The 277,005-nt window shown below is 37.4% G+C and overlaps 2 protein-coding genes across 2 annotated transcripts; one reads left to right on the top strand and one right to left on the bottom strand.

Annotated features, from left to right (window-relative positions):
* Nucleotides 1–8,612: 8,612 nt before the first annotated feature.
* On the bottom strand, nt 8,613–209,035 carry LOC149784490 (uncharacterized). The gene is made up of 13 exons (XM_089932578.1): nt 208,011–209,035; nt 152,797–152,959; nt 108,450–109,220; nt 103,931–104,191; nt 87,622–88,212; nt 86,976–87,124; nt 72,170–72,421; nt 66,487–66,608; nt 58,319–58,530; nt 34,687–34,805; nt 29,789–30,253; nt 24,743–25,351; nt 8,613–20,613 (listed from the first exon to the last, which is right to left on the bottom strand). Exons 2-12 carry the CDS (start codon nt 152,867–152,869, stop codon nt 24,776–24,778), a joined length of 3,591 nt encoding a protein of 1,196 aa, XP_089788704.1. The 5' UTR covers nt 152,870–152,959; nt 208,011–209,035; the 3' UTR covers nt 8,613–20,613; nt 24,743–24,775.
* A 20,584-nt stretch (nt 209,036–229,619) lies between these two features.
* LOC149784491 (alpha-(1,3)-fucosyltransferase fut-5-like) lies at nt 229,620–231,053 on the top strand. The gene has a single exon (XM_089933278.1). The coding sequence runs from the start codon at nt 229,662–229,664 to the stop codon at nt 230,874–230,876; it is 1,215 nt and encodes a 404-aa protein (XP_089789404.1). The 5' UTR covers nt 229,620–229,661; the 3' UTR covers nt 230,877–231,053.
* The last annotated feature ends 45,952 nt before the right edge of the window (nt 231,054–277,005 follow it).

Consider the following 277,005-nt stretch of genomic DNA (forward strand, 5'->3'; position numbering starts at 1 on the left):
ACCAGTTAATCATACAATTAAATTAGGTGAAACTATCACAAGCAGTGAGGATGTAAACGATGGAATCAAATCTGACAGTATTGACTCTGGTTTAATCGGATGTATTAAACAATCTGGACCAGGTCCTTTTGCATATACAAACAGAAGAAAAGAGTGAACTAAAACAGCTATTATGAGAATATGAGCACTTGTTTCCTACTGTTCCAACAAGAACAAATAAAATCTATCATGAGGTTGAGAGTGTAGATACTACAGCTGTAAAACGGCGGCATTACCGGATGAACATCTGGTGTAGATAATTGTGATGTCTTCATAGATAACGTCTTCGTCGACAACATACCTGGACAAATCACTTGGAAAAAATTCAGAAATTCCTTGCTTGATTCAGTGATACAATCTGAAAATTAGTGTAGGTAAAAGCGACTTTTGCCGTGTTTGTGTCACGTTCTTAGGACATAATGTTGGATAAGGTCAAGTTACACCGAAAAAAGTTAAGGTCCAGGTTATCTCTGTATTCCTAGTGCCTATCAACTAAAATCAACTAATGTCATGTTTGTGTATATCTGGATATTATCGGAACTTTTACTCAGCCTTAACCATAATTGCCAAATCTGTGACAACTTTTTTGGGTAAGGAATCCAAGTTTTGTTGCCTGATAAGTGTCAGGAATCTTTCGAAAAATTACAGGTCATACTTTAAAGTACACGTTTTTTTCAGCTCCAAATTGTCGTCAATTATTTAAAATGCCTGTTGATGCAAATGATGTTTGGGTTGATGGAGTATTTATTTAAGAAGATAAAAATAGCGTATATCATCCAAAGTGTTATTTTTCTAAAAACATAAACCAACACCAAAAACGAACTATTCCACAACAGAAAATGGATCTTTGACTTTAATACTGGTTTGCAACATTTTGAAATGCAGATTAGTTCAGATCCTCCTTGTTGCATTTAGTGATCAAAACCCATTTACTTTTATTAATAAAATGAAATAAATTAGAAATTGTTGAGATGGAGTTTGATGTTCTCGGAATACAACATTGACATTAGGCACACCAGAGGAAAGGATGATGTAACTGCAGATGGAAACTCATATTCATGGAATGACTGTATTACTTAATTATGTGTAAATTTTGTGTCAATCACGATACATCTTCCTATGCAAGTCCAATTATTATTATATGAGTATTTGACTAACATGTAAAGAAAGGCCTTAATTTATAAATAGTACTTTTTTTCTTGGAGGGAGGTGTATATCTATTGTGTGAGCTTAATTGTATTCTTTACTGAAGGTTATATATGAAGTTTTGCTAACTCTTACTTTTGTCATGGTGGTAGGTAGCAAACAAGATGCTACTAAAATTTCAGGTCAAGGCCTATCCTTGTTTACAAGTTAGTTGAATTTTCCCTTAGAATTACGGAACATTCTATTAAGTGGATGGTCAAGTGAAATATGTATAAATAATATGTTTGATAATCAAATTATTCATTCGTGTTTACAAGTTCAGCCTGTTGAATCATTTACAAATGTGTTCAAATATAATTTGAGGCATTAAATCATTCATTGGAATTACCAAATGCTCATTGCGTTTGGACTCTTACACTACTTGGGTTTATTGAGACCTCATTCAAAGACATTTTTGAATTGTATCATTGCGGTACATCAATGCATTCACGATTATTGGAACTTTAAGACGTTAAAGACTATCGGTACATCAGGACATTCGAGATTAATGGAATTCATTCGGAACATTCTATACTTTTGGACTTGTAATATGACAATTAAGATTATTTGGGATTTAATTCCCATTACTGTCTCTTTAAAAATTTCACTTGGAAGCTTACATAAATAAATTATTTCTTATTTTTGCTAAATATTTTTATTTCATTTTCTTTCTGTCACATAATATAAAACCTAGAGTTGTAACAAATCTCTTAAACTACGATCGAACTCTTCTGATACACGGTTGCTTAATCCATGGCTTATATATGAAATACACTCTCGTACTCTTCGGTTTGTCTCCGATACACATTCTCTTAATCTTCGGACTATCTCTTACACGTATTATCTTAATCCACGACCAGTCTCTGACTCGCATTCTCTTAATCTAAGATCTTTCTCTGATAATTAATTTTCTTAATCCACGGAATATCCCCGACACGCGTTATTATAATATATGGTCTGTCTCTGACAGGCATTATTATAATATATGATCTATCTCTGTCACGCATTATTATAATCTATGGTCTATCTCTGACACGCACTATTATAATCTATGGCCTATCTCTGACATGCATGATTATAATCTATGGTCTATCTCTGACACGCATTATTATAATCTATGGTCTATCTCTGACACGCATTATTATAGCATTATTATAATATATGGTCTATCTCTGACACGCACTATTATAATCTATGGCCTATCTCTGACATGCATTATTATAATCTATGGTCTATCTCTGACACGCATTATTATAATCTATGGTCTATCTCTGACACGCATTATTATAATCTATGGTCTATCTCTGACACGCACTTTTATAATCTATGGCCTATCTCTGGCATGCATTATTATAATCTATGGTCTATCTCTGACATGCATTATTATAATCTATGGTCTATCTCTGACACGCATTATTATAATATATGGTCTATCTCTGACACGCATTATTATAATCTATGGTCTATCTCTGACACGCATTATTATAATATATGGTCTATCTCTGACACGCATTTTATTAATCTACAGCATATCTCTGATAATGCAAAATAATATTCTGAATCCCAAAAGCATTTTAGAAAGATTAGCCTTGATAAAAAATAGGCACTCGAGATGTTTACTCGGATGGCATATATATGAGTGGTACTGGTAGTATTAACAATTAATATTAGTAGTAGTTGGTTTTTGCTGTTGAGAAGATTATGACAAGGACGACGATGATGATAATTATGATGATGATGATGAAACATTAGCGACGTCGATGATGATGAAGAAAATATTGTAATGACGACAATTTTTAAAGACCCACTTATGCTGCTTCCATGACTGTATCGTTGGTCGAGACTCTACCATAATTGTTGAGGTTGACAGCAATAGCCACTGTCGACTATCAAACCAGTTACTTATTCATAGTATCCAGTCACACATACAACGACTCTAAAAGACTGTGACAATCTAGATAGGTTAATAAGTACATGGAGCGGTATTCTTCTCCTTTACATAACTTGAAGTCCTTAAACTCATCCCATGCAAAGCGTTTAACCTGGTGCTATCTAATGCGTAGTCAGATCTTCCACTTAATTCAACATCCGTACCAATATGGTTAGTTGAAATAAGTAGCTTCGTATACCTTGACTGCTAAATTAAAAATCAGATAATGATCATCTTGAATCTACTATGTCTCTCCAGATCATCAGTAAGCCTTCATCTTATAAAGATCTTTAACCTTAGCTGTACAGTTTATATTCTTTGTGTTTAGGTGGCCGAAATATCGCCATAGTCCTTAATGTGCGTGCGCAATAAAGAAATGATGTCATACTAGTTTCGCTATGAATTCCTCGTTCAGATTTCGTAAATATGTCATAATCTATCAACAGTTCAAATTCTACACGCGATATCTTTAATCTCGTATCATGAGCTTGTCCTGGTAAAACATATATATTGCCGAACTCAAAGCTAGTTTTAAAAACCTTCGTTATTTAAGACCTGTAAAATATATATATATATATATATATATATATATATATATATATATATATATATATATATATATATATAATAACATGGCTTTTAAAGTGTTGGTATAAAGCAAATTGATATACCAATATTTTTGGTATATCAAATTGTGATCGCCCATGGTGCAATAATACAAATATATAAACATTCATTCCTATAGATCAATGATGAATTTCCACTCGTTAATCACATATGACGTATGAAAATAATGATGAAAAGTATTAATAGTCACCGTTTTCGAAATGAATTTAATATGGTACACAATTTCATCGCAATCCATTCTTTTTTCCGTTCCCGTCTCCTCTATCATGCTAAAGAGGCAACATAAGCAGAAATATAGAGTAAGAGAGAAAAACAATTTGGGCTATATGAAAACCTTAAAACTAAACTTGCAGCAAGTATCGTACTATAATATGGTTCGTCGTAACAGTATGTTCACACTTTCCTTGGGATCTATCAATAGTATTTATAATATCAATGATACATAGTTGCAATATCCTGTCGACACTATAAGTTAAATTTGTCGGTTACGAGGCAAGCATAATCTAACGTATTTAATGCTACGTTGTTGTTGTCTCATAAACCTATCATAATGTTCTAAAAATCGAGTATTATTAATTAAATATGAAAAAGACCAAAAGTCGCACGCCCTCCCCCCCCCCTCTCTCTCTCTGGACCACTGTGGCAAGATACGAGCGAAAATCAATGAATATACTAGCGTTGGGAATTTTTGCTTGTGTTTTACGACGATGTATCTGGACCTATGAATGATTGTAAAGTTAAGTCAAACCATTGAAAGGAGAGAGAGAGAGACAGAGAGAGAGAGAGAGAATTTTATGGTTAGTAGTAATGTTAATTAAAGCAGAATAATGACTAAGATCAACTGTAAAAATATTAAAATATTTTAATTACCTGTTGTTGGTTCGTCATTTTGCTTAACTTCTATTCCATGCTAATTTCCGTACGCCAGTACGTGAATGCTGAATGTTCAATGTGTACAATAAGCTAACGTGTTTGTAGAGCTCTACTTTCTTCATAAGAACAATCTTTTATGTTTAAATCGTACGTTTGTCTTATATTGATTTCAACAATGTGCTTAAAAGTAGAAATGTAAAAAGAAAACAATCAATATATCAATTTGCAAATGTGATTGCGAACAACAAGAAACAGCATATAACTACATTTTGTAGCGGATACACTCGCAGGAATGTGAGGAGTTCATTCACTTGGTGAATAAACAGTTTGGCACAGAGCATTCTGGATAATAAGGGCAACAATGTACCAAAAGAATTGCCGATCCGCCGACAAACATGTCTGAGCACTCTTAAAATTTTCCCTTTCACCCGACTATCTTTAGATAGGTGTGAATATGTGATTTCTGTGAATCGTACACCCCATGTGGCAGTTTATAAATACTGTTGTATGTTTGTGTGAAAGTGTAAACATTGTACATGTTTGTTTTCTTACATCACTCTATCGCACGTATGTTTGTGTAACCATGTGTGAACATTTCCTTTGCCCCATAACTCCATCTTGGGATAGATACAAATGAGTGATGGTAAGTTTGTGTGTGAATGCTTTTAACCTCTTCCCCATCACTCCATATTTGGACAGGTACAACTGAGTGATGGTCTCTTTGTGTGTAAACATTTCGACACTTTGCTTTCTTTACACCTAATTTCAGTTCTGTATGGTTATATGGGTTATAGAGAGAGTAAGGAATGGTTTAGTTTTGTTTATAAAGGATTTTATGGGAGTCATAGGGTTATGAACATGGCAGGACATTGATTTTGCTTATAGCACGGGATTTCTATTTCAGCACTGACCCATAAACACATTCTGACTTAGTCTGACGCTGGTCTGCAGACATGTGCTTGTTAGTAGATATTAGCAAAGGCCAATAAGCGTGATTGCTGGTTAGTCTGCACTGTTTATGTTCAACCTGTATTTTTTAAAATGAACACTCCCCTGTGGCACTTATGTACCTCTTTAAAAATGAAAGAAAGAAAGAACAAAAATATGACCACTAACTGGAAATCTCATGGTAATTTCATGTTCAATTAATTTTGGACCTTAACTAAAATGTCAGCAGTCGTATTAAATTCCTACTAGTGCCCATAGTGTTTTCCTTACGTATAGGTGGACACATTACCCACTGTACTATAGTCGTTGATCCAATCGAAAAATCTTTTCAGCCAATGCAAGATATGTTCCTTATAAAAATTAATGCAATAACAAACTGTCAGAATATCGCATTTTAAAGACTTCTTTAATTTTATCATATATGTTAATCAATTAATCAGCAATTGAACAAGCCTGACATATTAATAATAATAATAATAATAATAATAATCCCATATTATCTCATATAACAACCGAGTGGAGGAGGATGTCTAAACATAATTTGCAGTCATTTTTTTAAATTCTAAGATATAATTCCATATTCTGCTATAATATACAAGGGATCAATCATTAACTACAGCATGAACCACAATGACTTTAATACAAATGATGATGATGATGACAGTGAATTAGAAACATCATGATGTTTGACTTTGTTACTCCAAAATGGACATGCTTCCTCCTTACTCCAACTGAAAGACATCCACATAGTTTGGTAACAATATGTGATGCAGAACTGATATTATTAAGTACAAATCATATTTGTTCACACAGTCACATTAAGTCTCAGGTCTCTTGAGTCCAAAATAATAAACAAGGTTCTTCCACACACAAGTGCAAACCATCCACAGAAAACCAAGGATCGTGGAAAACTCATTTTATTGTGTATAAACAACTTTTCATAATTTAGTTATAGTCGCCTTGTTATTTTATTTCTGGATGTCTAAACTGATAGGTTTCTTGTATATTTCATATGTAAACTGTTCACATCCCACAAACGCTGGTTACTACAGATCTTGGAAAATTAAAGTTATGGAGCAGAAAACTTAACTCCCCATTTAGTGACCTTGACATTGGAGTTTCTGAGCCTGTAAATGAAACATGTTTTCATTACATAAGTGCAAGTCATCCACAAGGTTTAGAATCTGTTGATGGTACACAACTCAAACTATTATGTGGAAACTGACTGGTAATATTCTGGTATAATATACTAGGGACCAATCATTAACTACAGCAGGAACCACAATGACTTAAATATAAATGATGATGATGATGATGAGAGTGAATTGGAATCAGCATTTTGTTTGCATATTTTACTTTAAAATTGATAACCTTTCTCCTTATCTCAGACTGCTCTGGTGGCCTAAGTGGTTAGTTAATCTGCATTGGATGCAGGAGGTCGCATGTTCGAACCCCGGCCAAGTCATACCGAAGACTTGTACATAAAAAAAATGGTACTAGCAGCTGCCTCTATTGGCGCTCAGCATTAAGAGGTCAGTGTTAGGACTGGTCAGCCTGGTGTCGGGATAATGTGAATGGGTCGGACATGATGCCACATGCCTGTGGCATGATACCCCAGTACTAGACATAACACACGCTCCTTATATCAACGTGAAAGCCATCCATAGTCACAGTTTGGTGAAGATATGTAATGTGGAACTGAAACTTTGTGTAAAAATCATATTTCATTCTTCGGTCACATCGACCTCAACCTTTCTTCCACATCCCAAGCGTAAGCTACAAAAAGATCATCATAGATCATGTAAAACTCATTTCATTCTGCAGAAACTACTTTTCATAATTTAGCCACAGCGATCCTGTTCTTCTACCTTTGGACACTTAAATTGACATGGGTCATGTATATCTCACATGTACACTATAGATCTTGGAAAATATATGGTGCAAAGCATTTTTTCTCAATACAGTCAGTGACCTCAACCTTGGAGTTTCTGGGACTGTAATAGATAAAGATTTTCCATATCTTAAGTAACTATTGGTGGTACATAACTCAGACTATTGTGGGTAAGCCAATAGGTAACAGACAGACAGTCGGCTAGCGTGTGGATACGTGGTAAAGCCTGCCAGTAGCTTCCCTGGGTTTTCCAGAGTTCTTCCTCCACCAGTTATACTGGCCGCCATGTATAGCCTATCTTGTGCTAAAAATGGCGTTAAACCCAAAAACAGCAACAACAACAACAGAAAGACAGATGCAAATCATAACAATGCTCCCCAATATGGTTGGTGTATAAACATGAATAAAACTACAACTCACAATTAGACAAATGCAAAGAAAAATATATGCTAAAAGTGGTAATGTCCTCAAGTTAAACCATCATGTCATGTAGCTACAATACAAATCACAATTACATAAAATGACCAGACATTTAGCAACAATAAACATATATAATGTTACCATATGATGTAGCAGTATTGATAAGTCTCATATATATATATATATATATATATATATATATATATATATATATATATATATATATATATATATATATAATACGTTGTATCCACTTGCTTACCAAAGAATTTTAAATATTTTATCTCCAATTTGAATCATTCTAAAGGAATTATCGTATCTTGTAACAAGATGACCAAGTAGGCTTGATATCACTCACCTAGGTAACTAACAAATACAAATTTATGAAAGCAAATTCATGAAAAATATTTGAAAAACTTAGCTGCCACTTTATTCATTATACCAAATATGATTTTAAATCTCATTTATATCACTGCGTTTACCAAATGTGAGCTATGGCTAAAAGAATGTAACTCAATTATTTTGAGGAAAAAATTCAGTATTACCGAACAACACAATGTTTGACAAATATGTTCGTATACATGTACACTCTTCATATAATTCCTTCAATAATTTGTGTTTGATATAACTTGCACTGACCAATATTAGCAATATTCAAGAGACTATGGTATAAATACCAAATATAAATCCAAGCTAATGTGTGATTAATACTGTTTAATAAATAAAATGCCATACAATAATGAATATACGCGTGATAAGATAAAAACTACAGGCATTTCAATACAGCAATACAATTTTAAAGTGTCAGTGAGTTCTAAGTTTTTTTACACAATGTGTTTAATGATATGCATCAGAAATGCACTGACAATACTTACCTGGATTTTATGCAGCAAAACTCATCCCAACATTACATATAAAAGATAGGTATTGGTGTTTATCACAGATGCACACACAACACCTGGACACTTGGACAAAGCCTCATTCAAGTTCCACGATCACTTCTTTTGAAGCCTTAACGACATAAGCACATATTGCAAATATGATCAAAGCTGAATCAGAAAATTGGCTTTCAGAGATGCAGCAAGGTTAACAATTAGATGCATTACCACCTCATTAATATGCATGAACCTTGTCCAGTATCTTGCTCATTAAAGATTTTGAAGACATAATCCCATATTCCATGCTTGATTGAAACGGGATCAGAAATATGAATGCCAGAATGGTAAAAGTAATTGCTGGCAGGCAGACACATGACAGATACTGGGCCATACCATACACTCACTTGGTTCTGTGGTATAAATATACCTAAAGTCTGTTATACAAATATGCCTGTCGTGTATTATATAAATATATCATACAAATATAGCTATAGTCTATTATACAAATATATACATGTTCCACTAAACAAATATAAATAGGATTTATTATACAAATATACCTATATTCTACTATACTTTATATACCTAAACTCTATTATGCAAATATAACATTATTCTATTATACAAATATCCCTAAAGTCTTTTATGCAAATATATATTCTAACATAAATCTAGCTATAGTCTATAATATAAATGGCTAAGGGAGACAACCCTCACAAGCTGAAAAGACTAAGCGTTGACATTGCAACCTTCCAGGAAACACCTCTTATCGAATGGATTGCTTAGAGATAAAAGACTACACCTTCTTCTGGCAAGAAAAGGGCCAGAAGAGACAAATGGTTATGGGGTATGTTTCACAGAGAAAAACACATTCATGGCGATGATCGACTCTCACAGAGGTAATTCAAACAGAACCTTGGTATTATCCCTATTAACTTTTCAAGGACCCATAAATATTGTAAGCATATATGCTCCAACATTCCACTCAACCTTTGAAAAGAAAGGACCAGTTCTATAAAGAAGGTGATTCCACTATCAATGGAATCCCAAAACGTGAACACTTAAAAATGTACATTCACACTTTACATAGAAATCTCCACTCCAACAGTCCTGGCAAGAGTGCCCAGCAGAAATGGGATTTAATGAAGAATATTATCTACAGTAAAGCCCAGTCAGTTTGTGGCCAAAAACTGAACAAGGCCAATGACTGGTTGAAAGGAAACTCTAGTGAAATGATCTGTCATTTTGGTCAAGAGTATTGTCATTGCCAGCTACAAGACTTCCATAAACAAGAAAACAGGCAATAACAGCTGCTAGAAACAATGCTTAACAGATTGCAAGATGCTGTGTTAACAACTACTGGCTGCAGCTATATCCAAACAGAAGATACAGGCAACATCAGAGGCATGTATATGTCATATTTAAAACAGACAGCCTCTCTAAAATCACTTACTGGAGTGAACATTAATGATCATGAAAAGCAATGAAGCGTTGGGTAAAATCCTGGGAAAACATTGATGATATAGCCCTCAATGCCATTTAGAACTTCTGTACCTTGGCCGAACTCAAAAGACCCCCCCCCCCAAAAAAAAAAAAAAGATGGCACACCATCAAAAGCCGTCAAGTGTACAAAATCTATCCAACTCAAAATTCTAACATCACCATTAGATTCTTTGCTATAAACGATGTTCAAAGGACATCCAGATGCTGTGCCAAGAACTATCTGCTGCAGTTATGTTTAAACATCCAAACATCAGCAGATATAGGCAACATCAGAGACATGTACAATGGGATCAAGGAGACAGTAAGTCCTAACCATTTACAGGGGTGAACACAAATGATTGCAACAAGAAATGGAGCATTGGTTGAAACACTAGTCTGAATTGTACTCGTGGGAAAGCACTGTCAATAATATAGCCGTCAATGGCATCGAGAGCTTACCTAGGTTGGCCGAACATAATAATGAACTAACCATTAATAAACACAGCAGGGCAACAAAAAGCTTAGGAAAAGGAAAGTCTTCTGGAAAAGATTACATACCACCCAAAGTCATCAACGGTGCAAAATCTATCATACTCAGACACCTCCACAAGATTCTTTGTCTATCCTGGAAAGAGGACGAACTACCAGAAGATACGAGAGACTCTGACATCATCATTCTCTGCTAAAACAAAGATGACAGGAGCAACTGAACAACTATTAGAGCATCTCCCTGCTGAGCAACAAAAGAAAGGTGTTTGCTTGAATTGTCCTGAACAGACTCTAGAAACTTGCAATCAATACTACCCTGAGCCACAGTGTGGCTTCGAAGCAGAAGAGTCAATCATTGACATGATTTTCACAGAAAACTAGAAGAGAAGTGCAAGGAATAGAGAAGGTCATTCTGGTTGGTCAAGCTACTATAAAAGATCAGATGTCCCACAAAGCTCTTCAGCAAGGTCCAGTCAATCCATGAAAACATGCATGATATTCAGTTTCATGGCTCCTCAGAGCTTGCGTGGAGTCAACCAGGGATATGTTCTTGCGCCTACCCTCTTTGGAATAGTCTTCTCTCTCATGCTAAAGCAACCAAGGGAATCTATCTTCACACAAGGTCAGATGAAACACCCTACCATCTCAGAGCCAAAACCAAGATATCAAGATATGCTAAGATCTCATCCGTTGTACTCTTTGCTACACAGCTGCTAATCTCCAAAACATCACTGACCTATTTTAAGAGCTTGTCAAGATTTTGGACATACCATCAGCCTAAAATATATGGTAATAATGGGCCAATCTGTATAAGAACCAGCCTCCATTAACATGAACAACTATAAGATCGAGGTTGTCAGCAAGTTAAATTACCATGGGTCTACCATCACTGACATCCTCTCTTGACACAGAGCTCAACTCCTACATTCGAAAGGACGCTTCAACAACGTCAAGTCTGAACAAGATCACTGACCACATGCACCAGGCCTGTATGATGAGCATACTCCTCTACGGTAGCAAGTCATGGTGACTATACTCGCACCAAGAAAAGAGGCAAAACAGATACACTGCCACCGACACATCCTTATCATTTCCTGGAATATCAAACACAGAGGTTCTAGAACATGAACACATCACAGAATCATCACACCGCTAAGACAGCATTGCCTATGATGGCTTGGACATGTACACCAAATGGAAAAATGGGTGTATACCAATGATACGTCATCTACAGTGAACTGGCTTCTGGCAAAAAGCAGCCAGGTTGCCCAGACCTGTGGATGATAGATGTGTGCAAAATGAACCTCAGTGCTTTGAACATTGATGTGAACAGTTGGAAAGCACTAGCGAGGACCTAAGTAGCTGGAGGCATGATCTCAATCGAAGACTTAAGAGAAGTGAGAGGCAATAGTTGCAATCAGCAGAGCTGAAAAAAGCCCAAAGCTAGAATGAGATGAAACAAGACATGGAAACCCAAGACACCAGCTTCAAGTGTGACAGATACAACTGAGATCGTCACTCCAAAGTGGGACTCTTCAGCCACAACTCATGATGTACATCAACTGACTTTTCAGAGCACAACTCCATAGTCTTTGAAGACCGAAGGATACGGTTTTGATTATACAAATATACCTGAAGTCTATTATATAAATTTGACAACACAAATACCACTTATCAATGGTTATTTTCATGTTGATATATATGAAATTGTATATAATAATGTCTCTGAAAAAGCTTACCCAATCACAGTAACATTAGGGAACTATTTCTGCTACCTACAGAGTCCATCCCTCACTTAGACTTGAAAAATCTGTCTATGCTTTGTATAGACAAAGGCAACTAACTCTTATAGATTACCTCCCATTACCCCATTATCTGGCTTTTCATTCGCCAGATATTGGTTTAACTTAAGCACTATCTGAGATAGTATGCTCACACTGCAGTGACAGTTGGGAGGGATTTATCATAATGTGATAGGTTAAGTATTTTCGGAGAAACATAACGTACTATAACTTTCATTTCACTATCAAATACAGTACTTATAGGTTACTGCATTTGTATGGGAAAATATGAACGAGTTTTTTTGGATGGAATACTGCACAACCTTGGGAGTGCAGTATATCCATCCAACAAAATGAGTTCATATTTTCCCATACAAATGCAGTAACCTTTTTATTATATGCTCATTTTTTTATTCTACCTAAGGCTTAATAATATAAACAAAATACACTATAAGAAACAACGTAAATTAATGTATGCCGTATTCCAAACTAAGTACACGAGCGCATATTCATCATTACGCAACAACATTATTACTGTGCACATAACTCTGCCCAGATAAATTTGAACTTAGTCGCGCGCCCGACAAAACTTTCGAAAGAAAATGGCGTGTCTGGTTAAAATTGAAATTTGGAGTCATACTGTGAATGAATGTGCATTGCAACGACTTTTCCATTTGATCTGGAATGAATAGATTTTGGTATTTTTTCGATTCTACGAAAGCTCGTGATTATGGACTGGATTTGTATGGGACAATTCCACATGAAATACATGGGACTGAAGAAGCTAGAGAGAAGCGTGCTGACATCTGCAAATGTGTTTCTGTTTCTGTCATTGAATGTTTGAAATCATAATGTGGGAAAAATATGAAGTCTTTCAATTGCAATTATCAAAAAGACGCTATGGAATTTAATGCTTATTTCATTTTGAGTGAAGTAAGGAGGATGTAATTGCACTTATCAAAATTAGTAGTACAATTTCGAAATGTGTAATCCAGATTGAGAACCTACGACATGGCTCATGTAATTCGGATTTGCAGAACTAAGTACATTTTGAGGAAATTCAGAATGTAAAACTGTAAGTATATTTTTTTTGGCCAATCTTATTACCAGCTAAATAAGACAGTATATGACTTGTCACTTGTACGTTATTTGTAAGGAATTTTTGTTTGCGTTTGTTGTATACTGTAACAAGCCTAAATCTGAAACATTGTATCAACGCGGAATGTGCCAAAGCAGCTGGTATGTGGCTGTCCATGAAGTGCTGGCATCTGCGTAAATTGTTTGTTTATAGTATAAAGTAGTTCCTTTATGCACATGAACGCAATATGTGTATTGGCGCGCGGGTTCAATATCGGATAATACTGCACGATTCTGACAATGTAAAGTTAACGGGGAAATTAATGAGCATATAATAATCATTTATATTAAGTTTAGGACAATAGTTAGAAGGAGGAGGATATGTTGAGCATCCAGCCTCTACCTAGATAACTCTGTATAGTAAAATATTATTCTATTTTTAAGGGCAAAATTCTCCAATAGCCAATACAACTGAATGTAAGTGTATATACATGTGTAACAAACTTCCCTGCAATAAATAATTCTCAAAAAAAGTTTTTCTTGGGCAAATACAGCAAAAGTTGAGAGGTCCTACCCAAGGGTGCAGGTGTGTCAATAGTGGTGTGGTCTGGTGACTGTTTGGGCAGCAACCACGAGACCGACTAGATTCAAATTCGATTTGTGTGAGTCTCTGTCAATGATGCTTAAGGGGTCATTTCCTGTTCTCTAGTTTTATTGACAAGAAAAGCCTCTGGCATCTAAGCTGGATGGACTTCATGTGTGTCAGCCTCTCTCAAAGGATCAATTTATAAGAGGGGCTTAAAAATTACTTCCTTGATGCCAGTAGAGAAAAGCCTATTCTTAGCGATGAAAACTGATAGTGTCATTAAAACTAATGAATTGTCAGAATGAAGCGGAAGGTAGTTTTTTGGATCCACAGACAGACCATGAAGCTCTCTTACTCTTGAAGCTGAAGCCAAGGCTATCAGAAAGTGGATCTTGTATGATAGTTGCTTCAGTGCAACAGTGGACAAAGACTTCAACTTAAGCTGAACCGTACTAAGACCTACAAAATAGATTCCGCTTCAGGAACAGGGTTTCTGAGTGAAGTCCGGTTAGATTAAAGGTGTTAAGCGAAGTCTGATAGATCTTTGTGGTCACTAATGTCAAAATGTCCATGGTGTCTAACTGTGTCACAAATCATGCAATGAGATTAATTGTTATATGTGCTAGTTTTTTACTTTCAAAGAGAAGATTTTTGTTGTTGTGGGGTTTAACGCCATTTTTCAGCACGCGATAGGCTATACATGGCGGCCAGTATTAATGGTGGAGGAAGAACCCGGGAAAACGCCGGAAAGAACCACCGACCCACGAGAAGCTACTGGCAAGCTTTCTCACATACCCACATTGGCTGAATCCTAGACTCGAACCGCCGCAGACATCAAAGAGAAGAAGAAAAATGTTAACCAGCTGAGGAATGGATGTCAACAGTGGTGTGACATCATTTGCATGACACCAGTCAAAAAGCATGCCATTTCGCCTCATATGCGTAAAAGGTGGAAGGCAATTGAGACTAGATGACGAGATCCTCTCCACAGCTGAAGATTGTTAGTTTTTGTCTGCACATGGCCACAAAAGACATGTGTGAAATAGAAGTTATCCAGACATGGCTAAAAACAATAGTTACTGCAGCTGTTTGAGAAACTATGGGGCAATCAGAATTATGTTCCAATCTGTGTCACTCATTTTCTGGATTAATTTCAGAATCAGAACTGCTGGGGTGAAGGCATGGATCCAGATTCCCTCCCGGTTGACTAAAAAGATGTTGAAAGCCCATGTATTCCGATACAAAAGTAGGGAGACAAAAGAATGTCAGCTCATTGTCCCACCTTGTAACATACAGGTCTACCACTGGTCAATCCCACAGGCTGCACACTTGATGGAAGATGGATGGAGGAGCCATAATGCTTGGAGTATCTGTACCCTGCTCTATAGAGAATTATCCAGAACAGTGAGCCTGCCCAAAATGTGTCATACCTGAATGCTTATTTAATGTTGGGAACACCAACGAAAGTAGTCCCATATCAGCAGTCATAGTTATAGCGACTTCGCTCCACCTTGATTCTGAAGGTAACTGAACACCAATGCATTTTCTGACATTTGGGCTAGGTTTTCTTATTTTAATGAAGACGATCCTGCCAATCATGGGAAGTTTTCAGGATTGCCTTTATTTCTGAAAGTTTGATATTAAGAGTTTTTTCTTGTCGTTTCCACTTGCAACTGACCATTTGTAAGTGCCACATCCTCCAATTACCAAGCTTGTGTCTGAGAAGATTGTGACATGCAGTTTCTGGGCTTCCAATGTAATTCCCAATCCTTATTCTGCCACTGAATGAGGAAGTGACTGATTTCCATTTAGATCTTTACCTGCTAATCTACTGGACAGGAAATTGTATGCCACTAAGAGGAGGGACATTTGCAAACGACACATGTAGAGGCAGCCAATATTCATGAGATCCTCTGACACAATGAAATGAACAGGGTGTTGAAGGAATACTCTCCGGGAAAAAGATTTTGGATGAAACTCTATCTAATGTTAGGGCAATGCATCTGATGCACTTGGAAGAAAGATGGAATAGGTTCATATGGGTGAATAACCCCATATACAAATAAATGAAATGTTGGGAAATAACAAGACCTGACTTGTTTATATTTACTATCTAACTGAAATTTTGAATGAGACAGAGAAAGGTTGTGGATATCATGAATCAAAGCCAAACAAGTTTTGTGTAAGATGTCATCTAGGTACACTGTCTTGCGGAAAAGGGTGATGATGGAGACCAATGTGTGGATAAAAGTCAATGGGATGAAGATGACGATGAAAGATAGGGCACACAACTGAAACACTGCTACCTGGTATGCTAAATGCAGGTATTTATCTCCTTCTGCAATATATCAGTTGTCAGTTTCCATGATGAAGGGGAATGATGAGAGGGCAAGGGGCTGATTGAATGAGATGTTGGCTGAATACCATTTTTCAGCATACGATACATGGTGGATAGTATAACTGGGTGAGGTAAAACTGGGAAAACACTAGGGAGAACCACAGATAAGTGAGAAGTTACTTGAAAGCTTTCTCACATGCCTACGTAAGCTCAGTTTAAGACTCGAACTGATATGGCCAAAGGTGAGATGGCAGTGAACGGTAAAGGCAAGCAATTTAGATTACTCAGTCATATGGGTCCCCCACTGAATGTGGAGCACTTCCAAACCAATTATATCAACTACTCATCATGAATGAATAAATTGGTCGATGAGCTGTGGAACATAAGGATCCTGGCACCACATGAAGGTTGTCAGGGGCAGTAGAGCAGATAAGTTATTGTTTGGAGCTGTGAGGAGTACAAGAGGAGAAAACATGTTATCATATCTCTGATGCTTGTCATCCCATCTCTGGGACTGGTTGTGATGAGGACAAGCTGAGAATGGATCTTGTACTTGCATCTGTGCATTACCGACTTTGCGTGGTGACCCAAATGGAAGTAGGCATTAGCCATAGCATGATGAACCACTCCATTAATGACTTTGGAGAAGCATCTGACCATATCGGCACTGTGTTCATTCTTGGCCTTCTCTGCCAAATGGTACACCATGAGAGGCTAAATCCGATAGGGATAAAATAGAAACTACATTCAATATTAGTTTTGAAGTGTTGTGGGAAGCCTTGTCTGTCCACCTTGTAAAACTGAGGGGACAACAACTTATGGCAGTGAAATCTTTGTTAAGGATAGGCACATCCATATGTCACTGTCTGTCATGTACCAATATGGAAAGAGATGTCTGGAAGTCAACTTACCAAAAGAGCAAGGCCTTGTTATTACTAGGACAGCTGATTTTTTTTCTCCGAGAAGTGACCAGATATTTATGCAATCTTCAAGGACTGTGGTAAAATTCTGAAGAATAGATGTGCATCATCTCTGACCTTATCAAATGAAGCCTTGACCTTGAATGATATAATTTGTAACTGTTAGTGGGGGACATTTCGTAGAGGGTAGGATATGAAAAATTAATTATATGGCAGCTTTGAAACTGTGTTCAGTTCTTTCTATGGGATGATCAGAATTTCTGAATCAGTTGTCAACTTGAGGGTCCTCTTTCTTCAGTAGGTATGTTCTCGGCAAGGAAATACATTATGGCAAAGATGATCCACTCATTAACATACATTGCAGAATATCCTCCGCACTGGGAGGCATTGAAGGTGGGCTTGGGACATTCCGGACGGCTTGTATACTAATAGGACGTTAAGCTGGCTGGGATGCAACGGACGGCTGAGTAGGTATCTGCGGTTGATTTGGCTGGTCTGACTGTTGTGCCCTAAGCTAGCATTATAGGTGCAATGAGGTTGGTTGTATTGGAAGTTTGGTTGGATTACTGTCTGACTTGGCCAGTCCAGACAGCAAAGTCAGCACAAGACATCCTTGTTGACAGTAGAGATGAACACATTTGAAAACTGAACTAGTATAGAGAGAGAGACTCTTCAAGTCTAAGTCAAGGGTGGATTCTGGAGGTAGCAGAAGTACTTGATGGAGAAATTAGCAAATCTGATCCAAAATGTTAACTTAGGCATATTGGAAACAAAACAATGCAAACTTTACATAGGGGCATTCCTTTTGACTTTATTTTGACTACTAGGCTTTTTCTTCTTCATTTTCTAATTTAAAACAGTAAAAATTAAAATCAAAGCTAGAAATGTTGAATATATGTATAATTGTAGTAATACAATATAAAGTAAAACTACAATCACAAGACTAAGTAAATATACCATTGTAGTGATACAATGTACAGTGTAACTGCAATTCCAAGTCTACACATGTATCATTGTAGAGATACAATATACAGCATCACTACAATCACAAGTCTAAATATATAAGATTGTAGTGATACAAATTAGACAATTATTAATTAACCAAAATTTAATCAGATATCACATATCATGAAATAAAAGTGCCTCGAAGGAACTGATGCTCTATTGTCTGAAAAGAATTCAGAATAATCCAAGATAGGTACATCTCTTTTTAATCAGTAAATATTAAAAACATTACTTCTTATATCGGAGTTAAGATCTTCAAACTGATACCAATATGATTGGCACTACTGTCATATAGGACCAGCTATAGTCTGACTCTACATCCCGTTTGTTCGTACACCCCTAATGATTTCAAAAACGAAAACATTTAATGTGATAAAAAGTGCACAGAACTAAGTCAATTGAATCATTGATTTATAATTTCTAACCTGACTGTGACCATAGTGGCACTAATGCTGGGTTCCCTTGCACCCTTTCATGCTTAACAGACTTTCTGTACTAACAAGGCACCATACTGCGTACATTATAGGCAAGTTTATTTCCATCATATAACATAATGACGCAGTTCATCCTGTTCGGAAACCATTACGTTGAGAGTTTGAAATTATATCCCTTTGCACACATGAAGATATAAATTAAACCACTTGTTAAATCTACGTGAAAAGCAAATTTGTTGTTATCATTATTTTCCTTTGCTTGATTTGACATTTTAAATATCGGAAGCAGACGACTTATATATGTACATCTGTAGTCGTGATAAACCCCTTTGCTGAAAATTGACTTGTCCAGAAACTGGAAATGGATCCGAGCATGTATGTCTATTACACTGAAAACTTCCGTTAAGCATGAAACGCGCATAATATGACGGTGTTAGGGCCACTCTATCCTCAGTCAGGTTAGAAACTATAAGTCAATGAATGAATTGACTAAGTTCCTTGCGCTTTTTATCACATTAAAGGTTTCCATTATTTAAATCGATAGGGGGGTACAAACAAACGGGTTTGTATTGTAGGACTATAGATATTATACGCATTGTAGTTTAAAACCCACGGAGTCATCCATTTAGAACAAATCAAACATAATATGAAGACTATGAGTGAAAACCCCATGTTGGTATTTCCGTCATTTAGAAGAAATAAAAAAATACAAAAAAGCATTTGATGGCCATGTTGCAGGTCACATCAGCATCATTTTGAATTTTGCAGCAAGACATCATAAGAAGTTTAGGACAAGTAGCAACAACAATCTTGAGCTCCAACAGCAGACAATGATGCCCTGTTGAAGTTCAGGATAGCATCATACCCTGTTGAAGTTCAGGATTGGCATACATTTCCACCGTTTGGTACAAGTTTCACTAGAGGCCTCTTTGTAATTTTTTCTTGCTACATAGCTTTCTAAAAACAATCAATGTGTGATCGGTCACGTGAACATCATACGTGTCTGTGTATCATGTACAACTAAAGGTGATTGCTGTATGAGTAATGGTGTTTGCAAACAAGTGACAATTTGCAGAATATATGTGCCACAATAGAGGTTGGCACAAACATTTTTAGGACTTTCGAACATCAGTAATAACAATGCGCACACATTTGACAACTGGTGAGATTGTTCAAATCTAAATTACTTAATATTATTCACTAATTCAAATAAATAACAGGAACAATCTCAGACAACTCTATAAATGTTTTGTCTCTCTGCTCACCACTTATACATTGAAATGATTAGTCACATGACGATGCAATATATTGCTCAATTGTTCCTATAGAACTCACACAATTCTAGTTCCTAACTATGGCCACTTACAGGTGAGATTCTTGGTTTGGGATTGTGCACAATGCTGAGTCCAAACTCTGGCCACATAAAGTAGTGTCTTTTGACATGGGATTCTGCATGAAGCTGAGTAATAAATATGGTCACACACAGTAGTGTCCCTTGAAATGGCATTATGCATGATGTTGGTTCCATATTTTGGCTACATACAGTAGTGTCTTTTAATATGGGATTAAGCTTGATTCCTGGTCCTAATTATGGCCACATAATGTTGTAACTCTTGGCATGGGACCAAATATTTTAGTACATTTTTGCTGGTGTCTCAGATCCAGTCATGCATTCCTCATCCTAAGGGTGGTAGCTCTGATGGAATAAACCTGAAAATAAACATACATTTATTGCTATAGTTTCCACTTTCAATAATCCTATGGATTACTATAATTAGATGGGGAAAAAGCAGGATGCATGTTCCTTATCATTTAAGCACTAGAATCTAACTATAGTACAACTTATACATTGGTAATTAACACAAAATCCATAATTTTAAATAATGTGTGGAATGAGTTTTCTGTTTAGATTTCCATGCCAAAAATAAATTAAAAGTGTAATGAGTAAATGTCAACAATAATAGAAACTGTCACTAATTTAGTCTCTCAAAAATAAAAAGGGTCATCATATTAACTTTCAATTCATGTAAAACGTCCATTTGTATAAAACGACTACTTTCACAGACATAAAAAGTAATGTACATAATAAAAATATACATCACTGGAAAATACTCTATGGCCAAGAATGTGACTTTGCTAAAGGTACAAAGAAGAGAAGGTGATGTCCCCATAAAAATAACAAACCTTATAGCAGTTACTGTATGAACATGGGGCACTTTAAATGATATTGTTACCATAAGAATAATATCACCTTTCATTCCGGAAAAATTGTAATTTTAATATTAGAAAGTCTTTCTCTAACGATAAATGATGAACACTTTTATCCGGCAGTATAATAAATTAGGAAACTAACAGTTTATTATCACTGTATAAAACTGTGATGCACTTTTATCTGCATATATGACACTGTATTAAACTATGATGTAAAATGATATGCATATAATATGACACTGTCTAAAGTGTAATGTAATATTAGGTGCATATAACATGATGACACTGTCTAAAAGTGTAATGTAATATTAGGTGCATATAACATAATGACACACTGTATAAAAGTATAATGTAATATCAGGTGCATATAACATGATGCCACACTGTATAAAAGTGTAATGTAATATTAGGTGCATATAACATAATGACACACTGTATAAAAGTGTAATGTAATATTAGGTGCATATAACATGATGACACTGTCTAAAAGTGTAATGTAATATTAGGTGCATATAACATAATGACACACTGTCTAAAAGTGTAATGTAATATTAGGTGCATATAACATGATGACACTGTCTAAAAGTGTAATGTAATATTAGGTGCATATAACATGATGACACTGTCTAAAAGTGTAATGCAATATTAGGTGCATATAACATGATGACACTGTCTAAAAGTGTAATGTAATATTAGGTGCATATAACATGATGACACTGTCTAAACGTGTAATGTAATATTAGGTGCATATAACATGATGACACTGTCTAAACATGTAATGTAATATTAGGTGCATATAACATGATGACACTGTCTAAACGTGTAATGTAATATTAGGTGCATATAACATGATGACACTGTCTAAACGTGTAATGTAATATTAGGTGCATATAACACGATGACACTGTATAAAAGTGTAATGTAATATTAGGTGCATATAACATGATGACACTATATAAAATTGTAATGTAATATTAGGTGCATATAACATAATGACACACTGTCTAAAAGTGTAATGTAATATTAGGTGCATATAACATGATGACACTATATAAAATTGTAATGTAATATTAGGTGCATATAACATAATGACACACTGTCTAAAAGTGTAATGTAATATTAGGTGCATATAACATGATGACACTGTCTAAAAGTGTAATGTAATATTAGGTGCATATAACATGATGACACTGTCTAAACGTGTAATGTAATATTAGGTGCATATAACATGATGACACTGTCTAAACGTGTAATGTAATATTAGGTGCATATAACATGATGACACTGTCTAAACGTGTAATGTAATATTAGGTGCATATAACATGATGACACTGTCTAAAAGTATAATGTAATATTAGGTTCATATAACATGATGACACTATATAAAATTGTAATGTAATATTAGGTGCATATAACATGATGACACACTGTGTTGAACTGTAGTCTAATATTATGTACACATGATATGATTACATAATATTTATATTTTGATAAAAAATGGGATGATCTCCTATTTAACAAATACTACCATGATCGTTACACTTTATATTGATGTTTCATTTCTAAATTTGCCATGAAGTATCCAGAAAGTTCTCAAATTTAAAATTACAATAAAAGGATGGATGAGCTGAAATCAGCGTTTCAACAGCATTGTTCATGACAAGTTGTATTCATACTCTGCCATCATACCATGCACACTGTACTTACACTTTGCACCTGTTGCTGCCATCACACACACACACAGACATGTACACTTTGCTTATACTTTGTACCTATTGTTGCCATCACATCACACACACACACTGTATGTATACTTTGTGCCTGGTGCTGCAATCATATCACACACTGTACTTATACTTTGTACCTAATGCTGCCAACATATCACACAGTGCACTTATACTTTTTACGTAATGCTGCCATCATCACACACTGTACTTATACTTTGTACCTAATGCTGCCATCATATCACACACTGCACTGATACTTTTTACGTAATGCTGCCATCATCACACACCGTACTTATACTTTATACCTAATGCTGCCATTATATCACACACTGTACTTACACTTTTTACCTAATGCTGCCATCATATCACACACTGTACTTACACTTTTTACCTAATGTTGCCATCATATCACACACTGCACTTATACTTTATACATGTTGCTGCCATCACATCACACACACACACACACACTGTACTTAAACTCTGTCTCTGCCATCATATCATTCACACTGTACTTATCAGACATGATTTTGGTGTTCATAAAAATACTGAAAAAAATAGAAATGGGGCTTTGGGGGTCCTCTCCCAATGGGGTCTTGAAGGGGCAGCACCCCTGATCCAGGGGTCCAGGGAGCCGAATTACAATCATAAAAAAACTGCTCCCGGTGGACCTTCTTATCATAATAGATAACAAAATAATCATTTGAAAAATTAACAAATTTACTTGAAGATTTTCTCAATATTCATTGTTAAATCAAATTGTTCTCTGATAATATTAGTGCTCAAGTTATTTCATGTGAATGTTAGTTTTTACACAGTAATTCAGACACAATAATGTTTCAATTTTTTCAGCAAATATAATATTACACTTTTCCTCAATTCATAAAAACACCAAACTACTCAACTATATACAAGTAAGCACAAAAATTCACCTATTCACTTGACTCTTCCCCCCACTGGACACAAGATAATGATATGCCAGTATTGCTCTTTGTGCAGCCTTGACGAATATTTCCTTTTTATCATAACTGATGTTTTTGGCTCAGTGTTCAATATTTTCTTTTTTTTCTCAATAAGGCCATTTCCCCTTTTAAACACCTCCTTGTGTTGGCTGTACTTTGTGCTTCTGATATTCATTTTCTCGGTATGCAGCTTCTTTTGGAAGTGCTGGCTGCTCTAGTACTAATTTTATTACACCCCACTACTACCAAGTTGAGGCTACGGCATCATAACTAGCTGCTGCTTCAACTATATCAACCTCAATTTAACATAATTCAAATCTTTCTTGCCAAGAAGACAAAATGCCAGTCATCTGGCATTCAGTTTTCTTATAGGCTGACTAACAACATTTCCGTTGAATATCTGCTTGAGCCATTCCCATTTCCACAAATCTTTCAAACCTTTATCCAAACTTTTGACATCCTGTTCTATCTCAGAACTCGAGAGGCAATGTTTTGCAAGCATGCTTCTTTCTTTCCATTACCATCAGTTTGTTAACATTGCACTAAGATTCATTCAATGAGTAAAAACTTTCAACCAGTCAGAATACTCTTTACAATGATCATACATTAAATCATAAATGGAACGGATACTTTAAAAGGGATCTTGCAGAATGGGACCAGACGGTTAATTTTTTTAAACTGGATCAGAGATGATATATACAATGGACAACACTGAGAATGCGATTTTGAACTGAACTTGTACCCTGTAGCTGTTGCTGCTATCATATCACACACATTGTACTTGTACTTTGTACCTGTTTCTGCCACCATACATCACAAACGCTGTACTTGTACTTTGTGCCTGTGTCTGCCATCATATATAACACACACTGTGCTTGTACCTGTTGCTGCCATCATACCACACAAAGACACACACACACATGATACTGTAATTTGTACCTGTTACTCATGATCCATGGTTTTCATTTGTAGCTAACAGGCTTCATAGATGGAGATCAACTGTCGCCTTTGCTTCTCCAAGTCTTGGGTGTATAACCGCCCACCAAGTATAGTTTCAATATCATGAAGCACAGCATCAAATTTGCTCCAGTAATCCTCTAAACCTTGTTGGCTAATCTTTCCATCCATGGAATGGCCAATAATATGGTTCCTATATGAACGAATTCGCTCCACACTAGCTCCTAGAGATCTGTCCCTCAGTGGTTGATCTTGTGGATCATTTCCCCAGCCTGTTCTTGGAACAGGAACTGTGCTGACATTTCTGATCAGTGTATACAGCAAGGAAATATCGAACTGGTCCACAGTTCCAGTTTTCTGAGGACCTGGGAAAACTAGCTGACATTGATGAGGGTTAAGAAGGGGTCTTCCATGTTTGCTTGTCAGCTTGCTTTTATTTGCTAGGATTGCTTGGTAGATATCTGTACATGTCCCAGGAAAGTTGGTAAGGAGAATTTCTCTCAGAGCATTTCCACAAACAGTTACAAGAGCAACACAGAGACGAGCATGGTTCATGTGCTCAGGTGCTATGGGTGCATCAGGATCATGGCCCTCAAGAAAAACGAAGGTCAATATTATTACAACATACATGTCATCAACAGCTAAATATACAATAAATGACAATCCTGATAACCATGACACCATTGTACTAAGTAGAGGACGAGACTGTTTTTAAATTTTATCAAGATAGAAAAAAAGAATGAAATTTCCCCTTGACTATATATAGAGAATTCCTGACTCTAAAAAGTGTGTGCAAAGCAGATAAGGACTGCCGATTTCCAACAGCACTATATAAGTAGCATCAGGATGGAGTTTTTATTAGACTTTCTGTAGTATGTTCCAAGGAAAGAAATTCATATTACGTTGAAAGAACAGAATACAAACTACTTTAAATTTCCTTCTTATAGGAATGTTTTTTTCTCCAAAAGACAAACAACTCAAAACCTTTACTTTTATAAATAGATTCTAACTAGTGGTACTGTAATATTTAATTTTCCAAGATGTTTTCTCTCCTTTCTTTGCAAGATTTACACAAAAACTAACTTTAACCTTATTCACCTATCTTTTACTATAAGGATAATCAGTTTTAGTAGTTAAGATAAAGACCACAGAGTACATTTCTGATTACAAATTTTTCAAAATTGTAAATTCAAACTTTTCACAGTTTGACTACCAACATTTCACAAACTAAATAAAAAATAAGAAAGGTAGTCTGGTACTCTCATCATAAAATTTAGTCACTCATAATGTACACCACCATAAAGAAGACGTCATTTCATACATTTCACACATGTAATATTTAAGTACCTTATTTATTTTGAGTGGCAAATATTATGCAAAGTTTGTATATTGCTTTGTGCCTGGTACACTTTAACAAAATATCAACTTCAACAGGTCTGGTCTATTTCAGAGTGAATGCGATTTGATTGTGATTGCTTCACTGATTGGTTATTTCATTGACAGTGCCTTTTCAAACATCAGTGTCAATCAATATAACCTGGCAGATATGCATATCAGAACAATGTAAGTCTTTTTTTCTAGCTACTGAATTCATTTTGGTGTATGCACTCTTGTTCAACTTGTGTCATGATCATTAATGTATCATTAATTTATTAATGTATATATTTCTCTCTTTCTCTCTCTCTCTTACCATTTTGCCTAAATCATAATGTTTACATATATAGATATTATTATGAAACGATGTTAATTTACTGCTGCTATATACGTACATTTCATATTGATAGCAGGAGAGGGGCGTATTCTAAGTTGTGAAAACTTGTAGCCTAACTCCATTTGTTAACATTTATTGCATTAAAATAAGTTGAAATTATAAACATAATAGATCCAATTAGTCACAAAAAATTACATTTAAAATGAGGTGGAAGCAGCATTTCCATAAAATGCCAGCAAACTGCAACATATATAATGCTAAATTCCAAATAACCCTTTAATATTCACTATGTTCATCTGTAGGAGCTATTATTTACCAATTTATTCAATAAAGTTCTATAAAATCTGATGGTAAACCAATAAAAAGTAAACCTGTACACTCAAAGCTAAAAGAAATTCCAGTTTAATTTTAAACAAAAAGGTTTCAAATACTCCATTGTAAAAAAAAACATGAACAATTGTATTCATCTGTGTTTTTATGGAACATCCCTCCAACTGCCCATTTGTAATAAAAAAATAAAAGTTTAACAGAACCCAGTAAGTAGCATTTATCATTTCTTAACTTAAATTATTCTAAATAGTCATTACCTAATGGTTTTATTCTTTCAGTGTTGTAACTTAGCAAATTAATAGTTAATAGTCACATAAAATATAATCTTCGAAGTAAAAATAATCATAATATGCATTGCTGCTGGAGCAGAACTGAAATGCCATTAAATTGAGACAATGCAGTGAACGTCTTTCCATGCACAAAGTCTGTCTTGATCTTAACATTAAATGAGTTTTATTCTAATGTTCATGTTAATGATTCCATTCCATATAGTTGTACTTACAGGCAAAAGCAATTGTGGCTATTGGCTAAAATATAATTTCTATATGACCAACTGCAATTTCCGTTTTTAGATAAATATTGTCCAAAATTGTCAGTTACAGTACATGCTATAATTTGATTTATCGTGCTCAGTTATGAACAAGAAAGTCTACAGTCAGCTACAACATCAAATATGGATCCCATAGTGCAAGTGATGATGTGAAAACCTTTAAATTGGTTAGACTGATTATTAATTGATTTCCAATGCTTCAAAAGTGGAAAAGTTTAACAATTAACCAGTCTCAAACATGGCACGAGCCTACTGGGACCTTGTTGTTATTAAATGAAACAGTATAATCAATGTTTGTTCATTTAATTTAAAAATATCTCAATACAATCAACCTGTCTTAAGCAGCCACCCTTAGGGAAAAGACCAAACTGGCCTCTTATTACAGGATAACACTGAATGGAGGTTTGACTATAAAACTTGGTTTCTAAACAAATAATGATCAATTATAATTTTTGTTGTTGTTGTTGTTGCTTTTTATTTATATTTCTAGAGTTTCTGGACCCTCTGCAAATTTATATTTTGGACAATTGGCATGATTTCCGATTCCTATGTAATTTCCTATTAAGAAATTTTAATTGTGAAGGACAAGGTTTTATTAAAAGACTTATTTAAACATTCCCTTTCAATGTTTTTCATTTAGTGCATATTTACCTTTATATATATATATATATATATATATATATATATATATATATATATATATATATATAAATATATATATATATATATATATATATATATATATATATATATATATATATATATATATATATATATATATATATATATATATATATATATATATATATTAGGATTAAATAATCATAGCTTTGTATTTATTGATGTGTTAATTTTACCTAACCCCTCAAAAAGTAAATAAAGTTCGAATAACCAAAATATTACCTCAAGGCAAGCAACTCTTTTTGGATGGAAAGACAACTGATGCTGGGCCATATAATAAGCTCACTTTTAACAAAATGAGTAATACTACTGTGAATATTTGTCTGACCTTTTTAGAATCATAACAAGTCAAAAATACACCATTTACAGAAAAGTATTTTTCAACAGCTGCCATTTTGAGTTCGATTTTGAAGTACCATTTTTGGAGAACAAAAAACTACATTAAAACTACAGGAAGTGAGGCAAATTACCATAATGTCTCTAGCTGCTATTTACGATGTAGCTGTATTCTTCTCTATCACCACTGTTTAAGTATGGATGATCAGAATTATGACTATGAAGGCTTCAGTAAGTCATACACAGGCTACAATATCAAGTTAGACAATACTAATTTTGGATGATGTATCAAATTTGGATGATATAGTAAGACAGATGTAGGTAACCAGTATAGTAGAGATCAAGAAAGGTCAGCTATGGTTGGTTACACAGCCTCAATGACTTGATGGTGAATGGGTGCTTGCACGATTTTCAAGTATATATACAAATTCTGTGAAAAATAAGTATAGTACAGCAAGATCAGCCTTTACTCTTAAACCTATCCATACAAATGTACAAAAAGGCAAAATGGTCCAAATGCATTCTGAACTAAAATAAACTACACTGTTCGAAATTGTACTGGAAGGCCTGTTTGTACAGAATCATTTAGGTAGCAGGCGTTCAATTTGCAGCACACTGGACTCAGTGGTTTTGGCACATGTATATTCAAAGTCAACACAGTAACAGATCCTACGAGGTAACAGGTCAAAGAAAATCATGCCTACAGAAAATATCCCTTTGAAAGGCTACAATGTAATAAATGCTATGAGGTAAATGGTCAAGGAAAATCATGCCCACAGTGTTCATTAAAGAAAATCACTCCTAAAGCTACAGCATACCTTCAGGGAAATCATTCCTACATCAAAAGTGTACCTTAAAGAAAATCACTTTAACGTAGCTTTAACAATGTTTCAGTCATATTGCTATGATGTCTGCAATGTGGCAGTTTATAGTGATGTTTAGCATTAGGCCATTAGGCCGCAGACATGTAGCATGATGTCCCACCCAGTCACATTATCCTGACAACAGGCCGACCAGTCCTACCAGTAAGCTCTTAATGCTGAACACCAAGCAAGGCATCTGTTAGTACCACTTTTGTAAGTCTCTGGTATGACTCGGCTGGGGACCGAACCCACGACCTCACGCAGAGTCGGATTCTCTAACCACTAGGCCGCCGGAGCGGTCAGCTGTGCTGTACTCTGTGTATTGCCACATATCAACATCATATGTCCCAGCACAACATCATGTAATGTAGTAAATATATCATTGCCATATTACCTGGAAACCGTTCTCCTACAGGGTAAACTGTTGGGGCACAATGACCTCATTTATGGCCCATGCACTTCTAAACTAGACAAAATTACAAGAGAACAAAACCTTACGAGATGGCAATAGAACAATATTATTTCCCCTCTATTAAGAAATGCAGAAAATAACTCACTTCATCTGCAAGCCACATATGAAATGGCGGGCACACACGCAACTCATACTGTAAGTTCTGGCCCAAGTAAGAGGTAATCTTGGAGAGATTCAGTGTAATGAACCGTCTAACTCTGCTGCACAGCTTTGCATCAGGCGTTGTGACTTCACCAACCACCATCCTTGTTATTCTTGCAAACACAACATGGTTCTTGAAGTACAAGGTCAATCTATGCAACAGGTCAATGTTGAAAACACAACAGCCACAGAAGATGAGATTTTCTGATGTGTCCTTCTTTTTGGCAACTGGCCAGTGCGCAACACAAGCAGCAAGAAGCCTATGGAAGATGGGAGGTGGCAAATACTTTCCTGTAAATGCACACTGCAGAAGTGGTGTGCTCACCATCTGGGGATCTTGTTCAGGGGAGATAACTTCTCTCGGAGATTCCTGACGAAGCATGCAAGGAGTAAGGAAGTAGTTCTCCTCCTGAAAGTATTAAAATATTATATATATGTATCTGTATATATGTATACACAGACAGAAAAAAGACATTTCCTGTCAGAATGCTTAGCATCAAGTTAAAAAATTCTATTTAGCAGAGAAACCATGAAAAACTGTGTCATGGCAGACATATCTGATAATGAATCAGCATCATTTGTACATCTGCACATAGCTCTTTATGCAAGGATGTTTCCTGTCAAGTGTTGTCAAATGCTGTTGTTTATGAGAAAAAATCACTGAAGATTTGTATCTTATTAGAAACACTGTCATATTTGATTTAGCATCATTTGTATGTTGATTATATATTTTTTGGACAATAGTAATTCATTTCAAATGAGTTTATTCACCACATGAGTATTTAGAAAAGGTTCATTGGCTTCTATGGAACGTTTCTATTTTTAGTTATTGCAGATCTAAAATATTTTTTGTGCATTCTCAATGTACTTTAAACAATGTAGCCCTAGACATCTACATCATGACCCATGGAAAGAAGGTCAGAGACACTTCTATGAATTTTATGATTTAACTTTATTCAAAGAAATTGTACAAAAGTATGCACGAACTTGACGAGGTGTTATTTTGGGTTCTCTTGGACAGGAAAAATGTATCATATTGTTAGAAAGGGAGAGAAATCCTCTAAGATACATACAGATAGATTCCAAATTGGCTATTTAAAATAAAAAAGAATAGAAATTTGGACTGTGACTTACATACATAGTCCTTAAGCAGTAATGATGGCACACACTGTTACAACAGCATGTTTCTGAGGTTAAATAAACACCACTTTGAGCCAGCTAGATTCTGACATAATAGGGTCTACGGAACATACGTCTTGAGATACCAAACATTTATGTGGGGTAGGAGTGTGGCTATTGAAATTTTCTTTTCGACTGGGTTAGTTTTTCTTCATACCTAGATAACAATTTGCATGCTTTCCAAAAAGAATCCTAATCTCTTTTCTAAAATACAATGTCCTGTCAATAAGAGAGAATTGATTTTAGTGGCTTTTCTACAGAAACCAGAGTAGTACCATTGTCAACATTACTGTAAAATATCGATAAGAATTAGCATTAATATGTAAATTTCAGGTTGGGAATGTGTCGTTTTATTGCATTGAGAAACCTGAAATAGAGTGTCATTTTAACAGCCCCAATTATGACCCAGCAATTAACAGCTGTAAAATTTTATGTAACCAATACTAATCCCTCTGTACCATTCAGTGAAAGTTAATTTGTAATCCAATTGTTTCAAATTTATTTTCCAACTAATGAGAAATACCTCATACCATCAAGTATAGATTGCTTGTTTGAATGTGTTCATTTTGTAATCACCCCCTATCTCTTTAGTGTTAAATATCTGGTTTATTTTATTTATGTATTTACAGGAAAGACTTGTATATAAATAATCTCCTGTACAATGAATCAATGTTGCCATTAAAATATGGATTTGCTAATTTTTCTTACTGAAATAAATATGTGAAGCGCCTTGTGCAGGGATACACCATAGTAGGTGAACCCTCTCCAGTTGCAATTTCTAACTGTTGGGGAAGGAGGTGGGGGCTAGACCACCAATCCGACTCTGCTTTGAAAACAAAAATTAAATGAGAAAGAATGTGTGAACGTTTTCTATGCTATTAAAAGAGAATTGTGAATTATATTTTTAACAGTTCACTAAAAATCTCTTCAGCAGGTTCTGTTTACGGAGATTGGACTAGTGTTGAAATAAGAACAATAATTTATATCATTTAAAAATAACAAAAACATTTTCTTAGGTTTTAATCTGCATGTTAAAACCGTGACCAAAATTCAGATTTAAGAGACTTGTTTAGTTTTTACTTGGGTAAAATGTACATTTAGAATGCATTTTAAGTAAGAACAAAACAAAAATAATTGAAATAAATTATTTTCATATATTTGGATTTTATGTGTTTTCTATGGCACAGCATCACAAAAGAGGTTATGTAACATAAAGGCAACTTGAGCAAAATGCATTGCCTAAGGGCACACCATGGTAGTAGAGTCTAGCTAATCTAACGGCAGGATTCGATCCTGCAAGTTGGTTGCAAGTTCTGAATATTAACCACTGCACCGTGGCAGGTGGCGTATTTTTGTCATCTCTGAAGACATGCTATTATGGAAGATTTTGTCTAGTGTGGGTTTTGGACAACTTGCCCCTCCCCCCCAACCGGCCTCGCATTGAAATGAACCTTTAATATTTTTATGAATAGTAAATTGTTAAATAAACGTCGGGTTATAAGCAAGAAGTTGACAATCTTTTGTACTAAAATCAGTAACACTAATATGCAATTTAGTCAAACACAATCAATTGCATGCATGCACCAGACCTTTAACATGTTTAGTATAACTTTCATTATGCCCCCAGATCGTATACTGTCAAATAAATACAGGTCACTTTTCCTACACGAAACATCCACACATTATAGCTGACGTTCCAGTGGTAGACAAATTATGTGTATAGTTTTCCTGTAACAAAGAAAGAAGACAGAATTATCTTAGCGTGTTTGGCATTGTGTGGAATAGTTTTGTAGATAATATATAACATGACCATACCAAGGAAGGATGACAGTTATCTTAGCATGTTTGATACTGTGTGGAACAGGTTGTAGATAACATAAAATATGGCTACACCAAGGAAGGATGGCAGAGTTATCGTGTTTGGCATTGTGTGGAATAGGTTGTAGACGTTCACATGAGATGTGATCAGACCAGTGTCGACAAAAAACCAGGTACATCTTAACACAATACTGATGCAAGCAAGTAGGAATATTTTAAACTGATAATACAAGTGCTTGAAGGCTTGGGAAAACATATTTAGGCAAGGAAAATCACAGTTCATCTTAAAAGCATAGTTATCATGATCGATTTAAGCATGCTGAAGAAGGACTAGAATGATACATTAATCTCATATTCTTCTGTCTCCTGAATGCCCTCTGTTGACAAGTATCAAATCAAAAGGTGTGTCATGTGATCCATTTGGTGTAAACAATGCAGGAAATATTTAAATTGCACAATGATAATGGTTTAGTAGCACTATAATGCTGTTTGAATTAGCACTGATAATTTACTTTGATAATCAAAGAAGGGATGCTGCAATAATATAAGTTCTTCTGAAATTCACTTTCACCAGTTTGACCACTCTATGCTGAACGTGTAAAGTTTTGACACTACTGTCTAAATGCACTTTGCAAGAGGTAACTGTTCATGTGTTTGGTTCACGTGTAGAATGATAAGATTATCCAAACCAATCTGAATCTAATCAAAATATATCCACTCTTAAGACATTAACCCCTAGCGACGACTTAACGGGGCAGGAGGTAGAAGTCTACTTCCGAGCTCTGTAGCGTCATGGTCATGCATGATACACTAAAGTGGGTGGTATTATAGAAAGGTAGACAGCTGTAGCTCTACAAAGATACCAAATAATCTGGAATATCTAGTTGCACTACAAAATACAGATAAAAAAATCTCATTTTTTGGACCCGACTTTTTTTAACCCAAAATTTGCCCGTGGTCGGAACCCGATTTTTTGTTTGGATTTTAGACTTTTTGGTCTCAGAGCTAAGGCAAACCAGTATGAACTGCAAACAGACAGATGAGCCTTTGCAAAAAGTAGGATAAGATGGGCATTTGGAATAAAGAGTAGTCTCCATACAAAAATAATGGCTCCGTTTAGCAAAAAAAAGAAGAAAAGAAAACAAAAGAGAAAAGAACTCCAACTTTTACCCTTCTGCTCATGCGTGAGTCAAATAGCCAAAGAAAAACGATGTTTCTAACACAACTAGGCAGTATGTTATTGTAAGATGACCGGGGATTTTGTGTTTTCGAGTCTATTCAGAAATAGCTTTCAAAATGTGTTTCCTACTCGATTTTTAGGCGAAAATGTCAAACGGCTCCAGGGGTTAATGTGTTAAGCCAAAGTGTTAATGTCATGGTCTTAAGAAAGTATGGATTACAGAGAGTATTTTAAGTTGGAGATTATACACATGTGCCAACTGGTTTAGTAATGTCAGAGGCATCGGCACCCCTTTGGTGTTGGGCACTCAGACGAAAACTTTGTGTTAGTTATTGACCTTAATAGGTATTTCGTTTTGACTCCAACAGCTGGTTGCATTGGCCATGAATGTAAGTACACATATCTATTATGTCTTTTTCTCAAGACCAACACATTTTTGACTCATGAAAGCAAAGGCAATTATAAAAATATATCTTAATAAATTTGTTTCCATGCTAAGAAGTTTAATTTTATAAACAAATTGTTCAAGCCATTTCTTCACATAACTGCAGTTGTCTTAATTAAATGTGTCTTTTAATATTTAACGATTAAGTCTTTCACAATGGGTAAGATCTGCACACAAAAAACAAAATGAGAACAAAACTGTAACATTCATATCAACTGACCTTCTCGTCAATCTCACTGAATACCCTTGGCTTGGCAATGATGTTTAATTGTTGCATTAAGAGCAACATGTGATCTCTGTAGGCATGTAGTGCTGGATACTTCTTTGTCCAGACAGCATCTGCAAACAAAAATCTGATTTTTGGATCCATTCTAGTAGTTCAAAAAAACAGACATATTAGGGCATACTTTTGAAAACATATTCATTTGGAAGTATCAATGACAGATTTGTTCTCATGGATTTGGAATTGGAAATGTTGCATTTAATTTCATTGGTGATATAATTTATGTTGAACAACCTTTAAAAAACTGACACAACCAAAACAAAAATGAAATTAAAGTCATGTATGTTCATATAAACAATATAATCACCTTTCCATCACTGAGTTATATAAGCAGTTCCAAATATCTTTAAACATCTTGACTTTCCACTAATGGTAACCTATAAATTTTATGTAGTTCCAGCCTGAGACTGGGGATATTTTATGTCAGACTATAGCACAATGAACAAATTCATGTAAGTGTGTCAAAGCATGCAAGCAGAATGGAGGTTCCCACATGGCATTGTGATCTAAGGCAAATGCCTTTTCACCTCAATCAATGTGTGCGAGAAGGCAGGAGGCCTGAATGAAGGAGGAAGTCCAATCTCAGTTTGTTCTGTGTCAAACCCATTCAAGTCCACTAAAAATGACTATCTCCATCATGCTCTCACTCCTGAGAGGTAAGTCTTTGATACTACTTGTCTCCCTGCTGTGGTGGAGACCTTGGGATAGGGAAAGCCTCATCCCATAACTCTTTGCATAAAGGGAAAAGACTGTCCCTAGTGTCAGTGTCAGGTTATAAGTACGGAACAATAGCCAGAGTGCAACATGTATATGACAGACCCTGAGGCTAATTATTCGCTTCATATATATTGCGAGTGTGCGCCGACATCAAAAAGATGGGAGGAAGCCAGTTGTATATAACATGGCCATATATGAACTTTTTACTGGCGCCTTATTTGGTGGCAGGCAATTCACAGGTAAGTGGCATATATTACCAGTGTTGGCTCAAAGGAAATCAAGTGGGGGTCGTAAATCCACCCTTGACAGACTGCCGGGGATGGGGCAATGTCTGCTAATTATGTAGACTACGGGTGAATCGACATCCACTCGGAACTGAGCAAGGCATGGCCACCAATGGAATCGCAAGTTAAATCTAGTGTCTTGAAACTAAACGTCAGTAGTCGCTAAACCATCTTGCGGGAATTACACAAGGAAGTTCTAAGCTACTCCGACGTCATTCGAAATTGGCGGGAAACATTGTTATTCTGGGAATTACAAAGGAGCTTCGGAAAAGACAGTGACTTATTTGCTCGATTGTCGCAATCTATTACGGCAAGAAAGCTTTTAGAGACCAGATGAACTGTAGGAGACATAGAAGGGAAATACCCTTGTACAGTTGGTCCCGAGTCTCTGGGGGACAAGAAAAGGAGAGAACAAAAGTAGAGGAAGTGAAGGGTGAAGGACGTGGTTGTTGGACTGAAGGTGTACTGGATACCAGTCAAGAAACACTACAGATCAAGAGATGAGTAGAAACACAGGACAGGATGAAAATCTATCACACTAAGTCAGATGATGAAATAGGCCGTCACTTGGTCGAGTGAAAGACGAGTGATATGGTTTTGAATATTGAATTTCATTTGAGGAAGGATTATCCGTAATTGAATGGCCTTAAAATTGTTGTTTATTTGAAATTTCATCTTTTGTGTATTCAGTAATTTAACTGTCGGCATCGCTGACTGGGGGCTCGGAGCTTTGCATCTCTATCACTACTTCAATTTCTAAAAATAAATGAGCCAGGGTTGGTCTTCTGTAATAATTAAAGATAATACTGGGAGCAACCCAACCCAACCTAAGGTAGTCAACAACGAGGCCCCCTTTACAGTCAAACTCGGCAGAAGGACAAAAATGCTTCCAGACTTGGGGAAAGAAGACTGGATTAAATTATTCCAATTTGTGTCCACCATATCAGCAGATGATGTTGGGCCATGACCAGCAACATCAACCTTTTTGCCAAGGCCCTGATGTTCATGGTGACATAAATGGCAAGGAAAATTCACCTTCATGAAATGGCTGCACACATGTTATGTTGGGATCAAGAGGACTATAGGAAAAAGGGAGGTGACTCTCAGATACCCTTAGTTAGTCTGGCATGTATATGCCAGCTCTCAATACCCAACAGGGTCCATCGGTACCTTCATAAGAATGTCTCAACCCGAACCCTGTCTCCATATCTAACGAGATATCATGAGCAGTGACTAGTACTTGTATACCGGTAACCTGCGCTTGATGAGCTCGTCAGGTGACTGATCTGCAGGAGCATCCATTCTCAGATCTTATACAGCTAGATCATCATAGCTCTCCCTTCCCAGGGTAAATCAGTCCACATGTTGCCATCACTGGACTATAAGCTCCAAGAGGTGGTTCTCATTATAGGAAAGGGAGGGAGTCTGCAACTTGATTTTTGTCCTCATATCTCCCCTCTTGGGAGGGATCCTGAACCTGACATTAACAATCATTGACTGGGTACGAACCAGGGTCTATGTATATCCAATGCGACTGATCCCATATGTTCCTGGAATTGAGGACCCAATCTTCATCCAAGAGGAGGAAGAAGAAGTCTATTTTCTCCTCTCGTTATAAGTGTCTGATCTTGTCAAGGTCCCAGACCTCATCCAATCATAAGCAGAAAACAGAGGGGAATCATATCACATGAAATTTGTTTATACCCACATTTAAGCACACATATCACTCCAAAATAAAGCTCTGCAAACAAGGAACAATATTATTAATGCTAATTAAACTATTTATGAAAAGCATGAGACCTGATGACAAACACAATGCAACAGCAGCAGTACCTTACATGCCTCATTTGTTATTCATAACAGTGATGAATGGTGTGAAATCTGTTGTTAAATACCATCAAATATCATCAATACTTAACCAGAGTATTGATGACAATAAATGTAATGAAACCAGCAACACACAAAATATTTTAATGAATAAAACATGGAGATATTCGTAGGAATATAAAGGTGCAGATGGTTTGGGATGCCCTAAGTATTATCAAAGAAACAAATTTAAAGTTGGCTTCTTCTTAAATACATTCCCTGATAAGTTAGAATGATAGAGAAGAGTTAGAGGGATTTAGTTAGAGGGATTTATATCCTATATGCCATAGCTGACCATACTTCTAACCTCCTAAGCAGTGTAAAGAAGTCTTAAGTCTCAAGTGAGACATGGGCTAGGCTTAGCATAGGATAATGGAGAAAATTAAACTGCTAAAGTTCAGTAACCCATATCATTACAGCGCTGATGAGTGACATGGGAAGGTGGTCTGTTGTGTACATGTATCAATATGTATCATACTAGACTGCATTGACTTTCTTTCCATCTCTTAACCAGTGTCAGTGCTGGGGAATTTGTGATTTAATAATGTGCTTCTGTTGACTAACCAAGCATCACATTGCCATGCGTATAAGAAAATTCATCTGGTTGAGAGTTGATTCCTTGTAGACTGAGCATACAAACCAATCAATCCTGGGGAAGGGTCCAAAAGAGGACAGTGGTTTAAAGTCAACGGTCTTATTTCAAGAAAAGGGCCTATTTCCCATGGGCTAGAACCTGCTCTTAGTAAGGAATGAAGGGGCCATCATAACAGATACTAGACATCACTGTCATATGGTGGAACCATAGATAACAATCTGAGATTGACCAATAAGTCATGAATTTCACTAACATAGCCTGCTGTAGCTACATGAGCCTGAAAATACAGTATGACTTTCATGAAAAGTGAATCAGTTGGGTGCTTTGTTCAACCATATAAAAACTAATGGAAGGTATATTCTGGAATAAAGGCCTTCGATCATAACACATTAAAACTGACTAGAAGGTTCAAGGTATTCTTCTGGCATATATCTTCCTTTCCATGAAGGAGATTGGTATCTGAAATCACAAACAATGGCCCTTTATTGTGATAAGGGCCAATGTCTCATAAAGTCATACTTTACCTTCAAGGTTATCAAGGGAGAGTAGATGTGATTTTGTTCTCACTAATGGAAGAAAATTCCATTTTCCATTCTTGGACGTTTGAAGTTGTGAACCTTCCTGGCCAAGCAATCATGTTCAACACTTCCCTTAGGAAAGTATTTGCTATGAGATGGCTTGATTGATTGGATCTGGTCATGTAGGCTTTTCATTAATATTGAGAATGCTAAATTTCACTGGAGTCTCTTTGCCCCGATTTAGGGAATCGATGATCCATAACATTTGCACTTAAGGAAAGCAATCAGACTCAGAAAGCCTTCATGCAAGATGAAAGGGGTGGGGAAAGGTGTATTCCTTTAGAACATCCCATATAAGTGAAATGGCTTTTAATTTTTGGCCATTTGTATGCGAGACTGGTGATATTAGACTTGTGAGATTGCCATTCTATCTTATTGCAAACAGTTCCATGAAAGGTCAACCACATATTTTATTGAACACCAAAGGGGTAAATGGAGCATTCCGTGGCAATTGGTTGATATGGTCTGGACAGTGGGATGTAGGACATAGCTGACTTCAATGTGGATGTTTTGGTGAGGGTAACATTTGAGAATATTCCAAAGAAGGATGTAGAAACTTTTGGGTACTTGTTTTCTGATATAACTAACAAGAGACAAGTTGTTGAAAAGAATCAAAATATCCTTTCCATATTTTATCTCACTCCATCATATATGGCTTTTATCTTGAATAGGGTGATGTGTATGAAACAATATTTAATAGAAAAAAATCATGTTCACTTCTGAAATGATAGCAGGAGAAGGGCACCCGAATCCAAATCATTATGGCACTGTTACTTAATGTGCTTTCATGTGGTTGATCCTGCAGAGGGATGCTGACAATAATCTAAATAAAGTTATCTATATTTGCTGAGACTGGTCCAGATGTAGTTCAGAAACTTTACTCATTTAGTCTATACTGCAGAGTGTTCAAAGCTAAAGAAATACAAACATCGTCTTCAGTCACTTCACAATGTTTACTTTACTGGTCATGGATAGTTCCATGATTTGAGCCAAATAACAGATGCAGATAACTACAGAATTACAACCCATGCTGATGGACTGAACTGTTCAATTAATAGGATTAGGCGACATGTTTCTTGGAAATAAGATGATTGGACTCTGAAAGAGGAGTGGAATATTGTCTAAAAAATGTTCATGAACCCAAGTTATATATATATATATGACTATATACAAGGATGATCCTAGGACATGCTGGTATATCACAGGAGTTACAAGGACATCCAAGTATTTACCAAAGCATCACAAAAATGACCAAGTCTAGTCTTGGTTTGTCAGGGCTGTCAAATTTCAGTACTATCTAGGTTTGTCTTGCTGTTGGAGATTGAGATATTGAATGGAAAACTCCCATAATAAAATTGGATACAAATTTCAGGATGTCATTGCAAGGTCATGTGTTATCCTGCTTTATAATGCAAGGGAACATCGATACCTCAGCACCCAATAACACCCAGTGCTTATATCTGACACGAGGACCAGGAGCAAGTGCCAGGTAAGTTTGATCATTAAAGCAGGTGACCCAAGGAAATGTGACATAATACTGACCTAACATGAAATGATTCTCAGATTTTTTTTCAGAACTAAAGGATTCCAAACAGGATATTTTAAATGAAAGCTGCTACTAACAGTTATGTTATATGTGTACTATTTGTTTTATTACTTCATCACATTTTATATTTTCAACAAACAATTTCTTTTTTACAGAACTGATAGAAAAGAAATGGCAGAATATCAAAGAGGAGATGATAAACAAGAAAATCAGTTAAGTGCTAAAACCATGAAGAAACCAGGATATGAATGGATGGATTTTCAAAATTAAATGGACAATTTGGTACTAAAGGAACCTTATAGGCATTCTTGATCTTTGGACCTTTTAAAAATTTTATTTGTACGTGTTGAACAAATTAAAAATAAAATGTATTCTTATATTCTGTAATATTTGCTTTATTATTGTTGTCTGATGTTTTATGCAAGGGAGGTGTCCGAGGACACATTGGATGATATGTCCGAGGACACCGAGGATGATGTCCAAGGACATCTTGAACGATGATGACCGAGGACACCTCAGATGATATTATGTCTGAGGACATGGAGGATGGTATGTCCAAGGAATCCTCGTACAATATGTCCGAATAATTCTCAGAATGTTTGAAAAACATGGACATGTCTGAGGATTCCTAGGAAACCTTGGAGTATTGGTTACAAAAAACCTTGGAAGTCCAAGATCAACCTTGGACATATGACAATAAAAACCTTGGACATTGGTTTAAAACATTTTTGTCCTCGGACGATTGGAAAATCAGCTACCAATACTCCGAGGTTTTTCCTAGGAACATTTGTCCGAGGTCTCCTAGGAAACCTTGGAATATGTACAGCCGGGCTATCCCTAGGGCACTGCCATGAAATGATTCTCAGGAATACCTAATATCCCTCCAATCATCAATCATTTCAATCTGGTTTCTATCTCTTTGCTGACTTTAATAACAAGTTAAGTATACATGCTAGGGCCTTAATCATGTTCACTGCTAATAATGGGCACCCTGTATATAGATCTGGCCCTGCGATGTGAAAAGGTTGACTCTATTTACATTTCTCAGTGGATGGTTTAGCAAAGCTATCATAATGTATCAACCTTTCATTTTAGATGACAACTGTCCTTTGAATAACATGAAATGGCACTGGAGAACTGATATCCCTCCTATCAAAAACATTTTACTTTGTCTAAAAGTCCTGCTTACAGTACTAAAATGGAAAATCAAATGTAATCAGGCATGCCTCAACAATGGGTGTACAACTCTCTGCAAGGAAAATCATTTCTAAAAAACATCTTTTCTACCACAATTAAAGCACTAAAGTGGCCCATGCAGCAAAGCATTTATATTTCTCAGCGGACATTTATCAAGTTACCAGAAAATGTTCTGAGTCCATTTGCCATTATATCTTTACATTTGCTTCTGGAAATATTTGATCTCAAGTTTACATCAATGAAAGGCTTGAATCTAGCAATTTGGAAATTAGGATATTGTAGTATGTTTGAGAACCCCAAAATCAAAAAGACCTGGCAATAATCACCCCCTCTACTTCCACCCGTAGTGACTTTTACCAACATAAAACAAAACTGATATTGCACAAAAGTGAACAAGGTAATTACACATCAGATGTATCCACACAGCTTACTGTCTTACAGGAGTGATTTATGAGCCCAACAGAGAGGATCATCTAATTCTTTACTGAAATTAACCTCCCTGAAAGCTGTAAATGATTATGTGCAACTAATGACATAAAGAAAGATTTCATTCCATTGATGATGCTGTCAGATATGACCCAGGGCTGTTATTGCCAAAAGTGGATTTAAAATCAGTATACAAGTCAGTTTGAATCAGTGATCTTAGTCAAATTAGGTTCAAACAGAATTTTCTGAGCAAAACCTGTCTTAGAGATTGCAAGATTTGCTTTGGGTCAAAATTAACAAATCAGATGTAATCTTTCAGATTGTCAAATGCATATCGGCTAAGAAAGGATTAAAGACTTATGTCTCTATCGATGACATTAAAAAATAAAAGATAAAACTGAAAATGTATTATAGCAATTAACACTATATAGCAACCTCTGAGGTTTCTCAGTATCCTAATCATCTAGGGAACAGTGTCAGATCCAACTTCAATTATAACGTTCTTTACACTGCACATTGTAAAAGTGCAACACAAGCAATATCTGCATTCTTTGGCTGGTAGACCTTAAATAGCCAGACAAGTTGTGGTTTATGGTGAATATTTCTCATCTGAATCTTTTCTGTCACAGCAGTAACAATAAAGTTATGGTTTAAATAAAACCTTTATAAATCAATAAAAATATAAATTGTTTCCTGAATAGTTTGTCAATCTTTAATGGTAAGTCTTTATTACTTCTTCATGCCCTAATTCCATGGGTATATAAAGAGGGTACTGGTGGTCACAGGGATAACAGTTCTCTCTAACATGTAATTATATAAACGAGAAATTTAAGGGATAGTGTAAACAGTCCAGAAATGGAGAGATTAATAAAGAAATCATTGCATTTATTGATTTCAGATAATACCTCTACTGTACAGTTCAGTAATGAAAGTGACTCTCAAAATATAACTATAACACAATGCTTAAAGAATTCTGGCTTTGGAAGTTGTTGTTGGTGTTGTTGTTGTTGTGGAGAATAATGCCATTTTTCAGTACATGTAATAATATACATGGCAGCCAGTATAACTGGTAGAGGAAGAACCTAGGAAAAACCCAGAAAGAACCACCAACCCATGAGAAACTAGTGGCAAGCTTTCTCACATATCCACATTGGCTGAACTCGACATTCTAACACATGCACATATCCACATTGGCTGAGCTCAAGATTCTAATGCATGCACATGTCCAGATTGGCTGAGATCGAGATTTTAACGCATGCACATATCCACATTGGCTGAGTTCTAGATTTTAACGCATGCACATATCCACATTGGCTGAGCTCAAGATTCTAACGTATGCACATATCCACATTGGCTGAACTCGAGATTCTAACACATGCACATATCCACATTGGCTGAGCTCAAAATTCTAATGCATGCACATATCCAGATTGGCTGAGATCGAGATTCTAACGCATGCACATATCCACAGATGTGAGGCTGCAATTATTCATAATGTTGAACATTTTAGACCACTCCGTTTTAGACCTTAATTTAATCCAGTAAGTAGTGATATTAATATTGCACAAATGTCGAAGATGTTAAAATGTCTTAACACATTCACTGGTATGTAATATAAGTGCTGGTAAAGCAGAATAGTATTTACTATTGTTTGAATTAGATCTCACCCATGATGAAACTATTAAATGCGATCTAGCCTCGTGAACTTGATATATATTTAGCTTTATCAATAATATGTGCATGATTATATATGCCTCAAAGCTTATTGCCCAAGCTAATATTTCATTCTTTCACTTACTATACATGGTGGTCAGGGCAATTTTGCGATCTTTACATCTGAGCCTTGTTTAACTGCAGCCTTGACTTTAGATGTTTAATGTTTTCCAATTTGATCTTCAAAAATCACAATCTATCCCAGCTCGACGTTAGCAACAACTTGAATGCTAACTCTGTAAAATATGTTTTGGTGGCAAAAGTGCTTAGATCTCCATGATTAAGCTGTCCCACACAGGGATATTTCCAGCTAACTTCATTGTGAAAGCCTTAATGTGACTCAGCAGTTGTTTGATATCACACTTTTGATTTTTGCAGTCTGCTTTGGGTCAAGATCAGTGTTAACTTCAGTAATGAACATTATTATTTCACGCAATTGGTTCAATTCCCAACTGGAAATATTCTATGAATTTTCCACAGGTATATCAATATCATTTAACAACTTGCACCCTTCAACAATAAAAACCTATCTGAAAAGATTACAACAAAATATCTGGACCCATCTATGATGGGGTGAGCAGTGCTGGTATTCGGTGAGAATCAGCCCAGCTACACGTGCATGAAAGTGCATGTCTACCATACACTGCTTAAAAATTCCAACAGAGAGTATAGAGGGCAGCTAGGGTGAGCCATTGATGAATGTTTCCCTTTATTCACATGCATTCAAATCACCAGTTAAGTGAAAGAAAGCAGAACACAGCAGAGTAACCGTTGATCATACCTTTAATGAAAAATGGAGAAAAAGCACATCCATCAGGATTATCCATGTGATTTACATTCACATGATAGCGAAGACTGCAAAAGTCAATAATCCTTCATGACAGGGTCTAAGAATTGTCAAAAGCTTCCCTTGTTCACCACAAATTATTTGGATATTACATTATCACCCAAGACATTCTTCCACATCAAAGAAATCAGTAAGCTTGCAGTGAAAAATGCATTATTTGGATTACAGGAGGAGTGGGGATGTCGTTGTTTTTATTAGTTTTTTAACTATTGCAGCCATAAGAAAGACTTAAACATTTAAGTACGTCTTATTGAAAAGAAGATGAACCATTAGCCTCTATGTTTTTGGATAAATGTGTTCTTGGAAGAAGTCAAATAATTTTGATTAAAGCACACATTTTATAACATATACAGTAAACGTGTTGATTAATATTTGTTCATTTGGTAATTTTTAGATTGAGAAAGTATATAAAGCAAGTAGTGATATCCTATCTCAAGCTGAAGAAGTCATGGGTCAGATGGAAATTTGGCAGTACATTCTTGACCACAACATTTTTCACTTGACCCCCGTTTTGGCAATCAGGTTATTTTTACACTCGGGTTTACACCCGTAGGGGATACATTGACTGATATCCCATGGGCCTCTTTCTTGTATTGATTCTTTTAAAAAGATTTTAGTAGTATGGATGACAGTCAAGCAATGGTGCATTTATGTATAAAAAAATACAATGCAACTCCTTTCAGATAAATTTTACATTAACTGTCCATCAATGAAATATCAATGTTTCTCAGAATAAAGCTATAATCTAATGTTTAAGGCACAGTCAGACTTTCAGTTGGATATATTTTTATTGTATACTTAAGTGTGAATATAAAACATTATTGGCAAATCAATTCATATTTGTTCAATCATGTACATTCATATATGAAAAATGTCCTTGTTTTTTTCACAAGGAAAGATTTTTGAAAGATATGCCATTTAAGTGGTCATCTATTGCAAAATGATACTTGCAACAGCAAATGATCTGCAACAAAAAATGGTCACTTATTAAGCTGGAACAAATAAACTTAATCAGATTTCAAAAAGATGAAATTCAGCTTTACTGAAGAAATCTTACTTGACAATGTTCACAACTCAGTAAAGGTATAACATACAAATTCCTTAACAGTTATGACAATCCTAGTTTGATGCATTGCTGAATCAGACTTGCATTATGGCCAGATAGGGTCGAACAGTTTACATAATGTCAAAACAATTATAATTATTAAGATGGTTATATGATCCCAATCCCATTGCTCTCTTAAGACACCGATATTTATGTGAGCAGTCTATGAATACAAGATAAATAGACAAATATGGTAGGGAGGAGTGCTTCTTATAAGCTTTGATTTTGGAGCAAGTAACAAATATAGAATTTACTTTTTTCTGTGTAAATACCAGAGATATTTCATCTACTTGTACTACAACATATATATTTTAATTTTTGGCACCACCATTCCTTAAACTATCACTGTTTATGTATTATTATTATTATACCAAAGTGATCTTTATTTCTAGATCACGTCCAGTGGTCCCTTATTTTTCTTGTGATAAGGCACATTAAACTGCACTTCCAGGGCTATATCATGAAGGAAATCGTTTACACTGCCAACTAACTTTTTACAAATTTGTTGGCAGACTTGGTGAACTCTAGTAATTGTTTCATCACTAAACAGCAGTGACATAAAACCTGACAAGCTCTTTACCCTATTCATCTGTTGAAAATTATCTATTTGTGATGTGGTCTTTAAATCTATTTTTTTTTTAAAGAATTCTGAAATGGGGCCAGACAGACATTAAGTGATACTGCTAGAAGCAAACTACCAATCACACCATTTATTCTGTACATCTTTTAGTATTGCTGATCTGCACATACTAAGTTAAATGAATCAATGTGAAATATAATCTGCAACATTGAGGATGAACAAATAAATGAAAATAATGCTATATCCCTCTCACACATTCTGAATGTGACGATTTCTTGTCCTGAAGAAGACCTATAATATTTGGTAGAAATCTTTGTTATTGTGTCAGTTTTTAATCATATACAAGTATATTTAAATCATTGAATATTATGTATTTAGTGTACATGTTATGATTAGCATGTCTCACTTGTTGTTCTGAAATGACAGCAGCAGAACTGAGGATAGATAACGGAGTTCAAAGTCATTACTATTTATTATGCTGACTTGTGCACTCTGTTAATTCCCTGTGTTTATATTTGCCTCATTTTATAGACTATAATTTTATTACAGAACTCCACTACCTCACAAACCCATTCATACTAAGTTAGAAGGACCCTTCACCACATCTCTGAGCTTATTTGGTATAAAAATACTAAAATGTGTTGCAACATTCCTGAGATGGAAGTCAAACAAGAGTGGTCTTTCATTGGATACATCCTCTGGTGCCACTGCCGAATGTTGAAATATGTGCTTGTCATGGATGCATTGGTGTCCTGCAGATACTCACGGAAGAATGGTTCACAGAAGACAAAGATTTCAAGGCAAATATCTTTTCCATGAAAACCATGATTTGAATAATATTTACCTGATCATAATACCTTATGAGAGCACCTGCTACCTCATAAATGCAGCCCTCCCAGGCTAAAACTTTATAGCTAAAATGCTAAACGTCTTCTGCCCACTTAGGTGGCAGATAATGTGACCACCCCTTGATACTGAGATTGGCACTAAATTTCTGTGAATTACTCAGTACAAATGGAGCAGAAGGCATTTCTCTACATGGATGTATCTGCAGTGAGTTTGGAGGGGTATATCTGTATTATGATCATGTAAGCATTATCAAGAAAACATACTATTAGAATTTTTTTCTTCTTCTTCAAATATGTTTTTTTGATCATACCACCTTTTTTAGAGAATGGGTAACAGGTAGAGGGAGGTGCATCTCCATTCGCTAGTCTCTTAGGTATGTCAGACAGCTTCAAGATAACCAGACTGGAAAATATAATCTATCTGTCAGGGAGTGGCTTAAAAAGTTTCCCCTCTTGCACATCCAGCAGCAGCCATGATGCCACATTCATATGCAGCTGTGGAATAACCTGGGAAGGTAACTTTTTGTACCACGGTTATAGGTCCCACCAGATCGAGTTGAGCCTTGCAGGAAGAAAGATCTCTGAGATAAAAAGTAGAGAAGTGTTCTTGGATCTCCATACCACAGTATGGATAATAACAGTGATCAGTTTTACTCATATGCAGTGTACTTTGGTGACTGTCCCAATTTGGTAAGCTGAGATACAAAGCAAATCCAAATGGTATGGATTATGTTCCGATATACAGAACGAATGACATATTTTATCCTAGATGAAAGTGTCTGTGCTGATATGTCATCCTTTTCTCTCTTTGATGGGAAGAAGAGATGTAATCTCCCTCATCAAAAAGGCTCAGTCTTTTTTAAATACCACTTCAGATACCTTCACTGGGTCCTGTAGATGACCTTGAGTTGAAGTGTCCAGAGCTGACAGAAATTTCATTATGAAAGTCTGATTGCTTATAAATGGGAACTTGCATTTGGCAATGAAAGCAGGGGTCATAATGATTGATACTGACCATTCTTTTTGGAAATGCATGAGTAATGGTCCACTGATAGAGCATGTATTTTGCTGATTCTGCCTGCTATTTGCTAATGAAGTGAGGATGCATGTCTTATACTAAAGGTGAACCAATGATGCTCTAAAGAGTGGTTATAATGGAGTCTTGTTCTGCCATGTAAGTACCCATGAAAGATTCCACGTTGGGCAAAGAGACAATGCTGTTGATGTGTGCAATCAAAATAGGACATAAGTTTGGATAGGTCTTTGTTTCATCCAATATCAATCTTCCATGATGATGCAGAGTGCAAGTGATTGTGGAACGATAGGCTTTATCTGTGATTTGATTTCAGTAGTGGTTACATAATATAATAATGTGTTCTTGTGTTCATGGCTTTGTGAAGATTTTCCATTTGCCTTTGTATGATTTTAAAGTGAAGTGTCATCTCGCTATTAATTGTCCACCATTGTTGGTGACAATAATTGGTTCCTGAGAGCCTCTTGATATGATTCAGACATTCAGGGGCTGCAACACTGGGTTGTTATGAAACACCTGCCATCATGGTTATTTGGGATGAGCAACAAAATCATTTGTAACTCGTGAATACAATGGCAACATATGACTAAAATGTCCACATTATGTAACCCAAGCAGGTGAAGGAATTGTCGGGTGGGTGGATTGTCCAATATAAGCAAGAGAACCAACACTACTGGTTTCAATTCCTAAGGTTTTCAATACTTGCTCCAGTGTGTTAAAGTGTTGAACTCTGTAGCTATATGTCAAAAATATTAAAATGGTGAAAGGATGAGTATATCCTTGTTAACAAGTAAACTGAGGTTGAGAAGGAGACTAACAAGTGATATCATGTCTTTCTCCAAGATATAGCTCATTTGTTGTTTTCGTAGAATGTAGATTTGTAGGCAAATCACAGGAACATCCTGTAAGCTGGTCTTGAAGCTACTTATCTTGCAAGTCAACACTGATTACGTAGTCCAGATGGAACTTAGAACCTGTAGAGGAAGACTGAATGAAGAGTGTTGTATTTGCAAGTGAGGAAACCCTATATAAAATAGGAAGTGCTTTAAAAGTGATACTACTTCTCTGATAGTCAATCAAAAACCATTTCTTGGGTCCATATGTTGTCAAGAAAAATCTTTTCCCATTCGGCAGCAAACAATGTGAGCCTTCCCCCAACCGGGATTTGTGACAAAGGCAGCATGAAGATGTCATTTGTCTGGAAAGGGAGGCTATCATTGGGAGAAATGCTGCTGAAAAAGATCCTCTTTGACTCTTGTCCACTTTTATAAGGGAGTATTGTGGCTTTTACCTTTGAAAATTCAGCAGGGCTGCCTCCCCATGGTCTGTGTTCTAAGGATATCCCAATGATATTTTTTATGACTGCCTTGCAAATCTCTCCACTGTAGCAGAGACTGTGAGGAAATTGGTGTCTTTGGCAGCTTGTTTGCAGATAAAGTGGAGTGATCGTTAAAGAGGAGATTCAATAACCTGACCTTGTGGTGGTCTTTAAGGAAGGTGTCAGTAGTGAGCACTGCATCAAGTTATACCAGTCGCAAGCTCGTAACTGCTGTTATGGCATAGGCTAGAGTATGTTGGGCAGCTCTGCTTAAGATGTGGGTCATTCTTGAAACAAACTCCCATGTTTGTCCTGTGGGACTCTGGGTGGTGAAGATAAGATCTATTCCACCTGTTGAAAATCCACCATAGATACTAGATCCAAGATAAAGTCTATGGCCACAACATTGCACTCCTGGAATTGCTTTGTGCAATAAAAGACTTTCATCACATGCATACAGTAAATAGCTTTGTCATCCCCAAAACTGCAACATCTTGGTGGACTGCTGGGTATACAAATTCAAAACTGGTCTATGGGACTCACATAACAGCAGACTAAAGTTTGAGGGAACGCATTTGCAGATAAAAGAGCTGATTAAGACTTAGGACTTATAACTAGCAATGTAAGCAGCCCAGAAAGTTAGTAACTCTGCCAGGCAGTGAAAGTGATTAAAAGTAGATTCTTTCTTTAGTGAAGAATCAGATGAAGCTGGAAATTGGTGTAGAGACAGGAGGTGAATAGAAATATAATTGCCTTAACTGGAGAACTTCTTCAATCTATGCAAATAAGGCTGAGTCTTCAAGCATCTTAGTACGATCTAATAAGGGTGAGGGGACTTGAGAGCGAGTTTCATCATTTTGGATAAGGAGATGAAGCTGACATGTCTTGTGTTACCTGCACAGTAGCTGGAGAAGACTGTTGATAATGGTGGCTCACTATGCTTGCTGTATGTCCTGAATTACATATGTGACTTAAGATGTCGCTATAGGTACCCAAGTGCAAGCACCAAGCTGGGCGATGTATCAAGCAAGTGCCTGGTGGGACTATGCAAGATAGACTGACCATGAGAGTGCCAGTGTAAACTTCGCTCGTGAAACTGGGTTCTTGAATACTGATGCAACAAGCTGTGCAATGAACGCTGGAAGTGCCTAGCAGCACTATGTAAGACTGATCCATTAGAGTGCCTGCTAAAACTGGAGTCATGTAACTGGACAAAGCTCATTCTTCTGGTGGCTGATACTGGATGATCCATTTTGGTTGTGGCCCATTGCAATCACATGAATATAGTAGATCCAAGTCATGATAGAACAGTGCCATCTTGGCTGGCATAACATTGTCCATTTCTTGAGGTTGGGATTGGATACAGAATATTGATCCACATAGCTGGGTTGTAAAACTGACATGCAAGATGGTAACTGAGACTGTTGCTTGCTTTCTGTCTTGCCCCACCCCCAGCAAACAACATGGTCTCGAACTCTTGCATGCAAACTAATGACATTCTTGTTCCTTTTGGGTCCTTGCCTCTAGTACCCCCAATAATCCCCTTGATTGACTTTTGTACATAATATGCAAGTCTGACATATAATTTAGATTGATAACTGGAGAAAGCTACACATGTACAGTGGTTGCCAGTCTGGTCTTGCCCATGGTCAAAATCTACAAGACAAAATAGAGCTTTATGAGCTTCAGTGTGTACATGCAGAGCTACACACTATGACAACTACCTGTGAAAAAGTGGTCTGTACAGGTAGAGTAATGGCACACTGCTGTTAATACCTATATTTTGAATGATGAAATATCGATCCTAATAAAAGTTTCCATTTGACTACCTATACAAGAAAAATCACTGACACATGGCTTATAACTATAAAGTTGATTCCATGACTAAACAACATATATAAAATTTACCTGTATGTATCCATGGTGATATGACTGTATATAATTCAAACTGAAGTGAGGTACGGCTGTATGAAATTCAAGTTGGAGATATGACTCTGTATACAACTGAAGTTGAAATGAGATAAGACTATGTATACATTTCAAGTTGGAGTGGGATACAAGTCTGTATGCAATTCAAGTTGGAGTGAGATATGACAATACATTTCAATTTGATGTGAGATATGATCACAAACAATTCAATCTAGAGATATGACTCTATATACAACTCAAGCTGAAATGAGCTAAGACTATTCAATTTGATGTGAAATATAACTGTATACAATTCAAACTGAAGTGAGATATGACAATACAATGCAATATGTTAGATAAGACTAAACAATTCAAGCTGAAGTGAGAAACAAATCTATACAATTCATGATGAAATGAGATATGACAGTATTTTATTCAAGCTGGGGGTGGTGATATTCAGGAATGTGATACGGAGGTTCTCTAAGACAATTTTTATGACCCATGGGTGTCATGGTGGAGCTGCTCCTTCCACTGGATGTTATAATAATACAGCGTGAGCATGGTGCGATTATCTGCAGAAAGGCTGACATTGAGAGAAATGGGACCAAATACCCTTCTCTTGTATCTTGTCATCACCTAGTTCTGAGAACTGGGCACTCACTGAAGAGTAATGTTTGGAGGACGATTTGACCATCCAAGACACCTTAGTGAGAAGCTTTCCAATTCTCTCATCCATCTTGGGAGTCAAGTGTGGATCGTTTAGCCTGTGCATAGTTCGGAGTTAGAAGGTGCCATCGGAAGATGACCCTTTGGTGGTCTTTTGACATTGATTAGTGAACGCTCCTTAGTATGTCTGTCAAGCTGTTTTAACACTAGAGTTTCACCTACAATAAGATGGCTAAAACATGGTAATTAAGACCAGGCTCAGCAGGGAGCCAATGCCTATGTTAGTATTATATGTCAAAGAAGCGGTTCCAGCCTACCACTACAGAACAATGTTTTGTACAAAGGTTAGATTAGTTACATCACATATAGTTCACCGTCAATTGTGTTCTCTGTTGTTGTTTTGAATAATTTATATATTTTTATTTGAATTATTTGATTCCAGAATATGAAGCATATCATTTCAAATTGCCGTACATTTATGTGACTAAAACCTTTGGTTTGAACTGGTACATTTGTTTGGAGAAAATGTTTACAATCTCAAGAATGCCATGTGAGATCATCATCATCATCATCATCTTTATTTCCTTCCATGGAAGATTACATGATATAAGAATAAATCATCTGAATACAATCAATAAATATAAAAAAAAAAAAAAAAAAAAAAAAAAAATATTCTATATTGGAATACAAATTCTTACACAATATCAATCAACAAAGTGTTCGTCAACTCATAAGTTGCAAGTTTCAGTACCTTATTTACAGAAGATAGCTGCACACTGCATGACAAAGTATGCTGCATACAGGACGAATAGCTTGGAGTTTTCTTTGTCGATTACTCCTGATGGTAACCTTTTACCTAAAAGATATTGTAGTTGCAGCTCATCTTCTGCATTAAATAACGTAATGTGCAGGCTCAGGGGAAATTTATCAGTAAGGAAATCCCAGAAAGAATTTCGAAAGTTCGACATATAAGGACAACTAACACAACAATGAAGTATCAAGTCTGTATAAACATTCCCACATCTAATACACATATCAAGCTGTGTTTGTGGAACAGCAGCCCATAGTTTAGCTACATATGTAAATACCTTAGTGTGTTGTCTAGTTTTAGCCCACTGCCACACTGAGGCAGGTCGTAAGTATTCGTGTATCGAAGAGAATCTATCAAAATCTGCTTGATTAGACATACGAACTCTCCAGAGGCTATTTTCAAGACCAACAATTTTTGACCTTACAATTTCTTTCCAATTATGTTTATCTGGAATTTCAGAATAATGTAAATAATCAGTTAGATACCCGAGCAAGTCAAACTTCTTTGAGGTATAATATAAATTTGAAATTAACCCGCAGCTTGACATGCATCCGCTCAGAATGAAGTGAAATAACGCAACGTTAAACACACGTTTTGTATGTACATTGTTAGGCATCAAACACAATCTGTGTAAAAACATCAATTTTCTTCTATCAATTTCGGACTGCGCTGATGTCCATCCTAGCATTCCCAGGGCAATGTCTGATCTTGTATGTATTGGAAAACCTTGTAAATGTTTGGCAAAATACCTCAGAGTTTTATCCAATAAAGCGAGGTCACTTTTTGAAATGTTACACCATAATTCACTTCCATAAAACATTGAAGGGAAAATTACCTTTTTAATTACATTTGCAGCAACCAAAGGATTTAAACCATTCGGTTTAATGCCAATACCAAACAGACCGTGAAAAGATTTTTTCCCTTTCTTGCATGCATCAATTGCCGTACATTTATGTGACTAAAACCTTTGGTTTGAACTGGTACATTTGTTTGGAGAAAATGTTTACAATCTCAAGAATGCCATGTGAGATGAATGTCAGATCATAAATTAACAGATGTTGAAATACGACAAATTTGAGCAGATTCTCAATTACTGTTTCATGAAGGATTCTATAAAATCTTGGACTGTCATACATATTGTGACAGTATGTTTTCACTTTGTCGTCAAGAGAGATTTGTTTCAGCAATACCTGCACACAATGACATTCCATGTCTTCCAATAAATCACTAAATTTAATGATATATGAATAAAAAAGCCTGTTTGCTATGGCATAAAATTATGCTTCAATGGTTATATGTCATTGCTCATATATGGTGTCGGCTAAGGGAAATGGTTTTGAACAAGTAGAAGTCAACTGGGGAGAATAACATCAAGCAGAAGAAAAAAAACATGCAAATGATTAAGTTAAAATTCTTCAAGAAAGACTATTTGGAATATGTGGCAGGTCAGCAGAAACGATTGATGATTATCAGACAAGAATCTGTGAATCATGGGAAAACCATCATACAAGAAAATTGCCAGTTAAGTCTTGTTATAATTAAGCTTCAATTCTTCAGAAGTATTATCATTACTTTCAGCAGGAGATCTTTAAAAATACATATTGCCCACTGGATAACAAACATTGTTTCTTAAAGCCATATAAGGGGTATTTTCATTACTCCATATAAGGGATATTTTCATTACTTTGGCTAGCTAATGAGCAGAATAATAAATTCCACAAAGTTATCCCTCTAAAGACCATGTTCATAACCCATGACCCATAACAAATCGTATGTGCCAAACATTTATTGGGTTTGTGTTAAAGAACAGGAAGTCCTAAAATAATACCATGATAAAGCAGGAGTTAATGTGCAATGTAGTCCGTATGGTCCAATGTTACAAGAAAGTCTTAGACGTCCTTGGATGCCTTGATAATTCCATGCCAAAGCAAAACAGAAATAAACCAGTATTTATTTCAGCTAGACATAACCTAAAATCTGAAATCCTGTGATGCCCTTCTCTGTCCCAGAAAGACTAACTTTAAAAAAAACCAGGACTACTGTAATGTCAGTTGGCACAACTGAAATTTATCTTTAGCAGTTCATAATTTACAAGATGGCAGGCAGTGCTGATGTAGGACAAACATCTTACTGTTTCTTTAGTTGTGGCATTCTGGGTGATGGCTGTTGACTAAAAGGTTTATAAAGGGACATTAGAATATTCTGCAAGAAAGCCTTCTGACAAGTGAGCACATAAATAATCAATAAATGTTGAGCCACATACTGAGGCAATCTACCAAACAATTGCTGTTTTAATTATCTTACAAAACTGACTTACTTTCTCCCATAATGACTTATCTGCTCTACACAAAATGGAAAACCTCTCATCACACTGATTTCAAGCTCAACATTTTTAACATGGGATTTGTTGATTTTAATGGTGTATTAAGTACATTAGGTATGCCAACAAGGGACTTTGCTGATTTTGATAGTGTATTAAGTATATTAGGTATGCAAAGATGGGACTTTGCTGATTTTAATAGTGTATCTAGTACATTCAGTATACAAACATGGGACTTTGCTGATTTTAATAGTGTATCTAGTACATTCAGTATACAAACATGGGACTTTGCTGATTTTAATAGTGTAATAAGTACATTAGGTATGCCAACACGGGACTTTGCTGATTTTAATCGTCTATTAATTACATTCAGTATGCAAACATGGGACTTTGCTGATTTTAATAGTGTATTAGGTACGTGCAGTATGCAAACATGGGACATTGCTGATTTTAATAGTGTATTGAGCACATTAGGTATGCAAACATGGGACTTTGCTGATTTTAATAGTGTATTAGGTACATGCAGTATGCAAACATGGGACATTGTTGCTTTTAATAGCGTATTAAGTACATTAGGTATGCAAACATGGGACTTTGCTGATTTTAATAGTGTATTAGGCATATTAGGTATGCAAACATGGGACTTTGCTGATTTTAATAGTGTATCTAGTACATTCAGTATGCAAACATGGGACTTTGCTGATTTTAATAGTGTATTAAGTACATTAGGTATGTAAACATGGGACTTTGCTGATCTTAATAGTGTATTAAGTACATTAGGTATGCAAACATGGGACTTTGCTGATCTTAATAGTACATGAAGTACATTAGGTATGCAAACATGGGACTTTGCTAATTTTAATCGTCTATTAGGTACATTCAGTATCCAAACATGGGACTTTGCTGATTTTAATAGTGTATTAGGTACATGCAGTATGCAAGCATGGGACATTGTTGCTTTTAATAGTGTATTAAGTACATTAGGTGTGCAAACATGGGACTTTGCTGATTTGAATAGTGTATTAGGTACATTTAGTATGCAAACATGGGACTTTGCTGATTTTAATAGTGTATTAGGCATATTAGGTATGCAAACATGGGACTTTGCTGATTTTAATAGTGTATCTAGTACATTCACTATGCAAACATGGGACTTTGCTGATTTTAATAGTGTATTAAGTACATTAGGTATGTAAACATGGGACTTTGCTGATCTTAATAGTGTATTAAGTACATTAGGTATGCAAACATTGGACTTTGCTGATTTTAATAGTATATGAAGTACATTAGGTATTTAAACATGGGACTTTGCTGACTTTAATCGTGTGTTAAGTACATTAGGTATGTAAACATGGGACTTTGATGATTTTAATAGTATATGAAGTACATTAGGTATGCAAACATGGGACTTTGCTGATCTTAATAGTATATTAAGTACATTAGGTATGTAAACATGGGACTTTGCTGATTTTAATAGTGTATTAAGTACATTAGGTATGTAAACACGGGACGTTGATGATTTTAATAGTGTATTAAGTACATTCAGTATGCCAACATGAGACTTTACTGATTTTCATAGCATATTAAGTAAATTAGGTATGCAAACATGGGACGTTGCTGATTTTAATAGTGTGTTAAGTACATTAGGTATGCAAACATGGGATTTTGCAGATTTTAATAGTGTATTAGGTACTTTCAGTATGCAAACATGGGACTTTGCTGATTTGAATAGTGTATTAAGTACATTAGGTATGCAAACATGGGACTTTGCTGATTTTAATAGTGTACTGAGTACATTAGGTATGCAAAGATGGGACTTTGCTGCTTTTAATAGTGTATCAAGTACGTTAGGTATGCAATGATGGGACTTTGCTGATTTTAATAGTGTATTAGGTACATTAGGTATGCAAAGATGGGACTTTGCTGATTTTAATAGTGTATTAGGTACATCAGGTATGCAAAGATGGGACTTTGCTGATTTTAATATGTATTAAGTACATTAGGTATGCAAAGATGGGACTTAGCTGATTTTAATATGTATTAAGTACATTAGGTATGTAAACATGGGACTTTGCTGCGTTCAATACTAATGATGTGTTTAAGTATGGCCTTCCAAGAACAAACTTTGGTCCTGTTTCCATTTCTCTGGTGGTCATAAGCAAATCTGCCAATTTTATCACTGCATGAAGGCACTTTACTGAAATTTGAAATGTTTGACACAGTTATATCACTAGAATCAGTCAGCTATTAATAACATATGTGCTTTAATATCATTGGCAACTCTGCCCTGGCACTGACATTCCTCAAATACAAAACATCTTCGATTGACTTGAATGTCCCTGGTTACAGTCCCAAAATGGAAAATCTACTGGAATCAAGCATACCTAAATCATGGGTGTACAAAACTTTACAAGGGAAGTTCAGAATTTATCAGACAGACACACACAAGATCTTATTCATATAAATTAATGTTCAACATTCTAAAAAAACTACTCTTTTGTTGGTTACACATGGTTTAGCATGTTTGAGTTACACATGCCAATCTTCCTCAACAAATGAGTCAAAAAATGAACAAATGAATGAAAAGTAAGTGACACTGCCAGACCCAGGCTACCCATAATTCCTGAAATTGAGTTAAAAAGTACTTCAGCGATCACAACAAGGTTTAGTTCCATGCCTTGGTGTGGTCACCACCTTTCTTGCAAGTCTCAATGACTTGACCCCATCTGTCTAAGCTTAATTCCCCAATAGTCATCTTGGTCATAACTAAAGAAGTGCTGTATCAGCTTATTTGAATTCAGAATTATTCGTATAGCAACTTTTACCAACGGTATCTGAATCCACATTTAGTTTCAATCCCAAAAGTGACTAATACATTTTCAGATTGGAAAATTGTAATTTTGTTTTTGTTTGAGGCACCACATTTTTCTGGCAATGCCTGGTTTGGTTCATTTATGTTGATAAAGAGTTTTGCAGACAGACACACACACAATCATATTCGTACTATAACTAAATGTTCAACACTTTTTTAAGTTACACGTATTTTAGTAGTACGATTCAGTTGCACATGCCAATGTTCCTGAACAAATGAGTGACAAAGGAACAAATGAACTGAGAAAATGCTATATCCCTTCCCAACTTTACTGGCAATGGAATAAAAAGGAGACACATGTTTTGAAAACAATAAACATGATGAAAGAAATAAACAAACCGACAAGCTCTAAAGTAAGAATTCCATTCTCCTTGAAGTCCAACCATTTCTGTGTGACAGTTCTGTCAGATGTACCGTCAGATGGACCAACTGATTGAGGACCATTGTCAGCCTCTTCATTTGGTAGGCTAGGTTTAGCATTGATGAGGAGTTTCAGGGCATCAATCAGCCACTTTGGATCCAACACAATATTCTCTCGCAATACTTCAATGCTGAAAAATAACATTATATCAGAGGACTGGAATTAGGTAATGACTCGTTTATAAGGTATAATCTAAGTAATGACCCTTTTATGTGGTTTAATCTAAGTAACGATTCGTTTATGTAGTATAATCTAAGCAATGACTCTTTTATGTGGCATAATCTAAGTAATGACTATTTTATGTGGTATGATCTAAATAATTACTCTTTTATGTGGTATAATCTAAGTAATGACTCTTTTATGTGTTGCAATCTAAGTAATGACTCTTTACTATGGTTTAATCTAAGTAACGACTCATTTATGTGGTATAATCTAAGTAATGACTCTTTTATGTGGCATAATCTAAGGAATGACTATTTTATGTGGTATAATCTAAATAATGACTTTTTATGTGGCATAATCTAAGTAATGACTCAATTGTGTGGTATGATCTGAGTAATGACTATTTTATGTGGTAGAATCTAAGTAATGACTCTCGGGTGGTGTAATGTAAGTAATGACTCTTGTGTGGTATAATCTAAGGCTCATATTTAGGTCTCGTAGTCTTCTGAGCTGATTCTGTGTTTGCCCTCTTGTTCTTACTTTGCATTTTTTCAAATGGAGAACAACCAACCAAAACAACAACAAAATCACTGTACATACAGACCCACCCAATCATAAATACATACATACATATATACAATCTAATCCTCAATGATGACATCCTCACATTGTGATTTCACACTGTGACAAACAGACTGAAAGATTCGTGTGCTTTTACAATAGTATGATCTGTGTACAAATATTTTCAATTAATGACAACTTCTAAATGTAAAATTCAACAAAGTACTATCCTCCATGACAAAATTCAAGAAAGTACTATAATGCATGTCATACAAAAACAAAAACTCATCCATGAAGTTTGCTACCTGTTATATGGAAATCACAAGTTTTATGCAGAAACCAAAACGGCAAGGTGTTTATCATACCACAAATTAATGCCATTGGCAATGTTTGGTAACTCTTGACAGTGGAAACTTGTGTTACTGGATGGAAACTGTGTTACTTTTACAGTTACAGTAACCATGAACGTTGTTACTTTATACCCAAATCAACAGGTTTCTTCCTTATACTCAGCGCAAGCATTGAGAAAGTTTAGTAACTGCAGATGGTGAACAACTCATCTTACTGTGCAGATGTTTTAGAATGTTAGTACTTGTAGTTCCACAAAAACATAGCAGACCAAGCACACTTAAAGAACTGTTGATGAAATGGGCATTACCGTCGACTGTTCTTATAAAATGAAGTTTTAATAAAGCCAACAAACGGACAAAGCTGGTCTGATATTGCCCAACAAATTCACCAATGTATTGAAACTATACAGAGGAAGAAAAGTTGGAAGGATGAAGATACTGCATCACCTGTTTATGTTGGTGAAAACTCTCTGGTCTTTCTAAAGACACACACACACACACACACACACACACACACACACACACACATATATATATATATATATATATATATATATATATATATATATATATATATATATATATATATATATATATATATATATAATGTGTGTGTGACTCTCTAGGTCTGAAAATATACAACAGAAAGGAAGTGTAACCAACAATTTAAGTAAAACTCAACAGAAAATTAATTTCTTTAAAATGCAAAGTGAAAGTAAACAACACAGTATTGTAAATTTAATTCCCAAAAATCCTATGTCCTATCACAAATACAAGGATGTAGAACATACCTAAGGGTATCCAATAGTCTTGAACATCTCAATATACCTTTAGTCTTTACTGACTTGATATGTCAATAGCCTTGAATGTCTTGACATGCAATCCAGAATCAAATAATTTTCAAAAGTCCCAAGTATTGCATTAATTCAAAGTCAACAAGCACTTTAATTCCAATGAATAATTGAAAAAGATAATTCCTCTCAAAATATTTTTAATCAGTACAACTGTAAATTCAATTGATTCCCACAGACTGATCAAAAAACAGGAATGGAAATTGGTTTTTAACTCCACTATTTCTGCCCATCTTCATTTGACAAATTATGCAACAGAATACAATGGAATTCCAATGGAAACTTCCACTAACTCATAAACAAAGCTAGGCCTTGTACTCAAATTCTAGTAAATAGCCAGATTACAAAATACAGTCATGACAAGGCAAAATTTCCATGGACAACCCACAATCATGAACTAAATTTGCTGTGCATAAAAAAGATGTCATTTCTACAACTATTACTGTCCCGTGAATTTCTTCTTGCAAATGGAACAAGATCCTGTTTTATTTATTTAAAAACTATTCAAAGTCCTACCTTGATAGTATATACACCCAAGTGATATTACAAAAAAGGGGAGTTAATATGTGCAGTCAGCATCAGCATGGATCCATTGATCTGTACCAAGCCCCACCCTGGGACCTAGTCCTCAGAGATATAACTAAGAAAATTATAGAAGTCATTGCAATCCCATCCCAGCTGCAGTGGAATAGTGAACAAATCATGGGACTTCTAAATGGAAGTTTGTGGATTTGATTCCCAAAAGTTGATTTACTAAAATATTTATCTGTATCCTTTCTTAAGGTCGGTGTATTTCTTTAGGGTTATGTTTTCTCCTGCTTTTACAGCAATGAATCTGCAGCTATTTCAAGAAGAAAAAAACAAAGCATTTTCATCTTTTATTTCTTAAATGCTTTCTTCTTTCTTCTTATATAGAAGTACATGTTAAATCATGCTCTCTTGTCTATATAGAAGTATATGTTAAATCATGCCCTCTTGTCTATATGAAGGTACATGTTAAATCATGCTCTCTTGTCTATATAGAAGTACATGTTAAATCATGCCCTCTTGTCTATATGAAGGTACATGTTAAATCATGTCTTTTTGTCTATATGAAGGTACATGTTAAATCATGCCCTCTTGTCTACATAGAGGTACATGTTAAACCATGCCCTCTTGTCTATATAGAAGTACATGTTAAATCATGCTCTCTTGTCTATATAGAAGTACATGTTAAATCATGCCCTCTTGTCTATATGAAGGTACATGTTAAATCATGTCTTTTTGTCTATATGAAGGTACATGTTAAATCATGCCCTCTTGTCTACATAGAGGTACATGTTAAACCATGCCCTCTTGTCTATATAGAAGTACATGTTAAATCATGCTCTCTTGTCTATATAGAAGTACATGTTAAATCATGCCCTCTTGTCTATATGAAGGTACATGTTAAATCATGTCTTATTGTCTATATGAAGGTACATGTTAAATCATGCCCTCTTGTCTACATAGAGGTACATGTTAAACCATGCCCTCTTGTCTATATAGAAGTACATGTTAAATCATGCTCTCTTGTCTATATAGAAGTACATGTTAAATCATGCCCTCTTGTCTATATGAAGGTACATGTTAAATCATGCCCTCTTGTCTATATAGAAGTACATGTTAAATCATGCCCTCTTGTCTACATAGAGGTACATGTTAAATCATGCCCTCTTGTCTATATAGAAGCACATGTTAAATCATGTCATCCTGTCTACATAGAGGTACATGTTAAACCATGCAATATTCTCAAAATCAACTAGTTTTCTAAACATTAACAAATCATTTAATTATTGAAGTTTAAATGAAGTAAAGATGTGAGAGGAATTTAAAATATTTTGAAGTGAATACAAAATAATTCTGAAAATGTTCTATCAAAGTCCCAAAGAATGAAAAGTAGTGTATACATTTCAGAACCAGAAATGTACTGGTCCACCAAGAATCGTGTCGTAAACTGCTTTGAATAATTCACAATAGTTCCAGAATAACTATATTATAGTTCAATGAGCACTTTCTATTTCCACTGAATAATCCAAGGAATGTCTTTCCCCTCAAATAGTATGTAAATACAACATAAAACACGCCTGCAGACTTGATGTTACAACAACTCTCCTTATATACAACTTCAAAAGTCTATTACAATTATATTTCACAAATTCGCAATATATCCCATGAGACAGATCTTACTAGTCAATCTATTTCAAAATACCTATTCAAGTGACCTAACTCATCCAATATTAATTAATTCTTCTAAGATACCACCTGACTGACATGTCTGATGGAGAAAAAGCACAAAACTTATAATTATATTATTAGTAGTTGTCAAGACATACTTAAACACCCATTTATAGATCCTATTCAAATGTACGCCCTTTAATGTCTTAAAATAGACCATAGGCACTTGCGAAACCCAGCTACAGGTAATTGCAATTTACAGCAATTAATAAAAATTACAAAACTGAAACAAACTCATGTACCAGTAGTTACAAAAGTTCCAGATATACATAACAGGTATTATTTACAAAAACTTAAAATACAATTATATTAGGATGCATTCAGTAAAATGTGACCAAACTGTTTTCCAATGAGTTTATGAAAAAATACATTTGAAAGCCTTTTACACCGGCATGTTCTTTCCCCAAACATTGGTTCCAGCATATCGGAGATGTTGAAAATAGCAACTGCCAATGAAGTCATATGATAAATGATGGAAGTAGGACCATTACATAGCTCATCTGGTCCCATGGCCAGGTGAGCTAAACATGTACTGAATAAAAATTTAAAAAAAAATAGGCACATGTATGCTACATGCTTAACCTGTACAAAGTTTGATGGAAAATACATTGAATGGTTTTAAGAGTTATATGCTTGAAATCATCTCCACCTGCTTGTTACATCATGTCAGTGGGATATAAACTATGCACCAATCATCAGGATGCTGTTTTAGTTTGAAATTTCAAATTTAACTGAGTTTTCCGACATCTGCACCACCCCAATAACTGGTGAATTCACATCATGGAGCAGATGAGAATCACATTTTGTATTATAGAAAATTCTAATGAATCAGCTAATTGCTTAACAGTTAAAAATAATGATCAAAATTGGTAAAGGAAAGCTTACCTCTCATTTTCGCGCTGTTATTGCACATTAGTTTGGAATCAGCACCATGAAATTTATATTTTAGTGAAATGTCATGATTATAATTTTTGGTTAAAAATATTTTCCCCCAAAAAAACCACAAATATGAAAAGTATTTTCCAGCAATCATTTATGTACAAAACTAAAACTGGATGTAAAGGCATGACAATCTAAATATTTTATCTACATGTTACATATATGTCTAAAAAATTTCATTTTTCTACCTCAGGTACTGTTTGCTTAATAACTGTGTCAATCAATGTCTCAAAATATTTTAAAATGTGTAAGCAAATTGAAAATTGCCAATTTAAAATGGACTAAAAAGTCTAATCAAGTTACTAGGATATTAACACATATATGCTTACAAAATTCCATTGGTTCTACTCACATGGATTTCATTGAACCGAGCTTTTTTAAGAAAGATGTTTTCCTTTCCTTTTTGGTAAAAGGTCTTTACACCAAAAGATACAAAACACTGTAAAACAGTTGCAGAAATGGCTTTAAACTGTTAAAACTGTCATATCATTTACATTCCAGTAGGGTAAAATGTGTGAAATTGAAAGTCTTAAAATTTATATAGTTGCATTGTGTCATGTTTAACCCGACCCAGAGTAGCCCAGTTGAAACATGTATAATCAAAGTAATTCTGACAAGCCATTGTTTGATGTCAAACATTGCCGAAGGCTAGCACTAATCCGTTACGTAAGATTGTTGTGGCTAGAGTTGAAGAGCCGGACATAGGAGTTGCGAGGCCGCCCGATAGCCAATTATCACCTAGGTGTCGAAATGTTTCCAAGATCAAAAGAAGTTGCCTGAAGAAGTGGGAGTGTCTTAACTTCTTTCCCTGCAAACAGACAGACAGGTTGAACTGGCCGCTAAGATGATTGGACAGGGGCACGGCGCCACCCAATCAGAATCGAAATAGGGGAGAGACCTTGATTTGGGTAGAATGATATCCCCGCGTCTTCCGGCAAGAGTTAGTTCGCTGAGAGAAATTACCCAGAGTGGAGGTTAGCGTAACTCCGAATAGCCATTCGTTATTGACGGGAAAATCTTAGAGCGGGAAATTCTAAGTACAGAAAGCTACAAATAAGGAAGCTTTGAGGGACAGACCAGTTATAGTTTGGTCCCGTAGTCTCAGATAGAGAGACGGAGGAAAAGAGAAGAAATGAGAGAACTCAGGAAAAGTTGAAATCTAGGAGCGAATTGGAGGAGGAGATAGTAGAGACGGAGGAAAGGAGAAGAAAGGGGAGAAGTCAGGAGAAGTTGAAGTCTGGGAGCGAAATTGTAGGAGGAGATAGTAGAGAGGGAAACGGAGACAAAGGAGGAGTTAGAGGAGTGGAAAGAAGGAAGGAATCAGCGGGAAAGAAATAGATGAGTAGATGCAAGGACAGGGGGAAAATCGAACTCACACTGTAAATCACGGGATGAATTAGGTTGTCACTTGGTCGAGGGAAAGACGAGTGATTGGAAGTTATCGTTTTAAATTGTCACATTTATTAAATTGTTATTGATTGAATTTCATCTTAGTGTTCTCTATAATTTAACCATCGGCATTGCTAACTGGGGGCTCAGAGCTGTAAAACTACCTCGTCACTAATTTAACTTTCTAACCTCACGAGCCAGGGTGGAACTTTCATCATAATTTAATTAAATTATATTGGAAGAACCCCACCCCAATACGTGCAAACGTCACACATTGGGGCGGGGGTGGCTGGGTGGGGGGCTTTTACTAAACGATGGATTCCAGGTAGATGTATGAAAGTATAGACTGACATTAAAGAAAGATATATCCTTTCTGCTATCACAGAGGGGTTATAAAACTAATTATATCTGTTGTTAAAAAAGTATTTCATTGAGGCCCACTGTGATGACATAGAACTCCTTGTGATGTTAAGTTAACAAACTACTTTTAAAGGTGCGCTTGTTCTTAATATGACAAAATAGGGTTCAATGCTTAAATCAGAACAGTTGAGTCCATTAATGATGATTTAAAAAATCGTTGTACTGTTGAAATCTGCTAATGCAAACAATACTTCCTTTATATGGTTGATAAATAATCAGCAAGGTATAATGAAATAACATTGGCAGTTTTTGTTAACTTACAGGAAAACATTCTGAAATGTTCAGCAGTGTTATTTAATGTATCAAAGACAAAGAATATGTTAAAGTAGGAAGTTTATAAAGTAAACCTAGACCTTAATTATCTCAAGTACATATAAAAAGCTGCAGTTGCAAACCCCAATTAACTCACTGGCTTATTGTTTGATCCCTCATTTTGATGTAATATTTGTTCTTGCTTTCTTGTTTTTGTTTTGTTTTGTCTTTCCTCTGCACAGCATAGACTCTATTCAATTCAATATGAACTGATGTCCAATACACATAATTGTTGCCTTTCCTTGGATTTTTCGCCCAATAATCTGAAATATATTTCATGTTACAATTCTGTGCTAGGCTGACTGTTGGATTTTTTCATGATACTGATTGTTCCTTTCACCTTCAGTATATTTTCATTTCTTGGACACTATTTTTAAAAAATGCTACAAGCAACAGCTTGATTACACACGTATCTTGTATGAAAAGCATGGGTAGATCAAAAGCATATAAGTTGATCCTGACCAATTCTACTGAATCTTAAATGAAATCTAGATCCAGCGCTTAGATCACATCAAGCAAATATCTGGATTTGACCATGACATTTGTATTTTTTGGCCATTATTCCCGAAGTCCATAATTCAAAGTCTATTTAAGTAAGACAAGGTCAAACTGTAAGGGTTGACAGGTTTGGACCAGTAACTTGTCCACACTTAATTTGCAACATAATAGAGCCATCATTTTAACAAAGTATCATGACATTCTTGCATACAAGACTGCTACATGTCGTATATCCTCACCTAAAGTAGATCATTGCATCCAAGTCTGCTACCTGCCTTATAATCTCACCTGAAGTAGATAATAGCATACAAGTCTGCTACCTGTCTTATAATTGTCTTATAATCTCACCTGAAGTAAATGACTGTTCCTGTTTCATGTAGATATCTAAGAAAAAGATCCAGTTCTTCAATTTCTTTTATCTGGACATTTGCTTTCTTGTTTAAATCTTCCACGGCACTGCGTGAAATCACCTGCAATTACAAGTTGACAAAGCCCTTAATTTCATTACTTTATAAATAACATATTTAAAATGCTATTTTGTAACAGTTGTATTACATGATATAATTACAATATAGCAAGACAGGCGTACTCTAATTTGACCTCGGCAATATACAGGTACAGTAGAACTTTCATTATCTGGCACCTGATAAACCATCAGTCTCTGTTAACTGTCAGGGCATTGTACATCAAAATACTAAAAACAGGTACATGTACATATGTACATCTTATGATCTTTTGATGACCCAGTCTACTGTCTAATACTTTTAATGTACACATTCTATTATAAGTTTAATCTCATATTCGTCATGGTCTTGGTTCCGCACCCTGATGGATAATTGAAGTTCTAATGTTGATGTAGATATCCTAATTTTACCTTGCTAATATTCAAGTGAACTTACATCATCAATCAACAACTGAATGCATACACTACAGGTTACATTGATGATTGTGCCAATACCCAAGAGAACTTACAATTATATATGGCCTGTTTATGTGTCATGCATCCTGTAACCATTAACAACTTCATGTGTCTGCAACATGGTACACTGATGACCTTGCCAATAACAAAGTGAACTTATGACTTGTATAGATCACTCAGTCATCCTGCATCCAAGGGAGCTTGTGGTTTGTCTAGATCACTCAGTCATCCTGCATCCAAGTAAGCTTATGGCCTGTCTAGATCTCTCAGTCATCTTGCATTCAAGTGAGTTTATGGCTTGTCTTAATCACCCAGTCATCCTGCATCCAAGGAAACGTATAAAATATCTAGATCACTCAGTCATCTGGCATCCAAGTAAGCTTATGGTTTGTCGAGATCACTCAGTCATACTGCATCCATGTAAGCTTATGACTTGTCTAGATCACTCAGTTATCCTGCACCCAAATACTCTTACGGCTTGTCTAGATTACTCGGCCATCCTGCATCCAAGTAAGCTTATGGTTTGCCTAGATCACTCAGTCATCCTGCATCTAAGTAAACTTATGCTTGTTTAGATCACTCAGTCATCCTGCATCCATGTAAGCTTTTGGCTTGTCATGATCACGCAGCCATCCTGCATCCAAGTCAGCTTTTGGCTTGTCTAGATCACTCATTCATCATGCATCCAATTAAGATTATGCCTTGCCAAGATCACTCAGTCATCCTGTATCCGCGTAAACTTATGGCTTGTCTAGATCTCTCAGTCAATCCTACATAAAGTAAGCTTATAGCTTGCCTAGATCACTCAATCATCCTGTATCCAAGTAATCTTATGGCTTTTCCAGATCACTCAGGCATCCTGCATCCAAGTAAGCTTATGGCTTGTCTAAATCAGTCATTCTGCATCCAACGTGAGCTTATGCTTGTCTAGATCACTCAGTCATCCTGCATCCAAACAAGCTTATGGCTGGTCTAGATCGCTCAGTCATCCTGCATCCGTGTGAGCTTATAGCTTGTCTAGATCACTCAGTCATCTTGCATCCAAGTAAGCTTATAGCTTGTCAAGATCAATCAGTCATCCTGCATCCAAGAAAGCTTATAGCTTGTCTAGATCGCTCAGTCATCCTGCATCCAAGTAAGATTATAGCTTGTCTAGATCACTCAGTCATCCTGCATCCAAGTTAGCTGATGGCTGGTCTAGATCACTCAGTCATCCTGCATCCAAGTGAGCTTATGGTTTGTCTAATTCATTCATCATCCTGCATCCAGTGAGCTTATGGCTTGTCTAAATCACTCAGTCATTCTGCATCCAGTGTGAGCTTATGCTTGTCTAGATCACTCAGTCATCCTCCATCAAAGTGAGCTTGTGGTCTGTCTAGATCACTCGGTCATCATGCATCCATGTGAACTCAAGGGTTTTGCTTGGTTACCTATGTCATGTGTCATGTGTTGTACTTCCATCAATAATTGCATGTGCTATAGAATACAGTGCCATTGGCATTCACCAACAACCAGTATATGCTACAGGCCACAAAGTCAAGCATTCAGCAACAACATATGTATGCAACAGACTACAGTGTCAAGCATTTGGTAGCAACAACGTTTGTATGCTACAGACTACAGTGTTAGGCATTTGGAAGCAACATCTGTATGCTACAGACTAATGTGTCAGGCATTTGGCAGCAACAACATCTGTATGCTACAGTCTACAGTGTCAGGCATCTGGCAGCAACAACATCTGTATGCTACAGACTACAGTGTCAGGCATTCGACAGCAACAACATTTGTATGCTACAGGTTACAATGATGGCCTTGCCAATATCCAAGTGAGCTCATGGCTTGTCTAGATCATCTCAGTTATGTATCATACATCCTGCATTCAAGTGAGGTTATGGATTTGGCTAGGTTAAATTAGTCATGTATCATGTATCTTACATATGTAAAACAATGCATATGCTAAATGCAAGTGTCAGGCATCCAGCAACAACAGCATGTGTTAACTACAGCCTAGTTTTAGGCATTCATCAACAACAGCATGCATATACTGTAGTCACGTGTCAGGCATCCAGCAACAACATCATGTGTTAAATACAGCCTAGTTTTAGGCATTCATCAACAACAGCATGCATATACTGTAGTCACGTGTCAGGCATCCAGCAACAACAGCATGTGTTAAATACAACCTAGTTTTAGGCATTCATCAACAACAGCATGCATATACTGAAGTCAAGTGTCAGGTATCCAACAACAACAAGATGTGTCTGGTTACCGTTAGATACCCATCAACAACATGTGGATCTTTTAGACTACAGTGTTTGGCATCCATCAACAGCTGCATGTGTATGCTAAAAGTTACATTGATGACCTTGCCAATATTCATGTGAACTTGTGGCTTTGTTTTATCACCTCATTCACATCTAATTCATCCTGCATACATCAATAACTGCATGTACATACTATATGTTGCACTGACAAAAATGTGAAATTTGCTATACTGGTCTATATATTAGAAAGGCTACAAGAGAATGTGATATTACTGAATTTTTATATTATCGAACTGTATGAAGATGCCAACATTTGAACTATGACTGATGATTTTATAGACTGTACTCACAGATCTGATACCAAAATCTAAGAAAAAGTCAACAGTACTGGGTACGCGATGATCTTTATGATCAGTTACCTAGGTACACGATCAAAGGGAAATAATATTAAATGTGAACCTGAACTGCTTTGTTGTAAGTTCATACCTGCCAATCCAGAGAGATATAAGCATCATTATTACTATATATTAGGTGCCATAATTTACAGAAAATTATATGAAAAACATAGATTTATTTCTGCTACTTACCTGGATATGCAGTTATTTTAAATTCTTGTCATAAATTGGCTACATCCATGTTGATTAGCACGAGAATACAGACACAAAACAAAATGATAAATTATTTATACACAACATTCACCTTAATTATTCCTAACTTAGTTTAACTTGCACTGAAAGGTCATAAATTCAAGTGCACAAATTCTGAATGCTCTATTGTATCATTGCAGTCTTCCGCTTAAAAATCATTTAAAGCACTATTGATTTGTCCTTTTCCTGACGCAACATGTTCTTCAGTTTGACAAAATCCTTCTCTAACATTTTTAGTCATATAACATTCACGAGTCATCATCAATAAATCCCGTTTCACTTGTTCATATTTGCACCATATTTTTTTCAATAAAGACTGGTCCGCTATATAAATGTTTATCAAACTATAATGAATCTGCAACATATTGCTTCAAATTAAAAAAAAAAAATCTGTTTTCTGCAAAACACGCAATGTAAAGTTACTATACATAGAAAATAAGGAAACTAATGAGACGATGTAGCAGACAAAAGCTGGTCCAATAAAAACTTTGCAGTTGAAATATTAATATCATATGCTGAGAATTCCAATTTCATGTGTTGAATTAAATTACTTGTCCTTAAAGTTCTATTTCATTTTCGAAGTCAAGGTTTTAGATTGTGTTGTTTGAATTACACAGCAGCGGTTGAAATTTCAATGTTATATGTTTGAGAATACTTAATTCACTTGTTGAATTAAACTGTGTTAAAAGTTCCATTTTATATGTCAACTACTGAGATTTCATATATTCAATTACACAGTGTTTGCTGAAACTTCAATATCTAATGTTGTGTTTTTAGATTGTATATGTTGAATTACACAGCGGTGGTTGGACCTTTCATTGTGCTTGTCAGAATTGCAATTTTTAGATAGTGAAATGGTATGTTGTGTGTCAAAACTTACATTACATAATGAGAATAGCCCCCTTAACAATTCAAAATAATGTCAAGTTGCAAGATGTATCATTCGTGTGTTCACTTGTAAGGCGTCAGTACCTTTATTGCATTTACAGTTTGAAAGTTACCATTCATAGGTTAAGAATTGCCATGGATTTCCTCGCTAGAGTTAACTCTTGTAAAACAGCATCTATTATGTTTAAACAAGGAGGCTGCTTGTCGTTTCTATTATCATAATTTGCGTAAATACGAGTACATTTCTGCTAAAAGTATTGATCTTGCTCGTATTATGACAAACAGTAGTAATTTACTGCATGCCATAATTCTATCTAATTTAATGACATTAAAAATCTTGAATTTACGCTGATAAAATGACAGGGCGGTTAAGCTTTAACCCTAATTTCAGTGACATTCTAACGAATCTAGCAGCCGACACGAATATATTTTTATATGTTTTTATGAGGATTAGTATTCAGTGTAGAATTCAAATATTTGTCCATGTTAATAAAGTTATACAACAATTTTTTTAAAAAAGAACTTGTTTTGTATTCTTTTGATTGACCCTCTCCTTGCAATGTTCTCGTTGGACCAGATTTGATGAAATTTTTAAAACATCATCGATTGATATCAAAGTTTAAATTAAATGCTGTGTACTTCAACAGGTAAAATCTAAATACTTGATCTATCAAATGAACTTTCAACACAAACAGTTAGATTCGACATGTGAACTTGTAATTCTAGACATATGACATTGAAATTTCAACCACTGCTGCACCATTCAGCACATAAAATCTAAATTCTCGAACCTGATAATGGAATTTTAAGGATACGCAATTTAATTCAACATCTGAAATTGGAATTTGTGACATATGACATTATCATTTCAACTGCCACATTCTCATTAGACCAGCTATTATCTGCTATGGCGCCTCATAGAGACTGGTTAACGTACATAGCCAAATGGTCACACACGTAGACAATATGAAGATCAGTAAATGGAGGTCAACGATGTCTGCTAATGATGGCACTGTTTATCAAAAACATAATCTTTCATGGGTCATGGGTTTCATTGCTCTTAACCATTAGATAAGGAAAAACAGATTATCCATAACAAAATTCACATTTTCACATTTAATTTTTTGTTTTTTTCATTGAAGCAATTACTAGACAGCTAAGCCTTTCAAGTCACTCAACATATTGGACTCATGGGATACAAATTTCTTGAGCAATAAAATAAATACAAAGTCAAACCCAAAGGGCCCTATGATCCATTGGTTTCATAGAGATGGAAAATACTGATACATGTAATCTTGCATTCATATGTGTACCTTCACTCCAGCATCCCTGAGCTTCATCAGCTGCTGTTCCAGAAGAAACCAACGAGTGGGAATCTGCTCCCCCCAGTATGGTTGCTGTGATGCCACCTCTACAATTTTTCTCTTCAACTCCTCCAATTTGCTGTCAACAACTGTGTTGTCAATGGCAAAGTCCTCATCAACCAAATGAACTATGGTACGTTTGTCTCTTAGATAAGAGTGGATTTCCTTTAAGTATCTCTGACCATGTTCATGACGATAATACTAGAAATGGAAAGACAATTCACACTAAGTATGAGACAACCAATCTCAGTCATTAGAACAACAGATATCATCATTTATATACTGTATTTATACAATGATACACTCTTGGCTGGTAGAAAGTCATTTTGTCAAAATATTTACATTAATTGTATTGTCTGATGGACTCGTTATCTCATTACTTAAATACTAAAATGTCATCATAATAAACTGTTACTGTTTATACACTCTTTCTTAATATTAGTTTCAAAACTTGTTTGGATAGTTGGACTGCGCCTAAAAATTGTTCCTTGCTGCAGAGTGATGGCTCTGAAATAGTTGATTGGGATTTTGTAGCCAATGGAAAGTAGACAAAGGAGGAAGTATGTTCAGGTCTTATGTCACGTATTTAGTCTCGAATAAACAGTAAAACAAGAATAAGCGAAAACTACAAGCTTTTTGAGAAAAAAATATAATTTATTTTCCTGGACAAATTCTGTAAAAATGACAAAATATGAACTTACGATTTTATAGAATCAAATCAAACAATAATCAACGAATAAAATTTTTGAAGTCCTAATAACAAAATGTTCTAATGATTTCAAGTTCGAGTCCCGACAAAGAATCCAAGATGGAAGATGATGACGTATGCTGTAATCTGTAGTACTGAAGTCTACAGTTCCTTTTTGAAACAAGAATCATCATTCTGGTTTTGGGTAGATGAATACATTTTTATAAAAGCTGTCCTTATTCAACAATTTCATATGAGCACACATATTTTCCAGAAAAATAACAGAATTAATCCTTTTGAATCCAACTAATTTGAAATAACTCCAATCCAAGTAGTCTGAAATAACTCAAACAGCACAACATACAACTTCGTGTAACAGCCCAACTTCTACTGAGAATAACTCTCCAAAACAAAGGTTATATTGTCTTCTAAAACGTAACAACAGGTCACATGATCATGTTCTAGAAGCTCATAGAAATGAGGTACTTGTTACAGATCACGTACACCCAGTGTGGCCCTGACGAAAACCAATCATTTTACTCTGAGAAGTAAAATTTTTAAAAAAATCTAAAACATCTTAAACATGTAGTCCCATCATGACCTGGACAACAACCAATCATTTTAAAATACAAATAGTGAATAAATTTACATTACCATAGCATGCAATGAAAAATACTTTTTTTAAAAACTGACAAACAATTAAATTGAAAGAAATATATATTAAATCAGATATAATTAAATCAAATATACATAACAGAGGTGATACTGTATCCATGTCGGGACCATAGGTCATTGTTAAAAATCCTGTCCCATTCAAGAGAGATGAAATGGAGTCTTTCCCTTAATATATGGATCTGTGCTAATGGGAGTGTTAACTTGATGTAGTTTTGTTAGACTGAGACGCCATTATGGAGAAAAACACATAATCTCTGTTTCTTTGCCTTCTGCTCACTTTTATTTGGGAGAAAATTATTTTTCACTGGCTGTAGATTTAATAGGACTGCTTCTCTGTGACCTTTGTCTCAGATGCATCCTTGTGAAAGTTTTGTTGTTGATTTCCCTGAAATCTATCCACTGTAGATAAGAATGTCTAGGGGACTGTTCTTCTTGGTGTCCTGTTTGTGCATTTGTCAACTTGACCATTAAAGAGAAGATTAGATGATACATTGTGCAAGCATAGCCTAGTCTACAAGCTGCAGATGAATGAAGATAAAACTGAGGCCATTCTGATCACAACACAAAGACTTTCTCATTCACATCCTTTACCTCAAACAATAAATATCAGCAATGCCAACATTAAATTCACACAATCAGTACGAAACCTAGGTGTTACTCTGGACAGTACTCTCACACTGCACCAACATGTCATGAACATATGCAAGGCTGCATATCTTGAGCTGAGACGCCTCAGCTCAATTCACAAATATCTTTCAGTTGATGCCACTAAAACACTTGTGTTCATTAGTACTTTCAAGACTGGACTATTGTAACTCAGTTCTGTCTGGTTCATCTCAATATCTGCTCCAGAAACTTCAAAAAGTTAAAAACACAGCTGCTCGGATCATATTTAGAGTACCACGATCAGAGCACACCTTCCCGCTGCTCTGTACCCTACACTGGCTATCCATTCGATCCAGAATCAAACACAAAATTTGTTCTCTGTGCTATGTTTCACTGTCGGACTCTAGTCCAAGATACCTATCTGACCTCACCCATGTGTATACACCAGCAAAATACTTACGCTCCACTTCTGACAATTGTATACTCATTATTCCCAATATGAAAACAAAGTCATAAGGACAGCATTCTTTTGCATACCAGGGCCCAGCAACGTGAAATGAATTGCCCACTGAACTTAGACACAAAGACAGTGATCACATTCAAGAGGGCTCTCAAAACTCACTTATTTCGACTGCAATAACAAACTTAAAGACCTAATAATGTTTCCTACCTTAAATATTCTCAGCATGTCTTTTTTAATGTTTTCTAATTTCATGGTGTTTGTTTTTGTAATCATATCATTATATGTTTTTTATCTTATAGGTGTTTTCTAATGTTGTAAAGCGCTTAGAGCTTCTAAAGATTAGGCGCTATACAAAGTCCTCATTATTATTATTATGGTAATCTTTCAAACAGGAGGAGATCATGAGCACTGCAACTTGCCCCACCAGTTGTAAGTTAGTAACTGCTGTTAATGCACTGGCTAGGGTATGTTGGGTAGCTCTGTTTAAGAAATGGACATGCATGTCTTGTGGAATTCAGGGCGGAGATTGATAAACATTTTCACCCTGTTGAAAGATTGCCATACCAGATCCAACAGAGATTCCACAGCCACTACATTGTGCACCAACTATTATATCATTAAAGGACTTCCGATTTATGCACACAGAGCATGACTTTATCATCCAAAATGCTGTGGTGTCTTGGTTCATTGCAATGGTATCCCTATGAAAAACAGAAGTGACTCACTTGTAGAATCATCGACTACACTTGATGGGAAGGCATCTTTGGAATAAAAAGTGTTGGCTGATGCTTGATTCCTGCCACTGATGTTGTAATGAGTCCCAAAGTTCTGTAACTCTGTCAGACTGGAAGTAGTCTGAAAATCAGTTCTTCCTGACATGCAAAATCAGACATCCAAAATGTAAGTTGTGCACATTTTGCAGATGCTTACATGCAAGAGAAATGGACATAAACGGTTTGAAATGAAAATAGGCATGCTGTTAGAGAACAAATGCATGGTGTGAAGTAGGAACAAGTCACCAGAAAAAGCGAATAGCACTATGGAAGAAAATTTGGGTACAGCACGATCCCAAGGAAGAAAGCAAGGCACAGCACCATCCAAGGAAGAAAGGCAAGACACAACACCATCCCAAAGAAGAAAGTCAAGGCACAGCACCATCCTAAGAATAAAGGCAAGGCACAGCACCATCCTAAGAATAAAGGCAAGGCACAATGCCATCCCAAAGAAGAAAGGCAGGGAACAGCACCATCCTAAGAATAAAGGCAAGGCACAGCATCATCCTAAGAATAAAGGTAAGGCACATCACCATCCCAAGGAATAAAGGCAAGGCACATCACCATCCTAAGAATAAAGGCAAGCACATCACCATCCCAAGGAATAAAGGTAAGGCACATCACCATCCTAAAGATAAGGCACATCACCATCCTAAGAATTAAGGCAAAGGACAGCGCCATCCCAAGGAATAAAGGTAAGGCACATCACCATCCTAAGAATAAAGGCAAGCACATTACCATCCCAAGGAATAAAAGTAAGGCACATCACCATCCTAAGAATTAAGGCAAGGGACAGCGCCATCCCAAGGAATAAAGGTAAGGCACATCACCATCCTAAGAATAAAGGCAAGGCACATTACCATCCCAAGGAATAAAGGTATGGCACATCACCATCCTAAGAATAAATATAAGACATATCACCATTCTAAGAATAATGGCAAAAGACAGCGCCATCCCAAAGAATAAAGGTAAGGCACTTCACCATCCTAAGAACAAAGGCAAGGCACAGCGCCATCCCAAAGAAATAAAGGTAAGGCACAGCACCATCCCAAGGAAGAAAGGCAAGGCACAGCATCATCCTAAGAATGGTCTGTAGGAAACATTAAAAATTTAGTGATGTAGGGATGTAAGTGGTAATTTATGTATGGACACTGACAGAATCCCAAGATCTATGCATAGAATATGGCTAAGAAAAAAATAAAAGCGAAAACCAATTTACCATTTGAGCTTGCACATCATACATGATGGGATTTCTTGGACCTGGGTTGTTAACACCAGGGAAAACAGGCCTGACAATGTGACCTGCAAAAGTGCTATCCTGTCTCTGCAGTTTCCGAAAATAAAAAAGCAATTGTTTATATAAAATATACCCCATCTCCCTGGCATTCCACTACATCAGTTACAATAAAGATGAATCCATAATCAGCTATTCTGAAATATTATTGTTGCTTTGGGTTTAATTCTACTTTTCAACAAATGACAGATTATACATGTCAGCCAGTATACCGGTAATTGGTGGAGGAAGAATGTAGGAAAACACCAGTACTAACTGACCTACTGTAAGCTTCTGGCAAGCTGTTCCTCAAAGTCATATATGCAAACCTCGAAACTTGATTCCACATGGACCGAGATAAGATGGCAGTGATCGCTAAAGATGAGCACTTTAGACCACTTGGCCACCCAGGTTCGCTTCTTTTGAAATAAAGTGCTGGCCAACATGCATATATTCTGAGATCCCTAAAAAATGCAGATAATGTATTACTGATACTGGCTGTTAACTTTAGAATGTGTATTGGTACACCAAAAGTATCGATGCAGCGATATGTATCAATGAATTGCTTCATCCATAACACCCAATTTCATACTTGCACATCTTTGTATGATAAAATAAAAACAGTTACACAAAGCTTCAACCATTCATCTCCATCTAAAATGACAATATGGAAAGGTAAGATTGACAGATAATTCAAGATCACAGCCCTATCACTGACCATGAAGACAAGATCCCCAATGCTGGGTCTATCATAAAAACTAATAAGAGGGAATATTCCCCTCCATCTGAAAAATGGGAGAATTACCTGATCATGTGGAGTGGATTGAATGAAGAAAAAAAATACAGGTATAGCTTGCAAATATGATGAGCAAATATGACACATTCAGTAGTTTTTCTCACAATCATTCATTCTAGACTAAAGCATCATAGATGGAATAGACCACATCCAACTCCTATGAGACACAGATTGTGTTCTTTGTGTGATGTACTCAAGAAGAATATCACTTTAATATTGATTGTGTGCTGTACTCAAAGATGAATATCACTTTATCATTGATTGTGTCCTTTGTGTGATGTACTCAAAGATGAATATCACTTTAACATTGATTGTGTCCTTTGTGTGGTGTACTCAAAGAAGAATATCACTTTAACATTGATTGTGTCCTTTGTGTGATGTACTCAAGAAGAATATCACTTTAACATTGTGTCCTTTGTGTGATGTATTCAAAGATGAATATCACTTTTTCATTGATTGTGTCCTTTGTGTGATGTACTCAAAGATGAATATCACTTTATCACTGTGTCCTTTGTGTGATGTACTCAAAGATGAATATCACTTTATCACTGTGTCCTTTGTGTGATGTACTCAAAGATGAATATCATCTTTATCATTGTGTCCTTTGTGTGATGTACTCAAAGATGAATATCATCTTTATCATTGATTGTGTCCTTTGTGTGATGTACTCAAAGATGAATATCACTTTAACATTGATTGTGTCCTTTGTGTGGTGTACTCAAAGAAGAATATCACTTTAACATTGATTGTGTCCTTTGTGTGATGTACTCAAGAAGAATATCACTTTAACATTGTGTCCTTTGTGTGATGTATTCAAAGATGAATATCACTTTTTCATTGATTGTGTCCTTTGTGTGATGTACTTAAAGATGAATATCACTTTATCACTGTGTCCTTTGTGTGATGTACTCAAAGATGAATATCATCTTTATCATTGATTGTGTCCTTTGTGTGATGTACTCAAAGATGAATATCATCTTTATCATTGATTGTGTCCTTTGTGTGATGTACTCAAAGATGAATATCACTTTAACATTGTGTCCTTTGTGTGATGTATTCAAAGATGAATATCATCTTTATCATTGATTGTGTCCTTTGTGTGATGTACTCAAAGAAGAATATCATCTTTATCATTGATTGTGTCCTTTGTGTGATGTACTCAAAGAAGAATATCACTTTAACATTGATTGTGTCCTTTGTGTGATGTACTCAAGAAGAATATCACTTTAACATTGTGTCCTTTGTGTGATGTATTCAAAGATGAATATCACTTTTTCATTGATTGTGTCCTTTGTGTGATGTACTTAAAGATGAATATCACTTTATCACTGTGTCCTTTGTGTGATGTACTCAAAGATGAATATCATCTTTATCATTGATTGTGTCCTTTGTGTGATGTACTTAAAGATGAATATCACTTTAACATTGTGTCCTTTGTGTGATGTATTCAAAGATGAATATCACTTTTTCATTGATTGTGTCGTTTGTGTGATGTACTCAGAGATGAATATCACTTTATCACTGTGTCCTTTGTGTGATGTACTCAAAGATGAATATCATCTTTATCATTGATTGTGTCCTTTGTGTGATGTACTTAAAGATGAATATCACTTTATGAATTCTCTGCTTTAATTAAATCCATAGATTGTTACTGCTGGGTTTGGTCAAGTCTGTACAATTTCACTAAATTAAATCCTTAGATTGTTACATTTGGGTATGGTTAAGTCTGTACAAGTTCACGGAACTAAATCCATAGATTGTTACCTTTGGGTTTGGTCAAGTCTGTACAAGTTCAACGAATTAAATCTATAGATTGTTACGTTTGGGTTTGGTCAAGTCTGTACAATTTCACTGAATTAAATCCATAGATTGTTAACTTTGGGTTTGGTCAAGTCTGTACAATTTCACTGAATCATCAAACTGTCAGCATAGTCATGGTATCAGAAATCTCGGTAATTTTATATTCAGAGCATTTATCTTAAGGCCAGATTCAATCACTGCAAGTGAAATATCAACTAATATATCGTATAGTTATCTAGGATTTATATGCTCAGACCATTTCTAAACATTCCATGTTTTAGCATATGTTATCATATCATCTAACAATCATAGTCCTTTTCTGGAGATGATTCTTCAGAGGATTTTAACAGTATCTGAGAAAAAAAACCATGTTGATATGACCATCCATTCAGGAAAAGCAGTGATAAGCTTTTCAGAAATAACAATATGGTTACCATACTAGATGTCAGAACATCACCTTTCTCATTAAGGTCCAACTAGACCATGTAAGATATACATGTAAGGTTTCCCGGCTGTACTTTTTCCATCGTATACTCTGGAAAACGATGGAAAAACATGGAAAACCCTGGAAAACGATGGAAAAATGAAATATTCTGCAGAATTTAGCATGGAAACCCTGGACATTGTGCATGGAAAATGCTGGACATGCCTGGAAAATGCTGGACATTTTGGACTTTGAAATTTTTCAGCATGGAAAACCCTGGAAAACGATGGACATTTTGGACTTTGATTTTTTTCAGCATGGAAAATGCTGGAAAATGATGGACATTTTGGACTCTGATTTTTTTCCAGCATTTTTTGGATAAATTTCTGCATGGAAAACCCTGGAAAAGGATGGACAGTTTGGACTTAGAATTTTTTGGATAAATTTCAGCATGGAAAACCCTGGAAAAGGACTTAGTCAATTTTCAAGATTGGTACTAAGAATTATTTTAATTACCTAAAGAAAGAGCAATCGTGACTATACTGTGGTGTAACACAGATTTTTTAACTTGAAACTAAACTATTATTTCAAACCTATGATAAATATATACTGAGAAATAGAGGACACAAGTCAAATAAACAAACTAAACCATACACACACACACACTTGACCCCTGCTTTAAAAAGACAAGCCACAAGTGTTGAAGTAGTACATCATTTATTGTATGTACCACATATGTAATTAAATGTTCATTATCAAAAGAACATCACTATACAAAAATGTTGGTGTAACACAAACTATACATGTATGAAAAGATATCCTGAAAAATTAGTTAAATCCTGACCAGAAAATATCTGGTGCATATAAAATCATAAATATGTCCAAATCTGTTCACCACATGAGCTTGACACTACAGTGTAAAAGTATGAAATTCTGCTGTGCAATGGTGAGAGCCAGTTTAGTCCTTTTCATGATGACGGGGGAGAACAGTACCATAAATGGCAGTTCCAATTTCAACAACAATAACAGGTTCTCGAAGACACTCGATCCTATTTTTGATGACGAAAGGAAGTCTTCTTTCTTGTCAGAGCCAACTTCATTCCAAAGAGATGTTTGCTCATAATTATTAGTTATGTACACCCGTACAGCCCCCAGTTTTACACATTTCTTCTTTATCGGAGTACAATTTTTTGCAGATCTCACAATAAAATTGTATTTGAGATACTCCTTACTGAATTCACATTTTTCCTTCAAATCTTTGACAACTGTCAATCCTGTGTTTGTTGAAGGAAGATGCAACTGAATTACGTCCAAAAAGTCACATATTTAGCATCTGACAAATTATGTCTTGTTGGCAAAGCCCCAAGGACAATAACATGTTCAGACTTTGTGATTTCACTACAATATATATCTTGTTATGGGGCTATGACATAAAGTGGGGGATCTGTGACATGGGATGGGTAAGACTCAGAGTTGCTTCATTCACCTGATGATACTGTTCATAGTCTGAACTTGATTAAAACTCTATACTTTCTTCTGAGTCAGATGAAAAACTCATTTCACTGTCACCATATCTAGTTGGTTCATCTGTTGATATTCTCATTATATTTGAAGAGTTAGTATTACGTACAGTCACCAATTTCATAATCTCCAAGACCAACAGAACTGGATTCACCTAGATCAACAACACTGTAATGAGAAATACAAATTTTAGTGAACATGTATAATTCATATTAAAATCTTAACATTCAAACATTATTGTTTTGTTGTGGGAATTGAATATGTACAGTTAATATTACACTGTTACAGTAGTTTAGTTCGACAAATCCATTGTTAATGCATGCATCATTTAAACATGGGTAATGCAAACATGATACACAATGAATGCATGTAAATGACAAGTAATTGATACACAATAATATATTCAATCATACAAAGTACATGTGATACAACATACACTTTATAAATTTACGTGATGTTTTCAGAAAAACAACTCAAGTTTCATAACGTTTTAGGGCATTATAAGAAAAATGAAAGTAAAAATTATATTTAACATTTTAAATAATTAAAAACTGAAGTATGACAATGCATAACAATAAATTATTATATCTTGTTCTGCAAGAATCATTACTGATCAGATATTTCCTGGAATTTCTGTAATTGGCTGATTTGGTTGTATATGGTGTACATTGTGCATATATTGTGTATGGTGTGTTGGATAACCCATACAGAGTGAATGTTCTGTTCAAACACGCACATTGAATATTCTGTCTGTAAATACTGAATGATTTCACCATATACTCAGATTCTGTTGAACTCTGAAAATTCCATTTAGTGTTGTATAGTGAAATTTGTTTATTCCTTAAATTATTGATATGGTAATGAAACTGTGTTTAAGATATGAGCCATGTTAAGCTGTGAATGTACTAGGTAAGAACAAATGTATAAAGAATAATGCTTATCTTCACACAAATAAACAATGTTGTGGGAGACAGCTGCAGACATTATTTAAAATGTAAAAAAACTCTCTATTACTCCTGGAATTACCCTTGTTTTCTCTTCCTCCAGTACATGGTGCTTTTAGGAATGGACTTTGTGGAATTAACTTCAAACTGATTATATATTTTGTCCTGAACGCAAGTACCTGTAATACACAAACAGCATTAAAACGTTTACAGACTGTACAGTCAGACTGAATAAAACATTAACATATCGTTCAAAAATCATCTTCATGGTAAAACTTGTGTAAATTTTAATCTTGCTAAGATTAATATGAAATTTTTCAAAATTTCTTTTTCCAGGGCTTAAGTTACTTAAGTTATGATTTTACTTATATATGTAGCAGTCTGAAAATTTAGCAGTAACCTAAAGACCTTTTTGGACTAGATCTACAAATACTCAAGAAATTCACAACTTTATCGTAATACCAGAGCAGTCCCTGTTTGGGCTTACATGCATCACTGGAGTTAACATTTCCAAGACTGACAATTACAAGGTTATGGCTGTTAAAATAAAATTGCACAAAGTAGGTTGCTTTGAAAGTTATATATATATATTGAAAAACAAAAATACCTACTCTAATTTTAAAACTGGTGCAAGAGGAAACTTGTTTTTGACCTTGTATATCTTTTCACATTTATTGAAATACTTGCTTACAATTTAATTACCAGTCATACATATATAGTGTTGGGCGGTTAATCATATAGTCAGTTTATACTTGGGCAAACGAGATAAAGTCAGGACTCCGTTTATTTCATACTCACCTATAATATTTGGGTGTCCAATTTGTGTTGTCTTTCCATTTGTGTTCCACACCTCGACACGATATTGCCTCTTGGTCATAAACTTTGTCTTCTAAAACCACTTTACTGTAAACCGATCATTCCCCAACATATCCAAATCACGGTGTTGGTATCCGATGATACATATTAACTCTTTAGATAAATCATAAATCAAAAGAGAACAAAATGTCTGATTTTTCTGTCAAGTATTCGCCTTCATGTATCGGAGTCACGTTTTTGTCACGCAGAAATAGCCAAGGTTGTTCCGTATGATGATGGCTGATGAAGCTGACTATGATGGGATATAAAATTATGAACTTATTTTTTTTAACCAATTACTACATTGAAAAAGCCGCCATATTTCGATTTCATGCGTTAGAACCAAATTTTCTGTAAAAAGAAAAAAAAGAAAGAAAAAAAAAACGTTTCTGTAAATTTTGGTTCCAAATTTGGCACCGTAAAACACTTTGGATAACCAGTCTAGAATTTGGGCGCAAATTTTCGATTGGAGTGTCATTGAAATTGTACAATATAAAATATCCCAAGATTTTAAGATGACCACTGAACCAGAAATATCCCTGGTTATATGGGTGAATCATCGTTCAGGGAGGCATAATCTGTATGGCTGATGTACACTCGCCACGAAAAGAAATGAAGGAATATCGCACGGGAGAGAAAGTGATGGCGGTTTATCGTGGATTCAAGGGATACCATGAGTGCATTATTGTGAAAATTGCAGGTAAGTCATTACTCAGTCCAAATGTAGCAAAATTATTTGCACGGCCGCCAAGTACCTTAGCTGCAAAAGACTTCGTGTGACGTAAATTTACGGAAAGCTATTACGAAATATATTCTATGGAACAATTTCTTTTTTTTATGCTGTTTGAAGACTGATAAATTAAACGTCAAACTTGTAAGGATATTGAAAGGTATGTGTTATGTTTTAAGCTTTGTTTACATAATTGGCAACATTTTTTACTTATCCTAATGCACAATGACCAGTCATCTCATGGCTGTCTTTCAAAAAGTTGGTACATGCCGGCCTTGCGAATATACATTTCCAAATTGTAAATTTCACTTTAAATTTTATTCAGCCATGATATTATTAAATATCTGACTGGTATTTGTATTTTTTACATTTTCGTTCTTATTTTCCAGACAATGTGCTATTTGTAACAATAAGTTATATTTGTTTTAATCAATTTTAGACTCTGACTCAGAAATATATCGGTAGATCTCTTTTCCAATTAATCTTCAATTCAGATTATGGCTTGTTTTTTTCTATCCAATTTATATAAAGCCATTTCAGTAATATTTAATAGTAACTTACTGTATAATTAATAAGAATGTACAGTTGTAAACTGTTGGAAATGATTTTTATTTTCCTCACTTGAAATTTACAATTTGTTGTCTGCATCTACATCACTAAGTCATCTGAATTTGATAATTTATAAAACTAATTGCTGCCTACATCAATATCAGAGCCTTTACCTAAGTTATTGAATCTTTCGTAGTTGTGATTCTAATCGTGAAAACTTCGTAAGTACTGAATGAAATCCGCGACCTCCATTTTGGAGAGTGGAGATTATGACCCAGTTACTTTAAATAGCAGATATCGACCAGGGCATAAACAGTGACCACGTGATCTGATGTAATTGTCATTCACAGAAATGAATGTAGTATCTAAATGGGGGTTTTCCCCGAAGGTGGCGCTATGAAAACCGGCTTAAAATGGCTGATGTTTACAGTAGGCGTCAAAAGGTGCTTCCACGTGAATGAAGTAGAGGCGTCAAAAGATGCTTGCATGAGGTAAAGGGTTAATGCTGAGCACCAGGCGAGGCAGCTAATAGTACCATTTTTTTAATAAGTCTTTGGTATGACTCGGTTAAGGGTTCAAACCTGTGACCTCTCACACCCGTAGCAGGCGCTCTAACTACTTAGACTTAGACCACAGGGGCAGTTAGGTAGCCAGTTTAATTTGTGATGGAAACCACAGGTTTTTAAGCCTATTAAGTTAGTCATCAAGCCAAGTGCCTCATTACATTTACCAACCTCAGGGATTGTAAAAGTACTGTAATTGCATGAAATGTTTCAGGCATAACTCTCATTCTCTCACTCCCTCTCTCTCTCTCTATATATATATATATATATATGGGATTGAAATAAATTTGAAATCTTGCTTGATTCTATTCATTAATATACAATGATTTGTATTTCAGAAATCATCAAGGAGAAGTATGACTTTGGGAAGGTGATGGCGAGGCAGAAGCTTTGCAATTTGGTTAAACCATCAAGAGTACCATCACTTCCACAGACTTCAGTGGTGACAACAGAAAAATAAGAAATGTGGTGAATGAACTATGAAACAACATGTGTAAAAAAAAATATTTTAAATTTTTTTAATTAAAATTGAGATAGAAATTAACGTGAATTTCTGTTATTTTGTTGTTAAGATTGCTTCAGAATAAATTCAAACTATAACTAGAGTAAGAGAACATATTTTTAGAAACTCGGATGATATTAAGGAGCCAGTAATCTGGATTTTATGACACACCAGTAGAAGTGTAGCGACATTTATGACAACTTAAGCCATGTTGTCTACTGAATACTAGTGCGCAACCTATTAAGCTACCAGTGACAAGTATAGTTTTTAATTTTTATTTCCTTGTTTAAAAGTTACTAAACATCACAGTCAATACAAGGAGTTGGTTGGGGTAATTTGGATCATGTTCTTCTTGAAATTATCATCAAATAAAAGTTGCATCACTGCTAAAAATCTCGTTTTCATAAAATATTGCAACAATTTTCAGCTAAATTTTAGTGTTGTATAGGGTTTTCCAGCCTACCCTGGATAAAGACTGGAATATTAGTCCAAATGCTCCAGCATTTTCCATGCTAGAATTGTCTAGGGTTTTCCAGCCTACCCTGGACATAACCTGGAATATAGTCCAAATACTCCAGCATTTTCCATGCTAGAATTGTCCAGGGTTTTCCATCCTACCCTGGACAGAGGCTGGAATATTAGTCCAAATACTCCAGCGTTTTCCATCCTAGAATTTTCCAGCGCTTTCCATGCTAGAATTGTCCAGGGTTTTCCAGCCTACCCTGGACATAGGCTGGAATATTAGTCCAAAAACTCCAGCGTTTTTCATGCAAGAATTTTCCAGCGTTTTCCATGCTAGAATTTTCCAGGGTTTTCCAGTCTACCCTGGACATAGCCTGGAATAATAGTCCAAATACTCCAGCGTTTTCCATGCTAGAATTGTCCAGCGTTTTCCATGCAAGAATTGTTCAGGGTTTTCCAGCCTACCCTGGACAGAGGCTGGAATATTAGTCCAAATACTCCAGCGTTTTCCATGCTAGAATGTTCCAGCGTTTTCCATCGTTTTTCATGGAATATGATGGACATTCTACAGCCGGGTTCAGAGCAACGCTCCATGTAGTGTAGAAATAGTAAAAATAACAAACTTGTGATAATGGACAAACAAATAACAAACAACACAACATCCCATAAGCTATTATTGCCTTTGACGAGTCAAATTGAGAAAGCATGGTGATTTGTACTTGCTGTTATTCTAGTGGCATATGAGTTGTCAAAGAGTTCAGGAAATGGAGCTTATTAAGATATATATTTCAAGCATGCTATAATGTATCTTCCAAGATACCAACTTTGGAGTGCTTACCTGACCACATTTGTGATACTGAGTCTATTAAAAAAAGGATAACTATTTATTCCACCACAAGGCAACTTCAAAACTTGCATGGTTCGAATTTATCAATCATGAAAATTTTGCCTGCATCATTTAAGTAAAGTAAGGATTTCGTATATCAAGAATCCAGACAAAGAAATAACTGTCATGTTCCTGACTCTCATAATACTGCAACTTCATGCACTCCAGAAGAATCCTAATATCAACAAAATAAGGTAATAATTTGTGAAATATTAAAACGTTGTGGTGTTACTGACAAACAATACCTGTGGAATTTGATCAATGTGTGTCCCCACTAAAATTACTGGTGGTGGGATGACTTTATAAGATGACGTATGGGAATTTGCAGAATTCAAGTTTTCCTTGTCAGGTGATGCACATGAATGTATAGAATTCATCCAGATCTCAACTAGGTCTAAAAAAGGTAAACAATTGAAAACATGATTGATTCTGTAAACAATGTCAGAATGAAGAACATGTCGCAAGGTATTGTTATAACCAATACTCACTTTCAGTCCCTGACATAATGTTGTTTATTTTACCTAAATAAAATATATGAAGCCTCAACTTCGATAAAGAACAAATGGTCCTTGCAACAATAACTTACTTTTATTCTTATCCTTCAAGTTTTAATTGTGAAATTGACCAAATAAAACGTCCTCCACCAGCTTTACTGGAAATGCATTTTCATTAGGTGTTACATATTTAACTGGAGTATAATAAAACTGTTGTTGAGTGAAATTTTACCTTACAAATTTCTGAAACAAAAAATGATTTTTATAAATCATTAGTTTGAGAGGGATCCAGTTAATCATAGAAGGATAATACTAACCCTAAAAAAGCAGCAAATCTGGAACAAAAATTGACACATAATATTGTGGTGTGTTTAAGTAGAAACAGCCCAGAACTCACCATGAACTTTGCACTTCATTATCCCCTCACTGTCAAAGTAACACTCATCTTCTACAAGATCACTGACCTCTCTACTGGCATCTGAAACCAAGAGATATATGGCACGTCTTGTCAGGAACAACTGGTGTGTCGTGTAAAAGGCAAACTGCCCTGCAAAGTCGAACACTGACAAATACGCATATTTGCTTGTATCTTGTTTTGCTTTATTGGGATTTTGTTGCAACAATTTTATCATTTCCCTTAATGGTTCTGTCTTGTGACTTTCAGTGGCAACATTTTCTCCAAGCTCTGATCCAGGCATTGTGTTTGTTTCAGACTGAGCGAGACTGCTCTGAACTACAGTGGAGGGTGATTCTTCTTGCAGACTAGATGTAGATGAAAGATTCTGGCCAAAGTTCTGCTGTTGAGAACGGCGATGTAGTACTTCTGTATTCTTGTCATCATCGGCAACATGGCTCATAGGATTGCCATCAGTTCTCTCCCTTTGATTAGAGCTTGCATCTAGTTCCAAATCAACTACCCTTCCACCTGTTTGGTAATTCTCATTTAGGACCCTGACAAGGCGCTGCAGATTATAATCCTGTTCTGAATCTGAAAACAGAAGGAACACTGAATACAGCTAAATTCTGATTTGCATCTGGCAATCAAGCTGTAATGAAATTCGAAAGCACAATACAGTTCATAGAATATTTTGCTCCACTACATTTTATGGTGTAACTATTCTCCTCCAGGCTCACTACAACATCAAGTGTTGCAGTTGAGGGGTAAATACCACGCAACTCATTTGTAATGAAATTAAGAAATAAATAATGACATGACAAAATCGCAGTTTTCCATATTCTAATGTTAGAACAATAAGCAAAGATTTTATCCTCTGACCTTCATGAACCTCACTGCTCCATTTATTTTAAAACTGTAAAATTTATTGGTGACATCGCAGACAAATTGTGGTAAGTCTCATGTTTATGTCTTTCAGCACAACACTGTCTGCTATGTTTACAAATAAAATGTGCATTTTTAAAATACCTCCTTTTTTGTCTTAAGACGCAGGAGGGCTGGGCTTGTGTGGGACTTTCATGCTAATAAACACTGTTCTGTGGGGGGGAAACAAGAGAATTATTCAACAGGTCTGTTTTGATGCTTGCAACTTCAACAAAAATTTATTCATACAATAATAATGCCTATGTGTTCTTTATTGGGGCATTCTACTGATATTATGAGCTTCTGAGAGAGTGGTGGGTGTAAGGTGAAGTTGTTTACATTTGCAACATGTACAATGGAGAGAATGTTGCTATACTTCTATGTTACTTTGATCTACTATGGCTGCAATTTCTTTGGATACTGAACTTGTGGATATTGTACATGACCTAAGCCCACAACTAACTAAAATGACTGCTCCTTTGTGCCAAAAAATCAGCCTGAATTAATCTAAAGTACACTATCTTTAGCAGTTATGAAAATAGGGACAACAAATTTTGTCACACTAGACAATGCCAGCTTCTGAAAGTGAAATGAATGAATTACCAAATGTATAAAACGTATAAAAAAAAAACAGTATTGGCTCTAATCTTACAATTTACCTCTGAAGTTCAGGAAGTGAAAATGACCAAGTAGAGCTAGCACTTTTTTAAAGGTACACATCTAAAGTAAGGCCAAGTTGTATACTCTATAACCCATATTACACCCATCAATCATACACCAAAATAAAGGGAATTAAAACTTCTTTGAACTATATCTAGGGTATACAAGTTTTTTTTTAAATTACCAGTACAACCAGTTAGGAAAACCGGGGGTATGTTTTTCACTAAATTTCTAACCCAATATAAAATACAAAACTGAAAAGCGCCACCTTAGAACCATTTTCAAGATATGCAATGTGGCTGTCATGTTGGACAACACTCAAATGGAACTGTCTACATTGAGAAGATCACCCCCACCAAACCCCCATCAGCCACAATCGCATCAAACTAAAATAACATTTTCCTTCAATTTCCTGGCTATTTAAAATAAGGAGCAAAATTATGTGTGTTTCCCATTGCACTGGTTTTAAAATTAGGGTAGGTAGGTAGGCTTTTTATATATCCATAGCACAAGTGCATATGACCATAGTATGTTTTTGAATTTCTAAAACAAGAAATATATAAAGGTATTTACCCGTTTGTTTTGTAAATCACCTCACTTTCTGACCTAATTGGGGGTATACATGAAATATAGTGATGGGCATAACATGAAATATAATGATGAACATAATGTTAAATATCATGATGGAAATAACATGAAATATAAGTAAGTAACCAAATATGATATCATAAGTTTTAACAATAACTTTCCACAGAATAAAATGCAACACTTTACTTTAAAAATTACTAAATGTTGATCACGAATTGCAAAGGTCATTTGAAATTTAACCATAATCAGTGCCTGTCACACTTATTAAAGTAAATCTTGTTTTAAGTCAACTTTGTCCCTAGCTGGCCTCAGTGGTCTGAGCTGGAAATATTACACAATAAAACCCCAAAATTCAAGCAGGCCTCTCAACAAAAGTTTAGGATTAGGAGTCCTGGACTCTTCACTTATGAAACTCAGGAATTTCCAGCATATTTCTGAGACTCCCTGGCATAAACTCTGGAGTCCCTCACTTTCAAAAGAACAGAGTTAAATAAAAACCACATTCTTATTATTTTGATAATATCAGGATAGAATTCTTAGCCATTTAAAATAACTCACTAAAACGAAAACCTTTTTCAATATGCATATAAATTTCCTAACTCCACAACATCACAAAAACAACACACAAAAAAAACACAACAATAAAATCATAAATGTCTAATAAAGATATTTTCCATTAAGTAATGTTTTTTTTAGAAAATGCTAATTGTAAATGAGTACAATGATGGCAGATACAAGATCTTGCTCAAAGTTCAGTTGACAATGGAAACAGTCCTACTTCCCAAGCTACAGCTACAATGGACCACTATGATGACTGCCGGGGAAGATGTGTTGGGTTATCAAACGGTTCATCAAATCTAATGGCATCATTATCAGTGAGTGTTTGTGATACTGGTGTTATACTTGGGTTAGAGATGCAAAAAATGTTTTGGCTTTCTTGAAAAGTAGTATACAGCGCTGGCCGACTGGACCGTTTTGGCCCCTGCGCATCAGTAATTAAAAACATATATCTATAGAGAGAAAGTAATTTTAAATCGATGGACGACAATGTTAAGTTCAATATCATATAAAACTTGTTTAAAAGTTTATTTCCAAATGCCATGCTCACTGAGGGCACCGTGCATAAATCCAGAGGTCCAAGCCAAATGATTCAAATTGGGCCATGCATTTGCTAAGGCCATTCCTGATAGTATATGGAACCAACCTACACAGGATGTGGACTTAGCCAAAACTATGAAAGCTAGGTGCAGACAAGTGACAGATGGACAATTATGATGTGAAACAAGCACTCCAAGTTTACCAACCTGGTGATTTGGTGTGGTATTTCTGCACAAGAAGAAGTAAAGCAATTTGTCCAAGGTTATAGAAATCATATAATTGACCATTTTTGGTCAAGAAGAAGATGAGGTTACCTGATCCAGTTTGATGTTCATGGCAAAGAGAAGGGCATTCATCATAACAAAATGAAACAGTATAGGGGAAATTACCCTACTGAATGGATAAAACTTAGACTTTCAATAAACAGTTCTCTCTCCGTTGTAGCTGTTAAGAGCCCTATTGATTGGTACAGTGGTGTAAGAATAATGCATAATATCCATTTATTACAAAATGCTTTCAATTTTTCTTTTAATTACAGTTATAGCATGGCTGCCAAACAGGCTGAAGTGTCAAATTTCATTATTACAAAGGGGAGGGACTACCAGTGCATGAGATGTCAAAATGGGAGAACACATCAGAGTTATTGAACATATTTAAAGTTCATATATTTCCTCTGTATTCAGTGCCATTTTATTGCATAATTTTTATGTAATACTAGACAGATATGAAGAGGCTGGAAAAAGCAGAGAGCCAGAGTTTATTCTATTCATGGGCAAGGAAGAGTAAGCACTCAAAGGCAGGACCCATTAAAATCAATTTTCCAGATGTTGTGCTGGAGGAGACCATGGTTGCAACCGGACTGTTAGAAAAGCCTAATGAAGACACCCTCCCAGAAATGTTACATATGGAAGGACCTAAATATAGTAGTCTAAAAGCAGTGCTATAGGGTAATATAGACTTTCCAACTGCTGAATAAGCATCTTAGAGATCTGAGATAAGGCTGACAGTGTGCAAGATGTAGGTCTGACAAGCAAGTCAGTTAAATTAGTTTGTATGCTATGGAATAAACATGTGTTTGTAGAAACAGGTCTTTTCCTCTCTCATTACAAAACCAAAACATTACAATGGTGAGGAAGATGGGACATAAAGCTGATGATAAAAAGCAAGAATAAGGACAGTGGTGTCATTTTACTTAGAGAATTATTACAGACCTGCAACCGTGTTGTACACTTGTAGTGAAAGTCTACATCTCTGATACTAGCAGCATGTTTGCCCATTTTCCCACCATTCTCTGTCCAAGAAATCACACCTGACGTTTGATGGAAGTGGGTGAAACAACTTTTAAGAAGAAAAACCATTATGCAAAAGTCTGTAGATCAAGACTCAAGGCAGAAAGCATAGTTTATCAAGTAGAAATCCAGAAAGATAGATCAGGTACATGTATTATATCTGAGAGCTCACATTAAGAATATACCTGTAACATCGCCCTCTTAGTAAGAGGGGTGGTTCACTGGATTTGGATGGCGTTATCTAGAGGATGAACTCCCTAGATATTATACACCGGCAGGAGTGAAAGAAGAATAGAATTTCAACAGAGAAGTGAGTGAGAATACTGGGAAGAAGTACAACATTACGAGCCCCTTTGACAAGAATATAAGAAATTTAATCAGAACAAATCAATAACGGCAATTCCAATTCAAGTTCGATTATATCAATAGAATTTAACAGGAGTGTCCAATTTGAATTTATTTCATCATCATAACGAGAGGTGAAAATAGTGCGATGTCCACGACTGATCTGCATCACCATCCTCTCTTGACCATATATCAGTGTCTCCTAGTTCATCCTTCCTAAGCTCTATGCTTTGCCCCTTCATGGACTTCCTGGTCCTTTAATTCTGACCTCGTCCTTCTTTTCCTGGGACTTCTGTCTTCAGACTGTCCTGTCTCTCTCCCAGAAAGCTTATTGCTTTCAGAACTTGTGCGTCCTAGCACTAAAACCTGTCTTTCTTTTTACAGGACAGCCACCTGGTCTCTTTCTTGTTTAACGAGGAAAGCACTGTTCTCTTTAGGCTTCCACGGAGTGGATTACTTTCCTCTTTCAGGAAATTTCAGACTAAAGAATTTTGACTAAGGTCGTCACTTTAATGTCTGATTGCTTCTAAAGTGTACGCCTTAATTTATTCAATGGAAGTGCTGATAGACATAGGATCAGGAATAAATGTCATGGTTAAACATACATGCAATGCTGAAACATAAACCTAAACTAGAGAAAACAGACACAAATATATCTGCCTATGGATCAGAAATCTAATTACATATAGTTGGAAAATTTCAAGCCAAGATTGAGACTAAGGATAGAATCACTACAGCTCCATTCTATGTAACCAAAGGAAATTTTGGAAATGTACTGAGCTACGAAACAAGCATACAGTTACAAATAATTCCAAGAATCTATGTTACAGTGAAGAGCAAGTGTGAAGAACTGTATAAAAGGTTCATAGATATCTTCAAGGGAATTGCTAAACTAAAAGACATACAGATACACCTTCGCACTGATGATAATGTAGTCCCAGTAACTCAGTCCCACCCACGTATTCCATTTCACATTCAGAAGACAGTTGAAAAAGAGCTGGGAAGACTAAAAATTACATATTATTGAGAAGGTAGATGGACCAACTCTTTGGGTTTCTCCAACTGTGGCTGCTCCAAAACCCCAAAACCCAATGAAATCAGAATCTGCATTGATATGCACTTGCCCATTGAATCAGTACTACACAAGAGACGCATCACACCCAGTACTACGCAAAAGACGCATCACACCACTAATAGACAACATTATAGTAGATCTCAATGGTGCAACCATGTTCTCAAAGCTTGATCTGAATTCAGGCAACCATCATCTGGAACTGTACGAAAAATCAAGAAACATTACAAGATTCTTGACTCATATTGGACTATTGGAGATATAAACGCCTCATTTTCGGAATACCATCTGAGCGGAAATATTTCAAAACGGACACTGTACAGCACTGGAAGGACTAAAAGGCACAATGAATATTAGCGATGACATTCTAGTATTTGGTCGCACTCAGGAAGAACACGACAACAATCTAGAATCTAGAATTAACTCACATAAATACAAAGGCTCTGACACTAAATAAACACAAGTGTGAGGTCAACAAAGACAATATTGAATTCTTTGGATACATTTTCAGCAAAGATGGAATTTCTCCATATCCAAAGAAAGTGGAAGCAATTAAAAGTGCCAGTATTCTATCAAACATATCAGAAGTATGCAGTTTTCTAGGCATGACAAACTATGTGAGATGTTTTATCCCAAATTATTCAACAATCAACGAGCATCTTCGAGCCTTACGCAGAATCAACCATTCTACTTAATGTTGCTTGTTGACAACTACTCAAGGTATCCAGTCGTTGAAATTATTAATTTGACATCAACAGAAACAGTCATTCTGCAACTTGACAAAATATTTTTAATGCTTGGAATATCAGAAGTTGTAAAAATGGATAATGGATCTCCATTTAATTGATAAGAGTTTAGAAAGTTTCCAGAATACATGGGATTTAAGCATAACAAAATCAACTTTATGGCCTCAAGCCAACAGTGAAGCAGAAAGGTTTATGAGGACAATTGGAAAAACAATGCAGCTAATGCAGAACATAACAATTGGAAACAAGAAACTTTCTACACTATTACAGAGCCATGCCTTATGCAACAACCAACGAATCTCCTGCCAAAATGCCATTTTTACAAAAAATGAGAGCTAAACTCCCAAGTATACAAATCAAATCATACGACAACAAAATGAAGAAAACCGATACTGAGAAAAAGGAAAAGATGAGCTATGGCAGATCAAACCAAAAAAGATAAGTTAAATTTCAAAGCTGGAGACAATGTAAAGCAAAAAAAGCAAGACAAGTTATCAAGTTATCAACATATTATTAACTCCATTCAACCCCAAACCATATGAAGTTGTCAACAAAAGGGAACAATGATAACAGCAAGAAGAGAGGACCATCAAATAACTAGAAATGCGTCATACTTCAAGACAGTAAAGAATTCATCACATATTCCACCATCCCATGACCAGACATATGATACAATAGATCAAAAGAAAGATGACACATATCCAACATCCGACCTAGCATTAAGAAGACCATCCTGAGTCAGGAAACCAACAGACTATCTACAGGATTATGCGTGTGCAAAATAATGTAAAACTTTTCGAAGGCTTACCACATACATCTTGTTGTATAATGTTTTACTTATAAGTAGTGTAGTATTCTAAACTGTTCTGTAGATCTAGATAGTTAATAACAATAACATGTGTATCTCATTAAATGGCAGTTCAGTTTGAAATGGTGAACTTGAATTATATCATCATTCAAAAGTCAGAACATTATTAGGACTAAACCATGAGAACTGTAAACCTACTTTACACAATTCTAAGTTGACCATTTTGTACATTATCAAAAGGAAAATATCAAGCCACAAAGTTTATTACACTCATGAGTTTATATTATGTGAATTTCTTTTGTTAAGTAATGTATTATTATCATTATGACTAGTTTTGAAACACGAAACTTATTCTCAGTTTAAAAATATAAATTTTAAATCTGAAAGAAAAGGATGGATGTAGTGTTCTAGAAGCAGTGCTATAAGGTAATATAGACTTTCCCAATGCTGAATCTGCATCTTAGAGATCTGAGATAAGCTGACAGATAGGGTGCTAGATGTAGGATTGACATCCAACTCAGTTATAGTTTGCATATAGTTTGTATGCATTAAGAGATGAGCTACAAAATTCAACCAAGACATTGTAAGTGGGAGAAGTTCAAAGGAAGCAAACAAAAATGTTCAATAAAATGAAGGCAAACCATACAAGAGGTGTTACAAATTATCAAGTGGAAACCATGTGAGAGTGATGGACTGGTAGACAGGAAGTACCTGGTGGGGAAGAGATCAAGAAGCAAAGAACAGAGGTAGAGCAAGGACATCATGGGGGGAGGGGAGCATTCCTCCCCCCTCCCCGAATTTGCATGTGCTGTAAAATTGCTGTAGCCTATATACAAAAATTAACAAGCCCGTCAAGTCTCCCCTCCGAAAAAAGTTGAAATGACGTCCCTGAGTAGGACAGGGGAAAGAGTAGATGAGAAAGATTCAAAGGAGAGGAGAAATAAAAGGCGACATCACATATATTAAATTAAGACCGCAATATTGCTATATATAAATTGAGGAAGAGCAATTTGTTTTTATTCTATCAGCTTGATCTTAAGCTAAAATTCAGTTACATTTTATGTATCTGACTTACTAATTTGGTCCATATTAAAATTAACAATATAAATGATTTTATCCTAGAGATATAGAAAGTTATATATAAATAAACTTTAAAGAATTTGTATTTAGTGCCTTTGCTATGTAACTAAATTAAGTATTTATTCCCAAGCAAAATATTCCATGACAATGATTTTTTTAAAAATACATTGCTTAAAGTTTTAATTATTGTGCGTGCAAAGGTTTTTCCCCAGAAAAAGTGATATTTAAATTCTTTTTGCATTTTTGATGATGATATTCAATTTGAAGTTTAAATTTAATTGATTTATGGAATAATTGTGGTGTTCATATTGCACACAGGTCCAGTTTATATTACAAGTATTATGAGTTATATGTTCAGTTTCTATTTATAATACTGCAGTTATATGCATGTCATATGTGAGTTATGAAATCACTCTTACTATCATCTATTGTCATTTCATCTTATCTGTAGATGATTTATACTGACTGACTGTTTCATTTAACTGCTATGTTAGCAAATTGACAGTTTGTGTTGTTATTATGGTGTATTCATATGGTAGTAAACAATTACATTTGATGGCTGTCAGAATAAAAAAGGAATTGCTTGCTTGTCCTTTTTAAAAGAAGTTTAAACTTTGTACACACAATATCAAGTTTAATAAGAAGAAGCACAAGAAGTTGTAAAGTGAATCATGTTGTACTAGTAAACGTACTAGTAACAATACTACATAGTTAATTCCCAAATATATGCATTAACAATACCCTATTTTCCCACCACTGATTTTGTGATCTCTAAAACCTGATGTAGCAATAGTACTACATAGCTCTCCACCAAACCGATGTAGTAACAATACCCTATTTCTAGGCACTGATTTTGTGATCTCCAAAGCCTGATGTAGTAACAATACTACATGGCTCTCCACCAAACCCATGTAGTAACAATATCCTATTTCTAGGGCACTGATTTTGTGATCTCCAAAGTCTGATGTAGTAACAATACTACATGGCTATCCCCCAAACACATGTAGTAACAATACCCTATTTCTTGGCATTGATTTGTTTTCTTCAAATTCTGATGTAGTAACAATACTACATGGCTCTACACCAAACCCATGTAGTAACAATACCCTATTTCTAGGCAATGATTTTGTGATCTCCAAGCCTGATGTAGTAACAATACTACATAGCTCTCCACCAAACCCATGTAGTAATATTACCCTGTTTCCATGTGACATTGTAAAGCAGAGTCTGTGTTCTCCAAAATATGATGTAGTAACATGCTACATTGTCAATCACCAAATTTGTGTAGTAAGATTACTTTATTTCTAGGTGACATTGTAAAACTGATTGTGTTTATCTCCAAAACTTGATGTAGAGATAATACTACATTGTTCATTCATTTGTATTACCCTATTTCCATTTGACAGTGTAACACTAACTTATTTGATTTGCAAAACCTGGTGTAGTAAAAATACTACATCGTTAATTCCAAAGCACAGGTAGCAACATTACCCTATTTCCATGGTAAAAGTATAACATTCATGTGGTTGTTTAAAATATCTGATGTAAGATTACTAGATCTATGCCTCACACTGCCTTCAGAATATAAAAAAATGATGTGTTGTTATTCCTATATGACTTGAACTTTGTGTTTAATATTAGTTGTAAATGCTTTTTATATTCTTATATTACTCTACTGATTATCAAATGTACTACACTCCCAAGTGGAGACTGCCCATGGTAACCGCTCCGGTGGCCTAGTGGTTAGAGCATCCGCCTCGGATGCTGGAGGTCGTGGGTTCGATCCCCAGCCGAGTTATACCAGAGACTTAAAAAATGGTACTAACAGCTGCCTCGCTTGGCGTTCAGCATTAAGAGGTTAGTGTTAGGACTGGTCGGCCTGGTGTCAGGATAATGTGACTGGGTGGGACATCATGCTACATGTCTGCGGCATGATGCCCCAGTGCTAGACATCACTATAAACTGCCACATTGCAGACATCGTAGCGATATGACTGAAAAATTGTTAAAGCTACTTTAAAAATCAAAAATCACATCACATCACATCACTGCCCATGGTAGTAATAATAGAATCCATCATATGCCTCTGTGTAGACTATGATCATTCCATCCTTGGCTCAGAATTTAAAGTGGTACACAAGGCTGTGCTGAGTGTTTGATGCAGATCTGTAATCCCAAGGGGAAAATTTCTATCCCAGATCAAAGCACAATGATTATTATTTTTGGACACATTTTTAATCAAAACGGGAGTCCATGTCAAAAAGGCATACTGGTAATATTGCAGCAACTTTGAAACTTTCCTTAATTAATGATAGAGCTTAAAAAGTTAGATTTACACTGAACTATTCAGTGGAAACTTTCAGTCACTTGTTCCTTTTGTTGTATAAAGTGTTCAGTACATTTTTACATGGCTAGTTATATTTATGCATGATTTGAGTTCTCAAGACACATTCAATATCATGCATAACTCTCTTACTGTGGATATTTTACAGATACTGTTTTATTTATTGCAGACTGTTGTTTTTGTTGTTATTTTTTATTGAATGTGCAGGAATCAGTTATATATTTGTTTAAAAGTTTTATTTTTCTAATCAGGCCAAACATCTCATATTGTAATTCTTTTATGTTTGTGAAGACACTTCGCATTAAGCAGAGGGTAATGTGAGATTTAGCATGTTTACAGCAGTGTTCATGTCGATGTCTGATAAGCATATTTTTAAGAACAATCAGCAATGAAATTGACTGGCAGTGAATGCAACCAACTATAATGTTATGAATACCTGTATTTTTTATACAATTTTCTTACTGTTTATTGTTCTGAGGCTGCAGTTGTCAATTGTTTTCGTCGCTGTTACTTCTTAGTCTAATGCAGTATTTGACCTGATTGTGGTGACCTTGCTAGGGCTCACCTCCGAGCCATCACTAGTTTTGATTCGTGCATTTAAAGATCAGAAGTTTTGTCGAAAATTTTGTTTTTATATTTCTTCACAAAGAAATTGTGTTCTTGTGAGGCAATTATTATTTAATGAACATTTATCAAGTTACTGTAAAAATTACATTGTTTTTTATTGTATATTCTAATTTTCTTGACTATATTCCGTCTTGGGGGTATGATTTTCCGCAGTGGCTTTCCGTACCATTCCGTAAGACTTATGGGATTTCGTAGGGTATAAAAAAACAGAAGCCTGGCGGAATCAGGAGGAATGGTCAAACGTTTATCTTAGAGATCCATCCCATTTTAGGTCAGAAATCAACATCATAGGTAGAGATATTAAATTTATTAGTATTTGAACTTGTACTAAATAATTCTGATTTGATTTTGGTCTATTTCAGATAAGGAAGGGGGAAGTAATAAGCGAAATCATTACACATAAATTATTTCTTTAACATTATAAGCATAAAGCGTTAATTCTTATAGGAAGATTTAGTGATCTGAAATTTTCATTATAATTCCATTTCAGTATTCATGTAAACTGTTGTCACTGAGATTTTAGTCGTCCACCCAAGTTATATTTTGTTTATTTTACTGTGACATTCATCACTGTGCCATTATCATTAAATAAGATAACAGCTTAAATTATTTTAATTCTTAAGCTTATAGATTAGCTAAATATTTACATGTTATTGTTGAGTCTGATGAAATTATTTTTCCAATAAACTGAGGAATCTAAACTCAGGGTTTGATTATTCAATTAATTTTAAGATACATTAATGCACACATGCATTCATTTGTTTGCAATACAATTACCAACATGCATTCATTTGTCTGCAATACAATTACCGATAACTACATACATCCGCAATGTTGACTGAGTCACATACACACACAGTAACCCAAGGACATTACAGTATACATGATTTTTTATACAAGGATTCAAATTCAAGACCTTACCAGATCTATGTGGGCTTTCTACTATCTGCAACATCCATAAGGTTTTGAGATTATCGTTGATGTTTAAGATAGAGGAAGAGGGAATCACTTATGACTGGAGTTGATCAACTTTTAAATCAAATATTGGAGTTTCTTCAATTCTGTGGTAGGACAAAATTACAATTTAAAGGCAGTCTACTACAAATATGATTTTATGGTTGGAATCTATGGCTTTTGAAAAATAAAAAGAGTTTTTTGTTGTTTTTGTTTTTAAAGACAAAAACAATTGTATATATGTGAGGATTATGCCCAGCTTACAGTAACCAGTTGAAACCAGTCTAAAAGAGACAGGAAATGTAATAACAGTGTGATGATATGTGTAATCAGGGTACAAATGCAGACAGTTATAAACAGCAAGTTGCAATTGATTACCTTGGTGTTGTAACCTGGAGATTTTAAAGCCAAATGTGGGATGTTTTATGAGGTGTTATAAGTAATAGAGGGAAAAGGGATAGTCAATAATGGCTTTCAAGTCTTTTAACAAATATAGGGTGACCTTTTAATTTTTATATTGTTCAATTGTTATTACATTGCTCACAATGTATTGCTTACAGAGTAATAATTAAGGGTATTTGATAAATTCCTTTATTCAATTCATGTAAAAATGCCAAAACATAAGATTTTTCCAAGTATTTAACAAAACATTAATAAGAAGTATGAAAGTCAGGAATACATCTCATATCCATAAACTTTCACTTTAGGATGAACTTGACTTGAAGGATTGGAGAGCAATCAAGAACTTGAAAAAGCCAGCCACAGAAAAAAATTGAAGTTTGATTGTTTTTTACAGACTAGGCATAGTTGTTTTGTCATTGCCACATTTTGATAATGAAAGAAAACATTTTATAGTCTTCTCAAAATTAAAAATTTTCAAGGGAAATCGGGACCAGAAAACTATCAAATGCCTGTTATGTGTCTTCTCATTGTTCCAGACCTACCAAACCTGACGAGTCCGTCTCAGGAAGGCAGTTGATTTTTTTCCGTAAGGTTGACCAGTTTTCAGTAATGTGTAACAAAATACCATAAACTTGTTGTAAAGATGAAAAACGTAATTAAAAGTTCGGTATTCGGAACGTGCAGTGATGACAAACATTATGTTCAACTGAAAAGTTTGTAAAATACACGTAGATTTTATTTTCCACTTGTACGGTTGCAAAATTTTTAGTCCCAAACCCTATGGAGCTCAATGGCTTGTTGCTATCTCTCAACTTGATGTAATTCTTGGAAATTCTTTTTTACATTTCACATGACGACGGCAATCATATGTCCCGCCATGAGTCATACTCAAATTGGTACGTGATGTCCAATAAACATAACTGTGTCCCTTCCAGCTTTTATTCAAAAGAATCTGAATATTCCTTTTTATTTTTCTGTGTTAATTATTAACACTTTTCAAGAGGCTTATTTCCCCTTTTATCTTAAACATGGATCGCTTGCTGGACACCATTTAAAAGAAATTCTATGTATTCCAGTCAGGAGCATTTCACTTGCATATTAAGCAGGTGCGATCATGGCCATGTCAAGCAGTAGCGGGCCAAAATGGTCTGACATTCCTTAAAGATATGATAGCGAGCCAAAATTTGGATGACATACAAAGTCGAATGCCTGAGCTAAACATCATTACCAAATTACGCCATGCGAAATGTAGCTTGCAATATCAGCATTGATTATTAAATAGGTCGCATGAGAAAGGAAAGAACTGTCCTCCCTTGCATTATTAATATTTTATATTATACATCTGACTGATAGTTAAATTGTAAACAACCATACGAGCCACTATGATGTTATGCTAACCATTTCCATTTTGTAATACTAAATGTTATTCCTAGACAGGGGCTTGTATTGTTGCTTACAGTTTACATGTCATACATGTACAATTATAATAAAATTATAATATCTACATGTATAACAGATAATTCAATTTTAGCAACGAGCCTTTGTGATTCTTACATTATACAGAGTGTGTAATTCCGTGCATAACCAGAATAAACATATATATATATATATATATATATATATATATATATATATATATAAAAGCAAAATTAAAATGCAGTAAGCTTGATTAGCAATTTTCTATACAGGCGTGAGCGCTGATTAAAAATTCACATGTTGTTTGATGCCATTCAAAATATTTATAAAAGTCCTACTGTGCCCCAAAGAATGTGTACTAATCATCAACCCATCACTGTCACACACACACACACACACACATTTCCATGGTCATATTGTTACATGTATATGCTGTGGAATAGCCATTTAGTATTTCAATCCAAAATGTTGATAAAAATAAAAAGCGATCTTATAATTTAATAATCTATAAATTCTTAACTCACACTCAGTTTTCATCATCATAAACAAAATTATAAATTCCTGCTCAAAGATTAATAAACCTGAATTAGCTACCTTTGCTATTTAAATATAACCATATTTCCAACAATACAATGGAACAAATAATTTAGTTTTCATTTTATTTTGAGTAGTAAATTTACAGATTCATAAATAAAGATAGCTCTGTTTATTTCTTTTGATAAACATTTTGAATTTAAGCACTAAATGACACAGGAAAGTTATACTGCTTGTCACCACACATAAATAAATATTTATCCAATAATTAATTTTGAGTAGCAATAGTACTTGAAATATGATGGATAAGGTGTATTTTGGTATTCAAATGAATGCCTCTCATCCATTGCATTCCTTAGATGAGGGTCCATTTTTAATTGTGTATAAGGGTCCTATAAAAGCTGTGGACTCACAACCTGGTTGGGGAAGGAGAGTCCAGATTGGATGGTAGATATAATACCTGAATTCTGTTTTAATAATAATAGTAATAATATTAAAATAATATTATTTGGTCCTAAGTAATAAGCTAGCCACAGGCTTAGTATTTAACATAAATTCTTTGTACACAGAATTATTAGTAGATTCAGAAATTTACCTCTCTTGCTCAATCCCTCCCACAAAACAATCTAACGAGTAGATAGCAAGATTAGCTAGCCATTAGACTACTAAAATTATAAAAACTAATTGTCATATGGAAAATTAACCAGCCTTCGGCCTGTCGACTACCATTTAATTTGAGCCATGGTCACATAAATAAGCATTTACTATCCTCCTAACCTGAACCCACAGGCACTTCTACCAAGACTACCTGGTTAATGGCTTATATGGTGTTAGTACAGATACCACTCACTGTGTAGCTATGTTACAAAGAAGGTTAGCATGCAACAGAGGGTGACTAAAAGCCAAAAGGTGCTTACAGGATGCAAGCAGCATATACATTCGCATAAATAATGTAGAAGGAAAATGCAAATTTTAAAAGTGTAATAATTATACACACAATATAGGCAATGTGATAACATTCAGTACTAAATACCTGTAGTAAAAGGTAAATATCATAACCTAAAAGCTCCCCCTTGTCTGAATATCTAAAAGCAGCAGATGAAAAAGAAGTTAATTCAAGTACACAACATCTTGAAAATATGTTATTGTTAATTCTGTGTGAAGTTTCCTTTCATTAGCCCCAGTGACCTTGACCCTGATGCTAGACCTTCGAAGCCAGAAACTGATACATCTAGGTCTCTTCCTTGCCACAAATGCAAACTATTTACAAAGTGTGGTATCATTGGATAGTGGAAAACTTTGTCACTGTGAAGAATTGAAGCAGAGATGGATAACAGATAACAGCATAACATGACACATTTCATCTCATGGCATTTGTATAAATACTGAGGTAAATCTTGTATGATTATTATTTATGCCCACATACCTTTTGTTCGCCTGGACCATTCATGGGTGGACAAAGAAACATCACAGCAATTGACATAGACATCGATGCCTTCTGTACTACATCTCTCGGAAATGTTCACCTCCTTGCCAAGAAGACGCTTGACCAGGGTTGTTTTGCCTACACCCATATGTCCAACAACCATGATACGTATGCTGTGCACAGTTTCCTTTCCATCTTTTAGAGCCTCTTCAAAAAGTTGGATGAATCTGTCATCCATTTTCAGAATTTCTATTGGAACACCTGTGCATATAATGGACTAGTTACACACACACAAATATATATATATATATATATATATATATATATATATATATATATATATGTGTGTGTGTGTGTGTGTGTGTGTGTGTGTGTGTGTGTGTGTGATGTGATTTTTTATTTTTTACGTAGCTTTAACAATTTTTCAGTCATATTGCTACGATGTGTGCAATGTGGCAATTTATAGTGATGTCTAGCACTGGGACATCATGCCTCAGACTTGTAGCATGATGTCCCACCCAGTCACATTATCCTGACACCAGGCCGACCAGTCCTAACACTAACCTCTTAATGCTGAACGCCAAGCGAGGCAGCTGTTAGTACCATTTTTGTAAGTCTCTGGTATGACTCGGTCGGGGATGGAACCCACGACCGCCCGCATCCAAGGCGGACGCTGTAACCACTAGGCCACCGGAGCGGTCTTATATATAACAATAAGGCAGATTTTTAAAAAAAGACGGACTTGAAAATTTAGTGAGCTCAATCTGAGTTTTCAATCTATATCATTTTTATTCACATTATTAGATGTCTCAACATTTAAAAATCCTTTGCCAATAAAACTCACCATATGCAATTTATTAGTGTTCAATTGTGCACAAATAAAAAAACCACAAGTGTTAAATCTCCAATCTCAATAAAAGAGATCTACTGATATGTACACTGTAGTGGACACAAAGGCACTAATACGATTCTGCTCTACAGTTACTATGTGCTTCTGAAAAAGGGGCGGGTATTAAAGTGAAATTATTTGCATTTGCAACATTTATAATGGTGATAAACATTGCCAATCAGGCACCATCTAAGGCAATAGCTGATCAAAAAATGTACAATTAGACCAAAGTGCACTTAAGTAGTTTAAAATAGGGACAGTGAATATATACACATGCAGGGTTCATAAAGAATTCTGAATGATAAATTCAAAGACTTTTCCCAAACTTTCAAAGACCACAAACATAAATTTCCAAGACCTATTTTCGCAAACATTTTGTATACAAGTTATGTTACATGAGAAAACAATACATGCAAAATATTACAATATTGTTTAATGATGAAATTCAAACTATAATTAATCAAAAGAAAGAAACATGGAAAACTCGACTACACCCGAATCTAACAACCTTGGACAACATTATTTGTGATTATGGAAAGAAATTAAAATGTTTGGGTTTATTTTAATTGTCAAAGGCTTTTAAAGACCTCAGGGTAATATGCTCGATTTTTCCAAACTTTCAAGGCCTTAAAAATGCCACCTCATTTTTCCCAAATGTCAAAGACCTTCAAAGACCGTGACACAAATTGTTAATACAAATTCATGGTTTTTTTCTAATTTCCAAATTACCTTTGCTGTCTAGGAAGTGAACATGACAAAACAGAGCAAGCACAGCCAATCTATATCTTGTCCATCACAAATTACACCCATGACTCATAGATCTAAATAAAGGGAATTAAAATTTATTTAAATAATTTAAAGTTTAATTAAATAATTCCTACAATATACGTCTTTTGTATTAGCTAGGATTACATTTTCTTTAACAATCAAGCTCTACATACATTACAAATCTGAACAGCCAAACCTGAAGATTCCCATTTCCAAATGAATTTTTTCAGTCCCATAGATTTTAAAGTGCTGATTTGTTAATTAAAAAGGCAACATAAATGGCCTCAAAATCAGTGTCTTCCAGATGCATACAACTAGAGATGCAACAATCACCTAAAGAAACCAAGTAAAATATAACTGTTTGCAGAGATTACGAACTTAACATTTCTATCTTAAGCATGAATGACAAATCAATAATACATTATAATTTATAATATATAAAATATTTGTTACAAACACAGTTATAGGAATGCATGTCCCTATACTTGTGTCATGCTGTCCTTAATAGGTTAATTTTTTTCTGGCAAACAAACTTACGTAATCACTCCGTCTCACATTTGGAACATTGCAATCAAAGAATGTCCTTAGCAGATCAATTACAAAATTTGATACAACTTTTTCTTCAATGAAGTTTCCATACATTTTCTACCAAAAGGTCATGAATAAATAAAAGCTGATCATTTATTTGGAGAAGTGGGGGGAGGCAGATTAGTTTTTAAGTCCTCCTCATAAAATGAAATTATCCAGTAGTCAGTCCCCAAATTAAACCTTGCTTCAAATCAACAAGAACCACGTAACTACCCTTCACATATAAAAAGATTCATTTAAATTATTAAAGTATTGTGAATGATTAATTAGGACTAGATTTGTCACAGAAGGATGGACAGACATGCAGACCAGTGACTGACTGGAACAGCAATATCCCAGATACAGTACGGAGATATCAAGACGGTCAAATTAGGTCTGGTTATATCATGTGCTAGATAAAATTATATTTTGGAGAAGTCAATTGTTACCTAAAGCTTAAAAGTATGGATAGTCTCCAATTATTCTGAACTCTGTGTTCCAAACTGATATACAGTTAGATACAGTTAGATCTTTTCAAAATGTGTGAAATTAGTTCTATACAGATAACACAGGAGTCAGACGTTTTATCAATAAAGTGCAGCGAGATATCGGACAACATGAAATCACAAACGTCAGACCCCTGTGCAGATAACCACAGGGGTTTATATTGTTGCTTGCAGTTTACATTTAAATCACAAGTTATATATTACTATTATGCTGTAATAATATTATACAGTACATGTTTAATTTATAGACAAATTGTAAGCAACTATATGAACCCCTGTGGCACACAGGTGCTTGACGCGAGCTTGATGTTAAGAAGAAAAAATAATCTGAAGGAAAAAAAATCATACAGTGACAAAAATACATTAGATTACCCCCATGACGCATTCTGACATAGGACCCTTTCTATCGAAATATAAGAGAATTTCGGAGCCTGTCATTTCAGTTTGACACAACGCAGAAAAGTCAATTATGGCTTGATGAACAGAAACATATATCAGCAGTAAAAGAAGCGATATAGTATAAACATGTCTTTTAAGACGGAAATAGCTGAAATCGAGAGTCATGGGTGGAACAAAGTATTTGGAAGTTTCGTACTTTCTCTCTTATATATTATGGTAGAGAGGGTCCTATATCAGAACGGGTCATTGTTTTCCATCAGATTATTATTGGGCTTTTTTCTCAACATCAAGCTCGCGTTGAGCACCTGTGGTATTAATCATGTACAGAACTGTCTTCACAATATAAATATTTTTAACTTATATTTCAATGACCTATATCATAAGAGCAACTGAACAAAGAATATGTAATGTAGACATAATTAATGTATTTCAAATTGATGTTGCAAATTTAAATGATTCCCATGTATACATGTAAATGTGTGACAAACAATATCAATAACTGCTATTGTTTCAAAATTTAACTTCTTAATTTTAATAAAAATGTCGGCCGTTTTATACAATATTACTTTACAATATTAATTTTATAATCGTCCGACATACATATCAATCTAAGTATTAGCCCAATTTCCAGTCTTGTCTTTTCAGGTTGCCATACAAGGACAACGTGGACAGGTCGTAGTAAAATATGACGCACATCGAATAACATATCTTATAATATCCAAAATGGTGTAAAAAAACCTTAACTGTTAAACTAATTACGGCTGATCCAATTAGTGTTTTGTTCGTTGCTAAATCCGCCCTGCAATATCAACAAAAACTGCGGGAATTTAGACGCTGCTAACCTATGAATGAGATCTGGTCGCGTGCATGTTGCGTTCAATGACAATTTGTCATGTGCAAAGATTTATAAACAAAACCGCCACCTTCTCGGGGGAAAATGTGTATTCCCTGAAATGGTGATGCGAGTTTTGTATCCAGCCGCCATTGTGATAGTCCATACAGATTTAATATTTTTATATGAAAATTATGCAGTGACAACCAACGTGCAGATGACTTATCAATCAGTACTAAATACAAATGGCTATAATACAATTTGTATTAAATTTTAAAACAACAAATATATTTTATTTTAACTATAAATCGATAAATATGCCCATGCACGTCGAACCTTACATTTACCGACTTAGGTCAAATAATGAATATTGAAACAATAGCACATAATAAAAAAGATTATTGATTCCACTTCTATATTTTTTTACATCTATTATACATGCTTGTCTTACAATAAAGTTTTGAGGCATAAAGATGAATTAGGAAATGTAAATAAAAGAAGTATGTAGTTTTCAATGTCGTGCGATATAAAAGTGACTGTAAAATAAAATTGAATTACCTGATTTATGTGAATATTCCAGTTTGTATACGGTAATTACTTTACTGTCCATCCTTGTGGTGTATAAAGCTCCATGCTGGTCATCATAGAATATTCCATGGAGACTTGATGACACTGCGTGTACAGTCACTAGCTGACCGCTGTCTGTCAGCTGATGAATTCTGTTAGAGTCCCTGTCACACACGTACACATAATCCCTGTCAGTCATTATTGACCATGGTTTTTTTAATTCCTCGTGTAGATACAGAAACTTGTGTGTGTGTAGATTAAAAATATCATATGCATACACACCGTAAGTAGTGGAGTTATCAGTCCAACACGAGATGTAGACTATGTTGTCTTTTGTGGCCAAGTGACTATGACTCCCTTTACAGATGTTGTGAGTTGATTCCAGACGTCCATCTGTAATCGATACAATGCCCCAACACAACATGTCGTCTTTCAAACCGCTGACAACGAGTTTGTCTGAATTCAATTTTGCCACTGAATGACATGCAGTAAATCCTGTCCTTACATCTAATGTCTTGACCCGTTTTATGTCATCTATAAATTGAAATGACAGGATTACAATCTTCCTGTCTACCAGACACACAGCGACTTCCGTCTTGCTAAAAAGACAGACACCCCTGGGAGTGGACTCCAGTCTGCGTGATGTAGACAGAAGTTTGCCATCAAGACGACGGTAAAGCTGGAGATTACACCCATCACGGTCTATGACCAGCAACTTGTCTTCGATCAGAACAACGCCATTGTAGACGGGTATACGGCCGGCTGTGGGTATAAAAAAATGACTTAATCTGGATAAGCAAATTACAAAATACAGACATATATACTTTTAGTAAACAATGCAAAACATCTATATATCACTTTCTGACCTACCCAATAGTCCACTGTCGAAATTTAGCCACCAACACCGTGGTCGTAATTATTTGTATTATTATTACTACTAGTACAGTTGCTATTTCATAATGTTTTTTAACTACCACTAATAAGAATAATTTAAAATAGTATTAAAATAATAATATTTTCATGTATAGCATACATGCTACTTTGTACATGTACTGTTTTGCAACTATTACTGTTATATCTAATACGTTTAAAAAATAAGAAAACTAAATTGACTATGTACAGAATAAAGTTGGGCTAATGGGGTAGCAGTGATTTTACATAAATTTCAAGTAACTCACGAGAATTGCCATATGTGATATGTGGACCAAATATTAATACAAACCACATGAGATGATAGCCCGATATCTATCCCCACCCTCAGAAAACCTATCCCCTGGGTCACATCATAGAAATTATTGAGATCACCAACTAACAACCATACCACAGACTGTCTCGACATGCAAAGACAAATTTACCTATATAACTGGCACTTACAAGGTATTCAATCCCTACCCCTGTATCACAATTTAAAAAAAATTTGAGATCATCACTATATAACCATAAAGGGTAATCTTGTCATATTTCGACCACTGAGGTTGTTGACATGAGATCGACAACTTCATTATTAAAGCCGGCTAATGTGTACCTATACACGATACGGGAAGCAGTCATTCGGGCTTCTTGCAACAAGTTTCATTATTCATAAAGCATATAAAAAAGATTTTCTTATTGAAAAGTGACTTTATTATGACTATATACTTATGGGGTAAATCCGACCATGTTGTGACTTATTCCGACCCGAACTCTGATACGTGTTATTCCGACCACCACAAATGGACAATTCTTGGTTAGAATTACCCTATTATGATAAAGAACCTGGGGTAAATCTGACCACTATACAGAACATTGCATACTATTGTTATTTATCATAAAACTCGTTCAATTTTAACTTTTTTTTCTAGCGAGACAAAGCATTGTTTTAAAGCTACGATAACATAATTATTATGTTACTGAAAGCTATACAAATTTTTGATGATTAATGCCCGACTAGAGTCCTGAAAACAAAAGATTATGAGTGCCGTTTCTGAACTCACGCATAAAAGAGAATATAGACTGGTTCACTGCATAGTATGCTCCTAGCGTTGCACTCTACTATACTAAGCATCATTAGAAAACTCACTTCAGACTGACAAATGGAATTTGATAGGTATATTATTATTATATTGAAATAACAATGATTAGACTTTCATGCCCATTTGGTAATTTTCCATTGTTTACACATTTGTCAACATTTGGGATCTGGAATTGATTGACATAAAGCTAGTAATGAAGATTAAGCTAAACTTACTTGAAGTAGACAATCGAAATTTAGTAGACATATTTAGAACGTATAGAGGATCAGACTAAAATTCAGGCCATTATAGCAATGTGTTACATTTTTCAGAACATAACTTGAATATTTTGACCAGAACCATGTTTATATTAAATTGACAATGAACTGACTTTTAATTCCCACGTGATTTTCCAAGGTTTGTATAGAGTGCTGATTTACTGTAATGTACTCCACCTTCCCAGGGAATACGACTGTACCATCACTATGGTCTATTACTCCACAGGGAATACGACTGTACCATCACTATGGTCTATTACTCCACAGGGAATATGACTGTACCATCACTATGGTCTATTACTCCACAGGGAATACGACTGTACCATCACTATGGTCTGTGTTTCTTAAAATGAAACATGGATTGACTTATCATGCCTCTGTGACTGTTTGAACAGAGTGCTGTTCCACTGTAATATGCTTTCCCCTTCACAGGGAATGTAACTCTGTGACTGGTTGAATAAAGTCATGTTACAGTGCAGTATGCACCCCCACCCCATTCCACAGGTAATATAAATGTGACTGTTTGAATAGATCAATGTCACACTGTAGGTTGCCTCTCTCCCCCTCCCCTTCACAGGGAATATAAATGTGACTGTTTGAATAGATCACTGTTCCACTGTATGATGCCACCCAAACCCAACCCCCAACATCTTCACAGAGAATACAACTATGTTTAAATATAGCACATTTACACTGTAGTATGCTTCTCCCTACACAGGTAATGTAACTACACCATCACTAGGGTCTACATTTCATGTGCCATGTTTGTCTATCATTTAGTACGAGCTGTATCTCATTAGGGTAGTTCATTGTCTGCTTCCAGTTAATATAAACAAGTCAAATTCTTGGAGCTACTTTTCCTAATTTGTGATTACTTAAAGTTTCCATTTATTTGTCAGTCAAAATTTTGCAAATGATTTAAGAAATAAAATGATTAAACCTTCATCTTGAAATTCATATCATAATAATTCCTGCAAATTATTATCAGTCTGTTTGCAGAGCTAAATATAGCAAAGACAATATGGACTTTTACACTTAAGTATCATTTTTTAAATGAACTGTGTAAAGGCAACTTTAAAATATTATCTACTGTACACAACAGCAACAAAATGTAAAGCAATCATTCTATATTCATAGATCTTGTGACTCCAAGGGATTTTTGAAAAATTATATTGGTCTCTTCATTAAAGTCATTGCATATGTTCATTGCTTGTAGATTTGGGGGTGGGTGGTAGCACGAAACAAAAGAAAGTTATTACGTAAAAGATTTTGTGTACTATAATACATAACAGTATAAACGTGGCACTTCCAATGTGTTAACAAACTATTGTCATTAGATAATTATCACATAACCATTTGATTTCCATCACGAACGCCATTTTTTTGTATCAAGTTCCAGAGCTGCATGCCTTTATAGTTAAACACATTCCCTTAGTAAAACAATTAAAACATTAAAATGTGCAATATTACATTTAAAGTCTCTCTTATTATTTGTCCAATAAAAAAACTATTTGATTTAGATCAATACATAGAAAATCCGATAGCGCTGTGCACATCGGCCATTTTGTTTACATTAATTACAGTATCCGTGACTGTTTTGAATTAGGAAAGGTCACGATTTTGTTGCGTTCGTAACATAATGTAAATTTACAACAGGGGACCATTCTATGTTTTTGCTTCATTGTGACGTCAGAGGCATAAAGTCACGTGTGAGTGTTCAACCTTATAACATCTAAAGACAATTGTTCCATCGCCACAAGAAAAGATTTTGTGGCTTACTCAACTAACGTATTTTGAAAAATCTTCCACTTACGAATAAGACGCCACGGTATTCACCAAACGCGATCTAAAGTTCTAAACTGAGTGTGCTGTATTTATCAAAGGTGTGATTTTATCTAGTGGTATATTACTGCTTTACTGTGACTGTTATTCTCAGTACAATCAAAGGCCAATGCAATTGGGTCGGCAGGTGTAACTTACAGTGACTGTTTATTCATAGGTTGAATTGTACATTTTAACAAGAACAAATAATATGAATTTTAGATGTACGTGTAGGTATCGAGAAAATGGTTAAGGATCCTTTTAATAAATGGCATCATCGCCATTTTCATCATTATCAAGTTATTCATCAACATAATCGTAACAAACGGCACGACAAAATGGTCCAGATCACTGCCATTTCACCTCTGTCTGCGATTGTTCGAGTCTCCGATTCAGCCAATGTGGGTATGTGAGAAAGCTTGCCAGTAGCTTCTCATGGGTCGGTGTTTCTTTCCGGTGTTTTCCTGGGTTCTTCCTCCACCATTAGTACTGGCCGCCAATATAGCCAAATATTAAGCATTGAGTGGAAATTAGGAATATGTACAAAAAAATCGCGTCTTTTCTTTAACAAAGGAGTGATCCAGGATTCGATCCTATTTTGACGAGAACTTTTTAGACACTGAATCATTGCATTACAATTTACCTATGGATTGAACCTGACATAAAAAAGAAAGAAAGAAACGAAAGAAAACCCGTATTTTTTATTATTCAAAAAATTTGAAATGAACAATCAATTTTCTACGTAGAAAATTGATTGTTCGTTTCAGATGTTTTGAATAATAAATAATACAGTAGAACCTGTCCTGAAAGACCACCTCTTCTGCCAAAAAATATTGGTCTTTCAAGACAGGTGGTCTCTCATTACAGGTAATAACACTATATAATCAATAAATCCATGCATGGACATCCTGGTCTCTCAAAACAGGTGGTCTCTCGTAGCAGAGGTCTCTCAAGACAGGTTTTGCTGTATGGGTTTTCTTTTGTTTCTTTCTTGCCTTTTTATGTGAGGTTCAATCCATAGGTAAATTGTAATGCAATGATACAGTGTCTAAAAAATTATCTTCTCAAAATAGGATCGAATCCTGGATCACTCCTTTGTTAAAGAAAAGACGCGATTTTCTAGAGAATTTAACATTTTTCAAAACCTGTTGAATTCCCTTCAATATCATGGGCATTTCTGAATTACATATTTTCAAAAACAACACAGAAACAAATCCATAAATCCATACCGTGTCACGTGACCATAGCGATAATTCAGATATTGACCACTCATTTTTACATAAAGACTCTACTTCCTGGACAACAAAAATAATCTTCATTTTGCATTATGTAGAAAATAGCGTGAACTATCATGCACATTAAAATAATTACTACAAACTATATTGTGATATATTCAAATCTGGCCAGTGATATCGTGTATTTGCTTGCAAGATTGGATAGGATAAGAATTTGGTCAAGGCTAGCTGTATCACAAGAGTTTGAATTGGATAAAAGTTTGGTAAAGGCTAGCTGTGTTACAAGTTTGGATGGGATAAGAGTTTGGTCAAGGCTAAGCTGTTACAAGAGTTTGGATGGGATAAGAGTTTGGTCAAGGCTAGCTGTGTTACAAGATTGGATGGGATAAGAGTTTGGTCAAGGCTAAGCTGTTACAAGAGTTTGGATGGGATAAGAGTTTGGTCAAGGCTAGCTGAGTTACAAGTTTGGATGGGATAAGAGTTTGGTCAAGGCTAAGCTGTTACAAGAGTTTGGATGGGATAAGAGTTTGGTCAAGGCTAGCTGTGTTACAAGATTGGATGGGATAAACATTTGGTAAAGGCTAGATGTGTTACAATAGTTTGAATGAGATAAGAATTTGGTCAAGGCTAGCTGTGTTACAAGATTGAATGTGATAAGAGTTTGATAAAGGCTAGCTGTGTTACAAGCGATAGGATGGGATACGAGTTTGGTCAAGACTAGCTATGTTACAATATGGATGGGATAAGAGTTTTGTAAAGACTAGCTGTGTTACAAGAGTTTGAATGGGATAAGTGTTTGGTTAAGTCTAGCTGTGTTACAAGAGTTTGAATGGGATAAGAGTTCCGTCAATGTTAGCTGTTTTACAAGAAATAGGATGGATAAGAGTTTGTTCAGGGCTATCTGTGTTACAAGATTGGATGGGATAAGAGTTTGGTCAAGGCTAGCTGTGTTACAAGATTGAATGTGGTAAGAGTTTGATAAAGGCAAGCTGTGTCACATGAGATAAGATGGGATAAGAGTTTGGTCACGGCTAGATGTCTTACAAAAATATAGGATGGGATAAGAGTTTGGTCAAGACTAGCTATGTTACAAGAGATAGGTAAAGGCTAGCTGTGTTACCAGCGATATGATGGGATAAGGTTTTGGTCAAGGCTAGATGTGTTACAAGAGTTTGCTAGGGATAAGAGTTTGGTCAAGGCTGGCCGTGTTCCAAGAGTTTGAATGGGATACGAGTTTGGTCAAGGCTAGCTGTGTAACAAGATTGGATGGGATAAGAGTTTGGTCAAGGCTAACTGTGTTACAAGAGATAGGATAGGGTAAGAGCTTGGTAAAGGCTAGCTGTGTTACAAGAGTTTGAATATGATAAGAGTTTTTTCAAGGCTATATGGAATAAGAGTTTGGTCAAGGCTAACTGTTACAAGAGACAGGATGGGATAAGAGCCTGGTAATGGCTAGTTGTGTTACAAGAGTTTTAATAGGATAAGAGTTTGGACAAGGCTATCTGGAATATGAGTTTGGTGAATGCTGTCTGTGTTACAAAAGATAGGATGGGATAAGAGTTTGGTGAATGCTGTCTGTGCTACAAAAGTGAGATATGACGGGTAATAGTTTGGTCATGGCTAGCTGTGTTACAAGAAGATACGATGTGATAAAAATTTGGGCAAGGCTAGCTGTGTTACATGATTGGATGGGATAAGAGTTTGGTAAAGGCTAGCTGTGTTACAAGTGTTTGGATGGGATAAGGGTTTGGTGAAGGCTAGCCTTGTTACAAGGTGTTGTATGGGATAAGAGTTTGGTCAAAGCGAGCTATGTACATGATATAGGATGGGATATGAGTTTGGTCAAGGCTAAGAGTTTGGTCAAGGCTAGCTGTGTTAGAAGAGATATGATGAGAAAAGAGTTGGTAAAGGCTAGCTGTGTTACAAGATTGGATGGGATAAACATTTGGTAAAGGCTAGATGTGTTACAATAGTTTGAATGAGATAAGAATTTGGTTAAGGCTAACTGTGTTACAAGATTGAATGTGATAAGAGTTTGATAAAGGCTAGCTGTGTTACAAGGGATAGGATGGGATACGAGTTTGGTCAAGACTAGCTATGTTACAATATGGATGGGATAAGAGTTTTGTAAAGGCTAGCTGTGTTACAAGAGTCTGAATGAGATAAGTGTTTGGTCAAGGCTAGCTGTGTGACAAGAGTTTGAATGGGATAAGAGTTTCGTCATTGTTCTAGCTGTTTTACAAGAAATAGGATGGATAAGAGTTTGTTCAGGGCTATCTGTGTTACAAGATTGGATGGGATAAGAGTTTGGTCAAGGCTAGCTGTGTTACAAGACTAAATGTGATAAGAGTTTGATAAAGGCAAGCTGTGTTACATGAGATAAGATGGGATAAGAGTTTGGTCACGGCTAGATGTCTTACAAGAATATAGGATGGGATAAGAGTTTGGTCAAGACTAGCTATGTTACAATATGGACGGGATAAGAGTTTGGTAAAGGCTAGCTGTGTTACAAAAGTTTTAATGGGATAAGAGTTTGGTCAAGGCTAGCTGTGTTACAAGTGTTTGAATGGGATTAGAGTTTCGTCAATGCTAGCTGTGTTACAAGCGATAGGAATGGATAGGTGTTTGGTCAAGGCTAGCTGTCTTGCAAGAAGATAGGATGGGATAAGAGTTTGGTAAAGGCAAGCTGTGTTACAAGATTGGATGGGATAAGAGTTTGGTCAAGGCTAGCTATGTTACAAGAGATAGGATGATATAAGAGTTGGTAAAGGCTAGCTGTGTAACCAGCGATATGATGGGATAAGGTTTTGGTCAAGGCTAGATGTGTTACACAAGTTTGCTAGGGATAAGAGTTTGGTCAAGGCTGGCAGTGTTCCAAGAGTTTGGATGGGATACGAGTTTGGTCAAGGCTAGCTGTGTAACAAGATTGGATGGGATAAGAGTTTGGTCAAGGCTAACTGTGTTACAAGAGATAGGATGGGATAAGAGCTTGGTAAAGGCTAGCTGTGTTACAAGAGTTTGAATATGATAAGAGTTTTTTCAAGGCTATATGGAATAAGAGTTTGGTCAAGGCTAACTGTGTTACAAGAGATAGGATGGGATAAGAGCCTGGTAAAGCCTAGTTGTGTTACAAGAGTTTTAATAGGATAAGAGTTTGGACAAGGCTATCTGGAATACGAGTTTGGTGAATGCTGTCTGTGTTACAAAAGATGGGATGGGATAAGAGTTTGGTGAATGCTGTCTGTGCTACAAAAGTGAGATATGACGGGTAATAGTTTGGTCATGGCTAGCTGTGTTACAAGAAGATACGATGTGATAAAAATTTGGGCAAGGCTAGCTGTGTTACATGATTGGATGGGATAAGAGTTTGGTAAAGGCTAGCTGTGTTACAAGTGTTTGGATGGGATAAGGGTTTGGTGAAGGCTAGCCTTGTTACAAGGGGTTGTATGGGATAAGAGTTCGGAAAAGGCTATCCGTGTTACAAGAGTTTGAATGGGATAAGAGTTTGGTCAAGGCTAGCTGTGTTACAAGCTTGAATGTGATACGAGGTTGTTCAAGGCTAGCTTTGTTTAAAGACTGGATGGAATAAGAGTTTGGTCAAGGCTAGATGTGTTACAAGATTGGATGGGATTGTTTAAGAAACACATGCAAGACCTCCCTCCCGTATTTGAGGGAGCTGCACTGATAGCAAGATTGCTAATAATGAAATGAACAGCATCAACCATGACTGCAAGATTGTTAACATTGAAATAAGCAAGCTCAGTCCTGATTGCAAGATTGCTAACGTTAAAATAAGCAGCGTCAACCTAGTATCAAGATTGCTGCCACTGAACTAAGCACTCAATGGATTCAACCCTGATAATATGATTGCTAGTATTAAAATAAGCAGCGTCAACCCTGATTACGAGATTGCCAACATTGAAATAAGCAGCTTCAATCCTTATAACAATATTGCTAAGATTGAAATAAGCAGAGTCAACCCTGATATTAAGATTGGTAATACTGAAATATGCTGGATCAACCCAAATGGCAAGATTGTTAACATTGAAGTAAATAACGTCAACCCTGATAGGAAGATTGCTGCCATTGAAATAAGCAGCGTTAACCCTGATAGTAACAAGATTGCTAACATTGAAATAAGCAGTGTTAACCCTGATAGTAAGATTGGTAATATTGAAAATAACAATGTAAACCCTGATATCGAAAGAAGCAACAACTATGATAGCACGATTGTTCATATTGAAAAAGCATCAAACCTGATAGCAGGATGATTAATATTGTAATAAGCAGTATCAGCCATGACAAAATATTGCTAACATTGACATAAGCACCATCAACCATAATAGCAATATTGCTAACATTAAAAAAGCAGCAGCAACCATTATAGCAAGATTGCAATGAAATAAGCAGTGTCAAGCCTGATAACAAGATCTTTAAAATTGAAATAAGCAGTGTCAATCCTGATAACGAGATTGCATTGAAATAAGCAGTGTCATCTCTGATAACGGGATTGCATCAAAATAAGCAGCGTCAACCCTGATAACAAGATTGTTAACAACGAAATAAGCATCTTCAAACCTGCTAACAAGATTGCTAGTATTGAAATAATCATAGTCATCCATGTTAGCAACATGTTTAGCATTGAGATAACCTGATAGCAAGATTGTTAACATTGAAACAATGGAGGTCAACCCTGAGAGCAAGATTGTTAACATTGAAATAAGCAGCGTTGACCCTGATAGCGAGATTTGATTGAAATAAGCAGTGTCAAACCTGCTAGCAGGATCATTAACATTGAAACAATGGAGGCCAACCATGATAGCAAGATTGTTAACACTAAAATAAGCAGCGTCAACCCTGATAGCGAGATTCGATTGAGATAAGCAGCGTCAAACCTGATTGCAAGATTGTTAATATAAAAATAAGCAGCCTCAACTCTGATAGCAAGATTGTTAACATCGAAATAATGGATGCTACCCCTGAAAGCAAGACTGGATACAATGAAATAAGCAGCATCAACACTCATAGCGATACTGCATTGAAATAAGCAACGTCAACCGAGTAACAATACTGCTAACATTAAAATAAGCAGCATCAACACCGATAACAGTAATTGCTAATATTGAAATATGCATTGTTAACACTGATAGTAAGATTGCTTGCATTGAAATATGCAGCGTCAACCCTGATAACAAGATTATTAAAATAATGTGCTATGATGAAGGAATAAATTACGTGTTGATGCAGATTAGTAGACATATTTGTATCCGGCTAAATTAACATTACAATTTCAAAATCTTAAAACTGTACAAGTTCAAGTTAGAAACATTCGACAGCAAAAAGAAAACAAGATTCCTTAAAATAAATCGCAAAAATAAAACATATCATTATATGGAGAGTACCAAGTTTTTAAAAGATAACACTCTTCTAACGCATCATGTATCTCAGTTGAACGTTACAGTGTACAATACTAAATGATAATAATAATAATAATAATAATAATGAAAGGTGTCACCAGCACCATTATCATAATCATTACATAGATCTTACATCATGATTGTTCCAACATCACTGCTGCTTGAGTGCTTAGATCCAGTATTGCCTTCACTAACTGATGTTAATAATACCTCTCTCTCATCAGGAGAATTTCCATCATTTTTCAAACCTGCCATTGTAAAGCCTCTGCTGAAGAAACCAACACTAGACCATAATGATTTAAAGAACTACTGCCCAGTTTCTAATCTCCCATTGATATAAAAAATGTTAGAAAAGGTTGTTCTATCCCAGCTTGTATCTCATCTGAATTCAAAGTCTTCTTAGCAATGTACAATCTGCATATCGCCCTTGCCACAGTACTGAAACTACTCTTCTAAAAGTTGTTAATGACATTCTCTCTGCTTTGGATAGCGTAAAGATTACAGTCCTCACCCTCCTTGATATGTCTGCAGCATTTGACACAATATACCATGATATATTACTTCACCGTCTCCAACATGTATTTGGCTTTCATGACACAGCCTTACTGTGGTTCAAGTACTACTTGGTCAACAGGACACAAATTATGTCTGCAAATAGAATACACTCCAGCCCAGTTGATATATGTTATGGTGTTCCACAGGGGTATGTTCTTGGACCTTTTCTATTCATTCTGTACACTTAGCCGCTCTCAAGTGTCATAGATCATCATCCAGTGTCTCACCAATTGTACACTGATGACACCCAAATATACAAATCTAGCCAACCAACTGAAGTTGATGCTACCATCCAAGGTGTAGAGACGTGCAATTCTGATGTGAAATCATGGATGACATGTAACAAGCGGCAAATGAATGATGATAAAACTGAGGCCATTCTGATTACAACACAAAGACTTTCTCATTCACATCCTTTACCTCAAACAATAAATATCAGCAACACCAACATTAAATTCACACAATCAGTAAGAAACCTATGTGTTACTCTGGACAGTACTCTCACACTGCACAAACATGCCATGAATATATGTAAGGCTGCATATTTTGAGTTGAGACGCATAAACTCAGTTCGCAATTATCTATCAGTTGTTGCAACTAAAACGCCAGTGTGTTCATTAGTAGTTTCTAGACTGGACTAATGTAACTCAATTATGTCTGGTTCATATCAATATCTACTCCAAAACCTTCAAAAAGCTCAAAACACTGCTGCTCGGATCATACTTAGAGTACCACGATCAGAGCACACACACACACTGCTGCTCTGTACGCTACACTGACTATCCATTCGATCCAGAATCAAACACACAATTTGTTCTCTGTGCTACGTTTCACTGACGAACTCTTGTCCAACATAGCTCTCCGACCTCACCCATGTATACACACCAGATAGGTACTTACTCTCCTCTTCTGACAATTGTATCATTATTCCACTATGAAAACAAAGTCATATGGATAGTGTTCTTTTCATACCAGGGCCCAGCAACGTTGAATGAATTGCCCACTAAACTTAGACACAAAGACACAGAGATCACATTCAAGAGTGCTCTCAAAACTCACTTATTTCGACTGCAAGAACAAACGTAAAGACCTAATAATGTTTCCTACCTTAAATATTCTCAGCATGTTTGTTTTTTATGTTTTCTAATATCATGGTGTTTGTGTTTGTTATCATATTGTAATACCTAACTCAGCACACCAAAATGTTATTAAAAACTACATTCCTTCTTCCCTTCCTGAATGCATGCCACCCACCCACCATTGTTTAGACCGCCATCTGCATCTTTTATAAATGTGTACTCTGTGTTTTATACTAAATGTCAGTATAAAACCTTGCTATTGTCCTCGGAATGTCACGCTGTTTTCATGAGTATTAATGAATTCGTCAAGCAGCAGAGAGGGTGAACAGACCATAGAATTCCGACAAAACAAATAAAACAAACAAATAAATCATCTCGTAGAAAGGTCCAGATTTTACAAATGAACTTTCCTTGAGATGTTTATTTTTGCAATGACCGATTGTGCTAATAAAACCTCAGTTCGAAATAGTAGCTGAAAAAATAAAGTACTCTACGTGTTTATTTATTTCTTGTTTATTTTTTTGACGACCAACGTTGGTAGGTACCCTCTCTGCTGCTATTAATTTTAAAATCAAAAAACGTTAAAAGATTTTATCAATACCCACACGATATCTTGTTCTTGGATCATGTAAATTTATTGTTATAAATCCATGCGGGGTAGCTTGCGCTCGTGAGAAGAAATTTTTGAATTTAATTATATCCATGTCACCACCACACCAGGTTTGATGAATATTTCGCAACGTGTGTGTGTCTACGCCATTAAACACAACTAAAATGTTGCAGTTGTCTCTGATCACCTTTGGAATTTGTGTATATCGTTGAGTAACATAGATCACGTCTGTATTTTTATGTCTACCTCGGGAAAATATTCTGGCTGGATTTGATTGTTTATCTAGCATCACATCGTCGTATACAACTAAATTATTAATAAATCCGTCTATGGAATCTACGGATGGTGCTTCATCAATATCGGTTATAAACTCTATAATATCATTATCTTCATCCAGTAATCGCGCGTTTTCATTGAAATCTTTAAGTACATCATAACATCGCTGATCATCAACGGATGGTGCTACTAAATACAACTTATCCCATTTCAACCATCTCATTATCAGATTAAGTAATAATTGCGTCTTACCCGATCCAGATGGTCCTATGATAATCATTCTGATGGAGTTCGGTAGCGCAGGATGATGCTTAACTGGCTCTCGCTGCCGAGTTGCTGAGAAATCAATTATATCCATATATATTATAACATGAATTTATATTGTTTACGCTGTAAAGTTAAAACTCCAACTATTGATTTAGCTACAGTTACAACAAAAAATAAAAAAATAGCGTACGGTGGAAAATGTTCTGTATGCTGTAGAAAGAAATTTTCATTTTTACCTAATAAGCGGGGTGGTGATATTGCTAATTTGATGTCAAAGTTTCCAGGTGCTCCATGGGCTAAATACAGCGGAGAAAAACATCTACCAGGATATAATTATTGCGGTCCTGGTACCAGACTCGATATCAGGCTCGATAATCAAGATCAACCAAAACCAGGCGAGGAACCAATAAATGCTATTGATCGAGCTTGTCATGCTCATGATGTAGCTTATAAAAGTCAAAATCTACAAGATAGGCATATTGCAGATGTAAAATTAATTCTTTCATTAAATTCTATAAAAAATAAAAATATTAGAGAATCATTAGCTAATTGGTTAGTAAGATCCTCGATGAAAGGTAAATTAGCGATTGGGGCTGGTAATTAATAATGGAATCAATTTATTATTCACCGAGAGGATACTGGAGAGGCAAAGCAGCAATTGGTAAACTCGCTGATGCAGCATCGGTTAAACATTCTACTGCTAAAACGTGGTTATCTAAACAAGCAATATGGCAAATTTATCTACCACGTCCTAAACAAATTCAGTACTCGTATTTCGATGTCAGTGTTCCTAATGAAGTTCATCAAGCTGATATTCTGTTTTTACCGCATGATACTGTGCGTGGAAAAACGTACAAGTACGCGCTAACCGTAGTTGATGTTGCAAGTAGATATAAAGAAGCAGAGCCGCTATCGGCGAAAACATCATCTGAAGTAGCTGATTCGTTTGAACGAATTTATCAACGAGGACTTGGACCACAAGGTGGTCTACGATGGCCACAGCTACTACAGGTTGATCCTGGTAAGGAATTTCTTGGTCCAGTATCATCGCTGATGAAACAACATAATACCAAAATACGACGAGGTCATACTGCAATTCACCGTGATCAAGCAATTGTTGAGCGATTTAATCGAACACTTGCTGAACGGTTATTTGGATATCAATACGCGAGGGAATTTATTCAGGATAAGAGATCTCGTGAATGGGTTGCAAGATTACCAATCGTGATAGCTGCATTAAATAATGAGATCACACGAACAACCAACATGAAACCCATTAGCGCGGTCAGAAAAAACAAATATACCAACACAACGGAAAGATGCTGGAAAACAAAAAATATTAGGTGATGTTACAGTCAGATATTTATATGAGCCTGGTGAACTTGAAGGTGGTAGCGCGAGAGCAACTGATCCTATTTGGAGTGTTACCACACACAAAATATCTACCGTGACAAGATCCACTGGAAGAAATGTAGGCGTTTCCAGACCTGCAATCTACAGATTAGATTCTGCTGCTCCTCAACGTGGATTTACACGTGAACAACTACAAATAATTCCCGCGGATACACAACTACCACCGCGATCACTCCGGTGATTTCGATCACTTAACTAGCGCCTCTACGTCGATTACATTCGAGACAGGTTAACATGGTATTTTCTCGTGTATGACCGCGACTATTATCTTTTCTATCTACGGTAAATTGTCTTGAATCATTACTCGAATACCGCCATAACATTATACAATTACAACTTGCGCAATGATTGTTCTGCTGCTGTTTTAACTCGGTAATAAATTCAACATCAAGATCAAAGTCACGTTTATTTTTTTTGTCAGATTGTTTGTATCCGATTAATTTTTTTCTTATTATATCATCATCGATGATGTTAAATTTATCAACGATTTCAGGAATTATGATTCTACGTAATTGAGATATATTTCTGACCCTCGATACCGCTAAATAAACTAAATTTGACCACTCGATTCGATCGTCTACAATCCAGACTCGTGTGTCAGAAATAGTTAATCCCTGAGACGAGTGGATCGTCATAGCGTATCCTAACACCCATGGAGATTTGTCAGCGCGTAATGCATCTTCGACCACACTGATATCAACGGCGACAATATCATTTAATACGAGATTCTGTTTCCTTGACTCTGTCTGTCCTGGAATATCAACATTAATATTCTGTTTTCGTGTATCTGATGGTCTATAACATAACGGAACGGGTAGTTCTGAATATTGTTCTTTATGCAGTTGAAATAACTGTTGTTGTAAAGCGTCTCTGATTATTTTTCTACTTGCTACGATCAAATCGGTGGGTCTCCATGAGTTCAAAAAATCACTCATTGATGTCTCTGAGATCACTCCACGTATTATTTCACACTGAATTTTGTTTGATTGTAATCTGATTAATTTTTTAAACTCTTTCAAATTTGCATCAAGAGCTCTATGATCATCATCTATTTCTTCGTAATAATCAACGAAATTTTTTAACCAATCATGTGGAGATGGTCCAACAAAAGGCGGAGGTTGACCATGATCGCCACACATTATTATAGCGGTATTTTTCGTCAACAACCAATCAAGAAACATTTTTAATGTATCCAATGAGACCGTGCATATCTCATCCCAAATAATTATTTTAGGTATATATTTTTCCCCCATCCGTTGAGGAGTCCATGTATCCCCGCGCCATCGGAAGAAACTATGATACGTACACGATTGTACTTGCCGCTGTTTCATCTCACGTGCGAGTCTATGTGTGGGTGTCAGCACGATTATATCTGAATTTCTAAAAACATTAATCGTTCGAGTTGTTTTGCCGCATCCACCAGGTCCATTGAGATATACTGTCTTATATCTGGTTATTGGATCACTCAACGATGGTGCTTTCGACATTTCTGATATTTTATTACCCTCACGATAAACATCTCTCACTGGAACATCTGCTGATTCTGTGTAATTGTGTAATAGTTCCTTTTTTATTCTCCACGAACCCCATCGTTCATCATTACTTGTAAATTTCATAACAGGTTCTAAATATTTACTTGAAATATAAAATGAGTCCGTTGCGACTCTGACTGCGGTCTCAGGAAATCTATTAATCATCGATAATAAATTTATAGAAACATAAGCCAACATGGAAGATCTTAGATGAGTATATTGCGGGGATACGTCATTTATGTAACTAACGATCGTACCTAATTTTGTTCCGTCGGATAAATAAACACTCTCTCGATTTACAAATGTATTTTTCGCCGTTGTATCAGCGATTATAAAATCGTACTCGGCATCATCTAAAATTAATCGTGCGTGATGTCTTTTATAATCATATGCACCACCTTGAGTAAATTTACCTATAATTTTTCTACCGAGATCTTTTGCGGTTTTGAGTTTATTAGGAATATCATCCTTAAACTCGCTGATAACTTCAGAATCTGACATGGGCAACCAAACTTTGGTCTGTGCATGATATGATATAATTGCCTCACTGACCACCAACGATGTCAGTATCATACAATCTAGCATATATCGCAACAGAACTATAGGTGCCCAACGTTTTTCACAAAAATGTCTGCCAAACCAAACATAACAAATCTTGTGAAGATTTTCGTTAAACTCGAACGACTCAATACAGGCGAATCCAGTCAGATCAAAATCAGGTAATGGTCCATTAATTGCCACTCGCGTCATCTCGTTTGTAGGGTGACCAAATCTTTCAAAGTACGTAGAACAATCTCCGTATCCCAGAAAACTTCCTGGATAACATGCAACCATATCAACCGAAATAACATCATTGTAATTGTATTTGGTATTCCATAATCCGCCATGTCCATATTCGACGCAACTTGCGCGTACGTCCTCGAGTAAATCAAATCGTGTTGGTTTCCATGAATTTCGTTCTCTGGCGAAATGAGCCGCAACAGATGGAACGGTAAAACAATTAGTTAGTAATTTGTCAGTATTTTCCGCGTGCTTGCACTGTAAAAACGTCGCAAGATTTTTCATCTCGTCATGGAGGGATTCTGTGCGATATATTTCACCGTTCGGTTTGACAAACTGATCAAATTCACCCTCCTCATTACTTTTGAATAACCATACCGATACAGGATCGGTTTTACTTATTTCGTTGATAAAATCAAACATACTCATATCTGCCCCAGAATTATCTGCCCCAGAATTATCTGCCCCAGAATTATCTGCCACAGAATTATCTGGGGAGTAAAATCTAACAGTTCGATCACGTGGAAATATTGTTACTGCGTTAGTCCATGCGTGCGCGTTATGATCGATAATATTTATTGGAGCTCCCTTCGATTTATATTTCGACTGGTACAGTACTTCTCCTGTTATTGTTGCTACGGTTATTGGAAATTTTAATATTTTTCCTAACTCAGCAACATCTTTTATTGTAGCACCTTTATCCTTAACTGAATCAGCCCACGAGTTTATTTTTTCACGCCTTAAATCAGTTAATCCATTTCCACGCATCGCGTTTGTAAAGTGTTCTATTACTCGTTCAGCTACACAATTTAGCCTTGACAAGGTCAAGGATGATAATTTCATCGGCGCTAGTTTATCAACGTTGGGTTTTTTATTTATCTCATAAATTCCATAAATAACTGCTGTTACAGGATACGCTCGTTCATAATACGGTTTATCAATACCAGTCAATAGACCCGGTCTGGAATTTTTACTTAATATGATAGTTTTATTATTACCAAGGACAGGATCATATTTGTCACGGATAATCCAACTGTTTCTGTTAATACAATAAATTTTACTCTGAAGAAATATTTTTGATTGCCCTCGTATTCAGCGATGTAGTTAATGATGGTTGCCGCTCGCTTGTCGTTCATTGTGGCGTCCGTGACAAAGTCAGTGCGTATAATCTTGAACGTTGACCATGTATGAGATGCACCATCCGTGTAAAATTCTTTCTTAGCGTCATGAATTTTCGAGATCAAACTTTTATTTTTCGGATCAACCAGATCTCGTACTGGCAAGTCAGAAGATAATCTGTCAAGGTTGAATTTATACTTAACAGGCCTAGTTTGGGATAATCTCTCAAACTCGTTCATATAATTAAAACAAATATTTAAATAAAGAAAATTATATATATATATACAATGTCCCAATGCAGATGGTTGATGAACGGCTTAGTAAATCGATGCAACAAATCCTGTAGAAAGGAATTTTGTTGGATGCACTCACAAAACATACGACGAGGAAGTCTAGGACCAATACCATGTCTACGGTGTGGTATTGGAGTGCGGGGAAAGACAGAATTATGTGGAAAGTGCGGCGGGAAACGGTTCAGAGAGCTCAAAAGATATTATGACAAAAAAAATAATAGCGGTGAAAACGCTATAAAATCCGTGAGGGATTATATATCAAGATTTCAGACAAACAATGATTTAAACATATAATATTATTATAATGGAGCAAAATATATTTGTCCCACATCCTGTCATAACAAACTATGAATCAAATATTAATGGTATCATCAGACACTGCAAGTTAAAAAAACCAGTTGGTTATGTTTCTAATACTGGCTATCTTAGATTTGTAGTTGGAAAGAAAAATTATCATTGTCATCGTTTCACATACGAGTGTCACAGGGGTTTGATCAAAGACGGTCTTGTTATTGATCATATTGACGGGGACACTCAAAATAACTCCCTACACAACCTTCGTGTTGTCACTCGAAGCGTGAACTCTGCATGTGGTAATACAGGAAGATGTAAGACAATCGGAAAGAGGGCGGTAATTTCTACAAACATAGAAACCGGTGAAGAAATTATGTTTCAGTCTATGAACGCTGCTGCGACATATTTTGATATTGACTCGCGTGTGGTAAAATACGTCGCAGATAATATAACCAGATCTGCTTTTTCGAAAAAATATAAACAGAAAATTACATTTCAGTATCAATAACTATCATCACCACATTATTAACTATCATCACCACATTATTAACTATCATCACCACATTATTAACTATCATCACCACATTGAATTAATTTTTTTAATTTATGTCACAGTAGGTCCTCCATACACTACTGAATTTTTGATTTAAGGGGAGATTACTTTGTAATATATAGTTTTCTTCGTAGATGGTTGGTTTTTTATGATCGTAATTAGTCAGTTTAACTAATTACATCGTAACTAATTACATCGTAACTAATTACTCGTAGAAGTATTATTTATGTTTTTTAAATATTTTCCCATCATACAACACATGATCCGTAGGAAGCTATGTGTGAAACAGAAACCGTTACTCATTGTAATCGACCTGCAGTTGTGTGTTCACTGAACTTACACTCTGGAAAGTTCTTTGACTGGTGCATTAATGCCACTATTATTATTGATTTTCGGTCTGCTTAGGAAACCAGCTACAAATACAGAAACTATTATTCAGAAACTGTTATAAATACAGAAACTATTATTCAGAAACTGTTAAATACAGAAACTGTTATAAATACAGAAACTATTATTCAGAAACTGTTAAATACAGAAACTGTTATAAATACAGAAACTGTTAAATACAGAAACTGTTATTATTCAGAAACTGTTATAAATACAGAAACTGTTAAATACAGAAACTGTTATAAATACAGAAACTGTTATTATTCAGAAACTGTTATAAATACAGAAACCGCTACAAATACAGAAACCGTTATTATTCAGAAACCGCTGTTTAGTGTAAATATTGGTTCCTTAGCTATATAGCTAGCTATATATTAACTTCCGAAACATATGTTCGTAACAATGTTTGATAGCTCGATCAGTATGGTATTGGACTGTGGCGCTCGCGGTCCAGGATCGAATCCCCATGGCTGACAATTTGTCGGTGGTGCGCATAATTGCGATTTTTATAATAGTGGGGGGAACCGCAAGAACCCCTCCGCTCAGCAAATTCACAACCACAATATTGACTTGTGGTTGATACATATTTTCGTATCACCCACTGGATTAATTATTGTGGGTGTGATTTTGCTGAGCGTATATGTTTGTACTGTCCTTAGTTAGTACCGTATTCATAATCTGAGCTCGCTAATACACTCGATAGGGGCTCTTCATTCATTGTATATAACCATTTCATTGTATATATGTATGTCCGATAAACTTGGTAGATTGCGGTGGCAAGCTACGAGTTTAATGAGGACTGTGCTGTCCTTAGTGCCGTTTCATTCATAATCTGAGCTCGCTAATACACTCGATAGGGGCTCTTCATTCATTGTATATATGTTATATGTATGTCCGATAAACTTGGTAGATTGCGGTGGCAAGCTACGAGTTTAATGAGGACTGTGCTGTCCTTAGTTAGTTATATGTTATGTGTATATCCTCTAAACTTGGTAGATTGCGGTGGCAAGCTACGAGTTTAATGAGGGTTGTGCCGTCCTCCCTCTTGGGCCTCTAGACCGTTGTTTGGCGGGTTAGGGGCTCTCGTAGAGGGAATATTTGCCTAATGAACTTGGTAGATTGCGGTGGCAAGCTACAAGTTCTTGGTTGTGCTGTCCTTGAAACATCCCGACGAACTCGCTAAACACTCGATAGGTGTTCTAGGGATATTTTTTTATTTTAAAGATTTATATATTATATAATGAACCATGAAAATATCAATGATGTAATTGTCGCTATTAAAAAATTAAAAAAAGATGGAATTAATATATCTGATGAACTTAATCCTGAAAAAATAGTTTCTGACTTTGAGATTTTACAAGAACGTAAAACCATGGGTACACACACACTATCATCTGAATACAGTCTCATGAAACGGATTCAATCGGCAATGTTTCAGTCGCTAGCTACCGTAGAAGATGATCATGTGAAGGAGTTCGTTCCTCTTTCTACCGCCGTAGAAAGAATTAAGTCGTTATTATCCCACGAGTATGAGGCAAAGAAAACGATTAGTACTCGCATAAGACTATTAAGAAAAATAATGTTAGATCGTGAAACGATCCAGAGTAACTTCGTTACTGGTGAAACGATCCAAGGTAACTTCGTTACTGATGAAACGATCCAAGGTAACTTCGTTACTGGTGAAACGATCCAAGGTAACTTCGTTACTGATGATAATGAAAATGAAAGTTTTGGTAACTGGGGTCCATGTCAACGCTGACCACGTGTATTGGTAGTCAAAATCAAGAAAGTTCTAACCTTGTCAAATTTGTTCCTAACAAATTTTATTTATTAATAATATTATTTTTACTGAGGATTTATTTTTTTTTTACTAAAATCAATAAAAATGCACAAATTACTTGATTTTGACGGGGTAGTTGGTAGTCAAAATCAAAGAAAAATGCACGAACTACTTGATTTCTGACGGGGTAGTTGGTAGTCAAAATCAGGAAAATTGAGCAATTTCGTTGTATTTTAGTAAAAAAAATAAAAATCTCAGTAAATAAATAAATAAAATTAATTTATAATAAATAAAATTTGTTAGGAACAATTTGACAAGGTTAGAACTTTCTTGATTTTGACGGGGTAGTTGGTAGTCAAAATCAAGTAGTTCGTGCATTTTTATGTTTCTGACGGGGTAGTTGGTAGTCAAAATCAAGTAGTTCGTGCATTTTTATGTTTCTGAGGGGGTAGTTGGTAGTCAAAATCAAGTAATTTGTAAAATCAGGAAAATTAATAAATATTATTTTTTTTGTGATAGAAATTTTAATTTTACTTTCATCGACTAGCTTTTTTAGTTGCCTAGGCCTTAGTTGCCTAGGCCTTAGTTGCCTGGGCCGATTAATTTGTACCAAACACAAATTTGTGCCAGTAATAATAAAATATTTTTTTAAGTTGATCGAATTTGAGTCTGAAGATCTACGACAAAAGTCCTTAGACAGAAATCCTTACGACGGAAGTCTTACGACGGAAGTCCTTACGACGGAAGTCCTTACGACGGAAGTCTTAGGACAGAAATCCTTAAGACAAAAGTCTTACGACTTTACATACAGATTTATTACAAGCTCTTCTTCACGTATGTCAATCAAGCGATTAAGGTGGTCTGTGAGTTTAAAATTGATTCGTGTTAACATATTATTGTGACACCGCAAGTACACGGGATTAGTTGGTTCTTGCACGATTAAATTTCCAGGGGGAACTTGTGGTGTGAACGTGTACAGGATGTATCCTTGTTGAGCTTGATTTGATCTTCCGAGATCTATTTGATAGCTGCCATCGATTACGTCACAAACCAGATTGACCGCGACCGTCGGTGTTATATTAACGATCCGCGGAGATACGTGTCTTCCGCCGCCATGTGGATCATTATCATGTCTGAGAACGGTTGGAGGTGGTGCTAGTTTTTTCCATGAATCAAGTATTTTAGGGAAGTTTTCGTTGATAAGATCGTTTAATAATTTTACTAGTTCTCCAGCATCAATCCCCGGTATTACAAATGTTGGTAATTGTTGTTCAGTTATTTTGTAATGATTGAGAAACCATGGTCCAGCTTTATAATTATCAATAATTTCATCACCGTATTTAACCATGTTCACAATGATAGTTTTATTAACGTATCTAATATCTGATATGACCTGATTTAGATGTTTTATCGTCTCAATGATTTTTTGTTTTACGTCATCGCTGTAGCTATCAGTAAAGAAATTTCGTAGTTTGTTGATTGATTGTTTAAATTCAAAATTAACAGGATCAGAATATGATTTAATAAATTCTTCATCAACGAGTGGTTTTGATAGAGCACCTGTACGAGCATTACGTATATCATTTATTATTTTAGGAATGTTTTCACCATCAGGAGCACTTATAAAAAAGGAAATGCCGCCCCCCCCCCAGCTTCACGGATATTTACCTCTATATTCAGGAACTATCATAAATTTTCTTTCATCTGTAATAAAATCTGCCTGAGTTGGTTCTGGTGGTATCGGTGTTATCGGTGGTGATATTTCAGGCCATCCTAGCACTGATCTGATTGAAGATTTATAAATATCAACGGCATAATCAGGCGAGTTTATTTCAACCGTCGAGGACAACGTCGGCTCATGAACATTAATTGATATTTTTGATTCCTTTCCCGTTATTGATTTTATTCTACGTGCAAATTCCTCACTGATTTGTTCGATCTCATAACTGCCGGTTGGTATTCCAACAACAACCCAGTCAGGTGTTCCATCGGATTTGTTCTTGTTAGTAAATACAAGCGAATTATTTGCTGGTGTACCATTAAATGATTTTGATCTGATATTTGGCCAGCTGTAATATACCCGTAATTGTGCTAGTGCTATTTCTTTTACTGGAATTGCAGTAGGAAAATTAACACTAAATTCAGGATTAGTTGAACTTACCGAGATCATCGTTATCTTTGGCGGAGTTGTGTTGGTCACGATCTGCTGGAGTAATTCTGTCATTATTAATACTTGTATCTTTAATACCTTCGTCGTATATTTTGGTCATCATTGAAAATTCGAAATCAGATATAATTCCATCACTGAGACTCGCTGATAACAACGAGGATAATTTCGAGTATGCTACCGTCGCTGTATGTAATTTTATTTTGTAATCGGATAACTTTTCGTTCGTACAAGTACATATTTTTTTTGTGATGATACCAAGCACACCTGCAATAGTTGTTGCTGCTGAAATACAAACAGTTACAGCTACTGGTGCCATCGTTGTCAACGCTGATAATATTACACCGGTTCCAGCAACAACAGCGGATACTGAATAAACAATCACATCAACGATAACCAATCGTCGTCGATATTTTTTTACTTTTACTGTATATTGATCGACTTGATCTTTTAGCGTCGCCTGCCATTCACGCGCTTGATTGTATCTGTATTGTGCACCGTCCATATATTTTTATGCAGTAAACAATTGAGGTGTTTCAGCTACAAATTCCAAACACCACCAGTAAGATGTTGCGTTTAATTTCTTATCAGCTGCTTCCAGCATAAATACTTCTTCGGTTCCGCTATTTAATACAACAGATACAACCCCGGAAAACCTGTCGGTGGAATGACGCCATGGATACGTTGTAAATATGTAAAATTTTGCAGCACTAAACACAGACAGCCTGTACACGCCAGTGACTGTTGCGGTATATTTGAAAGAATTATTCTGCTGAGACCATGTTGCAAATCCCGATGATACTGTGCATACGATGTTTGTGATATGCCCGGGAGTTATTTCAGCTGGAATTTTAATCAGATTGGTTTTATTGATAATCTCAGGAATTCCCGCTACGATGTCTAGTTGTGTTCGTTTGATCGTGTCTAGGTTACTTTTGATATCAACGAGTTTTATATCGATGACGGAAGGAGTTCCAAAGAACTTATTTATGGCATCATCGGTTTTTTGAAAATTTCTTCGAAGCCTTGTAAACGCGCCCGTGTGAACGTCATACTCAGCCCGTAGCGTGGATAGTTTTCCATCCACGTCGTCGACGTATAGTTTGTTTGCGACGTCGTTGTCAGATTTTGGAGCTGTTACAGCTACTATTTTGTTCCCGTTCATGCTAAGTTCACCTGTCATCGTGTCACCGGTGTTTCTCACGCGATTAGCAACACTTTTTGCAATTTCATCTCTGATGGTTTTAAGTGACATACTTGAATCTCTGATTCTACCACCGTCAGTAAACACGGGAATATTATCCGTAACTGCACCAAGTACTCGCCGGACTATATCATTCCATTTGATATTGCTGGTTTTTAGTTTACCATATCGATCTTGAAAAATAACAACTTCATCTGGGTCAACTCCAGCCAGGTTCATGATATCAGCGAGGTCATCTTTAGTCGCATACTTTGACAGATCAACGTCGGATTTTATTTTCTTAACGCGTGAAGATCTTCCGTAAATGTCAACCATTATAATAAGATCCGTTGTTTAAAATGCTTTACGCGCAACATATCGGTTGCTTGTATAATCGTGCACGACTTTATGTGGCGGCTTGGATGATTTTGATATTGCGTCGAGTACATTAATTACTTCACGGCCGCATATTGGCGGATCTGTCATTGTTTGTGTGGGTAGCGTTGAATACCAAACTTTATAACCGCTAGTTGTTGCGTGGAGTGGTGCGACATACTTGATAAATTCAACAGGTGGAGCTAACCCGTACGAATCAAAATAAACAATTCCACGCGGGTCAACCCCGTATGATACCCAATGAGTACCGGGTCCGGAACGTTTGTCAAGATTAATAATACCTGTTTCTAGTTTGTTTGGTTGTTTCGGTAATTGATCTCGCATAAAAACACCTCTAAAGGCGGATATTTTTAATTTTTTAGCAGCATCAAGTAAATCAAAATTTGATGCTGGAGCGTCTAACGAAATGATCCTGGAAGCCTTAGGCCTCTCCCCCAACGAGATCCCGGTAATCTTAGACCGCGTCCCTTTTTTTTGTATCCCCGCCCTGTTGCTTTCTTTAGTGCCATTCCAGCAGCTGTTCCAACAGCACCTAACGCGGCCGCTTTTGCTACGGCTGGAGCAGCTGCAGCTATTAATGCCGGAATGGCCGCAAGAAGTGGAAATATACCACCCGTTTTAACCATGTCTTTGATGGCGCTCGGGGAGAGATGGAATTGAACTCCAGTTTTTGATTCTAGGGCTTTATTGAAATGTTTAATCTGATTATTTGTCAGCGATAATTTGTTTGGACCACCACTAATATGATCTCGTTTTAGTGATATTTTAGTTCCGCATTTGTTGGCGGTTTTTGATTGAAGCTTTTTTACCTGACCCGGGGTCAGAGTAACATTAACATGACTGTACGACATTTTTATATAAATAATATTTTTCTAAATAACACGATTAAAGATTTTCCACCGGTGCATCAACGACCCTCATTCGACCACTACCACCTTCAAGTAACATGGCCTTGTCGCTAAGTATGACCGCGATCGCTCTGTAGAAAGCACCACCACCTGGCGGGTTAGTAACATGAGCTCGAAAGTGTATATCAACAACAGATTGTTTGGATAAATCAAGATGTTCTAGTGAAAAATAATAAATCGGATATAGACCTGTAAAATCTAATTGTGATATTTGCAAACCAGTATCTATATTTTGATCACGTCCCATGAATGACATTAAACGATGATATGCGCGCGCTACATGATTTTGTGCATAATTTAGTTGTATATTTTCTGTTGGTTCTTGATGTCCATTTATCCGTAAGGAAACTTCACTAACTCCAAGGTTATCAAATATCATATGTGATTGTTCTTGATTATTTATCCGGTAAATATTTTGTAGTGCAATAAAAATATGTCGTGGTGCAGAAACACCCTGTTGTGATGCGATATGCCATGTAAATAAACCATTAATATTGCTTTGAGCAGCATCTGTGGTTACTGTTAACCATGATAGCAATGATTTACCGCCTTGATCCATAAAAGATAGTAATTTTTGTTCCTCAGTAATAGATGGAGTCATTACTGGCATCCACAATGAAAGTTTTGATATATTTACTTTACCAGCATCAGCAACACCATCACCTCGCCAGATTGCATCATTATCATCACTTTTTCTTACGAGCACAATTGTGTGTTTAGCTCCAAAGATGACTTTTCTAACATTTCTGCAGAATCCAAAGATATGAGATAATGGAATTGCACACGAAAAATTTCTATCATTTCCCGACAGCGCTGATCGGCGTGCTGCAAACCCTAAGTTGTAAGTCGGGGCAATATCTTTTATGATTTCAAAATCACCTGCTGGTCTAGTTTCACGATCGGGGTTGGCAGCTTCTGCCTGTGGATCAACTGCAGTAGCCCTTGGAGTGAGTACCTTGGTATACTGATTATGGTTAGCGTTGTCGGTGATATCTTTAGCGAACATCATTGTTGGACCAGCTGATCTTGTAAAGTCGTCAGAATATCTCGCCAGACCAATTATTGTTGTAGCAACATCAACATCCTTCTGAATTGATTCAATATTTTTTCCATCAATCATGTATGTGGCGCTATCAAACAGTGCCATAATTCCGTTGTTGACAAAACCAACACGCAAATTAGCAGCATATGCCGTATCAGCTGCAGCATTCGTCACAAGTTTACCTTCTACTTCAATAAACGCCTCAGCGGGCAAGAAATATCTACTTGTATCATGAACCTGTAATTCGATTCTCCCCCGCTGATTTGGTAGTCTTGCGTCATAGGAATAAAATTGATAATCACGTACAGATTCGTACTTAAGGACAGGTGCCTCCATATCAAATACTGGGTCTGATTCGCGCCTGAACATTTTTATTATAGTTACCATTTTTCCAAATGATGATCATCGTCGACGAAGACCGCTTCCTGCTATTAAATTTGCTGTTATATTTTTTTCTGCTTCTTCAGATATCGCCGCTAGTTTTTGATTTGCAGCCTGATTTATTATTTTACTAACATCTGCGGGCATCACCTCAGTACTTGCCAGTTTCACCGGTGGTTGTTGTTTTCGTCGCAATAATCGTGCTAGTCTTTCTTTGATCGCCGAGAACGCCTTACCAGCAACATTGACAATTGCACCAGGAGCTTTATCACGAACAATATCAATAGCCTTCATCGATAATTGTTTTGCAACAGGTGCTACTTTTGGAGCTATCCTCGTGAATAATCCCCGAATGACATCACCAAGTCCATTTCCGTAAATAACACTATAGATTGGTAATCGTGAGTTTACCGCTCTAACCTGTGTGGGTTTACGATGATTATCATGCACAATCATCTTATTTTATTTACCATTTATCTAACAACTAGTCATCAACGAGCTCATCAATAAGTTCTCGGTAAACGCCAATATCCATGATACCACCTTGAAATAGTCGCCGACAAATATCAGCTGCTTCATTGGTTATTTCTGGTGAATTATTTCCAGCTCGTTTTCCTCCTATGAGAACTTCTAACCGTGACACGTCATTGATGATATTATCAGGACATAAACCAGATCCTGTTTTAGGTTCATCTTGAGGTGTTTTAAATACTGGTGGTTGCATTACCGGAGTAAGTACTTCAGCGGTGGCCAGGGGTGATCCAGATGGTGAACCTGTCGGTGTAAATGTTACATCCGGTGCAGAAATTTTATGTGAAGGTGAAGGAATTTTCTTATGGAATAGTGATTTAATTAGCTCTTTAGTCTTTTTAATTTCCGACTTCAACCTTTGCTGTGGCAAAGAAGATTGCTGTTGTTCTATTTGTTGCAGAGGTGGAGGAAGCTGATACTGGGAGGACTCTCCTTGTTTTGGTTGTTCCCGTCTCTCTCTATAAAGTCTTTTTACTTCTTCTTTAAGTCTTTCAAATTCTGAACCTCTAGCTTGTTTTTTGTTGTAATATACGCGATATATCCATTTAATGAAATTATCATCATTTGTTTTTTCATAACGGGGTTTTAAAATACTAGATTTATTAGATAAACTATTTAATATTGCTTCAGGTAATCTCTCTCTTTCAGTTTTTCTAATTTCCTCAACAACTCCTTCGTTAAATTTTGCAATTAATTCTACGTTTTCTCCTGCTGGTTTGGATTTAGATGCAAGTTTTTTTCTCACATCGGCGACTTCAGTACGAAGTTCTCCAATATCTTCAAGTATTTCCTCATCAACAGGTGGAGGTTGAGCTGCGGCTATGTCAGTTGGAAGGTCTCGTAAAATCTTCTTTGTTTTTTTAGTTCTCGCTGCTATTTTTTCAGCCTGCGCTGCAGTTTGTTCTAATACCGGAAAATACCCTTTTTCCTCTTCTCATCTTCCTCCGCAATATCTCCCCATATAGTTTTTTCAACAGCCGATGCAGCTTTCTTAGTAGCTGCAGTGACGGGTTTAAATAGTTTTTTAGTGTCTTCTTCGTACTCAACTTTTGATTCTTGCTGCGCTTGCAGATTTTTTCTAAATGAGTCTCTGACAGGAAGAAATTTTTTAATTGTTTCTAATCGTTCTCGTGCTGTTCTTGCAGTATGAGATTCTGGATGTACCATTTTATTATAACATAATAATTTAATTAATATCAGCAGAAGAGGAGCAGCAGAGAGGGTACCTACCAACGTTGGTCGTCAAAAAAATAAACAAGAAATAAATAAACACGTAGAGTACTTTATTTTTTCAGCTACTATTTCGAACTGAGGTTTTATTAGTACAATCGGTCATTGCAAAAATAAACATCTCAAGGAAAGTTCATTTGTAAAATCTGGACCTTTCTACGAGATGATTTATTTGTTTGTTTTATTTGTTTTGTCGGAATTCTATGGTCTGTTCACCCTCTCTGCTGCTCGTCAAGAAATTAACTTAAAGACATCAACAGTTCTACAAGACCTGTGATATCAACATTAAGTGGAAAGAAGTTCGCATAATAGTAGTCATTGTGCCATGTTGGACCATGTGTGTGTCGCGCTGCAATCTCACATAAATGGTTTAGGAAATGAATTATCTTACCTTCCATGATTTTGAAATATCAAAGCCAGAAATATGATACTAGTCCATAAATTAGAGACTTAACCATCCGGAGGAGTTTCATTGTCGAAACAGCGGACATGCAGGATAGTGATGGAATCAATGTGCCCAGCCAACGAATCACATTTGTCAGACTTTTGTTGAACAATGAGTTAGAATTAATGTTACTGTTCATTATTGTAAGTTCTTAGTTATGTAGAATTTCTTTTTTACTTTAATGTGCGAAATAGTATGCATTTGATAGGTACTATTTCTAACCGTATTACGACTCATTGCATCAGCAGTACGTTGTACTCTCGCTCGATTCGCATCGAAATTCACTTGCCCGTTTCGTTCTGTTCTACTTAATCATAGGTATGAATATATAAATAAGATTAAAAGTAAAAACGCACACCACGGACATTGAGAGGACAACTTACTTCTGTCTAAATTTTGTGTGCAGAGGGATTTTTCCATGCAGTTTGAACAGTTGACTCGGTTACCGCCATGGTTAACACGAAGAAGGACAAACATTGATTGGCTAACAAAGGTCATGTGACCTAAATAGGAGTCTATAAATACGAGTGCAGACAATACACTGGCAGATAGCTGTCAGTGCGGCAGAGTATGAACGTCAAAGTAGAAAAGAACTTCGGCAAACCATCACCTATCTATATTTTTACACAACCGATATTAACTTTGGCACTTTGAAATCCCAGAGTTGAATCCAATTGTTATGAGAAGTTTTAAACAGATTTATTACATGATTGCCATTGAATTTAAACGCTAAAGAATTACTATATAATTCTTTATAAAGCTGCTGCTATCTCCTACCACACCGCTCAAGTACACTAGTACCTAAATTGTAGTTTTTATTGAGATCACGCTACCATGTCAAAATATATCATAGTAAATCAAATATTTAGCTGTTAATATACACAGGAATTTAATAATAGAATTAATTTTACATAATATGGTGTATTATTTTCTTTTAGCATTTAGACAATTAAGTCTGATTTATATTATCAAAAACCGATAGTGTTGTGACGAACACTGTGTTTATGTAAAGTCACTATGCCATATTGAGAAGCATGTTCTATATCACCTTTATTATTTACTAAAAAGCATTTTTAGTCTTGAACTCTGGTCTTTTCGATATATAACACACGGGGTGTTACAACCTTTTGGTGGCTAGCGGTGGGATGGTAATAATATATTTGCCATCCAGGATTCGAACCTAAAGAGACCAGCATAAATTTGGACAGCAAGTGTGGTGGACAGTGACACTTGTAAATAGCTGTATATACAGGTAAAATTTGAAGAATGGCTGATTCTGATGACCCTGAAGTTGTATTTAGGGCTGACATGGGTGAATCTGAGGCTGGTCAGGGCGATGTTTTATATGATGAGGGTCCTGGCGACGGAAGGGAAGATTCTCGTGAAGATATATCTATCGAAAGAAAAGGGCACGAGCATGCCATAAACATTATAAAACAAGACGTTAATGATAATGAGAGATTTTATTCTCATTCACGTCCATCAATGCAATCGACACCTTATAGCGAGAGCGACGACTGGGATGAGTACGTTTCCCACTTTGAGAACTGCGCAGAGCTCGGACGATGGAGTGACCGTGACAAAATCCTGGCTCTTAGTGCAAGCCTTAGGGGTGCTGCACGAACTTTCTAATCAGTCTCTCTGTTGAGGAGAAACAGTTATATTCTGCTCTGGTTGGGAAACTTGGGCAAAGATTCGGAAGCACCCGTAAGCAAAACTGATGGCTTTCAAGATTCGAAGCAAGAAAACGTCAACCTGGTGAGTCCATAGCCGTTCTTGGGGACAGTCTTCGTCAGATGGCACAAAATGCATATTCCAACTTGGGCGCAGTTGCACAAGAAGCCATTGCACTGAACCAATTATACAAAGCAATCTCATTAGAGATGAAATGTAGATGCATAGATAGGGAATGCAAAACTGTTGCAGAAGCAGTTGATGTGATTGAAAGATTTGAAGCAGTAATTGGAGATAGTAATGCAAGGAAGTCAAGTGTCAGAGGTGTAGCTGGGCTAAATGACCAGTCAGAAGAAACAAGTTCATACAAGAATGGACGAGCTGACCCTTCTCTAGAAAATACCCTGAAACAAGTTATGGAAAAGCTAGATAAAATTGAAAAAAACAATACATCTAGATGGGAGACGAAGCCTCAAACTCACCATTTAAAAGCAGATTTTGCTTTATCTGCAATTCCCTGGATCAATTGTTCCGTAATTGTCCAGTTTACCAAAAGTGTCAAAGTCAGATGGAAGCTAAAAATTCTACATACAAAGGAGCGATCACTCAGCAGTCCCAATATAAACAGCAGGGAAACAGCAAACCAACAGCTCATTAGGCCAGGGGTTGATGGAAGGACAATGGCCTAAAGAAAATGATTTGACCAAAGAGACGAAAGATAAAACTGTAGATAACAAACGTTTAGGTCAGGTTGGAGAAGTTATAGGAAAATGGGACAATGGACTTTATACAGATGGAAGTATTCTAGGTGTCCAGGCAAAGTTTGTTGTTGACAGTGCTCCACTTCTACTATTTTGTCGCACTCTCTGTTTCAAAAGATACCTTATGAAAACCGACCTGCTCTTGTGGCTGCACCACAAGAAGTGCAGGGAGTAAATGGTCAACATCTACAAGTTTACGGACAAGTTCTACTGAATATTGTGTTTGGTGGCATTCCATACGCACAGACTGTGATTGTGTGTGACATTATGCCCGAAGATATCCTTGGACAAGATTTTATGCTTAAGTTTGCAAGCAAAATTGACTATAAGAACTTGAGCATTCAGACAAATTATGCTGATATACAATGCTGGATTGGGGGAGAAGTTTCAATGTCATGTAGAGTTGTTGCAAAATGTACCATTACTATACCTGCTAACTCTTACATGTGGCTACCAGTAATGATACCAGGAACTGAACACCTTTCGGACATTGGACTTGTTGAATCAAACAGAGAGCTCTTTGGAAAAGAACATTTATGTATTGTTCAGGGCATTATTGACACAAGAAAGGAATACAAAGTGTTGCAGGTCGTCAACGAAAATGACTCAGATGTTAGCGTATATCCAAATATGAAGCTGGGCTCTTGTGAATCAGTATACACAGAAAAAACGATAGAACAGAGATGTGCTACAGTTCTTACGCAGAGTGCAGATGATGCTCCAGGAAAGGTGCCTGGGCATCTAGAAGAATTGTTGCAAAGAAGTTCCAAACATTTCAGTAATGATTGAAAACAATCCTTCTTGGAACTACTCATTAAGTATCAGGATGTTTTCTCCAAATCAAAAGATGATCTAGGGCGCACTGACAGAGTGTTACACCGCATCAATACCCTTCACGCCGCTCCTATACGCCAGCCACCAAGAAGACAACCAGTTGGGAAACGAGAAGTGGAAAAGCAAGAGTTACAGAAAATGCTGAAACAGAAAATTATTGAGCCATCAAATAGCCCCTGGACTTCCCCTGTAGTTTTGGTGACCAAGAAAGATGGATCAACACGCTTCTGCGTAGACTATAGAAAACTGAATGATGTAACTGTCAAAGATGCTTATCCATTACCAAAAGCTGATGAATGCATAGACGCGTAAAGTGGACCAAAATGGTTTCATTGTATGGATCTCAACTCAGGATTCTGACAGATCGGCTTAGACCCAAACGATAAAGAGAAAACAGCTTTTGCAACCGGCCTTGGCCTATATCAATTTACTGTAATGCCATTTGGACTTGCGGGAAGTCCTTCAACATTTGAAAGATTAATGGAAGATATATTAAGGGGATTGCAGTGGAAGGAATGCTTGATATACATGGACGACATTCTCGCACCAGCGATTTCCTTTCCTCAGAGTTTGGAACGCTTGGAACACATTTTCAAGAGACTGTTGGAGTCAAATCTGAAGTTGAAACCATCAAAATGTATCTTCTTCCAACGCAGTGCAAAATGTTTAGGCCATATCGTTTCGGAAGATGGCGTGCATACCGACCCAGATAAAATTTCAGCTGTTCAAGAGTGGTCGCAACCAAAGAATCCTAAGCAAGTTCGCAGCTTCTTAGGTTTATGCTCTTATTACAGACGGTTTGTGAACAGCTTTGTTGATAGTGCTAGACATTTGCATAAGTTGTGTGAAGAAAGTGTCACGTTTGCTTGGACAGAGGAGTGCCAGATGGCGTTTGATGCTTTGAAACTAGCCCTAACCACTACTCCAATCCTTGCTTATCCACAACCTGGACTTCGCTTTATTTTAGACACTGACGCCAGTAAATATGCAGTTGGAGCTGTACTTTCCCAAGAGCAAGATGGACATGAGAGGGTGATTGCTTACATGAGCAAAGCCTTGAATAAGCATGAAGTTTCATACTGTGTGACAAGAAAGGAGTTGCTTTCTGTAGTCTCTGCACATCGGAAATTTCATCATTATCTTTATGGGCAAGAGGTCCCCATACGCACTGATAATTCTGCAGTCAGTTGGATACAAAATCTGAAATGTCCAACAGGGCAAGTTGCAAGATGGCTGCAAGAACTGGGCACTTACAATCTTCATGTCACTCACAGAGCTGGTAAGAAACATTCTAACGCTGACGCATTATCCCGAAATCCATGCGCTGTTTGCCGGCGGCAACAAGAATCTGACGAAATCTCTGATGATGATTTTGAACTCTCAAATTACAAAAATGAGTCACCACCACTGTCTCAGATATCCGGTGCTCCCTCTGACGTTGCTCAGGTCTCTCCGAACGAAAACAGTCAGAAGAAAAGTTTAGATATGAATTATTTCCCTGTACAAGAGAACGATTTAGACGTCGTGAGGGTCATAACTCGAGCTCAGAAGGCACATACGGAAGCTGGTCCAAAACCTACTCAGTGTGTTATGGTGGGATGGTCCAGCGACGAAATACGTCAAGAGCAGCTGCAGGATCCCAATATTGCCCCTATTATGGTTCCAGCCAAAGACAGTTCTGGCAGACCTGAGTGGTCAAATATCTCAGGCAGTCCAGCAGAGCTGAAGACGTTATGGCGCAGTTGGGATAGGTACACCTGAAAGATGGCATGCTGTACCGAAAATGAATAAGTGAAGATGGCAAGACCACCCATTACCAGCTGGTTGTCCCGACAAAAATGAGGGCAGATGTACTCAAGTACTTTCACGACGTTCCATTGGCTGGCCATCTGGGTGCAGATAAGACACTTGAAAAAATCAAATATAGCTTTTACTGACCAAATATGAGAATGGAGATAGAAAGCTACTGCACAACCTGCGATAGCTGCGTGGCAAGGAAAACGCCGACAATATCGCGCAGAGCACCATTAGGCCAACATTTAGCTGGGGAGCCAATGGAGCGAGTAGCAATGGATATTTTGGGTCCATTACCTAAGGTGGCGCTGTACAGTTTCGCATTTTGCATAGGGTTAGGATTTTAAAGAAAAAGAATGTCCCCGGCTTTCCTCACTGGTTATACTGGCTATTTAAAAAAGACCTTGTATATCTTAGGTATAATGCAAAGAACCTTTAATTCCCTTTATTTTGGTGTATGATTGATGGGTGTACTATGGGTTATAGAGTATACAGCTTGGCCTTACTTCAAATGTGCACCTTTCAAAAAAGTGCTAGCTCTACTTGGTCATTTTCACTTCCTGAACTTCAGAGGTAAATTGTATAAAAAAGAGCCGATAACTTTTTTACATTTTATATATTTGGTAATTCATTCATTGCACTTTCAGAAGCTGGTATTGTCTAGTCTGGCAAAATTCATTTTCCCTATTTTAATAGCTGCTATGTATAGTGTACTTTAGACTAATTCAGACTGATCTTTTAACACAAGGGAGCAGTCATTTTAGTTATCAGTGTGCTTAAATCATGTAAAATTTCCAAAAGTACAATATCCAAAAGAAATATCATCCACATTACATTAATGTAGCATAGAGGTATGCAAACATTCTCTCCACTGTGCATGTTTTAAATGTGAACTACTTCACCTTACATACGTCACTCTCTCAAAAGTACATATTATCTGGTGAGCGCCACCTAAGAGTAAAAATGGATATCGATATATCCTTGTCATGTGTGACCTGTTTACAAAATGGACAGAAGCTTATCCATTGCCAGATCAGGAAGCTCAAACTATTGCAAAGGCCTTTGTTGACTGCTTTGTTAATAGATTTGGCAACCCACTTCAAGTACACTCTGACCAGTCAAAGATATTTCAAGAAATGTGTGATCTTCTTCACATCAAGAAGACAAGGACCACCAGCATGCATCATCAAGCAAATGGAACTGTTCAAAGATTCAATCGGACCCTCACAGCTATGTTTTCAATGTATTGTGAAACGAAACAACACAGTTCGGATGAGTATCTCCAGCAAGTAATGATGGCATATAGGTCATCCGTTAATGCCAGTACTGGATTTACACCAAACATGATGACTTTGGGAAGAAAAATTACATTACCAATGAAGGCAGTAATAGGCACTCCGACGGAGTTGAACAACCTGAACACAACTGAAATAGGAAGTGCAGATTATGTCAAAAATCTTCAGTCGAGGTTGAAGGAATCACACAACATCGCTCGTACCCATCTTAAAGTCAGTTCCCAATACCAGAAGAAATACTATGATCTAAAGGCAAAGAAGAGATTATTTGAAGTTGGACAGGCAGTTTGGTTGCACAATCCAATAAGAAAAGTAGGAATTTATCATAAGTTCGTTCCAAAATGGAAAGGACCTTATCTGATCACAAAGAGGCTTGATGATTTAACTTATTTAGTTAAGAAATCGAAGAAACAGCCAGAAAAAGCTTATCACGTTGACCGTCTATTGCAGTATAGAGGAAACAAGATACCAGTTTGGTTCTACCCACAGAAGTAGACGTATCACAAATTGAGTAGCAGAAACCATGTGCGTGTTAAAATTATTTCAGTTTTCCCGACGGGTATGAAGAGACGAGAGTGGCAAATTGAGAAGGCAGTAAAGAAATTCCAAGAGTAGGAGACAATGACATGATAGTGGATGGCTTCGTGCAGGCAGGGTGATATTTACATAGTTAGACTCTGAGGAGTCAGTGCTGGAAGGTAGCTACCAATGACTGTTCGCTTTGGGCTAGGTCTGGCCAACCTGTGCGCCAAATCACTGGATCCCTGTCCTCCCTGGTTGTAAATAAGTACAACGAGAGGAACCTGCATGGTGAAGTGTCCAATTACATGAGTTAATGTTGTAATGAGGTCCTACGATAGAATATGCTGGGCTGCAATAGAACTGAGCTGATGCAGAAAAAGAACATGATAACTTTTCGCATGGAAAACGTACAGTGTTGAGTGTTCAAATTAGAAACTTTGTGTGGGAGGGAGCAGCAGCGTTTTAATAACAATAATGTTTCGCGGCAGATAGACAAGAGTTTTATTACCAGAGGAAGAAAAAAAAACGTTTATTTATTGTTGTCTTAGATATATAGCAGTCTTCTTTCTCCAAATGATGATAGAGATTTGAGAATGCAGAGCACTGAACAGTTATTGTTAGCATGTTGATAGACCTTGTCAGTTAAAATGATTTTAAAATTTCAGAATGTTCTCTAAAGCAGTTGCAAAGTGTTGGGTGTGTCCAGCGGAATTTGCCAGGAGACGGGAATTGAAGAATCATAACGCTGCTGCGGACACTGTATGCATAGTTTTAAAGTACATGTCACGGACACCGTATGTATAGTAACGTAATTTTCGGAAGTGTAATTGCAGAATGTAAACAGTTTAGCCAAACTCGTAATCGGCCGAACGAGATCTTTCTGAAATTCACGCTTTAAATAAGGTTTGGATTTTACCATCAACTTATATTACCAAATCTGTAGAGATACTGTCTTATCATACTTTGAGAATATTACAGAAATTACAAAAGTTTGCATTTTTTGTAATGTATACACAGTCATTGTGACTGTCATATTTAGAAGTTAAAAAAGTATAATGTTCAAAGAAGATATTTTACACATACCTCATATTTTCTGCACTCAACGTATCTTGAACATCAAGCAACAGGGTCTTTAAAACAGTCACACGATAATTTTCACTCAATTTTAAAAACATCAGATAGCACAGTCCTTATTAGACATTAAACATTAGACAACATAGTCTTTTAATAAGGGCACAATGTAATTTTCACTCAGTACTGGGAACATAAGACAACGGTCTTTTAAACAGGACACACGGTAGGTATCGTTCATTTTTAGGAACGTGAGACAGGGCGGTCTCTTAAACACGGAAAATAGTAATAGTCGCCCATATTTAGAAACATCAGACTTCACGTTTGTTTTATAAAAAATCAGGGCATACAGTAATTTTCATGATTGAATGGAAATATGACATTATGGGACTACGACACTGTATTCTTTTTTTTTGGGTGGGGGCACCAGTTAGATCCCACCCACCCCCACTTTCGAAACAAAAAGGAAAAAGTGTTTTATGTGTATGTGTATCCCGCAGGTATGTTTTGTTTTATTTTTATAAAAAGAATTTTAAATCAAAAATTTAATTAATTAAATTTGTGATGGGGTACTTATAGTTCCTAGTGTTATCTATAGGCGTGTTTATCCGAGCCAAATTTCCTTCACCTAGCTCGAATTCGCTCCTCTTGTTCATTTTTGTGACATTTGCTAGAAGTCTCCTTAGTCTCATGTTTGCTATATGTATATTGCTATGTGTGTGAATGCTATAAAGGTTTCTATGTTGAGACAGCACATCAGTCAAATTTCCCCCGTTTTCATTGGTATCAGTTTTTTTCTTCTTCCTTTTATTAGTTAATTTACTTTATAACAAATTTGAAAAGGCGACTGAGCGGTGTAATATTTATCCCAAAAATATCCTATTGTTTTATGTGCGTGCTTATATGTGTCGCTCATCGTATGATTTCATTCTTGAAATTAGGCGGGCCGTGTTCGAGTAAGGGTCCATACTTTATTTATTTGTTGTATTTCTCCAAACTCGAGTTTTGGCCCCCTCTGTTATTTATTATGGCCAAAACCCAACTAATTTTAGTTAACTTTACAGTACCGGAGTTGTATATTTTAGAGAGAGTTAGAAATAAGTAGAAGTGTTGTGTTTGTTTTTGTGTTTTGCACGTGCTAGTGTACCATATTGGGGTTTTGTTTAGGCTCTTATGGGCCTTTCCACTTCGCGTGGCGCCATGTGATATAGCCCCATGACATCATTACTTTCCCCATACAGATACCCTGTCCCATCATTTCGTTTCCTTTTTATTGTAAAATTTAAAGATAAAGAGAATATTTCCTAAAAGTTGTTAAATTTTTATATATAAACACAAACAAGTTAATTAGTAACGGTACATTAAGTTTATGTGTCTTTTAGGTATGCCACCTGCCAGGGAATTGGGGGGTGGGGTGGGAACGAGGTCTTAAACCGACTTTGTGTTAGCGCTCATGAGCGCTATACAAAGACCCCTCTCTCACCCCTATGCCGTTTGGTAGATTATTCTTTCTTATATTTCATTTTTGAAAGATATCAAGTGATATTTACTGACTTTAATTAGTCTTTTAATTTGGAATTTTAAATAGTTCTTTCGTTTATGATGGCCTATGAGTGGTGAAGTGGGACACTATAGGGACAATGGGACTTTAATGTTAAACTAGGGGGGTTCTACCCTAGGGACAACACGAATTTAACATGGGAATGTTTAACATGGGTGGGATTATACAGGGACAAAAAGTATTGGGACTGTACAGCGACAAGAGGAATGGAACAGGGAAGGTGAAGTCACTGTACTGACGATGAGAAACAATGTAGCTAGAGGCTGACCTCAATCGGAGCAAACAGCGGGGAAAAGACATAGAACGCTTGGCGGGAATGGAACTGGCGGGACAGAGACAGACAACATACAATAGACAAACACTTATGCAACATAATGAAAATACGTTAAGGCAAGAAAGCGAGACTTTTTGAGGCATATGAATGACCCTTACATTCGCTTCACATATTATGTACTATCCCCACAACGAGAAGAAGCCAAAACTAACCACAAAATATACTATCCACACACGAGATGGAGCCAAATCAAACCCCAATATATACTGTCCACACACGCGAAGAAGCCAAAACAAACCACACATCTACTATCCCCACGCGCGATGAAGCCAAATAAATCCCAATATCTACTATCCACACACGCGAAGAAGCCAAAACTAACCAAATATATACTATCCACACACGCGAAGAAGCCAAAACTAACCACAAATCTACGATCCACACAAGCGAATAAGCCAAAACAATCCCAATATCTACTATTCCCCTACGTGAAAAAGCGAAAACAAACCCAAATCTACTATTCAAATACGCGAAGAAGCCAAATCAAACCCGAATTATAATATCCCCACAACGCGAAGAAGCCAAAATTATCCACAAATTACTATCCATACACGCAGAAATGCAAAAATACTAAACACATTATATATTATCCACACACGAGAAGGAGCCAAATCAAACCCTTATATATACTGTCCACACACGCGAAGAAGCCATAACAAACCACACATCTACTATCTCCACACGCAAAGAAGCCAAATGAATCCCAATATCTACTATCCCCATACGCGAAGAAGCCAAAACTAACCAAATATCTACTATCCACACACGCAAAGAAGCCAAAACTAACCACAAATATACTATCCATACACGCGAATAAGCCAAAACAATCCCAATAGCTACTATTCACCTACGTGAAAAAGCGAAAGCAAACCCCAAATCTACTATCCACATACGTGAAGAAGCCAAATCAAACCCAAATTATAATATCCCCACAATGCGAAGAAGCCAAAACTATCCACAAATTACTATTCATACACGCAGAAATGCAAAAATACTAAACACATTATATAATATCCACACACGAGAAGGAGCCAAATCAAAACCCAATATCTACTATCCACTGACGCAAAGGAGTCATAATCAACCACAAATCTACTATCCACACACGCAAGCCAAAACTAATCACATATACATAATATTCACACACGCGAAAAAGCAAAAACAAAACCAAAATATACTATCCACACGCGAGAAGGAACTAAATCAAACCCCAATATCTACTATCCACTTTCGCGAAGAAGCCATAACTAACCACAAATCTACTATCCAGAAACGCTATGAAGCCAAAACAACCACAATATATACTATCCACACACGCGATGAAGCCAAAAGCTAACCACAAATCTAGTATCCACACATGCGAAGAAGCCAAAACTAACCACAAAATCTACTATACACTCACTCGAAGAAGCAAAAAAAAAAACACTCAAATTATACTATCCATACACGAGGAGCCAAATCAAGCCCCAATATATACTATCCACACATGCGCAGAAGCCATAACTAACCACAAATCACTATCCACACACGCAAAGAAGCCAAAACAAACCCAATATCTACTATCCATGCACGCGAAGAAGCCACAACTAACCACAAATGTATTATCCACATACGCGAAGACGCAAAAAACATAACCGAAATATGCTATCCACACAAACGAATGTGAACGCTTACAAACCCAATAATATACTATCCGCACACGAGAAGAAGAAAAACTAAATCCAATATATTCTATTCACACAGAGGTGAGGAGCAGAAAAGAAAGTGTGAGTGCGTGAGTGAAAGTTCTTATTCTAAAAATCAAAACCAAGAAACACTTACGTTTTATACCTGGTCTATTCTGGTACACATTTTACAATCTAATTCACAACACTCTATAAAGTTCATAAACGTATTCTGTCTCTGTCTTCACTCTCTGTTTTTTTTTTTTTTAAATTTCTTCACTTTTCACATTTCTTCCTCACATTCTCCTCGTCTTCTTTTCTTCTCATGTTTCTCTTTCTGCACGTGTCTTGGTTCTTCTTTTGGAGAGGGTACCTCTTTTTCCTGTTCTGAACCATTCTCTTCTCTTTGCTTCTTTGTTTCTTAGGGCATTCTGAAGACCAATGTTCTTTGTCTTGACAATGATAACAGGTATCTTGACTTTTGTCTCTTTTAGCACCTATTTTGCTTTTTTTTGACGGTCTGGACTACTAGATTTGTGGTTAATTTTTGGCTTCTTCGCGTGTGTGGAAAGTATAAATTGTTTGTTATCTCGGCTTAATCGCGTGTGTGGATAGTAAATTTGTGGTTAGTTATGTCTTCTTCGCGTGTATGGATAATATATTTTTGTTTTGTTTTTGCTTCTTCGCTTGTGTGGGTAGTATATTTGTGATTAGTTTTTGGCGTCTTCACGTGTGTGGATAGTAGATATTGGGGTTAGTTTTCGCTTCTTCGCGTGTGTGGATAGTAGATATAGGGGTTTCTTATTGGATTCTTCGCGTGTGTGGATATTAGATTTGTGGTTGATTATGACTCCTTTGCGTGAGTGGATAGTAGATATTGGGTTTTGATTTGGTTCCTTCTCGTGTGTGGATATTATATCTTGTTTTTGTTTTTGCTGCTTCGCCTGTGGGGATAGTATATAATGTGGTTAGTATTTTTGCATCTCTGCATCTATGGATAGTAATATGTGGATAGTTTTGACTTCTTCGCGTTGTAGAGATATTATAATTTGGGATTGATTTCGCTTCTTCGCGTATGTGGATAGTAGATTTAGGGTTTGTTTTCGCTTCTTCGAGTATGTGGATAGAAGATTTGTGATTAGTTTTGGCTTCTTTGTGTGTGTGGATAGTAGAATTCCGGTTAGTTTTGGCTTGGATAGTATCTATTGGGATTGATTTGGCATTTTTGCGTGTGGGGATAGTAGATGTGTGGTTTGTTATGACTTCTTCGCGTGCGTGGATAGTAGATATTAGGGTTTCATTTGGATCCTTCTCGTCTGTGGATAGTATATTTTGTGGTTAGTTTTGGCTTCTTCCAATTGTGGGGATGGTATATAATATGAAAAGTGAATGTAAGGTTTCATTCATTTGCCTCGAAAAGACTTGCTTTCTTGACCTAAATGTTTTTGTATTATGTTGTATAAGTATTTGTCTATTGTATGTTTTATGTGTCTGTCCCGCCAGTCTCGTTACCGCCAAGCGTTCTAGCTTTTTTCCGGAAGTTTGCTCAGATTGAGGTCAGCCTCTAGCTACATTGATGCTCATCGTCAGTACGGTGACGCCACCTTTCATGTTCAATTCCTCTTGTCCCTAAACAGTCCCAATACTTTTGTCCCTGTATAGTCCCATCCATGTTAAACTTTCCCATGTTAAATTTCCGTTGTCCCTACGGTACAACACTCCTAGTTTAACATTAAAGTCCCATTGCCCCTATAGTATCCCACTTCACTACTCCTATGTTAGTTATTTCTTGATTGTTATTACCTGCCCACAGACCATCATTGTTTTTGAAATATAATCTGTTATCTTAATTATTGTTGTTTTTTTCTCGAAATTCCCGTCCAAATATAACATATGATTCCTTTAATATCTTTCCTTTTCACAGATCTCCATAATTAATTTTATTCCATCGTCCTTTCTTTTTTCACATTGTGCGATGGCGTGGTATTTGGTGAAATATGGTGTTTTACACATTGGAAATTTAATTATTGTGCGTATCATCCTTCATCACCAGGCAGCCTCGCCTGTATTCGGTTTTCGATAGCTGAATAAAGTGAATACCTGTCTGGTTTGGTCTTAATTTTGTATTTATGGTGATACCAAACAAATAAAAGCAACATTTCGACACAAATATAATCGTTTTCCTGCCGACTGTACTTATGCAAATGGAAATCTGCTTTGACATGATAGACAATGAAGATATGTCATAATTTCTCCCTTTTAAAATATCGCCATTGAAAATGTATCTTGTATAACTAATGCAGCATATTAAAGGGGCATGCTAAAAACCGTAATGTTTTCATCAATGGAAGCAAAAAATGAAAAAATACTGATGGAGAAAATCCGACTTAGTAAAGTATAAATCAGTTATTTATTATTTTCTCCAATACCAAATTGTATTGAACTACGTGTGGCACATTTTAACAATCATAATATAACAGTTCAAATTGTATTAAACTACGTTTGGCACATTTTGACAACCATAATATAAGACAGTTTAAATTGTAATCAGATATTAATTGTCGTTATGCTGAATATAATTATCATTTTACATCCATCCCTGCAGTCGGACCACTGTTGTCAATGGATATTGTTCTACCACGCACCGTATATGGAAATGTGCTGAAAGATTTCACTGCCTACATTAGACATTAAGTAACAAATCAGATAGAACTATGTTGTCTAAATTTAGGCTTATTGAAACGTTGATCATAGGATATAATTTATACCTACTGTGTTTAGTATATTTTGGAACACCATGTATTCGTAGTGATGTGTTATAAAAAAAATCATCTGGTTGTTATATGTGACTTATCTGTTACATACCTTTCGTTTCTAGTTCCAGACTTCTATCTTCGACTATTCTGCAAATAGCTTCTTGTGATCTTACAGTGGCCATCGCGTCTTTTCAATGGAATGTCGATACAAACGTATTGACTCTAGGTGAAGTGAGTTGTCAACCTAATAAAGCGACGAGGTTAGGCCTGGGCTGCAAAAGATAAACAGCAAATGTCTAGTCGAAATCAAGGAATAGCTACTGTTACATTTAGAAATTATCGAAGGGATATCAGCTTGTGTATAAAAGATCAATGTCTTAAGCATAAATTAATATTTACTGTTATAGAATACCAAAATTATTGGGGACCCAGGTGGACGAGTGGTCAAAAGCGTCCGTCTTTATTGATAGATCATCACCATCTCACGTCTGTCTGCGTAGGTGTCGGCCTGGCTAATTTGGGTATGTGAGAAAACTGCCAGTAACTTTCCGAGGTTCGGTAGTTTTTACCGAGATTCTTCCTCCACCCTTTATACAGGCCGTCATGTATAACTTATCTTGTGCTATATAGTGGCAATAAACTTCAAACCACCAACATCTAAATTAAGTCCAGAATATATGCATGATGCATGCACAAATATAAACACTGTATATTGTTGCTTTGCAAACAAAGTGGGAAAGAGTTATTCACGCATTTGTTTTAGTTACCAGCTGGAAGTCAAGTAAGTTCACGTGGTTCTGTCGTCCGTAGTCATTAGTGTGGTTTGTCAACCAATCAGGAGGGTTCATTTATGAACAGGACCCGATCTATTTTAATGTGTAACTTGTTTCAGTGAGAAATAGGACGTAGTTGACTATGGACTATCAAAGCAGTGCCGGATTACCAAATAGGCAGAGTAGGCACCAGCATAGGGATCCCGCGACAACGGGTTAAAATAATATTAATAAAACGTATAAGGGGATAATTTGCAAGGGAGGCCCCAAGATTTCTACTGCCTAAGGGCATCCATGTGATTTAGTCCGACACTGGATGAAATAAGCTTATTTATGTGATGTGATGTGATTTGGATTTTTAACGTAGCTTTGACAATGTTTCAGTCATATCGCTACGATGTCTGCAATGTGGCAGTTTATAGTGATGTCTAGCACTGGGGCATCATGCCGCAGACATGTAGCATGATGTCCCACCCAGTCACATTATCCTGACACCGGGCCGACCAGTCCTAACACTAACCTCTTAATGCTGAGCGCCAAGCGATGCAGAGCTTATTTATGTGTAAGAGGCTTTATTTTCAGACTGGTATTTCTGGAGGGGTCACTTACCCTGTTCCTCCTTGTTCCCCCTCCCCCCCCCAAAAAAAAAAATTCTTAAAATTATTATCATTTCAACAAATGCATGAACCAGAGTACTAATCAGACACCGTCCTGCACTATAGTTTATCTGAACTCAAACATATTATTCATCTATGTCATTATCGGAAATAAATTCCTTCGACAGTAATGTAATTCCAATCGTACTTTATACAGAGACTAAATAAAAATTCCCGTAATTATAAACACGTGTATGAGTATAGTTAAACCGATACATGCCCAAGACACTGACTAGATAATAGACACACACCCCCCAAAAAAAATGGTAATATAAATGTGTATTGGTGCAATTTTATAAGCATATCAAGAAGACCGATGCTTACAAAGTTTATATAAATCCATCAAAATCCAACCTTCCTGAATTTACACCAAGTATTTCTTCCACGCTCTCTCCGAAAAATCAAGCTGTTATAAACAACCCAACCAAACACAGCAGATAATGTCATAAACATACAGCAACGAGCTCGGTTGTGATTAGGTTATCTGACCCGACAAATTTTTGTTTCTGTTGCAATATGTATACCTATTTCATGTAGTTTATTCAAGCGAATGCAATTATGTAATGTACAGAAAATAGGCTAACGGAGAAGAATTAGTACGGGCTCATTTGTCAACGCAAAACGCCAAAGTTAGCATAAGCAGCAGGGGGGGCGAATCCGACATTTTGTCCAATCGTTATTTTGCTTAATTATTACTTTCTGCACTCGGCGGATCCGGTGTAGTCAGCGCTGGTAAAAAAAAAAACGATGACGTCGTTGGGGGATCGTCCAATCGTCATTTGGTTTAATTAACACCTTCTGCGCGCCGATCCCCAGCGTCGTCAGCGTCCGGTAAGCACATCGACGACCGCGTCGATGTCATCGCCCCCCCCCCCCCTGCTGCTAAGTGGTTATTTACAATTTAACCGAATATTTGGTCAAGTCCGATACGATATCGTGTCCGAGGATCATGTAAATTTATCGTTACAAATCCATGTGGGGTCGACTGAGAATGACTAAAAAAGTTTCGAAAACCATTAAAGTCCATGTCACCGCCGCACCATGTCTGCCAGATATTTCGTAGCGTGTGTGTATCAACGCCGTTGAATACAGCAAGAATATTACAGTTGTCTCTGATTACTTTTGGAATCTGAGTGTATCGTTGAGTGACATATATCACGTCGGTGTTTTTATGCCTGCCTCTGGAAAATATCCTAGCTGGGTTTTTTTGATTGTCTAACATAACATCATCGTACACGACTAGATTGTTAACGTCGCCATCAATATCATCAATACCTGGTGCATCATTGATATCTGTAATAAACTCAATAACATTTTTTTCAGCGATCGCTGATGCATTCTCGTTAAAATCTTTCAACACCTCGTAGCATCGTTGATCATCCACGCTAGGGGCGATTAGATACAACTTATCCCACTTCATCCATCTCATTATTAAATTGAGTAACAATTGCGTCTTGCCGGATCCAGATGGTCCGATGATAATCATCCGGATCGAGTTTGGTAACGCTGCAACATGCTTAACTGGTTCTCTCGTTTTAGTCGCCGAAAAATCAATTATATTCATATCTCTATACATAAATTATGGATCTATATTGTGTGAAGTGTAGAGTACGTACTGGCACAAATGATATGACAACCGCTACAACAAGAAATAACAGATCGGCCCTTACTGGTAAGTGTGCACAATGCGGTACAAAGAAATTTAGATTTATTTCTATTAAACCCGGGGATGTTTTAAAAAAAAGCGAGGAGGTGATATTGCAGCCAGGTTATCAAAACTCCCCGGAACACCGTGGGCAAAGTATCCAGGAGAAAAGCACCTCCCAGGATATAGCTACTGTGGCCCCGGAACACGATTAGATATCAGACTCGATGATCAAAATCAGCCCAAACCCGGTGAGTATCCAATAAACGCTATCGATAAGGCGTGTCATGCTCATGATGTTGCTTACAAAAGTAGCGATCTGCAACAGCGTCATATCGCGGACGTAAAATTAATTCACGCGTTAAATGCTATTCCTGATAAATCCGTCAAAGAAAAATTGGCCTCATGGTTGGTAAAATCGGCTATGAAAGGTAAATTAATGATGGGCGCTGGTAATTAATAACAACATGGAATCCATCTATTATTCTCCGAGAGGATACTGGAAGGGGAAGGCCGCAATTGGTAAGCTTGCAAGCGCTGCAAAGGTAACAAAGGCCACTGCGGTTAATTGGTTATCCAAACAGGCTATATGGCAAATCTACCTACCACCGCCTAAACAAATCAACTTCTCGCGCTTTGATGTCAGCGTAACTAATGAAGTTCATCAAGCTGACATACTATTTCTGCCGCATGACAACGGTTACAAATACACGCTAACCGTAGTTGATGTTGCGAGTCGATACAAACAAGCGGATCCGTTAAAAACAAAGTCAGCAACTGAAGTAGCCGCTGCGTTTAAAAGAATTTATCGAAGAGGTCCTCTGCGCTGGCCAAATCTACTACAGTTGATCCCGGTAGTGAATTTCGCGGCGCTGTTTTATCAACGCTGAAACATCATAGCGTCGCAGTACGACGAGGTCATACTGCGCTACATCGTGATCAGGCAATTGTTGAACGATTCAATCGGACTCTTGCTGAACGGTTATTTGGATATCAATACGCGAAGGAATTCATCCAAGAAAAACGATCTCGTGAATGGGTCAAAAGGTTGCCAGGCGTAATTGCCGCGTTAAATAACGAGATTACCCGAGCAATCAACATGAAGCCCAGCGACGCGATTAAATACGAGTATATACCCGGAAAATCAAAAATAAATAGCGTTTCCAAGCCGATTCTCGGCAATGTCACCGTGAGATATCTATATGAACCAGGAGAGCTTGAAGGCGGTAAAAAAAGAGCTACTGATCCTATTTGGAGTGTTACCACACATAACATATCAACGATAACACGATCAACTGGTAGACCACCGATCTATAGACTGGATTCAACTGCTCCTCAGCGCGGATTTACTCGCGAGCAACTACAAGTGATACCTGACGATACTCAATTACCCCCGCGTGGTCTTAACTAGCGCCGTTGCGTCTATTGCACTCAAGACATGTCAACCTCACATTGTTTTTAACATGACCGAGACTGTTATCGATTCTGTCCACGGTAAATTGGCGAGCGTCTTTATCCGAATAACGCCAACTCATTACACAATTACAACTCGCGCAGTGATTATTCTGTTGTTGTCGTAACGCAATTATTAATTCGGCATCAATATCAAAACGCCGCTGTTTTTTTTTTATCCTGTTGGCGGTAACCCGAGAGTTTTCTATCAATGACGCTTGCATCGATGATGTCGTTGTCGTTGGTGACTCCGTCACTGACTCCGTCAATAACAATTCTTCGAAGCTGATTTATCCTTCGTACTCTGGACACTGCAAGATAGACTAGATTTGACCATTCGATGCGATTATCAACTATCCAAACAATTGTGTCCGTGATGGTTAGTCCCTGCGAGGAATGTATTGTTGTTGCGTATCCTAGCGTCCACGGGGATTTATCAGCACGTAGCGCGTCCTCGACGACGCTGATATCAACGAGCACAATATCATTCAGCACGAGAATTTGTTTTTCTGTCCGGCCCGGGATTTCAACTTCAATGTTCTGCCGCCGTGTGTCCGCGGGTCTATAACATAACGGCACTGGACGCGTTGGAAACTTTTCCTTATGCAACGCAAACAACTTCCGCTGAAGTGTGTCTCTGACTATCTTTCTACTCGCTACAATCAAATCGTTTGGTCTCCATGTTTCCCAGAATTCATTTAACGGCGTTTCCGGAATCACTTCGCGAATTATTTCACATTGAATTTTATCCGGCTGTAATCTGATTAGTTTTTTAACCTCGCGCAGTTGTTCATCAAGTGCTCGGTAATCAGTATCGGTTTCTTCATAATAGTCCACAAAACCCTTTAACCAATCATGTGGGCCCTCGCCGACAAATGGTGGTGGTTGACCATGGTCGCCACACATGATCACCGCTGTATTCGCGAGCAGCAACCAATCAAGAAACATTTGTAAAACATCTAACGAAACAGTACATATCTCATCCCAAATGATAACCCCAGGAATAAATTTATCACCCATTCGATCAGGAGTCCACTCACCGCCGCTGTATCGAAAAAAGCTGTGATAAGTAACGGCGTCAACATTTCGTTGTTTTATCTCTCGCGCTAGTCTATGGGTCGGTGTAAGCACGATTATACTTGCCCGCGTTCGAAATAATTCAATTGCCCGAGTCGTCTTTCCTGACCCGCCACAGCCGCTTAAATAAACTGTTTTGTGTCTACAAATTGGATCAGAACACGGTGGTGCATTAGACCATTCTGATAAATTATCACCGCGTAAGTAATTATTTTCAACGGTGACATCTGCTGACGGGGAATAATCGCGTCGTATTTCATTTTTAATTCTCCATATACTCCAACTCTCGTCCGGACTAGTAAACCCGGCTACGTTTTCCTTATACGCTACGTCAACATAAAACGAATCAACGGCTACTCTAACCGCGGTATCGGGGAATCTATTTATCATCGAGAATAAATTGATAGCGGCATAACCCAGCATAGACGCCCTCAAATGTGGATACGCCGGGCTGTCTCCATCGCTGTAGGTAACAACTGTACCCAACCTCGTTCCATTGGACAAGAAAGCTGTTTTGCAGTTCACGTATCTATTTTTTGCCACTGCGTCCTTGATTACGAAATCATATTCTGCGTCATCTATAATCAGCCGTGAGCAATATCGTTTGTAGTCGTGGTTTTTTCCACCTTGTGTAAACTTACCAATTATTCTTCTACCGAGATCTTTTGCCTCGTGGTTTCGTTGGTTGAATATCTTTTTGGACCATTCGATGATATATTCCTCGTCGGCATCAATGTGTTTTCTGGATTCGTCAATTATGCTATCTAGACGCTCCGGTTCTGGTAACCAGACTTCAGTCTGCGCCCGGTATGATATAATTGCGTCACTGACAATCAACGAAACTAGCATGCTACAATCAATCATATACCGTAGCAGCGCTATTGGAAGCCATCTCTTTTCAACCATGTGTCTACCGATCCAAATATAACAACAGCGATGAAGTCCTGCCGCGAATTCAAATGATACTACGCGAGCGAATCCGGTTAAATCAAAATCAGGCAGTGGTCCATTAATAGCAACACGAGTCATTTCATGTCTGGGGTGTCCAAATCGTTTGAAATACTCAGCGGCGGATCCATACCCGAGAAAACTCGCTGGATAACAGGCAACCATATCAACGGAAATCATAGCGTCGCGGTTGTATTCAGTGTTCCATAGTCCACCGTGATAATATTCCAAACAACTGGATTGTACATCCGGTAGAAATTCCTTGCGCGTTGGTCTCCACGCATTTTTCCTTGCTGCAACATGAGCCGCAACCGATGGAATCGTAAAACAATTTGTTAGCAGTTGTTCATCATGCTCTTCAAATTCCATGGCGGTTTTTTTCATCTTGTTGTGAAACGCTTCAGTGCGATATAATTCACCGTTTGGTCTTACAAACTGATCAAAGGTATCCATGTCGTTTTCAGCGCTGCGAAGTAACCACACTGATACAGGGTCGTTTTTACACAAGTAGGCAATAGCATCAAATAGTTTCCTCTCCGCGAGAAAACCGTCCTTGGAGAATTGTTCTCCCAGGAATTCTTCGGGTATATACTTTACTGTTCTATCCCGTGGAAATATTGTGATCGCGGGCGTCCATGCTTGTTCGTTATGATCAATAATTTTGATTGGGGCTCCATTTGATTTATACTTCGATTCGTATAATACTTCACCGGTTATCGTTGTAACGGTTATTGGAAATCTCAGCGACGTTTCTAATCTCGCTATGTCGCTGATGGTTGCTCCACGCTCTTTTACGGTTAGTTCCCACTGGTTGATTTTGCTACGTCGTAAATCAGTCAATTTGTTTCCTCGACACGCATTTGTAAAATGTTCTATTACTCGTTCTGCTACACAATTTATCCCCGTTGACTGTTTCATTGGTTTCAGTTTTCCGATATCAGGTTTCTTATTTAACGGGTATATTCCATAAACAACTGCTGTTTCAGGATACGCTCGTTCATAGTATGGTTTGTCAATTCCGGTTAACAACCCCGGCTTGGAGTCGCGGCTGACAATGACTGTTTTCTTGTCGCTGAGAACTGGTTCAAATTTATCACGTATGATCCAATCGCCTGATTCCACCCGGACAATGAATTTTACTCTGAAGAAATATCTTTTACCGTCAAGTTGTGATATTATCGTTGCTGCGCGGTTGTCGTTCATGGTAGCATCAACAACGCCATCAATTCGAAATGTTGACCAACTATGAGATGCACCATCACGTTTGAATTCATCGATACAATCGCGTATTTTATTTAACAGGGTTCTATCGTTTATTAACGCTTTTGGTGTGTCCTTGAGGACTCTATCGAGATTGAACTTAATATTTTTTCCGGGGCTTAATTACTGCTAATCTCTCGAACTCATCCATATAATTAAAACAAGTATTTAAATGAAAGAATATAGTATAATGAATCACTGCAAATGGTTGATGATTGGGTCGACAACCCCGTGCAATAAATCATGTAGAGGTGAATTCTGCGGATATCATTTACAAAGCGTTCGTAATGGTTCTCTTGGCCCCCTACCGTGCTTGGTTTGCCACGTCGGTGTAAGAGGAAAATCGCAGTTGTGTATTAATTGTGGCGGAAAGCGATACAGGGAACTAAAACGCTATTATGACAAGCGAATTAAAAACGCCGTCATTGACCCCACCGCCGATTTCGTCATTAAAACCCCCCAAGACTACGTTGAAAGATTTATAATTAAACCAAATAATAAATTAGACAAGTAGTATTATTATACAAATGGACCAAGAGTTCAGACCTCACCCTGTGCTCGTTAATTACGAGGCATCCCGCAACGGCGTTGTTAGAAATTGCAGACTGAAGAAGCCGATTGGTACCGTAAATAATCAGGGATACTTGCAATTTACTGCAGGAGGAAAAAACTATTATGTTCACAGGATTGTATTTGAAGCATTCAACGGATTAATCGAAAATGGGCTTGTGATTGATCATATTAATAATAATAAGACTGATAATTCTCTTATAAACTTGCAAGCTATCTCGCAAAGTCAGAATACCAAAAAAGGTCAAACTGGTAAGTTTTCAAAGAAAGCAAAACCCGTAAAGTCATTTGATACAACAACTCACGAGGAAAAAATATTTCAGTCGATGAATGAGGCAGGAAAATATTTTGACATTTATATCGCCTCAATACGATTTGTTGCAGAAGGAATACAGAATTCAGCGATCTCAAAAAAGACGAGTCACAGAATTCGATTTTCATATATAACAGAAATCAGCGAGTGACAAGGTCACCGTGACGAAGTCACCGGCGCCTATGGCGCTGACGAGGTCACGTCTAACGAATTATTAAACACCTTCGGAATTGATACACGGGGTTTCATTTTTTTTTTATTTAAAAACAAGATGTTTTATAAGAATAATGAATATCGAAGACATCAATAATATATTAGCCGAGATTTCAAAATTAAAAAATCAAGGAATTGAATTATCTGATGGTCTCGACAGTGAAAAAATATTATCCGATTATGAGATTATTAACGAACAATCGAAACGGGGGCGTTTTACCCTGGCCCGTGAGTACTTTTTTATAAACGATTGCAACATACGATTAATGAAAACTTGTACCACAATGACGCAAATGCATTCATTGGACTATTTACTGCCGTTGAAATAATACGAAAAAAACTTGGACGTGTTTATGAACGACGCCGGGAGATTTCTAGTAAGATCAAAAACATTAGAAGGATTATAGACGAAAACTCCGGCGAGAAATTAGAAATTGCTTCGCAATTGCAATAATGGTAGGCGAATCACTTACTACTCGGCTAGCCAGAGAGCGGCTAGCGGCGCTTAAAAAGTTCATACCGTTACGAGACAGGGTCCGAGAACAACTTCAAACGCGGCAGCAACTACAAACCGATTTTACTGTTGGAAGCGAACAACTCTTTGCCCCGGTAACTAAAGCGACCAAAGATGTTACGGCGGCAACTGTACCCGTCCTCGATGCGCTTGAAAAGATAGCGGCAGAGACAAAACAAACAAAAAGGTCTTTAGAAACACTCCCTGCGAAAATAGCGGCTGCTACAACACGGAGGCCACCGCCACTCGCTATAACCGAACCACAAGAACCCTATGTTACAATGGCCGACGAAGAAGAATTAGGTGCTACTGCGAAAGAACCAGAAGAAGAAATACCGGAAGAAACACCCGAAGAAACATCGAAAGAAAAAAAGAAAGAGGGAAATATACCCCGTAATGTTCTTAAAAAGTCCGCAATAGATCAAATTAGAGACATCGACGACGATGAAGAATTAGTTAATTTTGTTGCTACAACATCAACTAAGAGCATTCGAGATGAGTATATCAATGAAGGTTACAAGAAAAAAATAACCTCAACGGAGAACTGGGCAAGAATAGTGTATTTAGCGAGTAAACATAAAGAAGCATTACCACATCGTGGTGATCCCGATTACGATAAATTCCTCGAGAAAGTTAAGAGTAGAACACCAAAAAAAGGAAAAGGATACCCTGTTGGTAAAGAATCCTACGGCGTTACCTGCCCTAATAGTGTTCTCAGTGATATATCACGGCTAGAGGTACTAATTGGAGGAAAACGAGCCGGAAATAACTCTACGGAAATAATCAATGAGGCCGCTGATATTTGCAAGCGGTTATTTGCAGGCGGTATCATGGACATTAATGCATATCGAACGCTCATAGACGAACTCGTGGATGATTAATTGGAAAACTGGTGTTTTTAATAAGGATGATCATACACTACAACCATGATAAACCAGTACTCGTCTACGTGGTAAACTCGCGATTGCCTCTTTACCGCGCGTACTATGGAGATGGTCTCGGTAGCACCATTGCGGGGTTATTTACAAGAATGGCTCCAAAAGTAGCGCCGTTAGCCAAACAATTAGGAATGAAGGCTATTGATGTTATTCGTGATAAGGGTATTAGTGCCATTGGAGATGTTGCCGGAAAGGCGCTTTCGGCCGCGCGGGACAAACTAATGTCGTTGGTGAAATCGAAGAGATTCTCAAAAAGAAAACAGAAACCACCGGTAATGCCATCAACGACAGTGATGCCTGCAAATGTCAGTAAAGTAATAAATAACGCCGTGGAAGAAAAATTAGAGTCGTTGGTGACTTCGCCATCCGCCGATGCGGCGACCAACGCGCTCATGAACGCGATAGCGGGGAGTGGTCTACGACGAAAAAATCGCAATTGAAAACATCAACATGATAAATAATAAAATGTTTGCGCGAACCGCTGATCCCGCGTTTGATATGGATGCCCCAGTGCACAGGGATGATTCTGTCCGCGATTATCAATATTATTCTTATTATGCAGCGCAACCCGACCTACGATCGCGAATTGAACTTCAAGTCCAAGATACCAGTAAATATTTTTTACCGTGTGAAGCGTTTATCGAAATTGAGGGAGAACTCGTGACAAATGCCGCCGATAATGCACCATACGCAGATGACCATCGTGTTCGAGTTGGCTTCGTCAACAACGGTATCATGGCGTTATTTGAGAGCGCCAGATATCTTATTGACGGGCGAGAAATTGAATCAATAGAACGCGAGGTTGATGTTGCAACAACGATAATTGGGTTGGCGAGATACTCGGATGATTATACAAGATCGGCGGGCCCATCTATAATGTTCGCAAAGGACTCCACCGATAACGCTGACCATCTTCAGTACGTTAACGTGCTGGTGGAAAGAGATACCGCAACTGACCCACAGGCTGAAGCAAATAACCCAGACCGCAGAGCAAGATCAGGCGCTAATTTCAATATTATAAAAAGTCTTAACGATAATTACAATATGGGATTCGCAACACGAGTAGGAATGTTGCAAGGACCACGCCGAAAGTTTTCATGCGCGATTCCACTCCATCACATATTTGGATTCTGCAGAAATGTTAGAAAAGTCATCTATGGGGCTAAGCATACAATCGCGCTGACGCGAAGGGGTGATGATAACAATGCAATATGGCATGCTGCTGGCGTCGCTGCCGGTAAAGTCATTTTAACTAAAATGGCATTGTGGATGCCGGTGCTGACTCCATCAGTTACCACGGAAGCACGATTGTTAGCATTTATGGAACAGGGGGGGAAATCGTTGTTGAGTTGGCTAGCGGTAACAACTGATGCTAAAGAGGATAACGTCGCCGATACGTTTACATGGCACTTGGCATCAAAACAGGGTGTTTCAGCCCCGCGTCATATATTCATAGCGCTACAGAATAGGGAACGATTGGGCAGTCAAGAACGCAGCCATATGATATTTGATCGATTAGGAGTCATGGAGGTTTCGCTGAGAATAAACGGACAACAGGAACCATCCGAGGATATACAGCTTAATTACGGTGACAACCATGTCACACGTGTGTATCATCGATTGCTGTCATATATGGGCCGTGATCAAAACGTCGACACTGGTTTGCAAATATCACAACTTGATTTTAAAAACCTGTATCCGATTTATTACTTTTCGTTGGAACATCTTGATTTAACGAGACAATCCGTCGTTGATATACACTTCCGAGCTCGTATAGCCCCGGGTGGTGTTAATTAAAGAGCGGTTGCTGTCATTCTCAGCGATAAATCAATGCTGCTAGAAGGTGTTGGTGGACGAATGAGAATCGTTGATGCGCCAGTGGAAAACATGTAATTGAAAACACAAACGCGTTTACAATAAATGTCGTATAGTGTCGTCAGTGTAGAGTTAACTGATGGTCAAGTCAAGAAATTACGATCAAAGTCGGCTAAACAATGCGGGACCACAATAACGCTGAAGCCGTCACAGATGGCGGGTGGTAATCATAAGATATCGTTGACGGCGCGTCAAATAAAACATTTCAATGATGCGATGAAGAATAAAAAGGGTGTTCAAATAGATTTTTCAACCGCAGCAATTAAAAACATGGAAAAGACCGGTGGGATATTTCCGCTGTTAGCTGCGATTCCAGCGTTGATTGCCGCGGCGGCCCCAGCAGTGGCTAAGGCGGCGGCGTTAGGAGCCGTTGATACCGCGGCGGGAATGGCATTGAAGAAGGCAACCGGGAAAGGCTACAAAAAAAAACGACCCGTGGCCGGAAAGGGTCTAAGACTACCGGGGACCCCGTATTCATGGTATTCGGGAAAGGGTCTAAGACTACCGGGAACCGTTTATTGACTCGGGAGTCAATGACTCCTGAGTCTATGACTCCAATGTCTAATTTTGATTTAATAGATGCCGCAAACGCGCTAGCGATAAAAAACTTCAGAGGTGTTTTTATGAGGGATCAATTACCGGCGGCACCAAGGAATATTGAAACCGGTATAATTAACCTCGATGGGTCCTCCGGAGCGGGAACTCATTGGGTTGCATACGCGATTGATCCGCGTGCGATCGTCTATTTTGATTCATACGGGTTAGCTCCGCCAAACGAGTTCATGCGGTATATCCGGGCGTGTTCAACCCGGGCGTGTTCAGCCCCGGTTTTTTATTCCACGCTGCCAACACAACAATTAAGCGACCCACCGATATGCGGCCGTGAGGTATTGAACGTACTCGCGGCGATTTCATCATCGCGGAAACCACCTCATGTGGTTGTAAACGAATACACTAGTGGGGTCGTAGAAGCTCAACGGATTTTAGAGAATAACATTTACAATAATAATGATTGATATTTGGGGACGACCGGTTTCGGCGCTGAAAGAATCCACGGAAACGGCCGCCACCGATGACATAAAAAAACTAATCGAGGATGAAATCGCTGATACGTTGAATTTAACCAGTGTTGACCCGGGCGAAATAGTTGTATTTCAAGACCGCCAGGGTAAATTGAAATCCAGTAATGTGTCGCTGGATGACGTTTTAATACGACGGCGTGATACCGCCGAGAACACTATCGCGTTGTATACCGGCGACGGACGACTCAAACCGGGTAAACATATATCGGAGGTGACGAATGAGATAATATCCGTTCAAGACAGACTTACATCGTTGAATATATCTATGATCGAATTCAACGCGCGGGTGAAAAAATCTGTCACCGATATACAACTCACTACCGCTAGTTTTTTTGGGACCCCGACGGTAACCGAACCAAATCTTGCAACAATAAAAAATACTATTTTGGAGTTTACGACGCTGTCGGGCCAATTTTACACGTTACGAAAAAATGTTAACAGGATCGATGACAACTTTGATAAATTCCTTGGTAAAAAAAATACCAAGCCGGATGAGATTACAATAACTATAAATGATATCACTGCGTATGGACAGGAAATAAAAACAATCAAAACTGATGTTGCAACAAACAAAAAGAGTGTAGACGTGCATGAACGGGAAATAGAAATAATTGGCGCTAATGTTGCAACGATCATAAATAATGTAGACTCGCATGGACGGAAAATAGAAACAATCAAAACTGATGTTACAACGATCATAAATAATATGGACGCGCATACACAGGAAATAGGAATAATCAAAACTGATATTGAAGCGAACAAAAAGGGTGTGGACGCGCATACACAGGAAATAGGAAGAATCAAAACCGATATTGAAGCGAACAAAAAAAATGTAGACGCGTATTGGCGGGGAATAGGATTAATCAAAACTGATGTTGCAGCGAACAAAAAAGGTATAGACGTGCATACATATGAAATAGGAACAATCAAACTTGATGTTGCAGCAAACAAAAAAAGTATGACCGAGAATACACGGGAAATAGAAACAATCAAAACTAATGTTGCAGCGAACAAGAATAATATAGACGCGCATTGGCAGGAAGTAGGAATAATCAGAACTGATGTTGAAGCGATTAAAGACGGGCTACCGAGAATAGCAGAGCAATTTGAAAAAATAAAAACCCCTCATGAGAACATCATCAACACAGTATACACAATTCGGCATGGATCATTCGATTGGACTCCTACACAGAATACAGTAAATATCACCGCAACTGTTAAGGGTATTTATCGATTGACACTGGTTTCAATGATGCAGTTTAATATATTATCGTCGAGTTCATCCGGGTTTAACAATACAATATCAACAATTATAGACAAGAACGCAACTGAAAAGTTTACAATTTATGCCGTTGATAGAAATCTAGCCGAGGCAAACATTACATGGTATGTGGAATTTGTAGCGAATCTAAGTAATTAAAAACACTAGCTCTTTTAAAATAAAAATGACCACCAAGGAAATTGAATCAGAGGTATCACCGACGTCACATCAATATCGATTCGATACCGCAAAAGAATTTTCCGCGAACTTAAAAACGCTTTCCGAACAATACCGCACAAAAATAAAAAAATACCGCAGAAAAATAACCACCATCGACGCGGTCGTGTACTCGGTGTCGGGTATAGTAGCTGGCGCCGGTGTTATTTTATCCACGGCGACCACGGTGACCACGATAGCCCCGATCGCTGTTCCAATCGCTGTCTCCGCAATGACAACAGTTGCTGGAGTTGCCAACGCAATCACTAGGAAGATATCATCGTGTTTTCAGAAAAAACTCAACGAGTATACAGTAAAACATCAAATAGTATCCGACGCATACTCGAAATTATCCGGGTTGATCTCGTTATCGATTGATAATTTGTTCGTATCCGATGTTGAATTCTCCACGATGGTCCAGTTGTATAGCTCCGCGATGTCAAAAATCGAGGATTTTTAACTGGAAGCCGGAACCACCTGGTTGCTGAAATTAGACACTAAAGACAACGAATAATAATAATGTCGCTGAACCCCGAAGGGTTTCAGTTGCTTCAACGGATCGCGGAGAACACCACTCCGGTACAAACAAATATGATATCGATAACGTCAACGAAACCCGAATTCAGTGTGAACTTCCAGTCGCCGGTTCCAGTGAAGGAAATAGCGCTGGCAAAATTGCGAATATATCACAGTTGGCCTAATATTCGAGCGGACGCATTTAACGGACAACAACCTAATAACTCGCTGCTTTTTGCACGGAAAAATAAACCCGATGGGACCCCAGACTGGGAGGAGGTTACAATACCAACTGGGTCATACCAAATAGAACAAATCAATAAAGAATTTCAACGCAGGATAAAATCGATCACAGGAAAGGAATCAAAAATCGCTATTACGGTTCATGAACCGACGTTATCGTCGACGATTGAAATAAGCACACCGGGGTATATGGTTGATATCTATAACAGTTCAATAAGAACCATACTAGGATGGCCTAAGAATCCACCTCATGAAAGTCCGCGGGAATTTCACACGAATGCGCAATCATATCATGAGATTAATCCCAGTTATCAAATTGATTTGCATATGATAAAAAACATGTTATTATTACCCAGTAGGTTTACATTTCAAAACAGGAATAACATGAAATGGATATTTCCGCATAAGGAAACTCCTAAATTGTCCGACGCGGCCATAATTAGTTTAAGTGATATCACTGATGCGTTTGCCGAGATTAATCGTATTTGCAAATCACAACTAGGACTGCTACGGGCAACAAAAGCACAAAGATACGTTGAGGCGTTAAATCAACTTATATCAGACATGGAATATATCAATGAACGAATCGTTAAAGCAATATCCGATAGCAGCGATGATAATAAACAAAAATTCCTAACCGAGTATAATATCGCAGAAGCCGATTTACCCGATTTCAAGTTTCCAGGATACAACGCGCCAGAACTAAGAAAGTCTCTTAATTATTCTCTCAGTCCATCAACTCATATCCTCAGACACGATAACGGGGATGATGGTAGGCATATTGCCCCGTACAACGTAAATATCGCATCGGTGATAGCAATCAATCTAGTGTGTGATGTTATCGAAGGGAGTTACCAGGTAGATACCAATCAATCAAATCAAGCTCAACAGGGATATATCCTTTATTCATTTTCACCAACAGCCCCTCCCGGATTCTTAATCGTTGAGAATCCGATTAATCCGGTCTATATGCGATGCCATGATCGGTTTTTAACGAGAATTAATTTTAAACTCACCGATCAGTCAAATAACCTAATTGATCTACAGGAGGAGGAGTTAGTGATCACTCTGTTTGTAAGATCATTGTAAATAACCACTTAGCAGCAGGGGGGGCGATGACATCGACGCGGTCGTCGATGTGCTTACCGGACGCTGACGACGCTGGGGATCGGCGCGCAGAAGGTGTTAATTAAACCAAATGACGATTGGACGATCCCCCAACGACGTCATCGTTTTTTTTTTAACAAGCGCTGACTACACCGGATCCGCCGAGTGCAGAAAGTAATAATTAAGCAAAATAACGATTGGACAAAATGTCGGATTCGCCCCCCCTGCTGCTGCATACATGTCTTTCAGTTATTTATTTGACCTTAGTAACCCCAGTACATGCACCTGTCTTTCTTTCTTTCGCTCCGTCTGTCCATCAGATACAACTAGTATGGGTTAAAATCCTCTTTCTCCCCTTTTTCTTCCTTCTTTCACCTCACAATACCCCCACCGTCATAACAACAAAATGCTACTGAAACTAATCCCGCTGATGCTACAGCTATAACGAAATCACATCAAATGACGACGATTATGACAATGACTACATTAATAAAGGTATTACTACTCCGCTCTTTCTACCAGTCTGTATATTTATGTCGGAAAATCTACTTTCAGGTAATATTTTGGAATCTGCAAGAAACGCTCAATACCTGTCCGCTATATACTTTATTCATAAGTAAGCATCACCAGTTCCCATGTATGAAAGATTTGTCCATTGCAAATTTAGCATTAATCTTCATGCATTTGCATCGTACTGTCCGTATAAATCATTTCGTGTTTGATGTAAAATGCAAGAACCATATTATTTAGGGCAAATATAACAGTATATGGACTTCAGGGTTACGCTCTTTAAACGTAATTAACATGTTACCTTTGCATGAGGTCAATATAATCGAATAAAGTTATTGATTAGGACGGGGATCAACTGCAATGCATCGATTAAAAGTAATTTTTGGACAGAGTCTACATTATTATTCAAAACTGAGTTGGAGCAACTAGTTTTAACACATAGTTGAAACATGTTTTGTTGTTTAGGGTTTAACGCCATTTTTCAGTCCATGACAGGCTATACATGACGGCCAGAGTATCTTGTGCAGGAACTCGTAAAAATCCCAGAAAGAACCACAGAGCATACAGGAAACTACTGGCAAGCTTTCTCGCACACACACAAACACACACACACACACACACACACACACACACACACACGCTGGCCGAAGCTGAGGGACTCGAACTCGGGTGACATGTTGGTGATCTGTAAAAGAGAGCGCCTCAGACCAATAGGACACCTGAGGCCCGTATTGAAGAAACAAAATTGCTCTTCACTTAACAATGCATCAAAGATCTTACATGAGCCTACCCAAGACGTCTACCTGAATAGAAACATGGTAACGTTGCACAACACAACACAATGCTGCTGAAATATTAAAATATGACAATAGCCAAACGCATGGATTAAAAAGAACTAAGAAAGGTTTGGCGGCTAACTGTCGTCTAACACGATTGACATACCTCAACAATAGTGTAATACATAAACCTTGATTCAGCTTGTTCACTGAATACATTATCGTGTTCTACCGGTAACAAATTTTATCCGAGGTTATATTGTCTCATTCTACTAGCGAAACAGATAATTTGTCACTTATCTTCTATTTAGTTCATGTCAAATTCAGTGTGGGGAATGAATACATTTAACAATATTATTTGGCTAGGGACATTAAAACAGGGTCCAACCAGATATTCAGTCGTATAACTCAGTACATTTACACCGCTGTCGGGCTTTTCTATCAGGTTTCCGTCACAAATATTGACCCAGAACGCTTAACGAATTAGACTGAATGACGAAAATAAAATACTGCAATGCTTATCATTTGAAAAGCAGCAATTGTGACCAGAATATTCCGTTCAGAATAATACTAATTTTGGACGCACGGGATACCACCCCTGTGTTTTCGTGACTCGCAATATGTCGGCCTATTCTGCGTATGAATTTGAAAAGATGTCATATGTATGTTTCGGGCTTTGGAAATGAAATGCATTACTTAGGACTTTTTCTGTCAGTATTTCAGCCTAGGAATTAAGTCAGGTTTATACCTGGTTTTACAACATTCAACGTAATAATGCCAATAAATGGCAAAAGATATTAAGCTAACAAAACGATCTTGTAAAAAAAAATTGGTTAAATGTTTAACATTTTGTATTAAAAAAACCCAACATATTATGTGTAAGAGAAACAGCAATGAATAGGATGTAATGTTTACATCGCCTCCTTTATGGGAGAAATACTAAAGATTTTAGAAACAGACTTGAGAATCCGTTCGAGCTTACAAGTTGATACATTGGATACCAGACGAAAAAGTACTTGTAGGACAACTTGCTAAATTAGAAACTTGGACTAAGATGCAGTTTTGTTCAAAGGTAAACATTTTTATATTTTGAATAATGTATTTAATTTTATTATTCTAAAAGATACATGTCAAATAGGTTTCTCTGGATTACTAGTTTCAGAAGGTCATGGAGTGATTCTTCATGTTGACAATTAGAAATCACATTTTGATATTTATTTAGAGTTGAAGTGTGGGATATTTTTGTGCACTTTATGCATATCTTTTTCCTTAAGTAAATGACGATCTTTATTTCTTGATACCAATTGGATTTTCTACCAAAAAGACTCCACACGATCCAATGTTTAAAGAGATGACGTAGCACAGAATTGCACGACGCGCAGATTAGGCCGACATGATGGTAATTACGTGTACCCATTCACGTGTTACACATGAACTAGATGTTAATATACCTAACTCAATGTCACTGTAACGTGTTAGTAGCAGGTAAATTGCGCCCTCAGCGTGCAAAGAGCAATGTCCTTTTCGAGAAACCTCTATATAGTATAGAGTATGTATGAGTACCTCAAGTTATATGGCTGTCTTGCATGGCTGTGTACAGTATAGATTATGTATGAATACATCAAGTTATATGGTGTCTTGCATGGCTTGCAAAGGCTTATTTCCACACACACACACACACACACACACACACACACACACATATATATATATATATATATATATATATATATATATATATATATATATATATATATATATATATATATATATATATATATATATTTTACCGGTACAACACGATAATATATGTATTCAGTGAACATACTGAATCAAGGTTTATGTATTACACTATTGTTGAGGTATGTCAATCGTGTTAGACGACAGTTAGCCGCCAAACCTTTCTTTGTTCTTTTTAATCCATGCGTGTAGCTATTGTCACTTTTTAAGATTTCACCAGCTTTGAATTGTCCAACGTTACCATATTTCTATTCAGGTAGACGCCTTGGGTAGGCTCATGTAAGATCTTTGATTCATTGTTAAGTGAAGAGCAATTTTGTTTCTTCAATACGGGCCTCAGGTGTCCTAGTGGTCTGAGGCGCTCGCTTTTACAGATCACCAACATGTCACCTGCCCCGAGTGGCCGAGTGGTCTAAAGCGCTCTTCGTTACGGATCACTGCCATCTCACCTCTGTCTGCGGCGGTTCGAGTCTAAGATTCAGCCAATGTGGGCATGTGAGAAAGCCTGCCAGTAGCTTCTCGTGGGTCGGTGGTTCTTTCCGGGGTTTTCCGGGTTCTTCCTCCACCATTAATACTGGCCGCCATGTATAGCCTATCGTGCTGAAAAAAAATGGCGTTAAACCCCACAACAACAACAACAACAACATGTCACCTCTGTCTGAGTCTGAGTCTCACAGCTTCGGCCAGCGTATGTGTGTGTGTGTGTGTGTGAGAGAGAGAGAGAGAGAGAGAGAGAGAGAGAGAGCTTGCCAGTAGTTTCCCGTAGGCTCTGTAGTTCTTTCTGGGATTTTTACGAATTGCTGCACTAGATATGCTGGCCGTCATGTATAGCCTGTCATGTGCTGAAAAATGGCGTTAAACCCTAAACAACAAAACATGTTTCAACTACGTGTTAAAACTGGTTGCTGCGACTCAGTTTGGATAATAATGTAGACTCTGTCAAAAAATTACTTTTAATCGATGCCTTTCAGCTGATACCCGTCCTAATCAATCACTTTAATCGATTATATTGACCTTGTACAAAGGCAAACTATTAATTAAGTCTAAAGAAGGTAACCATGAAGTCCACATACTGTTTTATTTGCCCTAAATAATATATTTCTTGCACTTTACATCAAACACGAAATGATTTATACGGACAGTACGATGCAAATGCATGAAGATCAATGCTAAATTTGCAATGGACAAATCTTTCATACATGGGAATTGGTGATGCTTACTTATGAATAAAGTATATAGTGGACAGGTATTGAGCGTTTCTTGCAGATTCCAAAATATTACATGAAAGTAGACTTTCCGACCTAAATATACAAACTGGTAGAAAAAGCGGAGTAGTAATATCTTTATTAATGTAGTCATTGCCATAATCATCGTCATTTGATGTGATTTCATTATAACTGTAGCATCAGTGGGAGGAGTATCAGTAGCAGTTGTTGTTATGACGGTGGCGACTTTGGGAGGTGAAGGAAGGAAGAAAAAGGGGAGAAAGAGGATTTTAACCCATACTAGTTGTATTTGATGGACAGACGGAGCGAAAGAAAGAAAGGTGCTAGTACTGGGGTTACTAAAGTAAAATAGATAACTGAAAGACAAGTATGCTAACTTTGGTGTTTTGTGGTGACAAATGCACTCGTACTAATTCTTCTCCGTTCGCCTATTTTCTGTACATTAATTAATTGCATTCGCTTGAATAAACTACATGAAAGAGGTATACATATTGCAACAGAAACACAAATTTGTCGGGTAAGATAACCTAATCACAACCTAGCTCGTTGCTGTATGCTAATGCCATTATCTGCTGTGTCTGGTTGGTTCGTTTATAGCAACTTGATTTTTCGCAGAGAGCGTGGAAGAAACACTTGGTGTAAATTCAAAAGGTTGGATTTTGATGGATTTATATAAACTTTGCAAGTATCGGTCTTCTTGATATGCTTATAAAATTGCACCAATGCACATTTATATTACCTTTTCTAGGGGGTGGGGGCTATTATCTAGTCAATGTATTGTGCATGTATCAGTTTAACTAAACTCATACGCGTGTTTACAATTACTGGAATTTGTATTTAGTCACTGTATAAAGTGTTACTGGAATTACATTACTGTCGAAGGGATTTATTTTCCGATAGTGACACAGATTGAATAGCCTGTTTGAGTCCAGATAAACTTAAGTGTAGGACGGTGTCTGATTAGCACTCTGGTTCATGCATTTGATGAAATGATAATAAAATTTTTAAGGATTTTTTGGGGAGGGGGGAACAAGGAGAAACAGGGTAAGGGACCCCTGCAGAAATACCAGTCTGAAAATAAAGCCTCTTACACGTAAGTATGCTTATTTCATCCAATGTCGGATTAAACCATGTGGAGGCCCTTAGGCAGTACAAATCTTGGGGCCTCCCTTGCCAATTATCCCCTTATACGTTTTATCAATATTATTTTGATCCGTTGTCGCGGGGCCCCTATGCCGGTGCCTACTCTGCCTATTTGGTAATCCGGCACTGCTTTCATCGTCCATAGTCAACTACGTTCTATTTCTCAATGTAACAAGTTATGCATCAGGATAAGCAGGGTCCTGTTCATAAATGAACCCTCTAGATTGATTGACTAAACGCACTAATGACGACGGACGGGTGTGGGTTGGAGTCGGTTTATTACTGGCCGGATCCAAGCATGCATAAATTTCTTCACTTATTTAATAAAAATTTTTTTCTTCAGATTTACAATACTGAATTAAAAATATATAAAATGCAGGACCAAGTCCAATTATCTGGGAGGGTAGTCATTAGAGAGGGAGCGGTAAATGTGACAATACGGTATATTTTACAGTGTACAATAATGGGCACGAATTGACCATCACCTTGGGTACGGAACGACCATCACCTTTAGTACAAAACGGCGAATTTTTACTGGGTACGAAACGACTTAGGTACGGAATGACCATAAACCGACTCGAACCCACACCCGCCAGATGTGAGATGGCAGTGACCGGTAAAGGCCAGCGCTGTAGAGACCATTCAGATGACCGGGTCAGACTTATTACGTAGGTGTTTTAGCTTCTATAGGAAATCATTTGTAATGACATGAATAAAGTTGAATTTCTGATTTACGATACATTTTATGGGTACTACACTTGTAATTTTGATGTACGAAACATTTTATCAGTAATAAAGTTGTAATTCTAATATACGACACAGTAATAACGTTATAATTCTGAAGTAAGACACATTTCGTAAGTAATAAATTTGTAAATCTGATTTGCATTACATTTTACGAGTAATAAAGTTATGTGTCTGATGTATGTACCACACATTTCACGAGTAATAACGTAATAAGAGTTTTAATGAATTTAGTTTACGATTGTCAACGACTTGAAGCAACCGAAAATGTACAACGGTTGACATTCGTTATTCCTATAAGACAAACGATGCCTTACTGATCTTTGATTTAATTGGCCGGTTGCTTTATTTTTCAGCCCTATATTGGTAATAATCGGCATATACGTTTTAATATCGGAGTAAAGATAGTAGAAAATCCAAGACTCCGTCCTTTACTCTGTTACTCCCTCCCTGCCCCCCCCCCCCCAATATTTAAACCTAAACAACCATTGGTAATTCTACAGATGTGTGCACCAGAGTGCTTAGTAAATACACTACACTCAAGTCATTACCTAAACGATTGGAGTTGATCGATATTTGTCAAGTCTAAACTCAACTAGGATATGCATATGTATCAAGTCTGAACTCAACTAGGATATGCACCTGTAGTGAGCCTGAAGGCAACCTTGCTTTTCACCTGTATCAAGTCAGAACTTAAACATACTTTTCACCTGTATCAAGTCAGAAGGCAACCATGCTTTTCACCTGTATCAAGTCTGAAGGCAACCATGCTTTTCACCTACATCAAGTCTGGAGGCAACCATGATTTTCACCTGTATCAGGTCAGAACTTAAACATGCCACGCTTCTATATCAAGACTGAACTGAACCATGTTATGCATTTCGGTCAAAATTGGATAATAATTTCACTTCAATAGCAGTTTATACATTAATTAGATATGAATTCCTGTTGTTTTATTAACGCGGGGAATATCAAGATGCATTTGTGTAAATGGACTGATAATTGAATAATATACTGCCAAGAATGTAGTCCCCTCTTCTCATCAACACTGACAATATAAATGCGTATATCTGTAGTTAGACTGATACCTGCAAAATAAATCGACCTGGAAACAGTTCCACATTGTAAACACAGGTAATATGAATGCGTATCACTGTAGCTAGACTGATACATGCAAAATATATTGACCAGGTAGTAATCCCTCACCCCCAATGTGAACACAGGTAATGTGAATATGTAATTTGTGTAGTTGTATAGTTATGCAAAGACTTTGTTGGTTGACCATCGCGCTCGATGAAGTCAATCATGCGCTGCTCTTCGCTGATGGGTCCTCATGTGGCTGAGGAGTCGATACAAGATGTGCATATCCTGGAGCAGTGTGTACACTGGAGGCGCGGGTTGGTTCTTGACAATGAAGCCTTCAACAACTGCTTTATATACCTTTATCTTGGTGGACAGTTTTCATATGCCCCTGATTTAACACGCGAGAGAGGAGACATCCTAGTGATTGACTGGCGCTGCTGATGCGTGCCGTTATCTCTTTGTCTAGCGAAACATCGGAAGATATGATGCTTCCAATGTAATTGAGGTGATCGACAGCTTTCAGCTGGGTGTCTTCTATAGACACAATGGGGGGTGGGGACGAGCTATGGTGCCTGGGACAGGTTGGTGAAGTACCTCTGTCTTGTTCAGACTGATAGTGAATCCGAAGAGTCTCGAGGCTTCCGCGAAGCGAGTAACGATGATCTGGAGATCGGCTTCTGTGTGTGCCATGACAGCAGTCATCCGCGAAATGTCCTTCAAGAATAAGTTTCTCGATTTTTTGGGAACGGGCATTCAGTCGGCGTAGAGAGAAAAATCCAGTCTATACTTTATGTACACTTCTTTCTGGAGATCACGTCTTGCATGGTTCAGGACACATTTGAAGAATAGGTTGAATAATACTGGTGCGAGAACACAACTCTGCTTCGCGCCGTTATAAATGTTGAATGGCTTAGAGACATCCCCGTTGTAGAGAACTAGTCCCGTCATGTCGTCGTGGAAAAGTCGGATGAACTTCCTAGGTTAACCGAGTCGTGCTAAGATGACCCATAGTGTATGTCTGTTGACCGTATCGAAGACCTTTGTGATGTCTATGAAGACACCGTAGAAGTTCATGTTTTGTTCTATGCACATTTCCTGTATTTGTCTCACTGTGAGGATCATATCGATCGAGCTCCTATCTGGTTTGAAGCCACATTGGGCCTCCGGTAGTATGGCTTCCGAGACATTACCGACCAAACGGTTGAGAAGGATACGCGCCCTAATCTTGCCAGCAATCGACAGGAGTGATATGCCTTAATAGTTGCAGCAATGAGCCTTGTTCCCTTTGCTTTTGTATAAGGTGACAATCATTGCGTCTTTGAACTCCTGTGACATGGACTTATCCTCCCAAATGCTGATCAGGAAGCTGTGCAGTGCCCCATGTACCTTAGGGCCAGCTGCATTGAAGTGTTCAACAGGAATTTCATCCGTGCCTGATGCCTTGCCAGAGCTGATCATTTTGATGGCTCGCTCGATTTCTTCCGTGGTAGGGGGCAAGTCCAGGTTTGGGATAGTTTGCTTCTGGACGATTGCGTCTAACATTGCAGAGTCTACGGTGGAGGGCATGTTCAGTACGTTGGATAAGTGTTCCTTCCACCTTTCGGTGATACTCGCTTTGATACATACACAACCTTTAGGGACCTGAAAAACTCTTTCGAGTTGTTAGTGTCTGCGTAATGCTGGACTTCTTCTGCTTTTCGGTCCCACTATCTGTTTGCAACATGTTGATAAGTATTTGGTATGGCTCTGCCGGGGTTCAAACCCGCGACCTCCTGTATCCGAGGTGGATGTTCTAGCCACTTAGGCCACCGAAGTGGTCTTGTACAGAAAGTAGAATGACAGGGAAAAATTGACAAATATCCAAAGGTCATCATAAAACTTCAATATTTTCACTGACATATATATTAATTTATTTATTTGATTTTATTAATTCAAAACTCACATGTTAGCACTGATGTCTTTCAGTTTATTTATTTGACTTCAGTAATCCAAGACTCCCATTATAGCATTAACGTTCATTTATTTGACTTTAGTAATCCCAAACTCCCGTGTTTGGATACGTTTTTTTATAGTTTATTTATCTTACTTCAGGAACGTAAGTACTTGCATGTATCTTTTCTCTCTATTTGTCAATCCAGCAGATACAACTACTACGAGTTGAAATCATCATTTTCCCCTTTCTTCTTATTTCGTTCAGCTCCTCCTCCAACCAACAATTCCACCACCGTAACAACAATAATAGCAGGAACAACTACTACTGCTATCCCCTATTCCACTCGATACATTTTATTTTGTTATAATTCCAATTTTTATTAATTGACTGCGTTTTCTACGTTTTGATTGGATGTAAACAGTCACGTGATACTGATCTGGAATTTTGTACACATCGATAAATTCTGCGGACTACTTTCGGTTCCCTGTTTCATCATCTTACGTGAAGTTTTATCTATAGCAACGCCTTACACCCTAATAATAATAACAACAAGCTCCCACCATCCCACTCCTGTGATAGCCAATCAAAAATGACAAGCCACAACTTAAAATCGACCATTAGAAGTTAAAACAATGTAGTTGCACAGACATTTCTGCACTCCAACACTCACCCCTTTTGCAGAAGAAGGCATATAGCAGGCTTTAGAACTCAGTCTTTGGAAATTATTGCATTTCACCTCAACAACATGTTACAGCAGCGGTTATTAAAGGTTAGGGTCATACGTCAACCAAGGGATGTCACTAAAAATGGACACGATTTTGCTTTTGAAAGATCGAAATGCGTAGAAAGTAACAATGACGTTGCTATAACAACACGAGCCATAACCAAGCGTAATTTTCAAAAAGATGAATAATCTTAGTTAACCGCAACAACCATTTTTTATATATTAAAATAATGATCATAACAACATATCAATGGCATGACCCGCTACGACATTCAACCCAGTATCACTGTATAAAGAATCGATGAAACTTGGCTTGCGAAGATAGGGCTATGTATTCTATTGCAGTTAAGAGGCCAATGAACGAAACCTTCGATGTACATAAAAGTGAATGTTTTGTTGTTTCATCTGCTGTCCGGGTGTTAGAAAGGAAGTAAATTGGAATTATGAGGGATAGATGATCATGGTTGGGTATTTATCGATGTGTAAATTTTACCTAATCACTCACAAAGTTTACATATTTACATTGTGAGTGATTAGGTAAAATTTACACATCGATAAATACCCAACCATGATCATTTAATTCTGTATTAATCTGTGTTAAGATATATCGAAACTAATGGACAGCCTTTATAAGACAATATATGATAGAGACAGAATATATACTTATTCTCGGGTGAATAATACCGCGTACTCTGGAAAGAAATCCCTTTTACGTTGAATTCGCTCGACTACAAACAAATGTCTTTCAAAATATTTTGATTGATAAAGAACATTCCACTCGAAAGATTTTAAATGACACAAGCTATGGGACATTGTTCTAACAATACACTCTGTGGGGCAGCATTGAAATCATATTTGAAACTTTATCTCAGTGAGTTCAGTCTACAAGGTAAGGTTTGCCACAAGTACTGAACGAAACAACGTATTCCACTCGACAAGTTTTATTTTGTTTAAAACTTATATATATATATATATATATATATATATATATATATATATATATATATATATATATATATATATATATATATATATATATATACATATATATATATATATATATATTATGTGTGTGTGTGTGTGTGTGTGTGTAGGATAATAATCATAATTATTAGGTACAATTATTCCTCTTTAGGATAGGCATTACTATGGGGTGGGGGTGTTCGTGCGTGTGTGTGTGTAGGATAATAATCATAATTATTAGGTACAATTACTCTTTTCTAGGATAAGCATGACTATGGTGACGGGGTTGAGGGGGAGAATACACTGTCCTGTCTTATTGCTGTCAATTTATTTACTCAGTCTTGTACTATATTTATCGCGTCAAAAGTGCCCCGTATATATGAACAGGATTATCACTAAGACAAAGAAACACGGTTTGTCCCGATTTACAGCCATACTTTGGTTGTTTACCCGTTTCAAACCAATTCTACAAAATACTGGCGTAATGGTATTTCTTGTAGACCAAAAAAATGATAAAAAATTAGTGCAAGCACTACACAAGGCATGGGCAACCTACATGGCTGGATCCGACCAGCCATCTGGTTTTATCCGTTTTGTTTACATCATAGGGATGGCTCTAAAAATGTGTTATTAGGCCCTCGTCCTAGAGCAAGTTGCATAAACCTGCACTACACCCTAAGCTTCGATATGATCAGTTATTTTTGGTTGGGGTACGGGTCTCTCTCTCTCTCTCTCTCACACACACACACACACACACACACAAACATATATATATATATATATATATATATATATATATATATATATATATATATATATATATATATATATATATATAAGTAGTGAATAGGGATAGTATAGGGTCTATGGGACTTATCATTAAAAACACCCCTGGGACAATATAGGGTCTATGTAAATTTAACATGGACAAAAATCGTGGGACAATATAGGGTCTATGGGAATTAACATGGCCAAAAACCCATGGGACTGCATAGGGTCTATGTAAATTTAACATGGCCAAAAACCCCTGGGACTGTATAGGGTCTATGTAAAATTGAAACAGGGAGGGTCTCTATTTTTAAAAAAATAAAAAACAAAATAAAAAAAGGTGTAGGCAATGGAAAGGCTATCTCTTTTCGAGAAATATGGCTGGCCCTGAAAAGGGCCTTTGGGTTTTTTCTTCTTCTTCTTTTAACTTCTTAACTTTTTCCACCATCCTCTTATTTTGTCCATCATTCCCTTCTTCTTTTTCTTTTCTGTTTCCGGCATCCAGTCCGGGTGACCCATGGCTCGGAACTTGGCCTGTATTTTCATCCAGTTGTTATTCAGTTGGTCGAATTCTAATTTCTTCTTCTTATTCTGTTCTTCCTTTCTTTCTTTAGTCCACCTTTCCTTTATGTTCTCTACTTCTTGGGTCAGCACTCTTTTCATAAGTTCCTCGGCTTTTATAAGTTGGTCAACACCCCATTTCACAAAAGACCACTCACTCCAAACTAAGATATCTTGTAGGAAGCATCTTACTAATGTTGTATTATCTAGAGCTTCCTTCAAGCTACCTACTCTTACATAGGGAGGGTTAATTAATCCTCTTATTTTCTTCACTTCTTCTTGTAACATACCGTCAAGGAGATCCATAGCTAGTTTCAGACTCCTCACTTGTCTGGTCACAAAATCCCTTGTAACTGGATATTTCCATTCCTTTTCTACTCTTTCTACAACATATACTCCATCTACTATCCAGTAATAACAGTGTCTCAAGTTGTTGAACAGGTCAGATACAGCTACCATTTTCTTTCCGTTATTCCGTATAATGGTGCGAACGACCAACACTGTGGGTTCTTATAGTGAAAGCGCGGACGTGATGGAAAACATCCCCTAAAAACATAAAATTGAGTTAGTTAGTTAGTTGGATTATAGTGGTTTTCGTTCTTTTGAACATGTACCACTTTTTTATTCACGCACTGCGTGATTTTTAATTACTCCTGGGGGAAGGAAAAGGAGCCTCATCCCCCAGGCTTTTATGTACTCAAAGAGTACTTTTTAATTTAGCCACTCAGGTGTAGGACTAACTAGTCCTTAACAACCTGACTAAAAGGCTAATAGACATGAGTGGGAATAGTCACACCACACACTCGTGTTTCTTAGTTGGATTGAAATGCCCCAGGTGTCAAACCAAGCAGTATGTGACTCCCGCCACGATTGGTCGGCAGCGATGACGTCACATTAGGACACCCGGTCTTGTGGCATTGACGAAGTGGCCCGCTTTTTTGATATCATCAATTGCCTTTCCCAGTCCGATATTCCGGTAGACAGAGCCTTCCTTTTTTCCACTCTGTTTAGGTGGTGCAGGTTCATCAGCTTCATTGCCGCTGGATGATGATACTTCCAGGGCCGCTGCCAGCGTGGAAGTTTCAAATTCTTCAGTGTCGTCTGCCAACATTGCCTGGATTTGGCTGAGTATGTTAGTAGAAATAGCTGTGGAAGCTTGATTTAAAAGTTCAGCCAGATGTTGTTTAAGAGACAAGGAGACGGTTAGGAGTATTTTTTTTTTTTTTTTCGTTTTCTTTTTTTTATTATTCATGAATTCCTTATTTATTTTGATTCCCTATCTTATTGGTTTGGAATGAAAACTTGTTTTATGGTTGTTTGTATGTTATTATGGAGTCATGTTTTAATTAATTCCTATTTTCCTATTTTAATTTTTTGTGGCCTTAATTGGTTTTTATTATTCGGGGTATGAACGGCTGTGTCAGTTTGTGAACCTACGAGACCTAGCAGGCCGTCATAATTCCCAAACAGTGATTTTGTAATATTCGTCCTTAACTGGTTTTTATTATTCGGGCTATGAACGGCTGTGTCAGTCTGTGAACCCACGAGACCGAGCCGGCCGTCATAATTCCCAAACAGTGATTTGTTATATTTTTAACTGGTCTTTGATTTACTTTCTTAGATTTTTTTGAGTAGATTGGATTCGTGTATAAAACTTATGATATTTTTGAATGTTAGATTAATATTGGGGTTTGTGTTCATCAAGAATTCTGGGTATGTTGTAGGGGATCCAATTTTATGCTGTTTAACTTTAAACTTAGCCCTTTCTTTTTCAAGTGTATGGCAGTTGTTAAAAATATGCTCTATGTCTTCTGGGACCCTGCAGTGGTAGCAGTTAGGGTTATGTGGTTGTGGTCCTATGTACTGTCCGAAGCTGTTAGCCAGCTTGGTTTTGCCCGTGAGTATTCTATTTATGAATTTTTGTTCACTGCCTTTTGTTTTGGGTGGTTTCCTATTTCTACATACTTCTTTAATGATGGTTTTTAGTTTCCTGCCTTGAGTGCTTGTGTTCCATAATTCCTGCCATTTATTATCAATGAGGGTTTTAGATATGCTATTGAGTTCGCATATGCTATAATCTAGGTTGATGTGAGTGGTTTCGTTTAGTTTTTGTTTAGCTGTTATATCTGCCATATCGTTACCTGGTATGTTAATATGGGATGGTATCCACATAAATTCTACTTGTAAGTTATTATTGTTCAGTATTTTTAACAATAAATTGGTTTGCCTAAGATAGTTTTCTCTTGATTTGGTGTTGTTATTAAGTATTGAGTTTATGACGCTTAGCGAGTCACTTATTATTACCGCTTGGGGTATTTTGTTCTCTTTGATCCATTTGAGTGCTTCAAGTATGGCCCAGAATTCAGCTGTGTATATAGAGCAGAGGTTAGGTAGTCTTCGTCCTACTTTAATGTTAAGTTCGGGGATTACGTAAGCTGCTGCTGTTCTGGGTGGTTCTGTAATTTTGGATCCATCAGTGTAAATCTTAATGTAGTTGCAATATTTTGAGTTGATTTCTTCTGTACAGATTGTGTTTAGTTTGAGTTCCTGTTCGTTTTTATTGCCATATTTCATAATGAGGGTGTTAACTGTGGGGTTGATATTTATCCATGGTTCTTTGTCATAGTGATTTGCAATTTCTGCTTGGAGTTTGTCTATAGGAAGTTGTTCAACTAATTGATGGACTAATTTCCCTGCTGGTATGTTTTGTGATAATTTAGTTCTAAAAGGTATGTTGCATTTATTTATAGCTAGCCGGGTGGGGTGTGTGTCGGGTGTGTGTTGTTAGCCTGGCTGCATATCTGAGGGTGAGTTCTTGTCTTCTAAGGTGGAGCGGCAGTTCTCCAGTTAAGATTTGAAGTTCCACTAGTGATGTGGATGGTAGTGCACCAGTGCAAATAATTAGGGCCTTTCTTTGTATGCTATCTAGTTTTTTGAGGTTATTTTGCGGTGCCGAGTTGTAAATTTGGCATCCGTAATCTAGTTTAGATCTAATTAACGATTTATATAAAGCTAGTAAGGTTTCTTGATTGGATCCCCAGGTGGTTCCTTTAAGGGTTGTAAGGAGGTTAAGGTCTTTATTGCACCTTTTGACTAGTTCGTTTATGTGGTGTCCCCAGTTTAGCTTGGAGTCATAATGCATTCCTAAAAATCGTGCTACATTTACGAATTTAATTTCTTGATTTTGGATGGTGAGTTTGGGAAACTGATTTTGTAATTTACGTTTGGTGGTGAATAATACTGCTATGGTTTTTTCATGGGATATTTTGAAACCCCATTTATCAGCCCATTTCCCTATTTTGTTTAAACTTGTTTGAATATCGCTGATTACTTTGTGGTTGGAGGGGTTTCCTGCTCTCCATAATCCACTATCATCAGCAAATTGTGAGAGTTCAATTAGTTTTGATGTTAAGTTGGTGTCCAAGTCATTAATCATGATGTTGAAAAGGGTTGGGCTGAGTACGCTCCCTTGTGGTGTACCGTTTTCAAGTGTGTGTGGTTCAGAGTAGGTGTCGCCGACTCTGGTTGATATTTTACGGTCAGCGAGGAAGTTTTCAATGAATTTAAACATTCGACCTGTGATGGCGTAGTGGTTGAGTTTGGCTAATAAGCCTTTGGTCCATACAAGGTCGAATGCCTTTTCGAGGTCAATAAATACTGCAATTAAATTCCTATCAGCTTTGCGTTTGGAGTTGAACGCCAATTTAATTGCGGTTTCTAATCGTATTAGTTGATCCGTGGTGGATCTTTTGTTTCTAAATCCGCATTGATTATCGGAGATTAAATTATTGCTCTCTAGGTGGTGTTTGAGTCGGTTGGTGACTATGGTTTCCATGATCTTACAAATGTTGTTTGTTAGGGAAATGGGTCTGTAGGAGCTAATATCGTTAGGGTCTTTTCCTTGCTTGGGTATTGGAATTACTATTGCGTGTTTCCATTTATCGGGTAGTTTGCCTGAGGTCCATATTTGGTTTAGTAATTTAATAATTGTTTGTTTAATGTTATTTGGGATATTTTTGTATATTGTGTATCCTATTTGATCTTCCCCTGGGCTAGTTTCGTTTTTGGTTTTCAATGCTAGGTCCCATTCGTAAGTTGTAATGTCTTTATTTAGGTTCGAGACTTTGGGACCGAGGTCTTTAAAGAGATTACTATGGGTTCTTTCTACTTTGTCCCTATGTAATTGAAATGCTGGGGTGTGGTTGGTGTTGCTACTCATATCTGAGAAATGCTGAGCTAGTCGGTCAGCCTTTTCTTTATTAGTAATGGCTCCAGCTATTTTTGGAGTGGTGTTAGTTGTCTTTCCTCTAATTGATCTAATCTTATCCCAGACTTGTTTGGTACTAGTTGTGATATTGATATTCGTGCAGTAATTATGCCAAGTTGATTCCTTTGCCTGTTTAATTATGTTTTTAAGGTTTTTCTCCTTTTGTTTATATATAGTGAAATCAGTAGAGTTTTTAGTGCGTTTGAATTTATTGAGGGCTTTTTTCTTATCAGTGATGGCTTGTTTGCATTCATCATTCCACCATGGGACTCCTTGTTTATGTGGGTTACCACTGGTTTTGGGTATGTTAGTGGTGGCTGCCTTTAGTATGGTATCAATCAGGTCTTCGTAATATTTATTAATATTATCATTTTCTATGTTTTTGGTGTCTATTTTGCTTAGTGTTTCATTAAATGAGGTCCAATCTGCTTTTGAATATATCCATCTAGGGGTTCTTTTTAGCGAGTTGTATTGGACCGTCATCTGCAGGGTGACTATTACTGGAAAGTGGTCACTGCCCAAGGGGTCAGTTTGATCCACTCTCCAGTCCGCCACCTGGGTTATTGATGGCGAGCAAATGGTGAGGTCGATGGCGGACATGAGACCGTTTTCTGGGTTAAGGCGTGTTTTTGTACCGTCATTTAAAATGGCTAAGTTAGATTCTGCGGTCCATTCTTCAATCAATTTGCCTCTTTTGTCCGTCACACCGCCCCCCCCATAGCTCGTTATGGGCATTGAAATCTCCACAGATGACGATCTGATTTACTCGTTTGTGATCATTTATTTGTTTGTAAGTAATTAAGTTAGCTGTGCCTGATGTTCCCCCTGGGTCATAAATATTGAATATTTGTATTTGACCCTTGCCTGTATGAATTATGAGGGACTGAATTTCGAATGCTTCGTTGCTACCTGGGGTTGGTGTTATGGTTATTGTTGTTACATTCGGGATGTTATCTGCTATATAGATGGCTAAACCCCCACCTCCTTGTCCCGTGGTTCGATTTTTGAAGTGACCTGGGGCATATCCTGGGAGTTTGGGTATTTGTTTGGTTCTACTTGTTATTTTTGTTTCTTGAATGCATATAATATCTGGTTTGTGTTCTAAGCTTTGTAATTTGGCTTTGAGTTCACTGATATTACTTATTAAGCCTCTAGCATTCCATTGCCATATTATAATGTTCCGGTTTGTTGTATAATCCATTATTGGGGTGGTCATTTATTGATTGTTTTGTGTTGAGGGTTATTATGTTAACTTCAAATTTGATTCGATTTTGCTTATTATGCTTATTATCTGTGTTATTTTATCCACGATGTAGTGGTGGTTGTTGATAAGTTCGGCTTTGATCTCTGTAAGTAACTTTTCTATTGTCAGGTTTGACAGTGATTTGTTTTTGGTGTTAGTGTTATCTGATTCTTCGGGGTGGAGTTGTGAGTCTTTGTGGGATTTGATTAAGAATGTATCTTGTTTATTTAATCTTGTTTGATCTTGTTTGACCTTGTTTGACCTTGGTAGGTTGGGTGTTTGGGCTGTGGTTGCTTCAGTTGCTGCTTTGTTTGGGGTCATGATGTGGTAATTTTTATTACTGGGGGTTAGTTTTTTCGCCGCATGATACGGGATTTGCTTGTTGTTCATGATATCTATGGTTTGATATTCCTTGATAGTGTTGGGGCATTCGTGGGATTTAGGTAGGTGGGGGCCCCTGCAGTTGGTACATTTGGGTGTGGTTCTACAACATACATCTTTGTGGTTTCCCCCACATTTGTAGCATAGTTGGGTATATCTACATCTGTTAGAGAAATGTCCCCAGTGTTGGCAGTTGCTGCAGAACCTGGGTTTGTTTATGTATGTCTCAAGGCGGTGGCGTGCCCCAGAGTGATCTAGTCTTATCATGGTTGAGAGTGGAGAATTTGATTCTAGTATCGCTGTATTGGTTTCCTGTCCTAAATGATTTTTGAGTTTATACGCCCTATTTATGGGGGTACCACTGTCTTTGAGTTTGGCATTGAGGGTTTCATTGTTTATCCCTTTATTTTGTCCTGTGAGTTTTAGAACTGCTTTAAATGTGGGGGTGTTCGTGCGGGAGTATGTGGCTAAGTCATTTGTTCGTGTGTTACTGTTTATTGCCATGAGGGTCTGGTTGCTATTGTGTGTTTTGGTTATTATGTTCTTTGTCCCTATTTGTTTGTGTCTTTCGACGTTAACCCTAATGTTGTTAATAATTTCAATTTCTAGGAATTTGGCCATTTGACTGCGAGTGCTGCAGTGTACTATTATGTATCTTGTGTTTGGCCTAAATATTTTGAATTGTCCTTGATGAACCCTAAGGAGGGCCTGTGTGAGACTGTTAACAGTTAAGTTTATCAGTTTATTGGAGTTGCTACTGATATAAAGTGTGTGTTCTATGGGGTGGTATGAAAATTTGGCCTGTTTCTTTGGTTCTTTGGGGGGGTGTAAGTTTGAATTATTTTGGGGGGCAGGTTTGTTCTTGGTAAACATGGGTCCCTTCCCTTTACCCTTGCCATCCCACACGTTAGGTTTTGATTTAGTGGTTGGGTTAGCTTGTGTTTTGTTTCGGCTGCTGAGTAATTGTTCTTCAGTTAAGGGTTTTGATGGTCCAGGGGTCTGACTGTTAGGTTTTGATTTAGTGGTTGGGTTAGCTTGTGTTTTGTTTCGGCTGCTGAGTAATTGTTCTTCAGTTAAGGGTTTTGATGGTCCAGGGGTCTGACTGTTATGATATTTCGGTTTGTTGTTACTGATATGAATGGGTGGAGTTATCGTTACCATGGGCCCCATTTTGGGTGTAGTTTTTCCTTTGTTACATGAGTTGGGCCCTATTTTCGGTGGGTTTCTTATTATCATGGCTATATGTTTTTTTTCCGGGGATTGTGCAATGACCATGTATTTGGGGGTGGGTGGCTGGTCTTGTTTTTGGAGTGGCGATATTGGTGTTTCTATAGGTATTGTATCATCCAGGTCCTTGTTTGCCGATGGATCTAGTAAAATTGATCTTACCTAGATCATGACCGAACAACGCGCGGACGTGAAGGAAAACATCCCCTACTTTTTCATTTCATATAATAAAACCCTAACTGTACTCTTCACATACGCTAAGAAACAACAAAGAAACCCATAATAAAGTATTCGCACAAACATACCTTTACTCTTACAAACACAAACACACAAACACATACCCTCACATTTTTTAAAAAAGAGTTAGTGTTTATATACACACTACTCTACCTACGCACATTGGCAAATCGATAGTTATTTCTTTTCTAGAGTATTGGGTAGCCCTGAAAAGGGCTGTTGGTTTTTTTTGAACTCCTGATGCACCTATCTAATGGTTGCACCTTCCTGGCCTGGCGCCACACACGCATCTTCTTCCCCAGTCTTCTTTCACCTTTCTTCTGGGGAGCGCAGAGGGAGGATGATTCGCTTCAACACCCCAATCCTCTGTCTCGGGAATATTGAACGACATCCTCTCTTCTCTTTTCTTTTCCTCTTCTTCCCTCTCTCTTCTCTCCACCTCTTCTTTCTTCATTCTTGCTTCTTCTATGATAGCCTCCGCTGATAGTTCGTTTACTATGCGCCTGGCATATTCCAGGTGCATCTGGAGTTCTAGCAGCTTCACAATCCTTGTATTCGACGATGGGCCCAACTGACGATTAGTTTTTAATTTATACTGAAAGCGCGGACGTGAAGGAAAACATCCCCTAAAAACATAAAATTCATCTTACCTAGATCATGACCAAAAAAACAACAACGCGCGGACCTAAAAGAAACACTCACTCACTTTTTATGCTACCCATCACTATTTTAAAATTTTTTATAAATCACTTCAATAGACTATTTACATACGCAAAGCAATCCAATTTAACCCCAAATATACACCTCAAACACCAAAAAAGACATCATTTTAATCTACTATCCATACCAACTTACTTAATCACTTACAAACACAAACACACAAACACATACCCTGACATTTTTTAAAAAGAGTTAGTGTTTATTTTCACACTACTCTACCTACACACATTGGCAAATTGATCGTTATTTCTTTTCTAGAGTATTGGGTAGCCCTGAAAAGGGCTGTTTTTTTGTTTGCTATGGCATTCTTTTTTTAGTTTCTAAGGATAGACTTTCTGGCGATAGGTCTGCTTCTTCGGAAAGAGAAGAAGAACTCTTTGGTGTCGATACGGCAATCGACAAAGCCTCTGTCAGCTTCAGGTTGTTGCTGCTGCTGTTGCTGTTGTTGCTGTTGCTGCTGTCTCTGAAGTCTGTACTTCTCTGTCCATTCTTCTTTTTCCCTGTTCATTTCTTCTCTGAAGAGCTCTTCTATCAGGTCTTCAGTGATTTTTAACATTCTCACATTCTCTATTTCTTCTGGCTTCGGTATCAGACTGTGTCTGACCCTATGCAAATTCACATAGGCTTCGTTGAGCTTAGCTAGTTTGGAGCACATCTTCGTAGGAGGATGAGTCGACAATGGATGGTTAGACTGGAAACAACCCCGGTTCTTAAAGTCAAAGCGCGGACGTGAAGGAAAACATCCCCACACGGTTTTCGAGTCGCAACGTTCAATGAGTGTCATGAGAGGGATAGTAAGAAATGAAAGAGCATCAATCCAACAATCTTATAGCTAAACAAACCACAAAGGCATTTTTTTCAAAACACAACATTTTTTATTCAAAAATCACTTAACACTAAACAACAACTCTAACATTTTTTTAACAATAATCTAACACTATAACACTATAACATCAAACATTTTTTTCAAATCACAAACATTTTTTTTCTCAATGGACAATCTACTTTAAACAGGGCTGACAACGTTGTGAATGAAATTGTGATTTCCACTGTTGGAAATCATTAGGCCATTGATGGACACTACGTTTCCTAGCTTGAGACAAAAGATAAGCATAATGGTCACAAAACCATCGATCTACTTTCACATCATTTCTAGCAGAAGAACGAGGATCGAAATGAGTCACTAAATGTTCTAAGGAATAGCCCAGGCTGCGATGATGCAGAAAATACACACAGTACTGTCCACACATCAAAGAATCTGTGCCTTGTAATTTCACGTTATTGAATCGGGTGGTTTGAGCATTTCTTCTCATAATGTCAATGATATCGTCTTCCAAAGGGGGCAATCCGTACGAATCGAAATATTCCACACATCCTTCTTGAGGAAAGTAGACGGCTACCCAGTGGGTTCCTGGGAGATGACTGTCGTCCGTGTTGATCACGTAAGCTTGATGGTCTTTAGGTTTGCGATGAGGGAGTTCATCTTTAGCACAGACGACAGGATTCCAAGAAGCCGTATACGAACTGTGGTTCAAAAGGTAATAAAGTTCCCAGGTATCCATTGTTTTGTGTTTTTCTTCACAGGTAATAATAAGTCGTCAATTCGATCCTGACTTTTTGCTTGAAAATGTCTGACGAATAAACGGTTATTCGTTCTGTTTCCTCACTCTGATTCAGGAGAGCTTCGATACGATGGATCTCTTGAGTGGTTAATGGTGGACAAGAATGTTCACGCAAGTCTTTATACCACTGGTGCAACACGTCTTTGTTTGAGATGAGACTCCAAGCTTCGTCCAGATACTCGTCCAATTTTTCTTCTTGACTTAACATCAGGCATTTATCGTGTTGAATTTGACTGGGATGATCGTTTTGACATCCATAACAATTTTTCTTGATCAATTCCGTCATTTTATCGACCAAGTGTTTGGCAAAACAGGAGACTAAATGGGCTTCTTGTTCTGGCCATCTCGACTTCATCATGATCACTTCTTCCACAGTCTCCTCACATTTCATCTCCAAAGTTTCTCCACTAGGTAAAGAGGGATAACAGTCTTCCATGGTTTCTAATAATCTAGAATGACTTCTCTCAAACTGTTGATTTCTATGGTATTGTCGAATTCTGCATACAGGATGACGTTCACCGTTACATCAGGGGGTGGGTTTGTAAACTGAATTTCCACTCGAATCTGGCCTGATTTTATAGGGTGGAAATGTCCCTCGTCGCTGCCTTGGTCTGGAGTGAAATCGAAAGCCCACAAAGCATAGCCTCCTGCGTAATCTTTGTACGTAATACCGTGACTGGTGTTGGTTCCTAACTGTCCGGTGGCTTCGTACAGGGACAAGTACGATCTCAAGTAATTCTTCTGGGCAAAGTCAGGTTCGAAAGGTCGGGTACACAAGGTCTTGCCATCGCGACTGACTTCGATCTTGGACACGCCAAAGTGTCGAAAGTTGAAAGGATTTTTACCCAAATCTCCGTGGAAGGCTGTATTCTCGACCATACCAACGATCAAACGTTTGGGTAGCTGTCCTTGGAACAGATGATCTTCGATCATGGATCGCTGTCCCCTAGGAATGGTGAATGTTTTCACTTCCACGCGTCGTATGGGATACTTGGCGGTCGTTCTGCTCAATGTTTGACTGATGTCGTTACCCACTTTAGGTAACACTTCCACGCGTCGTACGTAGAGCCTGGCTTCCTCGATGACAGTTTTGCAAGCGTCAGTACCTATCAAATGGAAAGCGGCACTGCTACGATTCAGTCTCAGGCGGACATCCACCCCGTTCAGCAAATATTTCTCTTGCAACCACATGTCCAAATGCAAACGATCCATCAGTTCTAAACTTTTGTTTTCTATGATTCTGTCTCTTCGTTCTGTAAATCCCTCATTGTATGATTTAGTTTTATCCTTTCTATCAATTTCGAATGTTTCAAACTCGTTAGCATCGTCAGCATCCCATACCACACAGGCATCGAGATGAGTGTTCTTGGCGTCTATTCCGTACGTCAAGAGATTTTCCAGGTACGCTCGATAAGGGTAAGTATCCATGCTGCTGCTGACCAGTTTGTTGTTCAAGTACAAGTCCACTCCGCTAAACAAGGAATGCATGAACTTGTTGACGGGAGCTATTACATCAGTACTTTCTAGGGACGAATTGTCATCTTCGATAACTTTGACTTTCAAGTACAAGTAACTGCTATTCAGATCGATGTAATCTTCGGGCTGTCCTTTGATTTCAAACTCGATGGGAGCTGAGGCTGTCAATGAGGAGACGGGATGAAATTCCACCCACTGGGATTCTTGCATGGTCATCATGGTGGGGGGCATGGCAAACAGATCCAGTTCCGTCTTGGAACAAGCGCAAGACTCTCGGTGCATCATTTTGTTCTGTTCTTTCTCAATAATCGAAAACGTCTAAGTCTCGAACGGTTTTTCTTTTCTTGGCCTTTCTCGCTTGAAGTCTGGTGAAAGGGTGTTTTCTTCGTCGTCTCTGTCTGCCTTGTCCTTGCTGAATGCCTGACTCGGTAGCGTGCAGGGCATTTATAGGTGTGTCTCGTCGACCTAAAATGTCTTTACCCGTTTGCAGCAAGACATTTTTGCCTGCCCTCATGAAGGCTTCTTTAGGGTTTTGTTTGTCGATGATGGCATTTTGGAGAAATTCTTTGCCTTGCGTCAGTGCCGCATCTTTCAAGGCGTGCAATCCGCGTGTCACCATCGGTTTCAACACCGGGGCCACCGAACGAAAGGCCGATTTTAACATGTCTCCTAAACCGTGTCCTCGCTGTCGAGCAACCCCTCGGTACACTGGATACATGACTTACTTACGAGTCGTGAGAGAACCGTTTTCGAAAATGGAGTTTCATCGTGACTTTTCCTTTGGTGAATGGAATATTTTGTCCCAAATCTCCTTTTATAGTAATGTTGACCGTGTCCAAATACGACTTGCTGACCGGCAAATAGTGAGGATGGACAAATTCGCGGTGGACGTGGTAAGTGTTTCCACCTTCCTCGTCAGCGTTTGCGGCAGAATCCACTTTGAAAGGAATGACACGCAGTAACGGCACGGAGGTGTGTCCCACCACGTTGTATTCCACCACATCGGAATACACGAACATCAAATTTAGTCCTTGGTTCAGTTCCACCGGGGTACGAAAATACTGGGCAAAAGACTCGTTGCTGTAAATGACTGATAATTCGGGGGGGTTTTTTTTGTTGTTCTACATTCTTCCTCAGTTTCATGTCACCTCCCAATATGTCAAACAATTCATCATAAAAATAGAAACCCATGATTTTATCCCCCTCAGGAAATTTCATCAGGAAGCGACGAGCTGTTTTGTGGTATTCCAGGGTGACACTTTTCTTGGCATTCTTTAAAGCTTCCCCAAACACGCCATTAAACTTGGTGGATATGGTGTTGACCAAATGTTGACCACTGAAATAATAGCCTGGGAGAATGGACAAGTGTTAGGTGGTGTACTTTTGAGTTTTTGTGGGAGGGGTTTTCTTGTCATATTTGCTATTGTCATCCATCCACTTTTGCACTTGCTCGTCATAAACTTCCACATCAAATTTATTTTGATCAGCAACGACATTGAGGACTTGGGTCGGGTGAATCATTTCTACTAAAGCCACTTCCCAATGGGCTTCGTGATCTAAGGGGATGGCTTGAGGTAATTTGGCCGTGTAACAGCACAACGTGTTGTTGGGAAACACCTCCATGGAACTGTCACTGGGTAAAGTTAAGTAAAATTGGTTTTGGTGACTCATAATTCCAGAGTTCTGTGGCTGTCCGAGGGGTTAGTGGATGTCAGAGGCGTGTCTCCGCCCAAAATGGGGTTCTGGTTGTTGTTGGAGTGGTGACTGGCACTGGCACAGGACACAAGGTTCCCGTTCGAGGAGAATTTCAGGGAGGGATTGGGAAGCAGGTAACCGATGCAACTGCTCAATAAAATGGTCCACAATTGTTTGTCTCCTTGTTGCAAACTTAAATTGGCAATGGCTGCCCCGATGACACAATACACCACGAAGATTTGGCAGAAAAAGACGATTTGCGTTTTAGGCACACGTTCTCCACACCAGACCCACAAGGGTTGTTTTTGTAAATCTTGCACAGAAGAACTAGGGGAAGAAGGAGTGGTCGACGTAGCTGCGTCTGATGTGTGAAAGGGCATGATGGTCACTTCTTTTTATAGTCGATGACTTGCGAAGCGTCGATCCAAGAATCGAAACTGGGTGGATATCCTTTCCAACGTACTTTGACTTCTTTGACACGTCGTTTGCCTACTTTACGGGTTCTGCGTTCGAGAATGCTTTCGATGTCGTACACGTCGTCTTCTTTTTTGGTGACACGTTGTAACTCGGGCAAATAAAACGTTCCTTTGAGCACTTCTCCGTTCATGTCTTCCAATTTATAGACGGCAGGATGACGGCCATGCACTCGTCCAGTGACGCGAAACAATTCGGTCGTCCAGTTTGGTAAGTAACCTTTGTCGAAAGTGCGTTTGGTTTTGCCAATGCGCACCCAATCTCCTACGGCCAACATTCCACTTTTCTTGGGGACAGCCCTCGTCGGGGACGTACCGAACAGGCGCTCAAACACCAGCACTTCGTTGTCGGGAGGCACGTCTTGCGGGGCACGTCCGATGCTTCGATGGTAAGATTGGTCGTACGCTTGTACCAGGTGCGGTAAGATGTCGATGTACTTCAGAGTGTGGTGATGCGTAAAATATTTCCACATGCGTTCTTTCAAAGTGCGTTGAAAACGTTCCACGATGCTGGATTTCGTTTCGGGATTCTCGGTGGTAAAAAAATGAATGTCACGTTTCTTTAATTCTTTTTGGAAAGCTTGGTTCAGAAATTCGGTGCCTTTGTCCGTATGCCATCGAAGAGGGTGACGACCGCTTTGTTCCAACACCCGTTGCAGGGCTCGCACTAACTCGCTGCTCGATTTGGAAGTCAAGGGTACGACCCAGGCAAATTTGGAAAAGACGTCGATGACACAAAACAAATATTTGTAGCCACGACTGTAGCTGGCCAAATGAGAGACATCGGCTAAATCGGCTTGCCATTGATGATCGATGCCTTCCACTCGGGTGCGACTTCTGGCAAACTTGCGTCGAATGGGTTTGTGTAAAGTGTAGGTAGCTTGTTCTTGTAACCATCGTTGCACTTGAGGTAAACGGAGACTTTTCAGTCGCGTTTTGGCAGCACGATACAATTTTTGAACTCCTGCGTAACCTGCAGGATGCGAGGGATCGTAGTAAATGCTGGCTAAGACTTTTTCCATTTTTTTATTTTGTATTGGTGTGTTAATAAGTCACCCACTCTTCGGTGATGCTACTTTGGGTGGGTCGAAAGGGTGGTTTGGAAACGGATTTACGTGTCCGATGGGCTACGGGAGTAGAAGTCGAAGGTAGTGGTGGTGGAGGTGGCAATGGAATGGCTTTGGTTTTCTTTTCTTTTCTCGCTTCTGGTTTCCCTTCTTTCTTTTTCACTTCTGTCGAAGGAGGAGTGGACATCATCTTTTTAACCCAAGCTTTCATTTCTTCTCGTTGGGGTGTGGGGGACGGGGTCAACAAGGATGCTGCAATCTTACTCGAAATGGGAGCTGCTGACGGTGTTTGAAACACTTCGCGCGTCTCTTCTTCCTCAGGTCTTTGTGGGGTAGCATCTCTGGTGACCCTTGGGGATGGTAGTGGTGGTGGTGGTGGTGGTGGTGGTGGTGGTAATGATGATGATGGTGCTGGACTTTTCATCAAGGTCTTAAAATCTTTTAGAGTGGGTAAAGCTGTTTCGTGTAAAGCTTTCTGGTGAAAGAGTTGCAGTCGTTGCAAGAGTTGACCGTACTTTTGCGATTTTTCTGTTTCGGACAAATCTTGGCGATCCATCAAGGATTGCAATTTGTGTTGTAACTGGGACATCTCGCTCAAATTGGGATTGGGAGGTAAATGCGGGGTGCGTCGTTCTTGCCACCGATGGTATTCCATCCATCGTTTGTAAGGCACTAAAGCTAGTTTTCGTCCTTCCATGGGGTTGTCAGGGGTGAATTCTGAGATCTTGGGTCTTCCGAGGGCCTTTTTATCTTGCTCCCACCAGTCCTCCCAACATGGTTCCCAAGACTCCTTTCAGTATGGGGCCTAACAAGAGAGGTAAAATGCCTCCACGTTGGACCAACATCTTCTTTTTTTGACGAAGGGGAATTTTCTTTTGAACCATTTTCCGAAGAACGTGACGATGTTTGCCTAAGCATTGTTTCTGGTGTTTGGACAAAGGGATCGTGCCTTTCAAAACGTTCAAACAACATTCGCACACGGTATCGATGACCTCTTTGGAGGCCGTTTGAATGAGTTTTTTTCGTAGGGGTGGAGAAGCTTTGGACAGGACAGATAACATGTCCCCATGTTTGGCTAAACGTGGTGGTAGTCCTTTCCTTTTCTTTCCTTGGGGTTTTCTGGAGGGTGACATCTTTGCTTGTGGGTTCCGGGACATTCACCGAACAGACACTAACGTCGATGACTTAACACACACCTTTTTATCTTTTTTTGGGGACTATGGCTTTGTCATAAAGGTGACAATGTTTTTCCCAAAATCGCCAAGGAATCCTCCCCTTTGTTGACGCCTCTTTTTCTTGGAACGACTGTGTCTTTTCTTAGGGTAACGTCGATGCTTGGCTAAGCGCTTTGTCAGATGACGCGTTTGCCTTTGTCTCTTTCTTTTGTGGCTTCTTGGAGGTGACATCTTTTACAAGTTCACTGATACCCCGACTTGGTCACAGGTCTTTTTATACTGGAACGCGTCGCCACTGATTGTCTTTACGTCGTATCAGTTTGAGGACAGGCATGACACGTCGTGCAGGGGTACGCAACGGACTAAATCGAGCCAGTTCTTGCTTGGACAAATCCAGTAAACTTTGTAACATACCCGATCTTTCATGGACTTTGATTTTGGGAGAAGGTCCTTTGTGAGCAGCAGCCACTGCCGCTAAATGGGAGGGTCCTGCCACTGGGGAAGTTCTTTTGGGGGTCATCAACGGAGAAGTTCTTGGTGTGATCAACGTCTCCAAGTACTCTTCAGTTCCTGGTGACATCAACGGAGAAGTGGACAAACGTGAGGCTGCCGGAGACGCAGTCACCGCTGTGGCTGGTCGTGGTTTGCGAGTGTAAGGTTGCGTCCTGGTCGAGGTGCCTCTCTTGCGACTAGTTTTCTTCTGTGGACTTTTCTTTTTCTGGGGACTTTTTCTCTGTTTCTTTTTCTTGGGGGCTTCTTTTCTTTTTCCGGGGTGGTGTCTGGTAAGAGGAGGGTCCCGCCACTGGAGAAGTTATTCTTCTTGGGGACCTGGTCTTTTTCTTTTTCTTCTTGGGGCTTCGTTGGACTTTTGTCTTGGGGATAGCTTTGGGGGCATTAGGATCCCATCTTAAGAGTGAGCGAATGATGACCCCTCCTAGAGTACCGCTCCCTCCAGGTTTCAAAATGATTTGTTTTTTGGTTTGAGTGTCGATGCGGGGATCAGCCAGTTGGACCAAAGCGACTTTGTTTCGATCGAAAAAGCGTTGGGTTTGATGAGGAATCTGAATGATTCCTTGGAGTAATTGACGTGCCGTCACCGTGAACCATCGTAACACTTCTTTGAGACTAGCTTCTAAGACACGAGCTCGTGTTTGTGGATCTTTTTCTCGACTGATGCCATACAAGGCACGAATCAATTTGACGGGAAGATGCGACTGAAGGGACGTCATGTTCACACTGTGTGAGACAGACGAAAAAGGGTCTGAGGTTTTTATAGATTTTTTCATGGGGAGTGAAATGAAGTCGAGGACGGAGACGTGTACAGGACAGGCCCTCCGTCTTGGCACCAGTGGTGAAACAAGTGGGTACGAAATCGCAAATCCTCGGGAGTCGTAGGTTTCAAATCGACGAGTAAATAGGCGTGTGGCATTTGAGTGGCATCGTCGTACGCCTGAGTCAGCCAAGGCGTTCCTAACTGTTTGGCTAAGACTTGCACTTGCGATTTATCTCGAGGGCTTTTAAACAAGACCACGTAATGCGCATTGAGACTGATGGTGCGATGGGCTTTACTTTGTTGAAACAAATTTTGGTTGATGTAAACGACACTGGCATTACGGTGATGCCCTTTGCGCGTAAACCACAATTTAATTTCTTCTTCGTCTTCTCCTAACATGTCGTCGAAAATGACCAAATGGGTTTGACGGGAGTCAGAGACGATGCCGTCGTCTTCTTTAGGAATGCCTTCCACAAACACGATGGAATCGCCTTGACTTTCTCGCAAGAGGCTGTACGCCGATTGCCACTCTTTGTAACACCACACGATCCGTTGAGGGGGCCGATCGATCAAATGATGTTTATGTTCGATCAAACGTTTGACGAATTCGGTTTTGCCAGAACCGCTAGGTCCAGCAATGAGCATGTTAAAGGGATGGCGAAGATACAAAGCCTCCCAACTGGCACGATCTAAGTGTTCGTCGATGACTTTGACAGTAGAGGAAGAGGGAGCAGAGACAGTAGAGGTAGCCATGGTGTGAGAAATTTCACTTGTGACACGAAAAACAAACAAGACAAGAGTTTATATACTTTTTCAGAACACGTTTATTGAATGTTTTTTTTCAAACATGAATACGAAAGACAAAAATACATAAAAGCCAAAGGCTTAAGTACAAGGATAAAAGGCACATGATAACGATGAACGTGGAATAAACACAAGTGTCTGTACAACATGTTTTGGGTAATGTTCTAACCAGTTCTATAGTTTGGGTAAGGTCACACAAGTGTCCTCCGGAAAGGGTCTTTCAGGTCTGTCCACGACAGTCCTGTCCTGGGTGACGGGTTCTTCTGGCACCGTCACTAACACGGGTTGAAAAGTAACTTTTTTCCTTGAACAACTCTCGTGCATACTGGGCCACTTCTTGGGTCCAAGCCTCAAAACCCCATTCTTTCCAGGCACGGACATCTGTCCAATGGGGATGTAAGTCACAAGCTACACACACATCGTCATACACGTCTTGGGTAGCTAAAAGTTGACGAATCTTTTTTTCCTGTTGAGGTCGAGAAGTATTCAGATGAAAACGCAAGGCTTTGAGCAAAAGGAGTTTTTCGTGACCATTTAAGGCCATTGAGGTGGTAAGTACTGATCGTAAAGAGTCCACAAAGAATCGGCTGGTAAACGAAATCCCAAAAAACAAGTCACTAAGACACACACCACTTGTCGTCCCAAATTGAATGGATACAGTTCTTGTAATAATCGATGGTAATGATCCACGGTTTGAATATGGTCATTGAGTTCCTTCCACGGAATCTGTTGGATGACATGTGACATAAACCGTGGCATGGCAGCCTGTTTTTATATTCTCTTTTTTTTGGATGCAATAGACGTACTTTCTAGCCAGAGATCTTCGTTCTCCAGTAGGGAATCTAAATCTTGCATACTGTAACCGAAACGTCAGAGTTCGTTTAGAAGTTTCCTCTTCCGCTAAGTAGATTCCACGTAACAAATGTTGGTAATCCTTTACCTTGTCTTCCTCAATGCGTTGCACTAGGTGAATCTCGAAGTAACCATAATTATGAACATGTCGATCATTAGCGACCTCAAAGTTTTGAACAATGTCTGACCATTGAAAGAATTTCTGACGAATCAGTTCTCTTATACCATTCAGGTACCAGTGGTTAAAGATCTGGTGACGTATCGGATGCAATTGTTCTTTACGTTTGACTTGTATTTTGACCAGCTCTCGGTAAATGCATTCGCTCAATTCCACAGGCAAGGCACGAATGTTCTCTAGCAAAGTATCCATGAATAGGTCATACTAAATCCTCTTTGGTCTGACACAAGAAATGTACTGTTTGCACAAACATGGTTTTAATTCATTGTCGAATCTAAATCGTTTCACCACTAATCTACACATTACAATTCGTTCAGAAGTTTCCTCTTTCACCAAGTTGACATTGCGTGAAAGATGTTGGTAATTCGTTAACTCTTCCTCTGGAATTCGATGCAGTACGTTTACAATGTAGTAGATAGAATCGTCAATACCAAACCATTCCTTTTTATAACCAGGAGGTCGTTGATCAATGTCTGTCCAATGGAACAGTTTCAACTCAATCAGTCCTTGTATAGCATTCAGGTACCAGTGGTTCAAACACCGGTGACGTAACGGATGCAATTGTTCTTTACGTTTCACTTGTATTTTGACCAGCTCTCGGTAAATCCTTTCTCTCAACTCCACAGGCAAAGCACGAATGTTCTCTTGTAAAGTATTCATGAATAGGTCAGTCCGTACAATTCACAAAAGTAATCCACATAGTGAGTAATTTCTGACCACTGCCATTCAGGGTAACGTCCAAGAATGTCACTGAACTCTTTTGATGTAAACGGTCTAAAGCGATACAATAGGAGGAATGCACCCTTGACCCAAAGAAATCTAACACACTGGTTGACTTTTTTCACTTTCCTCTTATGAATTTCTCGACACAAAAGTTCTACAGTGACCCATTGAGATTTCACTCTGGCAAACCCCTGCCAAACTTCCTTGTAAATCTTCTCTTGTAGTTCTTTAGGTAATGATTCAATATCGTTTTTGAAATGAAGTTTAAATACTGGTCTCGGTGATGTCCAACATTTGACTCCTAGCCAATCTGGTTTCTTCTTCGTCAACGACATGGTAAGTTACTTCAATGTCTCGGTCCCACTAAGGGTAAGTAATGACAATTCGGTGACCATCGAGCATGTTCTACGTAGGCCGAATCTTGCGGTTCCCAGTGGTGAAGTGACACACCGCAACTGAAGCACTTGACTTTATCTCCTTCGCCCAAGTAGAAAAATCCGGCTCTGGCTAATTCTTCGGGGGTCGGTCCTCCCAGATACTTAGGCCATTTTCCTTTGAACGATTGAAGACGATTTTCAAAGTCGCAGTATTCCGACAAACGCACAGGAAACGAATATTCGTCTTTCACAGGTTCGTTTCGATGAGGGTTGAGTGACATGGGTAGGAGTTTGCTCAGGGCTGGATGACATCCGTAGGGGGGTAGACGTGAAGGTGAACATTCCCCTTTAAAACGAAACCCAGTAAAATGTCCAAGAGGACGAGCGGCATCACTTTCGCATCCCACAGGTTTGACACGCACAGCATCCCTTTCCATGATAGGGGTAGGGACACTAAAGTTCCCATGATGCTTTACGGCATCGCTCAGGTCACAAGGTACAGCATCGTACCCATCGCAAGGCTCACAATCGCGCTCGTCTGCAAACTCCGTTACGCAATTACAATGGTAACCACATAGACAATCGCAGTTTCCTTCCGGACATTTTCCGTCGCAATGCCTGGGTCTTATCCATCCAGTATTAGTCACACTAGAGGAAGATACAACTTTTTTACAATCCCCAAACTGGAACGATGTCTCTTTCAAAGTATTCATCTTGTTCGCTCGGTCTTGGTAGTCCCAGTGAACTATCGAAATCGAAAAAGATGAAATTGCCTTTCTTCTTGTGACCGTCCTCTTTCTCTGGTGGGGGTTGGTATTTTTGCACGTAACATTGGTGTTCCAAGTCCACGATGTGGTGACAAATGTGACATTTTTTCTTTCCTCGACATACGTGTGCCTTGGCAGCATTGGTACATATGACTTGTTCACACGTAGGGCACAATCTCAGGAGTTGACAAGCACATTTCTTCTGTGAACCTTGCGTTTTCAGATGTTGTTGGTAACAGGTAGGGCTGACAAACGTGCGCAGACAAGTTGAACAAGGCACTGGTTCTTCGCTCAGACAGGGTGAAGAGGCCAAACATCCTGAGCATTTCCATCCACAATGCTTGTGTTGCTCTCGATTATTATAACCATGGTCACATTTCTCACAGTAATAACCGTATCCCAGGAATCCGGTGATACTGGTAATGGTATCGAAATGGTCATCGTGATGATAAACATGAATGTATTTTCCGTCCTTAAAATCTTGCCAAGATATGCTAAATGTAAGATATATAATTTTTCTGGGGTGAATAATACTACGTACAGGAAAAGAGATAATGTATACTTTGCGCTCGGTAAATTTTCAAACAAAAGTAGCTTCAAATGAATTAATAGATAAAGAACAACTTCACTCGACACCTTTTTAAAGACAAAGCTATTCGGAGATTGTTCCAAAATCACTCTATGTAGGGAAAATGTTAAGTTTAAAGCGTATGAAAAAATAGTATTGCAAATAACCAATGATATATGCAGAATAAATAACTTATTTATAGATTTATCTCATAATACCAGTATATAACAAATTCAATTTCTTTAAATAATATCAAAGATTATGGTTGACCCAAAAGACGGCAGACACGTTTAACAAGGGACGTAAACCTAGATGGAAATTAAAAGTGTATCTACCTTTATTATGCAATAGTTTACAGCAATGATTATTTACTAACTACTAATTCCTAAAACCAATACTGTCCTTACAGGGTGATAGTAGGTTTGTGTATGTGTGAGCATTCCTACCATTTTAGTCGTGTTAATATATTTTGTGTATGTATCAGTACTTCTATCCGATTCAAGGATGATACAGTATGTCAGAGTATGCATTATCACTACCATTGTTGTGTATGATAATTTATGAGTGTCTTCGTCTAGAGGTGCCATTACATGACTAGTCATTTAGTGCTGATGCAACTGGAGGAATCTGCCTTCTCTAAGAACACCCCACTTAAAAGTGATCCGGAACCTCACCCTTTCAGTCACGAGACTAGTACGCTAACTACCGTGGTCCTATGGCTCGTGCCTTCATGTGTCTCTATTTAATGGTTGCGGAAGTGTGCATATAACGTAGTCTACATCACAAAACCAGCAGGATGTGATACAGATGGACAACACTGATTCGTGGATCTTCACCAAAACCGGCATATATAAGACCGAAATCAAAGTATAAGACTACCATTGTTTGCTATTATTATTATTATTTGCTATTATTATTAAAACTTTAACAGGACGACTTCCCTCTAAAACCGCCTTACAATATCAGATCAAATGTGATATTTACGATCATACAAATTATACCATTGCTCCGTCTAATCAAGCTGAAGTTATTTAAATAGGAAAATAAAAAAGTCACAAATTACCAATTTAAAACAAATAGCTTAACGTATCATGAAATGGGTGCGTTTAAATGCAAGGCACCTGCCTCCCTACTCTATTTACCTTTAGACCATTAGCGATAGCATACGTCTACATCGACCTATTGTTTTGCCCGGTTTTTCAGTAGATCAGCTTCAAGTAGCTGGAAAACGTATTAGTGGTAAACGTAACAATTTTCAACTCTTGCAATGTAATTGCTAATTTTGTTTCTCGCCTTAACTCGACGAAAAACGTGACTTAGCTAACACCTTGAAATTACCCTGACCTGGAAAAAGGGTCACGTGGTTTTTGCAGGCACTGCATATTTTACCTTTGTCATTGGAGAATATGGAGATTTAAATAGGAACATGCTTTGGTCTGATGCCCGTTCTTTTTGTAACTACATGTACTTCTACGCTTTGAATGACAATGCAACATACTTAACTAGATCATTGTGTTTCGAATTTATGTTTTTAAATCATGTATTCAAACTTTTAATAAATTATAAACGACATCGATTTCATCGCTTATTCTGCGTGCGTTAATTGGTATATTTAAGTCTGAATTTATACTACTCTACATCCTGGACAGTCTATATAGCATTTGATGACAATCCGTAGTGGCGCACTGGTAGAGCAGAAAGGGACGAAGTGACCTCCCATGTATATGTACATAGTACATGTATGACAGATACATTGTAAGAAACGATACGAGCCCCTGTGTACTGAAGGCCTCCCCTCCCCTCCCCCAGCCCAACCACTAGAAGTCTTATTTATTGAAAACATATTTTTATTCATTTGACATGGTGATTATAATCACTGACGCTGTCATATATCAACGCGCTGAATGTATTCTGACTTGATAACCAACACGAAATAAATCGAAATGTAAACTTTTATTGACGAATGAAATATAAATGATATCTGAGGTTCTTGGCTTTTTTGTGTGCATAGGATAATGTTTTATTGTGCGTGGTAAACGTAAAAGTTAAACATTGCAGAGTTCTTTGTTATGATGTTTTTGTCTGAAAGGAACCGTGACCATTCAAATGCAGCTTAATATGATAGTTTCAATTGTTACATGAAGATTGTAATGGTAAATTGTAAATGTTTTGGGGTTTAGCGACATTTCTCGGCGCAAGAGATGCCAAGCATGGCGTTCAGTATAACTGGTGTAGGAAGAACCCGGGGAATCCCCGGTAAGAACCACCGACCCACGGGAAGCTACTGGCAACTTTCTCGCAATCCCATATTGGCCAAGCCCGAGACTCGAAACCACGTCGACAAAATTGAGACGGCAGTGATCGGTAAATGCGACCGCTTTAGACCATTCCCTCCCTCCTTCCCACATTGTCATGAATTTGATTCCTGGTTAAAATTTTGAAAAATGATTTAGAATCCGGAAGGACAATTATGTGTCGTTTGCAACTTATTTGAACAAATTTATAAAAAAAATAATTTTATTCATTTAAAGTTTATTACAATTTGATAAAAATAATTTATAATTTTAATTATTTGTATATGCCAGCATAAAATGCAAATTAATTTCTTTCGGAAAGTATCAACACAACTCCTCTTTCATGTGATAGGTCATTTGAAATAAACAAATAAATAAATATCAAACTGAAAGAAGTCAAAAACAAGTTTGACAACTTTAAAAGAAGGATTTTAAATGTTGATTTTCAGTTCAATTAATAAAAATGATTTGGAATGCATGTGTTAAATTCTGTGTAGAATGATCCATAAAGTTCATTTTACACGTATAGTTTACAAGTATAATTTACATGGCATTTGTATTTCATATCAATAGATTTACTGAAATGTACTCGTTGTAATTATATATAAATTCTACACCTTTATTGCTGTTTCTGTTTTGAGTGATTAGCTATTTTTACATTTTAAATAGCACCATGTAGATATTCAGGGTAAATTTTTATTAAATTATAATTAGAAAATATATGATGCAAAATCGGTAGGGATTGATTCGTATGTGACATATTTGTTACAGGACTAATCTAGAACAACTAGGGAATGTTTATTATGTGAAATGTTTATTACAAAACTGGGGAATGTGTATTATGTGACAAATTTGTCACAAGACTGATATAGAAAATACGGGGATGGATTTGTTCGTGTAGTACATTACATGAGTGTAATTAATCAATAATGTTATAATGTTTATTTTATTGCGTTCTGTTTTGTATGTTATTACGATATTTAAATTCATAAGTCTGTATTGAAGTGAATATAACTTGTACCTAAACATCAAAGATAAAGCAGGTAGATCACCACGTCCTTGCAAAAAACCACACTTGGGCTGGTAGTTTGTACATTGAGAGAGAGAGACAGAAAGGGAGACAAAGAGAGAGAAAGAGAGAGAGATAGAGAGAATCAAAGACTTACTAATGGTTTCAAACAATGTGTATAATATTCACGTTTGCAACTTTTTTGACAAATGTATTATACATAATGTAATTCATTTAAACTTTATTACAACTTGATAAAAAATAATTAATACTTTTAATTATCTGTATATACCAGTATAAACTGCAATATTAATTTCATTCAGTATCAACACAACCCCTCTTTCATGTCAGAGGTTTTTTCAAATAAGTAAATACAAAAATAAACAAATAAATATCAAACTGAAGGAAGTCAAAAACAACTTTGAGAATTTTAAAAGAAGGATTTTACACGCTGAATTTCAGAACAATTAATAAAAATGATTTGGAATGCAATCTTAAATTATGTGTAAAATGATCCATAAAGTTCATTTTACACGTGTAGTTTTCAAGTATAATTTATATGGCATTTGTATTTCATGTCAACATATTTACTGAAATGTACTATATATATATATATATATATATATATATATATATATATATATATATATATATATATATATATATATATATTCTACACCATTATTGCTGTTTCTGTTTTGAGTGATTAGCTATTGTTAAATTTTAAATGGCTCCATGAAGATCTTTAGGTCAAATTTTATTAAGTTATAAGTAAGAAATATATTACGCAAAATGGGTAGGGATTGATTCTTATGTCACAGGACTGATCTAGAAATCTAGGGAATGTTTAGTATGAGAAATATTTGTTACAAGACTGATCTTGAAAACGAGGGTGTTATTATGTGACATATTTGTTACAAAACTGATATAGAAAATGGGGGAAATGTGTATTATATGACAAATTTGTTACAAAACTGATACAGAAAATAGGGGGAATGTGTATTATGTGACAAATTTGCTACAAAACTGATACAGAAAATAGGGGTAATGTGTATTATGCGACAAAACTGATATAGAAAATGGGTGGAATGTGTATTATGTGACAAATTTGTTACAAGACTGACATAGAAAAAAGGGGGGAATGTGTATTATGTGACAAATTTGTTACGAAATTGATACAGAAAATAAGGGGTATGTGTATTATGTGCCAATTTTGTTACAAAACTGACATAGAAAATGGGGGGAATGTGTATTATGTGACAAATGTGTTACAAAACTGACATAGAAAATGGGGGGAATGTGTATTATGTGACAAATGTGTTACAAAACTGACATAGAAAATGGGGGAAATGTGTATTATGTGACAAATTTGTTACAAAACTGACATAGAAAATGGGGGGAATGTGTATTATGTGACAAATATGTTACAAAACTGACATAGAAAATGGGGGAATGTGTATTATGTAACAAATTTGTTACAAAATTGATATAGAAATAAGGGGTATGTGTATTATGTGACAAATTTGTTACAAAACTGACATAGAAAATAGGGGGAGTCTGTATTATGTGACAAATTTGCTACAAAACTGATATAGAAAATAGGGGGGAATCTGTATTATGTGACAAATTTGTTACAAAACTGATACAGAAAATAGGGGTAATGTGTATTATGTGACAAATTTGCTACAAAACTGATATAGAAAATAGGGGGGAATGTGTATTATGTGACAAATTTGTTACAAGGCAGATAGAAATAGGGGAATGGATATGTTTTTGAAGTTCATTACATGAATTTAATTAAGGAATAATGTTATAATGTTTATTTTATTGTATGTTATTACGATATTTAAATTCATAAATCTGTATTGAAGTGAGTATAACTTGTACCCAAACATCAAAGATAAAGCAGATAGATCACCGTGTACTTACAAAGAATCATACCTGGCTGGTAGTCTGTCTATTGAGAGAGAGAGAGAGAGAGAGAGATTAGTTATCAATGGCTTCACACAGTGTGCATAATATTCAGTTACAAATAGTTAGGTTCAAAGAAAACTCCAGTACTTACATGCACCAGTAAGAATTAAATATCCGTACGTGGGTATAGTCGAATAACATCCAACGAAATTAGCTTGCAAGTATCGCCTGCACAATAATTAAAATAAATATCATTACACGGGAAACGACCCCTGAATATTCAACAATTTCCTTAGGACTACACGTGTATATCAATCGTTCGTGTTAGTTTTAGTTCTACTGGTCATAGACTGTAAGAGCTTATGGGATGGGTTGTTGTCTGTCGTTCGTTGCCTCGTGTCCATCTCTCCATTAACAGATATTTAATAATGCCATTCTTTTTAAACTACTTGGAGCATTGCCATAAAACCTAATGCATTTTTATCCCATCATCTAGTATCTCGCAAACGAAAATGGTCCTACCGGTAAATCCAATATAGAGGCCTTGCCAGCCATCTTGAATATCGTATTATCGTCACTCCTATTAGAATGGGGTTTACACTAAAAAGACTTTATTTTACGTGTGGTTGGTCCGAAATAAAACTGGTGCCAACCACTACAACCATCTTCAAATATTGAATGGTCTCTTTTCCAGAACGGAAATCATATCGACACGGGACTTTTCACCAGAATACATATTATGTATAGTTACTCCTAACTGAAAATGGTACCACTCAGACATCCAACATGACACACCAAGATGATTTCAACAATCAGAAGTTAAAGCAAAGAAACGGTCCAATTTTGAATTGCTGAAATTTCTTTCCTGTCAGTAAAGCGTTAGTCCCATCAAGACACATTTTCGTCTTCATTTCTTCCATCATTCGTTATATTCTGGGTGTATTTTATTTGCCTATCCGTTCTCTCCACTTCTTTTCTATAGCAATAGTGCTGTTTTAGAAACAGGCTATAGAAATAATGATCAGTATAAATCCAGTTTTGTGTCGAAATATCTGCTCAGAATACTTGTTGGTTGAAACAAGTAAATACTTAACATCGTATGGTACATATTAAGTGGTTTGTAACGAAATCTCTGCTCATATTATTTGTTTGATGAAACAAATAAATGCTTAACATCGTATGTTACATAGTGAGCGTACGTAACATGAATATGCATGTTCACTAGAAGATGGTTAATGACACAGTGCAATTCAGACAAAACAGGCTATATTTCGCGCCAAAAAGCCGACTGATCGATAAAATGAATAGTATTTTACAACAGGTGGTAACATAAACAAAACGTGATGGGCGGAGCTTGACGATTTCACCGATACTAATACATGCCATGCAGAGAACACGAATAGGAATTAGCCAATTATCCTACTTGTGGGCTATACCTATTTGAGGGGTTAAACTGGATAATGGTTGTATCTTGTTCACACTATATGACGTAATAATAATAATAATAATAATAATAATAATACATTTATAGTACTGTTAGAAGCATATTTATGTCAAGGAGGGAACTTCACAAATAGATTGCACACACTTTTCTACTCATTCAGACCTATACAATGTATGTTGGATATATTTTGTGAACTGGCACATCACCAGAACCCTGACTATGTTGTGACAAGTTATGGTTTCTAAAGACCCCTCAGTTTCTATTCATATTTCTGTTCATTATGCGTTTTCTTTATAGTTGGTAGTAGCCCACCACATGTCACAGATACGCACTCGAATCAAGATAAACGAGATTAGTGCTTTCTAAAGTTATGTTATACGAGTAACATTCCTGACGTTTTCCTTGTTTCAGCTTGTAAGAAAGGGTCTTTGACCGTATACTTACTCGTCATTTTAAGTATAATCTCATGCATGGGTATGTTGTTGTTGTTGTAGGGTTTAACGTCATTTTTCAGCACACGATAGGCTAAAAAAAAACAAAAACGGAAAGAACCACTGACCCACGAGAAGCTATAGCAGGCTTTCTCACATGTCCACATTGGCCGAATCTCAGACTCGAACCAACACAGACAGAGGAGAGATATCGGTGATCCGTAACTGAGAGCGCTTTAGATCACTCTGCCACTGGAGGCCCCTGCATGGGTATGATTGGTATTTTCATTCTCACGTGTTTATGTATTTAGTGTAGAGTGCATTTGTTTTAAATCAGTGTATGAAACGGGTACACGAATCACCCAATTGCACCCCAAATATAACTTTGATGCTTGCAATATGCAAAGTATATTTTCTTTGTGCATGATATATTCCAAGAGAATATCAGAAAAATGGAAACGTTGTAGTGCAATGACCTATATAAAGTTTACTAGTCTTACCTATTGGTATTGTTTACTTTCTACTTATAAATCATTTTAATTTGTTTCTTGTTTATTTGTACATGTAGTATTATTGCATTTTCGGGGGATGGATGAACGTTTTATTCTTTTTTTTTAAATCTTTCGTGATTATTTTCTTTTGTTCAATGATATATTCTTCAATATATAGTTTATTTGTCTATTTATACCAACCTTATTTACCCTTAAAGGTAGACAGACCAACGTTGTTCTCTGCCTATTTTCTGATATGACTGATGGCGAACAACAACTGTCTAAGGCATGATTTGTTCTGGAGCGTCTATTTTTTGTTGATCAGGCGGATTATCAATCCACTCGCTACTGATTAAAACATTTATTTCGACTGACCCTTGTATGCATACGGTAAATATAATCCCTCTTCTTTAGAGATGTGGCATTAAATCCTTCGGAACACTTGCTTTGTATGCTTAATCCCTGTCAGAACAAACACGTGGGTATCTTTTGACGTTTTGAATTGCTGAAGCATTCGTAAAAAGCAGAACCACCCCAAGGTAAGAGCAATGTGTCATGACCAACACCTCATCACCCGTTAGTTACTTACCGGTGATATATCCCCCCCCCTCCACTGCTGGTATTATATGTTCAACATGCAATTAAATAGGCGTTGTATCTATATCCATCATTGTCCCCTTAATACATAACACATTCTATGTGCTGTTTTTAACATTGACTCCGGGGCCCCGAGTGGCCGAGTGGTCTAAAGCGCTCTCCGTTACGGATCACTGCCATCTCACCTCTGTTTGCGGCGGTTCGAGTCTCGGATTCAGCCAATGTTGGTATATGAGAAAGCTTGCCAGTAGCTTCTCGTGGGTCGGTGGTTCTTTCCGGGGTTTTCCCGGGTTCTTCCACCACCATTAATACTGGCCGCCATGTTTAGCCTATCGTGAGATGAAAAATGGCGATAAACCCTACAACAACAACAACAACATTGACTCCCCTGTTGAATGTACCAATTTTTCCAGCTGGGTAACGCATCGCTCCTTTAAGTAATATAATAATATCCACTTGATTGTTTTGGGTGGGTGGGAGGGGTGGCTCTCAGCAGGGTTTCAACCAGAAAAGTATGATGCTCAACGTGGCACCACAAGCAGTCGGACAACCACGTGTCTTGTATCTTTTAAACTGCCGAGTTGGCTCTTCGAATCTAATAAAAAGATGACTAGCCTTTGAGATTGTATCAGCCATACTAATGAAAAAGTCCAAACTGACTTCTTTACAAAGGTGCCATCTGAATGGACGTTCCATATAAACTATATCCAATTATTATTATTATTATTGTGCATTTACTACTTTTGGTTGGAGTGGGGCGGGGGATTTTAAAGGCCACTAGTGGTGACTACATTATCAGTCTGTTATCTGTACTTAGATTAAAAAAACAAATCTGAAGGTAACTGCCTTGTTAGTACATTATATGATCTTTTATGAAAAATGAGCCTATTGGTAATTCATTGTTTAAAACTCCATTATCTGTTCTTAAATCAGACATTAATCTAACGGTAACCACAGTGCTACTACACTGAAAATGAGCACGAATCATACAACCATTTGCTCTGTGGAAATAAGTATGGTACATACAACTAAATGCTTTATGGAAATAAGTGTAGTACATACAAATATATGCCTTAGGAAAATAAGTATGGCACATACAACCATATGCTTTATGGAAAGAGGTATGACACATACAACCATATGCTTTAGGGAAATAGGAATGACACATACAACCATTTGTTTTATGGAATAGGTATGGCACATACAACCATATGCTTTATGGAAATAGGTATGATACATACAACCATATGCTTTATGGAACAGGTATGATACATACAACCATATGCTTTATGGAAACAGGTATGATACATACAACCATATGCTTTAGGGAAATATGTATGGTACATACAACGATATGCTTTAGGGAAATAGGAATGACACATACAACCATTTGTTTTATGGAAATAGGTATGGCACATACAACCATATGCTTTAGGGAAATAGGTATGACATATACAACCATATGCTTTATGGAAATAGGTATGGCACATACAACGATATGCTTTAGGGAAATAGGTATGACACATACAACGATATGCTTTAGGGAAATAGGAATGGTACATACAATTATATGCCTTATGGATATGAGTATGGTACATACAACCATATGCTATAAAGAAGTGAGTATTGTGCATAAAACCGTCTGCTTTAAAGAAATGGGTTTCGTTCATACAACCATTGGATTTAAAGATGAATATGGTTCATACAACCATTTGTCCTTATAATTATAAATGACTGCTCACTTTCCTTTCGCACAGTTTGTACTCCAGATCCTTCAACGAATTTGCACTGTTACAAATTACGCTGCCTCAATGATAGTCAATTTGCCGTATGACCAGATATGCTAGCTGCTACGCAAAACACCTCTGCTGCTACAGTGCTGGTTAATCTATTATAGCATTAGCGACGCTGCCACATGGTATGTCATTCTACCTCATATGAGCTACATGCTGCCACGCTGCCAGCCCCTGTATATATATATATATATATATATATATATATATATATATATATATATATATATATATATATATGCTGCCACGCTGCCAGGCCCTCCATCTATATGTTGCCACGCTGCCAGCCCCTCCAGTTATATGCTGCCACGCTGTCAGCCCCTCTATCTATATTATATGCTGCCACACTGCCAGCCGTTCTATCTATATGATGCCACACTGTCAGCCCCTCTATCTATATGCTGACACGCTGCCAGCTCCTCTATATATATGCTACCACGCTGCCATCCCCTCTATCTATATGCTGCCACGCTGCCAGCCCCTCAAAATATATGCTGCCACGCTGCCAGCCCCTCTAGCTATATGCTGCCACGCTGTCATCCCCTCTATCTATATGCTGCCACGCAGTCATTCCATCTGTATATATACTGCCACGCTGCCAGCCCCTCTATCTATATGCTGCCACGCTGCCAGCACCTCCAAATATATGCTGCCACGCTGTCAGCCCCTCTATCTATATGCTGCCACGCTGTCATCCCATCTGTATATATACTGCCACGCTGCCGGCCCCTCTATCTATATGCTGCCAAGCTGCCAGCCTACTATATATATGCTGTCACACTGTCAGCCCCTCTATCTACAAACTGGTGATTGTAGTACATTGAATAACTATTAATAACAGAATATAGGTATCTCCAAAAATCCTAAATTAAAACCAACGTATAGAAATACACTAAACATTGCAAAGCTATATCCATACAATACATGCTACCATACATTTTCTACATCAACAGAAACCTCTCAAGTGTTAATTACATGAAAGCGACAATCTCCCGTACCCAAACAGAATTGTAAACCTCAGGAATGCAAGATAAAACAAGGATATCCATATGAGGCATAAAAAGTACAGACAATTACAAATTCGATAACATCTAGGCAATCACTAAGTTGTCTACCATAGACTATACATGACATGATCTAGGCAATCACTGTAAGTTATCTACCATGCACTTTATATGACAAGATCTAGGCAATCACTTTTAAGGTGTCTACCATAGACTTTATATGATAAGATCTAGACAATCGCTGTAAGTTGTATAATATAGACTTTACATGACAAGATCTAGGCAATCACTGTAAGTTGTCAATTATAGACTTTACATGACAAGATCTAGGTAATCAATGTAAGTTGTCTATTATAGACTTTATATGACAAGATATAGGCATCACTTTAAGTTGTCTACCATAGGGTGTACATGACAATATCTAGGCAATCACCGTAAATTGTCTACTATCAACTTTATATGACAAGGTCTAGGCAATCACTGTAAGTTGTCCACCATAGACTTTATATGATAAGATCTATGCAATCACTGTAATTTGTCTACCACACACTTTATATGACAAGATCAATGCAATCACGAAGTTGTCTACCATAGACATTATATGATAAGATCCAGGCAATCGCTGTAAGTTGTCTACCATAGAGTTTATATGACAAGATCTAGGCAATGACCGCAAATTGTCTGCTATCGACTTTATATGACAAGATCTAGGCAATCGCTGTAGTTTGTCTACTATAGACTTTACATGATCCGATCTAGGCAATCTCTATGTTGTCTACCATAGACTCTATATGATAAGATTTAGGCAATCACTCTAATTTGTCTAATATAGACTTTACATGACAAGATCTAGGCAATCACTATGTTGTGTACAATAGACTTTATATGACAAGATCTAGGCAATCACTGTAAGTTGTTTACTATAGACTTTATATGACAATATCTAGGCAATCACTGTAAGTTGTTTACTATAGACTTTATTTGACAAGATATATGCAATCGGTGTAGTTTGTCTACTATAGACTTTACATGACAAGATCTAGGCAATCACTGCAAGTTGTCTAATATAGACTTTACATGACACGATCTAGGCAATCGCTGTAAGTTGTTTACTATAGACTTTATATGACAAGATCTAGGCTATTACAGTAAGTTGTCTAATATAGATTTTACATGACAAGATCTAGGCAATCACAGTAAGTTGTCTACTATAGACTTTACATGACACGATCTAGGCAATCACCGTAAGTTGTCTACTATAGACTTTATATGACAAGATCTAGGCAATCACTGTAAGTTGTCTATTATAGTCTTTACATGACACGATCTAGGCAATCACCGTAAGTTGTCTACTATAGACTTTATATGACAAGACCTCGGCACTCACTGTCATTTGTCTACTATATACTTTACATGACAAGATCTAGGCAATCTCTTTAAGTTGGCTACCATAGACTTTTTATGATAAGATCAAGGCAATCACTAAGTTGTCTGCTATAGACTTTATATGACAAGATCTAGGCAATCACTAATTTGTCTGCTATAGATTTTATATGGCTTGATATATGCAATCACTATGTTGTCTACCATAGACTTTATATGACATGATCAAGGCAATCACTGTAAGTTGTCTACTATAAACTTTATATGACAAGATCTAGGCAATCACTAATTTGTCTACTATAAACTTTATATGACTTGATATATGCAATCACTATGTTGTCTACCATAGACTTTATATGACATGATCAAGGCAATCACTGTAAGTTGGCTACCATAGACTTTATATGACAAGATCTAGGCAATCACTAAGTTGGCTACCATAGACTTTATATGACAAGATCTAGGCAATCACCGTAAGTTGTCTACTATAGACTTTATATGACAAGATCTAGACAATCACTGTAAGTTGTCTACTATAGACTTTATATGACAAGACCTCGGCACTCACTGTAATTTGTCTACTATATACTTTACATGACAAGATCTAAGCAATCTCTTTAAGTTGGCTACCATAGACTTTTTATGATAAGATCAAGGCAATCACTAAGTTGTCTGCTATAGACTTTATATGACAAGATCTAGGCAATCACTAATTTGTCTGCTATAGATTTTATATGGCTTGATATATGCAATCACTATGTTGTCTACCATAGACTTTACATGACAAGATCTAGACAATCACTGTGCCTGTACATAACAATATGCCTCCTATAAATCCTACAAAACAATGCAAGAACCAGGGGTAAAGTACCATGGACATCATGACATATAGGCATCTCGTTGCCAGAGACCTATAATGAGATGCATGTATTACTCAGGCATCATTATTAGACGAAAAGAAATACCCTCGGTAACGCGGTACCCATCAACAAAATCAATTACACAGATTCGTTCTAAGGCATTACATTTTATTTTCATGCCTTATTCCGTGACAATTCCTACCACATAAAGGAAATTGGGCACATTTTGTAGTAATCACTAAGCATGAATAAAAGAAAACGGTCTTTATAATACATATACTGGGTAGAAAAAGAGTATCGGATTTACCATTCATGCTCTACTCAAATAGTGTGCACCTACGTTTCGACCCCTCTGATTGCCTCACTTCGTAAACGATAGGGTCGTAGGGTCAGCACTCAATGCATCCACTAAGCTTTAGCGACTTCAGCCTTGTTTAAATACATGAAGGGTTCGTGGTCAGTTTTGAGAACAAAGTCTCTCCCATAAAGATACGCATGACATTGTCAAATCACCTAAACTACAACCAGTCATTATTTCTCGACTACTGAGTATTTATGATTCATGGGAGACAATTTTCTGCTGGCTTATGCTACGGACATCATTTCTTGCTCCTGAAGCAAAACAGCTCCCAGGCAGGTATCAGAGGCATCAGTTCTTAGTTCATGTTCCGCCCAGGTGTCCGTGTACACAACAATGTCGTCCGCAAAACTATCAACGCTTAATAAACTATTTAGTAACATGCCAATCAAGTGATATTAAGAGGCACCGGCACCTACTTATCTAAACGGAATCACCTTAAACTGATATATCTCCTTCTGGGTGGCAAATGATGTCAATGTCTTGACTACTCAAAGATGGTTACCTGCCAATATCCATAGGACAGATCCAGTTTTGAAATGTACCGTTGACCCGACAACTGCGCTAAACGGCCCTTCATATATGGTGTTGCTTTGGCATCGAACACCGTGACTTTATTTAATTTGATGAAGTCAATATGAAAGCGTCTTATTTCCTGACCAAGACAGCCAGAGACGCATATGCTGAGTTAGAGTGTTCGATTACTCCTACGTCCAGCAATTTACTTGCATAGTTTAATACCATAGAATCGTAACAATGGAGAATTTACGGACCTCCAGAGCTGAAGAGCTTGACGTACAAAACTATGCACTATTAAAAGAGACGATGTTACAGTGGAAGTGCCTCAACGATCATGGACGTTTTTACGTCATTCAAAGTCCATGTTAATACACTTTTATGAATAATATTACTTAGTTTAAATTATAATTATAAAATATATTAGATTTACCTTAGCAAGTCATGAAATTTATTGAAAGAAGGGGTGGTTGAATATTCAGCACTATTGTATAACTTTTGAAATACACACATGTCCATCGAGCTCAGTAGCGTAGAAATAATATAATAGAAGATTGTATTCTAAATCGCCAGATAACAGAAGCACTTCCTTAGTAGTGACGGTACAGAATGTGCACACGAGAAATCTCGTTGTGCAATGATGATATCGTGATCATTTTCCGAATCTTTGTCATGCATAGATGGAAAGACATTCAGCTCTGCGTAAATGTAGAAAAACATCATTTGTAAAGCAAAATGCACGCTATAAAAAACAAACTAATGTAACGGTTTTTATCCCTTGGCATTTTATTTCTCCTATACCTTCTAATACAAGAGCACGAGACATTACTGATACTTTATTTGTTTCAAGACATCCTATGGATATAAAAACAATTTGACAGAGTCAGACCTTTGCATGCATACTATTCACATTCATTCAAGATGCAAAACTAAAATAAAATGTACAGCAATAAATGGAATGATCTGAAACAATTGAGATGAATAGGAGTACTTTGTGATGGTGGTGATGTGAATTTTTATTTCGGGTCTGACATTCGGGTAATGTTTTGTATGGAGTGATGAGCAGGGTAAAATATCACCATCTTTCAGTATCTGTGTGACTTACACCATTCTCATTTTATGATTGTCATTGAGTATAAGGAAAGGGGAGTGGAGTAATATTTTGAAAAGTTTAGTCTTATGACTAAAAATATTGGTCATTCTTGGACAGAAAACGGCTTTATGACTTGAAAGATAATATTAATTGCAATTAATTAGGGGAGACAACGTCCCCGTGACTGTCACCAATGCAGAAAAGAGTTTTTTCCTTGAAAGGTGCCCTGGTGTACCGATACTTGAAGTTTGGTCTGGTTTCTGTAGAAAACATATTTCTCCAAAATCCATTCTTCATAATTCATATCGCCCTCCGTATGGGTTGTACTATAGCAGACCTAGTCTGTGCATATTCTTTGAGCTATAAAATAAGCAACAAAGTAACCACGTAGTCATGGATCACATGAAACCCATATTGTGCATCAGAAGCGGTAACATCTATTGAATATTGTACTCGCACAGTCATGGATCAAATGAAACCCGTATTGTGCATCAGAAACGGTAACATCTATCGAAAATTGTACTTACAGTCATGGATCCAATGAAGTCCGTACTGTGTATCATCTTTTGAATATTGTACTCACACAGTCATGGATCAAATGAAAACCCGTATTGTGTATCAAAAACGGTAACACCTATCGAATATTGTACTCACACAGTCATGGATCAAATGAAGCCCGTATTGGGTATCAAAAGCGGTAAAAATCTATTGAATATTGTACTCACACAGTCATGCATCACATGAAGTCCGTATTGTGTATCAGAAGCAGTAACATTTATTGAATATTGTACTCACACAGTCATGGATCAAATGAAGTCCGTACTGTGTATCAGAAACTGTAACATATTTTGAATATTGTACTCACACAGTCATGGATCAAATGATGTTGTTGTTGTAGGGTTTAACGCCTTTTTTCAGCACACGATAGGTTATACATGACGACCAATATTAATGGTGGAGGAAGAACCCGGGAAAATCCCGAAAAGAACCACCGACCCACGAGAAGCTACTGGCAAGCTTTCTCACATACATACATTAGCCGAATCCGAGACTTGAACCCACGCAGAAAGAGGTCAGACGGCAGTGATCCGTAACGGAGAGCGCTTTAGACCACACGACCACTCGAGGCCCCGGTTCAAATGAAGCCGTATTCTGTATCAGAAGCGGTATATTGAATATTGTACTCACACAGTCATGGATCAAATGAAGCCCGTATTGTGTACCAGAAACTGTACATCTATTAAATATCATATCTGGTAACTAAACATTATTTTTGCCATCCAAGCTTGTTAAGTTTCTTCTTATCGTACCAAACTTACCAATGCGTCATTTGAAATCGACAGTTGGTTACAGGTAAAGTTACATATATAGTGTTCAATCAGCTGATAGTTCCGGCAATCAGTATTAGTCTTCACTGTAACTTTTTGTCATATGTGAAAGTTGTACATGATAAGAATACTTCTTACAAAGTGTAGTGATTGTGGTTATTTTATACGTCGTAGATTACATCGTCTTACGAACATTTATTAATTGCACTAAAGACTAACAAAATTGCAACTATAATATTTGCTTCAAATACTTTAACATTATGGATATTTTTCTTACATTAAACATGGAAATACAGAATAATAATAAAAGCACTATAGAAGAAAACCTGAATCTAAAGTATCATCTGCGACCGTAATGCCAATATTGGCATATCTTATAGGAGCTGAATTTCCGTAACCTCGTATGCAAAATTTCCGCGCCTATTCGGTTACGTTCGGCGTGTGACGTCATAGTAGCGACTCCAACTGGGAGTTGCCAGAGTAAAAGACAATGCCGTTTTGCGTTGCTTACGTGTGTAATAACACATTAAGAAAAGCCTGTGGACAACATTTTTTTGTCTTTCTTTCAAAGATAAAGGCATAAAGAGAGTATGGATACATTATTACAAGCGAGTCGATTTCAAAGCAGCACCATACAGCACTCTGTAATCATTACATTTGTAAAGGAATGTTACGAGAAGGATCCTGAAGGAATAAAATTACACGTCTAGGATACGCAAATGCTAGGCCTAGACTAAAAGCTGTCGCTGTTCCAGACATACTGTTGGATATTTTAAATCCTGGGAAAGGTGTTAAAAGTGTGAGTTACGAAAATAGGCAGAAAGCCGAGTAAGTGAGCACAAAATGAAACAATCAATTCACAGATCTTTTATGTATACCAGTAGTGCTAAAAATGTGATAGCCCGACACCCGGGGCGCCTCTAATTTTAGTTCGGGCCCATCCTGTATTCAAAGTTAGGTGCCCGTCGGGTTTATCGGAAACATTGATCGCGCTGATGAAATGAGTAAATGTATTTCAAGATGTTGACACAAATGTTTTAACACGTCACAATCAAACTTAAATCACATCTGTCTTATGTGAAATTGAGATCTGATTTGAATCAAATGGAAGCTTTGCTAAAAATAAGATTCTAAACCCCTGACACGGTCATGTTTCGGGAAAATACAATTTTCAGTAATCTTAAACAAAAATTAAAAATTTAAAAAACAAACTTTCAGTTTATGCCTGTTACACGTAGTATGTATAAACGGTAATCTGCAATGATTGGAACTGATACAAAACTATCCCTTGGGATATTTAAATAGCGGCGACTAAAAGAAAAGAGGTCAGGTATAAAATCAAAGTTTCAATTTAACTGGCTGACAATAGAAATTGGGGGAAGGCTACTATTGACCCCACCGTTTGCCCCAGTGTAGGAGCGCCCATGTGACGGGCCATTTCTCCCTGTGATACGGCTTATTATCCCCAGGACAAGACCCTTTTTCATATTCTGGTCAGCTGTGGCTAAACTGCATAATAGCTAAAGGTTAGACTTGAGTACACTAGCATAAGGCCAGTGTGACTAATTAACAGTTAATCCCCATCAATTCATTTATCTTGTGGAAAGGACTGCCCTTCGGACATACTTCAAAGAAACCACGTTCTTCAATATGTATATGTAATCATCAGCATTGATTCGCAAATAAACGATGCCCTATTTTATTGTAACTTACGATGCCTAGGACTTCATTTTAACAGTTAAAATCTGTTTTTTCCCACATTTAAATCCCACCTTATTTCCTTAGGTTTAAGTCTTAAGGCGTGTAACACTGTTTACTGAATAAAATATTTATCCTGAATTAGTTCTTTGGGGGCACATATACTGCGTGACATATTTTCTTTTATTCCTTCTTTCCATTTAATCATGGTAATTAAATTAAACTTTACATATACGGTAGAGGAATGTCAGGCGTTAACTTGCCTTGTTTCTTTGGTGGAAAGGGAGATTGATTTTGTCTGCAGAGAAAAGTAGGCAACATTCAGTGATCATTCATGAGATTTAAGATAGTTGTTGACAATTTTACTTTTTAATGTTTTTATTACTACAATTATGTTGTAGTGTTTTTAAAAATCTGAAATTTACGTGAATAATGTTTAATCTTAGAATTTTATTTACTGAAGAAAAATATGATATTTATTATTTCGTCACTACAATATTCACAAGTGATAAAACAATATGGCATCTGTGGATTGTATACGTTTCATCTATTTATGTATGCGTTGGGTTTTTGCTTCTTCTGAGAAATGAAAATTGGCAAACATAATGTAATAATATGGAGTTCTCAGCGAAAACTCGAGAGATAGTACGAGATCGGGAGTTAGGTGTGGAAATACCCCCAAAATTTCGGAGGTTTCTCTCCCGGCTTGAGAGTTGACAGGTATGAACTTTCCGGGCTTGTGGAATTTCAGTCAGGGCTAGTGAGTTTATTTAATTCAGCAGCCCTGGGACTGGGCCTACACAATTTCAGCACTGACCAGTACAGTACATAAACTATTTATACCTGACATGTGTATACTATCAGATTTGTCAATACGCAAACTGTAGCCTGCATGTAAAATACACTGTGATTGAATCATAAGAAGGAAGCTTCTTAACGTTTAAATTAATTACTTATGATTTCTGCTTTGCAGATTTATTTGTGGGGTTTTTCGTGTGTGACAAACTAATGCCTAAGTTACGACAGACGAAAACCGTTCTCAATGCCGTTTACGCATCCAAGGTAATGGATATTGTTTCACACACAAATCGGTCCCGTTTTAATCTCTTCGCCCATAGTTCAGTACTATCTCTCAGCGTTTCAGTGTTGGATGCATATTTTCAAGATATCATACTTTTGGTGTGTGTGTGTTGGGGGTAGGTAATGAATATGTCATTTACATATAATACGATTGAACCTCGTCCTTCTTAAATGAATTTATTGCATTGTGGTAAATTTTTAATTTTTACATTGGGCACCATCATTAATCCTTATCACATTTTTGCACAGCACACGATGTATTAAGTATTTATTTAAAAATTACATTGCATTTTTTAAATTCCAAAATATGAAATATGAGCACCTTTTTACTGTTGTATTTTTCTGCTGTCAGGTCTTAAACACATTGTTAACACACAATTCAACATATATAGTTATGGGCATAACTCGGAAGCATATTAAACTATTGAATGAGCAACCCAGATCTGGTCTCCTCCTGTCTGTCTCGCTCGCCATGCATGTATTTGTATTTGAGGACTGGCTAGTATTGCGTCAGGGGACCACGTGATCTATTGTCTCCTCAAAGCTCGGAAAAACTCGGCAATTTACGGAATCGCGGTATCGTCCGCGCAATATAATTACTACCCGCCTACGATATTTAATTTATAAACATGACAGTCCAATTAAAATTTGTAGAGAATTACATACATAAAAGGAAAATGTTTGTTTCTGGTCTCCTTTAAGCCAGACATATGTTGTACATTCACCGACGCCAGCACATAGGGGCGAGGGGGCACTTGCTCCCCTCGCCCATTTAAAGTCTAAATGGGTTTGTCCTACATCTGTAAAACTTAATAGATGACCACTACCTGTCTGTCCCCCCCCCCCCCACACACCCATCCCTGACACTTATAGGGTTGGCAGAAAACTGATGTGTGCACACTTTTATAATTTATCTTAGAAGCTAAGAGTGGGTTTGACACTTAAAATAGAACTACTGCAGTCATTTCATGAAGTTAAATTTGCATTTGTTATTTCTGCTTTGCCTGTTCGATTCCAAGTGACGACAAATCGTGACACTAACGTTCTGTCAAATGTGAAAAGGCTGAAAATCGCGTTCAAAGATCAAGTTGAGACTTATATACGAATTTCCCAGTTTAAACATCTTAATATTTTCATTAGATATTAAAAGAAACTGGAGGAAGAACGCGGAATGATCGACGAAAGAAATACCGACTCACGGGCATTGACTGACAAGCTTTCTAAAATACCAACGTTGGTCGATCCGGGACTCGAACTCACGCTAACATAGGTGAGATGTTTGAGTGATCTGTTAAAGCAATGGTCTCACCCCATACGACTGGAGTCACTCTCTTCAATAAAACACATATCTACTGTGTTAGTCTCTTTATAACTTGGCAAGGTATACCATTCTCCCGCAAACGATCGTGTCAGACTCTCTAAGAACTAACTCCAGTCGTATGGGATGGTCTTTAGACCATTAGGTCACCCAGGGCCCGAGTATGACATAAAAAGAAGAAATACAACATGAATTGCACTGAGAATGACAACAAGAGGTACAACAAGAATATGTTTAGCAACATAAAATACAAAACCAGCAAATAGGTTTGACACTAATACCACCACCACCATTATTACTGTTATTATTACTACTGCTATCAAATACTCATCATTAGCTGCAACAATGACAACATCATCAATGACATAACAATAATAACAGCTACAGCAGCAAAGGCAACAATAATAATAAACAACAACAATAATAATAAGTATTACTAGTTTTAGTAGTCAATGATAATATTGAGAATATCGAATACTAGCGTATTTCGGAGTAATCGTAATTCGAAGTAAGGATTATTCCTGTCATGCGCGATTGTCACGAAACATAAAAGCATCTAAAACTAGAGTGTTTGTATTTCGCTCCCATACAATGCTCAGGTCCACCCACTGCAACCCTTTCATAGGAAAGCAAGCAAATTATGTTCCCTTAGACCTTAGGTACTGGTCCCAGATGGACCACCAAAGGCTCAAAGGACACTATTAGTGTCACACCTGAATGCATTTTTTCATATTTAGTAAAAGTGTATATGGCATAAGGGTATTTATGTCAGTCGTGTTCATGTTGTAGTGTGCAGCGAAATTCCCGGAATAAGAATAAGCCCAGCGGTTAAAGGTAGGTAATACCAGAATTCTCCGATGCATGTCCAGTTTATAGGGAGGGTAGTCCTATAAATTAGCCGCAGAAAATGTACTGATGGTGATGGACAGGTAAGATCGCAGCTATTAATTGCATTGTGCAGTGGTAAAGGCAAGTGTGTCCGCAACACATCGGTGTACAGTTCTGTTGATTGAATTATCTATTCGGCGATATCTACAGAATATGTCCAAGTCAAATCCTATATTTGACAACTTGTACGTCAATTATGAATAACACAACCATACTGACCAATCTAGTATGGCCATATTGCCATTCTAGATACAGCTGTTCCATTATATAAATGATAAATTGAAGCTTGTGTCCCTAGCTTTCGTATTTAATCTTTATTAACACCCTGTATTTTTAAGAAATTAATATAAAGAACCTTAATATGTTTACAATCTGTTTTTATCTTGTTGTGCCAGATATTTACTTTTATTTTGAAAGATTTTTCTGCCTAGAGTTCTGTTACATTTCTTTATTGTTTACCTTTTGGAACTTAAAATTGAAAAAGCACAACATGACCAGTATTGTGCTGACGTGTCAAATGTACCCTATATATGGATACATACCTTTACTAACGTTACGCTTTGACATTCACAAGCAACTATTACGATACGCTAGTCTATGTATAAGACTTTTCTTTCTTAATATTTTCAGTGATACTGAAAAGAATTTAAATGAAACGCACCTAGTTCTCTCCTTGCAGACTGGTGCAATATTCGGTAACACAACTGTATCAATTTCTTCAATAAAATCGAAACAATTTATCATCTCTCTCTTTCTGTGAATGACACATAGGAAACAACAGTGGTAACTGGGGACGTCGCCTTTAGCTATGTCGTGACGTTTGATGTTTATGACGTTGATCATGCTCATCGCATTCGGACTGTTTATAGTTGCTGTTGTTGTTATCACTCGTACCTGGAAACACGTCTGACTGACTTGAATCCTAATCAGTTCATCTTGTCTTAATATGGGCATGTGGATAAAGGAAGGTGTGGAGATACTCTGTATTCGTATAACTGACAATCTTATCTTGGTAATAATGAATAATAAATACGTACAATCCGTAATGGCGTCGTACATATGGGACTAAATATTGCTTTGACACGCGCATTAGGTTTGCCCGCTGGTTCTCAGCCCCCATGTGACGTAGAATCGGATTATAATTATTACTTCCGGTTCGGTACGAATGTAGTCCCAGTCTATTTCTAGATCATTTTCTCCCTCTCTTTTTTTGTGATAATACGAGAGTTTGATGTATGCATTCTTAGTGTTGATTTAAAGATAAGTGTTCATGCTTTAGAGTGTCAGCAATATGGTGTAGATTTATATGTGCAATTCAGCGACAGTGCACAGTGAGTAATAAGGCATTCATCACGATCTGGTAGTGCAATCTGTTATAAATAATCACGATCTGGTAGTGCAATCTGTTATAAATAATCACGATCTGGTAGTGCAATCTGTTATAAATAATCACGATCTGGTAGTGCAATCTGTTATAAATAATCACGATCTGGTAGTGCAATCTGTTATAAATAATCACGATCTGGTAGTGCAGTCTGTTCTAAATAATCACGATCTGGTAGTGCAATCTGTTATAAATAATCACGATCTGGTAGTGCAATCTGTTATAAATAATCACGATCTGGTAGTGCAATCTATTCTAAATAACAGATTTTTGTTAATAGTCCACCCTCTCTCTCCCTCTCCAAAAATAATATGTCGGATAACCTATGACAAGAACTTCAACGTGAGTTTTCATCTTTGATGTTTAGTACTGACAAATAACTGTTGAGTATATATAGTAAAATTAATTGTGACCTGAATCACGTGGTTGTAAGCACACATATGATGGTTCCTAGCTTAGGTTGTGCACTGCAGGACCCTACTCGTAGCTTTCGTACGTTCCTGCAGTCAAGTGTAAAAGTCAATATAGCAGGACCTGGGTTTGAACATTAATTTTAAATTTCAGCTACTTCGATAATTTATTTAGTGTTTATTCCAGAATTATTTTTATCGCATTAACAATTTAATTAGTTAACGAGTTTTAAGATACATATAGCTAATTTGAACTGTAATTTCAGAATTTAAATATTATTCTAACATTGGTAATTTCTTTACTTTTATATTTCATATCGCATCCATTTTCGTGAGTTTGAGAAGATTTGTTGGCAGCGCCCGGTTGTATAATAATAATAATAATAATGAGGACTTTGTATAGCGCCTAATATTTATAAGCTCTAAGCACTTTACAACATTAGACAACACCTATAAGATAAAAAACATAATAATATTATTACAAAAACAAACACCATGAAATTAGAAAAACATTAAAAAATAAAAAACATACTGAGAATATTTAAGGTAGGAAACATTATCAGGTCTTTAAGTTTGTTCTTGCAGTCGAAATAAGTGAGTTTTGAGAGCCCTCTTGAATGTGATCAATGTGTATTTGTGTCTAAGTTCAGTGGGCAATTCATTCCACGCTGCTGGGCCCTGGTGTGCAAAAGAACGCTGTCCATATGACTTTGTATAAATGTAAATGAGTTCACCTTGACATCTGGACACATCGCAGTTATACAGCTTCGTTTGATTATTGGTGACGTTTCCTCGCTATATATGACCTAGTTCTTATTACTATGCATGTGGTCATTCAAATTAACATATTTTCTCTTCAAATACAACGCTTTGACTAATATTAAGTGTGCGAGCTCATTGAACGAGTATTTTTTTCTACAAGCTACCAAGCTTTTGCTACAAGAAATTTACCGCTCCCGTGGCCTAAATGGTTAAAGCGTTCGCTTCAGACACGGGATGTCGTGGGTTCGAACCGTGGCCGAGTCATACCAAAGACTTATGAAAATGGTACTGGCAGCTCAGTATTAAGAGCTTCATGTTAGGACTGGCTGGCCTGGTGTCAGGATAATATGACTGGGTAAGAGGTCAGTGTTAGGACTGGTCGGCCTGGTGTAAGGATAATGTGACTGGGTAAGACGTTAGTGTTACAACTGGTCGGCCTGTTGTCAGGATCATGGAACTGTGTAAGAGGTTAGTGTTAGGACTGGTCAGGATAATGTGTCTGGGTAAGAGGTTAGTGTTAGGACTGGTCGGCCTGGTGTCAGGATAATGTTACTGGGTAAGAGGTTAGTGTTAGGACTGGTCGGCCTGGTGTCATATTAATGTGACTGGGTGGGATCTAATGCAACATGTCTGCGGCACGATGACCCAGTACTGGACATAACTGTAAACTGCCACATTGCAGACATAGTAGAGATATGACTACACAAAATTACACTTAGGCAGTCGAAATCATTGCCCACCCACCCCCTCGCAAATTATCTCCTAATACGTTTTATCAATATTATTGTCGCGGGGCCCCTAAAAGACGTGGGGCCTATAGGACGGTGCCTATTCTGCCTATTTGGTAATCCGGCCTGGTTAAATTGTATAAATGTATGTATGAAGAAATCTCTTAAAATATCAGTATTTCTTGGACTAAAACTCTCAGTCTGATTAATGAGTGTGCTTTCGTCGGGCGAACATAATTTTCTTCTAGATACCACACGAACTGCAATTAATCTGCGTTAAGGATGGCTTTCAAGGGACACAATTCTTTCCTGCATTGTAAACATATACTGGATAAGTTGTCTTCCTGAGCTATTAAAATCGTAGTAAAACAAATAGCATATTCAGCAGTAGTTCCAAGTAATAAAGTCAATAATATGAATAAAGAGAATCATTTCAATAGTATTACTACCCAACCACATGTCATCATTCTCTTATTTAGAAAAGATAAAATGAGTAGGACTCAAGTCACACAGATACAGAAAACGTTGATATTTTTCACAGCAACGACTGAAAAAAAAGTCTAAAATCGACCATGCAAGAGAAACACCCGATGGTCAGATCCGAAGTCAAAGTTAGATATCAAACACCATGAAGTATTCCCATGATTTTAGACAATTGGTGATAATTTGATTTAGTGGTGTATATCTTACTGTAATATTGTACCCTGAATAAATGTATATAGTGTACATGTCAAGGTCAAACTCTGACCTAGTGTACATGTCAAGGTCAAACTCTGATCTAGTGTACATGTCAAGGTCGAACTCTGATCTCCTTTGGATACAGCTTATTACATAAGGAGATTATACAAAAGACAGAACCAGTATTGTCTGTGCTTGCTGTATTAAGGTGTCGGAGTAAAAAAGTTTCATACGATCAAACCATGAAAATGTATACAAAACCATTACAATACATATATACAGTTAAATCAGGTTTTTACTCTACGTGATTAAACTGGCTGCATATCAACTGATGTATTTTATTTGATAACCTGTTAAGAAATGTAATATGCAATGTGTTGGACAAACACTGCAACGGTTTTCAAACATAATGAATAATCATCACCTTCAGTTCTTCCCAAATGTTTCAATATATTTTAATATAAATAATCCCTCTATACGCGATTTTTTTTCCATGCCAATCGATATACCTTCATACCAAGTCATTGTATAAAACTGTATGCAATTTTAATTACAATTTTAATTTAAATTATATATATATATATATATATATATATATATATATATATATATATATAGAGAGAGAGAGAGAGAGAGAGAGAGAGAGAGAGAGAGAGAGAGAACTTCTAAAATCCGAAGAGATACGGCCTTACGCTTTTCGTTCGAGTTATTTACCGTTTCGAGTTTTACGGGGTCTTAGATATGAGAATGTATCACATCAGGCCTATGTGCTTCGAGTAATGTTAGGTATTTACGTCTGAGCAGGGAACATAGGCTTCAGTTACTTAAGGTTAAGTATACAAGCATATAGTTAATTTCAAATGATTTTCCTTACCAAACCCCAACCACCACTTTCTTCACGAAGGCTTTGTGACTGACTACTTGACATGGCCAGTAAATTAAAATGAGACCTAACATGGTGAATATTGATAATAAGATAATGGGTCTCTGTATTGACCTATTTGCACGTGGGTTAATTTGAACAAAACAACCTCTTCGTGCTTTTGAACGGTATACCTTTACAATGTTAACTATCTACTGTTAAAATCGGATAATAGCGCTAGCAAATCTATACTGGTCAAAAAAGTACATTACCTCAGTCAACATGTCAGCATGTGAACTCTTCTGAATTTTCAACTCAACAAGTAAATTACAATGAAATGAAAATTAAACGTCCCAATTTTCTGTTATTAGATTTTACAACTTTTGATCTTAATTCGGCAGCTTGGATCCAAAATTGTTTAAGGAAACAATGATAATTCTTATAAAATTCGTCATTGTTCCTAACATTTTATGAGTTCTATAGAATCGACTTTGTTATTAGTCAAACATAATCGCATAATCAAAACTTGTATAGGCCTTAGAAAGACAGCGTGTTATAGATATGCCATTATATTAAAGATGAGGAACTGAACCAGCCTTAATAATAATGAAGCTACACGGATATTTAGTGAAGCACTACAAAGTTTGCTTTCTTTTATTAGCCGTTCTTCTTGTTCCCATACACTGGTTTCTTTACATGTTTTACCCAAGCCGACCAGCACATCGATTACCTCTTGATGATCACGGGCAATTTATAGAGAAATGGATCACTAACTCTTCCCCAAGAGCTTTATTTGAGGGCAAGGGGAATTATGGAGTCAAGAAAATCCAGAAAATTCTATACTGGACAAATTTCTTCGGAATTCACCCGGATGAGTATGTTAAACAGCAGCAAGCATGTAGCTCTTCGTGTGGGTATCAATGTCAATTTACTGGCGACCAGGAGGAGCTAGAAACAAGTGATGCAGTGATGTTCCATATGTTTGACACTTGGACAGAAAACTGGGTCTTGAACACCACCAAAATAGTTCCTTTACCTAAATATCACCCTCCCAGACAGGTATGGGTGATGGTCAATATGGAGCCACTTGGGAATCTCTGGGGGAATTTCGAAGTCTTAAATGGACTTTTGAACTGGACAATGACTTACAGGGCAGATTCGACTGTTTTTCAGCCTTATGGTAGAATACACAAAGCAATACCGACGGACAAGACGCACAGGACCGTGAACTATTTCAGAAGAAAAGAAAGAACTGCTGTGGTGAGGATCAGCAATTGCCAGGATTATGCAAGGAGATATAAACTCGTAAAAGAGGTCAAAAGATATTTGGATGTTGATTTGTTAGGAAAGTGCTACGGTAAGTTGTGTGGATACGATAGCGAGGATCCTCTAGAAGAAGAGTGCGGTGAAGTTATGAAAGAATACAGGTTTTATCTTGCGTTTGAAAACAGCTTCTGCAGAGACTATGTCACCGAAAAGTACTGGCTCGCACTGAAGCGAGAGCAGATACCGATCGTGAACTGGAAACATGTTGATCCTAAAATAGTTATTCCTAACTCGTACATAAATGTTTATGATTTTCCTGACATCGCGTCATTTGGAGAGTACATCAAATGTGTGAATAGCAATGAAACATTGTATAACAGTTATTTTAACTGGAAGAATGAATATATGTATACATTTTATAATAACTATGTCGATATGCAACACGAAACAAAGTACACACCAAACTGCATCTCGTGCACCATTTGCCGTGCTCTGCACGAAAAGGACATACCAGCCCAGGTTTATAAAGACTTTGGCGGGTGGATAAGGAATGACTTTTGCGATGAATCTAACGAAATCAATATCTGGTGGAAAAACATTGATAGAAATGTCTTTGATTTTCTGGAAATGTTACACCTTAATTAAAACGATACAAGGTTTAACTGACTGTAATTAAGAGTAACGTTATACATATGAATAGTATGTGTGTATGATTTGGATTTTTAACGTAGTCACTACTGGATTCATAGGTTTGATACTTTGTATCCCAGTGGCCTTAATACCAAGTCATTCTATAAAATTGTATAAAAACAAATTGATATGTTGTGTATGCATATATATATATATATATATATATATATATATATATATATATATATATATATATATATATATATATACAGAGAGAGGGGGAGAGAGAGATGATAATGATGATGGCTTTATTATTATCATTATTATTATTATCATTATTATTATTAAGTGTTATTAGTAAGTGTTATTATTATTCAGATTCTGACCATAGTAGAAATATAATAAGAACACACTTTAATGCGGAACAGAACCTAATCATTCAGGACAATTGTTCCTTGAATAGGAATCCAGATAGCAAAGACCTGAACCGCATTTCGTAATTAACTGGACTAAACCAACGTGTCGTCCAAGTCTGGTTTCCCTTTGAAATGTCAAATAAAATTTCAAGGCTTAGCTAGAGTTTTGTTTAGAAGAAAAGGAAAAGATGGAAAAACGCAGGGAGATGGACAAGAAGAAGAAAAGAAATTAGCACTGGAAAATAATTTTTAAAACAAAATAGTTCTTTATATTATTAAATCTGCCAAAGACAGCATATCTGATGTTTTCATGTCGAAAGGTTCAATTACTGTAACCGCAATAAACCTTTTGTACACCATGTTTTATACTTTTAAATTTCATATCCAAATTTGAATGATATCTACTCTTGTGATTCGAATAATCTCTTTACATGACTTTCAGGAAAAAAATAATGTTTCGTGAAGTTCAATAAAGCTATATGTTAACAGCTATTTTCATTAACTGTCCTATGACCTGCATGACTGAAATGTTTTTGGACCAAACCCCGCCTGACATGTTTTTATTCATTTATTTACACGCTTCTACCAATCCGAAGATTTAAAAAGGAACAGTATGTTTTAATTACACATTGCAATTTAAAAATAAAATTCCACATTATTTCACGCCTTTTTCGAAGATCACATCCAAGAGGAATAATATTTAGTTAATGAAAGTTTGAATAATATAAAATCAAATTAAGATATGTTCAGCTACAGATTGTTTGTAATCCTAAAAGCGGAAATGTATTGCACATGTGTCTTTGCCCCTTTTGGCTTTAAGAATAGGACCCCAACAGATCCCCTCCCCTCAAACAACAATTATTACCATCACCAGCACCCCACCAGGTTGTAAATTGTCACGTGAAATACAAAGTATGGAATAGAATATTCAAAATACAATTGCATGCTCACCTTTGTACGATCCTTTTTCCAAAATGTCTTTGAATAAACTAACAATGATCCAAAATAAATTTAAAGAAATGATTTCGCTTGAATTATATATCAACACAATAGTAGTGAATAGGGACGATTCAGCCCCAATGGGAATTAGCATTACAGACCCCCCTGGGACTGTTTAGCCTCAAGGGAAATTTAACATTAACCACCCTGGGACTGTTTAGCCTCAAGGGAAATTTAACATGGACGAAAAATCGTGGGACTGTTTAGCCTCAAGGCGAATTGAACATGGGAATATGGAAATTTAACATGGACGAAAAATCGTGGGACTGTTTAGCCTCAAGGGGAATTGAACAATGGAAATTGAACATGATGGGACTGCATAGCGTCAAAGGAATTTAAACAGGGTGGGACTGTGTAGCCTCAAGGGAAATTGAACATGGGATTTTTTTTTTTTAAATTTTAAAAAAATGGGGTATGCAATGGAAAGTCAATCTCTTTTCGAGACCTATGAGTGGCCCTGAAAAGGGCCTTTGGGTTTATGTAAATGTATCCATTAACATAAGGGGCACCGCATTGGTCTTCTTCTTGTCCTTAGGCTGCGTCTCACTGTAGGACCGTAAATCAGGACTCTTTTGAGGCATCCTTGTCTTTCTACGTAGATCCTACGTATCCACAGACTGGTGTCTGACTTGTGGACAACTGTCCACTTGGATCGGACATACATTAGCATGTCCGTCCTAAACATCATTGAAGACACAAGGGTGGATGATTCGACTGTGGTCCACATCTTGAGGCGCCGACAACAGGTGAATCAATGCAGTGAACTGCGCTTATTTATAAGGGTAGGAAGGATTGAAATGGATTGAGTTCATTGACCAATCCAAACACGCGTTACAAAATTCGGTCAGCCCGCATCCAATCCGAAGAGAGCAGTCTGTGACGTCACGTGGTCCATATAGATTCGCTAGCGCCTGTGTACAGTCAATCTATGCGACAGTGATTCAACATGACGGAAACTCAGAAAACGATTAACTGGGGTGCACCAGCAGTGGAAACCACCCAAGGGAACCCGGACTTACTTTCAGAAGAGGTAAATTGGGATTTTGTGGATTTTCTTACCTCGCAAGAATTTGTTCCGGAACCTTCGTCTCCTTCTTCATTACCACACGTGGAGAATTTTAGACAGAGACAGAAAGAAGAATTGGAGAAATTTATACAACGACAAAAGGAAGCGGAACAAGCTTTTCTCCTACAACAACAACAGCAAGAAGAAGAGGTAAGAAAAAAACAAGAAGAAGAAGTAGCAGCAAAGAAACAAGAGGGTGAAAATCAAACGGTCATGGTACTGTTGGACATTTTAGCGGAGTTAAGAAGTCTGAAACAAATGTATCAGACTTCTTTATTACGACCGAAGAGAATACGACCTTCCCGAGCTAAACACGTCAACCCCGTGACTATGCCTACCGTACCACCCTTAGTGATTTCAACCAAATCATCATCATCAACAGTACGCAGTCCAGAAGTAGGCCTTGGCCGTGGCAAAGGCTTAAGGCAGTTAAAGTTGATTGCTTAAACTCACCCCTACACCAAAAAGGCCCTTTTCAGGGCCACCCACGTCTCTCGAAAAGAGATACACTTTCAGTTGCCAGTAACTCAAAAAAAAAACCCCATTTTACCCCTATAGTACGTGTATATGAGTGCGTGAGTGTTGCTTCTTATTTTAAAATCAAAACACAAAGACACTTACCTTATATAATTAATGTATTCTTTTCTCAATAGTTACAATCCAATTCACAATTCACAACAGAACACTTTAAAAAGTTCATAGACTTCTTCTATCTCATTGTTTACTCTCTCTGTTTTTTCAATTTCTTCACCGTCACAGTCTTTTCCTCTTCTTCCTCCTCACTTTCTTCCCTTCTTCTTTTCTTCTCCTGTTTCTTTTTCTTCACCTGTCTGCTTTCTTCCTCTGAAGAATCCCTCTCTTCTTCTGAAGAATCCCTCTCTTCTTCTGACTCCTCTTGTTTCTTTTTTGGGCAATCTGGAGACCAATGTCCTTTTTCTTGACAATGATAACAGGTATCTTGACTTTTGTCTTTTCTAGCCCCTGTTTTTCTTTCTTGATGGTCTGGACACTCTGAAGACCAATGCCCTTTCTTCTGACAGATATAGCAAGTATCTTGACTTTTATCTCGAAAGGAAGGAGAGTAGTCCGTGGGCTGGTCTGAAGAGAATTTTCTAATGACCCCTCGCAAAGCTCTGATGAAACGTTCGATTTGGCTAGTCTCTTCCATCGTTGTCCTCGGTTAGAGAGTGAAATGAATAGTGAAAGGACAACACACACACCCTTTTATATACGCTGGTCTGCCATGACTATAAATTAGCCCATGGTGTTTAAACTTGAGTCATTTGACGTTTTTCACTCAAGATGAAACTATCCTATTCATTCGAGAAGAAAGAAGAAGAAAGTAGGAGGCAGAAACGTGATCTATCGCCTCGTACCAGGGCTGAAGTCTTGGCACAAATTCATGCCAGTGATTTTGAAGAGGACATGAGTGAACCAGAATCCGAACCCTCTAAACAAAGTTCACCACCCTTAGTCAACACTGAAAAGTACTATTCCATTCGAGAGACGGAAAAGCGCTCCTCTAGAAAATTTAGAACCACGGCTTACAAATACTCAGTGAAGTTTAAAGATTTCAAGGCTAAAGTACCGTTAGAGAAAGCAGAAGGGTTCATCACTGGGGTGTGGGATTCTTTGCTCACTGCACTCAAGCGACAATGTCAACCCAAAGAAGACGATCGCTTGAGACTTTCCATACAACACGACGGTTTGAAATCCCCTGTTTGGATCGAGTTTAGCAGACCCGCAGAATTGACTGCTTCCAAAGTCATGGACAAGATTCAACACGTGCAGCAATCTAATGACCAGTTTGACATCACCGATGGAAAAGCCACACTGGACATGACCCACGTCTCTCCTCCTCAAGGGACCGGGCAACGCAATAAGGTTTCATTGGTGAACGACCTTCGCAGCACCAAAAAGAGTCTCGTCCAAATTCAAAATTCTCAAGACCAGATGTGTTTAGCCCGAGCCATTGTGGTGGGACGAACCTATGCCAACAAGAACGACACGACAGAATGGAAAAGAGCCTGGAAAACTATTCGACAATCGGACCGAGCCAAACAACGAAACGAAGCAGAACTCCTGTTGCAACAAGCCGGACTGTCCAAAGACACACCCTGTGGCATTCCTGAAATGCAAAAATTGCAAGATGTCCTAGCTCCATTCTACACCTTGAAAGTGCACCTCAAGAAGTGCGCGGACCTCTGTTGTTTCGAGGGAAAGACTTTAAGGACGGAAAATACATTCATGTCTATTATCACGATGACCATTTCGATACCATTACCAGTATCACTGCATTCCTGGGATACGGTTATTACTGTGAGAAATGTGACCATGGTTATAACAATCGAGAGCAACACAAACATTGCGGATGGAAATGCTCAGGATGTTTGGCCTCTCCACCCTGTCTCAGCGAAGGACAAGAAAGAGTACATTGTCCTGCTTGTCTGCGCACGTTTGTCAGCCCTGCCTGTTATAAGCAACATCTGAAGATGCAAGGTTCACAGCAGAAATGTGCTTGTCAACTCCTGAGATTGTGCCCTACGTGTGGACAAGGCATATGTACCAACAGTGCCAAGACACACGTATGTTCAGGAAAGAAAAAATGTCACATTTGTCACCACATCGTGGACTTGGAACACCAATGCTACCTGCAAAAATACCAGCCCCCACCAGAGAAAGAGGACGGTCACAAGAAGAAAGGCAATTTCATCTTTTTTGATTTCGAATGCATGCAAGAGACCGGTATTCACATTCCTAATTTCTGCGTGGCTCATCGAGCGTGCGAGAAGTGCATTCAAGAACCTATCTTCAGTCATTGCCCTCACTGCAGCAAGATTCCTGGAGGGCGTGAAAAAATCTTTCGGGGACCGAACACGCTAGCCGATTTCGCCCGATGGGTCTTAGACCCCATGGAAGACGTGGAGCCAAGAGGACATCGAACGTTACGGAGATTGTCATCGTCATGCCACGATGATGGCTCACAATTTCTCCGGATACGATGGACAGTTTCTTCTCAGATACTATACGGAACAAGGCACCGAGCGTCCTAAAGTTACTTTGAACGGAGCCAAAATCATTTTCATGCAAGTGGGACAACTACAGTTTAAAGATTCGATGAGTTACTTGGCCATGCCTTTGAGCGGAATGCCTAAAACGTTTGGAATGACAGAAATGGCTAAAGGGTACTATCCACTCTTTTTCAATACGGAAGCCAATCAACACGCCATTCTACCCCGTTTACCTGAGGCTCATTATTACGACCCCGACAACATGAGTACCGAACAACGAGAAGCTTTCTACACTTGGTACCAGGCTCACGCCTCCAACCCTTTCGACTTTCAGGAAGAAATGCTAAAGTATTGTCGTTCCGACGTGGACATTTTACGACGTTGCTGTGGAAAATTTCGAGAACTGTTCATGGAACATGGAGGGGTCGATCCCTTGAAGGAAGCTTGCACCATTGCCAAAGCGTGTTCCTTAGTGTACCGCCAACGATTCATGCCTGAAAACACCGTAGCTGTCATCAGTCCTCAAACGACCAACTATGTCAAACGTCAATACTCGGTCAAAACCCTACGCTGGTTACATTACTTGTGCGACAAGGAAGACAAGTGGATTCAGCATGCCCGGAACGGAGGAGGCGAAAAGACCATTGGAACGCATTCGGTCGATGGCTGGGACTTAGAAAACCCAAAGATCGTGTACGAGTTTAACGGTTGCTTATTTCACGGATGTCCCGTCTGTTATCCTGACCGTGGCACTAAAAATCAGTTTTTACAACGAACCATGGAAGACTTATATCAGGACACTTGTCAGCGACGCCTAAAGTTAGAACAGGAAGGATACCATGTGGTGGAAATGTGGGAACACGAATACGATCACCGTTTGAAAACCGATCCCGAGTTTAAACGCCTCGTGGAAAGTTACTAGTTCATGGACCCGCTGAACCCGAGGGATAGTTTGTACGGACGAAGGACCAATGCCACCTGTTTGCTGTACCAAGCCGACGAAGAGAAAGGACAAGAAATCAGATACTTGGACGTGTGTTCGCTGTATCCCTACGTGTGCAAATATTGTCGCTTTCCTGTAGGGCACCCACAATTGTTCACGGAACACATCGACCTGAAAAACATTCGGCAATACGAAAGTCTGATCAAGTGTAAAGTTTTGCCGCCCACGGACTTGTACCATCCCGTCTTACCTCACCATTGCCAAGGCAAACTGATGCTTCCTTTGTGCCGTACTTGTGCCGAAACGTGCAACCAAGATCAGCCTTGTCAGCACACCCAGGAAGAACGTGCCTTGACGGGAACCTGGGTCAGCGTGGAATTGTTCAAAGCTCTGGACATGGGATACCAACTGTTAGAAGTGTACGAAATTTGCCACTTTCCCAAGACACAACAATACCACAAGGGTGACCCCACGCAGAAAGGCATTTTCGCCGACTACGTGGATGCATTTTTGAAACTGAAGCAAGAAGCCAGTGGCTATCCGTCCTGGTGTCACACTCCCGAAGACCAAATAAAATTCAAAGAGAAATACTATGAACAAGAAGGCATCTCTTTAGACTACATCGAGAAAAACGAAGGCAGGCGATCGTTTGCCAAAGTGATGTTAAATTGCTTGTGGGGTAAAATGGCACAACGACCGTGTTTACCCAAGACGGAGTATTTGACCGAACCTTCCCGCTACTTCCAGATGATTCACGACAAAACCAAATTCATGAAACACGTGGACGTCGTTCGCGAGGATTTGATCTTGGTCAATTACGAAGAAGATCTGGACTTTGTACAAGACGACCCTTTTGGAAATGTCATCATTGCGGCTTACGTGACAGCTCATGCTCGCTTAAAATTGTACGAAGCTTTAGAACTGTTAGGGGAACGCGTCCTGTACTTTGACACGGACAGTTGCATTTACATCCATCACCCGAGTCAACAGCACCCTGACATCGAAGGAGACCGTTTAGGAGCCTGGACAGACGAGCATCCCGACGACAAGATTCTAAGTTTCGTCAGTGGCGGTCCCAAAAATTACGGCCATGAATACCGGGACCCACAAGGAGAAGTGCACACGACGTGCAAAGTGAAAGGATTGACTCTGAATTATCGTACCAGTCGTGTGGTCAACTTTGGGGTATTGAAAGAAGCCTTGCGATCCGGAGAGGATGAACACTTTAAAGTGACCACCTATCAACCGAACAAGATTGTACGTTTACCCACTCACCAGATCGTCAGTCGACCCTTGGAAAAAGTCTATCAAATCGTGTACCAGAAGCGAGTGCGACTTCCCAATCATTTAACTTTACCGTATGGACACGTCGGTATTGGTCTGTATATAAAAAGGAACTCTAGGCAAGATCGATAGTTCATTGTGACTACCAAGATCAAGCGAACAAGCTGAATACTTTGAAAGAGACATCGTTCCAGTTTGGGGATTGTAAAAAAGTTGTATCTTCCTCTAGTGTGACTAATATTGGATGGATAAGACCCAGGCATTGCGACGGAAAATGTCCGGAAGGAAACTGCGATTGTCCATGCGGTTACCATTGTAATTGCGTAACGGAGTTTGCAGACGAGTGCGATTGTGAGCCTTGCGATGGGTACGATGCTGTACGTTGTGACCTGAGCGATGCCGTAAAGCATCATGGGAACTTTGTTCTCACTACCCCTATCATGGAAAGTGATGTTGTGCGTGTCAAACCTGAGGGATGCGAAAGCGATGCCGCTCGTCCTCTTGCACATTTTACTGGGTTTCGTTTTAAAGGGGGATGTTCACCTTCACGTCTACCCCCCTACGGATGTCATCCAGCTCTGAGCAAACTCCTGTCCATGTCACCCAACCCTCATCGAAACGAACCTGTGAAAGACGAATATTCGTTTCCTGTGCGTTTGTCGGAATACTGCGGCTTTGAAAATCGTCTTCAATCGTTCAAAGGAAAATGGCCTAAGTATCTGGGAGGACCGACCCCCGAAGAATTAGCCAGAGCCGGATTTTTCTGCTTGGGCGAAGGGGATAAAGTCAAGTGCTTCAGTTGCGGTGTGTCACTTCACCACTGGGAACCGCAAGATTCGGCCTACGCAGAACATGCTCGTTGGTCACCGAATTGTCATTACTTACCCTTAGTGGGACCGAGACATTAAAGGAACTTACCATGTCGTTGACGAAGAAGAAACCAGATTGGCTAGGAGTCAAATGTTGGACATCACCGAGACCAGTATTTAAACTTCATTTCAAAAACGATATTGAATCATTACCTAAAGAACTGCAAGAGAAGATTTACAAGGAAGTTTGGCAGGGGTTTGCCAGAGTGAAATCTCAATGGGTCACTGTAGAACTTTTGTGTCGAGAAATTCATAAGAGGAAAGTGAAGAAAGTCAACCAGTGTGTTAGATTTCTTTGGGTCAAGTGTGCATTCATCCTATTGTATTACTCTAGACCGTTTACATCAAAAGAGTTCAGTGACATTCTTGGACGTTACCCTGAATGGCAGTGGTCAGAAATTACTCACTATGTGGATTACTTTTGCTCTAGGAGAAGATTGTGAATTGTACGAACTGACCTATCCATGGATTCTTTGCTAGAGAACATTCGTGGCTTGCCTGTGGAGTTAAGAGAAAGAATTTACCGAGAACTGATCAAAATGCAAGTGAAACGCAAACGCAAAGTTATTCATCCGTTTTTAAATTATGCTCTGTTCCAAAGTATAAGAAGACTGATTATGAGTGGATATTACATCAGTCACATAGGTAAACGAGGCTATTGGCCACCACCCAGTGATTCCAAAAACAGCATATATACTTATGGATACTTTACAAGAGAACATTTTGGGCTTGCCTGTGGAGTTGAGAGAACGCATTTACCGAGTGCTGGTGAAAATACAAGTGAAACGTAAAGAACAGTTGCATCCGTTACGTCACCAGATGTTTAATCACTGGTACCTGAATGGTATAAAAGAACTGATTCGTCAGAAATTGTTTCAGTGGTCAGACCTTGTTAGTAAGTTAGTGAATGAACGAAATGTTCATCATTTTGGTTACTTCGAGATTCACCTAGAGCAACGCATTGAGGAAGACGAGTTAAAGGATTACCAACATATTTTACGTGGAATCTGCTTAGTGGAAGAAAAAACTTCTAATCGAAGTTTGAACTGTAGGTTACAGTATTCTAGATTTCCTTCTGGAGAACGAAGACGTCTGGGTAGAATGTACGTGTATTGCTTCCGAAAAAAGAGTGTATAAAAACCGGAATCCATGCCACGGCTTATGTCACAAGTGATTGAACAGATTCCGTGGAAGGAACTCAATGACCATCTTCAAACCGTGGATCATTACCATCAATTATTACAAGAACTGTATCCATTCAATTTGGGTCGACAAGTGGTGTGTGTCTTAGTGACTTGTTTTCTGGGATTTCGTTTACCAGCCGATTCCTTGTGGACTCTTTACGAACAGTATTTACCACCCCATTCAACATGAAAGTGGTGCCTTTAAATGTTCACGAGAGACTCCTTTTGCTCAAAGCCTTACGTTTTCATCTGGAAAAAAAGATTCGTCAACTTTTAGCTACCCAAGACGTGTATGACGATGTGTGCCAGAAGAACCCGTCACCCAGGACAGGACTGTCATGGACAGGCCTGAAAGACCCTTTCGGGAGGACACTTGTGTGACCTTACCCCTTATAGAACTGGTGAGAACTTTACCCAAAGCATGTTGTACAGACACTTGTGTTTATTCCACGTTAATGATTTTCATGTGCCTTTTATCGTTGTACTTAAGCCTTTGGCTTTTATGTATTTTTGTCTTTCGTATTCATGTTTAAAACATTCAATAAACGTGTCCTGAAAAAAAGTATATAAACTCTTGTCTTGTTTGTTTTCGTTTCACAAGTGACATTCCTGACACTATGGCTACTTCTGCTGTCTCTGCTCCCTCTTCCTCCACTGTCAAAGTCATCGACGAACACTTAGATCGTGCCAGTTGGGAGGCTTTGTATCTTCGCCATCCCTTTAACATGCTCATTGCTGGACCTAGCGGTTAAGGCAAAACCGAATTCGTCAAACGTTTGATCGAACATAAACATCATTTGATTGATCGACCACCTCAGCTCATCGTGTGGTGTTACAAAGAGTGGCAATCGGCGTACAGCCTCTTGCGAGAAAGTCAAGGCGATTCCATCGTGTTTGTGGAAGGCATTTCTAAAGAAGACGACGGCATCGTCTCTGACTCCCGTCAAACCCATTTGGTCATTTTTGACGACATGTTAGGAGAAGACGAAGAAGAAATTAAACTGTGGTTCACGCGCAAAGGGCATCACCGTAATGCCAGTGTCGTTTACCTCACCCAAAATTTTTTTCAACAAAGTAAAGCTTATCGCACCATCAGTCTCAATGCGCATTACGTGGTCTTGTTTAAAAGCCCTCGAGATAAATCGCAAGTGTAAGTCTTAGCCAAACAGTTAGGAACGCCTTGGCTGACTCAGGCGTACGACGATGCCACTCAAACTCCACACGCCTATTTACTCGTCGATTTGAAACCTACGACCCCAGAGGATTTGCGATTTCGTACCCACTTGTTTCACCAATGGTGGCAGGACGGAGGGCCTGTACTGTACACGTCTCCGTCCTCGACTTAACTTCACTCCACAAAAAAATCTATAAAAACCTCAGACCCTTTTCGTCTGTCTCACACAGTGTGAACATGACGTCCCTTCAATCACATCTCCCCGTATGGCATCAGTCGAGAAAAAAATCCACAAACACGAGCTCGTCTCCAGGTCCCCAAGGAGAACTTCTCCAGTGGCGGGACCCTCCTCTTACCAGACACCACCCCGGAAAAAGAAAAGAAACCCCCAGAAAAAAAGAAAAGATAAAAAGTCCCCAGAAAAAGAAAAGTCCACACAAAACTAGTCACAAGAGAGGCACTTCGGCCAGGACGCAACCTTACACTCGCAACCACGACCTGCCACGACGGTGACAGCCTGCGGCAGCCTCACGTTCATCCACTTCCCCGTTGATGACATCAAGAACTGAAGAGTACTTGGAGACGTTGATCACACCAAGAACTTCTCCTTTAATGACCCCAAAAAGAACTTCCCCAGTGGCAGGACCCTCCAATTTAGTGACAGTGGCTGCTGCTCACAAAGTACCTTCTCCCAAAATCAAAGTCCAAGAAAGATCGGGCATGTTACAAAGTTTACTGGATTTGTCCAAGCAAGAACTGGCTCGATTTAGTCCGTTACGTACCCCTGCACGACGTGTCATGACTCAAGTTGATACGACGTAAAGACAATCAGTGGCGACGCGTTCCAGTATAAAAAAGGTGTGTGACCAAGTAGGGTATCAGTGTTTTGGTGCTCCTGAAGATGTCACCCTCCAGAAAACATCCCTCTTCTAAACAACCAAAAGGACAGAAAAGGAAAGGACTGCCTCCTCGTTTAATCAAACATGGGGACATGTTATCTGTCCTGTCCAAAGCTTCTCCACCCCTACGAAAAAAACTCATTCAATCGGCCTCCAAAGAGGTCATCGATACCGTGTGCGAATGTTGTTTGAACGTCTTGAAAGGCACGATCCCTTTGTCCAAACACCAGAAACAATGCTTAGGCAAACATCGTCACGTTCTTCGCCAAATGGTTCAAAAGAATATTCCCCTTTGTCAAAAGAAGAAGATGTTGGTCCAACGTGGAGGTATTTTACCCCTCTTGTTAGGCCCCTTACTGAAAGGAATCTTGGGAACCATGTTGGGAGGACTGGTGGGAGCAAGATAAAAAGGAGCTCTGAAGTCCCAAGATCTCAGAATCGACCCCTGACAACCCCATGGAAGGACGAAAACTAGCTTTAGTGCCTTACAAATGATGGATGGAATACCATCGTTGGCAAGAACAACGCACCCCGCATTTACCTCCCAATCCCCATTTGAGCGAGATGTCCCAGTTACAACACGAATTGCAGTCCTTGATGGATCGCCAAGATTTGTCCGAAACAGAAAAATCGCAAAAGTACGGTCAACTCTTGCAATGACTGCAACTCTTTCACCAGAAAGCTTTAGACGAAACAGCTCTACCCACTCTGAAAGATTTTAAGACCTTGATGAAAAGTCCAGCACCATTACCTGTACCACTACCAACACCACTACCAGTGACCAAGACAGAAAAAGCAGAAGAAGAAGAGGAAGGGTTTCAAACTCCACCAGAAAAAGTACGCAAGTTAACAACACCACCTACCTCCAGAATTGGATGGATTAAAAAGATGATGACCACCCCTTTTTCATCACAAGAGAAAAAGAAAGTGAAGACAGAAGTGAAACAAGAAAAAATATCCCCTGTTCCGACATCCTCCTCGACACCTATTGCCGGTCGCACACGCAAAGCATTGCAATCCAAGAAAGTACCCCAAGAGAAAAAGAGTAGCATCTTCCAAGAGTGGGTGCCTTATTAACACACAAACAAACACAAAATGGAAAAAGTGTTAGCCAGCATTTACTACGATCCCTCCCATCCTGCAGGTTACGCAGGAGTTCAAAAATTGTATCGTGCTGCCAAAACTCGACTGAAAAGTCTCCGTTTACAGCAAGTGCAACGATGGTTACAAGAACAAGCTACCTACACTTTACACAAACCCATTCGACGCAAGTTTTCCGGAAGTCGCACCCGAGTGGAAGGCATTGATCATTGGCAAGCCGATTTAGCCGATGTCTCTCATTTGGCCAGCTACAATCGCGGCTACAAATATTTGTTTTGTGTCATCGACGTCTTTTCCAAATTTGCCTGGGTCGTGCCCTTGACTTCCAAATCCAGCAACGAATTAGTGCGAGCCCTGCAACGAGTGTTGAAACAAAGCGGTCGTCACCCTCTTCGATGGCAAACGGACAAAGGTACCGAATTTCTGATCCAAGCTTTCCAAAAAGAATTAAAGAAACGTGACATTCATTTTTTTACCAACGAGAATCCGGAAACCAAAGCTAGCATCGTGGAACGTTTTCAGCGCACTTTGAAAGAACGCATGTGGAAATATTTTACGCATCACCACACTCTGAAGTACATCGACATCTTACCGCACCTGGTGCAAGCGTACAACCAATCTTACCATCGAAGCATCGGACGTGCCCCGCAAGAAGTGACTCCCGAGAACGAAGTGTTGGTGTTTGAGCGCCTGTTTGGTACGTCCCCGACGAGGGCTATCCCCAAGAAAAGTGGAGTGTTGACCGTAGGAGATTGGGTGCGCATTGGCAAAACCAAACGCACTTTCGACAAAGGTTACTTACCAAACTCGACGACCGAATTGTTTCGTGTCACTGGACCGTCATCCTGCCGTCTATAAATTGGAAGACATGAACGGAGAACTGCTCAAAGGAACGTTTTATTTGCCCGAGTTACAACGTGTCACCAAAAACAGAAGAGGACGTGTACGACATCGAAAGCATTCTCGAACGCAGACCCCGTAAAGTGGGCAAACGACGTGTCAAAGAAGTCAAAGTACGTTGGAAAGGATATCCACCCAGTTTTGATTCTTGGATCGACGCTTCGCAAGTCATCGACTATAAAAAGAAGTGACCATCATGCCCTTTCACACAGACGCAGCTACGTCGACCAATCCTTCACCTAGTTCTTCTCTGCAAGATTTACAAAAACAACCTTTGTGGGTGTGGTGCGGAGAAGGTGTGCATAAAACGCAAATCGTCTTTTCTGCCAAATCTTCGTGGTATATTGTGTCATCGGGGCAGCCATCGCCAATTTGAGTTTGCAACAAGGAGACAAACAATTGTGGACCATTTTATTGAGCAGTTGCATCGGTTACCTGCTTCCCAATCCCTTCCTGAAATTCACCTCGAACGGGAACAACGGGAACCTTGTGTCCAGTGCCAGTCACCACTCCAACAACAACAACCCTATTTTGGGCGAAGACACGCCTCTGACGTCCAGTAACCCCTCGGACAGCCACAGAACTCTGGAATTATGAGTCACCAAAACCAATTTTACTTAACCTTACCTAGTGACAGTTCCATGGAGGTGTTTCCCAACAACACGTTGTGCGGTTACACGGCCAAATTACCTCAGGCCATCCCATTAGATCACGAAGCCCATTGGGAAGTGGCTTTAGTAGAAATCATTCACCCGACCCAAGTCCTCAATGTCCTTCCCAATCAAAATTTTTTTGATGTGGAAGTTCATGACGAACAATTGCAACAGTACTTGGATACCCATGGCAAATATGACATGAAAACCCCTAGCACAAAAAATCAAAAGTGGACCACCTATCACTTGTTCATTCCCCCAGGCTATTGTTTTAGTGGTCAACATTTGGTCAGCACCATTGCCTCCAGGTTTAATGTCGTGTTTCTGAAAGCTTTGGAAAGTGTCAAAAAAAGTGTCACTATGGAATACCACAAAGCAGCCCTTCGCTTCTTGATGAAATTTGACGGGAGTAAAATCGTGTCCATTTTATTTTGTCCTGAATTGTTTGACATGTTGGGCGGAGACATGGAACTGAGGGAGAAAGTAGAACAACAAAAAAGCGAACAGCAGTTATTTACGACAACGATTCTTTTAGCAAGTTTTTTCGTGCCCCGGTAGAACTGAACCAAGGACTGAATTTGATGTTTGTGTACTCCGATGTGGTGGAGTATAACGTGGTGGGACACACCTCTGTACCGTTACTGCGTGTCATTCCTTTCAAAGTGGATTCTGCCACGGTCGCTGACGAGGAAGGTGGAAACACTTACCACGTCCACCGCGAATTTGTACATCCTCACTATTTGCCGGTCAGCAAGTCGTATTTGGACACGGTCAACATTGCTATAAAAGGAGATTTGGGACAAAATATTCCATTCACCAAAGGGAAAGTCACGGTGAAACTCCATTTTCGAAAACGGTTCTCTCACGATCCGTAAGTCATGTATCCAGTGTACCGAGGGGTTGCTCGACAGCGAGGACACGGTTTAGGAGATATGTTAAAATCGGCCTTTCGTTCCGTGGCCCCGGTGTTGAAACCGATGGTGACACGCGGATTGCACGGATTGAAAGATGCGGCACTGACGCAAGGCAAAGAATTTCTCCAAAATATCATCATCGACAAACAAAACCCCAAAGAAGCTTTCTTGAGGGCAGGCAAAAATGTCTTGTTGCAAACGGGTAAAGACCTTTTGGGCCGACGAGAAACACCTATAAATGCCCTGCACGCTACCGAGTCAGGCGTTCAGCAAGGACAAGGTAGAAAGAGACGACAAAGAAAACACCCTTTCACCAGACTTCACACTTCTAGAAAGGCAAAGAAAAGAAAAACCGTTCGAGACCTAGACGTTTTCGATTATTGAGAAAGAACAAAAAATGATGCACCGAGAGTCTTGCGCTTGTTCCAAGACGGAACTGGATCTGTTTGCAATGCCACCCACCATGATGACCATGCAAGAATCCCAGTGGGTGGAATTTCACCTCGTCTCCTCTTTGACAGCCTCAGCTCCTATCGAGTTTGAAATCAAAGGACAGCCCGAAGATTACATCGATCTGAATAGCAGTTACTTGTACCTGAAAGTCAAAGTTGTCGATGAGGATAATACGCCCCTAGATGGTGATGAGGTAATAGCTCCCGTCAACAATTTCATGCATTCCTTGTTCAGTGGAGTGGACTTGTACTTAAATAACAAACTAGTCAGTAGCAGCATGGATACTTACCCTTATCGAGCGTACCTGGAAAATCTCTTGACGTACGGAATAGACGCCAAGAACACTCATCTCAATGCCTGTGTGGTATGGGAAGCTGACGATGCAGGCCAGTTTGAAGAATTCGAAATTAATACAACCAAAGAACACAATGCGGGATTTGTAGAACGAAGAGACAGAATCAAAAGTGGAGATAGTTTAGAACTGATGGATCGTTTGCATTTGGACATGTGGTTACAAGAAAAGTATTTGCTGAACGGAGTGGATCTCCGCCTGAGACTGAATCGTAGTAGTGCCGCTTTCCATTTGATAGGTACTAGTGCTTGCAAAACTGTCATCGAGGAAGCCAGGCTCTACGTACGGCGCGTGGAAGTGTTACCTAAAGTGGGTAACGACATCTGTCAGACGTTGAGCAGAACGACCGCCAAGTATCCCATACGACGCGTGGAAGTGAAAACCTTCACCATTCCTACGGGGCTGCGATCCATGATCGAAGATCATCTCTTCCAAGGACAGTTACCCAAACGTTTGATCATTGGTATCGTCGAGAATGCAGCCTTCAACGGAGCTTTGGCTAAAAATCCTTTCCACTTTAAACACTTTGACGTGTCCAAGATCGAAGTCAGTCGCGATGGCAAGACCTTGTGTACTCGACCTTTCGAACCTAACTTTGACAAGAAGAATTACTTGAGATCGTACTTGTCCCTGTACGAAGCCACCGGTCAGTTAGGAACCAACACCAGTCACGGGATTACGTACGAAGATTACGCAGGAGGCTATGCTTTGTGGGCTTTCGATTTCCCTCCAGACCAAGGCAGCGATGAGGGACATTTCCACCCTATAAAATCTGGCCAGATTCGTGTGGAAATTCAGTTTACTACAAATCTAACAGAGACGGTGAACGTCCTCCTGTATGCCGAATTCGATAATACCATAGAAATCAACAGTTTGAGAGAAGTCATTCTAGACTATTAGAAACCATGGAAGACTGTTATCTCTCTTTACCTAGTGGAGAAACTTTGGAGATGGAATGTGAGGAGACCGTGGAAGGAGAATCCCAAGACAAAGATGATGAAGTTATGATGAAGTCAAGATGGCCAGAACAAGAAGCCCATTTAGTCTCCTGTTTTGCCAAACACTTGGTCGAAAAAATGACGGAATTGATCAAGAAAGATTGCTATGGATGTCAAAACGATCATCCCAGTCAAATTCAACACGATAAATGCCTGATGCTGAGTCAAGAAGAAAAATTGGATGAGTATCTGGACGAAGCTTGGAGTCTCATCTCGGACGAAGTCGTGTTGCATCAGTGGTATAAAGACTTGCGTGAACATTCTTGTCCACCATTAACCACGCAAGAGATTCATCGTATCGAAGCTGTCCTGAATCAGAGTGGGGAGACGAAGCGAAGAAACGGTTATTTGTCAGACATTTTCAAGCAAAAAGTCAGGATCGAATTGATGACTTATTATTACCTGTGAAGAAGAAAAAAAAACCATGGATACCTGGGAACTTTATTACCTTTTGAACCACAGTTCGTATACGGCTTCTTGGAATCCTGTCGTCTGTGCTAAAGATGAACTCCCTCATCGCAAACCTCAAGACCATCAAGCTTATGTGATCAACACGGACGACAGTCATCTCCCAGGAACCCACTGGGTAGTCGTCTACTTTCCTCAAGAAGGATGTGTGGAATATTTCGATTCGTACGGATTGCCCCCTTTGGAAGACGATATCATTGACTTTATGAGAAGAAATGCTCAGACCACCCGACTCAATAATGGGAAATTACAAGGCACGGATTCCTTGGTGTGTGGACAGTACTGTGTGTATTTTCTGCATCATCGCAGCCTGGGCTATTCCTTAGAACATTTAGTGACTCATTTTGATCCTCGTTCTTCTTCAAGAAACGATGTGAAAGTAGATCTATGGTTCTGTGACCATTATGCTTATCTTTTGCTCAAGCTAGGAAACGTTGTGTCCATCAATGGCCTAATGACTTCCAACAGTGGAAATCACAATTTCATTCACAACCTTGTCAGCCCTGTCCAAAATAATGTGTAAATTGAAAAAAAATGTTTGTGATTTGAAAAAAATGTTTGATGTTATATTGTTGGATTATTGTTAAAAATGTTAGAGTTGTTTGTTAGAGTTGTTTGTTAGTGTTAAGTGATTTTGAATAAAAAATGTTGTGTTTTGAAAAAAATGCCTTTGTCTTTTGTTTAGCTATAAGAATGTTGATTCATGCTCTTTGACTTCTCTCTATCCCTCTCATGACACTCATTGAACGTTGCGGCTCGAAAACCGTAGAGGGATGTTTTCCTTCACGTCCGCGCTTTGACTTTAGGAACCGGGTTAGTTTCCATTCTAACCATCCATTGTCGACTTATCCTCCTACGAAGATGTGCTCCAAACTAGCTAAGCTAAACGAAGCCTACGTCAATTTGCATAGGGTTAGACACAGTGTGATACTGAAGCCAGAAGAGATAGAGAATGTGAGAATGTTAAAAGTCAGTGAAGACCTGATAGAAGAGCTCTTCAGAGAAGAAGTGAACAGGGAGAAAGAAGAATGGACAGAGAAGTACAGACTTCAGAGACAGCAGCAACAGCAACAATAACAGCAGCAGCAGCAGCAGCAGCAACCTGAACCTGACAGAGGCTTTGTCGATTGTCGTATCGACACCAAAGAGTTCTTCTTCTCTTTCCGAAGAAGCAGACCTATCGTCAGAAAGTCTATCCTCAGAGGTCGACGCATTCTTAGAAACTAAAAGATTGACATAGCAAACAAAAAAACAGCCCTTTTCAGGGCTACCCAATACTCTAGAAAAGAAATAACAATCGATTTGCCAATGTGTGTATGTAGAGTAGTGTGAATATAAACACTGACTCTTTTTTTCTTGTGTGTGTGTGTGTGTGTGTGTGTGTGTGTTTGTAAGCTCTGACGTAGGTTTGTGTGGATAGTAGATTTGGGTTTAATTTTAATGCTTTGCGTGTGTAAATAGTAGATTAGGGGTTAGTTTATTGATGCTTCACGTATGTGGATAGTAGATCATATGAAATGAGAAACGTAGGGGATGTTTTCCTTCACGTACGCGCGTTGTTTGGTTATGATCTAGGTAATATCAATTTTGTTTTAGGGGGATGTTTTCCATCACGTCCGCGCTTTAACTATAAAGCTAACAGTCTTAGCCATTATAACCCATTCCACGGAATAAAGACAAAGAAAATGGTGGTAGCAACAGCGTTACTGAATCATATGATAGGCATTTATTATTGGATAGTAGATGTTACGTTTGTCATGGAAAAGATAGAGAAAGAATTCAAATTAGAAAAGTGTCTTGACTGTTTTAATAATTTGAAGAAAGCAAAGGAGATAGTAACAGGAATGATGGAAGAAGAGGAAAAGAGACTGAGAGGATTGATTGACCCGCCTTATGTAAGAGTGGGAAGTTTAAAGGAAGCACTTGAAAATGTCATCGAAGTCAGGTGCTTCTTAGAAAAAATATTGAATTGGACGGAGTGGCGATACGTAAAATGGGGGTTGGACCAGCTGACAAAAACGGAAGAAGTAATGAGGAAAGTGATGACGGAAGAGGTAAAGAACATCAAAGAAAAGTGGACTAAGGAAAGAAAAGAAGAAGAAAATAGAAAGAGAAAAGAAAGCTTTGAGAAACTCAACAATAACTGGATACGAATACAGGAGAAATTCCGAGCGATAGGTCATCCTGACTGGATGCCTGAATCAGAAATAAAGAAGAAGACAGGAATAATGGCAAAAGTTAGAAGATGGCTAAAGAAGTGGAGGAAATAAAAGAAGAAGATGATGATGAAACCAAAGGCCCTTTTCAGGGCCACTCATAGGTCTCGAAAAGAGATTGACTTTCCATTGCCTACCCCATTTTCTTTTTATTTTTTTTAAATAAAAAAAAATCCCATGTTCAATTTCCCTTGAGGCTATACAGTCCCACCCTGTTTAAATTCTTTTGACGCTATACAGTCCCATCATGTTCAATGTCCATTGTTCAATTCCCCTTGAGGCTAAACAGTCCCACGATTTTTCGTCCATGTTAAATTTCCATATTCCCATGTTCAATTCCTCTTGAGGCTAAACAGTCCCACGATTTTTTGTCCATGTTAAATTTCCCTTGAGGCTAAACAGTCCCAGGGTGGTTAATGTTAAATTTCCATTGAGGCTAAACAGTCCCAGGGGGGTCTGTAATGCTAATTCCCATTGGGGCTGAATCGTCCCTATTCACTACTCACAATAATACATAACTGACTGAACTTAAATGAGGAATGAAACGCTTTTCGCTTGTATAAAAATGTAACAAACAATAAAATGACCAAGATGTGGGTCAAACGTTTTCTTGCTGAACAATCTAAATTTGTAAATGTGCTTGAATTTAATCTTAGATGGTAGTAAACAACTTATTTATAACTTGCTAACATGAGGAAAGGCTTTGATATTGAAATGGCACTGGACACTGAATGTCGTCGGGCTTTTCCTGTAAGACAATTTGGCATTTTACACGTGCTAAACGGATCTTGGTCAACTATACAATACATAGTCCTGATTGAATCAAACTAAATCCATCTCCAATAGAACAGAGCATTTGGCCGGAAGGTGTTTTAGAACATTATTATACATTGTTTACGTGAATAAATTTCTACACGAATTACAGGAGTCCAACTTAGGGCAACTTGTTGGATCCAGTCCATCTGTACACCAAGCCCTAGCAGATGATATAACTCGGATTGCAAATCCACTGATCTATTGGAAAATGACGATTCAGATACTCCCCAAATCGAACTTCAGCTTAAACGTTAGTTTTTAAACAGAATAGACTCAGATGCGGGAGGTCGCGGGTTCGAACCCCTGGCCGAGTCATACCAAAGACTTAGAAACCATGGTACTAACAGTTGCCTCGCTTCGCGCTCAGCATTAAGAATGTTGGTGTTAGGACTGGTCGGCCTGGCGTCAGGATAATGTGTCTGGGTGGGACATCATGCTACAGACTGTCAGACGGCAGATATTTTAGCGATATAACTGGACGTTTGTTAAAGCTATGTTAAAGATCCAACACACACACACACACACACACACACACACACACACACATTAAACAGATAGGGGAGATAGTTTTTCAACAAACATTCCAGCTTTCTATTAAATTACTAGATTAAATTGTTATAAATTCTACATGGAAATGTTTTCTTAAAAAATACTCTTCAGGTAAACATGAAAGAAATTTAAGTACAAAATAGTCAACACTTTTTTACGAGTGAGTGAGAGATGAACTTGTGAGTGAGTAGGAGATCAGTGTATTTACAATCTGAGTTATATCATCTGCTAGGGCTTGGTGTACAGATGGACTGGATCCAACAAGTTGCCCAAAGTTGGACTCCTGTAATTCATGTAGAAATTTATTCACGTAAACAATGTATACTAATGTTCTAAAAACACCTTCAGGACAAATGCTCCGTTCCATTGGAGATGGATTTAATTTGATTCAGTCATCAGGACTATGTATTGTATAGTTGACCAAGATCCGTTTATCACGTGTAAAATGCCAAATTTTCTTAGTTTCAGGAAAAGCCCGACGTCATTCAGTGTCCAGTGCCATTTCAATATCAAAGCCTTTCCTCATGTTAGCAAGTTATAGATAAGTTGTTTACTACCATCTGAGATTAAATTCAAGCACATTTACAAATTTAGATTGTTCAGCAAGAAAACGTTTGACCCACATCTTGGTCATTTTATTGTTTGTTACATTTTTATACAAGTGAAAAGCGTTTCATTCCTCATTTAAGTTCAGTCAATTATGTATGATTGTGTTGATATAGAATTCAAGCGAAATCATTTACTTAAATTATTTTGGATCATTGTTAATTTATTCAAAGACATTATGAATACTATTCGCATGATACCTAAGGCTTAACATAAACACGTGTCTTTCAAGACTAGTGGTATATGAGCAAATTCAATGATGGAATTCATTCAAAAGTCTCCAATCTTTTGAACTTTTGATAGAACGTTTACATCTCTGGCGGATTTAATTCACAATAATGTAGGTTCCTCTAAATGTTTACATTTGAAATGAGAGAAAATCATATATTTGATGATTTTAATAAACTTGCTCGTTTCACTTCTTTCTTTCCTTTTTTGTAAGAGAATGGGGGTATATATATATATATATATATATATATATATATATATATATATATATATATATATATATATATATATATATTTGTGTGTGTGTGTGTATACTCATGTACTGCGGATTGTCTCTTAAACGGTAGTTACTGTTGACTTGTTAGGGTATCTGATTTTTTCTATTTCAATGGAAATATTAACTTTCTTGTATCTGTTTTATGTCATAATTGTTTTATGTAGAGTTGGTAAAACTGTTTGCTCAGAGCTACGTCTGTATTTTATCTAGCACGGTATTTTTCCACACAATAGGTTTTACCTGTCGGCCAGTTTATGTCTGAGGCATGATGCTCCAATGGTCGACATCACTATAAACTGCCACACTGCAGACATCGTATGAATATGACTGAAAAACTGTTAAAGTAAAATCCAAATTACATACACATAATGCTCAGAACTATGTCTGTATATTACCTAGAACGATGTTTTCAACACATAATAGGTTGTTTCTGTCTGTCAGTTTATGTTTGGTAGAGGATGAACCCAGAGAACCCCGAAAAGAATCATTTACCTGCGGGATGTTACTGCCAAGTTTCATGTCCAAAAGCCTAAAGCAAGCTGATAGAGGTGAGAAATGAGGGGGTCAATAAAGTCTAGCGCTACCACATTCTAAATCCATGCTGAAAAATACACGGCAGGTGAGGGTCTATGGTGCACAATTCAAGGGCAGAATTTGATCTTTGTTGTATCATGCACGGGAAGATCGTGAACATTGGTGTATAATGCAAGGGCAGAATTTGATCTTTGTTGTATCATGCACGGGAAGATCGTGAACATTGGTGTATAATGCAAGGGCAGAATTTGATCTTTGTTGTATCATGCACGAGAAGATCGTGAACCTTGGTGTATAATGCAAGGGCAGATTTTGATGTGTTGTATCATGCACGAGAAGATCGTGAACCTTGGTGTATAATGCAAGGGCAGAATTTGATCTTTGTTGTATCATGCACGGGAAGATCGTGAACATTGGTGTATAATGCAAGGGCAGATTTTGATCTTTGTTATATCATGCACGGGAAGATCGTGAACATTGGTGTATAATGCAAGGGCAGAATTTGATCTTTGTTGTATCATGCACGGGAAGATCGTGAACATTGGTGTATAATGCAAGGGCAGAATTTGATCTTTGTTGTATCATGCACGGGAAGATCGTGAACATTGGTGTATAATGCAAGGGCAGATTTTGATCTTTGTTATATCATGCACGGGAAGATCGTGAACATTGGTGTATAATGCAAGGGCAGAATTTGATCTTTGTTGTATCATGCACGGGAAGATCGTGAACCTTGGTGTATAATGCAAGGGCAGAATTTGATCTTTGTTGTATCATGCACGGGAAGATCGTGAACATTGGTGTATAATGCAAGGGAAGAATTTGATTTTTGTTGTATCATGCACGAGAAGATCGTGAACCTTGGTGTATAATGCAAGGGCAGAATTTGATCTGTGTTGTATCATGCACGAGAAGATCGTGAACCTTGGTGTATAATGCAAGGGCAGAATTTGATCTTTGTTGTATCATGCACGAGAAGATCGTGAACCTTGGTGTATAATGCAAGGGCAGAATTTGATCTTTGTTGTATCATGCACGGGAAGATCGTGAACATTGGTGTATAATGCAAGGGCAGAATTTGATCTTTGTTGTATCATGCACGGGAAGATCGTGAACATTGGTGTATAATGCAAGGGCAGAATTTGATCTTTGTTGTATCATGCACGGGAAGATCGTGAACCTTGGTGTATAATGCAAGGGCAAATAATGATCCTTGCTGTATTGGCACTGGCAAATCTAAGCCCTTTTGGTATCATGCACGGACAGATCAACATGCATGGTGTATACATCACGGCCAGTTCTGGGTCTTTGCTGTTTCAATCAGGGGTATTGTTGACACCCTTAAGTCCCGTCCCAGCATATATAGCTGGTTGCGACTTTAGAGTGACACCCATTTATATCTAAATTATGTATGGTGTATTTGTACCTCGTCCCTCCCAAGGTCTGTAGGTGTTTGTGTTATAAAAAACAATAATGCAGATAAAAATTTTGGGTTGATTTTTGTTTTATCCATCAAATTTCTAGAGTTGTGATTATCCCAAAGAAGCAGGTGGTGTACTATCCACTAGATGTCTAGGCTGACACTCAGTAGATTTCTACCGGTAGCTTCAGATTAAGGGCCGTACTCTTCTCCCTAAGGCTATTAAGCCCAGGGCTAATTTCCTCCCCTTTTCCCTGTTGATTATTTGGAAAGTGTGACTTTGCCAAAGTCATTTGTCCTTTTTGTATATAATTTTGTGGTGTTTGTTGTTGTTTTTGAGGTAAGTATTATTGTTATAGTACAGCATAAATTGGTCAAATTCACGTAGTTGTATTTTATCTAGTTTCCCAAGAATAATAATTGTGTGCAATTGTGTTCTTGTTTTTTGAGTGTGTGTTATGCATCTGTATTAAGTATGCCGTAGCATGCTTTGTATTGTGTTGTATATTGGGTGTAGGGGCTTGTTAAGTTTTTAATTGAGTGTGCCTTAGCACATGATAATATGCCATGTTTGTTATTTTTTATTTCTTTTTATTTTAAGTTTTAGTTGATTTTTATGCCTTAGCATAATTAAGAAGTCAGCTCTCGAAACGGATCCCAAGGGGAGTCAATTCTTTTGACCTTCCGTCGGAGCTCTTCTTTTTGAAAGTAATTGCGTTTTTTCTACCATGTATATCCATTTTATTGGTCATAGTTACCGCATTTATTTCCTGTTTGTGGATTGCCTTCCAGTTTTTTTTTTTTTTGTCACCTGGGATGGTCGACCAGGGGCAAGAATTGAGACGTTTATGAACCGTCCCAGCGTTTTAGATCCACTACCAGATGTAGTAGTAATCAAGCTGGGAGAGAATGACATTGGGCATTTAGAGCCTAATATTCTTGTAAATCAGATGTTACAATTGTGTAGACAATTCTTGGATCAAGGTGTCCAATTTATCATGGTTGGATCTTTGTTGCCACGCTTTGTACCACGAGGTTTAACTCGTTCGCAATATAGTCAAAGAGTGAGACTTGTAAATTTGGAATTGTTCCGTGTTTTGTCTAATAGCAGTCGGATTGTTTATTGTCGACTAAAGGGATTCCGCAGTGTTTTTATGGCTCCTGATGGGGTACACTTGACAGTTCCAGGAAATCGGTGGCTCCTGACTCGTTTCCTGTCGGCTATCCGTCGCAATTTCCAGGAGAGTTGAAATTAGAATTTGGATTTTCCGTTTGAAATTGACTTTAATTATGCCAAAAGTAAAATATTATGTATTTTATATATTCATTTATCTCTGTTTGTGGAATATTCCTGATTGTAAATTCCATGTTTAAAGTTTAGACTTTTTCTTGAAAATTTCTTTCCATTTGGAATTTCTGTTTAAACTTTAGTTATTTTCAGAAGATAAAATATTGTTGTATTTTATAAAGTCTTTTGACAGATTATCTTTTCTATAAATATCTATTTGTTAAAATAATTAGTTACCAATGTATAATATTTGCAAACTGGTGTGGGCGAGTCGCCAAACCTTATGGCGCCCCGCGCTCATCCATAGGTATGAATCAATACAGTGTTGTGTTACAACTGTTGCTATTTATAGCTGTGTGGTATTATCAGTGAAGTGAAGTATGTTGTAATTTCTCTTGTTTCTTTATGTCAAATTTTGTATTATTCATTCTGATAAGCTGTCAGATTTTTCATTAAATGTTAATTCTTTGTATATTTTTTATTTTAGAACGGGCGAGAAGCGCTATATAGGGGTTAAGGGTATCCCATATGCGCCTCCCGCACATTCTTTTGTGGGAATCCGAATATAGTAGTTGTTATTTTTATCCATGCTGTAAGACATAGAAAAAACGCCAGTAGGTTCCATATAGGTGTCAGAGTATGACCTCCCTACCGCGTTCTCTCTATCTCTTGTTTCTATAAGTGCATCATTCATTCGTTTGTTTTACTTATTAAAATTTTGAAATGGTTCTTTATTGTGTTATTTATATGTTCTATTGAAGAGTGAAGTGAGAGAAGTGGGAGTGGGTTCCTCAAAGGGGTCATTAGTGACCTGCCCATACCCACCCCGACCATTCTTTTTCTTTTTTTTTTTCTTGTCGCTTTTTTTGTTTATGCTTATTCCTAAAAGAGGCCCTACAGGAGGTTGCAGGGGTGGGTTCCTTGGTACCCACCGCTGCATTTGATTCCCAAGAAGTAAGTCTGTGTGTGGTTTCTATAAATGGGGTTCCATAATTGCCATTTTATTAAAAACTTTTTCTGGTGTCATTTGACTAGCCCTAGAGCTCTCCAGAAGTAAGAGGGTTGGGTTGTTGTAATAATAGTGCTATTTTTTTTTCATGTTCTGGTGTCGTATGACTAGCCTGTGGGCTCTCCAGAGTTCTGGGGGTTATATTTCCTGGTGTTATTATAACTAGCCAGTGGGCTCTCCAGGAAAAAGCTTTTTTATGTTACTATATGTATGTTTTATCCCCTCTGATGTATTAAAACTAGCCATTGGCTCTTCAGAGGGGAGGTGTTTAATAAGATTTATATACTTAATTTGTTCTTTTTCTTTCTTTCATCTATGGCTTTCATTATGAAATTGATTGTATCTATGTATAATTGTTTATTGTGTATCTGATCAGTGTATAATAGTTGCATAGGGTTGTAACTGTCCTGTTGTTTGATAATTTTGTTTACAAGTTTTTGTCTAGAGTTTGTTAGATAATTACATTCTAGTATAATATGGTTTTTGCTGTCTAATGCACTTTTGCATAAATAGCATGGTGAGATATTGGGTTATATATTTCTCATGTGTGCTTCCTCTTCAGCCCACCACGCATTATTAAGATATAAATAAATATTTGCAAATTTAGTGGGATCTTTAATCCCTTTGCAGTGTTTCCAAATACTGGTCCAGTCAACATTATTAATTTTGGTTTCTATGTTATTAGGTTTGTAATTTAGTTCTTCTAGCTTGGTTTCAAGTATGTTCTTCTCTAGTTGTTGCCAGATTTCTAAGTTAGTAGCAAATTTCTTAATTGTCAAAGTTATTTTGCATGTGGTTTTTGGAGGAATTTGAAGTTGTAATTTAAGATTATTCATTTTGGCAATGTCTTGGTGTAGTTTGGTGTTTTTTGGTATGAAATTGCCAAACCAATATAGATATAAACCTTGCCAGTAGTATGTTGGTTTGTTTGATAGGCTATTAAGCCTATTTATTATATTTGTATATTGTTTGATAGATAGGTTGGGCAAACCTACCCCTCCTTTATCCGGTTTCTTTTGAAGAGTTTCTTTGGATATCCTATATACTTTAGTCCATATAAATTTCAATATTAGTGAGTCAAGTTTGTTTAGGTATAGCTTTTCAAAGTCAATCAGGGGTAGATAGTTGTCCTAGCTGTACAATGCACGGGCAGATCAGAGTACTGACGTATAAGACACATGTATATGCACTAACAGACAAGGCCCCATGATGTATAATGCATCAGCTTGGCAGGGTCCAAGAACGCAATGAAATAGCATGGTTCATTCAACAAATCGCATTGATAGACCAGGATCAACGCTGCATACTGTAACCGGTATATCAAGGTCCATACCATATAGTTAATGGGTAGACCAGGTCCGCAGTAAGTGTGCAGACTTGACAAATATATATATATATATATATATATATATATATATATATATATATATATATATATATATATATAATTTCTCCATGACAAAGGAATTTACCATGTTACTTTTGTGTGGGCAACGGTAGACCGCTTGTTATGAGTTAACTACCGGTCTAATGAGGTGATCTACCTCCAGCATCCCCACCCCTTGACCTAATCCGAAAATTAAAAGGTTTAAATGTGCGCTGCCCCTTCTGTTATGTATTGTTAGTAAGTATTGTTCAAAGGACGGTTTTGATCAAAGGACCTTTCTTTTCCATTATTTTTTACATATGATTGATGGGTGTTATATGGGTTATAGAGTACACGGTGTGCAACGCTCAAATTACTGCTACATCCTCTTTTGGTCATTTTCACTTCCTAGACTTCAGATATAACATTAAAAAAGAGCCTTTTGTATATTTGGTAATTAATTTATTGCACTTTCAGAAGTCTGGCAAAATGCATTGTTCCTCTTTTAATAACTACTAAAGATGGTGTACTTTAGACGAATTCAGTCTGATTTGGAGCACTAGGGAGCAGTCATTTTAGTTAGCTGTGTGATTCGATAAGGTAGTTGTTGTTGTTGTTGTTGTGGGGTTTAACGCCATTTTTCAGCACACGATAGGCTATACATGGCGGCCAGTATTAATGGTGGAGGGAGAACCCAGGAAAACCCCGGAAAGAACCACCGACCCACGAGAAGCTACTGGCAAGCTTTCTCACATACCCACATTGGCTGAATCCGAGACTCGAACCGCCGCAGGCAGAGGTGAGATGGCAGTGATCCGTAACGAAGAGCGCTTTAGACCACTCGGCCACTCGGGGCTGCGATTCGATCAGGTACAGTTCCCACAAGTACAATTTCAAAAGAAAGTTTAGCCACAATACATGAAAGTAAAACAGAGGTATACCAACATTCTCTCCATTGTTCATGTTCCAAATATAAGCAACTTCACCTTGCACCACCCACTCTCTCAGAAGATCAAAATATATATAGAGCACCACCGTGACGAATTTGTTTGACTGGTCCCTTTTCAAACTGGTAATCTAATGGTAATAACATTGGGTCTCAATATCCCATTTCTAACATTGGCCCTGTGTTTGACTCTTTCATGTTTGAACATGCATACTTTGGTAATCTAATGGTAACAATATTGGTTTCTGTGTTTGACTGGTTCGTGTTTCTCTGTGCATTTTCTCTTGAGTAATCAGCTTTAGGTTTCTCGGATATATTTTAATTTCCATTGTGCGTATAGAAATTGGCCTTCTGTGCATTTTTACTTTCGTTTCTAGCACGTGCTTCACAAATCCTCAAACACTTGTCTGATTCAGGAAATGCATTTATAAAATGATCCCTTGCAAACGTGGCAATCTCTGCTGGAAGAGCTCCAAGATACCGGTACCGTTGTCTCTAGCATGTGTTTTGTATGGTGCTTATAGGAATCCTGTCCATTAACTCTGAGATAGGTACTCGTCTCAGTCTTCTGTTCCATCATACAGCCGTGGATTCATCGTAAATGATCCATGATTACAGGACTGTTTGATCACATAGTTTAGTGGGCACAGGCAACTTTAGAAGCAGTCACTAGAACCAAACACTCAGTAGTTTTGACTGAATAATAACCAGCCCTGATGCAACTAGAACAATGCTGTAGCCTCATATTAGACATCGATTTATAACATGGATTTTAGATTGGACATCTCATATCTTATCAAATGATTCTTTTCGGGGGTTCTCTGGGTTCATCCTCCAGCACACAAATGTTCTACTTGTCAATGCGAGACAAGGACATTTCAGTAAGTCACATCAAAATATCTTGCGTTGCATGTAATGTATCCTGCCTCATTTGACATATCCGTATAAACTGATTTTCAATCTTAGACTTGGTGTTAAGCATTCTTATTTGAACTGCATCAGCTACAGAAGTATTATAAGTTGCAATTCCCACTATTTAGCATCTTGCACATCAGACAGTATTCCTTCCGTAGTGTTCTATGAGCTTTTCTTCCCAAAGGAAGCTTTATAATGACCTCTAACTGTAACTAAGTTAATCCCACCGCTGCCACCATATTCTCCCATGTCGCACAACATGCAATGACAACATATTCATTACAGGTTCATCCGGTTACCAGTTTATTTTTTTAATTTATTTTTTTATTTTTTTGCTGATGTTTCTGCTCACTTGAGAATGCGCTATAATATTTTAAGGATGCAGTTTTATTTTCAGAGGTCCCATTAATGAGCAGAGGAGTAACGTAAAGGTTGCATTATTTAATAAAAACTTAGGAGAGCCATACGAATCAAGTCACTTGGATAAAATGTTAATGTAACGGCAGATTACTGATATAGGACTACATTATGATATCAAATACGTTATGAACAAAAGTGATTCTTATTACAAGCAGCATCGGTTAGTAACACAACATATTCGTCATGAAGGTTAATAACACAAAGCTCTGACTAATAGCAAGCAGTAAAGAATTACATATGTAGTTGTAACGTTATGTACTTGTATTTTATACGGATAGTCAGAGCCGACGCATACAAGTGCAGGAGGATGCCGTGTGCATCAAGCAATAGCTAACAATACAGATCAATATTACTCCTGCATATTTTCGTATTATCATACGCAGGGTTAATATGTTCAGTACAGAGTCTTGCATGATATGGGTGTTCAATAGATGTTTTCATTTAATTCATTAATCATCCATAAATGAGGGAGGGGTCGGATAAACAAAAGAATCTATAATGTGTTCTAACTCTTCTAATTGGTGATGGGGCAAGATATTCCTTGGTACTAACAGATCTGTTTCACAAAGTTTCTGGTTTTGATGCAATATATTTTTTCCACTGCTTCTAACATTTACTTATATTGTTGGAATGGATTGTTTACAAGCAGAATATAAAGTTCTTGTATATGAATTTTACACTAAAATTGCCAATTCTATAAATGAAATACGGTTCCTATATAATTTTAGTGAATTTATAATGAGAATGTATGGGCGCAATGAATATATGTCGAGTTGCTAGATGTATGCTGTTTAATTTCTATTGAAATTCTCAAAAGAGAAGTACAAAACAAGTTAAAAAATTTAAGGGGGGGGGCGGAGGCACCAGACAGATGCCCCCCCCCACTTGTCCAAAAAAAGGAAAGTGTTTATACATATGTGTTTTCCCCCCAACTGTGTTGTATGTTTTTTTTTAAGAAAAGAATTCCGATCAAAAATTTATTTTAAAATAATTTTTGACGGGGTATTTTTTGGATTTCCTAGTGTTTTCTTCAGGGTAGTTCTTCTGAGTTGGTTTCTATCACCTTACTCGAAGTCCCATTCCTGATTTTCTAGTTGACCTTGGCTAGAGGTCACCTATATCCCGTGTGTGCTATGTGTATATTGCTATATGTATGTCTGCTATATATAGTTTTCTTTGTAGGGATAGTCAGTTATTTCAAAGTTTAACCCAGTTGTCTTACAATCTTACATTTTATTAATGGTTATATTTATTTCAAATTTTATTTGCTCGGATGATTGATCAATCTTACATACCTGTAGATTGCAAAAAAGGGTTAGTAATACCACGGTACAAAGGTAACAGAAAATCAAAGAACTCCCTCGAAAGTTACAGGCCTGTTACTTTACTGCCTGTTATCTACAAAATCTTTGAGAAAATTATTCATGAACGTTTGGTAACTTGGTTCAAAGATACTAATTCTAGTATACCCAGTTCACAACAACATGGTTACCAAAAAGGTTTAGGCTGCACAACAGCGAGTTTTGTGCTGTTGCAATCAATACAATATAATGTAAACATGGGTTCACGGGTTTTTGCTGCTTTTCTTGATACAAAAAAGGCATTCGATACCGTGTAGCACGAAGGATTGCTTTTTAAATTATTCACGTTGGGAATTACGGGTAAATCCCTTTTGATATTTTTTAACATGTATACAAATTTACAGAGTAAAGTTCTTGTAAATGGGCAATTTTCAGATTGGTTCTCAATTGGCCAAGGAGTGAGACAAGGGGGTGTTTTATCAACCTTGATGTACACAATATTTATAAATGACTTGCTGCTACAGTTAGAAAATAGTGGATTTGGAGCAAAGATTGGATCCTTAGCTGTGGGAAATCCAACCCTAGCTGATGATATTTCACTTTTGGCTATATATCCTAGCAATCTACAAAAGCTGTTAGATATAGCATACGACTACAGTAATAAGTGGCGATTCGAGCTTAGTGTCACAAAGTCATACATTATCATTTTCGGACCCCAATACAAGAATTATATTAATATGAAATGGTATCTTGGCCCGTCATGTTTGCCGGTTACCGATTCGGCAACACACCTGGGTCACCGGATTAACTCAAAGCTGACGTCACATGACGCAATACTCGATGCATGCAAGAAAGGGAAAAAATCTTTTCACGGTCTGTTTGGTATTGGCATTAAACCGAATGGTTTAAATCCTTTGGTTGCTGCAAATGTGATTAAAAAGGTAATTTTCCCTTCAATGTTTTATGGAAGTGAATTATGGTGTAACATTTCAAAAAGTGACCTCGCTTTATTGGATAAAACTCTGAGGTATTTTGCCAAACATTTACAAGGTTTTCCAATACATGCAAGATCAGACATTGCCCTGTGAATGCTAGGATGGACATCAGCGCAGTCCGAAATTGATAGAAGAAAATTGATGTTTTTACACAGATTGTGTTTGATGCCTAACAATGTACATACTAAACGTGTGTTTAACGTTGCGTTATTTCACTTCATTTTGAGCGGATGCATGTCAAGCTGCGGGTTAATTTCAAATTTATATTATACCTCAAAGAAGTTTGACTTGCTCGGGTATCTAACTGATTATTTACATCATTCTGAAATTCCAGATAAACATAATTGGAAAGAAATTGTAAGGTCAAAAATTGTTGGTCTTGAAAATAGCATCTGGAGAGTTCGTATGTCTAATCAAGCAGATTTTGATAGATTCTCTTCGATACACGAATACTTACGACCTGCCTCAGTGTGGCAGTCGGCTAAAACCAGACAACACACTAAGGTATTTACATATGTAGCTAAACTATGGGCTGCTGTTCCACAAACACAGCTTGATATGTGTATTAGATGTGGGAATGTTTATACAGACTTGATACTTCATTGTTGTGTTAGTTGTCCTTATATGTCGAACTTTCGAAATTCTTTCTGGGATTTCCTTACTGATAAATTTCCCCTGAGCCTGCACATTACGTTATTTAATGCAGAAGATGAGCTGCAACTACAATATCTTTTAGGTAAACGGTTACCATTCGTCCTGTATGCAGCATACTTTGTCATGCAGTGTGCATCTATCTTCTGTAAATAAGGTACTGAAACTTGCAACTTATGAGTTGACGAACACTTTGTTGATTGATATTATGTAAGAATTTGTATTCTAATATAGAATTTTTTTTAAAAATATTTATTGATTGTATTCAGATGATTTATTCTTATATCATGTAATCTTCCATGGAAGGAAATAAAGATGATGATGTCTTACAATCTTATATTTTATTAATGGTTATATTTATTTCAAATTTGGAATTTGGCGAAGAAACGGTGGACTATTGGTTTTGAAAGAAAAAAGAAGTTATTGTTGTATGTGTGTGTTGGTCTGTGTCGTTCTTCGCTTAAATTAATATGATTAAGTCGGTTGGGCTCAGCAGGGGTCCACGCTTTCTTTATTTACTGTATTTCTCCCTGTTCGAGTTAGTCCGCCTTTATTTATTTAAGATTATGTTCCAAAAAAAAACAAAAGGTAATTTTTATATTTATTTCCCGCTAAATGGGGATAGATACACGGTACGGGAGCTGTGTAATAGAGACAGAGTGAATTAAGTCGAGAGTATATACGAGTAGTTATTTCTTTGTGTTGTGCTCCTGAGTTTCCCACCTGGGGATATTTCCAAAACTCTTTCACGGGCCCGTTTACTTCGCGTAGCGCCATGTGACGTAGCCCCGTGACTTCATTATCTCGTACTTCCCTCATTGGTGATCCCTGTCCCTGCCTGTTTTTCTCATTTCCTATACCAATTAGGAATGAGAGAATGATGAAAAAAATAAAAAATAAAAATGTTTTCTTTAGGTTTAGGAAGTTATATGACTGGAAGATTTGAGAGTCATAATAACAATTTATGTGTGGGATATTTCTACAAATATTCAGTTTTAGGAAGTTATATGACTGGGAGATTTTTATATTTACTTGTTAATGTTTGAAATTTAAATTGCGATTGAAATTTAAAAAAATGAATATTTTCTTTATATTTTTTTTATATATTTTTTATTATTATTTACCTATCACTATGATCTGTCCACAGGCTTTCATTGTGTCTACAATATAGTCAGTTATTTTATTTAGTGTTTCTTTGTCAAATCTCCCATCTAAGTATAGTAAGTTTTCTTTTCTATATCTGTCGTTCTTACTAATTTTCTCTATAACTCTTAGTCTTCCTACTTTTCTTTTCTCGCACTGAGTGATAACTTGATGTTGGCTAAAAATAGTTTTTTTTTTTACACAGTGAACAATTTGGCGGTACTCGGATCATATGCCGTCGCACTGCAACCTCTCCCGTCAACCATGCAGCATGCATGTATTTGAAGCAGAGAGTTTGTATTTTAAGGGAGCCGAGTTTAACCCAGTGCCCCCATGCTCTTTCCAATTAATATATAGCTTATCTTCTTCTACTTTATTTTTATACTTTTTTGTAGTTATTACCCTTATCCGTTTGTATGTAAGTGTATAGTCTAGTTCCCAGAGCTCTTTATTATCTCTATACATCTGTAGTAGTTCTTTAATATATCTAAATCTTCTAGGTACTTCTAGTTTTTTTACAAATTTTTTATTTTGATAGATGTCTCTTCTGTTTGTCATAAAAACCCAAGCAAATATACATATATCCCTTCCCACTGGTACTCTGGCTCTGTTTGTATTTTTAAAAAAATCTATTTAGAATATTAGCATGCTTAATTAACATTGGATTCGGTATTGCTTAGTCCTCCTTTTTCCCTTGCTTTATATAATGTTTCTTTTGTTACATAATGTATTTTAAAATCCCAAATATAGTTAATGATGGGTTTATCAATTTTTTGCAATGTTGTATTATTAATGTCGTTTGACTTTAGTATATAATTAATATTTGTATATATATATGTTTTGGCCACTTGGGCCCGTTCCATGAGGCAGAGTGGCGTAAGTGCCCAGATGTTCACATATTTGTCTATTTTTTCTCCCATTTCCTTACAGTTTGCTTGCTCTTCTCCTTTTCCGAAATATATACCTAGTGCTTTGATTTTCTCCTAAATCTGATGGGGTGGGGGGTGGTGGTAATCCAGAGTGATTTCCCCTCCAGTTTCCTATTTTAGCATTTGCGTTTTTTCATGGTTGATTTTTGACCCCGAGGCTTTTCCAAATTTTTCAAATTCCTGTATCAAGCACGTATAGAAATTAGGGTATTTTATGAAGTCTGTACAATCATCGGCGTGTTGTAACATCTTTATTTCTTCTTTTATATTTGGAACTTTTATACCTTCAATCCCTGTATTTAGTCTTATTTTTATACTTAGTATTTCTATTGCTTTTACATATAATAGCATAGATAGTGGGCATCCTTGCTGCACTGATCTTTGGATTTCAAATTGCTCAGTACTAGCTCCGTTAACCTGCACTTTTGAAGTTATTTTGTTGTACAGGTTTTCGGTCCATTTTTGGAAATTAAACACTTAAAAGAATCCAAAAGGAACCAGAGCTGGCTTCCTTATGTTGGCCGACGTCATAAAAAATCGGCACTCTTAAAAGAATTCAAAATCTGTTCCCGGGGTTGGCTTGCTTGGTATTAAAATGACCTTTGTGTTTGGTATCCTGTCGGTAAGTTTAGGCAACGAGTTTATTGCTCGCTGCCTGTTGTGTTTATTCATCACCCTGGCTTCTATTTGTTTGCCATATATAATCATAATTTATACAAACGAGTATACACAGCAATAGCGTGGCTTTAATAACACTTTTGTAACCCATGCCAACGAAAAGATTATCATTTGCACTCACAGTGATTGTATTTTCAAATAATGATTTTTATTTGCGAGATACTGTCCTATAGTTAACCTTGATACAATACAATCTTGGTCATTTTGCACCTTATAATATATCATGGGTAAATTGCGGATGCTTTCAAGCAATCGGGTATTATTCCCGTCTCATTTGCGATGTTGTTGTCTGACATAAGCAAAACATGCTACTTCATCGATTCATACACCAGTCGGCATCTGCTACATATTCGGAGTTCGTGGATCTATGCTTTCTTTAATAAATTTCGCATGATGACAAAAGAAAGAACAAATGATAACAATGCAAGGTTCGTTTCGTTCATTGTATTTTCAAATAAGTGTTTAGTTTATCTATTTTATTGTACCGTACAATCGGGTGTGTGTGTGCACAAATTCAACAAAAAGTTTTTCGTTCATCAAGACATGGGACATAAACCTTGGTGAAAAAAGCTTCACCATATGTTCTGGAACAGGAAACAAATAACTATATATATATATATATATATATATATATATATATATATATATATATATATATATATATATATAAAGAGAGAGAGAGAGAGAATTAGAAACCTACACCAGACAGAACGGAAAGTGCTATCCCTCGATTCTAAAGAAGAATTCTTGATAATTGTAGGCAGAAATAATATTTTAATACAAATAATACTGTCATACAGGTTAGAGAATTTTAAATTCGTACTCTACGGATATTCGGACCCAGGTCCGTGGGTAAACTGCACCCATCACCTTGCCTGCACCCACGAGCCCATATTCCCTCATGACTAAGCACACATCACCAGAGCATGATGCTACTCAATCGGTGTTATATGCACTCTTATGCAGCAGACACACTCGCATGACGATCTAGTAATTATTTCTCGTGTATCTGCACAGTCATTCCGGATTCATATGAAAGAAATCAAGGTATATATAATTAATTATAGAGAAATATATAATCCAGGATAGCACTTTCCGTTCTGTATGGTGTATGTTTATAATTCTCTATAATTAATTCTAATAGAGTAAGAATTAAAAATTTTCTAACATGTATGATAGTACTATTTGTGTGTGTATATATGCATATATATATATATATATATATATATATATATATATATATATATATATATATATATATATATATATATATATATATATATTGATTGACATTCTACAGACTTGTACACCTATAAATGATAAACGTCAAAGAGTAATACCTCATTTTTCCTTTTTTTAAATCCTTTTGAGTATTACGAATATTTTAAACATTAATATTTTCAATCTGCAGTAACATTACTGTACTGTAATCCTTTATTTGATATATTTTACTTATGATCTTTCTATCCCTCTTCTCATATGCACCATAGAGCTTCCTACGGGATTTAGGAGGATTTAGGACTTTCCCATCCCTCATCCTATTCGAACCCATAGCTTCAAGCCACTTTTTTGTGGTAAACAGGGTCTTTCGGAAAAAAGAAACAACCCTTTGGTCCCATCAATACTCTTTTGGTTTCAACCATATGCAACACAGATTTGCTGTACAAAAACACGATTGTAAGATATATCACATAGACATTTACGTGGGGGAAATTTAACACTTGACTGGCATGGTTGATCAGAATGGACAAATGTAGGTCATATCCGTTTTTGGCACGCGGAAACTACTGATTGTTTACGGAGATTGCCGAATATTGTTTTAATTTATCAAAGCGGATTTTTTTCGTCTAATTAAACAGTTGTATGGTGTGCATACATACGACTATACTACTATCACGCGTTTGTACAATATAGGTGGCCAGTGACCTTTAAGATAGATGCTATGATTTGAAAATAATATACACAGGAGCAATATTATTTTATACTTTTGTTGGATTTAAAAAGATGATAAATGCATAGATTAGTTAAGTAATAACATTTGCAGTGCGTCACAATATTCTTCCATGTGTCAGTCTATTCTTCCATGTGTCACTCTATTTTTCCATGTGTCAGTGCGTCCGCAGCACTGTATAGGAAACCTTCAATATAATGCAGTGTCATTGTATAAGTGAATAGCCAGATATATCAACATGGGCGTTTTAAAGATGAACTGCCTTCTACAAGAGCTAGTGCCTACAAAAGGGTATATCTTCTCAGCTTTAATATTAAGAAAGTAGCAACCATTTCTGGAATTTAAAAAAAAATGCACTGCATCTGTACATGATCAGTTACTTGTAATTAAAAACGTAGTGACCATTCAAAATTTCCCGATGCTAATTGCTTTGAAATTTCTGTTTAGACTCAACTGTGTCTTTTAGTAACATCATAGTCTGTGTTTTTGATACAATGTGTAGCCGGTCGACTTTCGATCTTCCCACTGTCAGGTAAAGTTACTTCAACGCATGGTAATGTTTAAACATATTATTGTGACTTTTGGTAAGAAACACCATTGTACCAAGTGTACTAACTAACGCATTTCGGTTTCATTTGATAATGAGTTGTTGTTCTTGTTATTAAATTTGCAACAATGTCAGATTATTTTACAACACTTTTATTTGTTTATTTTATTTTATTTTTATATTGTAACTTGAACCATTTTGTTTTATGCTCCACCATTTTACACAAATATGTTTCGTTCGCAACCTTGAAGTCACTTTTACGGGTCTTGTCTCTAATCTATGTCGATAGTTGTCATCCGGATAACTTCCGTTACTTCGAAACAATGATTGACCGAGAAGTTACGAATGATCGAACAACATTCTTGTTTTTATATCTCGGACAATCCTTGTTTCGTAAATAACAGATTACTTTCTACATAGTAAATTTAAAATTAGCACACCATAGATATTAACAGAATTAACTTAGTCCATTTATTTTCATTTCAAGATTTTGAAATGAAATTAAACACGCAAAAATACATCGATCACTTTTTTAAATGACACTTGTGATGCCAGTGATACGGCAAGATTTTCACGTTCCAAGTTAAAAAAAAATTAAAAGATGCAATTATAAAGACTATTATTACTAATTAGACTAGGTCATATTTTAGACTAGGTCATATTTTAATTTATTATGGTTTAATTTATTTTCCTAATTACTAAACTTACTAAATTTTCCTATATGGAAAAGATCAGAGAAGGACACTTTCAAACTGTTGAAAAGAATTAAAAGTGATCATTTAGTGATTATTATTATTATTATTATTATTATTATTATTATTAATAGTAGTAGTAGTAATAAATGTAATTGTAATAATTATGGTATTTCTGATATTTTTAGGTGTTCGGGATAAATATCTTTTTTTGAGGGGGCACCAGACAGATGCCCCCACCCCCATTTCCAAAACAATAAAAAGTATTTTATGTTTGTGTGTTTCCCCCTCAGATGTGTTGCTTGTTTTATTTAAAAACAAAATTTTATATAAAAAATTTAGTTTTTAGAATTTTTGATGGGGTATTTATGTTTCCTTAGTGTTATCTAAAGGGTTGTTCGTCCGAACCTGGTTTCCCTCACCGTGCTCGAAGTTCCTTCCCTTGAAATTTTTGTGACCTTTGCTAGAGGTCGCCTAGGTGTCAGTGTTTGCCATATGTAGTGGTGCAATATTGTGTGTATGCTATATTTTCTGTATGTTTGAGACAGCAAGTATAGATCAGATATCTTTCCCAGTTGTATTTCTTCCTAATTTGGATTTAAGATCCGTTAAGATATGTTATATTTTATCTTTTAATTTGTTTTATGGTTTTCAAATTTTGACGATGGAACGCTGTACTATTTAGATTTTGTTATAAATAAAATTCCTATTGTATTATTCGAGTGATAATATGTGTCGTTCCTCGTAATAGTTTTTAAAGATGTTGATAGGTAGGTTACGCTCGATCCAATGTCCACACTTCTTTTATTCTCTATGTGTTTCTCCTGGGTCGAGTTAGGCCTCCTTTATTTAGTTTATCTGATTATTCTGTATTGAAAGATCCAAAATTGTGTAGTGGTCAACCATACAGTGCGGGAGCTGTATGGTGTTTAAGATATAGAAGAAGTTAGTAGGGTTTTAAAACTAAGTGTTATCCAGTATGTATTTGTGTCTCTGTTTTGTCTGTTTATGTTCTACATGGGATGTTTTCAAAGACTCTTTCATGAGCCTGTCCACTTCGGGTAGCGCCATGTGACTTAGCCGCATGATGTCATCGCCTTTTACTTCCCCATATAGTTTCCCTGTATCCCTTACTATATATGTCTTTAGAATTTTCTTTCAGAAAAAAATTAATTAAAGAATTCTTTCTTTCCGTTTCTCTTTTTTTTTAAAAGGTTATATGGGGTTTTTGAAATATTTGAATTATAATTTAAATTTTCTTTGAAATATGGCTGTTGTGGGTTGAGAGGTGGGGGTATGGGTATGGCATCGGCTCGCAATTGCGTTACTCGACCCTTCGGTCTGTAATACCGATTCCTCCCTCCCCCTCTCTCCCCCCAACATAAATTGCGTTATATCAGCCTGACGTAAGTATCTGTTCGTCGTAAGACGTAGACAGTTCGTATTGTGGTTAATATTCTTATTTGTACCACGTATCTCATTGAAAAATCTTTATCACCTGTCCACAGGATATCTTCGTAGTCACTATATAGTCTATAATTTTTAGAACGATTTTGTTTTCGTAGTCTACATCTATGAATAAAATGTTATTTTTGTTATACTTATATTTTTGCAAATTTCCATTATTAACATTATCCTATTATGTTTAGTTTTATCACATTGGGCAATCGTATGTAGTTTGGTGAAGTTTGCTGTTTTACATAAATGGCATTTCGGCATTATCCTGATCATACGACATTTGATTGCTTCTTCGCCTGTTAGCCAGGCGTTGTGCAGGCATTTAAAAATTATGCTTTGTGTTTTTACAGATCTTATTTTCCCCCAATTTTTCCAAGTTTTTGTCCAATTTACCCCGTCCCCCAGTTGTCCTGCTCTACTTTACATTTTATATTTTTGGTTACCTTCTCCCTAATCCAAGCGTGAATTTTACTTATTTCTATTTTCCATAAATCTGTTTTGTCCCTATATTTTAAAATTAGTTCTCTTATATGTTTAAATTTGCGTGGTACTTCGACTTTTTATTTATTAATTTGTTATTTTTGTATATCTCTGGTCGGTTTTTCAAGGTGAAGTCGAACCAGTAGATATACAGTGCTTCCCACGCTGTAGCCGGGTCTGATTGTAGTTATTTTAATCTATTGATTATGTTAGTTAATTTTAGTAGCAGGGGGCTCGGCAACCCAAAGCCTCCTCTACTTTTGGCCCTATATAATGTCTCTTTTTTGACATAATGCATTTTATGATTCCATATATAATCTATTATTTCATTGTCTATTTTGTTTAAAATTTTATTATCCGTATCTATGGATTTAATTATATAGTTAATATTTGAGTATAAATAAGTCTTAGCCACTTGGACCCGCTCCATGATACATAATGGCGCCATGGCCCAGATTTTCACATTTTCTCTTATTTTGTTGATAATATGTTTATAGTTTTCTACAGTTTCTTATTTACCAAAGTAAACACCTAGAGCCTTTACCATGTCTCTCAGTAGGTGGGTGGGGGTATAATCCAGGGTGGTTGCCCCTCCAGTTACCTATTTTTAAGATTTCGGTCTTGTCGTGGTTTATTTTGGAACCCGACGCTATACCAAATTTTTCAAATTCTTCTACTAGATGCTTCGAGCATTTCCCTTCTCTTATAAAGTTGGTGCAATCATCTGCATGTTGGAGCATTTTTAATTCTTTTTTTAGGTTTGGTATGTGTATGCCTTGTATTTCTGGGTTGTTTCTTATCTTGTGACTTAGGATTTCTATTGCCATTACGTATACTAGCATTGATAGAGGACATGCTTGTCTCACTGATCGTTGTATTTCAAATTCTTTTGTGCATTTCCCGTTTAAATGTACACATGAAGCTATCCCAGTGTATAGGATTTCGGTCCATTTCCGGAAGTTGGGTTCGAAGCCAAATATTTTTAATACATTCTGTATATAGTTTTGTTCTAACCGGTCGAAAGCTTTCTCTTGGTCGAAGAGTACTATAGCATCCTTCGTACCAGTTTCATTTGTTTTGTCAATTATAGTTTTAATGTTTAAAATTATGTTTTGTATATCCCTCCCTTTTCCTCCACAAGTTTGATTTACGTTAATTATTTTGTTTATCCCACCCTTTACTCTATTTGTTAAAATCCTACTTAAAATCTTATAGTCCGTGTTTAAAAGTGATATGGGCCTCCAGTTTTTAATCTCGTCTCTATCCTCTTTCCGTTTGTATATAACTGTGATAACCCCCTCCCGCATATATTTAGTCATTTTATTTTTACTTAAAAATATATTATTATACAAAGCGTTTAAGATCGGCGTTAGTTCACCGTGGACCTTTTGGTAGAATTCCACGGTGAGTCCATCTTTCCCTGGCAATTTCTTTTTAGTGAGTGTAGCTATACTCTTTGTGATTTCTTCATCTGAGATGACGTCATCACATTGTACTGTTGATGTCATCTCACAGTCGACATTTTTTAAGAAGCTGTCGATTGTGTTGAAGTCTATGTTCTGTGTGGTGTATAGTTCTCTATAATATTGGGAAATACTATTTAGGATATCTTCTTTTACAGTATGGGTTACATTGTTTATTTTGATTTTGTTTAAAATTGTATCACCCAGTTTTCTAAATTCTTCTCGTTTATATCAGTTTTTTGCCTTGTTGTAGATCTCTGTAAAATTTCCCGCCCTTATTTTTCTCCCCTGATTTTCGTCTTCTTCAATGATTTTAATTTTGTCTGTCAGTCGTTTTTTTTCATCGTCGTTTGTTGTTTTGCTTAGTTCTAATTTGAGTTGTGTTTGTCTTTTTTCTGTTTTTCCGCCCTTCTATTTGAGTACTGAATAAATATTCTTTTTATAATGTTTTTTAAAAACATCTCAATCATTTATTATATTAATATTTTCTTCATTTTTGGAGGTTTCACTTTCTTTTTCTATTATTTCTACATATTCTTTGTCATTTAAAATCTTATTATTTAGTTTCCATAGTCCTGGCCCCCATTTTTCTCTTTTTTTTTCATTTTTAGGTCCATAATGACCATGAAATGGTCTGATAGTTTTGGGTTGGTTATTGTAGTATTAATATATATTAATGGTTCATAAAAATTCCCGTAAAGTTTATCAATCCTGCTAGACTGGTTTTGTTAATAGTTAAAGGTAAGTTCTCTTCTAAATATGTTCAGTTTTCTATAAATGTCATGTAAATTGTGTTTATTTAATAAATTTATCATTTCAGTTCGGTATATTTTGTCACTCGTTGTTAGGTCAGTCATTCTGTCAATTTCGTCCCTACCCAATTGAAATCTCCCCCTAAGATTAGATTTTCCATCGAATATTGTTGTAGGTAGTTAGATAAGTTTTCTATAAAATTTAGTTTCTTATTTCTATTAGCTGGCATATACACATTTATTATATGCCAATTTAACATTTTAACATGTAGCAACCGTCCCTTAAAAAATTCCCCCTCCTCAAACTTTTCCCAGCTTACTCCCTGTTTATTTTTATTATTGTTGCTACCCCCCACCCCCAATATCATTACTTGTAAAATTGTTGCATATCACTATTGCGTTAAGTTTGACTTCTCATAAAATTTGAATTCTGGCGTAATTCCATTGTGTGTTTCCTGTATCATTATTACATCAAAATTTGTTTCTTTAGCTATTTTGTCTGCTTTCACTTTGTCTGTTGATAGTAGCGATCCGGAAGTTTGTTTCTTCCATTTTTGCTTCACTCCCAGGTGCCGCATCACTTTTATATAGAATTTAATTGTATGTATTTCAGTTAAAGTTGTTATATTCAATATTTTTTGTTTGTATTTATATTAAGTTTGCATTCATGTGGGGCTCTGGATTTGTCCCAGAGCCTCGTTTGATTGGTTGCTGTTTTCTGTAATCTGTGAGTCGTTTATGGTTTCCATGTCTGATTCGTATTCACTTTCGTTTTCCGTGTCAGTTCCGTTGTCGTTTTTTGTTTGTTCTGTCGTGGTTTCAAGGTCCTTGTCTTTGTCCTTCCTGTTTTTTTTCATGATTTTAGCCCTTACGGGCGGGATTACTGTTTCTTGGGTTTTGTTTAGTATTTGATACACATAGCTCAACTCCCCTTCAGGGAAGGAGCCATGCGACGACATGGCGTGTTTGCGCTTCTGCGCCGGTGTTGATGTTGATGTCATGGGTTTGGTTCCCAATATATCAACAGGTAGCTCTTCTGGTTTCCCCTCACTCTCTTGGATAATTTCATCCTCAAGTTGTATTAGAAAATACGGGGTTTTTCCCAATATTTCATCCTTGTATTTGGGGGTTCCTGGACGGCAGGTCTTTTTGGGGGTGACAAAGCCTTCCCACTCTAGATCTTTGCCGGGTTTCTGAGTGTTTCCATAAGATGTGGTTGTTGTGTCATTTGGTTGTGAGGTTGTCTGATCAATTATGTCCGTATTTGCGAAATCAATCAATTTTTCGCCATTTATTTCCTCATCAACAGTTTTTGTTGTATTTGTAGCCGCCGCACTTGCATATGTGCTTGGGGCTAATGGGTTTGTACAGTCTCTGGGCGCATGTCCAATTTTCCTGCATCGTGTACAGGGACGCTCGTACTCATATCCCTTGTACCACGTTTTTAGCAGGAAACCCAAAACATAGAAAAATGTTGGGAGCTTGGCTGAGTCCTCTTTGGCAACTGTAAGGATTCTTACCCCGGATTTTATTTTCTGGTACCCCCACACAGTTGCCATTTTTTAATTTTTAATGTTGATCTGGAATTTCTGTTTTATTTTGTCTATAAGAGCTTCGTTATCAACTTCCAAGGGGAGCCCCGAGACCATTACGTCTCTTGTTATGGGCTCTAACCCTCTGGTGATTGGGAGGGGGGCTTCTGACACATTTGTTGTCATTCCCTTAATGTCTATTTGCCCCATGTCTAATAGGGGGTAGTCGTAGTCTTTGGGGTAGATAATAAATCTATTTCTCCCTCCATTTTGTATTCCCTCAATCTCATCTATGGGCAATCCGTTCGCTTTGAAAGCGGTGATTATGTCTGATTGTCGAGGACAATCTGCAACGTCCCCGAAATCTAGCAGTTGGCATCCTTTGGGGTGAGAGGCTATTAAAATATCTCTCCCATCCCCTTTCTCTATTTTAACTGCGAAGTACTGATCAAGTCTTGCCCCTTTATACATAATTTTATGTCCCTGGCCATAATTCTATTTGGAGAAAAAATTCCCAAAATGTTTCCAAATCTATCACACTGTAGTAGAAAAGGCAAACTTCTCTATACTATACAATAACAAAAATTGCAAAATTAAGTAATAAAAAAGGATTAATTGGTATAATGGATAACGGATGTGGTCCAAATTATTTATCAGCTAATCCTATCGCTCATATGGTCTCACGCTGTTGCGTAAAACTATGTGTCATGTACTTAAGAAAAGCACTCTATGTCAAAAATACAGATTGCTACAAACGACATTTAAATTGTTAAGCAACAAACATATGAAATCAATGTAAATAATGAATGTAATAGATGAAAGAAAAAAAAACTTTTGCATGAAAGATCACAAAATGTGGTCCAACAACAAAATTGAAAAAAGCAAATGTGAAATGAAGAAAAAAGTGTAACACTAATATACCCTTTTCTTTCTATTGTAGTGCGCTCTTACGAGCTACCTTGGTTGCCAATTGCTTCCTAGTTGCTTTTCCACTGATGGACTTGAAAATCTCATACTCAAGCATTCCTAGTTAGGAACAGTAGAAAGAAATCTTGCCCTTCTTAAGGGCGCACAAAAAGCACGCCCGCTCTCCTCGACGTTCACAGGTCATTTTCAGGGATAAATATCGAGCGTCACAAGGTATACAAGGCATACTATTTACCACTACACTGGATTTTTAAAGTGGCTTTAATACTTTTTCAGTCATATCGATACGATATCTGCAGTGTGACAGTTTATAGTGAATTCTAGGACTGGGGCGTCATACCGCAGATATGTAGCATGATGTCCCAGCCAGT

This window comes from Sinohyriopsis cumingii, chromosome 14 (assembly GCF_028554795.1).
Source record: "Sinohyriopsis cumingii isolate HCF-2022 chromosome 14, ASM2855479v2, whole genome shotgun sequence".
Taxonomy (NCBI): domain Eukaryota; kingdom Metazoa; phylum Mollusca; class Bivalvia; order Unionida; family Unionidae; genus Sinohyriopsis; species Sinohyriopsis cumingii.

Coding starts and splice junctions, on each gene's coding strand:
- LOC149784490 (XM_089932578.1), bottom strand. CDS start 152,869: ATGGCCACTGTAAGATCACAAGAAGCTATTTGCAGAATAGTCGAAGAT. Junction 66,609..72,169: donor TCAGGGATGCTGGAGTGAAG/GTACACATATGA, acceptor TTGTAATTGCAG/GTGATTTCACGCAGTGCCGT. Junction 34,806..58,318: donor TCTTACTTTAGAGCTTGTCG/GTTTGTTTATTT, acceptor TTTTGTTTGCAG/ATGCTGTCTGGACAAAGAAG.
- LOC149784491 (XM_089933278.1), top strand. CDS start 229,662: ATGTTTTACCCAAGCCGACCAGCACATCGATTACCTCTTGATGATCAC.